Source organism: Ursus americanus, chromosome 23, assembly GCF_024610735.1.
Source record: "Ursus americanus isolate L20-20 chromosome 23, mUrsAme1.1.p, whole genome shotgun sequence".
Taxonomy (NCBI): Eukaryota; Metazoa; Chordata; class Mammalia; order Carnivora; family Ursidae; genus Ursus; species Ursus americanus.
In genome coordinates this window covers 40,233,363-40,437,965 of record NC_142149.1, presented here as the reverse complement: position 1 = coordinate 40,437,965, position 204,603 = coordinate 40,233,363, and the positions used below count along the sequence as shown (strand labels likewise).

The 204,603-nt window shown below is 38.0% G+C and overlaps 1 protein-coding gene and 1 non-coding gene across 2 annotated transcripts; one reads left to right on the top strand and one right to left on the bottom strand.

Annotated features, from left to right (window-relative positions):
* Positions 1 to 8,694: 8,694 nt before the first annotated feature.
* NLK (nemo like kinase) lies at positions 8,695 to 165,732 on the bottom strand. The gene is made up of 11 exons (XM_045773565.2): positions 164,133 to 165,732; positions 76,211 to 76,340; positions 67,752 to 67,807; positions 38,185 to 38,291; positions 36,638 to 36,723; positions 31,905 to 32,114; positions 28,324 to 28,425; positions 21,189 to 21,275; positions 15,158 to 15,356; positions 14,150 to 14,243; positions 8,695 to 12,074 (listed from the first exon to the last, which is right to left on the bottom strand). The coding sequence occupies exons 1-11, from the start codon at positions 164,588 to 164,590 to the stop codon at positions 12,020 to 12,022; spliced, it is 1,584 nt and encodes a 527-aa protein (XP_045629521.1). The 5' UTR covers positions 164,591 to 165,732; the 3' UTR covers positions 8,695 to 12,019.
* On the top strand, positions 77,891 to 77,994 carry LOC123777211 (U6 spliceosomal RNA). Its single transcript, XR_006775604.1, has one exon. It is a non-coding gene; the product is annotated as a U6 spliceosomal RNA (small nuclear RNA).
* Positions 165,733 to 204,603: the final 38,871 nt, after the last annotated feature.

Genomic DNA, 204,603 nt, shown 5'->3' with positions numbered 1-204,603 from the left:
TTCAAGAGGTTATCTCTCAGGATTGATGTATTATTTGACAGCAGTGAGGGCTTTATAAACAAACACTGTTTCATATTGTCCCTTTTACTTAGCAGCCAGGCTTTTTACACAAAGGCCCATTGTACCGCAGTAATGATTATGGTGTAAGAAGTATGTCTTTCTTTTGTGAAGCAGGAGAATGGTGATTGTGAAGGGGGAGGTGGAGAACATCCTGGAGAATGATGGCAGGAACATATTGAAACTGACGCTTTTAAAAACAGATGTGCCTCAGGACGCCTGGGTGGCTCAGTGGGTTAAGCGTCTGCCTGCAGTTCAGGTCATGATCCCAGGGTCCTGGGATCGAGTCCTGCATCAGGGCCCCTGGTCAGTGGGGAGCCTGCTTCTCCCTCTGCCTGCCATTCCCCCTGCTTGTGTTCTCTGACAAATAAATAAAATCTTAAAAAAAAAAAAAAAAAAGCTGTGCCTCTGCACCTCCCAGGGTTTCCAGTTTAGAGATTCCCTGATTTTATCCCCCTCCCAACTAGACGTTATTATTATTGCTCTGTGCGATCTGCATTTGCTTAGTTTTCCCCACATGTTTACCAATTTCTTTCTTCACCATTCTTGGAGATCTGCTTAGTTATTCTTTTTCTTCTTCTTGAAGTACAACCTTTGGTGATCATCTCCTCATAGTAAACTGAATTTGTGTTCTGAAAACTGTTCTGCACGAAATGACAGTTTATAATTTTAGATTAACATTTATTTCTTCTCAAAACTTTGACTATATCATTTTGTTGTCTTCTAGCTTTAGTTGTTGCTGTTGAGAAGTCAAGTTTCCAATGTTATCCCTTTTAGGCAATTTTTCTTTGTCACATTTAAGACCACTTTGTCATCCTGCAGTCCCACCAGAACACGTTATCTATCCTGCTTATGATTTGGGTGCTTCCTAAATCCGATGACTCCCGACTATGACAAAATCAAGAACCTCTTCAGCTATTATTTAGTTTTGCCCCTCTTCTTTGAAACTCCCATTTTATACAGATTTAATCTTTTTCACTCTATCCCCAAGATTCTTTTTTTTTTTTTTAAAGATTTTATTTATTTATTCGACAGAGATAGAGACAGCCAGCGAGAGAGGGAACACAAGCAGGGGGAGTGGGAGAGGGAGAAGCAGGCTCATAGCGGAGGAGCCTGATGTGGGGCTCGATCCCAGAACGCCGGGATCACGCCCTGAGCCGAAGGCAGACGCTTAATGACTGTGCTACCCAGACGTCCCTATCCCCAAGATTCTTAATGTCTTTTATTATTTCCCATGCATATTTGTGTGTTTCTGCTGTACACTAGGTGATGTGTTCTTCGTAATCTTTCACAAGTTTTAGTTCGTTGTCTTCGGCAATGTTCAATTGAACTGTTTAACTTATCCATTCTATTTTTACTTTCAATGACTTTTTTCATTTGTATACATTTATTATTTTTCAAATTTGCCTGGTCATGGTTCAGTGACTTTTATTTTTTGCTTGTTTTTTTTTTTTTTTTCCTTAAGAGAGGGAGAGAGCAAGGAGGGAGAGGGAGGATCTTAAGCAGGCTCCACACCCAGTGCAGAGCCTGATGTGGGGCTCAGTCTCACAACGCAGAGATCATGATCTGAGCCGAGATCAAAAGTCGGATGCTTAACTGACTGTGCCCCTGCTTTTTCTTTTTTAAGTACAACATTATATCGTCATTTCTCTAAATATTTTAAAGCATAATCATTTTGTATTCTGCATCCAGTGCTTCCGGTATCTTTAGTACTTAGTTTTTAATGGTATCTCATGTACAGCAGCTTACTTCCTTGTTTTGTTACTTGGGGTTGTGAGCTCAAATTTGGGTGGGTTTTATCTACTGGAATCCTTTTGAGACTTCAGCTGAGGATGCATCCCCAAAAGAGCACTTATGCTTGCTTTTGCCAGGCACCCGAGGGCACTATTAACTGAGAGCCACTTTAATATTCTGATTTGTGTTTCCGAGGCTTCCACGGTAGCATAAATCTGAATTCTAAATGATGTGTATTTGTAAACCTGTGGTTTAGTATTCTTGTGGAAGACTACTTTCCCACCAAGAACTAAGAACACACACATTTCCTTGTGGCAGGTGGGACTTTGTTTTCTTCCTTTCACTGAAGGAATAGCTCTGAATATTTCAGCTATATGTGGGAACCTAAATTTGAATTCCATGTCTTGCTCAAGGTTATATCTCCTGTCTCCCATGTAGTCTTACTAGCCAAGATTCTAATGTGTTTCTTTGAGTCTGTTTCTTCCTCTGAAAGATGGGGCTAATAATAGTACCACATTATTGGGTTGTTGTACGATTAATATTTGTACAGTACTTAGAGCAGGGCCTGGCATATTATAATCAGTTGATAAATATTAGCTTTAGTGTTAGCTGCTCTATGTTTCACCAGTTGGCAAATGGTCTTAGGGAAGCAGTGGTTCCAGTGCTCTTTGGTTTTGGTCCTTAACAATTTCCCTCTTTCTGTAAGCTTGGCTACTTATTGTTATATTTCATTAAGAATTCCTAAGTGTTTAATAGTTTGTTTTTTAGAATATCAAATCATCTGTATTGCTGGAAATAAAAATAGTTCTGCTGCACGTAAAAAGACATGAACACAACTGGTTGCAAAACTCAGCTTCACCTGATTCTTGATAGTTAGCTGAGAACATGCATATTAAAGATGTGGTCACTCAGGGCGCCTGGGTGGCTCAGTTCCTGGGTGTCTGCCTTCGGCTCAGGCCATGATCTCAGGGTCCTGGAATTGAGTCCCGCATCAGGCTCCCTGCTTGTGTTCCCTGGCTGTCTCTCTCTCTCTGTCAAATAAATAGATAAAATCTTAAAAAAAAATGTGGTCACTCTATTGGCCTTTATTTGCCATATGCATGGTGATATATGTGAAGAGACATTTTTAAGGCCGTTGTTGGTAAAATAGCCGAAGAACTCTTGAACGATAGGAGCTTTGGCCAACACAGTGGAATGAAAAAAGGTACAGAAATGAGTAGATAGGGCCACAGCTGAACTTGTCAAGTGAGAGTTTACACAACTAAATGGCTCTTGATTTTTCTCAGTGTGTTTAGTGAGCTAGGAAATAGTTTAAAAAAAAATGTGACTTGAATACTTGTCTTTTAAGAAAATCTATAATAAAATAAGAAGTGATTTAAAGAATATGTACGACTACATATATGAGCAATGGCTTACCTGGGGGAAAACTGGGTTAGTTGGTTCTACCCTGAATTACTTGTCCTCATGGAGAACAATGTCATGACAAAGGATAAAAACATGGATAAGGTGTAATTAATTCAAGTTATTCATTGTTTACCGTCATCATAAAAAAGCGGCTCAAATTAAAAGCATCAGCTCTGTGTGTGTTCCTGTGGAACGATCTCCACATATATCACATGAAGAAGGCAAGATGCAAGACAGTGCCAATGATGCTATCATTCCTATAAAAATACAGAAGCTTGATTATGCAGGGTATCACTGGAATGATCCACAGGAACTGGAAACAGTGGTTTGACTTGAGGGAGAATGATTCCCTTTCCACTGTCCTTTTGTAGGTTGCACCATGTGAATGTAATACTAACACACTCACACTCACACACACACACACCCAATACTGTTTTAAAAAGACAATATTATCTGTACAAGATTCTTCTTCTCCCTTGAGAAGCATTCTCAAGACTCGAAAGCAGTTGTTCATTCTTAAAAACCATGATGTGGTTGCTGCAATTAAGAACTGGATGAAGATAAGTTGGCTGTGAGGAGGATGAGCTCTGAAGACCAGTGTTATCATCAAAATAAAAGTTAAAATAAACCCATCTTTCTTTTGAGATCTTAGATGAGTATTTCCCAGACACAGGAGGAAACTGACCACTGGATCGCAGACTTCTGAAGTCGGCTACCTAACACAGATGCTGACCTCTTAGCAAGAAGGTCTACTTGTTGAAAGTTCTACCAACAGCCATTTACCACTTCTTTCCAAGATTTTGGACATTGTTCATTTACTGATAAGGTCACTTAAAAATGTAGGGAAAACAATTATACACCAACAAATTGGACAACCTAAAAAAAAAAAAAAAGGATAAATTCCTAGGGACGGCTGGGCGGCTTGGTTAAGCATCTGCCTTCAGCTCAGGTCATGATCCCAGGATCCTGGGATTGAGCCCCGCACTGGGCTCCCTACTTAGTGGGGAGCCTTCTTCTCCCTCTGCTTGCCACTCCCCCTGCTTGACTCTCACTCTCTCTGACAAATAAATAAAATCTTAAAAAAAAATTCCTAGAGGGTTGCTGCAGGGGAGGGAGGTGGAGGGATGGTGTAACTGGGTGATGGACATTAAGGAGGGCATGTGATGTAATGAGCACTTGGTATTATGTAGGACTGATGAATCACAGACCTCTACCTCTGAAACCAATACTACATTATATGTTGATTTAAGAAAGTCCTAGAAGCATACAATCTGCCAAGATTGTATCATGAACAAATAGAAAACGTGAATAGATGGATTAGTAGTAAGGAGGATGGAGCAGTAATGAAAAATTTCCCAACAAACAAAAGTCCAGGACCAGGCAGCTTCACTGCAGAATTCTGTCACACACTCAAAGATTTAATACTGATCTTTCTCAAACTCTTCGAAAAAACTGAAGAGGAGGGAAAGCTTCTAAACACATTTTACAAGGCCAGCATTACTCTTATACCAAAACCAGACAAGGACACCACAAAAAAAGAAAATGATCAACATCCTTGATGAACATATATGCAAAAATCCTCAACAAAACATTAGGAATCCAAGTCCAAAAATACATTAAAAGGATCATACAGCATGATCAGGTGGGATGCAAGGATGGTTCAACACCTGCGAATCAATCAATGTGATACCCCACATTAACAAAAGAAAAATCATATGATCTCAAGAGATGCAGAAAAAGCATAGGACAAAATTCAACATCCATTTATAATAAAAACTCTCAATAAAGTGGGTATAAAGGGAATGTACCTCATAAGAAAGTGTCATATATGAGAATCCTATAGCTAACATCATACTCAGTGGTAAAAACTGAAACCTTTCCCTCTATGATCAGAAATAAGACAAGGATGCCACTTTTATTCAACATAGTATTGGAAGTCCTAGCCATGACAATTAGGTAAGAAAGAGAAATAAAGGTATCCAAATTGGAAAGGAAAAAGTAAAACTGCCATTATCTACAGATGACATGAATACACACACACACAGCTCCCTGAAGAATCTACCAAAAATACAATTAGAATAACTGAATTATTTAGTTGTAGGATACAAAATCAATATACAGATAGCTGTGGCAATTTTTTAAAAAAAGATTTTGTTAATTTGACAGAGAGAGAGAGAGGAGAGAGAGCACAAGCAGGGGGAGTGGGAGAGGGAGAAGCAGGCTCCCCACTGAATAGGGAGCCTGATACGGGGCTCGATTCCAGGACCCTGGGATCATGACCTGACCTGAAGGCAGATGCTTAACTGACTGAGCCACCCAGGCACCCCTATCTGTGGCATTTTTATATACCAATAACAAGACGTCAGAAAGAGAAATTAAAAAAACAATACCAGCCACCTGGCTGGCTTATTTGGTAAAGCATGTGACTCTTGATCTTGGGGTTGTAAGTTTGAGCTATGCACTAGGTGTAGAGATTACTTAAAAAAATAAAAACTAAAAAAAAAAAAAAAAGAATGACAATACCATCTACAATTGTGTCAACAAGAATAAATTACCTAGGAAGAAATTAAACCAAGGAAGTGAAAGACTTGCATAATGAAAACTACAAGATGCTGATGAAAGAAACTGAAGAGAATACAAACAGATGGAAAGATATTCTGTGTTCGTGGACTGGAAGAATTAATTTTGTTAAAATGTCCATATTACCCAAAGCAATCTACAGATTCAATGCAATACCTATGAAACCAATGGCCTACCTCACAGAACTAAAATAATTCTAAAATGTGTATGGAACCACAAACAGCCAAGGCAATCTTGGGAAAGAACAATAAAGTTGGAGGTATCGGGGCTCCTGACTTAAAACTATACTACAAAGCTACAGGAATCAAAACAGTATGGTATTGGTACAGAAACAGATACAGAGATCAATGGAACATAATCGAGAGCCCAGAAATAAACCCACACATACATGGACAATGAATCTATGATAAAGGAGCTAAGACTGTACAATGTTCAATAAATGGTGCTGGGAAAACTGGACTGTCTTACACCGCACACAAAAATTAACTCAAAATGGATTAAAGACTTGAATGTAAGACCTGAAACCATAAAATTCTGAGAAGAAAACACAGGTGGTAAACTCCTTGACATCGGTTTCAGCAGATTCTTTGTCGATCAGACACCAAAGGCAAGGGAAACTAAAGCAAAAACAAACTAAAAAGCTTCTGCACAGCAACAGAAACCATCACCAAAACAAAAAGGCAACCTACTGAACAGAAGGTATTTACAAACCAGTTATGTGATAAGGGGTTAACAGCTGAAATATACAAGGAACTCCTATAACTCAACAGAAAAACAAACAACACAATTTAAAAATTGGCAGAGGATCTGAATAAACATTTCTCCAAAGAACACAAACAGGTGGTCAACAGGCACATGAAAAGATGTTCAACATCACTAATTATTTAGGGAAATGCAAATCAAAACCACAGTGAGGTATCACCTCGCATCTATTAGAATGGCTATTATATGAAAAAACAAACCAACAGAAATAAGTGTTGGAATGGATGTGGAGAAAAGGAAACCCTTGCACATTCCTGGTGGGATTGTAAATTGGTGCAACTACTATTGAAAACACTGTGGAGGGTCCTCATAAAATTAAGAACTACCACGTGACCCAGCTATTCCACTTCTGGGTATTTATCTGACAAATATGAAAACACTAATTTGAAAAGATATATGCCCTCCTATGTTCATTGCAGCATTTTTTAAATAGCCAAGGTACAGAAAGAACCTAAGCGTCTGTTGATAGATGGATAAAGATGATGTGGTATATTTGCATGACGGAATACTACTCAGCCATAAAAAAGAATGGACTCTTGCAATTTGTGACACGGATGGACCTTGAATATATCACGTTAAGCAAAATGAGTCAGATGGACAAATGCCATATAATTTCACTCATGTGGAGTCTAACGAAAAACAAAACAAAACAAAAACTCATAGGTACAGAGAACAGACTATGTTCTGTTCTGATTAGAGAAGGAGGTTGGGGGTGGGTGAAACGGGTGACGCGGGGCAACTGGATGGTGCTGGACGGTAACTTCACTTTTGCTGGTGACCACTTTGTAGTGTGTACAGATGCTGAATTATAGAGCTGTACACCTGACATGTATGTAAAAAAAGTGTAGGAAAAATGTCACCACTTACAGGTTTGAGTCTCAAAATATTTTAATTTTGAGAGAGGAGAAACTGGATGTTAAGTTCAGTAAGTAGTAGCAGTCTCTTCAATTCAGCCCTGATTTCCAAAACGGAAAACAAGATTCAATAGCATCTAACTCATCAATGGGGAAAGTTTTATTTTTCTTTTATGGCACGTAACTTAGAACATTAAGATAAAAGAATATTAAAGAATGGAATGCAAAATGTGCACGAATTCTGGAGTGAAGATGGGAGTGAGGAAGACTCTGATTTGTGGCTTAAGTAACGGGGTAGACGGTGAAGCCCCGGCCCAGGATTGAGGGGAAGGGAGCAGATGGAACACTGTAACCTGAGCCATTCTCTTCCACCTCTCCTGCCAAAAAAGGGGAAACTTGGCGCCATGGTGCCAAGAGTACCACCCTGGTACAAGTCCTAACCTAATGTGAAGAGAGGGCGCTGTAGCCAGGGCCACCTCTCAGCTGTCCCTCTCACCCCCAAACATACAATTCCTTTCTCTTCCACAATTCCTCATGATATGCTAAGGATGACCCTAGTCTAGGAAGGGGGGTGGGGGGGGAGAACCAGTAAGGAAAAGTGAGAAGGATTTAATAATAAAGTTGTGTGGCAAACATTATTTTCAGTTGTTGACATGTCTGAGATGCCTATAAGATAACAAAGTGGAGATTTCCAATAGGCACCTAGCAGAAAAATCTGGGTATATAGGTAAGAGATTTGGGTTCATTCTCTTATGCTCACTGAGGGCAGATGAGGTCACAAGGTGAGAGCAGCAAACAGTGGATGGCAATCTTAGCTGTACATTGGAATCAACTTAAAAAACAAAAAAATGACAACACAAAACTGATGCCTGACCTGTCTCCAGACAGATTCTGATTTACCTGGTCTGAGGGGCAGTCTAGGCACTGGAATTTCTGACAGTTCTCCAGGTGACTCTACCAAGAAGCCAAGTCAAGAACCTGTGGCTTTAGAGCATGAAGAGAAGCCAGGATTCAGGATCGATCCCTAGCCCAGGGGACACAACATTGTGAGGAGTAAGCAGAGGAAGGACCTGTAAGGAGACTGTGGCCCCCAGGAAGGGAGAAAAACAGCGGTGTTACGGAAGCCAAGGAAAGACCATTTAAGGAAGGAGAGGAGACTCAAAGTGCTCATTACTACCCATGCTGTTCAGACTTTCCTTAGGGCATAGTAGGAAACAGCTCCCCCAGTGGCCTTTGTTTTAAAATTCATGCAAATATCGTATTCTGTTCTTTAGTATATTTTTATTTTAATGTAAGAGTAGTATTTTGTTTTATTTTTTTTTTTAAAGATTTTATTTATTTATTCGACAGAGAGAGAGACAGCCAGCGAGAGAGGGAACACAAGCAGGGGGAGTGGGAGAGGAAGAAGCAGGCTCCCAGCGGAGGAGCCTGATGTGGGGCTCGATCCCAGAACGCCGGGATCACGCCCTGAGCCGAAGGCAGATGCTTAACCACTGTGCCACCCAGGCGCCCCAAGAGTAGTACTTTAAATGATATACCATAGAAGAAAAACAAAACAAAAATTCCAAACCTTATGAACTATTACAAGAAATTACCTCCACCTTCTGGGTTCTTAAAACTAAACTGCAAACAAATTGCAGCTGATTAGAGCCCTAACTTATCTGTCCATACTGATTCCACTGGCTGTAGAAGTTCCATATTTTTGCAATTATCAACAATTTTAAATTAAAAAAAAAAAGGCACACATCCCTTGGTTAGTTGAGCAGATTCCAGTGGGAATAGGTCAATATATTTTCTCTAATATTTATCGGTGAAGAATTTGTTTCAAACTGTTATATGTGCAATTCACAATGTTCTCTTGTAAGTGACGAAAATTAGTTTTCTTATTCAAGCACTATTGATATTAACAGGTGTCCTGATAAGTAATTCTTGCACTCAGTAGGTATTCAAAAGTTTATTGGATGAACAAACTATTATGTGTATGTGTATTAATTTATATGAGTTATAACAGTCAATTCTCTCCATGTCAGGAAAAAAAACCCATTCATTTTGCTAAATTAAGGAAAGATAGGGGGAAATATATGCCACCTACAAACTCAAGAGTCATGTTGCCTTATCCGCCACAGGGAAGGTATTCTGAAGTTAGGCAGTCTGGTGTCAGGTCGTAATTATAGCACCACCCAGCTGGGATTTCTCCCCCGTCCCCCACCCCTCGCCTTTTAAAAAAGATTTCATTTATTTATTTGACAGAGAGGACAAAAGAGCACAAGCAGGGGGAGCAGCAGAGATAGAAGGAGAAGCAGGCTCCCTACTGAGCAGGGAGCCCAATGAAATGCGGAACTTGATCCCAGGACCCTGGAATCATGACCTGAGCTGAAGGCAGAAGCTCAACTGACTGAGCCACCCAGGCGCCCCACTGGGACTTCTTCCTTTGCTGGAATTACCTTTGGGCTGCCAGGGGCAGGAGGCAGAAAAGAAGAGAAGGGTGAAGTCAAGTCCTCAGCAGTCTGCTTCATCCAGTTTATTTATTTAATGTTTTGGATTCCAGCGTATTGAAATTTAATCCTACATGAAAATAGGATTCTTTGTTCAAAAAAAAAGAAAAAAAAAGCTTGAAAACCACTGGATTAGACTCTGAGGTCTGGAAAGACTTTCAAATTATATATATTTGACTCACAATATCTTTAATATGATTAAACTAAGTTTGAGATATATTTTCGGCAATGTAAAGTTTCTGGGAAGAATTTTAGAACTAATTTCCTCAAATGTCAAAATAAAAATATAAGTAGGAAATGTCTTAAAACTGCAAAATCAGGAATAAAAGCTGTACTGAAGAGAAAACAAAGGAAAAGAATTGAAAGAAAACAGATGACACATCTTTTTCAAATGTCACATTTAATGTTTTCACCACTGTACTTCAAATCTACATTGTACAAAGTGACCAGTAAGTGTGCCACGGTAATTGACCAACCTCTGAGATTGTACCTTTCACACCAGTGTCTTCTTGGGCTCTTTTGATACTAAACACGTTTCTCATTCAAGTGAATTGAAATGCTTCAGTTGGGTTGATTCTCAGGAGCCTCATAAAAAAAAAACAAAGATATTGCACCATCTTTGTTTAGTAATTCAATGTTTGTTTCTTTCACAGCAAATAATTACTTCATTGAAGTTAAAACTTCCAAACATAACTTATTAATAGTCTTCAAATTCAGCTCAGATCACTCAAGATGAAAATACTCTGCTAAATACAGATAACTTACAATAACTTTAACAGTTAATTGTCCATAACACACACCAAGGTTTTTTCCTAGACCAATTTTAAGACGATCCATTAGTATTCCTTGTACAGGTGAAAAACGATCTTCAATTTTCTTGTCTTTTTATTTTTAATATAAAAGTTGGAAGGGACATTCAAGTTTCAAGTCTCCACATTGAACTTAAAAAAAAAAAATAGTCATCATCAGCATGTGGAGGTAAACAAGCCAAGTTGTATAACTCCAGGAGGTAGAGGCCTTCAATTTGTATTCATATATACATATGCACAGAAGAATTCAGTGTTCCAACAGAAAAAAGAATTTGTCAAAAAGTAATAAGTTATTTACTACTGTGACATTTCAAGACTCCCACAGCTTTGCCTAAGGACACAAACACATTTGACATAATTCCCTATGTGCCTTTTTTTGTGGCTTTAAAATTTTTAAAAATTTGTTTTTGTCTTTATTTATTTTTTTTTTTTACTGTCCAGTGCAGGAAAAGTCTCACAAAATTTCACAGACCTAAAATGTGCAAGCTAGTTCTCTCTCTATACAGCAATGTTGGGATTCTTTTGAAATTAGCCCAGAAATGAATTATTTACACACATGAAAGATGCATGCTTGGGGGGTTCTTTTATGTAAGAAAGAGCAGAAAAACTTCTAATAAAAATAGATTAAATATATATATATATATTTATACTGGGTAAGGAAAACAGAAGTTTAGTCTCTCCTAGTCACAAACTCATTCTCTCTACCCACAACATTGGATTTTAGACAGCACACATCACCGTCACGGCTCTAATGAGAAGCTAATTATAGGGCTTGATCATTAGGTGGCATGCCCCACCCCCCAACCCCCCAGGTGCAGCCACGATCAGCTCATGTGGCTCCATGATTGGTCGCAGGCAAGGTTTCTAGATTCTTTCGTTTTAGAAAACCCCAAATTTTCAGGAATGGCTCAAATATCAAAATGTACGACTGTCCTTTGTGTGTGTGTGTGTGTGTGTGTGTGTGTGTGTGAACAATCTCACTTCATTTTAAAAAAAGAAAAACAAAACAAAAACACAAAACCCCAAAATCCCAAATTTGGTTCAATTCTCTTTTGTTCTGAGGTGAGCCATAACAGCTGCACTAAATTCATAAAACATGTGCAACTCTGGGTAAAATATTTTTCTTCTAAAAGCACAACCACTTTACAAGATTAAAAGTCTAGTAACATTTCTAAATATTATTCATATCATACAAGTAGTGGTTGTTAATTTAAAACTTCATTAGTAAAATTACAGTACAAGCATGATTAACCTCCAGAATTGCAAATCCCAGACTCCAGTGGAAAGCTACATTACATCTTCAGTAGTACATTATCTTCCACCGTCACTCCCACACCAGAGGAGATGGGGGCATCTCAGACGGCTGGGCAACAGTGGAACTGGAAAAAAATGGAGACATGTGAAACCAGCTGTGACACCACAAAGGGCAAGAGGGTGAGTCAATGCTGAGTGTTTTCCTCTCTTCCTTTAAGAAAATGATAAAGTCCATTTTTGGATTTTTATTTGGTTAACTTCTCTAAAGATGCATTTGTTTCAAATTGTTCATTCGAGAATCTGTATCTATAAGTGAGGCAACAGCGATGGGCTGGAAGGTGACAAGTCATTTACTTGCTGTGGGACGCCGAGCAAATCCCCTCGTCTTTCCTCGTTTGGAAAGGGATGATGCCTGCCATCCACCTCATAGGACGTTGTGATGAATGCACAAGATAATGTACGTAAAGTGCCTTCCACAGTGCCTACTTGGTCATATAAAGTAAGTGGTAGGTATTATAAATAATATTGCTTATAATCAACCAGGAAAATAACCTTAAGGGATGCAGAATTATCCATTTAAAAGTAGCCTCTCAAAATACAGCGACTTTAAGTGGGAACCTATGTGAATGAGCCTTATAAGCACTTTTATCAAATATGAGTTCAGTAGTAATGGATAATCGTTTAGCATTTGTTATCCACAGATCAGTTTCCTCAGTTATTTCACGTATCTGTCTAATTTTGCTAACTAGATTATAAACTTGAGGGTGTGTGTGTAACCACTTTGCTCCCTGGGGCCTGGGATAATGAATAACTTGCACCTGAAAGGTATTAAAACACGATTGAGTGGGTCACTGACTCTTAGGGGAAAATAAGAAAGTAATTTTAAACCACAGAAAAGTAAAAATGCAACCTAATTCCTTCTTTCCACAGAAAACACATGGAAGAAATAAAAATCACCCTGATTTAAAAAATTCTAAACAAAAATTCTTGGCTTTGATTTAATAAATTCAATCAACTTCAACACCATGTCACGGCCAATTAAAAGGCAAGCAAGGAGAAGAGGGAAAAGGGAGAGGCAGAAAGGCAGGTAGGAAAGAAAGGAGAAAGAGTGTGGCCTCTCAGATCTAAACCCAGCCTTCTCTGTCCTGCTTTGTAATACTGGAGCCAGACCCTTCTCGCAGTCATCCTTTGCCACCAGGTTGTGCTGGTAGGACACTGCAAGGGCATGGCATCAGGAAGCAGCTTCCCTTCCTTGTGCTGGTGTGGTTTTTTTGATATGGAAGGCCCTGTTTTGTTCTACCCAAACTTTCTGGCAAGTTTCTCTGCAACCCAGCAGGCCTCTCTGATGGATCAGTTCTGCCCACACCTTTTGCAAAGCCTTCAACACCCTTAAGCTGAGTGTGTTCTTGTGGCAGTCATAGCCTCTACAAAGAGGTCCAAATTTTATTAGCCTTGGGTGGAGGGGCCGCCTCCAAATTCTTAATTTCTTCCTTGTTCACTCTTCCTTAGTCTAGAGAGAGTACCTGCTTTCTGCATTTGCTACTTTGGGGCCCTCCAGAATCCTCTTATGCACCTTCCAGAAGTTAACCATCTTTTCGTAGTTAATGCTTCTCACTATTAAATTTTCCCTGCTCACATTACTAGGTGTGGTTTCTTTCTCCTGGCTGGAGCTTAAATGATGCCAAGGATTAGGGAAAAAGACACTGAGAAGGAAAGGACAGAGAGAGACAAAGACAGTAAGGCTTGTCGGGTTCCAAAGCAGCTATGAAGCTCTTGAAGCAAAACTCCAGATAGGAACACACCAGCACTCTACCTATAAAATCATCTTGCTTGCAGTTATTATTCAGGTGCTGGGGGTGGTAGTGGGAACCAAGATAACCATGTCTAACTCAAGGGCAGTGGCCGCCACGCTGCTGCTGCGGGAGGACCCTATGCATGTGCGGGATCAGGCAGTACAGCGGTCATCTGAGAACGAAACTGCCAAAGCACCACCCCCAAATCAACCACCATGAAGTGGCGTCAGCATAAAAACGAATGCTTACATTTTTAATTTGCTTTTGACTAAGCCAAAACTTGTAAAAGTAACCTCCTTTTTATCTATATTACCTAATCTAAATAAAAACAGAAATATGCTGAATAACCAAATCACAACGGCATCCTTTCAACAACAAGGAAGTAAGAATTACATACATATAGTTACCTAATAAAGCTCTTAAAAGCAGCAGACTGCGGGTTGATGCAGAGAGGCACTCTGTTTCCTTTCTGCTGTTCCAAAATGAACTGGTGAATAATTTCTGTGGAGAAAACAAACATACACTCCATGCCAATCTGCAGGCCTGGGAGCAGTGGATTCTCAGCTCACCGGCCAGCAACTGAACAGCATTTCCTACTGGTTTAGTTAGATCAAGCACACAGATCATGTATCAGGCGGGATCCAGCGGAACTTTCCTGAAACCAAAGTGACAGTGGCTGCTCAACACAGGCAACCTCCCCATCCCCCTGACCAAGTGGCGTTATATGGGTTCGAAACTCCATCCGTGGGAGGAGTAAAATGGTCTATAAATTTGAGAGTGATTCCATAGAGTTGGCATTATGAGTGAATCTTCTATGTTGCTGGTAATTATCGCTCTTTTGAAAATCACTTAAAAAAACCCTGCAGTTGTTGCTTGGGTACATAGTTTTAGGCTGTTTACCTCGGGCACTACGCTCTTCTAAAATGTCCTAGAATGTCTAAAATCACTCAGAATTTTGGATGTCATTAACCTCCATCCCCACCCCAATAGGAGATCGTGTCAGGGAATTTTATGACTAGACGATCAGAAATTCCCCTCTCTTGTGATCATTCAAGGAATGATTCCCTCAGTGGGTGTTTCTCCTTTCTAAAATTTGCATGTGATATAAAAAAATCAATACGTTTCATTCAATGAAGTCACAGTGAGTGAATACTTATTACCTACTTTGAGTCACACTCACTAAATAAGTCAGCTTGAAAAGCTCTGCCTGACCTTCCCCTGGATGCAATAGTAGATCAGTGTTTTTATAACACACATAGCTTTCTTGGCGTATATGCCCTGGACAAAGAGCTATACACAAGGTTGTAAAATAAACATATGGAGGAACTCTGGTCACCATCCAGACTCAGCTTTTCACAGTCACATAATGGAAAATGTTATTATTCATCCGGCCGAGGACCAAAAAAGGTACTCACCTTTAACCTGTCGAACAGAACTGAGGTTCTTCTCAAAAGTGTCATCAAATTTGGGATTGGTGATGGGCTCAAAGTCACTGGTATAAACTCTTCCAGTAGAGGTGGAAAAGCAACATTTACACATACACGTGTGATATCGTAGTCGCCCTTCATCTAGGTAGGGGTGGGCTAAGGCATCCTTAGCGGATATTCTTTTGGACTGAAATCAAATTTAGAGACCAGCACATCAACACTACAGATAAACATGACTGTCTACACAGGATCTTTCATTAAGACACAGTAACTGCTTTCACAGCTTATCCTTAGTTTATAGTATATCTTGCATAAAGAGGGGATGTCTGAATGTAGAGGCAGGTGAGGCAGCAGCAGAGGGAGTATATAACATAGGACAACCAACCACCAGACACCACCAGAAAGCTCTTAAAAGTGACTCTGCTAAGATCCCGAAGAGCTCCTACCTTGAAATAGATACATGCATGGTCAAAAAATGGCAAATACCATGACATTTAAGTATGCAATGCTTTGGAGGGGATAAGTTTACATTTTAAGTAACAGTTATATTTTCTAAATATGTTTCAGCATTTGGTAGAGATGTGATCACAGTGGCAATTTTACAAAGTTGCTTGAAACTTTTATTCTCTTAGAATGCCAACTGAACTCAGGGCAAAAGCCTATGGGGAACTGCTGGGGTTAGGCAGCAGACAAGGTCTGAATGCCATGTTCTGACAGCCAGCACCGTCTGAATATCAGTGGCCTGTGGTTTTCTGGCACTTCAGAGCAGAATACTAAATGTAGTAGTTTCAGGTTTACATAAATCATAAACTCATTTCTCCATTAAAAAAACTCTGCTCCTCTTTTTAGCTTAGTGGACGTGTAAGTATATTTTAAAGTATTGAAGGATGGACTCAGTACAGAGAACAAAAATGGACACTCTGCCCTGCTTCCGGTATAATCAAGCACTTCACACAACACAATTAAAAACAAAGAAAACCATGTGGTACTCAAACCAAAAATAACTGGATCACCCTGACTGGTTCTAGTCCCCCAAATAACAAAATGTTAAATATTCCCCATAAACCTGGTTTCCCTAAAAATGCTTTTATCTCGAATTCTTTGCTATGCTGATGTTAAAAGGTATGTCATGACTTTTCAGGATATGATAATCACAAAAGAAAGCTGCTGTTTATCCACATGAACAGACGGATGTAAACTTGACAACCTTGGTTTTGTTTCTCTCACTACCTGTCATATGGTGCATCTGGTGATCCAACCTTCTGAAGCCTGACTCGCTGGTGCTCTTAGCAAGTAAGCTGCTGCTTTTTTCTCTAAATGGGTCCAGCTATTCCTGGAGGTTCCACTGGGATAAAGGTCTATTGTCAGAACCAAAGGAAACAAGCTGGCTGACAGTACATTTTGCCTGGGACCAGGCCCCTTGGAGTCCTCAGTGCCTCTGGCCAGTCTCACGTGAGGGACTGAGCTCCTTGGCTTTTGGATACTACAGCTGGTTCTTGGATAAGTTCATTTCTGTTTCTGACTGAGCGTGGCCAATCATGAACACGCTGGTGGCAGCAGTGTTTGAATCTGGGTCAGTTTATCACCTGACCATTAAGTCATTTCTGTCAGGTGGCAGATGTCAGAAACTGGGTCCCTCTCAGCTGCCAGTAGCAGCTGGAATCTGGTTTTCTTGCTGGGTTTTTTTGTCTGTGGATTCTGATATTTCCTAAAATTTCAGAATGCAGGGTTGAAAAGATTTTGGTGTTATCCCAACTACTGATAGCATGCTCTGTGTTTGTACGTTCTGTGTGCATCAACACGGGGTCCTCTAAAGTGTCTTACCCAAGAGAAGCCTTTGAACAAAAGGTAAATCAAATCCTTAGCATACAATCAATGATCAACTTTCATTTTTCTAAACAAATTAATGTCTCTTTAGAACTTGTGAAACAAGGCTAAAGAAAGGAGACTGTCATTTTGTAAAGGGTATGAATACTGAAAAGAAAAACTGCCTTACTAAATTGAGAAAGAGATCACAAAATTACTCAGATTTTCAATAATGTTCTTTAGAAGGACTTAGCGGTGATTAATTATGTCCTATATATATATATTTTTAAGATTCATTTATTTGTCAGAGAGAGCACGCACGCATAGGCGCATGTAAGTTGGGGGAGGGGGAGAGAGAGAGGGAGAAGAACACTCCCTGCTTGAGCAGGGAGCCCAACTCGGGGCTCGATCCCAGGACACTGAGATCATGACCTGAGCTGAAACCAAGAGTCAGATACTCAACTGACTGAGCCATCCAGGCGCCCCATGTCATGTATATTCTTAATTACATATTGTACATACCTTGTTTAACTAATCAATATTTATAATAGATGTCAACACTTGTTTCTACCCTAGATTTTGTTGCTTTATCAGAGTTGGCTCTTTTAGTTTTGAAGAGTTGATAAAGCCTTCCATTTTACAAATAAAAACTATTTCTAAGCAAACACATTGATGTACTTTGTATACTTCTGAGGGGAATTAATATATCATGTTATGAGATCTCTTAAAAAGCGAATGGGGCAAACTCCTATTCCAACTGGCTTTTAGAACGACTATCAACACATTAAAGACATATACAAAGAAATGAAAAGATTTTTAAAACATTATTCTGCCTTATGTATTAAATATGTTGGCTATTTAGAAATTTTTTCTTGCTAAAGCTGTAACTCATAGGGGCGCCTGGGTGGCTCAGTCGGTTAAGCGTCTGACTTTTGATTTTGGCTCAGGTCATGATCTCGGGGTCCTAGGATCGAGCCCTGTGTTAGGCTCTGTGCTCAGTGTGGAGTTTGCTTGTTCTTTTTCTTCTGCTCCTCCCCCCGCTCTCTTTCTGTCTCTGTCTCTCTCAAATAAATAAAAAAATAAAATCTTAAAAAAAATAAAGTTGTAATTCAAAGATTAAATAAAGCTTTAACTGTGAATTAAAATAATACTCTTGGTTAGTAGGTTACAGAGTAAAAAGCAAAATATTTCTCTTAAAGTTTTAATATCTGGTATATAATTGTATAAGATAAAGAGGTCATGTGATATTACTAGGCAAGGTGACTCTGGACAAATCTAGGCTGAGTTAATAGTTATAAAAATATAAAAATATCTCTGTTTTCTTTCTGATTTTACTGCCATGTACAAATGATGCCACCACAATATTCTATAAGTTTTGAGTTTGTTTTCTCACAAAAAGCCTAATCATTTTGAATTTAATTTTTTTCTACTGATTTTGCTGGTCAAATAAACTAATATCCCTTTGTGTGAGATTACAGAATTGCAAAATTACGTGTTCAACTACAGTAGATGAATGATAATAGGTAATGTGTTTCCAAAAAGAAATTAGTTTTTAGAATGCTACAATTCATAAGGACTTAATTTATCAACTTAAATTTTAATCTGATTCTTAGTTAACATGAAGACCTTGGTAATAATTAAATTGAGTTAATGAACAGTTTTTGGATACCTGGACAACATAATTTTAATATATGAAGGCTCTTCATTAATACATTATAGAGGAGCCATCAATAAACAGTTAAAAAAGATGTGCAAATATCTTTGGGTTAAAGTAATATGTATTTTGTCAAGAGTATAAAGGAATATGTGATGATAGGAAGATGTGTATGCAAGATAATAGATATATGTTTGGTAAGAGAAAAAAAGTGAATAATTTTGTCTAACTTCCTAATAATTTTTGTTGTGCTTTAAAAATATTGCTTGTAACTATTTATTGCATCTAGAAAAATTAAAGTCTCTGGAGGTTTAATGTCTTCACTATTTGAGTTAATAGTTAATTATGTCTTTATAAACGGATTATTTATTACATCTCATCCTTTCCAATACTATTGATATCATTATACTAAAAGAACCAGAGCCCTTCTACTAGAGGCTAAGGAATTAAATTTTCCATGAGAAACATCGGAAGAACCTCAGTAAAGGACTGTTACACCAGGTACTCCTGACTACTGAATTCAGGATATAAACTTATGGGTATAGCTGATGTTACCACCACAGACAGCCATCAGCTAGACTAAACCAAGTAACTGAGTCAGGATTTCCAGGAATGTGTCAGTCCAGGAGCAGACACGTGGCAGTAGACCGCTTAACCCAAGCTCAATAAAGTAATTAAATAATTATCTCAGACTAACTGGGCTAAATAAACTGATTTAATTATGGTTAATGTTCTATTTTTAATGGATATTTTTTAAAAACCTCATTTCTTTCTTCTTAACGTATCGCTAGCCCTCAATTTAACAGGTTAAAATCAGAATGCAACACTCTTTAAAAATGGTATCTATTTCTAACTGAACCCTCAGAACTGGAAAGAAAAGAATCCTTAGTATCAGTCACAAACTAATAAAGCATCAGGCCAATTTAAAAATTATTCTGTAAATAAATAACAGTATATATCAGTTGACCTTGTTCTATAAGACAATGATAAAAAAGGGTAAATATTACATGGGGTGCCTTAATGGAATTCTATTTTTTAAATGACCATGTAGTTATTTGCATAGGTCCAATAAGAATCTATCCTTTTTTTTTTTAAACCAGATAAATCTTACCTCCTTCTTATAGATAAATCTAATGTATAACTATGAGCACACCGAAAGTTTCATTTTAATTAGGTGTGACAACCCCATTCTTAAGGAAAAAGGACATTTCATGTGTAGGAGTGATGTCTAAAAGGCTTCCCAGGAAAACATGCTTGGTATCCACTCTATGGCTTAGGAAATTACAGCCTTAGAGTTGTAAAGATTATGAACTTCTGGCAGGTCAGGATCATTAATGATCATGGGATCTCAGAGAAACAGGACATCATACAGCTCTAAGTATTGCAAGTAAAAGTTGGTACAGGTGAACCACATAGTTCGTGGTTCCTAATCTTAACAGAATAAAGAGAGTAACATATTTCTGACACATAAAAGTAAAATTTAACCTCAGGGCCTTTATAATATCCTCTAGAGGCAGACAGAAATGACCTCTGAAGCCTGAAGTTCATGTGGTTCTAGTTTTCTTGACCACAAAAGATATATAAAAAATACATAAGAGGTCTTTATGTAAAGTCTTTACGTAAGACTTTACGTAAAAACATCTCCTGTTGTATACATAGTTTAGCTATGTAAATAAACTTGCCAAATAAAACAAAAAAATCAAACTAATGACACTAAATCACTAGCTCATTGAGCAACTTATGTGGTTGAAACTGTCCTTAATGGTAGGAGCTTGACCACAAGAAGGGGGTGTGGAAACAAGAAGCACCCCTCTGTTTTGCTTCCTATATCATGAGGCACCTCACATGCTGAAGTAAACAAATGGAAACCAAAAAATAAACAAACACCAAATGAACAAAAAATTCACTCTGTCCCCTGAGATGTAGCTGTTTTCTCATTATGAACATACCAATGTAAACTTCAAAAATGGTACCTTTCTGGCTTCTCCCCCTTTAAATACCTGTTGTGTTTTGTACTTGAGGACTTCCTTGTACTCTTGGCAAGTAAGATGTTTTTTTCTAAATGTTTTCATTTTTGAGTCTTCTTTGGCAATAGTTACCAGCACAGAGATGAATAATAAATACTCTTTGGATGAATAGATAAATGAAGACCTGAACTTTGTCCCAGAAGAGTGGAGTCTAGAATGGCATTTGATAAAGCTACCATCTCAATCACCAAACAAGTAAACAGTTCTTTATGCAATATAACAGGTGGATTTTTTCCAAGAATGTTAAAATTCTTTTCTCCTGATTTACCTTGGTGTCAAACTTTTTTTTTCAAATCGTGAGATAAATAAGGATGGTACAGTTCCCTATCTCTCTTCGCCTAGATGTTTATGTGTTAATGATCAAACTTCTGTGCAATGAGTGAGCATGATGACACCCATGAAACTGGGGAATGAAGTTTATCTTTGAAAAAGTCACTCTTTACATTGCTCATCTGTTTAAAGCCAGGATGTTCTTCTTAGAACACATGTATTTTTAATTCATTAAAACAATATAAAAATAAACACTACTTACTGGATCAAAGACCAACATCCTGCAAAGGAGATGAACAGCTTCATGTGTAGCCTGGCTAGACAGGGTATAAAGTACAGGAAGAGATGGCTGTAAAAAATAAAGAATTAAAATATGTGAGTCTCTGTGTACTTAGATATGGAATACAGCCAATTTATTACAAGTATCCAGCTCAAAAGATGTGTGCACATATGTCTAACCTCAAAGCGAATGGGTATTCCCCTCATTAACCAATCTTCAGAAGCAGCAACTGGCACTGACTTCCAGTAGAATGTTTTATATTGCAGGATTACCTAGTGTAGGTTAGCTCACAAAGGAGCCTACAACAAATGAAAGGATTACTGTCAATATGGTGCTCCTGTTAGCCTTATGCCGTAAATGCTCAGGCAAGAAGGGAAGACCAAACATGCCTAGAAGTGGGAGGCAAAATATTTAAAACCATAGGCACACGCAAAATCAAGCATGGAAACTGTGCAAACGAAGCATATGAACTCTGTCTTACATGTCTGCCTACTTCCAAGAAAGCCACATAGTAAAACCCAATAAGAATAGCAGCAAGGTGTCTCAGAATCATCAGGAGAAAATTATTCACTTCACAAAGTTTTCTGCAGGATGAAGGACTAACAGAGATAAGATGAGATGAGGGCTCTAATTCACTAACTGATTAGATCAATCAACATGTAGGAATCCCAGTATCCTTAAGCACAGAAGGAGGTGGTTGGACTAAATTATCTTTGAAGTTCACTTTAGCTCTAAAATTGTATGAAACCCAATAGGATTATCACAGATAAAAAGCATTATGTGCACAGAACTCATTTATAATTGGCACTCAAATATTTGTTTGCAGATAGAGAAGTATTTCTTGTTAAAAATATGTAAGTCTATGGTAGCCCTGAAATTATCTGTATTAGTCAAGATAAGGAGCAGCATGTGGAGAGTGTGGAGAAGAGGTTTTAATTTATAACTTAATTTACATATTTTCCCTAAGAATTTCTTTACTGTGTAAAATGAAGTAGTTTGATATTTTTGAAAGATTCCGATTCCTGGTTTGACTGCAAATAGCTGGTCTTTTTCAATGGCTTATGCAGGTTGGCAGCCAAATTCCAGGCAATTCTTACTGACCAAAATATCTCACCATAAGCAATTCTTTCCTTTCCACTTTTTTTTTTTTAAGATTTTATTTATTTATTTGACAGAGAGACAGCCAGTGAGAGAGGGAACACAGCAGGGGGAATGGGAGAGGAAGAAGCAGGCTCCCAGCGGAGGAGCCTGATGTGGGACTCGATCCCGGAACGCCGGGATCACGCCCTGAGCGGAAGGCAGACGCTTAACCGCTGTGCCACCCAGGCGCCCCAACAAGTACCTACTTTAAAAGATACTTGGGCCATGGCAGCTAAGATTGCATTCATCTAACGCTTTGAGTTGTAGAAAAGAAACAATAAATAAAAAATACCGAACAGTGTTTTTGTCTGCCCAGCATTCCTTGACCTTTGGGGAACCACTCCCTCCTTCACTCATAAAGCAAGTGGCTGAGCTTGATTTCCATGTCTCAACTCCAAGGATGGGCACCTGACCCAGGCCTGGCCAATCGAACAAAATATTCCCCTGAACACCACCTTGACTGGCTCTGGGAAAGACATGTTCTAAAACAGGGGACAGCCAATGGACTGGCTAATCCAACACGTACCGCCCCCCCCAACCCTCTTCTCCTTTACCTACCTTTACTATAGAAGATAGAAAACATTTTTTTTAGCTTGTCTAACATCTGGGAGGTTACATATTACACAGTTCTAGACAATGAGATATAAGCAGAAATTTGCTAGGCAGCCTTCTGGCAAAATATCCTTTCCTGATAAAAGGGACAGATACGACTAGTGCTCCCTCTTTCCTCCATTTTCTTGCTTTGAATGTGGATATGATTTCAAGCTACAGCCATTTCGTAGCCAGGAAGAGATAAGCAAGAGGATATGAAGTCAATATCCTAGAGATGGCAGAGCAGAAAGAAAGGAAAAAACTAGGTCCTTCATGATGTAATTAAGCTGCTATACCAGCTCCAGGCTGCTTACCCCTGGACTTCTTGATATGAGAAAAAAATGAACCCCTATTTCTTGAAACCACTGTAAGCAAGATTTTCTATTACTCATAACCAAACATAACCATAACTGAATCAGAGACCTTCCAAATATTTTCTTCTAGATCTATTTGGGAAAGCTCTTTCCTGAAGGACTGATATGCTTGTGGAATGTAGGCCTGGACCGCTGGTTCCATTTTTACAAACACACAGGTGAAAAGAAAGCCTGTCTGAAAATGAAGCCAACACACAGGAAGGCAAAACAGAATAGTCAGATTCCTGGCTCAGAACATTACGTGACTACTTGAATCCAGCAAGGCCTGAGACAGTTGTAGCCCAACAACTTCATATAAAAAGTTCGATGAGGGGCGCCTGGGTGGCTCAGTCGTTGGGCGTCTGCCTTGGGCTCAGGGCGTGATCCCGGCGTTATGGGATCGAGCCCCACATCAGGCTCCTCCGCTGGGAGCCTGCTTCTTCCTCTCCCACTCCCCCTGCCTGTGTTCCCTCTCTCGCTGGCTGTCTCTGTCAAATAAATAAATAAAATCTTAAAAAAAAAAAAAAAAATCGATGAGCCAGTAAGTTCCCTTTTTCGCTTAAGCCAGTTTTAATTGAGTTTCACTGAAGAGTCCTGATTGATACACTATCATGGGAGTATGTATATTAATCAATCACACAAGAAAATTAATTTGAGACAGTAATCTGTGACTCTAAGAAAATAGCCAATTAGATTCTCCTTTTGTTTATGTATGGTTATATTTTTTAAGAAGTCCCAACAAACGATAGTACGTATTTGTTTGTACAAATATATAAATAAATGCATACAAAAACATGTCGGGAAGATATTCTCAAATTAATCCAGAGGTGACTGGGAGAGGGTGCGGGGTAGCTAGGGATGAATAACTGTAAAATTTTTATTTTTCATGTATTCACATATTACTTGCATATGTACAAATGAAATTAATAAAAAAATCTGCTGTGAAGGTGTATGGTCAGGCAGCGTATACTGGCTAAGAATGTAAGTTTTAGAAGTAGAGAAACCTACTTTGAGATCTGGCTTATGACCTCAAGCTTATTATTTGACCTCTGTAATCCTTCATCTCCTGTGTGTAAAAAGGAACAAATGGTACATTATGGTGCTGTGAGGATTTAATGAACTAATGTATAAGAAGTGGTTGGGACAGTGACTAGTATATAGCAAACTTCTGATTATTGTTAAAAATGATTATTATACTAAAGAATGGTTATTTCCATCTAACTGAGTAGCTACTTAAGTGGCAACTACTTGAAAAAAGCTTAGTTTTTCTTTTTATAGTCTAAACTCAAAAACTTGTATTGAAATTTGAGAAGTATTCCTCATGAGTTTAAATATGGTTCATCTAACTCTATATCAAGTAATTTATTTATTTTTTAAGATTTTATTTATTTATTTGACAGAGAAACAGTGAGAGAGGGAACACACGCAGGGGGAGTGGGAGAGGGAGAAGCGGGCTTCCTGCTGAGCAGGGAGCCTGATGTGGGGCTCGATCCCAGGATCCTGGGATCATGACCTGAGCTGAAGGGAGCCCCCCAGGTGCCCCTGTATCAAGTAATTTAGAATAAGTACAGTAAGGTATAGCTTACCCTGTGAAGACCTCCAATAGCCTAAGTAGCTTCACTGAGAATTCTGAGTCCTTTCTAAAAGTTAGAGGCTTTTTCTGTGTGCATGCATTTTTATCTCGTGTAATTAGTAATGTGTAAATACAACTCATTCTGCCTTGTTCATATACTTCTCTATAAATTTATAGGTTTTTGTAAAGAACTTTTATCATGGTAAGCATAAAAAGGACTGAACCTTATCTAATGCCTTTTCTGCATCAATTGAGATAATCATGATTTTTCTCACTTAACATGTCAAAATATATTAATAGATTTTCTGTAGGTGAACCATCTTTGCATCCCTGGGACAAACTCTACTTGATCATAATGTTATATGTATAAAAAAGTCATCACCAGCTATAGCTACCATTTTATGGTGGTAACTTTAATTGGTAATATTTATTAATATTTATTAAATGTTTAGAATGCCAGATACTGTTCTATGCTTTCCTTGCATGTACTATCTCTTTATCATCATAACAATTTAATGAGGTAGGAACCATTTTTATTCCCATTTTATAGAGGAATGAACTGAGGCACAAAGAGGTTAAGTAATTTACCTAAGATCACAAAGCGAGTTGCCAGCTGAGGAAAGATTCACATTCAGTCTGTCTGAAAACTGTAGCATACAACTCCTGGGACACCGTCAGCATGTTGTGCACTGTGGTAAGCCTGAGACTGCCACCACAGCCTGCACTCTTCAACACTACAGACCAAAGAAATATAAACAGAGCATATATCTGGGGTGGGGCGCTGAGCTAAGAACTATGCCCTTTGCAGAATAGTCATGATGTACAGAACTACACAAGCTATAGTGTATATACTGGTTTTAGGACCAAATTAATCTTTTAAAGTTAAAAAAACATACCCAAGTGGCTACATACAATACACCCTGTACGGGTATGTATGTGTCTTCTGATCTCAGCTCTAAATAGGTATAACATGAATGGAGATACCTTCAAGCAGCTGCTAACAGTGCAACAAGAGGCATAAAGGATATGCATCATGGGGTAAGGGAAGGAGTAGAGAGTGGGAAGGGGAAAAGTAGAATCCGACTGATGGTTCAAATAAAGAGCTTCAATGGTCTGCTAACTTCTCTTAAGAGCAGCAGTGATATAAAGATCAACTAGCAAATGTAGACGAAAACCTGAATTTCCATACTGGGGGAAGAAAACTGGAACTAAGTAATATGCTAAGTTCATTTATATTCAATTACATATGGTAGGCATAACTTGCTTTATACCAATCTACTTGGGTTACTGTTCAAAGACCATGAACACCTGACTCAGGAGACCATTTCTAACTGGTTAAAGCATCTAGAGATAAGACTTTAAAGTTCTGGGGCACCTAGGTGGCTCAGCTGGTTAAGTGTCTGCCTTCGGCTCAGGTCACAATCCTGGGACTGAGCCCCTGGATCGAGATCCTGGCTCTCTGCTCAGTCTGCTTCTCCCTCTCCCTCTGCCCTTCCTCTCTGCTTGTGCTCTCTCTCTCTCTCTCTCTCAAATTAATAAATAAAATCTTAAGTAAGACTTTAAAGTTTTGTGCAAAGTGTATCTAGTCTTTGAGGGAAAATGGTCACCTAATTTGTTTCCACCCCACCAGCCTTCTCTTCAAAACCAAAATATTCCAATGGCAAGACTAGCCAGGGCTACCACTTACTTTTACTGTGGTACTCTCTTAAGACCATCACTAAACTTAATGATAAACAAAATAAATTCTAAGAGGCATTACTGTTAAGACGCCGACTCATGTAAAAATGTATAGGAAAAAATTCTGCTTAACATCTTAACCTATTTAACTAGTTAAATAAACATAGGACTTTAAATTTTCCTTTCTTCCCTCCTTTGTTTTAGACAATAATATGATACTTAACTATTTTTTATTTAATTGAAAGTTCTAGGTTTTTACAGCTAACAGATTTTTTTAAATTTCTAGTAAGAAAAGGACTCACTTGCCAGGAATGCTCAAAGGAGAGCATAGTCACATTTTTGAGCTGTTCTGGAAGGCAGGCCGGAAACTCCTTAGGAAGCCTTGCTCTCTCAGCTGCAGTTCAGCAGCTTTGACACAAAGGATTAATTAGCGGGCAACCATTAGCAATAGTTAAAATTCCTCTACAGATGGAAGGGTGGCACTAGGGTATGTGATCTCAATCACATTTCATTACTGGCTACCTTTAGCCAGGGAAGATTTACTGACCTAAGGTCAGTAAAAGAGAAAAATTATTTTGCTAGTTCCAAGGACACATTTACTATGAAGTATTGATAAATTACTTTAATATTGCTGATAATGGCCAATAAATAGAACATAATAGATCTTTTGAGTTCCTTCCATTAATACAGAACCTTCCTCTAGGTTAAGACTTACTGTATGCTCTTCTAAGAGAGTTAGGGCTCAAATTATTTCATAGTTTATAAACTAAATGCAACAGAAAGATACAACCGGCAGGGGGTTATTTAAAATACCAGTGTCTACATCTCTATTTTTCTAGTTCAGGCTGGTTTTAGAAGAGAACACATTTTACCCATTGCCTCTTATGCCTGTGAAAATGGGAGCTCTGGAGTCACACTAGCATTACAGAGAGAAACTGCATGGGCAAGGCAAAAGGCCTTGCCTAAACGTCTGGCTGGTAATTTGAGAGGAGTATCTAACTCGGTCTGTCATTTGATCAATCAGATGTAACGATCAATCAGATCATCTAAATGCTTAATTTAAAAGAAACCAAGGCAGAGCCCATGAAAATTAGTTGCCGAGTCTTCCTGTTCAAGCCTTCTTTCTGTTTCAGTTTGTTGTTCCTAGAAAAACTATTTCCCTTGCTCATTCTTCACATCAGCAAGCTGTTCTGTCCAAAGCAGATTAGGAAAAGTGCTCCTAAAAAATGCTGCTAAACCAACACGTGGAGAGAAGAGCCATCTTCTTGTCTTTCTAGCAGTGACTTGTCTGGTTATAAGCAATACTGATCAGTGCAAATCTGGCAATCTCTCTTCATACTTCTTTTCTACAAGCATTCAAACCTGATCTGTGTGAGTGGTAAGACAGCAACAGAAACAGCCTCATATTCCTGGTGGGAATAAGAGAAACCAGGTATTTTGGCTCAGTATTTAGAAAAGACCTCTTGATATACATGGCACTGAAGTGAAAGCTCCACCCCAGTAACTTCTCCCAGACCCATCAAAGACCAGGAGACAAAAAGCCAGGAGTCATTTCTTAGCAACAGTGCTATAGAAGTATTTATTTTCTCCCACAGCATTGGGAATGATGATATTTTATTTGGTTTGACAAATATTTAACATTTTCTTATTTATGACTGTGACAATAAAAACTAAATAAAACCTGCAAGTCACGTTTTTGTTTAAAAAGTCCCAAGTCATTATTCTGTTGGAAGAGAAGTCCTGTCCAGGTGGTTACCAACTCAGGCCCCACCCCCTCATTTACCTGTTTATGAGGGCCCCTGAGTATGTGCGCCTTAGCGCCTTCACAAGCCGTCCTCATTGCTTCCAGCGATGGTGTGCCCAAAAGATCCGTGATCAAATCCAGCTGCAAGGAAACATGAAATACAGACAGATAGTAAGAGCTCATGGAGACAACTTTCCATTACTCTTAAATTACTGCCCTTAGAGAGGAGGACCAAATGTGGGGGGAAAAGCAAGCCCTTAAGGTAAGTTCCAGATTAACTGATAGGAGCCTCACTTTCACTTTCTGGACTACTAAAAACCCAGAAAAATGTTTTTATTAGGAACCCATATGATAGGAGTAAAATACGTTTTGGCAAGCAGGGCATTCTAAGGCTAGAGTAACTTAGGAGTCTACATGTACCTGCCCTGGGTCTTGATAAGACAGTATCTATGATCCTTGCAGAGGTGAACTGCTCTTTGGCTCGCGGCTAATGACTCTTCAAACAGTTAATGAATGGATTTTGATGCTTCAAATGGATTCAGGCTCATCTAGGAGCTAATCCATACATCAGGCAGCTGTGACTCGGTAAATATTCAGAACATTCACATCTGAAATGAAAGCTAAGCTATTGATGTTTGGGCCTGTACACATCATTTACATTCTAGTTATGCTAGAAATCTCTTACACTGGCAGAAAACGGTAGCTCTTAGAAAACTATGACACTGCATAAGACCACATGTAGTCAGCTGAGCACGACAGAAAATGGTCTTCTCACAAGTCTTGATAGGTAGGAACCCAACTTCACAATTTTCTCTAGTGCGAAAACTGTTATAACTTCATAACCTAATTAGCAATAACATCTCATTCAGATTCCTCCAGGTTGGAAAATTCTTACCTACAGAATACTTCTTTTCCTCGTACTGGGACTGCCAGATATAAAGCACTATTTTCTGCACTTATCAAAACTATGAAGTTTAGGGTGCCTGGTTGGCTCAGTCAGCTAAGTGTCTGCCCTTGGCTCAGGTCATGATCCCAGGGTCCTGGGATCGAGTCCCACATCGGGCTCCCTGCTCAGCGGGGAACTGCTTCTCCCTCTCTCCTTGCTCCTCCTCCCTGCTCATACTCTCTCCGTCAAATAAACAAAAAAAAATCTTAAAAACAACAACAACAACAACTATCAAGTTTAGATAAGAATCACTGCCCTCCAGAATAACGGAGATGATCAAGCAGCTTGTATTCCATAGAGGATCTCTATACAAAGCTTTTTGGGAAAAGTGTGTTGGTGATACTTTTGGACCTCTAACAACTACTGTAAAGGCAGAAGAAAACTACTGGCTCATGAAAACCAATGGAAACATTCAGAAAGTTGTCTAAAATGGGTAAGATCCATGGGTGAGAAACATTTTTATGAAGTCTGCTAGGGTTTTTATTTCTCAAAGATACAGAGAAAATGCTACAGAAAATAGCTACTTCCATTTAGAAGTTAGACTCTTTTCCCATTTTAGATCTTGAGTTCTCATCCTAAAATACACTGATGATAGATAGATGCAAGTTCTCTGTCAGTGGCTACGTCAGACTGGCAAACTCAAGACCTATGCATTTCTCTAGAAAATAAGGTGTCTGAATCCTACCTATGACGGCTGCTTCACATACACCCTCCCCACCCCCACACACGTTCTTTTCAGCAGCAATCCAAGATCCTTGTTCAATATACAGGATTTGAACCCCCCCCTTTTTTAAAGATTTATTTGTTCGAGAGAGAGAAAGAGAGAGAGCATGCATGCACGCGCGCACACACACACAGGGTGGGAGGGGCAGAGGGAGAAGGAGAATCTTAAGCAGACTCCCTGCTGACTGTGTGAAGACCGATGTGGGGCTGATCCCACAACCTGGAGATCATAACCTGAGCCGAAACCAAGTAGGATGGTCAACCGACTGAGCCACCCAGGTGTCCCAAACAACCCCTTAACTTTTATTTAAGCTTTTCTGTATGGCAGTTTCTTATGTCCAGACATGATGGGTCTTACAGGTAGGTCCATTAAAATCTACTTTCTAAAGAAACTGAATAACAAAGTGGGTACTGTCAATAGTACCCAACATTAAAATTATGTATGATAATTTTTTATCATGAGCATCAATTTTTAAGATGTAAACTTGATAAAAATAGACTTTGAAAGTATAGCAGATAAATAATTTCAAATGCTGATCATAGCACAGTTTCCGATGTATCAGTTAATTCTTTGTAGAAGAGTATAAAAGAAATTATTCCATTTTGGATCAAGCGCATGAATTATTTACAAAGATACACAGTAGTCAGACTGATCTTTGAAAATGTGATCAATCAAATCTTAACACCCCCTTGCTCAGAACCTTCATCTAGCTTTCCATTACACTTTGGACAGAATAAAATCCAAAGTCCTTACCCAGTCACCATAGTCAGTCTCTCTCCCTCTCTCTCTGTGTGACCTTGTCTCCTACGATCTCCCCCTTCATCATGCCATCCCTCCAACAGGCCACACTTGCTCCTGCCTCAGAGGCTTAATTATGTTGGTTGTCCTTTTCCTGGAACACACCCAGCATCTTGCTCCCTCATTTCACTTGAGTCACTCCTTGAATGTCATCCTCTCAGAGAATCCTTTAGCATTGCTCTGCTCTATCATCATTCCCTATCCCTAAACCTGGTTCAATTTTTCTTCACAGAATTTATCATAACTTAGCTTTATATTTATTTGTGTACTTATTTATTTTCTGTCTCATGTGAAAGTTGCACAAAGACAGGAACTAATTGTGTTATTTACCACTGTATCCCTAGCATCCCGGCATATCACTACTATCACGGTAGCTAACATTTGCTGAGCGCTGACTATGTGCCAGGTCTCATTTTCAGCTTTATTACTTCTTTAATCTGCACAACAATCCTCAGAATAGTTTAATTTGCTAGTAAGTGGCAGAGCTAGGATTTGAACCCACCAATTTGATTCTGCAGGCTGAGAACATCATTGTAACATTATTCTCATGCAAACACTATTGTTAAGATTTATGGATAAAAAAATACTTAGGAATTATCCCAAGAAAATATGTAGGGTAATGAATTAGCTCTTAGGGCAGATAAAGTATCACAAATGGTCTCCTAAAGCTACATTTTAATAAGCCTCTAATGTTCTCTGCCATATTTAAATATGTTAGCCCAAAAATAAAGGTTAGAAATGTTCTTAAATGTTCAGATTTAAGGAAATCAACACTCCAAATTTATATTCTAAGCACAAAGTGTAAGTACATTAAGTCATCAAATACATTTTCGAGTCTGACCCATTCAGTCAGAAAGAACAGAGGCCTCTAACAACGGAAGATTACACCTGTGCAAATTGTTACAGCAGAGGCTGCTGCAACGCACCAGTGCAGGTAATAAAGTCAACACTCCCTCGAAATAGGTTCGTAAGTTACAAAATGCATCTCTCTGTAATCTTCAACTTCCTAACTTCCTGAATTTTAAGTGAACCTCAATTTGCTAAAAGCAATTTAGACAGTACAATGAATAAGCCCAAGATGTGTGCGAGATGGTTTTTCCTTTACATCTGTAATAGAATTGAAAGCTACTAAAGCCTAAAGTACAATCATACCTGCTGAATGGGACTTTGTGCCTGAAACAGTATTCTTCGTCCTAGTAGTTCTGCAAAGATACATCCGACAGACCAGATGTCAATAGCATTGCTGTAATGACGACTGCCCATCAGGATTTCCGGAGCCCGATAATACTGAGTAACAACTTCCTGAGTCATATGACGGGATTCATCTAATTCCTCCACTCTGGCCAATCCAAAATCACAAATCTAAATAGAAAAGATTTATCAAAATATTGTTAAAGAGACAAATATATTTACAAATGGTAAAGTAAAACAAAATAAGCAAAAATTCAAAACCTTGATAAATCTCTGAACTTTGGAAAAGTTTTCAATGATACAGGTACGGTATATTTGTGTCAATACAGAATTTGATCTTATTTGCATAAGAGGGAAAAAGAAGTCTCAAACTTCCTTATTTCTATAAAAAATGATGTGTCTTAAAAATATTCTTCTCGGGCGCCTGGGTGGCTCAGTTGGTTAAGCGACTGCCTTCGGCTCAGGTCATGATCCTGGGGTTCTGGATCAAGTCCCGCATCCAGCTCCCTGCTCTGCAGGGAGCCGGCTTCTCCTCTCCCTCTGCCTGCCACTCCCCCTGCTTGTGCTCTCTCTCTGTCAAATAAATAAATAAGATCTTAAAAAAATATCTTTTTCTCACTCATCTTTTCAACTGATAATTAAAACCAAAAAGACAGCTCAATGTGTATTTCCAGCTTTAAATGTAGAAACCAAACCATGTATTTTCAAGGCTTATCGAGGAATTATAGGAAAAAAAAGGGGGCCTATCTTGAAGACCTCCTGAGCTATGTTTACTGTCTTTATGGAACATACACAGAAAAATTTCTTTACATCTATAGGTTTCAAACTGAGCCCTAAACTTCCCATGTACCTATTTAAATAGTATTTAAAATACCATTCACACTCAGATATGTACGTCAAAATGTAGCACACTGTAGGATACCAGTGCTATTACTTTCACTCATTTCTTCATGCTGTAAATATTTAACTGAATGCCTCTTATGGTTTGGACAGTATGCTAGAACCCGGTAACACAATAGTAAATGAGAAAGACTGGTCAATTTGTATGCAGACCTAGGAATAAATCTTTTCTTTTTATTTCTGTTTAACTGAAAAGTATGCTGAGGTTGCAAGGTGAGCTGTTAGTAGACAGCAGCAGTGCTACCACCAGCAACTTCTGCTTATTTTCAGGAATTTCTCATATTAAGAAAATAAGATTTTCTTAATACTGGGCCACCAAAACAAAAAGTGGGAGCACTGAGGTTAAGATAAGAGAATAACAGCCTTCCAAGCTCCAGCATTCTCACTGATTAACTTCATGAGGCAATATTATAAATGATGAACTAACACTTTTCTAACTTTTTCTAAGTTGAGGTCGCAGCATAAGATTTTATTTTAAAAAAGGGTCTGGCAGCTTAAAAAAATGTTTGAAAAACATACGAAAAAGGAAAAAAAAAAAAAACCACCACCAAAAAACCCTACAAATTGCTTATCAAATTCTCCCAGAGGCTAGTGTTCAAATAACACATAAAATTTTAAAACTCTCTTCCTTGGCCATGATGTTTTAGGATACCTTTTAAAACAAAACCAGACCAAAGAACTTAAATCCATTTTCCTATATCTTTCTCGTATTTATAGTAAAAAAAAAAACAACGAAAAACTAACCACCCACCTGACAGAAAATGTTTTCTGTTATAAAGCAAGTCCTTTGTTAAAAACATCAGTCTGTCTGGAGTCATTTTTGGCAATTTATCTGAAGACAAGCTAAACCTGAAGTAAGAAGCTTACACGATCAGATAACCAGAAAGATAATGAGATTTCCAACAAAATTATCCATTTTGTGCTTAATAGGAAACAAAGTATATTCAGAATATGAAAGGATATTAATTTAAGAGAAATGTTTTATCATAATCATTTTTGATGAATTTGTACATTTGAGAAGAGAGAATTAGTGCCCGTAGCTTGGCTCTCCATTCTGGGTCTTAAAAGTAGGCTGCTATGGGGCGCCTGGGTGGCACAGCGGTTAAGCGTCTGCCTTCGGCTCAGGGCGTGATCCCGGCGTTATGGGATCGAGCCCCACATCAGGCTCCTCCGCTATGAGACTGCTTCTTCCTCTCCCACTCCCCCTACTTGTGTTCCCTCTCTCGCTGGCTGTCTCTATCTCTGCCGAATAAATAAATAAAATCTTTAAAAAAAAATAAAAAAAAAATAAAGTAGGCTGCTAAGACAAGTCAAAGGAGTGGGGCACAATTTCAATTTATCCTGATCTTTGTTTTTTTTTTTTTTTAATATTTATTTATTTATTTATGTGACAGAGAGACAGCCAGCGAGAGAGGGAACACAGCAGGGGAGTGGGAGAGGAAGAAGCAGGCTCCCAGCAGAGGAGCCTGATGTGGGGCTTGATCCCGGAACGCCGGGATCACGCCCTGAGCCGAAGACAGAGGCTTAACGACTACGCTACCCAGGTGCCCCTATTCTGATCTTTGTATTGTTTATTCATAAATGACATTTTCCTCTAGTTACTCGTTCAAGTAGCTAGAAGTTATAATACCATAACAGATGATTTGAAAAATGGACTTCAGGCTGGTAATGGCACCAAGCATGACAGGTTCTAAACAAAATGCCTTGTGAAGTTCTCCAACCAGAAATCAAAATAAGAAGAAACTGGCTTAAACTGTCATAAAACTGATTTGGCTGAACAGAACATAGAATTCCTAAGGTTTTAATTAAAAAAAATTAAAATTAGGGTTATGGGGATAGGTTGCAGCTCTCTTTAAAAAGTGGAAAGGTAGCAGGGAAATGAACTCAATAACCTATAGAAGGAATATTTACTTTCGTGGACACTGAGAACAATTAATTTCTCTGTGGAAAGAGACTGAACTACAACACTAGTTGTTTTCAGGAAAATATGAAAGACAGTTTTTTTTTTTTTTTAAGATTTTATTTATTTGAGAGAAAGAGAGAGAGAGACGGTGACAGAGAGCATGAGTGGGGGCGGGGGAGAGGGAGAAGCAGACTCCCCGCTGAGCAGGGAGCCCGATACTGGGCTGGACCCCAGGACCCTGAGATCAGGACCTGAGCTAAGGGCAGACGCTTAACCAACTGAGCCACCCAAGTGCCTCTGAAAGACAGTTAAAAAAAAAAAAATCTTTCTAGAGTTAAATCAGGAACAGTTCTTCAAGGCTATAATGGAGATTTTTTTTCACAGTATAACATACCAGCTTTTAAAGAAAATTGGCACAGAGTTTAAAGAAAGCATTTAAAATACAAAATGATATTCATTTATATACTTGCTTTTAATATTTAGTTTAACTGCCATCAAGCTAAGTAACAGTGACAGCCTGAAAACTTAAAGCAGGCAACATCTAAAAACCAGTTTTCTTGGGGTGCCTGGGTGGCACAGTTGGTTAAGCACCTGACTCTTGGTTTCAGTTTAGGTCGTGATCTCAGGGTCCTGAGATCAAGCCCTGCATTGTGCTCTGTGCTCAGCATGGAGTCCGCCTGGAACTCTCTCTCCCTTTCCCTCTGCCCCTCCCCACTGTGCGCTCTCTTTCTCCCAAATAAATAAATCCTTATTTACTTAAACTTAAATATATATAAACTTTATTTATTAGAACAAAAACCAAACAAAAAACCAGTTTTCTTTTTCAAATTTATCAGTTGGAATGTTAAGAATATTTACTGCAGACTGAAGCAGCATGTAATACTGTAGCCACTCATAAAATAAACAGAATTTAAATTTGCTCACGCAGAGATTACACAGCTGTAGGAAGGCCCTTATCTCTAATTTCTATGATGGGGAAAATATGGTGGGCCTCTCTCTAGGAGTTCCACTAATACATCTCTGTTAGAGGCAGGGAAATGCACACATGTGGATTTTGCGAACAAGAAACAACGGGGGTGGGGTGGAGATACTGGGGGAAAGTAAAATTAAAATTGATGGCTTGAGATTTTGGGGCTACTAACTATAATTAAATCCTGTAATCAATTCCTCTTCAGAGGGAGCAGCAGGATTGGCTACTATATATTGTCAAATACATTTGACCCTTTTCTGGCTTAGTATTTTTACCTTTTTTTTTTTTGACTGAAGATTTTATTATTTCTTTGAAAGCGAGAGAGAGTGCAAACAGGGTGAGGGGCAGAGGGAGAAGCAGACTCTCTGCTGAGCAGGGAGCCTGACATGGGGCTCGATCCCAGGACTCCCGGATCACGACCTGAGCTGTAAGGCAGGTGCTTAACCAACTGAGCTACCCAAGGGCCCCTAGTATTTTCAAGTGTTTCCACTAACCTACTTTGCTACCTCAGTCACACAAGGCACAGAAATGTTAGCTGTGCAAAAACACAGTCTTAAAAGCCACACTACATTCTCATATAAATAACTTACTAGTCTTGAAATATTCCTTTTGATGTATACGTCCTTTAGCAATGGAACAATCTAAAAAGAAATCACCTTCTCTATCTTCTTTCCGGTCACATTGTAATTCCAATTTCAGTGTTTCCAAAACATATGCAAACTATCATGAAGAAACCATGAGTCAAGACGACAAATCAGTTACTATGGCCATGACTAGTGATATTGCTAGAGAAAACTCGGTTCTTTAATTTTTGGTAAAGTGATGAAAATAAAGTTAACTCTTTCACAAAAACATACTGTTCTTAAACCTGCCTTGGCATTCTAAATTTTTCTCAGATATTTAAAGAAACTGAAAAGCTACCTTTAGAACACAGTTGCTGTTCACAAGGAGATTCCCTGGCTTAATGTCTCGATGTAAAATGCCAGCTGAATGGAGATATTTCAAACCTGAAATAACAAACGGATTTAATTGCAGATATTTAATTCTTTTCACTTCACCAATGATTTGGGGAAAACCACAGTAACAGAGAATACAGGATTTAAGGTTGTTCTCCAAATAATGGCCTAATAAACATTATTAAAAGCTTTGACTTAGTCCTACCTCAAAAAACTGTACTTTTGTAAACTAAAGTATCATCAATGGTTTGCACAATTTACAGATAATGCCTATGATTCAAAAGATGAGTTAGGTTTAAATATAGATCAGCTTTTCAGGTGCTGGAATTAAAGCTGACCATACCAATATCCTTGAATTGCTCCTACGTGTGGGTGGCTAAGAGCTCGGCTATTCGTACTCTCAACCTGTGATTCTGAGCCTGCTCCGGCAAATCCGAATTACCCACCAGGGAGCCCTTCCCAGGGCAGATTTTCACTGATAAGACAAAATTCAGGTTTGTCAGTAGTTATTCCCTACCACTGAGATTCAAGAGGGGTAGTTAATTACTTTAAAATATTTTTGATATCTTAAAAGACTGAGTTTTAGCACTGTTAGAAAAAGGTCACAGCTTCAAGGCTGAGTCTTTCGAATAAAACACAGCAAATCATTAATTTTTTTACAAGTGTAAAAAAAAGATCCAATATCCAACATCTTCATTCTGTTCCCTGCTACAGAGTATCAACAAATCTATGGAAGGTGAACATCCTAGTTTTAATACTTTGTGTGTGTTTTCATTCTGTTGTCAGATGCTTTTTAATCTCTACAAAGAATACCTGAAACTATGAATCCTGGTGTGGGAGCAGAGGGAGAAGAGTATTTTACTAGGTAAGAAAGCTGTTTCAGCTTTAAACAATTCTCCATTTGTAACAGCAAAATTCCAGAGGACACACCTGATGGCCAGAAGCCCCAGCAATGTCAGCTCAAACTTCCTCTCTATCAAGTCGGTGCTCTTTAATGAGCGGGTCTGGAGAATTATTTAGCTGGCTGTTTCTCAGCCTCCTGGATGCTTTGGCTTTAAGGGTCATTTTGTTTTTCTAGAGTTGGGACTCAGGTATACCAGCCAACACTTTGAACACACTTGAAGAATAAATGTCATCCATAGGGAACACAATTACTTTTCAATTGAGTCACCTGATGCCAGGCACATAGTCCTACTAAAGACTGTTTAGAGGAAATTGTGACAGACCACAAGGTTCCACAAACCATCCTGCTTATTTACCTCCCTAACCTACTTAACTGAGTAATGAATTAGGGCTTTCTCTTCCATCAATGAAAATAAGAACCATTTGACGACCCTTAAAAGCCTCTTATTTAACATCAGTGTAGAGATTATTAAATATAATAATTGGTCAAAAGAAAAAAGTCTTTAGGGAAGAAAAAAGCCTTGGAAGGTCAGATTAAAGTTCAAATGAAAAGCAAAACATTTCACTTATACAGTGACACTACCTTTTTCTTCACAAAGAAAAGCTTACCTCGCAAAATCTGATAAAGAAAAACTTTGACATGATCTGAGCTGAGTGGTTGAGGAGAGACGATAATTTTATGTAGGTCACTCTGCATCAATTCTGTGACAACGTATCTTGAGGTTTTAAGTTAAGGAGAATTCCGAGAATTCAGCCCCCAATCCCCTCAAAGCAGGCACTAGGTCTAAAGAATAACTTCCATTCCTAAAGCCGGAAAAAGCTTAGGGAAAGAAAGCTTCTAGACAGCATGACAGAGGTAAAAATTCCAGACCTCACAAGATTAAAAAATTGCCAAAATTAAAGAATTTACCATTTAGAAGTTAGCAGAAATAAACTAAGTCTCTATAATTAGCATTATAAAAGAAAAATAAGATGAACATTTTTGAATTAAGTTTTTAATTCCAATGTAGTTAACATACAGTGTTCTATTAGTTTCAGGTGTTCAATATAGTGATTCAACAGTTCCATACAGTACTCAGTGCTCATCATGATAAATGCTCTCTTAATCACCTTCCCCTATTTCACCCGTCCCCAAGCACTTTCTCTCTGGTAACTGTTTTCTATAGTTAAGAGTCTGTTTTTTTCCCTTTGTTCATTTGTATTCTTAAATTCCACGTATGAGTGAAATCATATGGTATTTGTCTTTCTCCAACGGACTTATTTTGCTTAGCATTATACCCTCTAGATCTACCCATGGTTGTTGCAAATGGCAAGATTTCATTCCTTTTTATATTCCACTGTGTATCTATGTAATACATATTCTTTATCCATTCATCTATCGATGGCCACTTGGGCTGCTTCCATAATTTGGCAATTGTAAATAATGCTTCAATAAACATAGGGGTGCATATATCCCTTTGAATTAGTGTTTTTGTATTTTGGGGGTAAATACCCAGTAGTGAGATTACTGGATCCTAAGGCAGTTTTATTATTTTTTTTTGAGTAAACTCCATACTATTTTCCACAGTGGCTACACCGGTCTGCATTCCCACCAACAGTGCACCAGGGTTCCTTTCTCTCCACATTCATGCCAACACCTGTTGTTTCTTGTGTTGTTGATTTTAGCCATTCTGATAGGTGTGAGGTGACATCTCATTGTAGTTTTGATTTGCATTTCCCTGATGACAAGATATGTTGAGAATCTTTTCATGTGTCTGTTGAACATCTGTACATCTTTGGAGAAATGTCTGTTTACATCTTCTGACCATTTATATAGTTATATATATAACTATATATATAAAAATATATATACGTGTGTGTATATATAATATTATATATATATATATGATATTAACCCTTTATGGGATATGTCATTGGCAAATATCTTCTCAAAAAGGATAAACATTTTATTTTTTTAATTTAAGATTTTTTAAAAAAGATTTTATTTATTTGACAGACAGAGAGGTAGTGAGAGAGGCAATACAAGCAGGGGGAGTGGGAGAGGGAGAAGCAGGCTTCCTGCCGACACGGGCTCGATCCCAGGACCCTGGGATCATGACCTGAGCGGAAGGCTTAATGACTGAGCCACCCAGGCGCCCCTATTTAATATAAGATTTTATTTATTTATTTGAGAGAGCACGAGCAAGAGAGCACAAGCAAGGAGCAGCAGAGGGAGAGGGAGAAGCAGGCTCCCAGCTGAGCAGGGAGCCCAATGCGGGGCTCCATCCCAGGACCCTGAGATCACGACCTGAACTGAATGCAGATGCTTAACCGACTGCACCCCCAGGTGCCCAAGAATAAACATGTTAAATGACAGCCAGGCCAGGAAGAATGTGAAGACCAAATAGTCTCAGGATCTATTCAGACATGTTACTGGAGCCTCCTTTGAATCCAAACGAGAGAGGGTTGGGGGTCTCACCCTAGGCCACCACGGCACCAATGGAAAGGATGACAACCTACTCATCAGCTGTGGCATAAGTTACTTTACGAAGAATAGTACTCCTAGAAATGTGTAAAATGATTAGTTCAAATCCAATTCTATCTACAATCTTAATTCTTTAATTAAACTTTTTTTTTTAAACATTTATGGCTCCTTTAAGTTTTAAGCCTCCTGTGCTTTGTACTTTTATACCCTCAGGGTTTTGTTCAAACAACACGTGGCAGATGATCAATGTAGATGTGGAATTCAGAACTCTTGTGAAGGTAACTCTTTTGCTATATCTAAAATAGGGCAAATTCATGACTTACCCTGTGCACAGTTAAGGACTCAGTTCAAGTTTGGGTGAATTTTATGATTTAAATTTAACCTCCCTTAAGAAAAGGGGAGAATACCCTTCACTTCAGGAGATTCCTACCAGGTTTCAAATTCTTTTGACACCTTGTGAAAGTCAGTTTCATGTTCTGAGTTAAAACACTACAGCTTCCCTAGCCCCGAACAACTGAAAGCCGGGAAAGGCAAAACAACGACAACAAAGCAGAGCTGTTGCTGGGCTGCAGAGTTATTCTGCTTTCTTACTTAGTTCTTCAGATCCTAACTTTCTTCTTTCAGAGCGATCTTACGGAATCTTTTGAACGGACAACCCACCTGACAGCCTGTAAAACACCTCTAGTATCAGTGTTGTCCCAGGGCTAGTTCTAGAACACAGACCATCTCAAGGGGCAGCTGTAGTCTTAGGGTGCTTAGCATGAACTATAAATGAACTAAGACGGTCCCAGGACTTCTGTTTTAGCATTTACATGCTCGCTGTAGGGGTAAATGCTAGGCATATAAAAATAAAGATGAGGAGGAGTCTGCTTTCAAAACTTAAATTTTTAAGAAGTGCTGTTAGGCTTTGGATTTTACTTTTATGAGCTTTAAAGACTCTTGTAGTAAGTGGTCATTATCTGGGGAGAATGATTTAAAAACCCTTCTAATTTAACATTTTAGCAAAACCAAGTAGAAACAACTTGAGAGTAGGGAGGAGAATTAGTAACTGGTAACACCTGACACACAGTCAAAAGGTCCTCCTTGCGACATTTTCTTCAAATGGCTTCTAGAACACCCAATTAATGGCTTTTCTTTTCTCTCACTGGTTGTTCCTTCTCAATCCTCCTTTGTTGTTTCCCTTCTCCAACCACTTAATGTTGAAATGCCCCAGGATTTGGTCCTCTTACCTTTTCACACTCAACTTTCTTGGGTAATTGGATCCAATCCCTAGACTTGAAACAACACACATGCAGATGACTCCCAACTTTATATCTCTAGTTAATCTAGTTTCCTTAAGTCCAGCCTTGTTTATCAAACTGTCTACTCATCATCTCCTCTGGATGTCTAATTGACATCTCAAACTGTCCAAAACTGTCCAAATGTGTATTCTCCATCCCCCCCCCCCAATCACTTATTCTAGTTGTAGGCTTTGTTATAGCAAACCTATTTTTCCAGCAAGCTGCTCACACCACAAGCCACAAACCTTGGGGTCATCCTAGATTTCTCTTTTTCTCTCTTACTCTACCTCCAATCCATCAGAGAATCCTGTTGGTTCTTTCAAAGAGTCTTTCAAAATTTAGCCACAGAATTAGACTACTTCTTATCATGTCTACTGTTACCTCCCTTGGTCCAAGACCTTTAGATTTCTTTCTTTTATTTCTATTTTGTCTATATATTGACAGTTACTTACTATATAGAAACTGCAATTTTTAATGTCTTTATAGTCTTAGGTTACTTTTATTTTAGGTTTTATTAATCAGATTTTTTCCAAAGAATTACATTCTACCCCATAATGAAGGTTAGTGAGGAAATGAGATTTCACAAGTAGAATATCCTAAGGAGAGTTTTCGGTGACGTATTAGAATCATTCTATCAAACAATACATATCTGTTAAATTATGATATTATTACCAGGGTTAGATTTAGATTTTTTTCTTAATAGCTTAAAATTTTTTCTTACAAAAGTTGTTTAAACACATAGAAAACTTGAAAGAATTAAACAGTGAGCGCCCATTTATATACACCCACCCCCTAGATTCTGCACTTAACATTTTGCTGTATTTGCTTTTATATATTTACCCATGGCTCTTCCCATTCATCAATTAATTTTATTTTTTGGGCTGCATTTCACAGGACATTTTTTTTGAATGAAAGCCAGATTATGTCACTCCTCTGCAAGTTTCCCCATTTCATTTAGAGGCAAAGACAAAGTTCTTAAAATGTCCTTAACATGACCATAAATGATCTGTCCTCCTTACTCCTCTGACCTTCTCTCCCACCATTTTTGCTATTCTCTAAACATGCTAGACACACTCTGACCTTAGGCCTTTGCTCTAGCTGCTCCCTCTACCTGGAATGGGCTTCCCCAGACACCATGGCTAACTCTTTCACCTCCTTCATGTTTTTGTTCAAATCATATCTTTTGAATGAGGCCTACCTTGACCATTCTAATACTGCATCTTGCATGCCTTATACAATAGCTACCCACTTGCCCAGCTCTACTTTTTCTTTTTTCCTTTAGTACATATCCTACATAATTTACTTATTATGTTTATTGTTTATTTGTCTCCCCAACCCTGCCCCATGAGAGCAAGGGTTTTGTCTGTTTTGTTGACAAGTCTATCCCAAATTCTCAGAAACAAATGCCCACGTACCGTTAAGTCTCCTATAAACATCTGTTGGGTGAATGAACTATATATATATATATATATATTGAATACCCACTAGGTATACCAGCACTCTACTAAGTATTTTAAATATATCATCTCATCTAATTTTCATGGCAATCTTATAAGGGAGGTGGTGGTATTCCCAATTATAGATGAGGAAATTGGGCTAACAGAAGGCAAGTAACCTGTCTAAAGTTACACAGTAGTAAAATTGACTTCCTTTCTTTTTTTGAGTTATACTTTTAAAAATTGTAATAAAATATACTAAATGTTCACTGTGTTTCTTATAGAAGACTTTCAGCTAATCAATGCAGAAGCAATGCTACGTGAGTAAAAAAAATTGCCATTTTTCAACCTCTATGATATCATGGATGCAGGCACCAATTACTAATGGCTGCTAAAACCATTTGAAAGGGATGAGACTGATCAGTGTCACCTAAATCCACCACTCAGCCCTGCAACACTTAATGTGTGATAAGATATTATGTCTCTGTGAGATCCACACCACTGCCCAAAAAGTATTCATGTCTTTCAAAAAAAATCAATATAGGGGTGTCTGGGTCGCTCAGTTGGTTAAGGTGTCTGACTCTTGATTTCAGCTTGGGTCATGATCTCAGGGTTGTGAGATCGAGTCCCATGTTGAGCCCTGTGCTGGGCTCTGCGCTGGGCGTGGAACCTGCTTAAGACTCTCTCTCCCTCTGCCCCCTGCAGCCTCTTTCAAAAAAAAAAAAAATTAACCTTAATATAATCAATCCTCTCCTCAAACTCCAATTACCAGTTTACTAGAAATATGGGGAATAAAAGAACAAGAGACACCATGAAGAAGCAATCAGCTAAACATACAATGTGGATCATTCTTCAGGAAAAATTCTCCAACAAATAAATTACAAAAAAAGGGGGGTGCGTATGTGAGGGGTAAGGAAGGTAGGAATGTTTGGGATAAGAGAGTCTCAAGAAGTGCAATAGCCAAATGCAATATATGGACTTTGTTTAGAACCTGATTTAAACAAACCTGATTAAAAAAGAGATCTTTAAGGAAATCAGGGAATAGTAAAAAATTAGCTAATTTTATTAGGTGTGATAATGACATAATGGTTAGGTTTTTAAAGTCCTTAACAGTTAGAAAAGAAGGCATACTTAAGTATTTATAGGTAAAATAATTTGATGTTTGGGGTCTACTTTAAAATAACTCCAGCCTTCCTTTTCCAGCCCTCAATAAAAAGGGAGAGTGGAAATGAGATTGGCAAAATGATGAATAATTGTTGAATCTGGGTATTGAGTAAATGATAGTCATTACACTACTGTTTCTACTTTTCTGTATTTTTGAAAATTTCCAAAAAAGTTTTTAAAAAAACTTCCACTGTAGAAAACTAGGAAAATACAAAAAATTCAAGGAATAGAAAAACTACCCAGAATCCTACCACTCTGAATGAACCTATAACATCTTTGTGAAAATGTTGTACATGCATATATATATATGTGTGTGTGTGTGTATTTGAAATTGGGATTGTAACATATACATGGTGTTGCTGCCTGTTTTCTTAACTTAATAAAATATAAGCATTTTCTCCTGTTATTAAATATTCTAATAAAGCAGAATTTTTATGACCATTTAGTGTTCTAATGTACAAATAGAATTCATTTAACCAATCCATCATTGTTGAAAATCCAAGTTATTTCTATTTTTTTAATGTAAATAAACCTGAGATAAACATCATGTATCTCTATATACCCATATCTTTATGTGAATCTGATTACTTCCTAATACATTCCTTTAAGAGGAATTATGGTGTCAAAGTAGAACATATCACATATTCTTTTTTTTTTTTTTCATTTAAAATAATTTGTTAACACTTTCCATGGTATATAGTTATTTAATATAATTTTAAGTGCTTGAAGAGTATTCCATTTTACGGACTATGTCATAACTTAAGCAACCCTATCACTGGATATTTAGGTTATTACTGTGTGACTGTAATGTAGCTCTGTGGGATGGCTTAGAGCTTTATAGTTTTGTTTCATGAAGGATCCTCAATTATGTACAGATCCTTTCTCTTGGGTTAATCCACTTCTCTGGAGAAAAGTCTTCCAAACTTCTGTCTTAAAAGGCACGGGCGAGGCTGCCAGGGTGCTGTATGAGTGGGGAAGGGGCCAAAGACACCATAGCTCAGCTCATGCTGGCTCCAGGGAATAAAGCTTTAGTCTTCTGCGGGATAGAAAAAGAAGATCTGAATCTTACTATTTCCCTCATGTATATACTTAAAAAAATTTTCCCCACTAGGAAATCTAATCATAGAGACAGGAATAAACTTCTACTTGTACTATTAAGCCTTAATCAGAAGTCCCAATATTCTTGAGTTGGTTCCAAAACCTCAAGGGACCAAAAACAGAAACATTATACATAAACAACAGCAACAACAACAGAAAAACGTTACAACTGCCATCACTGTATTAAGTGTTGTTAACTTGAGATTTTACTCAGGAAAAAAAAATTCCTAAATACAGTATGACACGCTTATCTGTATGGGATGTCAGTCATGTCTGCTGTGTCTGATAACTTTTTGTTCCTGCAAGGATTGAAAAGTTCTTGCATGGAAGTGAAGAGCAGGTTATATTCTATTCTGCCTTTCGTATCTACAAAACGGGCAGCCAAGTTGTGATGCCAGAATCTTTACTGTTAGTAGTGACAGTTGGTATGCATGCAAGTAGCAGAGAGAAAACATCTTAATTTTCAAGTTATCGGGTTGAATTCATATTGCTGGCACTTGAAAAATCTTGCTTTGACTTATAAAAGGAATAAACGACACAGAAGCCAAAAACAGAGAAAAGTATGAAATAATGTCATATGCTTTCTTCTAACAGAGACTACATTTTCAAAGAAAGGGGAAAAGGAAAACATCGTCCGGCTGGAATGGGTAAGGTTCTATAACCAGATATTTTATAAATAATTATTCATTTCAGAAAAAGATTCTTACATTTAATTTAGCATTACAAAACACATACTTCCAGATAAGGGTGTTGTTCACCCTAAATCTAATGGATTTGAACTGACATTACTAATGAACAAAAATAATAATCTCATATGGTTCAACCCTAACACAGGAGAAAAGTATATCAGGTATCAAAATAAAAAGGCATTGAAAAGGAATATAAAGCATGATTTCAAATGGTAAAGTCAATTCTTCTCCACTAAGACCACATACACATGTGTGTAATTTCTCATAAAATATAAACCATTGGTTATTCTCCCTGCTAAACATGAATGACTAGATTACCATGTCGCTGTCCTCAGGATCTGTGAACGTGAAAAACCTTTTATTCAATTGCCTGTTATAATACTTAAGAAAGAAGAGTGCTACTTTCATACCTCTGCTTAAGATGATGATAAGCTGACTTAGAATGATACAGAGCACTGAGTGATGTAGAGAATTGCTGAATCTCTACATTGTACATCTGAAACTAATATAGCACGGTATGTTACCTACATTGGAATTAAAATAAAAAACTTATTAAAAATGAAAAAAAATTGAATGGGGGTAGGTTGATAAACTCTTAAATTAACCAGAAAGTCTAGGGCAAAACCACACAGAGCCCCTGTCCACCTTTACCATTTTGTTTATTACCTCTGTGCATAAGGGGTTCCTCTCCTCTAAAATATTTTATTATTTATTATTATTATTTTTTAAAAGATTTTATTTGTCAGAGAGAGAGACAGAGAGAGGGAGAGCACGAGCAGGGGGAGGGGCAAAGGGAGAAGCAGGCTCCACACTGAGCAACGAGCCCGATGTGGGACTTGATCTCAGGACCCTGGGATCATGACCTGAGCCGAAGGCAGATGCTTAGTCGACAGAGCCACCCAGGCGTCTCACCTCTAAAATATTTTAAACTCAAAAGACTGAAAGATTTTAAATGTGTTATTTTTATAAAGTGATTAAAACGGCGACTCTGCAGAGAATAAGTTTTATCAGGTTTTAGTTTAGCAAAGTAAATTCTTCAGGGGAAATACATTTTTCACTCCGCAAATAAAGGAGTTTTTTTTTTCACAGAAAACAAGCCAACAAACAGGCCAACCTTTAAAAACTTGATTTCTCTGTACAATTCCTGAATTTGAAGATTTAACAATATAGCCTCAGAAATTTAGAAGCAACACACACCACTTTATGATAAGGTTTCTGCTTTGCTCCGGCAGAAATCCTCTGAAGTCTCAATCCCCAGCATAATGTCTCCCAGATGTCTCAACTAGTTGCCATGCCAACTAAAGCAGCTTAAATTAAATGAGGGCCCGAAAAAGCACCTGCATCACTCCAGGTCTGTTGCGCATTAAATAAAGCTCTCTTGACAGGGACTCAGAGGTGCCATTAACTTGAACAGCAGCTATCTGATTATTGTTTCTGAGTAATTTAATGAGGGTCTCTGAACAAGAGGGAGAACAGGGTATGCTTTCCCTTTCTAGGTCCTTCTAAATGGGACAGCCTCTCCAACAGCTGGTGTACCCACTGGGTCAATGACTTTGCTATGGCCGTTTAAGTTACCTTTGGGTAAAGAGAAAATATAGGATTAAAGTTAGGGTTTTCAGGACAGTATTAACAGATTAACCATTTCCCCCTATTAAAACTTGTCATTAAAAATATGATCATAAAAAACACTGCACGGTATGCCAACCTCAGAGCGATCTGAACAGCTCTGTTATAAAATAAATTGCTGCTGATTGCAGCAATTAGTTAAGTAGCTCCACGAAATATGGATTTCCAAATGTACTGATTTGCTTCAGAAAAACGAATGATGCAAATTAACAATTATAAATTCGGTGGGGGGGCACCTCTGATGCCTCAAGTGCCCAAGACAAACAACAGTGTTTCTGCGTTGTTTTAAAGACTTTTGTTGCTGATCTTGTTTATTGTTGCTAATGTTGACATTTTAGAAACTTACTATTATTATTATTATTTTTAAGGATTCTATTTATTTATTTATTTGACAGAGAGAGAGAAAGAGCACAGCAGGGGAAGCAGCAGGCAGAGGGAGAGGGAAAAGCAGGTTCCCAGGCCGAGCAGGGAGCCAGATGCGGGACTCAATCCCAGGACCCTGGGATCATGACCTGAGCTGAAGGCAGACGCTTAACCAACTGAGCCACCCAGGCGCCCCTAGAAACTTATTTTTAATGGGGTAGAAAACAGTCCTTTTGCTGCTTTCTCAAATATTATTAGTCACTGGGGGATATCACTTAATAGAAACAAACTAAGGCCAGGGAGGTTATGTGATTTACCCCAGGTCACAGTCCCAGCCTGAAAAAAGCTAGAACTACCTTTGATTTCCCAATTTCTGGTCCACTCTCTACCCCCACCAACCTGTTTCCCATAGGAGCCTGCCTACTACTATTCCCATTTCTTACCCAAATATCATCGTAGTATGCAGATTATTTTGAAATAAAGAAAAGCTGAATTACTTTTTTTAAAAGATTTTATTTTTAAGTAATCTCTACACCCAACATGGAGCTTGAATGTACAACCCTGAGATCAAGAGTTGCATTCTCTGCTGACTGAGTCAGCCATGTGCCCCCAAATTACTTTTAATTATGTGCTATGAGGAGAAGAAAAGGAGAAAGGAACCTAACTTTTTGTTGAAGCTTCTATGTGCCATTTTATGTCACCTCATTTAATTCTAATAATACCTAATTTGAAACTATCCCTATTTAAGAGATGAGCACACCGAGGCTGGGAGAGCTTAAGCTCTTGACACAGAGCTTGGATTCAAACCTAGGTTGTAATGATTCTGCAGTCTGACCTTTTCCATGAAATTTTCCTTTACTTTGTTTACTATTAAGAGAGAAAATGAAATTCATGAGAATGCCATTACTTGCATTGTTGCACAACCAGTTTTCAAACAAAAATCAGAAATTCAATACTACAATACATGATGCATCTTTTAGAATCCCTCCCTTGCCACGTGTTTTCAAATGCGAAGTCGCTCCCTATTCAACAAATATTCTGAATAGGAGCATGTGCCAGACACTGTTCTAGGCACTGAAAATGCAATGGTGTCCAAGAATGTCACTACCTTTGCTGACTTTATAGTCTAACAAGGGAGATGGACAAGAAACAAGCAATTGCAATAGATACACTCATAGATCACAAAAATATCATGGCTGTTAATCTCATAAAGCCCCTTAGGCACTGCTTTGCAGTTGAATATGCCAGACTTGCCATCACGTAGCCAAAAGAAATAAGAGAAACAAAGTAGCCCAACCAAGAGATATTCTTCTAAAGAGATAAATCTCTAAATTATTAAGACTGCTAAATTCTAATAACTACAGAGACTTAGACCTTTAAAGATGTAAGAAAACCAGGGTGTCTGGCTGGCTCAGTCAGTAGAGCATGTGGCTCTTGATCTTGGGGCTGTAAGTTCGAGCCCCACACTGGATGTAGAGATTGCTTAAAAATAAAACCTTAAAAAAAAAAAAGTGAGAAAACCATCAAGATTTCTTCAGCTCCTACTGGATTTCTAAATTAGATGCACATTCTAATTGGCAATTTACCTCTATCTGTAAAAACACTTCCATACATTTGGTTTCCTTAAAATGGTTCACCTAAAAAAATTTTTTTAAACACATGAGAAATAATAAAAATAAAAGCAATTAACACTTTACGGAGTTCTTACTATGCACCAGGCACATTCTAAGCCCTTTGGATTATCTCAAAGAATTCTCACAACACAAGTCACAGGCTATTATAAAGAACTAATTGTTCTCTTTTTGAGTTTGTCTTTCCTTTTGGAAGGAACTGAATCCGAAGATGTCTGAAGTAATTGCCCAAATCCACACAAGTACTCTCTTATTCATTTCTTCTAGCACCCGAATTAGTCTTAGTTTTGTGACTAGTAGGCCATAGCCTCGAATAAGAAATAACCCCACAATTTGCTGAGGGATTATCTGTTTGCTGAAAAGTGTTTCTGAGCCTATTATATGCCATTTTTAACATAGGTCCTCTCGTTTAATCCTCATAACAACCTGGGACTACTCCCATGTAACAGACCTAGACTGGGGGTGAGGAATGTCAGGCTCACAGGTTAAATAATGATATTTCTTCTGCCAACAACAGAAAAATAAGACAAAAGTTAAAAAATTAGAGATGAGTTTTTCTACCTCACATTCTTTGCCTCTTTTTCTACATCCTGAGTATTCCACTTCAAATCCTACTCCTTTTCCCTTTCTTTAGTCAAATTATAAAGCTAAAATTGATATTAAACAAACATTTCCTCATACCTATGAATCATATATGCTTACTTGAAATACCTTCTTGAATAGCTTCATGTTCCCTATTTTCTTTAAATAGATGAGAACTTAAAAAATTAGCAAATGTGTGTATATATTAGCCTATTATTCATAAATATATGAATATAAAAATAATAGGGACTCCCAGCTAACATATTGTGTGTGGTGGGGCAGAGGGTTGGGCTAGCAGCCCTTGACAAAAAAATGGGAAGAAAAAAAAAGGTCTTCACTAGAGATTGGTGGAAATACAGGACAGGCCTTTGGTGGGATGTCTAAATTGAGAATATAAGTTTGGGAATCATGAGCTATGGTAAGAAATAATCCATACTTTCTACTAAATGAAGTCTGCCGTAGACAGATTTTTTATTGTTTTGCTTTTAGTCGCAATCTTCCTTGTCTTTGCACAAAGCTTTTCCTTTTTTATTAAAAATATCTTTTTCATCTTTCCCTTTTTCATTAAAAAACCTGAATATTGAAATTATGGAAGCATATCACCATTAGTGAGTTATAAATTTGACCTTAACATCATGACATTCTTTAGAATAATGCACATCAGTGTCATTAGCAGAATTTTTAGTGCACAGTGCCCAAATATCGTATGCAGGATGCCCTGCTAGACTTCCACAAAAGTTGCTGAGGACGAAAATGTGTTCATGAAGGACAGAGACTGAAGCGAGAAAAAAGCAAAAATAAGGAATTGACTAAGGAACAAAGAAATGAGGTGGGGATTTATTAGCGATACCAGAAAGGCAGAGAAAAGAGAAGTATTTAAGATTAAAACTGGTTTTGCACAATTCTCTTTGATGCAAAAATGATTATGAACAAGAAGACTAGGAAACTCTCTAGAGCCTGGCAGCCCACCATACCCTCAATGGTAAGCCTTCCCTGACCCCTTGCTTCAATGAAAACAAATCTGTACTATGATCAATATTTGCTTAACTCACCTCTACCATGCTGCATCTATTTTAGGAAGTAACGTAAGAACGCATGATAATCAGCCTCATGCCAGAAAACCTGACTACTCTGTCAAAGGTAATTCTGCAGAAAAAGCTACACAATCCCCACAGAAACAAATGCTGACACCAGATTCTGACCTTCAATTATGAGTGAGATGAGTGACTCCTTTTCTGTTTTTAGGAAGTCATGATTATTCAAAGCCGTCTCAGCGGCTGCAGGGCTGGTGCCAGCAGCAGCTTTGTGTAGCCACCAGCATTAGCATCCATAAATACTGACTGGGCACCAAGTGGGTGTAGAGAGCATGCTAACTCAACGACAAAACAGGGAGAAAAGACAGATGAAGGCAAGGCAACATTCAAGAGGTTAGAAAAGACCGAGACTGATATGTAAAAATCAAGCAGAGAAAACAAGGAAGCAAAAAGATTTTATATCATACTATACGCGGCCACAGAAGCTTGACTAGAGAAGAAAAATACTTACTGGGAAAAAAAAGTGCTGATATTTGCGGAGACTTTTCTATAGATTAAGCATCCAGCTGTCAATCTATTTAGCCTCATGTACTGCTAATTACTCTAAGAAATAAGTACGCTACTGGTTTGGTTATACAAACAAGTCAAGAGGTTTAGAGAGGTAAAGGAACCAACCAAAGGTCCTAGCTAGTACGCAGCAGAGTGTATACGAGATCCTGGCCTTTGTTCTTCACTTGTGCTCTGTCTTTCAAAAGATAGAGTAAACTTCGGGGAAAATGGCAAAGGAAATAATTCCACTTCAGAAGAGAAGACCAAGAAGCTGGTTTTAAATATGAGGAGTTAAATGAATTTAGGCAGTGGGAGGCAGTGTGGTGTAGGCTTTGGAATGAAAGGCCGGGTTAAAATCCCAACTGCTACTTACTAGCTTGATTACATTGGGCAAGTTAAATAAGTTCTCTGAGTTTGTTTCTGCATTTATAAAATAGGCACAATGATATCTACCACACAGGGTTATTGCCAGGGTTAGATGTCGTGTGTGAATCACATATAAATGCCTGGCACATAGGGAACAAGGATTACTTGGTGGCCACTATCATCACCATTGTGATGGGAGGAAGGAAGGGTACTGAATTTATTAAATATCAATAAGCCAGGCACTGTGCCAAATGTACTACATACACTAATTCACCTATTCCTTGCAACGTCCTTCAAAGAAAAATGTCTTCATTTATCACAGAGAAAACTGAGGCTCAAGGAAGAGTAACAAGTAACTTTTTGAAGGTCAAAAAGCTAATGGGAGGACGGGAAATAAGGATATGAACTCAGCAATGCCCAGTATCAAAGTCTATACCTTTGCCAAAATGTATAACCGTGTTCTTATTTTTCCCAACATTTCCCCCTCCCTGAAGAAAAAGCCAAAAGAATGCAAGTACAAAAAAAAAAAAACACAAAATAAGCAACCAGTTTAAAAAGATCCTTTAAGTTACTGATCATAAAAGAAAGATTAAGGCAACCTCTAAAGGCTATCATTGCTAAAGAAGAAAATTTTATTCACTTATTAAATGGGGTCTTGTGGGTTTTTCTGGCACCAAACAGTTTTTGAGAGAGACCTAGGGTTGGTTCTGGACAGATTGGAAACTCAAGGGAGCAATTATTAAAGTGCTAATCTCTGTGGGACTTTTGAGAACCCCCACACAGGGACCCTGGTTCTGGTAAAGGGCTTCTAGTAACCTAATGGGTTTCCCTGTCTTGAGCTCAGGGTGGTAGGAATTAGTAACTGATTCGTATTCCACATATCCAAAACAATGAAAACAAACACATGCAAAACAAAATGGCTCAGCTCAGGCATAACATACTGCCTTTGGAAAAAAGCCACTTCAACCTAATCTGATTTTCTACCATCTGGTTCTCCTGCCACCTTTAAGTGACTTATCAGTAAGAGGAAAAGACTATCAATTAAACATATAATTATTAAACCCACTGCCAGCTGCACAAATCGGTGCTCTTACTATTTAATAATGACGTTCATATAGTATATGCAGAGAGCAAACTGATATACTAAGTAGTACATAAATAAATTGTGTCTAGCTAACATACAGATTTGTGCTAGTGTGCTCTGAGAAGTTCCCTGAAATACTGCTCTCAAATAAATTGAGTTGGTAGCAGGAGACTCAGCTGGTCTATGAAGTGGCTAAAAGCCCCACTGCTTCCCCACATCCTCCAATTAAGGCAGGTTTGATATATTTAGTGGCTTCTGAAACCTCTGGGTCTCCATGTAACACACGCCTCCTACTATCTACCAACCTTAAAAAATAGAAATTAAGTCAGAACAGTGGGATACACAAAAAAGATCAAATAAATGGTCCTATGAGTCTTCCTAAATTTTCACACCTGAATTGAATATGGCAAGAGGCTAATAATCAGAAGGTTAACCAGAAGGTTAAGTAGTTCAGGAGAATGATAATGGGTTATGAGGCTTTTCAACAGCTCAAATTAGGTGTGGCTTTGTTGTTATCCAATAATAGTTGGGAGGCCTGACAGCATTTCATTTCCACAGCTGGGAAGTTTTAGAGGCATATTTATTTTTTAATGGAGAGGTGAAAAGACTAGATTCAAGCTTTCCTTTATTATTATTTTTTTTTTTGCTTCACCTGGAACACAGGTGTTTCAAAGAGCTGGTGTGAATACGTTGCTCTATCAATAGCGATTCTCTTCAAAGCGGAGGGAAAAAAAAATTACAACTGTCAGTTGGAACTTTAAACAGTTCTTTAAAACCACCTTAGGATTTGCGAATACACTAAAGCCTGGGTAATCCGTATGCAGGAAGGAAGGGACACTACTAGGAGATGTAACCATGGGGCATACGAAAGGGAATGGTTCTTGGGACAGTGGGCTGAAGGAGGAAATTATGTCCTATCTTTCTATTTGATAGGAAAGGTTTGGGACAGTTACTGGAGAAGGCACCAAGAAACACATTAATGTGGATTCAGTCTGGATGGAAGTCTTGGAGGTGCCAGTGAGTTGTACGTGGAATACATTTTTTTTTTAAAGATTTTATTTATTTATTCGACAGAGATAGAGACAGCCAGCAAGAGAGGGAACACAAGCAGGGGGAGTGGGAGAGGAAGAAGCAGGCTCACAGCAGAAGAGCCTGACATGGGGCTCGATCCCATAACGCCGGGATCACGCCCTGAGCCGAAGGCAGACGCTTAACCGCTGTGCCACCCAGGCGCCCCTGGAATACATTTTTCTGGGAAGAGGAGACCAGGTAAGTAAACATGAGGTACTGAGATTAACAATCCACTCCTCATTAACAGTTCACAGCTTATTTAAAAAATAAAAATTCTTTCTAAAAACAGGCTATGTTTGTTAATGATAGGCCATTATGAACATCCATTTGTTTGTGACAAATACTTGCTGATGCCGTCTGTTGGTAGTTGGTAGTCGCCTTGACATTTTGTTTGCATCAGAAAATTCATAGGAATTCCTAATGTCTTTCAGCTTCACTAAGTTCTATCTCCTCTATAAGGCCTACCCCTACTACTTTTATAGCACTTATTAAGTGCCAGACACTGTTCTAACTCAGTCTGTCAATCTATACCAATTTAATCCTCCAAATAACTTCAAGAGGTAGGTGCCATTATTATTCTCATTTCATTAACCAGGAAATTGAGGCACAGAGAGGTTACAGGTAGTAAGAGCACAGAGTCCCACGGGTAGTAAGAAGCAAAGCTGGAATTCAAATCTAGGTAGTCTGGCTCCAGACTCCATGCTCTTTGCCACTACAACAGATTTTCTATTACGTCAAGCTAGAAGAATGCTGACTAGGTAGGCCCTGAACTAATCATAAGGATTTTGAAATAAACAGAGGATGAGGACCCCTGCTCCTATTTCACGATGAGATAGTAAGTCATTAAACTCAAGACTGCTACTGTCGGGCAGCAGAACTAAGGGATGATGAGTATGTCAGGCAGAAGGATGGAGAAGGGGACTGGTTTTAGAGTGCTCTAATATCAAGAATATCAATTTAGGCTCTAGTATCCAGTATTGAGGGAGCCATCAAAGCTTTGTAGGGGGAAGAAATGGAGAACTCACTAGTGAGTTTCCAAATATATCAAGAATATGGGGTGAAGGTCAATATTCCACATTCCCATATTCAGACCTGCCAAACAGTCTCTGACTTAGATCATTCCCACCTCTCAGACAAAAGAGAAAGAATAAAACCGATTCATTACACAGCTTTTACTATCAATACATACTGGGGGAATTTATAAGCTTAGGAATAAATGTTTACTAATGATAAGGTGTTGTGCAAATATGTCATAAAAAAGCACTGCTAAACGAACACTTTAATAATAGAGAGCTAATCATCCTGGACAGCTCAAATTGCATATAAATGTGAAAATCTGTGATATGGTCTTATGTAAAAGACTAACTATCAGGTTCAAAAACTCTCACCTTCAACTACAGTGGCCTGACCTGCCTGCTCAAGCGAGATGAAGTCTGAGAAAACATTTAATGTTTTATGTGCAATGAGCAACTGATTTTGTATGAAAAATTGTTAATGACATGTTAAAAGCTCTCAGCAAAATAAGGGTATCTAACTGGTTTAGCTAGACTGGAAGAAGAAAATGGAGAATTTGTTGTATCAAATTATTTCCTACAGAATGAATATGAACAGAGAGCTTTGAAAACACAATTTTAATCCCTAAACAGTCTTTACTGACTTCAGATAATGAAAATTGGATCATTCTTTCTTCCATTGCATATTGGACAAAAACCAACACTAAGCCAGACCAAAATGAAATCTTGCAGTATTAAATATTTATCAAGTAGGTGTCATATTGGTCAAAGGTTCTACAATCCGCACCCCCCCCGCCCTTTTTTAAGAGTCTTCATCTTTGTGTGATACATGTTGGAACAAATATGAGTCAGGTGATTTTTTTCAAAAGGACATACTGAATTTGTGGTTTAATAAATTTTAATATGCAGATTGTCATGTCTGGTTCCTCCGGCCATGAATTCTTTTATGAAGAGTCCAAGAATGACAGTGAAAACATGCTTAAACCCACATTAAGCATTAATCCTGAAATCTTGCCATTCCTATTTGAAAGAAGAAAATCTCACAACCATAAATATGTGAGACTTTTAATAGACTCACATTCCCCCCCCCCCAAAATCAGGTCTATAGAGGAGGGAAATTTCAACCTACATCTCAGATATGTAACTGCCTCTGAAATAAAAATGAGGGCATTAAATAGCATGGATAATGAAAATCTGGTTTATGGATATTCTTGATTTCAAACAATGCTTTTCATGTGGAAGAAAAACAGCAATGCATCACAGAGAGAATTGCTTTCTCTTGTAACAAATGGCCAGCCCTAAATCTCATCATCTTCTTTGCAACAAAAAGCATGGGCGCCTTTGCAACCAGAAAAAAAAAATCAGTGTGTGCTTCAATTAGAATCACTGACCTTTTCTGAAGCATGCCTGTGCTTCTCTATAGAAATCAATGGAATAAAAGGTCACGTTGTTAAAATGTTTGAATACAACAATCTCTTTCCCAGGCAATGGCAAATTCTTTTTATTTTTAAGGTAATTAATCTGTTGTATATAGAATGTCAAAAATTTAAAAATTAAAACTACCTTTAATTTGCAATTTAAAAATAATTTAAAAAAATCAATTCTATCACCAGAAAAAAAGGGAAAATCACTGGAAAGATATGTACTACATACTTCATTCTACATGAATGTAGAATGACTTTCTGTTAGTCCAGAAAGTTCTGTTGGCTGAGTCCTTGTCACTAAGGCTATAAACACCATGCAATAAAACAGAAAGAACATCCTAGAGAAAAAGAGGTTACTTCAAACCTCAGCTCTCTTTCCACCTCAGCTCTCTTCTTTCCAAAGTGTCCAGAAGGCAAAGGCAAGTTCTGTGTGTGTCAAATGGAGATGGTAGAGCTTGGTGATTACTAATTTCCCACCATCATAACCCTCCAAAGCAAATGCACATACACAAAAAAAGAGAAACTAAGAGCCAAGAAACAGACGCCAAAAGAAATGATTGGAATAGTCACTATTTTTTCTGAATATTAAAAAAGATACTTGAAAGAAGAGCCTTCACCTAGATTAGAAACGTTTTACTTCTCCAGTTTTTTTAATTCATGAAGAGAAAGGGCAAATTCTTCAATAACCTCTTAATCCATTCAGAGGATAAATGCATGTATCAGTCATATAAAATGCTTCTTACTGCCATTACAACAAATCTTAATACTTTCTCTAAGGACAATGAGCCTTCAAATTAGACCCACCAATCTTTCTTAACGGGTCTAAAAAACTTACTTCTGTGTCCAGACAATCTGGTTTCACATATCCTTCTGCCCAACAGAATCTGATAGCAATTTACTCCAGTCTGATCTATATTGTAAAGCTGCAAGAATGATGTCATTAAAACCCCGAGAGCAGATTGCTATCAGTGGTATAAACAACCGCAAACAGTATTCTGAAGGGAAGACAAGCCTCTCAGTATGACAAGCTACGGATGCCCCCTTACCTACACAGTGACACCCATCACCAGTGAAATTCATTTTTGGTTAAGGATTTTATTCATTTTTGGTTAAGGATTTTAAAAGACAAAGTTATTAAAAGGAACCAGTTATGAAGGAGCATTGAGGATTCAAAATATACAGAGAACAAAAATCTATAAGAATCAAGGAGAGGTATATCAGAGAAGTCTGAGTACTTTTTACGGCAGTAAGAAGAGATGAAATAAAATAGTGGTCCATTTAAACGGGTCTGTCTCTGTCGAGATAGAAGGTTTGCTATATGTCAATTATATCTTTAAAAAGATGTAAGAAAGAGATATAAGATCTGCCTTTTTCATTTGTTCAGAGTGCCCACTTTCTAACATTTATGTAATAAATGATCTAATATACTCTTAGATGTGCCACCTATTAGCACGGTTCCACATCACTTAATTAGCATAGCTGTGCAGAAAGTTACATGGACCCACGAACACGAAATCAGATACTGCCTAAAACTTTGTGGGAAAATGAAAATACAACTGGAAATACTGAAAATATAATTTATCCTAATAGATCACTGATCTTGTATGGCTTCTGCAAGGAAGCACTGGAGAAAATGTTTTATTCTATGAAAACTTTAAGTACTAGATAAGTCTTCCAAACTCTTTTTTGAGAAGGAGAGAAGGGCAGAGCAGTTTTTTCTGCTTAAGAAAATTTGGTTACTATCTCTACTGTTAAACTGATTACTCTAGTATTATAATTATTTGAAAATCATCCATCATCCCCAATTGAACCATGAACCCCTTAAGGATAACAACGATGGCCATTATACTTCATACTACCTGCTAGTACCTCTGTCCTGAGGGTAAAGTTCTAAAGTTAGGCATAAAATGAACACTGAGTATCACAAAAAGTCATCTGGGAAGATACCATGTTGGAGACAAATACGTCAAATTCGCGTTAAATTCAACAGCACTGTGTTCTCTGGCATTGAAGCAGAGTGCCGTTTTCTTTGACTGATCCCCATAGGAAACAGCTGGCTCTTGTGAAGGCGTTATACTATATAAAACTACCTCTCTCAACAGCATCATACTCAGTTTGGTGAAATTCTCTCGCTAGGGAAGCCTATGAGAGCTGAAATTACCTAAGGGAATAGCACATTCTTGATTCCTAGCTCACGCTCACTCTGGAAAATCAGCTAAATGAATAGAATTGGACATAAAGCAATTATCTCTTTTAATCATGTTTAAAAAAGTCAAAGAACGAGTGAAGCAGAGATTCTGGGTGATTAGCTCAAGGCTCCAAGTCAAAGACACACACAGCCTTAAACTTCTGATACTTCATTTTAAATCTTTCCCACTGTTGTGTCAGAATGAAAATAAAGTTGGAACTTTTGGAACTTCTTGCCTAAAACAGAATATATTCTAACTTTCTTAAAGCTTAAACAGCAGATGAATTACATCTTCAAGCTTTTAAAGATAGGTAGATCAATTACAGTTAATTTGGTCATCAAGAGGCATTTATGATGCATACACGAAGAGCATCGACAGGATTCTGAGGAGCAGTCTCCATGTAAAGAGCTAACGAGTGGAGGCGGAGTAAGCTGCTTCCATCTCCCCTCCTTTTTTCCAGGCTATGGTTGGTCCCACTGCTAATGCTCAAAGACCTCTCCTTTAAAGAAAAAAAAAAAAGAAAGAAAGAAAGAAAGAAAAACAACACACACACACAGCAGAAACTAATTCCATAGTCTCTTACGCTTGTCTTTTCTAGCAGCCTTTACAACAATCCAGATCTTAGCTAGACGACACAAACAGCTGGTTCTACTTTTGCTATTTGAAGTCCCTTAGGTGTTCACTGGTAACTTCAACATTTATGCTGATAATTATTCTGGCGGCTTTAGCCTTGTGGATCCCACCCCTGATGGCACATACAGATCACTGGGGAGAACTTTTCAAAAAGACTTATTGATACCTAGGACCAAACTCAAACCAATGAAATCAGAATGTAGGGTTTGAGCATCTGTATTTCTTTAAAAAGCTCCTTAGGTGATTTTAATGTGCAACCAGGGTACAGACTCTCTATCCCTCAATTTCTCAGCTGTCTGAACTCTAAGGACTTTTGTTATTATTCTACGTGATCTGCCTTAAACCATGGCTCTACTTTCTATCTCGAAATGACGTGTTCTAACTACAAATTCCTTTCTTTGAACACAATCTCTGTACTCTAACCACGACTACTACTCCTGCTAAACTTGCTGCTTGCTATCACCCCAACATTTATCTTTGGATCTTGCCTCTCCTTTCTCAGAGTACACCAAGTCCTCTTCTGATGTTAACTGCTTCTCTATCAATGTGGTCAGCCATTCTGTGATGGTCTAGGGAGCCCCCTCCCCAATTTTTTCATTTCCTTGTCCTGCCTCTGTGAATACCCAGCCAGCCATCAACATCAAAGCCCAGGCTGTTGAGTACATGGCTAAAGAGGTCCCAATCAATTGCCACGAATCCTTCTGCTCAACTTTCTTGGTCTGCAAAACAGTAGCTGCCTCTAAGCCCTAACAGCTGGGTCTTTTTAAGGGCTTTTCTTTTTTTAATTGTGGTAAAATATACATAATGTGGTGTCCCTCTCCATCAGATGCGGGCCCCCAAATGTGGGACAATGATCGGTTGGAAGCCGGTGGCGCGGGCAATGAAAAGATTCACCCAAGGCACAACAAGGGAGATAGACGTTTATTGAATACACTGCAAGGTAGTGGCAGGGCAGGACAGCAAACAAGAGACTGTCTGCAAAGAGGCAGTGAGTGGGGGCTCTATTTAAAGTGGGAAGGTGAGGAGGTATGGGGACGCATGGAATTTTCCCTTTTTTGGTAATTGTGCCTGGTTGTAAGTAGCCCACTGGTCAGTTAGGGCCAGTGGATATTTTGAGGTGGGTTGCCTGATGGGCCTGTCTGTATTCAGCCAGGTGGTCGCTGTGGGCCCTTTGACCTTGATCAAATTTCCATTGCTCAAGCCTGTTGTTTAAAAGTGGCCTCTACACATAACATAGAATTTACCATTTTAACCATTTTTACATGTACGTTTAGTGGCATTATGTACATTCACAATGTGCAACTATCACCACTAATTCTAGAACTTTCTCATCAGCCCAAACAGAAACTCTTTGTTAAGTTTATAAAGGACACTTCTGATTCTGTCATTCCTCATCACAAAAATCTTTCATTGTGCCTTCACATGCCTACTGAATAAAGATGAATTTTCTTAGTTTAACATTCAAGGCCGTCCATGATTTGCCCCAAGTAGCTGAATTTCTCATTATCCATGCATGCTGAACTCTAGCCAACTGGATGATCTGCCATTCCCTAAAAGATGCTCCTGATACTTGGTCTCTCCATCTGGAATATCCATCCTCTTCAAGGCTACCTGTCCAAATCCTCCTCATCTTTCAACACTCAGATGAAATGTCATTTTCTTCACCAAGTCTTACTGTTTTTTTTCTGCCTGAAGCAATCTCTCCTTCTTTTAAAGTTCCACACCACCTGCCCACATTCTTTTGGCACTTCCTACCATACATATATGACGGTTACTTCTTTACATCTTATCTCACTCCACAGACTATTTTTTTTTTTTTTTAATTTTTAAAGAAAAGCACGAAGAGGCAGCAGGGAGTTAAGAGCACTCCTGGCCCACTGGACCAGTCAACATGGGTTCAAATCCCAGCTCTGTCATTTCCAAATGAACTTGGATGAGTTATTTACCTCTCTGAGATAATAGTTTTTTCATCTGTAGAATGGAGATAAGAGGTATTCAGAACAGTGCCTGGTACATTAAACGGAAAAAAACAAAAAACAAATGAATAATTTGTTTTTGTACCTTCCACAGAGATTAGTATAATGTTATGTACAAAGTAGTGCTAAATGTTTGGCTGAATGAATAAATAAGGCAGACTAGATACTGACTAAGTGGCAATTAAAGTCAGGAATTCAGCTTGATTGTTCTGCTAACTTTTCCATTGTCTTGCCTTTCTCTCTGTTTCTGCCTTAGGCTTCAGGGGTAAGGAGCCAGAATTGGTAGACAGTGGGTAAGCAATAGTTTTTGTTTTTGTTTCAAATCATCAAATGCTTTTCAAGTAATCCAGCTTGGACACTAAAATGGGAATGAGTGAAAATTAGACCCCAATGCTTTCACAATATGCTGATTCTTTTATATTGCTATGATTCCCAACCTGTAATTATTATTTATAGGACTGTATCTCCCACTAGATTACAAACCTGGAGGGCAGAGACTATCTTATACATTCATTTAGCAAACATTTACGTAGCACCTACTATATGTTAGCCACTGTTCTAAGAGCTGGGAATACAACAGTGAGCAAAAGAAAAAGAATTTCCTGATCTAGGCACATAGTTGACGCTTATGTTTACAGAATAAATGAAGAGGAAATTCTAACAATAAGGGAATCTTCAAAGCTCCTAGGATGTAGATTTATGGTCCTTGCTGGCACTGTCTGATAGAGAGTAAGAGTGCACTTACATATGTATATGCATATTTCATTTTGTTTGTTCTTAGCAATTCACGGACTCCTAAGATTCCCTGAGGGTTATAGAGCTCTTTCTTTCTCCCTTTCTTTCTTTCTTTCTTTCTTTCTTTCTTTCTTTCTTTCTTTCTTTCTTTCTTTTTTGTAAGATTTCATTTATTCATTTGTTGGGAGGCGGGGGAGGGAGAGGGAGGGAGAGGGAGAGAGAGAGGGAGGGAGAGGGAGAGAGAGAGAGAGAGAGAGGCAGGCAGAGGGAGAAGCAGGCTCCCCACTGAGTGGAACTCGATCCCAGAACCCTGGGATCATGACTCGAGCTAAAGGCAGATGTTTAACTGACTGAGCCACACAGGCATCCATACAGAGCTGTTTCAGAGCACCAAGGAATCACGTATTGTGTATTCTTTAAATTACAAAATGTTGCTATAAAATATACTATACAAATACTATCTGAGGAGCCCAAAACTACATTACTGCTCACCGAGGACTCTAACTGGTCAAAATGGGGATGGAAGTTCCCTTGCTGCCTTTATGACAAGAGATTCCCGTTTAAACAATGCCTGCACAAGCCAAACCTATCATCCAAATAGGGACACTTCTAAAAGTAAAAGTAGGAACGTATTAATAATTATACAGGACATTACGTAAAATCCAGGAGTCCTGACAAACCGGGACACACAGTCATCCATTAGACTTCTCACTTCCACTGGTTTTAGGCTGTAATTGCTTCTAGTACAGAAAATCCGTACTACCCACATTCTTCTCCATAAAACACTAAGATCATGTTTCATTATGTTTCAAATTAAAAGTAAACTTTTCCTAAGGCAGGCCAAATTTTTATTTTCAATCCAGCAGGCATCCAGTACTTTCTGGGAAAAGGCATGTTTATGTACAGAATTCAGAATCCTGACTAAAGCATGATAAATAATGATTTTCAATCAAATAATTACAACTGGTTTCTTTAGGGTTAAATCTCAGTAGGCTCAAAGTAACTACGTGCCAAAGTATTTTCATATAGTTTTTCAAGCAGAAACTCAAAGTGCAAAATGAATAATGTAATCCTTTAACAGCTAAAAGTTCAGTTAAAAAATAATTTTTCTTAATTTATTAAGGAATATATTTTCCAGGTTGATACATTAGATTTTAAAAATATGAAAAGAGAAAAGCTACAAGATACAGAGAACAGGGTAGAATTTATTGCTCCTTTCATACTGGACTCCTACTAAATCTGTTGCACCCTGTAGGTAGATTTGTAAACAGGTATAATCTAGATATTGTCTTTTTAAAAGTTGCTTAAGGAGCTATCTAAAGATTCACGGTCTTTGAAAACTCAAGCCACCGATGGTGGGCACCGATGCAATCATTTTATCTCAGGGAAAAATGTATGATTAACTCCACGATACTATATGCTTATACTCTTATTGTACATCTGATTACATCAAAACGTTCATAGACCTCAGATTTTCTAAAATGATATTAACTATTAAATCAGTGTAAAGGGATCTTAAAATGTTTCTGTACTAACAGTTACATATGCAATATAACAGCACAATTTTTCAATCTTAGAAAAAAGTGCAATGATGTGGTACTGTATGTATAATGGAAGGTTACTTAAGATTCTTTCTTTCCTTTAACTAATTAAATAATATGATAAATATATATTTTTGACTCTGTGAACTGATTCCTTTATCAACTAACTAAATATTAGAACATCCATTAGATCCAATAGCAACATGCTTAGAACTTACCTAAAATGACAGAGCCTCAAACAGACCTCAAAAGTTTCTTCAAAGCACAATTCCATGATCATACATTTAAAACTCAAAATATTATCCATTCTAAAATCTGCAAAGACACAACAATCCTCCAATTTAAAAAAAAAAAAAAAGCCACTGTCTAAAACCATGTGTAACATGTATGCCATGTTTTTGAGATACTACAGAGGGAGCTGCTGACGCAGATGAATAATACATTAAATTGAAATCAAGTACTAACTTGAAATATTATTAATCTTTAATATTTTTGTGTTTTGGTAGTAAGTTTTCTTATTTTATAGCAGGAAATGGAAATTTTTTTTTGCTTTGGCTACAACAGATTTATTTGTATTAAAAAGTACAGGACACAGAAAACTTCCTATTTAGGATATTAAAAGAATCACCAAAGGCAGAGCTTATGTGTAACTAAGGCATTTCTTATTTTTCCATTTAATAGCTGTCCTAAAACACAAATTTCTAGTATCCTGTTCTCCAAGCTAAATCATGACTTCCTACAAAAAGTCTTTATAGTCCTGGGGCAGCCACAGGAACAATTTCTTTTTATGTTTGAAGGATTCAGTGTTTTCCGAATAGCACCACTAGTGGAAAACACCTTTTTACTGTGCATGATTCTATATATAGTTAAAAATTATACAAGAGAAAACAAGAATAATTGAGGTTTAGGTTTGAAAGACTCTTCTGTAGCAAACTAATTACAACAGGTGTCAATTTTTTAACCCGAAGGTAAAAAACTTAAATAAAAAAGGAAAGGATTTAAGTAAATGGTGTACCAGATGGTTCCATAAATATTTTATGGCAAAGACTTTTAATTAAACATTCATGATCAGTTTTGGGGAGAGGAATTTCACAGAAACGTTATGCTAACTAATGAAATGGGCTGAAATCAGCCACCACAGGTACTATACTATCTATGCCACTCACGGTTTTAAACCATAACTATACTAACTTTCCCTCTGCTCTGCAAGTATTTGAAATAATAATCAATCAAGGCTCTCCCAGATTCCAGTTCTAGTCACTAACAATAAGTGATCGAGAAGTCCTAGCTTATAGAAGCACACAAAGTTTTTAAAGGGATGACAAACCCAAGTATACAAAATTAATGCCTGATATAAACAATTCATGCTTGAACTATAAGACAGAAAATATTATAAATTAGCTAAGTATTCAGTGAAGAGAATCTAAATATATCTTGCAGTTATTAAATATACCCATATTCACCAATTAATTATCTTATTTGAAAACATTCTTTCCTCACAGATGGCCTAGGTGCAATAAAGGGTTAACTCAGGAGCTCTAGGCTACCCAAACCCTACACATTCCAAAAGTCTTTAGGACTGGCTCAGGATCAACGCCTGGGAAATAACCTTTGAACCCTTGCAATGTCCTGCCTCAGGAGACAGTCTTAGTATACCTGGGTCTTTGGTCACATCCGACAGTTTATGCTAACAGTATGATTTATGGGGACACCTGTTTTTGTTTGCCCGGGGCCTTGGGCCAGCTGTATTAGTTTAACCCCTGGGTGGGAAAAGAGGAGAGCTGGAAACTGAGTACCTAAGGTCAGCCCTGTGGGTGCTCTATGCTTACCTGACTGACCTCCAATAAAAACCCTGGACACTAGGGCTCAAGTGAGCCTCCCTGGTTGACAACATTCATCTGTGTTGTCATACATTGTTGCTGGGAAAATTAAGCAAGATCTGTGCAATTCTATGGGAGGCCAAGTGGAACTTTGTACCAGGTTTCTCCTGGACTCTGCCTTATGCACCGTTTTTCTTTGCTGATTCAATCTGTATCATTTTGCTGTAATAAACTGTAGCCATGGTAGAACACCTTTCCTGGATCCTGTGAGTTCTTTCAGCAAATCATGGAACCTGAGGGTAATCTTGGGAACCCCTGGCACAACCTATAATAAAATAAAATTCTTATTTAATAAAGACTTCTTCTAATTTCAAGGTTTGTTGTCAGCAACGTCATTTCCAAACAGGTAGAAATAGCATTACACATTCATAGGAATGCCTTCTAATATGTAGGTTTGTTTCCAGTCAACTAAAAGGATAAAGGTGACTCCTGGCCAGGTGTAGGAAGTTACTTCTGATGAATGATACAAGTATGTCCCCACTCCCACGACTTCCCTTCTTCAGTGAGAACCTGGGTAATTTTCAGGAAGTCTGTGAAATGGAATCATCAATGCTTTCTCCTCGGTTGTTACTTTTGATCTATAGTTGAGGAGAAAAGAACTTTCTCGGGGCGCCTGGGTGGCACAGCGGTTAAGCGTCTGCCTTCGGCTCAGGGCGTGATCCCGGCGATCTGGGATCGAGCCCCACATCAGGCTCTTCTGCTATGAGCCTGCTTCTTCCTCTCCCACTCCCCCTGCTTGCGTTCCCTCTCTCGCTGGCTGTCTCTATCTCTGTCGAATAAATAAAGTCTTTAAAAAAAAAAAAAAAAAAGAAAAGAACTTTCTCAATTTTTCTATCCTTAGGGTAATTCTGTGCTTTTTAAAAAAGCATATGTCAAGAACCATCTGACCAGGCCCAAGATCACAGGTAACAAAGACTCTCTTGCCAGCCAGAAGCTGGTCAAGACCCAGTCCTTTCTCTGGAAAGGGCAAGGTTGGAGCACCCCAAGTCCACTGAGTTAAGCCTTTATTAGTTCCATAAAAGATTCGTGGGTTAAAATATCACTGAGGATTACAGCATTCAAGAGCTTTAGGTTTATCAGATCACAACATCCCAGCAGTGTTGATCAGTGACAATTCTATCACCTTATAACGTTTCCCAATTCCCCAGTCAGCTTAGCCATTCTCCTTCTCTCAGGGAAGCTCTTAATTGTTCCCAGTTACTAAAGAAATTATCAAAGATAATTGTCTAGTATAGAATTACCTACCACCTGTGTAAGAATGAGATTTTTATCTCACTGCTAAGTCTGAAAAACTATCTTGCTTTCATATTGGTTTCCATTCCAAGTCATAGGCCTAGTGTTAATAAAAAGCCTAGAGTGAATAAACTATACTGTCACGAGCTCATGAATTCAATGATTTAGGACTCCTTATCTTAAAGTTTTACCCCGTTAAATGCAGAATGGTCAATGGTGATGCTTTGCCTAGGGCTAACCTATGTCCCAATTTTTTTACTTTCATGCACAGTTCCAGGAGCTAATACTAGGCATTATTTTACAGTTTATTATTATCCATGATACCTAACACACTATTTTTACATATTAACAGTAGTAATATAATGTTAAAGCTTCTATCCTGAGAGAATCATGTAGGAGTTGAAATAAAGACCACAGAGTCAGGCCGTCTGGAAATGAACCTCAGTCTCAATACTTACTAGCTCTGTGATCTTGGTCAAGTTTTTATTATCTTTTGTGCCTCAATTTACTCTTCTGTAAAATGGGAACAATCAATCACACTATATTTCCCAGATGGTTGTTATAGGGATTAAATAAACTCATGTGTAAATAACTTAGAACTGTGCCTGACATCTGATAAAAACTTATGTAAGTAATGACTATTACCAGCACAATCCCCATCACCATTATTCCAAAGAACTTGGGATTTGACTTACATTATCTCTTTAATTTTCACCTTACCCCAAGTGGTAGAAAAAAGGGGCAGTAGTAGCCTCTTAACTGAGAGGCAGTTGTTGTATAGCAACAAGAGTACCTTCTTAAGTTCCATACAACATAGCTGCCTCACTGGTTTCATCTGCAAAATGGGGATGGTAATAACCTATCTCATAAGGCTGTGTGGAGATTAAGTAAAATATGTGCTCCAAAGTCCTGTTTTATGGTATCATAATTCAGGACATATTGATAATATTGCTCTCGGTCAGATACTCGGGATTTCAAAATTACCTGGTTCCAGGTACTCAATCACCTCTGCAAGGATGAGATTTTATACACCTTAAAGCATGAACCCCAAAGGTGCTAGAAGAATAAATTAATAAAATATTGTCCCCTTCTTTCACATTCCCTGGTTAGGATACATTTCTTCAAAATAGTCAATGTGTGGAGGTTGGAGTATGTCAAGGGCAGAGAGTACCTGAGAAAAGGAAAAAAAAAAAAGTCAAATTTAGAGAACTTAAAAAGGAAGCAAAATATGACATAAATGCAAGTAAATACTATTAACGCTTTAATGACTTAAGGCTTAGTTATTACAATTGCTCACTGAGATTAACTAAATTTATCAGTCAAGAAACAGTCCTAAACAGTAAGATGGGTTTGTAAAATTACTATGTAAAGACAATCCTATCCAAACTAAAATGAGAGGGGCAACTGGGTTCTACTACATGCTACCAGACAGCTGCATGCAAAGTGTGTTGAAACACCCTATTTTTAAATCAGTGTTGCTCTAAGAGCATGAGGAGACACACCTACCATTCATTCCTCTAGTCCTGTTTAAAAAGTGTTTACCAACTACATTCTACCTGGCAGGCACTGTGGTAGGCTCTCTAGTTATACTGATAAAAAAAAGTGGTACCATCCTGCTCTCATGACTAGTAGAGAGGAAGGCATTAAACAAACAAGCAGTTACACACCTATATAATTATGACGTATATTATTTGAAGGGAAAAAGTCAAGAGGAATGGGGACAAAAAGTTTCCCTGAAGTAACACTAAGAGTTGAAGGCTGAATAGGGTTGGTCAGGCAATGAGTAGATACTGTAAAGGCACTGAAGCAAGAAGGAACCAGGCAAATTCTAGAAACAGAAATGCCAGTGCTTATGGAACATAGAGGGTGGGAGGAAAACAGACTGGGATAAAATAGAAGAGGAAGGCAGGGGATATATCACATAAAATCTCTTTAAATTTTGTTAAGCATTTTGGATTTTATTCCAAGTACAAAAAAAGAAGTCACCAGGGTGGAAAGAAGACTTTAAGGCATCTGAAATTCAAGTCCTTTATAAAAGTAGCATACTAACAAAGTCACTTCTGCCTTTGAAACATAACAAATAGGCCTACTTCCCCTACCAGCTGTCCAGCTATTCTTTTAAGTCCCATCTATGATATCACACTCAAGAATCTGAACCTATCTAACTAATGAGAAATCTGAGGGTCAAAGAATATGAAAGAAGTTATTTAACAGGAAATAAACTGTGTGGTACAAGTTCAAATTTTCGATCTTTAGCTAAGTTTATTTAAGAAAAAAAATTTTTTATTATGGAAAATTTCAAACATACAAAAATGGATAGAAGAGTATCAAGAATGCTCATGTAATTAATACCCAGTCTTAGTAATCTACTATGGCCACTCTTATTGCATCTATACGTATCCCCACTCTCCGTATATAATTCTGAAGCAAATACCAGACTTATTTCAGCCATACATTAGTAAGTATCGCTAAAAGATGAAAACTTTTATCTATCTATCTATCTATCTATCTATCTATCTATCTATCTATCTATTTATTAATTATGTGGGGCTTGAACTCACAACCCTGAGATCAAGAGTCGGACACTTGACCCACTGAGCCACCCAGGCTCCCCAAAGAGAAAAACTTTTGAAAAAATATAATAACTAAGTCTAAAAATTTTATGTTTTTTAATATCATCAAATATCCAGTTCTGAAACTTCCAATTTTCTTTTCTTTTTTAAAGTTTTTTAGTCTAAATCAGGACCTAAATAAGATTTACATATTATGGTTGATTTGTATTTTAAGTTTTGACCTACAGATTTCTCCTCTTTTTCTTTTCCCCTTGCAATTTACAGGTGGAAGAACCTTTGCTCACTTTTTTTCAGCCAAACATCTGTCACTTCAAAATTCTAAATTAAACTAAAACCTCCTGTAATGAAAAAGTCTTTACTCACTTTAAAATCAGTTACACATAAAAGTTTGAAAACAGTTTAGAGATGCTTTATAAAGAACCTAGATCTTTCCTTTCTGAATTAAAATGTTTATACTTAGAATCTTGGTATAAAGGAAAGATAACAGATTTTTTAGTTTCTTAAAAAAATATTTTTTATCATATAAAAGATAAATTATTTCATTTCTATAAATTATTTCATTTCTATAAATTTAAAAACCTATAATTAGCTAGTGTCACAAATTCACGCAAATTCATTTCTCATTATGCGATAGAACAATTTTTAACATGAATATTTGATGTTTGAGGAAGACAGAAATTAGTGTTTTACTTGACATCTTTCGGACTCTCCACTCTGTATCTGAACAACATACATCCTGTCTTGGGGGAAACCAGAATGCAATGAGTGACAGCGTCCATTAGACAAAGCTATTGTACACTTCAAATCTATCTGCTATAATTAGAGGTTATCTAGAGAAAGTGACAACCATACATTTTAAACCTTGATGGAGAAGAATGAGGCTTTCTTATTCCAGATTTGATGAGGCTTTTTGTAGAAAAGCCATATAAAACAGGGTCAGACGTTTGCACTAAAGCATTTAGCTGTGATTGTTAGCTTCAAAGGTATAATATTTTAAACTTTGCTTGGAATTTTTTAAATGCCTGTTGTTTTATATTACCGTTATTTTATCTCAAAATGTTTATCGGAGGACGGCATTCCACAGTGTTTCCAGGAGGGCAAAAACAGTGCTTAGATCAGTAGAAATGATCCAGGAATCTCAGAAATGATGTAAATAAGTAAGAAGGAATAGTACCAGTTTCAAACTCCAGACTTCATGCCCGACTCCCATTTTAAATAGCCTGAGTCCCTCTATAACCCCATTATTTGTGGGAATAGAGTGTGTGAGATTAGCCTTATGATGGACTCTTGTAAAGACTTTGACTTGTAAGGAGTCAAAGTATCCCAAAATACCACCAACTCTTCAAGGGATCTCAAATACAGAAAAAGCAAGCAGACTTGTCTAATTTAAAAAAATGAACTAAAATACTTCTGGTAAACAATGGTCATTACCAAACAATGTCTCAGCACATTTCTCAAATCTTTTAAGAACTGGACAAAAGACCATTATGGTGGCTGTTCCTTAGAATTTTAACCTCTGTGATGTTAAGATTCACTATAAATTGGTTACACGATGCAAAACTGGCTTCTTTTTCTCAGCCCTTTACCAATAAAACAACTGTTGTAAATAATCTTAATCCTAAACATAAAAACTAGAAATTTAACTGTTCATAAAATCCAATTAAATCCCATGTTTAGCAAAGGAGCTACCCCTTCCCCAATCTTACTCCCCAACTGATTTTAAGTTCTTAAAGGTAGACTGTATAATTACTATTGTTTTTAATAGAGTTGTAAAATAAAGCATGCCAAGTGTATAATTTGATTAATTTTTACACAAAGTATATAACATGATGAATTTTTACTCCATGGTTAACATCTAGATCAAGAAGTTAAGCATTTCAACACCCTAGAAGGTCCCCTTGTCCCTTTCTGGTCAAAACCCATCCCCGCTCAGAGGTCACCACTATTCTCATTTTGCCCGTCCTTGAACTTTACACAAACTGAATCATAAAGAATGAAGTCTTTTGTGTATGACTTTTTTCCTTTACTGTTATGCCTAAGAGATTCATCCCTGTTGATGTGTGGATCAGTGGTTCGTCCTTTTTATTGGTGTGTAGTATACCACTATGTGAATGTACTGCTGGCAGACATCTGGGTTGTTTCCAATTTCTTGGAATTACGAATAAAGCAGCCATGAACACTCTTGTACGTGTCTTTTGGTGGATATGTGATTTGTCTTGAGTATACCAAGGAGTATAACTGCTGGATCACTGGGTAGGTATGTATTTAGCTTTAGCAGAAACTGCCAGTTTTCCTAAGTGGTTTTACAAAATTACACTCTCATCAGCAATGTTAAGAACTTTAGTTGATTTGCATTCTCGTCAACAGTAGGTATTGTCAGTCTTTTTGATTTTAGCCATTCTGGTGGGTATATCATTATCTCATTATGCTTTTAATTTACCTTTCTCTGATGACTAATGACTTTGAGCACTTTGTCATATGTTATTAGCAATTTGGTTATCCTCTTTTGTCAAATTCCTAAGTCTTTTACTCGTGGGGAAAAGTTCTTGATTTATAGAAGCTCTTTATAAGATATATGATGTTTAGATACAGAATTTACAGTTTGAAAAATGTCAAGTAAAATATTTACTTCTAATGGTCTTCCTCAAATGCTAAATATTTATAATTGTCTATCACATAATATTTAAAATTGTCTATCACATAATATATTCTGGAAACAAGTTTTTTGTTGAATATATGTCTGAGGCCTGTCCTTTCATTCTCTTAACTTTTGATGAGCATTAATTCTTGAGGTTAATACTGTCCAGTTTAGCAATTTTTTTTTTTTTTTTAATGGTTAATGCTTGGAGCGTCAGGGTGGCTCAGTCAGTTAAACTTGATTTTGGCTCAGGTCATGATCTCAGGGTTGTGAGATCAAGCCCTGTGTCAGCCTTCATGCTGAGTGTGGAGCCTGCTTAAGATTCCCCCTCTCTCTGGCTGTGCTCCCCCCTCAAAAAACAAATAAATAAAATGGTTAATGCTTTACTTGTCTCATTAAGAAATCTTCACTTATCTCAAAGTCATGAAGATATTTTCCTATGTCTTATTACAGAAGCTTTATTATTTTACCTTTCACATTTAAGTCTACAATCTATTTTGAATTAATTTATGTATCTGTTGTGAAATAGACTTTGTTCAACTTCTTCAAGACTGTCTTGAGTATTTTCAGTCTTTTCCATCTCCATAAACTTTAGAGTATTTGTCAATTTCCTCACACACATATATACAAAACCCTGCTGGGTTTTTGATTGGGATTACATTGAATATAGAGCTCAACTTGGACAGAACATGCATACTAACCAAACTGAGTTTTCCAATTCATGAACACAAGAATGTGTTATTTTAAATACATCAAGAATCTGCCCAGTACCACAAATGTTAGGCACAGAGCAAACAAAACCAAATCCACTGAAAAGTAAGGCAGTCTACAGCATCCTTTGCCTGTTCACACTCCTTAGCAGCAGAAACATTAGCATTAATAATGTCTGCAGCTAAACAGCATGTCTGCATTCAGAGAAGCATCCTATTGGTCCCACATTGGTATGATTCTTCATCCTACTTATGAACCCCACGCCCCGAGTTAGGCCAGACTACACAAAGGAAAATGAATCATTCTTCTTTGCCTCTCCTTCCTCCTCTTTGTCTTCTCTATCCCTCTAGAGTATTCCAGAAGTATTCCAGAATTAAAATATGGGGAAAAAGTAACTCCGAGAGAGAGAGAGAGAGAGAGAGAGAGAGAGAGATCACTGAGGTTATCATGCCATACTTGGAGATTTCTTTTTTCTGTCACTTTCACTTACTTACTCATTCTTCAAATAGACTGACTGCCTACTGCATACTTAATGCTATTGCCTAAGGACAAGAAAAAGCCCCAAATTTGTATCACAGGGGATCCTTGCAGTAATCAGTGGACCCTTAAGGGGGCTCCGAATGGGCTTTAGAGGACCTGTGAAAGCCTAACATGACATAAATATTGTGTGTATGTGCATTTTTCCAAGAGAGGATTCATAGCTTTTATCAGATTCTCAAAGGAGCACAAAACTGGAAAAAAAAAAAAAAAAACCCAAAACTCAATCATGCCTTCTCCATGCTGATAATATGGCAATCGTGTATGCATAAACGCATGCACAAGTGCACAGGTGGGTAAAGTACAGAATATTTTTACCAAGTTTTATAATAGCTCAGATTCTGACTAGACTCTAGTGATAAGCCTGGTCAACAACAACTTTCAGAAAGTTAAACTCATTACTGTTTCCCTAAGTTATGACATCAAGGTGAATCTATCCTTAAGAAAAAAAAGTGTGTGTGTATATCTCAATCAGTCAGATCAGCTAAAATCAATGAATTTGATAGTGACCTTTTTTTTTTTTCAAAGTAAACTCTATGCCCAACGTGGGGCTTGAACTCACAACCCTGAGATCAAGAGTCGCATGCTCTACTGACTGAACCAGCCAGATGCCCCTGATACAGTGACTTTGAAGGTTCTGTTCAAAAGAAAATCCAAAGTCTTCCAGCTACACCCTGACACATTAAAAGCCATGCAAATTAAAATCTAACCTTCCTACAGTGGCCAGGGTAATCTTTCTAAATGCCATTTTCATTATGACATTCTTTTCTTCTTCTTTCAATCAAATCTTAATTTCAAAAGGCTCATCTTAAGGTTTACCTCCTCCATGTTTGAAGCATCTGAGCTTCTAAGTCCACAACAATTTCTCTTTTCCTTAATATTATGGTACTTGTGTGGCAGCATTCACCTGAGCTTTAAAAATTACAAATCCCTGGGCCTCAACCCCAGAGATCCCAATTTAGTGGGTGTGGGATGAGAACCATGAATCTGCCTTTTTAAGGATCACCTTGGTGATTATAATATACTTCTAGGTTTGGTTGTCCAGCATTTTCCATGCACAAAACACAGACTGTCTTGCATTAATACTTAACCATGCAGGCAGTCCTCCCAGAGCACTGTAATCATAGTACTCATCACATTACTAAGCCCCTTAAGGGTAGAAAGCCCTAGAAGCTAACATAGTTTAGGAATATAGGATGGGCAGAATAAATGTTTATTGAATTAATGAACACGGGCTCTGAAGCAAGACAGACTCCAATCTTGTGCCACCCTGACCTTGGGCAAGTTACTTAACTCTAAGCTTTGATTTCCTCCTCTGCAAAGTAAGGATAACAAACCCTATCTGACAAGATTTTTAAGGATTAAATGAATTAATGTATGGAAAGCCTCTAGTGTACATCCTGACACATAGTAATAATTGTTAAATACCTGATCCCTCAAAAAAGGACATTATAAACCTTTTTTGTATCCTCCACATGACCTAGCACTGTCTCTATACAGGACATAACAGACATTGGTTGCCTTAACTACATTAAATACCAGATGCTTCTTAGACTGGCATTCCACACATACCACATATGTGGCACTGAGACGCTTTTGGAGATCTCAGAGCATAGCATAAATTCATGATATATAAAATAGTGGTGCCATACCATCTTCATCTCTAACCATCTGTCTCACTTTTGAATATTCCCACAAAAGTCACAAGCACTCACTTATGACAGAGCTCAGGAGCTCCAATTGGTTGCTATGTTTTGATAGGTATTTTTTAGAATTTCATTTATTTCTTTTCTTACACTACTCACTGACACCAACTTTGTCACTTAATTAGTTACCCTATAGGAATGAGTCACGAGCAAAGATACCAATACATATAGATAGTAGCCTATTACACTATCCTTCCTTTATAAAAGAAGCCAAGATAGGTCTGAATATAATAAACCACTGAAATCCGTAGTAAGCAAATTTCTAATGTCTCCTTCAAAAATTTTTTTCACCATGGATACCTTTACTTGAGTCTCTAACAGTGTAAATAAGGTTTGTCCTCTTTGATGTTGGGATGGTACTCACATTCAAGAAATAAATAACTAAGCAAGCACTAGACATCTTTCTAAATCACTTACAAAATTTGAGGGACCAGTCATAGAATAGCAACTTGAGTGGTATTTGCAGTCACTGAAACAAACGCATTTTTAGGCAGTTCCAATTGACTGAAAGATAACAATAACTTTTTTAAAAAAGTTTAAGGAAAATGGATGTCAAGAGGGGTAATCTATAAAATGAAATATGCCAAAGCAAGGAATTTCAAATAAACATATCTATTTGATATTCCTAGTTTTACCAAACACCTCAAACTTCTACAAATTTCTCTCTTAAAGTGAGACCTACACTTTGGCCAAAGTTCTAAAAGTTCCTGTGCAAACAAGCAGTCAGACTCAGAAGGAATTATTATATTTCTGATAAAGTTTTTATTTTAGCAATTAAAATAACATAGGTTGAGTACGAAATGCAGAATGTGAGGCAGTTTTTCTTTTCACATGAAATCGGTAACTCAAGAGACCAATGCTAACATCCCCAGGTAAATTTTACATGTATCAAACGTTTACTTCAGGATCGAGGAGAAGCTATTTCTCAAACCACAATGATTTTATTCACCCAAGAGTCTTGACATCTCTAAACACAGCCATGCTAACCTATGCTACTTAAACAGCTATACTGGTTTTTAAGAGTAGAAACTGTTCCCCTACATCTTTACATTAATCTCTGATTTAAAATATTAAAGGTTAAGAATAAAGCATTTAAAATCAGGGACCAATTATTTCCACTTAAATCACTCACACTACATATTACACTCTTTTTATATTAAATATTAGTATTGTTCCTCAGCTAACTATTAACAATTTGCTTTACATCAATTAATATTTATCTGTTGAACAATACATCTTAGAATTCACTTAAACTCATTGCTCATTGTTCACAAAAATGGTCTAATTTGTCTCAGGTTCTCAAACTTCTTAATAACTTGCACATTCCCTTTTTAACTCTCTTTTGCTCTCTACTAACACAATGAAGCGTGCGTAGGAAATAGTCTATCCCAAACACCAATTTCACTTACATTATCATGTTTAAAAAAACACAACATCTTCAATTCCCGGAAGACCCTTTTGCAAGAGACCAGATTCTGGAAGACGTTGGGCATCTTTTTGAGTGCTACTCTCTTTCCATCTCTTGGATCTGTTACTGACCTAAAGAAGCAATATATGGGGGAGAAGGGGAAAAAAAGAGAGAGAGAGAGAGAGAAATCAATTCCAAACCTTGTTCTTCAATGTTTCAGAGCATGACCATCATCTTTATCTTAAACTACTCAATCCACTTAATGTTTAAGGTATCAGTGAGAAAGAAGATTTAAAACAAGTACACACTTAAAATCAAAGAGAATGTTTAGCTCATCCAACTTAACTGCCATGCTTTTTAAAAAAAATCCTTCTCTAAATTTCTATAAACACTTTCTCTGAGAGGTCACTTAGCAATACATCTCAGGTAGGAGGGCTATTAGCAGTAAAGCCATTTTAAAGATGAGGGTGGAGTACAGATTAATACACTGAAGTCAAATTAGTTGTATGCTTCATTTCCAGGACCAAATTCAAGATGGAAGAGATGTTCATTCAGATGTCATTACGTGTAGTTCAACACAGAGAACACAATGTAATTATTTTGGCTTCTTAAATAAATGAACATCCTTTAGTAATATGGATCTCAATCCCACCAGTAGCTGAACAGTGTCCCCTCCTCAGAAGTCTGAGTGCCAGCTTAGGGCCATAGCTCCTAGATTATGAAGACCTCTTCCCTTTTGCTTCTTGGTGTGGTAGCTGTGCCTCCTGTAGTTTTTCTTTAATAGCTCAGTGTCCCCCCTTTTTTATCTTTTAGTCTTCCAACATCTGTATAACCAATTCCTTGTATTACGTTTCCCTATGTTTGACATACTAGTATGGTTTCCATTTTTCTGACTGGACCCAAACGATACATATTAAATCAAACAGTTAAAGGAACTGAAGCAATAAATTTGTTAAATAAAGCCAACTGACCATTTCGCAAGTAATTTTCCGTGAATTATCTTAAAGCTTTTTTTCCTTCCACCCATCACATATGATGGTTGTTGTCCTTGTAGAATGTATTTCTGTCAAACTTATTTTGCTGATTCCTGCCTATCATTCCTGGCTACCATTATCTTTCAGCTCCAGTTTCAGTCATCCACTGCTTTGGCTATCCCTCCCAGATTTGTGTCATTTAAAAGTGTGTTCCATAGGTCACCAATGGCGTTACCCAAGTTATTAAAATTTAGAACAGGACAGAATAGATCTCTGCAACGGATACAACACTAGAAAACATTTATGAGCCTGGCATCCCATTATTATTGAAATAATTACTTACTTAACTATAATCACTCAGTTTATTTCTTCATCTTGTCCACAAGAAATCACTCATCAAATTGCCTTCCTGAAAACAAAGCATTCCTGTTACCTACCAACCTGTCTAAAAACTATATGAAACTTCTTTATGAATACCATGACTTCTTTATAAATTCATCTTAGTGATCACTACTTCTTCTCTTAAGTGCTTATGAAACTCTTAAATGGTGCATTCTATTTAAATAGTATGAGGACTCTATTCTTCCATTGACTGAAAATTTGATAAAACAATTAAGAATTATAATTTTTAGGTTTTCAATAGCTTGAACTGTAATTCAACTAAGAGACCTAACATTCGCAATTATTGCTTAAAAAACACCTACCCAGTGCTCGCTTCAGCAGCATACACACTAAAACTGGAACATAACAGAGATTAGCATGGCCCCTGTGCAAGGATGACACGCAAATTCGTGAAGTGTCCCATATTAAAAACAAACAAACAAAAAAAACCCCAAACCCAAACCAAATCTACAACACTGCCTAAAAATCCACATAAACATAAAATAGAGAGGAAACTAGATAGAGTATTATATTCAGATTGTTAAAAATATTTTTTTTCTGTTTAGTACACTACTTCTATAACTAGACTAGGAGACAAAAATGTCAATGAAATAGCAAGGAAGGAAAATTTTGGACCACACATTGTGTTTAGCTGTCACTGTGTCTTGAGACTTCCTTAATGTAGAATAGTAACTTAGCATTCCTCTGTCTTTATGACACTGCCATTTTTGAAGAGTACAGGCCACTTATTTGTAGACTGATCCTCAGTTTGGGTTCATGTGGTATTTTCTCACGATTAGACTCAGGCTGGGCATTTTTAACAGGAATAACTCAGGAGTGATGTCTTCTCAGTGAACATATTAGGAGGCACATGATGTCAATTTTCCCCATTTCTGGTGATTAACTTTCATCATTTGGATGACGTGTCTGTCAGGTTGCCACATTGCAAAATTACTATTTTTTTTTCCCGTTGGTAATTGTGTAACTGTCCTATTCCTCATCAGACTTCGACCCATGACCTTTAGCATCCACTGATTTTTTTTTTTTTAAAGATTTTATTTATTTATTCGACAGAGATAGAGACAGCCAGCGAGAGAGGGAACAGAAGCAGGGGGAGTGGGAGAGGAAGAAGCAGGCTCATAGCAGAAGAGCCTGATGTGGGGCTCGATCCCAGATCGCCGGGATCATGCCCTGAGCCGAAGGCAGATGCTTAACCGCTGTGCCACCCAGGCGCCCCTCCACTGATGATTTTTGACTGAGTCAACTATTACTATGATGGCTGCCAAATGGTAGCTTAGTAATTTTAACGTCTCCAAATAGCTAGTCAGCACAATAAATATTCGTTTTAAAAAAAATGAGTAAATTGATTTAACACAAGGCCCTTTCCTGGGCCGCATACAGCAATACTTCTTCCCAGCTTCTGACTTCTTATTGGTCTTGACTCTACTGTGGTGAGGAGAGCTGCTAAGCCCCGTCCTGGCCCAAGGTTAGTACTGTGCCTTGCAATGTTTTAAGGTAAAATTCACGAAGCAGTATTTTATTTTATTATTCATGCAAAAGCCAGTCATGCCTGAGGCTGGTAACAATATAACTCTAATGAATGTGAAGGGCTGTGCAGTAATTTCACGCCATGTTGAGTTTGTTCTCTCTTAACTTGAGGTAGCAGATGCTTTAGTTCAGCTCAAACAGTACCACAGAACACAGATAAGTGTGGAAGCCTGTTACACAGGAATTCTTTTATTTACTTTGTTACTGAAAGGCTTGCCATGCTTAGTTCCTCGGCGGCTGCAATACCCTGGTTATTCCAACTGTACTTGTTAATGAAGCTCCAGCTGTAGAAATAATGAACAACATTTAGGGCAACTTGCCTCATTTTAGAAAAAAAAAAAAGGAGCCATCCCTTGATCTACAATCCACTTACTGGTCAGCTACTTTCTCTACTAAATGCTGGAAGCCCTACATAAAACAGTGCATCTGTCATTTCACCTCATTATTTTCCTGGGCAATCAAGTTACACTAAAACAGATATTTACTTCTTAAGTTTTAAATCAATGTTCGACTCTGTAAACAGTATATTAAAAATACAGTTTTGGGGCTCCTGGGTGGCACAGCGGTTAAGCGTCTGCCTACGGCTCAGGGCGTGATCCCGGCGTTATGGGATCGAGCCGCACATCAGGCTCCTCCGCTAGGATAAATAAATAAAATCTTAAAAAAAAAATACAGCTTTAAGGGTTGTGAAGAAAGAATCCTTTCTTACATCTGCCAGGCGTACAATAATTTTTCTCTACATTGAGAGTACCAGTTCAACTGTTTTTTAAACAGCCAGAAGAATCCACGAGCCATTCTTCAGAGAAATATAGCCAGCCAAAAGAGTACGAAACCAAAATAGGAAGCTTTTTAGATCTGGTGTGGTTGTTTTGTTGCAGAGCTTTCTTAATCCCAGGAAACTCTGACCACTGCCACAAATCTGCTTAAATTACGGACAAGTAGAAGGGCTGGAATGAAACAAGAGTGAAGCTTACTGGGGATACATTCCCAGGCACTAGAACCTAATATTACAACAGCTTTAAATTAGTATAACTACTAAGCAAGAATCTCCCAAGAAATTATATGCTCCACATTCATTTTATGTGAACAATCTTTTCCCCATATGGGTTAGCAGTTTTAAAGTCCATGTTTCCAATACAGGTTTTTAACTATTCAAAACAAATAAATAATTTATAATGAGAATATTTCACTCGGATTGAGAAAATCAGGTTCTTCTAATTCTATTCACATAAACTTGTAATCAGCTATCTTCTATTTTTTGCTATACACACTACAATTACTATGTCAACTGTACCAATACAGTACGTATCTCAGTAACAGAACCTCCTAACTAGACTCTAAATATTTAGATTATTGCCTTCGCATTCATTTTGAAATTCATTTCCTTAAAAGTTATTTTTACTTGTATTTAGATTAAGTCAGCTTGAGAAAACAATCACAAACTATGAGGTACAATTTCTGACAACAAATAAATCTAAAAAAAACGTATCTCACTTGTACCTTAGTCCCTGTTATATGTTCAAGGACACTATAGGTTAAGGAATAAGGAATTTATTTTTACATCTTTTTGTTCTTTTTTTTTTTTAAGACTTTATTTATTTATTTGACACAGAGAGACAGCGAGAGAGGGAACACAAGCAAGAGGAGTCTGAGAGGGAGAAGGAGGAGGCTCCCTGCCAAGCAGGGAGCCTGATGTGGGGCTCGATCCCAGGACCCTGGGATCATAACCTGAGCCGAAGGCAGACGCTTAACGGCTGAGCCACCCAGACACACCCTCTTTTTGGTCTTTCTAACTAAAATTGTAACAGCCTAAAGTTTGTGTACTTTGACATAATTTATAGAGTTGCACACTGTTCAGAGGAATAAACTTTCTAAGGCTTCCCTGCCTCCACCCATGGACACATGAAAAAAAGATTCTCATAGTTAGGTAATTTGTTCCATCAGTTGGGATTTTCTGATGTTTGGTTTTTCTTTTATGTTTATCCAAATTTGGTATTTGCTGAGTCAGCTCTAGATATAAGAAAAAGACCCTTTTCCCTTTTTCAAGATACTTCTACTAAACTGATCCTCAAATTTGTTAATCTGATATTACAAGGAAAAAAGACCTTATATAACAGCTAAACCAAAGCAGTGAAATGGTTCTTTCTCATATCCTCCAATTCCACTATTGATCAGAAGAAGCAAAACATCTACATTTACTTGAAAGAGTTAAATATAAACTTAAACATCCTCTAACTCTGTGTTTAAACAAGTATAAATAGCAATGATCCCGGCAGGTGAGACATCACTGGGCCACTCTGATCTGTAGTGAGATCCCCAGGGGTGCTGATAAGGGAGGAGAAACAAGACACAGGCAAATCATCCAAAATCAGGCTGTCATATTTATTTTCAAATACTTGTTACCAATGAATAAGAGCTAACTTTTAAGACCCCAATTCCCCACCAATTATCATTGGTTAAGATGAAATATAGGTGCAAAATCCTTTTATACTAATTATTGTTGACCCAAGAACAATTTTTGTTCTTTAGACCATGAATTAATAATTAGTTTCATCCTTGCTGCAGATGCTGAGAAAGACACAGAGACTGTTACTCCTCAGTCACTGTCAAATATCTTTGTGAGGAGTATGACTTGCCTGCAGGGAAGCTGCCACACTGTCTTTTCAATAGGGATTTTCTCAGGTTGGAGGGTGAACATGACACAGCCTAGCCTGCCAACTCTAGGAAGTTTTCATGGCCCACTAGCCACAGTCCTCTCCTAGAAACAGATCCATGAATACTGTATGGGAAGGAGAACCACCTTCAATGAAAGACAGGTTTCTGTACAAAGATACAAAGGAAAAAATTCACAACTGCACCTTCTTACATTTTAACAATTTATGGTAAAAAGACGTTATAAAGGATAACCAAAACAAAAACTATGTCACCAAAAATGTGCTTGCTTTTAATCCCACTGATGACTTCCTGAAAGACATGTGTTCAGTAATAGAAATACTGAGAAATATAAAGATTTTTTTTTTAAAAATTAAAGAATGGCAATTTTTGTTGCATGTTAGGTTTATAAGTACAGAAGGCACCAAATGAAAGAATGGCTTTGTTTACACAGGTTTATAACAGCATGGTTTTGACGATGTTGAAAAATTGTAATGAATTAAGAAATGCAAAATTCACATATTGGAAAAAATTTGTGTTTAAATGCTTATTATTTAATATTTTAGTGGCTAAGCTAATATTTTAAGAATTACTTAACATAAAATTTAAGTCCTAATATGCTGTTAGCTAAAAGCAAACCGAACATACCAAACACATACCAGCAAAATGTAGTTTTTGAAATAAAAAGGAAAATCTGAATATGGCTTGGAATTATGGTTATAAATCAAATGTCCACATTTCCTAGGAATGTATACTTAAGTATATATAGGTGAAATGACATGAGATTTAAGATTTGCCTTAAATACTTCATCAAGAAGGACTGTTGAAACAAACGAAGCAAATGTTGATAATTATTGAATATGGTGATTGGTATAATGAGGTCAAACTATTCAAAAATAAAGAAAACATATGTTTGAAAAATTTCAAAATAAAAACATTGAAATGAAAAAAATTAAAGATACTATTTATAATATAAAAAAATCTGGTATCTGGGATTAAAGCTAACAATAGCTTTGAAACACTTCTACATAAAAAGACTAAAAGACATTATCGAAAGAAATTAAAGACATAAATAAATGGAGAGACATACCATATTCATGGACTAGAAAACTCAATATTATATAAATTTCAATTCTCCCCAAACTGATTTATAGATTCAGTGAAATTCCAACCAAAACCCCAACAGGTTTTCTTTGTGTGGAACTACAAAATCAGTTCTAAAGTCTTTATGGAAATGCAAATATGCTGTGGACTGCTAAAACACTCTTGAAGGAGGAAAAATTGCTCTACCACATATGAAAACTTAACATAAAGCTACAATAGTTTAGATAACATAATTTTGGAACAAGACCAAAGAAATAGAAATATGACCCCAAAACAGATTCTCACATATACAGATACTTGGCTTGTCATAAAGGTGTCTTTGTAGATAGAAAGGCTGTGCCATAAGCTACTGTCTCTCAGCCTCAAACCCATCCGTCTAAACGCAACTCTATAATATCAGGGCTATGACTCTGCAAACCACATTTTGGTTTTGCCAAACAGCTCCATGTTAGGTTCTGCCAATGGGGGGGGGGGGGTTAGAGTAGACTACAAGGCTGGAGGAGGAAAGGGGGACTTGCCCCTTCCTGTGGGCTTCCTGCCTGTCTCTTGTTTCTGTGTCACCCTAGCAACACTTCTCCACTCCCAGCATTGGCGATGCCTTCCTGTAACTGTAGCTGAGTCCAGTTTATAGTTTTCCCATTTGCAGAACCAGCCTCATTGCATCCTCCACCCTAGATACCAGCACTAGTGAGCTTGTATCCTCTCCTTAGATATCTGAATTTCTCCTGCATGGGGTTCTAAGTCTTAATAATTCCAACGTCTTCCATGATATTCCTCTAGCCATAGCTAGAGGTAGCTATTACTTCTATGATGCCTTCCATGATGCCTTAGTTCTCTTCTTGTCTTTTTAATTATCTACAACTTTAAACTTTACAAACAACTTTACAGCTAATTAGCACCCCCCCCCCCAACTTTAAAAGCTCTGTTTCAATAACTGGTATGGTTTCTTTCTCCTCACTGGACCTTGGCAGATAAAACATTCTTTTCAATTCACGGTACAGAACAACTAGATATCCATATGGAAAAACAGAATGAATCTTCACCCCTACTTCACTCCCTACACAAATTCCAGGAGGATTGTAGATATAAATGTGAAAACCAAAATTGTACAGCTCTTAGAAGATAACATGTAGTAGAATATCTTCAAGATACTGGGGCAGGGAAAGATTTCTTCAACAGGACACAAAAAGCACAAAACATAATGCAAAAGAAAAATTCATATATTTGACTACTTTAAAATCAAGAACTTCTTTTCATTATCTGTACATTGTTAAGAATAAAAATGCAAGTCATGCAGAAGACATTTGTACCACACATATAAGGAATAAAGTGCCTATCCAGATACACGCAGAATTCATACATATCAATTTTTAAAAAGGGCTAGAATAGGCATTTTACAAAAAAGGATAATCCAAACAGCCAATAAACATATGAAAAGGACCTTAAACTTATTAGTCATTTGGGAAATGAAAAATTAAAACCATAATGAGAAAGTACTATACAACCACCAGAACGGCTAATAATAAAAGGTGGACAATACCAAATTTTTAGTGAAGATGTGGTACAATGGCAATTCTTATAGATTGCTAGTAGCGATGTAAACTGGTACAATCGCTATGGAAAAAGACTGGCTTTACATACTAAAATGAAGATACAAATACAACGTGACCCAGCAATTTGACTTGAAGGTGTATACCCCAAAGGAATGTGCACACCTATCACTAAATATATGAGTGTGTTCACGGTAGTATTTTTAGTACCCTTAACACTAGAAACAATCCAAATATCCATGAACAGAACTGATTAGCAAATTGTTGCCTATTCATATAATGGAAAAATGATTAAAATGAACTACTGCTATGTGCAACAACATAGATGAATCTCATACACCTGATTTTGAGCAAAAGAAACCAGTCACAAATAATGTAAGATTTCATTTCCATAATATTAAAAATATAAGAAAAGCTGAATATTTAGGAATGTATACTCAGGAGATAGAAACTATTCAGAAAGGAAGTAGTTACCATAAAATCAGGATAGTGGTTATCTTGGGGAGGCGATAATGAAGGGGGAGACTAGAAGGGACTTCTGTGTACCAGTGATGTCTTATTTCTTGTATGAATGGTGGCTATAGAGGTGTATATTTTATTTTGTGTACATTTCTGTGTTTCTATTATTATAGAACTAAAAAGGTAAAGACAAATTTCTCAGTTAAAATTTTCAGCATAAAAAGGCACTTCAGGTTGAAATTTGTATGATGAGTAATTTTTAAAGAGGGCAATTCTTTTTATTATTTTTTGTAAAAATACCCTTCTATAGAGGCGCCTGGGTGGCTCAGTCGTTAGGCGTCTGCCTTTGGCTAGGGTCATGATCCCAGGGTCCTGGGATCGAGCCCTGCATCGGGCTCCTTGCTCAGCAGGAAGTCCGCTTCTCCCTCTCCCACTCCCCCTCTGCTCGTGTTCCCTCTCTCGCTGTCTCACTCTCTGTCAAATAAATAAATTAAATTAAAAAAAAATACACATCTATAGCAGCCCAATGAATTCTGTCATACATTTCCTTGTGCCACTGATTTATTTTGTAGCAAGGAGTATACATGTTTCTTATGTTTTGGTAGAATTCCAAAGGAATTTGCTTACTTAAAAAAATAAACATTTTCTTCATCATTACACAAGAATATGCTATTAAGAAACATTCCACAGGAGAGTGCTGTCAGCAGAATTATAGCAGAACTACAGTCCCACCCCCAATCTAATCACAATCTCCTAACTTCTTCCATTGTAAAGCAAACTGCTGAAGCAGCTACAATATATAGATGTGCTTCAGGTTTTTAATTAGTTAGCCTTTTAAAAATAACCAAAACCAAAAATACTACAAATACAAAGCAGGAGGCAGGACTTCCAGCTGTGGCAAACTGAAGAGGTCAGCAAATCCTTTCCCGTCAAAACAACTATAAAACTGGACAAAAATGTCAAAAGCAACCATCTCAGGACTCCAGAAAACAACCAAAGTCAAACAACAAATTCAAAAGTGTTTATTTATGAAAAGTTATGGAACTGTGGCTAAGAATAATGAAAGTCAGTGGTGTTATTGCTTGGCTGCTCCTTACCCCCACCCAAGCACAGTCCATGCAGTAGCTGGCCATGAAAACCAGCAACTTCACTGCCTGAGGTTGCTGATGTGATCTGAAGTGGAGGATGAAAACCCTACACTCAGTAGCACTGACCATAAAAGCATTAAACTCAACTGGAGAAGAAAAGAGAAAGCTCTACAAGTCTGAGGTTGCTATCCCAGTTGGGACACAAATCCGGAAATTTAACAAGGAGATTTCTGGAAATGAGAGCCACAGTGGGCTTGGTAAACTCTCCCCCCATTCCTGGCTAACTGGAGGCTGCTTATGTACTCAGCTCTGCACATACCCATGTCTGACTGAGAGGCTTCCCACATGGGAAGGGAAGAACTGAGAGGCTCAGCAGAAAATCAAAGCTGGGGCATAGTTGAAAACTAGATGAGCTCCCTAACATAATCACAAAGGATAGAAGCCTTACTGGCTCAAGATGTTTGAGCACAACCTTTAACCGATCACTAGCTGACCACTAAGCTCCACAGACACAAAGGGTACACCAAGAAGACCAGCCTAAAAATTAAAATAATGATTTTTTAAAAACCTGAGCAGATATGAGTGGATGTACCCTAAAGGGGAAAAAGACTGTGCACACTAAGTCCAGTCAAATTCCTTAAATATAAGCAAATATACACAATAACAGCAGTATGTCAACAATGACAACCCTCAGGTGGGAGGGAGGCTGGGGAGGAATCAAATCCAGAGTTATTACAATATATTATTAAATATGTCCAGTTTTTAACAAAAAAAATTACAAGATATGTAAACAAACAGTAAAATGTGACTCAGACTCAGGGGAAGAACAGCTTCTTCTGAGTAAGCCCAGATGTTGTATCCAGTAACACTTCAAAAGCAGCTATTATAAATATGATCAAAGAATTAAAGGAAATCATGTTTAAAGAATTTTTAAAAATGGTGACAATGGGGGCGCCTGGGTGGCACAGCGGTTAAGCGTCTGCCTTCAGCTCAGGGCGTGATCCCGGCGTTCTGGGATCGAGCCCCACATCAGGCTCCTCTGCTATGAGCCTGCTTCTTCCTCTCCCACTCCCCCTGCTTGTGTTCCCTCTCTCGCTGGCTGTCTCTATCTCTGTCGAATAAATAAATAAAATCTTTAAAAAAAAATGGTGACAATGACAACAAATAGGATATCACAATATAGAAACAAACTAAAAAAAAAATCAAATTCTAGAGTTGAAAAGTACAGTATTAGAAATGAAAAATTCAGTAGACTGGCCCTACAGTGGATCTGAAATAGCATAAGAATCAGTAAACTTAAAAGATCGATCAAAAGAAATTATACAATCTCAAGAACAAAGAGGAAAGTCTGAAGAAAAATGAACAGAGCTTCAGAAACCTATGCAATAACATGGAGTGTACCAATATACATCTAATGGGAGTACCAGAAGAAAAGGTGAGAGAAAGGGGAAGAAAAAAAATATTTGAAGAAATAATGGTTTAAAATTTCCCAAATCTGATGAAAATGTACAGATCCCAAAAGCTCAAAAATCCTGTAGAGGATAAACACAAGAGTTCTGCACCTAGAGATGTCAGAGTCAAAGATAATATCAAGTGAAAGAAACTCTTGAAAACAATGAGGAAAAACAATACAATGGCTGACTGAGTTTCCATCAGATGCAATGGAAGTCCAAAAGCAGTGGAATGCCATATTTGCAGTGGTGGTGATGCACAGGCAAAAATTCTATATCCAACAAAAAAAGACCCTATCCTTCAAAAAATAAAGGCAAAATGAAAACATTCCAAAATAAGTAATGGCGGACAGAATTTGTTGTCAGCAGATTTGCCTTACAGGGAATAACTCCAGATGGTAACTCAAATCCACAAGAAGAAATGAAAAACTAGAAATGGCAAATAGGCGGGTAAATAGAGGAATACATGTTTTTATTATATTTTTTATTTTAATTCCAATATAGTTAACATACAGTGTTGTATTAGTTTCAGGTATACAATACAGTGATTCAAAAATTCTATACATTATTCAGTGCTCAGTATAATAAGAGTATTCTTTAATCCCCATGACCTACTTCACCCACCTCCCCTCTGGTAACTATCAGTTTGTTCTCTATAGTCAAGAGTCTGCTTCTTGGTTTATTTCTCTCCCCCCACCCCCAGCCCCTTGGCTTGTTTGTTTGGTTTCTTAAATTCTACATATGAGTGAAATCATATGGTATTTGTCTTTCTCCAACTGACTTATTTCACTTAGCATGATACTCCCTAGATCTACCCATGTTGTTGCAAATGGCAAAATTTAATTCTTTTTTATGGCTGAAAAATATTACTATATTATATATACATTTACATATATGGGATATTATTTCAGCCATAAAAAAGAATTTGTCATAAAAAAATATACACATTACACTTTCTTTATCCATTCATCTATTAATGGACACTTGGGCTGCTTTCATAATTTGGCTATTGTAAATAACACTGCAATAAACATACGGGTGCATATATCCCTTTGAATTAGTGCTTTTACATTTTTTTTGGGTAAATACTCAGCAGTGTAATTACTAGATCATAGGGTAGCTCCAGTTTTAACTTTTTGAAGAACCTCCATACTGTTTTCCACAGTGGCTGCACCACTTTGCACTCCCACCACAGTGCAAGAGGGTTCCTTTTTCTCCACATCCTCATCAACACATATTTATTGTGCTTTTGATTTTTGCCATTCTGACAGATGTGAGCAGATAACTCATTGTAGTTTTGATTTGTATTTCCCTGATGATGGGTGATGTTGAGCGTCTTTTCATGTGTCTGCTGGCCATCTGTATGTCTTTATTTTTTTAAAAAATTTTTTTAATGTTTTTTTTATTATATTATGTTAGTCACCATACAGTACATCCCTGGTTTTTGATGTAAAGTTTGATGATTCATTAGTTGCGTATAACACCCAGTGCACCATGCATTACGTGCCCTCCTTACTACCCATCACCAGCCTATCCCATTCCCCCACCCCCTCCCCTCTGAAGCCCTCAGTTTGTTTCTCAGAGTCCATAGTCTCTCATGCTTCATTCCCCCTTCTGATTAACCCCCCTTTATCCCTTTCTTCATTTTATTTATCCATCTGAGAGAGAGAGACAGAGCAAGTGCCTGAGCAGGGAACAGCAGACGGGGAGGGAGAGGGACAAGGGAGAGGGACTCCACACAGAGCACTGAGCCCAATCTCAGGCTCGATCCCAGGACCCTGGGATCATGACCTGAGCTGAAACCAAGAGTAAGATATTTAACTGACGAAGGCACCCAGGCACCTCATCTGTATGTCTTCTTTGGAGAAATGTCTGTTTATGTCTTCCGCTCATTTTTAATTGGATTATTTGTTTTTTGAATGTTGAATTGTGTAAGTTCTTTATATATTTTGGATACTAACCCTTTACCAGTATGTCATTTGCAAATATCTTCTCCCATTCAGTAGGTTGTCTTTTAGTTCTGTTGATTATTTCCTTTGCTGTGCAGAAGCTTTTTATTTTGATATAGTCCCAACAGTTTGTTTATATTTGCTTTTGTTTCCCTTGCCTCGGGAGACATATTTAGAAAAAAGTTGATACATCCAATGTCAGAGAAATTACTGTCTGTACTCTCTTCCAGGATTTTTATAGTTTCAAGTATCATATTTAGGTCCTTAATCCACTTTGAATTTATCTTTGTGTACGGTATAGGCCAGTGGTCCAGTTCTCCCAACACCATTTGTTTGAAAGGCTATCTTTTTCTCATTGCATACTTTTTCCTCCTTAGTCAAAGATTAATTGACCATATAAATATGGGTTTATTTTTGGGCTTTCTATTCTATTCCACTGATCCATGCGTCTACTTTTGTGCCAGTACCATACCGTTTTGATTACTACAGCGTTGTAGTATAACTTGAAATCTGGAATTGTGATTCCTCCAGATTTTTCTTTTTCAAGATTGTTTTGGCTATTTGGGGTTTTCTGTGGTTCCATACAAATGTTAGGATTGTCTGTTGTAGTTCTGTGAAAAATGTTGTTGGTATTTTGATAGGGATTACATCAAATCTGTAGATTGCTCTAGGTAGTATGGACATTTTGGCAATATTTGTTCTTCCAATTATGAGTATGGAATATCCTTCTACTTGTTTGTGTTGTCTTCAATATCTTTCATCAGTGTTTTATAGCTTTCAGAGTACACGTCTTTCACCTCCTTGGTTAAGTTTATTCCAAGGTATTATCTTTAGTAAAATTATAAATGGGATTGCTTTCTTAATTTCTATTGTTTTGTTATTAGTGTATAAAAAATGTCGTGGATTTCTGTAAAATGATTTTGTATCCTGCAACCGTACTGTATTCGTCAGTTCTAGTAGTTTTTTGGGGTCTAGTAGGGTCTTTAGGGTTTTCTATAAAGTATCATGTTGTCTGCAAACAGTGTAAGTTTTACTTCTTCCTCATCAATTTGGATGCCTTTTATTCCTTCCTCTTGTCTGACTGCTGTGGCTAGGACCTCCAGTACTACGTTAAATAATAGTGGTGAGAGTGGACAGCCCCATCTTGTTCCTGACCTCAGAGGAAATGGATCTTATCATGATGTTGGTGTGGGTTTTTTATATACAGCTTTTATTTTGTTGAGGTATGTTCCCTCTAATCTTACTTTGTTGAGGGTTTTTTTTTTTTTTAAATCATGAATGGTTATTGTACTTTTGTCAAATGTTTTTTCTCCATCTATTAAAATAGGATCACATGGTTTTTATTGATGTGATGTGTCACATTGATTGCAAATATTGAACGACCCTTGAATCCCAGGAATAAATCACATTTGATTGTGGTGAATGTTTTTTTCCACTTATTGGATTTAGTTTGCCAATATTTTAAAGAGTTTTGCCTCTATGTTCATCAGAGATATTGGCCTATAGTACTTTTTTTTTTGGTAATATCTTCATCTGGTTTTGGTATCAGGGTAATGTTGGCTTCATAGAATGAATTAGGAGTTTTCCTTCCTCTTAGATTTTTCGGAAAAGTTTAAGAAGAATAGGTATTAAGTCCTCTTTACACGTTTGGTAGAATTCACCTATGAAGCTGTGTGGCCCTGGACTTCAGTTTGCTGAGTTTTTTGCTTAATGGTTCAATTTCATTGCTGGTAATCAGTCTGTTCAAATTTTCTATTTCTTTCTAATTCAGTTTCAGGAGATTATATGTTTCTAGGAATTTACCCATTTCTTCTAGGTTGTCCAGTTCGTTGGCATGTAATTTTACATAATAGTCTCTTACAATCTTTTGTATTTCTGTGGTGTCAGCTGTTATTTTTCTTGTTTCATTTCTGATTTTTTTTTAGTCCCCCCCAACCTTTGGATGAGTCTGGCTAAAGGTTTATTGATTTTGTTGATCATTTCAAAAAACCAGCTCCTGGTTTCATTGATCTATTCCACTGGTTTTTTTTTTGTTTGTTTGTTTGTTTCTATTTTGCTTATTTCTGCTCTAATCTTTATTATTTCCTTCCTTCTACTGGTTTTAGGTTTTGCCCATTTTTCTTTTTCTAGTTCCCTTAGATTAAGATTAGGTTGTTTATTTGGGATTTTTCTTGCTTCTTGAGGAGTAGGCCTGTATTTCTATAAACTTTCCTCTTAGAACAGCTTTGGCTGTATCCCAAGGATTTTTGGACTATTTTGTTTTCATTTTCATTTATCTCCACGTATTTTTTTTTATTTTTTTTAAAGATTTTATTTATTTATTTGACAGAGGTAGAGACAGCCAGCGAGAAAGGGAACACAGGCAGGGGGAGTGGGAGAGGAAGAAGCAGGCTCACAGCGGAGGAGCCTGATGTGGGGCTCGATCCCACAACGCCGGGATCACGCCCTGAGCCGAAGGCAGACGCTTTAAGACTGCGCCACCCAGGCGCCCCTCCATGTATTTTTTTATTTTGTCTTTGATTTCTTGGTTGACCCACTCATTGTTTAGTAGCATGTTATTAACTTTTGTGTATTTCCAGGTTTTTCCATGTATTTTCCTGCTTTCCCATTTTTTTTTCTTGTGGTTGATTTCTAGTTTCATAGTGTGGTTAGAAAAGATGCATGGTATGACTTCAGTCCTTTTGAATTTGTTGAAACTTATTTTGTGGCTTCATATATGATCTATTTCAGAGAATGTTCTATGTTTGCTTGAAAAGAATGTGTATTCTGCTGTCTTAGGATGAATATGCTGAATATATGTTAGATCCATCTGGTCCAATGTGTCGTACAGAGCCACTGTCTCCTTGCTGATTTTCTGCTTGGATGATCTATCCATTGATGTAAATGGGTGTTAAAGTCCCCTACTACTATTGGATTACTTCAGTTATTTCTTGTTTGTTATTAATTGCTTTATGTATCTGGGTGCTCCCATGTTAGGTGCATAAATACTTATAGTTATTAGATATTCTTGTTGAATTGTACCATTTATGGTTACATAATGTCCTTCTTTGTCCCTTGTTACAGCCTCTGGTTTAAAGTCTATTTTGGGGGTGCCTGGGTGGCTCAGTTGGCTAAGCATCTGCCTTCGGCTCAGGTCATGACCCCCGGTTCCTGGGATCGAGCCCTTATTGGGCTCCCTGCTCCATGGGGAGCCTGCTTCTCTCTTCTCCCGGCTCCTACTCTCAAATAAATAAATAAATAAATAAAATCTTTAAAGTCTATTTTGTCTGGGGCACCTGCGTGGCTAGCATCTGCTTTCAGCTCTAGTCAGGATCCCAGGGTCTTTGGATCGAGCCCCACATCAGGCTCCCTGCTTCTCCCTCTCCCTCTGCCTGTCGCTCCCCCTGCTCGTGCTCTCTGTCAAATGAATAAATAAAATCTTAAAAAAAAAAGTCTATTTTGTCTGATATAAGTATTGCTACTCTGGCTTTCTTTTCACTTCTATTTGCACGATAAATGACTCTCTATTCCTTTACTTCCAGTCTGCATGTCTCTTTAGGTCTGAAACAAGTCTCTTGTAGGGTTTAAGAACATATTGTTGGGTATAACATATATATATTATATATATTTATAAGTATTTTAATATATTACATTTTATAAATGTATGTATATATTAAATGTCATGTAATATATATAACAATAATAATATAAGGGGGAGGGAAATTGAGCTATATTAGAGTAAAATGACTGAATTTTATGAAAATTTAGTATTAATCCTAAATAGACTGTTCAAAAGTTAAGATGCATACTACAATCCTTAGAACAATCAAGGAGAAAATAACTAAAAACTAAAAGAGGGATTAAAAAAATAAAGAGATGAATTAAAATGGTTAACTAAAAAAGTTTAACATAAAAGATGAAATATAATTTTGAAATACAAACAAAAGAAATAAAGAATGTAGAAACAAAAGAAATGTAAGAACATACAGAAAGCAAATAGCAAAATGGCAAATGTAAATTTGATTATATCAATAACTACACTAAATGTGAATGGACTAAACATTTCAATTGAAAGGCAGAGATTGTCTGACTTAATTTTTAAAAAGCAAGATTCAACTACATGCTATCTACAAAAGACATACTTTATATTAAAAAACAGATATAGGTTAGAAGATAAAGAATAGAAAAGATATGCCATACAAATGGTGGCAGTAAGAGAATTGGAGAAGGTATATTAATATAAAGGCAGGAAAGATTTTAAGATAAGAAATATTACTGTAGACAATAAGGGACATTTCATAATGGTAAAAGAGTCAATATATCAGAAGATACAATTATCAACGTATACATACTTAAAAATAGAGCCTCAAAATTCACAAAGCAAAACTTGACAGAAAAGAAACAGACAATTCAACAATTATATTTGGAGGCTTTAATACTCTACTCTCAAACCTAGAACAACTATACACAAATTAAGCAAGGATAGAAAGGATTTAAATAACATCAACTAATTTGACCTGAGTGACATTTATAGAACACTGTACCTAATGAGAATAGAGTACATATTTTGCTCCAAGCATACCTAGAAACTTCTCTAGAAAAGTCCAAATGTTAGGTCATAAAACAAGTCTCAATAAACAGAAAGAACTGAAGTAAGTCAAAGTATGTTTTGTTAGCCCACAACAGAATTACAAATAATAGAAATAAAATTTGGAAATCCTCAAATATTAGAGGACATTAAACAAAACATTTCTAAATAATTCCATGGGTCAAAATAGAAATCACAAGGGATATTAGAAAATATTTCAAACTGAAAGAGAATTAAAAACACATTACATAAAAACTTATTGGATGCAGTGCTTAGAGGGAAAAAATATACCTTTGAACAGCTACATAGAAAATGAAGGACTCCAGACAGTAATACATAAGCTTCTACATAAAGAATACTAGAAAAAGAGCAAATGAAACCCAAAGCAAGCAAAAGGGAGCAATAAAATCAGAATGGAAACAACATTTTGTCATCAAATCAAGAAAATCAATGAAATAAAAAGATGGTTCTTTGAAAAGATAAAAAAATGGATAAACCTTTAGCAAAACTGATCAAGAACAAAGACACAAACTGACAAAATCAGGAATATAAAAGGGGACACCATTATTGAGCCTACACAAATTAAAAGGATCATAAGGGAATGTGAAAAACAACTTTGTGCTAACAAATCAGGAAACTTATGTGAAACAGAAAAAGTCTGAGAGAGATATAAATTACTGAAAAAAAACCTCAAGAAGAATAGAAAATCAGAATAAACCTAGAACAACAAGTCAACCTTGAATCAGCAATTGGATATATTCTCTCAATGAATACCCCAGGTCCAGATGGCATCATTAATCAGTTATATCAAACATTTAAAGAACAGTACCAGTGTTTCACAAATTCTTCCAGAAACTGAAAAGAGACAACTGCCCAACTCATTCTGCAGCCAAAGTCAGACAATGACATTACAAGAGACGAAAATTACAATTCAATATCCTTCATGAATACCGATGGAAAATCCATAAACAAATGAGCAGGAAATCAAATCCAACAACATAAAATCAAACCCATGATAAAAACATTCAACAAACTAGAAATAGAAGGGAACTTCTGCAAGAAGCATCTATGAAAGCATCTATAAAAGAGCATCTATGAAAAACATAGAGCTAATAAAGATCTTATTTCACAATAAAAGATTGACTACTTCCCCCTAAGATCAGAAACAAGGTAAAAATGTCTACTCTGGCCATGCCTATTAAAATTTCACTAGAGGTCTTGTCAGTGGAAAAAATGCCAAAAAAGAGAAAAAAAGTAGACACCTAATCTGAAGAGGGAAAAATAAACTGGTTTTACCTGTAGATAACATGATCCTCTATCTAGAAAATCCTAATGAACACACAACCACACTACTGGAACTAATAAACAGGTTTATCAGGATTGCAGGATATAAGATTATTACATAAAAACTCACTGTTTTTCTATATACCAGTAATGAACAATCTGAGGATGTAATTAAGAATTCACAACAGAATCAAACAGAATAGAATACAGAGAGACTAAATTTAATGGCAGTGTAAGATGTAAACACTGCAAACTGCAAAATAATGCTGAGATAAATTAGCGATGATTTAAATATATCAAACATTTTATAGTCATGAATTGGAAAAGTCAATGTTAAGATGGCAATTTTCCCCACAGTGACCTAGAGATCCAACGCAGTCTCAGTTAAAACTGAGATCCTCATATATCACTGATGGGAATGTAAAATGGAATAGCCAGTTTGGAAAACCGTCTGGCTGTTTCTTAAAAAGTTAAAATAAATGTACCATATGACCAGGCAACTCCATTCTTATGTATTTACACAAGGGAAATGAAAACATTTGTTCACGGGGTGCCTGGGTGGCTCAGTTGGTTAAGTGTCTGCCTTTGGCTCAGGTCATGATCCCAGGGTCCTGGGATCGAGCCCTATGTCAGGCTTCCTGCTCAATAGGGAGCCAGATTCTCCCTCTCCCAACTCCTCCTGCTTGTGCTCTCTCTCTCTTGCAAATAGATAAAATCTTAAAAAAAAAAAAAAGGCAAAAAGAAAAAGAAGACATTTGTTCACACAAAGACTTAAATGTCAATATTCATAGCAGTATTATAGCCAAAAACTGGGGTCAAATCCACCAACCAGTGAATGGATAAACAAACCGTGGTCCACCTATACAACAGAATAAAAAACAAACTATCACTTACTAACACATGGACAAACTTCAAAAACATTATGCTAAGGGAAAGATGCCAGACACAAAAGACCACATAGTACATGATACCATTTATAAAAAATTTTTGGAAAAGACAAATTTATACAGAGATAGAAAACGTTTCAGTGGCTGTTTTAAGTTTTGGAATGGAATGGGGGATTGACTGTCAAGTGTTAAATCTCTCATGGGGGTGATGAAATGTCCTGAAATTGGGGTGTGGTGATAAATGCATGACAGTGAAAATTACTAAAAATCACTTAATTACATATAGTATTCCCCTTTATCCACAGTTTCACTCACCTGTGGTCAACTGCTATCTGGAAGCAGATGACCCTCCTTCTGACACAATGTCAAAAAGTCATTACAGTAGCCTAATGCTATGTCACAATGCCTATGCCATTCACCTCACCTCCCCTCACCATTTTGTCATCATCATCATTTTATCACCATTATAGGATGAATATAGTACAATATTTTGAGAGAAAGGGAGAGGCCACATTCATTTAAGTTTTATTACAGTATATTATTGTAATTGTTCCATTATTATTATTATTATTATTGTTAATCTCGCTATAGCTAATTTATAAATTAAATCCTATCACTTGAAACTAGTATTACACTGCATATTAACTGAAATTTAAATAAAAACTTAAAAAAAAAAAGCTAAAAAAAAGTTAAAAATAAACCTTATCATAAGTATGTATGTATAGGGAAAAACATAATATAAGGTTTTGGGGGCGCCTGGGTGGCTCAGTCGGTTGGGCAGCTGACTCTTGATTTCCGCTCAGGTCATGATCTTGGGGTCCTGGGATAGAGGCCCCTGTTGGGCTCTGTGCTCAGCAGGGAGTCTGCTTGAGGAGTCTCTCTTCCTCTCCCTCTGCCCCTCCCCAGGCACATTTGCTCTCTCGCTACAACAAATAAATCTTTAAATATATAAATGTTTATATTAATATATAAATAAATCTTTATATATTTTATTTATAAATATTTATAAATATTTATAAATATATATTATCTTTAATATATATTTATATATATCTATGTCTATTACAGTCTAGTTAATCTATATATAATAAAATATATATATAACAGATATATATAAAATAAATATATTTGTAAATATATATTATACTTTTATATATAAATAATGTGTGTATGTATGTATATATGTGTGTATATATATAAACATATATGTATATGTGTGTGTGAATATATATATATATATATATATATATATATATATATATATGAAAATAAAAGATTTGGTACAACTTGAAATTGCAGTTTCAGCCATCTACTAGGATCCTGGAACATACTATACCCCCTGTGGATAACGGGAATATTATCTTCATAATGGGTGAATTTTATGGTATGTAAATTATGCCTCCCGAGGCTGTTAAAACAAAAACAAATTGTCACCTCAGAGTATAAACAGTTTATAATATTCTAGGCCCTATTCTGATTTTATTTGTATAGTTTCTTCCCTTGATATTTACAGTTTTTCCATTTATATACATACATCACATATTAATCACTTATTCAAAGAAATACAGAAAAATGTTATTTTTTTCTCTTTTTTAATATCAGTGTTTGGTTAAACTCTAATTCATTTGGAAATTCCTATAATGTATACAATGAAGTACTGGTTTATAACAATATAAACCATGAGTCAATTTTTGGAATTGCTACTTTGTTCTATGGTTTGCTTATTTTTCAACCAATGTCTTCCAACCTTTTCATATACACTTTATTGCCATTTTATCAAATTCTTTAAAGCAGCTACCATCAAATTTAGCATATCATAACCAACTGGTGGGCTTCCAGAAAAAGAAATACAAAAACCAAAGCAACTCTATTTCATTAAACTCATGGCAGGGCCTAAAAATTTGTATTTTAAAGAGCTCCCAGCTGACTCTGACTTTTAACAAGATTCAAGACCTATTGCTTTAAACAGTGCATTTATAACTTTAATGTACATAAGAATCATCTGGAATTCTTAAAAATCTTAAAATGTAGATTGATTCACTATGCCTGGGGTGGGGAATTGAGATTCTGCATTTATTGCAAGCTCCCAGGTGATGCTAGTGGCAAGCCTTTAAGATATGTCGATATCTTACTTGGTTAAATATTAAATACACTAATATAGTAAACATGGGACTTTAATATATTTAGCCTTCCCTTTAGCTAGGGTACAACCCCCATTTATTCAAACTTCTTTTCTGCTTGGCATTAAAGCTTTATTTTTTCAAATACACATAACATTAAGCTAAAGTATTTAATGTGTACCACTGTAAAAGAGTGTACATTTATTGTTTTATAATCTATTGTTAAAATACACACTTTGAATTTAAAATTTGCAACTTTCCTAGATTCAGTTGTTATGCCATTGAATTCTTGAGATTTTCTAGGTATATAACTATCATTTACATTGTTATAACTTAATTTCTTTCTTGCATATATCTATACCTTGTTTTGTTTTACCTTTATACGCTGGCTGACAGTAACAGACATTTTGGATAGATAACAGACATTCAATAACAGACATAACAGATAACATTTTGGTTAATGTTGACTTTTAGTTACAAATATACAGGAAAACCTTTTTATATAGGGAAAATCTATTTCCTTTATACTTTTCAGAGTTGTCAGAAATAGTGTTGATTTTTATAAAATATTTTTAGAATATTTAAAAATATTGTGCGGACATCATGATTTTCACTAATTTTCTTTTTAAATTTACCAGATTATAAATCCTTGGGAGCAAGGACTGAAACTTCCCAGTGCCTAGAATAATACTTTCTCTATCCTAGGTTTAACAATTTAATCCTTGTTGGTTTAATTGATTTTACTGTTCTTCCTAATAATGAAATGGATTATGTTAATAGTTTTCCTTCCACATAAGCAATCTTAAATTTCTATACTAAATCTCGCTTGGTCGTGGTGAATATTTTTTTTTAAATCTTGAACATCTTTTAATATGCATTCTATTTCATTACTTTATTTAGAATTTTTTCATCTGTGTTCATCAACAAGATTGGCTTTCATTTTCATGTTCCAGTCATATCAGGTACCATATCTATCTGCCTCACAAAATAGAACAGTATCCTTTGGTATTTAGCAGCTATTTATATGATACAGTTATTATCTGCTGAAAAATATTCACAGTGATTCCAGCAAATTTTCTTGTGTTTCCTACTGCAACTGACTTATTCAAAATATCTAGTGTACTGTTCTAAATTTTTATTGTCTAGTATTTAAGTTTTTACAAAAAATTAACCATTTCAAAAGTTCTCATCTTGGAGGGGGGTGGTTAGAGGAATGGGGTAACTGGCTGATGGACACTGGGGAGGGTATGTGTTGTAATGAGCACTGGGTATTATATAAGACTAATGAATCACAGACCTCACCCCTGAAACAAAACATTATATATGTTTTAAAAAGTTCTCATCTTAATTTTGTCTACGTTATTACTGTTTTCTTAGATCTTTTTGAGGTTAACTAGTCCATCATATATATTTTTTCTCATTGAAAGAGGCATGTAGAGTTGAAAAGAACTCTTAAATTTAGCTTTGCCAGCCTTAAGAGTTGAATAATTGGTGATGTTTTTTTTAAATGTCTTTCAAGTAGTGTAGCTTTTTGTAGTATATATTTCCCTTTTTCATCTATTTGAAAATATGCTATGTTTTGCTACTCGTTTGTAATCTTATTGCACCATAATCTAAGGATGCTGTATGTAAAATTTATGCTGACAGTATTTATGAAGAAATGGTGTGTATTCAAATTTAAATAAAGCATATATGCCTACTATTTCCATTTCATTCTTTAAAAAATTTATTAGAGAGCAATTAATTTCTGGTTCATTTGAATTGAAATTCTGATAGTGAGATATTGTCACCTACTCAAGTGTTCTTGGTATATAGCTCTTGTATGTATTAGGTTTTGTTTCCCATGTTTCCCTGTTACGTAATCTGGAACGCATCTGCTGGCATGTAAGCAGCAGTGTGTAAGACATCTTCCAATTTTACAAATGAAATTTTGGGATACTTTATATATTTTCATTATATATGAACTGGAAATTATTTTACAGTGATAAGGTACAGGAAAACAGTATTTTGTCCATATAAATAAAGCATGCTATTTTAGTTGAGGCTAATTTCTGAATATGCCAAAACATTCTAAAAAGTAAAAAAACTAAGAAGTTAATCTTATTTGAGGTATGTTTTCAATAAAATAGGTACAGTGAGGTGCACAAATCATTATTCTATGTAGTTCATGCTAGGTTCTTCAACCACAATATGAAGACTTTTGATGTAGGATAAATTCTGGAAAACATATTTGGAAAAGATGCAATGGCAAATGTTGTAATTTATTCTAGCTCTGATTTTTAATTATTATAAAAAGAACAATAAAGGAAATGAAGTAAATCACCCACTACAGGAACATCAAACATTACAAACAATAAACTTTCATATGTTGGTGTTCTAACACAGGGCTCTACACAACCTTGGCTCTGTGCATTGAAGCCTGCTGGCATGATGCAGGGAGCAAAATAGCTCTAAATGAGCAAAGTGATCATAATTAGCTAACAATGTCTACCTCAGACCCACCTGGGGAAGTAGGGGGGGGGCTTAAATATTGCTAGTAAGAGAAAACAACGGCTTTCCTCTATGGTCCATCTATGGGTAAATTACCAGATCTTTTTCATGCCTCACTTAAGGGATAAGGGGAGGATTTGGCTGCTCAAACACCTGGCAGGAATGTATCTGATGACTGAGATCTCACTTTTTCTCAAATCCATTTTTCATCAGCAAATGACACCTGCAACCTTTTGAAGGATAATCCATATTTTCTCCCACTTGAAAAGACAGCTAGCTGGTGGGAAGATGAAAACACCATCCCAGGTTTGGATCTGAAGCAAACCAGCCTTTGGATCAAATACACATTTAAGAATTTTATATTACCAGTTTAAAATATATTTATAGGTTAATATAATATAGAGTTTATATAATTGCAAACTACAAAATCTCAGGTAAGGAAGGATGCATTTGCTTCAGCTACAGCTCATTAGCCATGTTAGAGAAGCCACCTGTTATACTACAGCTAGAATTTCAGGTGTATATTACATGGTAGGGAGGATAAATCCTCCTTTGGGATATGAATTTGAAAGGCTGCATTGGGTGAAAAGAGGTGCTTGTTTCCTTTCCCTTCAGCTAAGACAGAAAACCTTGAACCAAGGTGAAGATTCAAAGTTAGCAACCAGAGACAATCATGCAAAATGTGGCTGAATACAGAAAATGGTCTGCTGCCTGGCATTCTCCTGAGGAGAGGAACACCTAATAAAACCACCAGAAAAATGCAAGGCTATTAAATCAAGCAGAACTAAAGTGGGATTCAATGGTGCAATAGTTTCAGTAGTGGGAGTTCAGAGAAGGTGACCACAAGAAAACCATTAAATGGATTTAGAACTAGGACAGTATCAGATTGTTCTCAGCTTTTCTTTTGCCACTTAAATCCAAAATACCATCCCAGGTTAGAAGAGAGGCTTTTCTGAACCTACAGGTACAGGATTCCATGTAAAAGGATTTCAAGACTATTACTACAACCTCCTACCAAATAAATGCAAATTATTTCCACATGGATCCTGACTCTCTCCTCCAAAGCCTTGCTCTGCTTGTTGTTAGTTTCACTTCACTTCAGGAAAGATGAAACTAACCATCAAAGTCATGAAGGATGAGAAATGTCAAGTTTGTTTGCCAAAAAAGTCTATCTGAAAACTATCACTTACAGCATCTAATAAAGGTAACTAAAACCTAGCCCCTGTCTTCCATTGATTGGAAAAGTTCACTATGGTAAAGTAAAAATGATTGTTTATATATAGTCATTTGTTATCAGGTCACACAAATTCCCAGGAGAAACAAACCAGAAAAGTAAGAAGCTGCCATGGTCTGAGAAAGAGGCTAGAAAAGCAGCTTTACATACTTTTATTCCAAGACCCTAATTCAAAATCCCTGTCTGTTCTTGGAGAATATAGTAGTTTTGGTGAACAATGTAATGAAGTGAACACCAGACAAGAAACATATTTATCACCAGACAGGGTCAACAGGGAATCTCAAGTTGAAAAAGGAATTCTGAAGTGTTCCACTAATTTAAATAGCAACTACAACCTAAAGAGAGAAATAGGATGGGAATATACAATATGATAAACATAAGAATCAAAAAACTAGCAGGTAAAGTGGTCAGAAAATTCTTCTAAGAGCTTATCAATCTTAAAATTATTTCCCTTGGAACTGTAACCTACAAACCCGCTAAGTTTAAGAATATATTCGTTTTTTGCCTGTTTTCAAAACTTTCGGTTTTTCTTTTTTTTTTTAAAAAGATTTTATTTATTTATTTGACAGAGAAAGAGACAGCCAGCAAGAGAGGGAACACAAGCAGGGGGAGTGGGAGAGGAAGAAGCACGCTCCCAGTGGAAGAGCCTGACGTGGGGCTCAATCCCAGAACTCCGGGATCACGCCCTGAGCCAAAGGCAGACGCTTAATGACTGAGCCACCCGGGCGCCCCAAAACTTTTGGTTTCAAAAGTTTATCACTGACAGATTAATTTGCTACCACTGTGTGAAACAGATAAAATTTAAAATCTAAGCATATTTCCAAATCACTTATTATCTCAACTGTAAATACACATTAAAAATTCCCTTAATTAAATCTTTAGGACTTTAAATATACAGTGGCTATCTGAAGCAGCTCTTGTTGAACTATTTGGGTGGAGGGGCAGAGGGAGAGAGAGAGGGATTTTTTTTAAGATTTTATTTATTTATTTGAGATAGAGAGAGTGCATGCACGTGAACCTGGGCAGGGGTGGGCAGAGGGAGCAGGAGAAGCAGGCTCTGCACTGAGCAGGGAGCCTGACTCAGGACTCAATCCCAGGACCCTCAGATCATGACCTGAGCAGAAGGCAGCTGCTTAACCAACTAAGCCACCCAGGCTCCCCGAGAGGGAATCTTAAGCACCGAGCCCAATGCTGGGCACAGTCTCACAACCCTAAGATCATGACCTGAGCAGACATCAAGAGTCAGATGCTTAACTGAGCCACCCATGTCATTTTTAATATATGGCTGAATACACACAACTTTCAAAAAAAATTTTTTAACATCAGTAAAGTTCTATACTTCAGAAAAAGGGGTAAAGCATAATCTTAGAAAGTTGAGTGCCCAAAGATTTCAACTCACACTTAAAGGCATGTGATGCATAATCTCAAAGGTGGCTGGTTTATTAAACCTTCTTTCCTTCGAGAGAGCTACCTACAGAACTCATCCTTGTCGTTCTTCTCACACATTTTTTAAAAAAGATTTTATTTATTTATTTGACAGAGAGAGATACAGCCAGAGAGAGAGAATACAAGCAGGGGGAGTGGGAGAGGAAGAAGCAGGCTTCCAGCAGAGGAGCCTGACACGGGGCTCGATCCCATAATGCTGGGATCACACCCTGAGCCGAAGGCAGACGCTTAACAACTGAGCCACCCAGGCGCCCCTTCTCACACATTTTTAACACTATATATAAAGTTGCAAGAAACAAGAGTAGGAATCACATATTACGAAATAAAATTTCCTCCACTTCATCATTGCTTAGGATGGCATGGCAACTTCTAAGCTTCCTGATGCTGGACCAGAAGCCAAAAGTGCTATTTCCTTTCCAAATGGCAATTCTTAAACATATAGCTTAAAAGTCCTCTAAAGAGTTAGTATAGCACACGAAGGTAGAATAAATTTATATCACATTAGAAATATTCTACTTTGCTTTGCAAAGACAGCCTTTTTCAATGTCAAAATCATACTAAAAATGAAAAAAATAGTAATATGAAAAGAGATCCTCAACGATCCAAAATATACAGGACGAATCTGATAAGGGATGAAGGACAGATAGGTAATAGATGAATATAGATATATAAAAATGTCACATTTTACTGAAAAATACAAATTGAAAGAGAATTAACCACATTCCTGAAAGAGAAGTGGGTGACTGACTTTATAGCCTAGCCACCATTTACGTTGAGGAAGGAAGCTTTCAGGTGATTCCAACCTTCAGCCTAAGAGCTGTCAGGGCTGACACCAAATGAAGCAGCAACTAACTATCCCCACTGAGTCCTTATCAGACTGCAGATTCACAAAGCATGTTGTTTTTAGCCCTAAATTCTCAAGTGGCATTACACAGCCATAATTAAGTGGGAAAATATTATTAGCATGTAAATTACTGATTCATCTGTAAATTTAACAAAATTACAATTAACACTAACAAAATTTTTGAGAAAATCTGATAAAATGACTCTGTGGGGCGCATACGCCATAAATGAGGAGATGTTTTAGAAACTATAATGTTGTAAAATTTTGATATTTTGTGAGAAGTTGTACATTACTAATTGTAGGTGAGCTGTGAAAAGATAAGGATGTATACTGCTATCCCTGGTGCAACTACTAAAAACATAATGCAAATAAGTATGGCCAAAAAGGCAAGAGGAAAATTGAAACAGAATTCTAAAAATATAGTTCAAATGATCCCAAAGTGAGGGGGCAGGCAAAAAGGAGCATAAAAACAAAAAAACAAGAGATGATAGAAAACAAATAATAAAATGCAAACCCAAACCTTACCATAGCACTAATTATGTTCAACATTAATGAACTAATAAAAATCCAATTACAAGGCAGACCACCAAAATGGATAATTAAACAATACCCAACTATATGCTGTCTATAAGAGACACAGTTTAACCATCAAGACAGTTGTGATTTTAACCTCTTTTATTAATTAGCAGAAGAGCTAGACAAAACATCAAATAAGACATATCTGGGGATGCCTGGGTGGCTCAGTTGGTTGAGCATCTGACTCTTTGTTTCAACTCAGGTCATGATGTCAGGGTTGTGAGATCCAGCCCCACACCAGGCTTCGAGCTCAGTGCAGAGAGTGCTTGAGATTCTCTCTCCCTCCCCCTTTGCCCCTCCACTCGCTCGCCCTCATTCAAGCACATGTACACGCACACTCTCTCTCTCTCCCCAGTTAAAAAAAAAAGATGTATCTGGCCTTTCCTTAATTGGTATTTATAGAACATCACACCTAACAACAGCAGAATAGATATTCTTTTCAATAGCACAGGCTATGTTTACCAGGACAGACCATATTCTGAGCTGTAAAATAAATCTCAATAAATTCAAAAAGAGGGACACCTGGGGGCCTCAGTTGGTTAAGCGTCTGCCTTCGGCTCAGGTCATGATCCCAGGGTCCTGGGATCGAATGCTGCATTGGGCTCCTTGCTCAGCAGGGAGCCTGCTGCATGTGTGCATGTGTGCTCTCTCCCTCTCTCTGACAAATCAATCAATAAATAAAACTTATTAGATTAGAATCATATAAAAAATATTCTTTGGCCACAATGGAATTAAATTAGAAATCTGTAACACTAAGATCAAGAGAAAAACACAACCATTCGGAAATTAATATACTTCAAAATGATCAATGAGTCAAAGAAGAAATCACAAGAGAAATTTGAAAATATTCTGAAGAATAATGAAAATACCACGGAGCAAAACTTGGTAGGTAATTAAAAGAGAATTTATAGGTAAATTAGTAGCTTTGAATTACTGTATTAGAAAAAGAGATCCAGGGGCGCCTGGGTGGCACAGTGGTTAAGCGTCTGCCTTTGGCTCAGGGCGTGATCCCGGCGTTATGGGATCGAACCCCACATCAGGCTCTTCCGCTATGAGCCTGCTTCTTCCTCTCCCACTCCCCCTGCTTGTGTTCCCTCTCTCGCTGGCTGTCTCTATCTCTGTCAAATAAATAAATAAAACCTTAAAAAAAAAAAAAAAAAAAAAGAGATCCAAACTCAATAACCTGAATTTTCACCTTAAGAATTTAGCAAAGGAGGGACACCTGGGTGGCTCAGTCAGTTAAGCATCTGACTTGTGATTCTGGCTCAGGTCATGATCTCATGGGTAGTGAAATCAAGTCCCATGGTGGGCTCCTTGCTCAGCGAGAAGACTGCTTGAGATTCTCTCCCCCTGCCCCTCCCCCAACTCATGTGTGTGCACACACATACACTCTCTCTCTAAAATAAATAAATAAATAAATATTTTTAAAAAGCTAGAAAAAGAATAGCAAATGAAATCTAAAATAAACAGAAAGGAAAGAACTGAGAGCAAAAATTAATTAAAGAACAAAAGGTGGTTCTTTAAAAAGACTGATAAAATTACTAGTCCTCTAGGAAACTGATCAAGGGAGAAAAAAACAAAGAGTAAAAGAGGCCACAATTTGTCAGTATCAAGAATGAATAAGGGCATATCACTACAGATCCTGTAGCCATTAAAAGTGTAAGGGAGGGACACCTGGGTGGCTCGGTCAGTTAAGTGTCTGCCTTCAGCTCAGGTCATGATCTCAGGGTCCTGGGATCAAGTCCCACATAGGGCTCCTTCCTCATCAGCGGTGAGCTCACTTCTCCCTCTGCCTGCCGTTCCCCTGGCTTGACCTCTCTCTCACTGACAAATAAATAAATAAAATCTTAAAAAAAAAAAAGTGTAAGGGAATATTATAAAAAACTTTTATGCTTATAAATTTAGCAACCTAGATGAAATGATCAAATTCCTTGAAAGACAGAAATGACCAAAAGTGACCCAAAAAGAAAGAGATAACCCAAACAACCCTATATCAATTAAAGAAATTGCATTCATTATTTAAAAACTTCCCTTAAGGAAAACTGAAGACACAGAGGGCTTCCCTGGTATATTCTATCAAATATTTAAGAAAATAACAAAATCAATTCTATAAACTCTTTCAGAAAATAAAGAAGGGAACAATACTTAATTCGTTTTATAAGGTCAGTATTGCCCTATTATCAAAGCAGACATAGACATCATAAGAAAAGAGAATTATAGACCAATGTCCCTTAAGAGCATAACCTAAATTGCAAAAATCCTTAATAAAATGTGAGCAATTTGAATCCAATGGTATATACAGAGGAAAATTCATCACAGTCAAGTGGGGCTTACCCTGGGAATGCAAGGTTGGTTTAACTTCTGAAAAATCAATGCAATTTACCATACTGGAATAAAAGAGAAAATGAACACGATCACTTGAATAAATGCAGAAAAAGCATTTGACAAAATTCAATACTCCTTTCATGATTAAAGGCAGATAACTTCCTCAACCAAATGAAAACTGAAAGCTAAAATCATACTCAATGATGAAAGTCTCTATGTTTTCTAAGATCAGGAAGAACAAGACAAGGATGTCTAGTCTCACCACTTCTATTTAACAGTATTATTGGAGTACCTAGCTAACACAATAAGGGGAAAAATAAATAAAAGGCATATGGGTGAAAATTTAAGAAAAACTGTCCTCATTGACAGATGACATGATCACGCATGTAGCAAGCTCTAAGGAACCGTCAACAAAACTACTAGAATTAATAAACTAATGTAGCAAAGTTCTAGGATATAAGGTTAATATACAAAATTCAACTGTATCTCTATATACTAGCCATAAACAATTAGAAGATAAAAATTTTAAAAACCCAATTTACAATAAACTGGAATGAAAAAATAATACACAAGAATAAATTTAATGAAAGATGTGCAAGATCTATACACTCAGAACTATAAAACATTGCGAAGAGAAATTAGAGACAACCTAAATAAAGAGAAATGCCATGTCCATGGTTTCATGTTCATTGGCTTCAAAGACTTAATACTGTTCAAATAGCAAGCCTTCCAAAATTTATATTTAGAGGGCACCTAAATGGCTCAGTTGGTTAAGCAATTGAATCTTGGTTTTGGCTCAGGTCATGACCTCAGGGTCCTGAGATCTGGCCCTGTGTCAGGCTCCACACTCAGTGTGGAGTCTGCTTGTCCCTCTCCCACTGCTCCTTCCCCCACTTGTGTACTCTCTTTCTGTCATAAATAAAAAAAAATAAATAAAAAACAAATCTTTAAAAAACATTTATCTTTAGAATCAGTGCAATTCCAACCAAATAACTGATTTTAAAATTCATATGGAAAGACAGAAGATCTAGAATATGCAAAACAGTTTTGAAGAACAAAGTTGAATGACTTATACTACCTGATTTCAGGACTTACTACAAAGTTACAGAAATCAAGATGGTGTGGTATTGGCATAATGATAGACAGAGAGACATAAAACAAGAGAGTTGAGTCCAAAAATAGACCCAAACTTACATGTCAACTGATTTTGAACAAAGGGGCCAAAGTAATAGAAAGTTTTTTCAACCAGTGGCGTTGGAACAATGAGATAACCACATGGAGAACAACAAACCATGATGCATATTCACACTATAGACAATTAATTCAAAGTTGATCACAGACCTAAATATAACAGCTAAACTATTAGTTTCCAGGAAAGAAAAATAGAATTTTTTTTGTGATTTTGGGTTAGACAAAGATTTCTTAGGATACAAAGAAGCACAAGCTATAAAAGAAAAAAAAGAAGATGAAATGGACTCCATCAAGATTAAAAACTTTTGCTCTTCCAAAGAAACTGAAAAGGCAAGCCACCAAATGGGAGAAAATATTTTTTAAGACAACAAAAGACTTGTATCCAGAATTTCTATCTCTCCTTCAACTGAATAGTAAGAAGACTAATAATCCAATTAAAGATAGGCAAAAGATATGCACACTTTATTTATTTATTTTTAAGATTTTACTTATTTATTTGACAGAGAGGAGACAGCCAGCGAGAGAGGGAACACAAGCAGGGGGAGTGGTAGAGGAAGCAGGCTTCCCAGTGGAGCAGAGAGCCTGATGCGGGGCTCGATCCCAGGACTCTGGGATCATGCCCTGAGCGAAGGCAGACGCTTAACGACTGAGCCACCCAGGCGCCCCAGATATGCACACTTTAAAAAAGAAGATAAGCCAATGGAGAATAAGCCCATGAAAAGATATTCAAAGAAATGCAAATTAAAACCACAGTGACATTCCACTACACACCCACTAGAATGGCTAACATTTAAAAAGAGTGACATTTTTGGCCCTAATCACACTATATTGTAATTATGAGTATTTCTCTATTTGGATAAAATGTAAGCTCTAGAGGGAAAAAAAAATACTGACAATCAGTGGTAGTGAGGATGTGGAGCAACGTGAACTCTCATATATTGCTGGTGGGAATGTAAAGTGTACAAACACTTTGGAAAACAGTATGGCAATATCTTATAAACTTAAGTATATAATTCACATGTGACCCAGCAATTCCACTTCTAGGTGTTTATCCAAAAGCAATGAAAAAATATATATCCATGTAAAGACTTGTACACAGAAGTTCACAGCAGCATGATTCATATAATAGCTAAAACTGTGCAATCCAAAGGCCCATCAAGTTGAATACACTTTAGTACATCCATATTATAGAACACAACACAATATTACAAACAAATGAAATAATACTAAACAAAACAATGTGGATGAATCTCAAAACATTATGCTAAAAGAAGCCAAACAACAAAAGACCATGTACTATATGATCCCATTTGTTTGAAACTCTAGAAAAGACAAAACTACAGTGACAGAAAGCAGATCAACGATTGCCTGGGGTTACAGATGGCGGCTGACTATAAAGGCATGGGAAGAAACTTCTTAGCGTTAGAGACCCATTCTATGTCTTGACTCTAGTGGTGGCTGTACAATTGTATATAATTACCAAAATTCATCAAACTGTGTAATTAAAATGAATAAATCTTACTGTATGTAAATATAACTTTATTTTTTAAAGATTTTACCCATTTATTTGAGACAGCACGAGTAAAGGAGAGGGGCAGAGCAGAAGCAGACTCCCCACTAAGCAGGGAGCCCAATGTGGGTCTCAATCCCAAGACCCTGAGATCATGACCTGAGCAGAAGGCAGATGCTTACCAACTGTACCAGCCAGGCACCCCAATATACTTTAATTAAAAACAACAACAACAACAAAGGCAATGGTGTTCTACTTCACCAATAAAAGGAACAACATTAACACTGAAACCATGTGCTATATTGTTTTTTTTCTCCATAGACTTAGCAAAAATTACACTACCGATAAAAGGTGCTAATTAGTACATTTCTATAGAGCAATCTGGCATTGTATACGTAAACTCTTGAAAGATGAGTCAACTTTTTGACCCAGCAATTATTTTCCCTACAGAAATAATCAGACTAAGTAAGACTACATACAAAAATGGTATTGGAAAGCCTTTCATAATGGTGAAAAGTAATTAGGAAAAAAGCCCTATATGTCTAACAATAGGTGATTGGTTAAATAATGAAATGTCCATCCAATTAAAACGATGTGAACAATATACATGTGTCTTTTTAAAATTTTTTAATTTAAATTCAATTTAGTTAACATATAGTGTATTATTAGTTTCAGGGGTAGAATTTAGTGATTCATTAGTTGCAAACGTGTCCTTACTGATGTATGAAGATGTACTCAATGTTAGTATTTTTCCCCTTTAATGCATTCCTTTTTTTTTTTTTTAAGGATTTTATTTATTTATTTGACAGAGACAGAGAGAGAGAGAGTGAGTGAGCAGGGGCAGCAGCAGGTAGAGGGAGAGGGAGGAGCAGGTTCTCTGCTGAGCAAGGAGCCTGATGCAGGGCGCTATGAGATCATGACCTGAGCTAAAGGCAGATGCTTAACTGACTGAGCCACCCAGGCGTCCCCCCTTCAATGCATTCTATGCTGGTACCTTTCACTTGTACGAGTTATGATACAAACAACAACTAATAACTACAGTTAGATTTCTACCATTAGAAGAAAAAGAATCACTCCTGTCCTGTTTTATACCACTTTGGCATAAGAGGTTATATTTTCTGTTTAATTCTTATGATGACTAATAAAAAAATAACCTTTAGACTCAGTATTACCACAAAATACTCAGTATTATCACAAAAGATCTGACATGAGCAACCACTTCATTTCAAAAGAGCTCTGACCCACATATTTAATTAGTTATTTTAATAATTTACTGACAGTCTGCTCTGTGATAAAGGAGTAACAGAAGGTTCTAGTATATACTTTCTAGGTATTATTTGGGCCCCAGTTCCTTATCTATAGAAGGAAAATGGCTGGGTGTGGGATTAGGTCATTTCTAGCTCTAAGGAAGAGTAATCTACAAAAATCTGTCAACGCTTTCAAAAATTACAGAACTGGCAAATGCAAAGTGCCAAGAAATAAACCTTTGTCAACGAGTCCGGTATACCTTATAAATATTCACTTTTAAAAAAAGGACTAGGATCCTTATTAAATCCTGATGAATTCAAACCTAGGGAACATTCACTATAACATAAAATGGAAATTCAGTCTGTCAAGGAGACTAACAAAGGCAGGAATCACAACTGAAAAGTGATATATCCTCAATGGTTTCCTAGTTGCTAAAATTTAAAGTCAACTATCTTACTTGAAGATAGTGAAAATATATGAGCATCTGTCATTATAACCACATCAGCACCAGGTAAAAGGATGTCTAGTAGTCCCACAACTACAGGTAATTTCAAACAGGAAAGAATACTACTAGTTATTCAAGACTAATAATTCATCGTGCTTACTTTAAAATAATAATGTTTCCCAATCCAACTAGGTTCATATATTCAAATCAAGTAAGGATAATTCATTTATAAAAATGAAATACAACTTGCTTCTCCACCTAACAAACAGTACCAAGTCTAACAAATTTACCCTACAATTAAGTATATCTGAATTCAGAGAGTAAATAACCTATGTAAAATGCTTGTAAACTTGACTATAAAGAAAGAAGATCTGAGTTTTGTTTAATGCCAAATCAAAGAAAACAAGTTAAATATAGGGGCACCTGGGTGGCTCAGTTGGTTAACTGTCTGCCTTCGGCTCAGGGCATGATCTCAGGGTCCTGAGATCAAGCCCCGAGTTGGGATCCCTGCTCAGTGGGGAGTCTGCTTCTCCCTCAGACTCTGTCCCCTACTCAGGCTCTTTCTCTCTCAAATAAATAAATAAAATCTTAAAAAAAAAAAAGTTAAATACATACATACACGAAATGTAACTCATTTATTAAATCTTCTTAGGAGAATAGCCAATTTTTCATAATCAAGTATTTTGGTATCCGAACTTTCTTTTGTGCAGTTGTTTTCAGAAGTTACACAATGAAAATAACTTGTAGTATGGTCCTTGTACCTTGGTGCCTCGTTTTTAAGTTATATTATAACCCAAACCAAACTGAAATACAAGCAATTGGCCAAACAAAATTGCATGAGATGGGAAAATAAACTACCATCAAGTCTGGTGGAGATGGTGGTGATGAGATGTGGTGCTGCAACATACAAGACACAGCCAGACCAAACAAAGCATGAAACAAGGGAAAGGCTCCATCCTACTGCTGTTTAGACTCCCAGTGTCTCACTTATGTATTCTACAAGGCAACTGCTGGGAGAAGAATGCATCTCTTATTTCTAGCAGAAAAGGAAATGATTCTTTACCTGCCAATAGTAAGAGATTTCTTAAACAGTTTCCCTGACCTGTTTCCCTCAGTGATTTATAAAAGTACATTTTTATTAGGGTCTCATTTCTTTACTGACAAAAATGAAAATGTTTCAATATTCTCCTTCCTTTTCTCTCTGCTGTTTGGAAATAGAAGTAGGAATGGGGAACTAGAGAAGTGTCTTCAAGATCTACATAGGCTTTTTACTAATTTATATCAATAGTCAATTGAAAGTTTCTCTTTTGAAGCCCAGGTGTCAGGATTCCAATATTAAAGTTCACATGACCAGTCCAAATGCAATGATTGACAGACATTTTCTCCTCTTTCAATACTCCTTTGATTATATCTCCTTCGGTCTGGAGATCTAAGGCTATATTGTAGAAGGATTTAAAATACCTAAGAACATTACATTTTCAAAAACTCAAGTCTATACCAACTGAGTCACAATAGTAACAGTTCTGCAAAGTTTTGGTCAGCCTGCATTTTCAAGGTTAATTATGCAGATTACACTAAAAGTAAACTATGTTGTACTTTTTTCTGATGTGTAATATTATACACAGTAGAATCAAGGACTTATGCATTCTGTCATCTTCTTCAAAAACTAACTGCTATTTTTAGTGAGTCAGTATAAGTCCAGAATGCTGTTTAAACTAGATTCTTCTGTAATCAGTTAAATAGCTATCATTCTTTTCCAGCTTTTTCAAAAGAAGTATATTCTTGACCTATAAAAGAATGTTAGTGCTGACAATGTCTTGAATATCACTATTTAATAAGTAAGGCATTACTATAAATGTGCAATTATTCTTCATTCATGAGAGAGACTTGGATGGAGAAACAAATTGGAAATTTTGGAAAAGTTACATTCTCCATTCTGGTTTTCTGATTTTATTTTATTTTATTTTTTAAAGATTTTATTTATTTATTTGACAGAGACAGCCAGCGAGAGAGGGAGCACAAGCAGGGGGAGTGGGAGAGGAAGAAGCAGGCTCCCAACAGAGGAGCCTGATGTGGGGCTCGATCCCAGAACCCTGGGATCACGCCCTGAGCCGAAGGCAGACACTTAACAACTGCACCACCCAGGCGCCCCCCGGTTTTCTGATTTTAAGACAAGAGCAACAGTTAGAACACACAACCAAGAAAAAAGGACAGGAACATACTTGGGGGGAAAGATGACTTTTCTATTTTAGAAAAATCCTAGGATATGCCATCTAGCTACACTACTGATGTAATTGTTGAATGTAACTTCAAGGACTGATACAATGGGGAGAGTGCCTAATGAAAGAATCACTTCAACTATATTTATCTTGATCATAGAAAATTTGGAATCACATGATACTTTACATCCTGATCAAGAAAATGAATTTTAGGGGTGCCTGGGTGGCTCAATCGGTTAAGCCTCCAACTCTTGGTTTCGGCTCAGGTCATGATCTCAGGGTCAGGCTCTGCGCTCAGCAGGTAGTCTACTTCTCCGCCTCTCGCCCCTTCTCCTTCTGCCCCTCCTCCCTCAAATAAATAAATAAATCTTTAAAAAAGGTGAATTTTACTGCCACTTTGCTTTACAATAAAGCCTCTGAAGATGAAAGTACACAGTTACACTACAATCCTTAGCAGTAGGATTCCGATTCTAGAAGTGACACTTGGATAGAGAGATGGATCTTTTCCAAAGAACTCTTAATTTCTTCCACAACTGTGTGAGTTATAGCCTGGGGGGAAAAAGTAAAATAATTCTATCACATGTAGAAGCTACTAATGTGACTTAGGAATGGCAGCAAACTCTTCCCTATTGTCCAGGCCACTGTCCAAGTTGACAACCCTCCCAGTTTGATGGGGGGTACTGCACTGCCTAGGGGAAAGAGGGAGATCAAACAGGAGGAATAGGAAAGGTAGGCAGCAACAGTGGTGTTAACAGTGTGGTGTTAGCATTTAATCCCACTATACAACACACAGTCTTTTCTCCCTCGAAGACAATCTTTTCCTAGCAGATGTAGCAACAGTTTCCACCTGAGATGGCTAATGGTTATGTATGCCTTCCCAAAGTTCTTTCTCATCTTATTCTGATAAACAGATTCATCCTCTACCATCCCAAAAGACTTCTTTGGAAATTTTAAAATTGAAGGTGGGAAAGATCTCCTTTCCTCTTTGGTTAAAAAGCTAGAAGACTGGGATGCCTGCGTGGCTCAGTCGGTTAAACCTCTGACTCTTGGTTTCGATGATCTCAGGGTTGTGAGATTGAGCCCCACGCCTGGCTTTGCACTGAGTGTGGAACCTGCTTAAGATTCTCTCTCTTGCTCTCTGCCCCACCCAGTTCCTGCACACTTGCTCTCACTCTCTCTCTAAAAAAAAACAAGAAGAGCTGTAAGAATGTGGATTGAGCCTGCCTTGGCTAGTGGAAAAAATAATTCAAGAAAATAAACACAATTTTCAGAGAAAGAGAAAGGAGACAAAAGAATACGAGATAATATTCAAGTCTTACATTTCACATATACATAAGGCTGGTTCTACTTTTATCTTGAAGTCCAGTTATGTGAGCCAACAACTCTTTTTTGCTAGTTTGAGTTCAACTTTTATAATACAAGAGACCCAGCTCATACACCAACCTTTACTAGATGCTCATTTTCATCTGTGTAAAAATATTACCTTTTGTATCTCCCTCCCTTCCCATATCATAAACATTATAATTTGCTCCTCAAGGTGCCTGGGTGGCTCAGATGGCTGAGCGTCTGCCTTTGGCCCAGGTCATGATCCCAGGGTGCTGGGATCGAGCCCTGCATCAGTCTCCCTGCTCAGCAGGGGAATCTGCTTCTCCCTCTCCCTCTGCCCCAATTGTGTGCTCTCCCTCTTGCTCGCTCTTTCTCTCAAATAAATAAATTGGAAAAAAGTCCTTAATTTGCTCCTCCAGCACACCCCTAAGAGATGGCACTGTTTGAAATAATCCTTTTCAGGGGCACCTGGGTGGCTCAATAGGTTAACTGGCTGCCTTCGGCTCAGGTCATGATCCCAGGGTCCTGGGATCGAGTCCAACACTGGACTCCCTGCTCAGCAGGGAGCCTGCTTCTCCCTCTCCCTCTGCTGCTCCTTCTGCTTCTGCTCTCTTGCTCATGACTCTCTCTCTCTAATAAATAAAATCTTTAAAAAATAAAATAAAATGATCCTTTTCCGACATTTAATCTTTTATCACTGACCTTACATTATATGCTACCATGGACACAAATCAGCTCCTTTATCAAGAACTCCCCTCACCTCTCCCAAAACTACTTCCCTTCCCTGGTATGCAAGCCTTGAACTTGGTCAGCAAAGGACAAGTGGTCATAGCCAGGTTAATAATGCACTATTTAGAAATATATCCATGATAGTCATTTCAAAGGTGCAAAAAAGTAATGCAGGCTTATTGAAATGTGTTCCTGCTTTTAAGGTTCTTAGGACAGAAACAATCTAACATCAGCTTTCAAGCTACTTGGATTTGAAACTACTTCTGGTTTTGTTTTGGTGGTGGTTTTGCCCAGAAATCTGAAGGAAGAATCTAACCATTCCCCATATAGCAAATCCTAAGGAAGCTGTGAAAAATTATATAGCCTTTTCAGAGACTTTAATTTCACCACACATAAACAAAAATACATCATTTTGCTTGTTCAGAAGTTATTAAGTATCATCTGATGAGAATATAACTGCTACTGCCAAAACTTGCAAATCTATCATATTCTAGTAAAAGATTACAGCTCCTTTCTGCTACCCTGGTTACTGAGCAATAGCCGTTTTTTGCAATCTTTCTTGTCATTCTCTTTTTAGAGATGTGGGGCTGAAATTCTAATGTGTTCTAATGCAGACCATATCCTGACTTAGGCAGTCTAACAGCTGAATAAAGCCTGACACAATGTTCATCAATTATTAACACTAGCAGGAACCATTAAAGAGTCTAGTACATCAATAAATTAGCTGAACAAATGAAATAAATGAATAGTCAGAGCCTTTGATGTGCAGTTTTCACGGGGATGATTGTTACCTTCATTTTTCAAAAAGGAAAACTGATATACAGAGAACTTAACAAATTTGCCTTGGGTCACAGAGAATAAATGGCAGAACTGGGACTGGATTAAAGTCTGCTGGACTCTATAGTATGTGTTCTTTTTTCTATACCAGGCTGCTCTCTCTGAACTCCGAAGTTCTATGAAGCAGCAATTACAAAGCTGTCCCTTTATACCTTCTAAGGACCCCTTTGACCACAATTACATTTCACAGAATTCTCCTTTTTATTATAAATCGCTCCTTTTGGCATGCCTATGGAGTAAGTTAAGGGGAATATGCAGTGAGGACATGGAGGGAGAGTTAATGGGGACCGCCCACAAAAGTTCTACTTTTAGAAATGCTATTCTATTATATATAGATCAGCCTACTTTAGGAGTGCTCAATTCTGGTTTCATTAAGTATGTATGTATTTCAGAGCCAGAACTATATTTAAGAAACCCATTGTATATTTTTCCAGCATCTGGTCACAAGAATATTTCAAAGAAACCAAAGTCCTTTGTTTCATTAATATAAGTCCCTTCCTCCCCCAACTCCCTTCCCAGCCAGTTATTATTCATTAGTTGGAAGAGAGCATTTCTCAGAAATCTGGTTAAGGAAAACTTTAAAAATACAACAAAAATTACAAATATAACATAAACCATTTAGTTTCTGAGCTGTTTCTATGCAAGGATAGGACAGTCTGTTTCCTTCCACCTTTATCTCCATGCCACTTGTTACACAGTAGGTGCTTGCTGAAAGGGAGGGCTTTACTAATGTAAACCTGATTAGAAAACAAGTTTTACAAACGACTGTTCACTGAGCTCTAAGATGGAGTAATCTTTTTTTTTTTTTTTTTTAAAGATTTTATTTAATTACTTGACAGAGATAGAGACAGCCAGCGAGAGAGGGAACACAAGCAGGGGGAGTGGGAGAGGAAGAAGCAGGCTCCCAGCAGAGGAGCCTGATGTGGGGCTCGATCCCACAACGCCGGGATCACGCCCTGAGCCGAAGGCAGACGCTCAACCGCTGTGCCACCCAGGCGCCCCTGGAGTAATCTTAATAAAGGTAAGAAAAATCCTAAAATAATGTTCCAAAAATATTTATGTAGTTAATGGGAACAAAAAATCCCTTGCAAACTATGGCTTCCTCCAAAAAGAATAAGTATCACACAAATGGAAGAATTAGCACATACTGATAAAATGGAGTGATAAAAAATGTTCTAGATCTGTTATTTGTTGTAAAGAAACATGTATATCCAGAAGTTTTCTGAAACTGCTAACATGTTAAATGTTGCATCTCCACGATATGAAGTCTTTTTTGAAGACAAAAATGCTGACAAGCCTACCCATTCTCTTACCCACTATTCTCCTCCCTTTTTTTGTGTGTGTGTGTTTTCCCAAGCTATGAGCAATACAGCAATCTTAATGTATCAAGACCAGAAGCATGACACCACAGAGAAGTTGGTCCTGACAGAGAGACATTTTACTTTTGAAATGAGAAGAAAAAGCTGCTGTGCAGGTGCTACATGTCACCAATCCAAAGGGGTTTTGCTCTTTGGCAGCACATTTAAGAAAATCTTGTATATTGTTAGTTACAATGATTTCTAGGTCTTTCTTGTGCAACAAGGAGTGCCTACCTGCCAACATTTCAAAAAATGATAAAATGACATCCAGGACATAGAAGACAGGCTAGTTGTCAAAAGAGAAAAGAAATCCGATGCCAGCGTGACAAAGGCTTTTTATTTTGGAAGATATATAACAACATTACTGAAAATGAAGCTGAGAAGGGGACATTACCCAATATGAACTGTTTTACTTGGGTTAAATGCCATAAAACTTGCAATGTGTCTTCTGGGATATCTCAAAGTAAAATCAACAAGGGTTTCCTACAGGAAAAGGAATGGTCTCACAGAACGAATAGTCTCATTTTACAGAGTACTATATTTTGGTCTACTTTTTAAAAGTGACCATTAAAAAACAGGTCTTACATCTATGGGAGTAACTTATTTAGCAGATTACTGAACTGTAACTAACCATGTGGACAAGATTTATGTGGGACCAGTTATTATATATTTAATAAAATGAAGCCATAGAAGCTATAAGAACTATACAGACCTTTGTTCAAACCAGTGAGAATATATTTCAGACACATATGTAAACACAGAAATTAGACACTGATGTACTCATTGCCCAGATAAAACGTTTGCCATTTTTGCTGCAGAGACCTTCTGTTAAGACATTAAATGGTATTGACACACAGAAGATTGCCTGTCCCTTAATCCTTACCTCCCCAGAGTTAACCATTATCTTGACTCTAGTGTTTGATACATAAGACTATATCCATAAAAACATATATAATTACTGTTTTAAAAATTTACATAAAATGAATCACACTGGCCTAAACTTTTACTAACTTGCTTTTCTCCGCAGTTGACTTGTTTTTAAAATTTATCCGTGTTGACCCATCTAGATCTCGTGCACTCGTTTTATGTGTAGCATAATATTCCACAATATGAAAAACCAATAAACCCAAAGATCCAAGAAATTCACTGAACCCCAAGCAGAAGAAACATGAAGACAAGTATACCAAGACACATCATAATCAAAATGCTTAAAATAGGATGGGAGGTGGGAAAATTGAATGAAGGTGGTAAAAAAAGTACAAACTTTCAGTTTTAAATAAGTACTGGGGATGCACAATATTATGACTATAGTTAACATCACTGCATGGTATATAATGGCATATTAGAATTTAAGATTAAAGACATAAACAGAGGAGCAAAGGTAAGGATTATAGCATATTTCTCACTGAAAACAATGCAATCTAGAAGACAATAGAGTAACATCTTTATAAGTATTTAAATGAAAAAAACTGTCACCCTAGAATCCCATATCCAATAAAAATAATTTTCAAAACTGAACATGAAATAGGCTTTTTCAGATATGCAAAAACTGAAAGTATTCATCACCAGCAGACTGGTACTGTAAGTGGTAAAGAAGTCCATAAGCAGGAGGACAGTGATACCAGATAAAAACTTGGATCTACACAAAGGAATGAAGAGCACAGCACAGTAACGCCGGTAAAGACTTTTTATTACTTAAATCTCCTTGAAAGATAATCAGCTATTTAAAGCAAAATAACAATGTAGTGTGGGATTTAAAACATATATAAAACAACAAGATTAGAAGGGGAGAAATGGAAGTAGACTATGTGAGGTTCTTACGCTACCCATAAAGTAGTTGAACCTCAACGGAAGGCACACACTGTGGTAAGTTAAAGATGTATACTATAAACTCGAAAGCAACTTCTGAAATAACAAAGCATAGATTTACAGCTCAAAGACAACAAAAAGATAAAACGGAGTAATAAAAAATGCTCATAATCCATGTAAAAAAGTTGACACACTGTAAGTCATCAAAATTAAGAACTTCTCTTCAAAAGACACTGTTAAGAGAATAAACACCTCTTAAAACTACAGTAAGATACCACCACATACCTATTAAAATATCTAAAATTTAAAAGACCGACCCTACTAACGATCAGCAAGAATGTAGAGGAACTAGAACTCATACAGTGTTGGAAGTGTAAAATGGTAAAAACATTTTGGAAAACAGTTTAACTTAAAAAGTTATACATACACTTACCATATTACCCAGCTACTCACTCCTAGGTGAAAGGAAAACATACATCCATACAAAGAGTTAGACATGGATGTTCATAGCAGCTTTACCTCTTAACAGCCCCCGAACAGAAATAACCCAAAACTATGGTAAATCCCTACCCTATGGTAGGCTACTACCAAGCAATAAAAACGAATTAATTATTGATTTGTACAACAACATGGATGTATCTCAAAATAAATATGCCAAGTGAAATAAGTGAGATGAAAGGAGTACATCCTATATGATTCCATTTACATTAAATTCTAGAAAATACAAACCACTCTACAGTGACCAAAAGCCTAGAGATGGTGGGAGAGGTAATGAGCCACAGAAGGAAAAGATTACTAAGAGACAAATCTTTCTGTGGTGATGAGTATGTTCAGAATCTTGACTGGGGTAATAGTTTCATGAAAGTATACATATATCAATCTTATCATATTGTACAATTTAAATATGTGCAGTTCGCTGTATATCAATTATACTTTAATAAAGCTGTTCAGACCTGTCAGAATGGCTAGAATAAAAAAGACAAGAAATAACAAGTATTGGCAAGCAAGTGGAGAAAAACGAAACCTTGGGCACTATTGGTGGGAATGTAAATTGGTGCAGCCACTATGGAGTGGAAAACAGTACGGAGATTCCTAAAAAAATGAAAAATAGAAATACCATATGATCCAGTAATTTCACTACCAGGTTTCCACCCAAAGAAAACGAAAACACTAACCTGAAAAGATAAGTGCACCCTTATGTTTATTATAGCATTATTTACAAGAGCCAAGGTATGGAAGCAACCCAAGTGTCCGTCAATAGATGAATGGATAAAGATGTGGCATATATACACGATGGAATATTAGTCAGCCATGAGAGAGAGAAAGAGCAAGAGCAAGAGCAAGAGCAAGAGCAAGAGAGAGTGTGCTTACCATTTGCAACAACACGGATGGACCTAGAGGGTACTATGCTAAATGAAATAAGTCAGAGAAAGACAAATACCACATGTGGAATTATATGTAGAATCTTAAAAACAAAACAAATGAATAAACAAACAAACAAAGAGCAGAAACAGACCCATAAAAATGAGAACAAATTGATGGTTGCCAGAGGGGAGAAGGGTGGAGGTTTGGGCAAAATGGGTGAAGGGGAGTAGCTTCCAGTTATGGAATGAAGAAGTCACAGGAATAAAAAGTACAGCACAGGGAATATAGTCAATGGTATTGTAATAGCGGACTGTAAGGTGACAGATGGTAGCTATCCTTGTGTTAAGCATAGCATAATGTACAGAGTTATCAAATTATTATGCCATATACCTGAAACTAATATAACTATGTGATAACTATACTTCAATTAAAAAAAAAAAGCTGTTTAAGTAATCTTAATCTGTTTTCTAAAAGGGTACAAACTTTCTGTTGTAAGATGAATAATTCTGAGGATGAAATGTATGATGGTGTAATGTATAATGGTGACTACAGTTGATAATAATGTATTGTATAACTGAAATTTGCTGAGAGAACTTACGTGTTTTTACCCAAAAAGGGGAAAAAAAGGTGTATGAGGTGATGGATGTGTTAATTAACTCAATTGTGGGAATCCTTTCACAATGTGTACATAAATCAAATCATCACACTGTACATTTTAAATATTTTACAATTTTGTCAATTATATCTCAATAAAGCTGAAAAGAGGGGCGCCTGGGTGGCACAGCGGTTAAGCGTCTGCCTTCGGCTCAGGGCGTGATCCCGGCGTTATGGGATCGAGCCCCACATCAGGCTCCTCTGCTGGGAGCCTGCTTCTTCCTCTCCCACTCCCCCTGCTTGTGTTCCCTCTCTCGCTGGCTGTCTCTCTCTGTCAAATAAAAAAAAAAAAAAAAAAAAAAAGCTGAAAAGAAAAACCTTCACCTGTTTTCATTAATCACATTGTCGGCGTTAGTATGCTGAATTCTGTGTATGTACGTGGAATGAAATAAATGTGTATTTCTGTGATGTTTTACTTCTGTCATTTCTGCTGTCACTGAAAACAGGATTCTCAATGTGAGAAAGGAGATACGAGTCTAAAATCAGAGGTTCAGTAATTTCAATTTGAAATATCAGTATGAACTCCTGATATCATTTTATTTTAAAAAGATCTGTCCATTGAAAGAATGAGCCTTAGATATTATGACCTCTGGAGAAATGTACAGGATAAGTATGGAACATTTTGTCATTTCTAGATTACTAGGTTTATGCTGAAAGGACTCAGTGCCAAGATAGTACAATTTGTACATCAGTAAAGACAATAACTGCGATGAAATGAAGATATCAAATATTTTTAAATTTATAAATTAATAATATTAATTGGTCACTACTGGAGGATGCTAGTAAGCCAATTCATCATTTTTAAAACAGACGAAGGGAACGAATCATGCATTTACCCTTCCTTTCCTATACAAACTGTATCAATCAACAAAGAGAAAACAAAGTTTCACTTTATCGAAGTAGTTCAGCTAATAAATGAACAGGGAATAATAGAATATCACCATTTTGCAAACCTTAGCAAATCAATGGATGTAGCATGAATCATCAATATCTACTAATACCACAAAGACGAGACAATCCAATATTATGCACCTCTTCGTTAACTATACACCACTACCCACTGAAGCAGTCATGCCCATCTCTGACAAAAAGAAAAAAGAAACAAACATGAATGGGATCAAGCCTCTAGATCCAACTAGTAATGAACAGAAGACAAAATAGAACAGAATAGCATGCTAAACCACACAGACACAACTAGCAAATCTCAGTAAACTCTAAGACAAAGCCACCTAGATTCCTTAAAATTAAATTCTAAGGGGAAAAAAGGGAGAACGAACGAGAAGGAACCACTCCCTTGATGTGGGCATTCTCGGGGCACTCTACCCTTTCCTCCTTGGTGACCTCAGCCACTGTATCAAGCTACAAACCTCATGACTGATGACTAAATCTCTCCAACTGACGCCACAGGGGTGATATGTCTATAGGCCAGCCCCATCACAGGTTATAGATTCACAGTACTAAAAGGCATCTTAGAGATCATCCAGTCTAACCATCTACCTAATATATTCATCTAATGCAAATGAGGTCATTTTCTTCTTCAAAAACTCTGAATAAACAAAACAAAACTGAATAAAATACAAATGTCTTATCCTAACACTCAAAACCCAATCCCTGTTTCTAGTTTTGCCTCTCTTCTATACTACACGTATTCTTTGCCGCTGCCAAACTAGGCAATAGCTTTCTCAAGTCTACATGCCCTTGCCTGATTTGTTTCCCTGCCATAGCCCCAACTACTACTTCTATTAGCTGAAATATTCCCATAAATGGGACCATGAATGGTTTTCTTTCCTGATTTACATTCCTATATATAACAATAATGGTAAATGATTAGCATTTCTGTGGTATCTTTGACACTGAAGATACAGTATAAAACACCGCTTGTTAATACTTAGGTAGCTCTAACTCATCTCTGACCCATATTTCCCAAACTATCTCTCTTTGGTACATATAGGTAGCCTACACAAAGTTTAAAAAATCAACCTAGATAATTTTTGAAGTTATAAACTCTAGGCATGCTAGAAATGAGACAGTAACTTTCACATACATAAATGTAAGATTAGCTTTTCTGTCTCTGTGAAAACTCACTTACTTTGCCTAAGAGCAAAAGACTCACCCATAATCCTTCTAAGTATTTTGCTTGCAGTTATACTCAATATTGACTTAACTCCCATTTTTAAATGAGATGAAAGTGTACCTAGGGTCTTTCGAACATCATCAGAGTCACACTTTATATTGGAATTCCATTCTACAGTTAAGGCAAAAAACTTAGGTTCTTTAGCTTACACGAATTCAATTACGCATGGCTGGTAAAAAGTAACAAAACAACAGTGTAAACTTGTATTTTTATACATCGTTGGTGAATGTAAATCAGAACAATCTTAGGCAAAGACTCCTGGCGGCCATCCAATACCATGTTCTCCTTTATCCTAAGAAACAGAACTGCACCTTTTTTCAAGGGAGCAAGGCATTCAGCTAAAAGTCTCTTCTGCAGCCAGTGTGGCCAGGTGATCCAGTTTTGTCCAATGAAATATAGATGGAATTATCGTGTGATTTGCAGGAAGGATCCTTAAAAGGAAACTAGTAACATGCTTTTCTTTGCCTCTAAGAGAGGTGACTGGGTGACTGGGGAGACAGATGAAAGAAAACTGTGTAAACTTCTATATATTTTGAGTGTTGAGACATATAAATGTCTTACTTACTTTTTTTTTTTTAAGATTTTATTTATTTGAGAGACAGAGAGAGAGAAAGAGAGAGAGCTCGTGCACGAGCAGAGGGGAGGGACAGAGGGAGAGGGAGAAGCAGGCTTCCCACTGAGCAGGGCCCTGTGATCATGACCCAAGCCAAAGGCAGATGCTCAACCGACTTGGCCACCCAGGCGCCCCTTACTTATTCTTTTAAAAAACCACATATTAAGTTTAAAAAGACTATAGTAACTTTTAAAAACTATTACAGGTTTGTGAAGAAAAATGGCAATTTCAGTATTTTCAGAGTATCAGAAGAGATACTTGCTATGGATGCCAAGTAGACTAGCTCAATAAACCAATTAATATATCCATTCTACAAGAAAGCAGTAATTTTCTAAGGCAACACAACATTCAAGTACTCTGAATTTTATGTGCTTTAAAAACATATTCTAAATGAGTATATGAGTCCCAAACATGATAAAAAATAAACTTTAGCTATTTTTCCAGAATAAACCTAACAAATGGAAATATATATTTCCCTGTATCTTGTTTAAGTTTAAATCCATCTATCTACCTACCTACGAAAGATGCTGTCAAAGATGGCTTTTTGGGGGGGAAGAGGAAAGTATCACAAACTTCCTTTTTGCAAGTTGAAGTCAACTTATTTACTGCATGAATATCAGAAAATTCACTAACAGAATAGTGTCAATGGAAAGAAAAAGCATAAAACAAATATGATTCTTCTCAATCAAATAAATTAAAAATGTTGAGCAGTTGAAATAAAACAACTTTCCCAGCGACACTTTTTCTGATTAATCATATATTGAACTTTTTTTTTTAAAGGATTTTATTTTTAAGTAAACTCTACACCCAATGTGGGGTTCGAACTTAGAACCCTGAGATCAAGAGTTACATGTTCCACCAACTGAGCCAGCCAGGCACCCCATATACTGAACTTTAATGCACTGAAATTTGATTTATCTAGCATGCACAACACTGCAAAAAAAAAAAAAAATTACAAAGCGCAATGACACAGATCTTTTAGTCCTATTGACAAGTCACAGCCCAGACAATTCAGAAGCCTAGAAGACTTTAAACTCTATCACTGCCCCTTTTTGGGACAGACAGTTAGGTGGCTGGGTTCTATCTATTACTAGCTCTATCACTCAGCAGCTTTCAGACACTGGGTTAGACATTTAACAAAACAATATTTTCTAATTCAAGCATCCTTATACACTAGTGAGGGCATGCTGCAATATTTACTGATACCTATCATTTGTTAAACTTTTTAAAATATGGTGTATCTCATTCAATCATTATGATACCATGTAAGGTAGGTTCTTTTACCTTTATTTTATAGAAGAGAAAACAATACTCTGAGGTATTAGAAGGTGCTCATAGTCACACAATGACTAAATGCAGAACTTAGATACAGACCAGGTTGCTGCCTGTGTCCAGGGCTAAACCCCACTACATGTAACCCTAATGGGCCTCAGTCTTCTCAAATACTGGCTTAATGGATCTTCTACGCTGTCCTAACCTACTGTGTCATAACACAGTTCATTTCTTCCACATTGTTTTGTGCTAGGCATTGTGCAATAAGCTATCAATTGAGGGAAAAATCTGGGGACCACTCAACATATCTTAAACCTCTTCTCTGCTGCTACTTCTCTATATTCTCTTTGTATCTGTGTATTACTTAAAGGTCACATAAAGAATTTTCATGGTAATGTGAGAAGCCTCACCTCTAAAAGAAAGATATCATAATATCTATTAAATGACCAGTAGGAGTTAAAGCAATTATTGTGCTCATGACTTGTATTCAAACTCCAAATATATGAAAATCCATGTCACACAAAGCAATATTTAATTGTTACAAAACCATCAAAAAAGGAACCTTCAAACAATAACAATACATTCAAGTTTCTGATAGAGCTTTTAAAAAATTGATGTCTCTTCTTCCAGAGATTAGGATTTAGCAGGTTTGGGCTGGGAAGTGGACATCGGAAGTGGACATCTGGGGGCGCCTGGGTGGCTCAGTTGTTAAGCATCTGCCTTCGGCTCAGGTCATGATCCCAGTGCTCTGGGACTGAGTTCCGCATCGGGCTCCCTGCTCAGCAGGAAGCCTGCTTCTCCCTCTCCCACTCCCCTGCTTGTGTTCCCTCTCTCGCTGCCTCTGTCAAATAAATAAATAAATAAATAAATAAAATCTTAAAAAAAAAAAAAAGTGGACATCTGGTACATATCCCTGGTTAACATTCACTACAAAGGCTTAGACTCTGTTTCAAATTTATGTAATAATCTAGAACCGCAACCTTTTCCTTTCTGAATGTGATATAAAGTTAACTTCCTATTAATATCATAAAAATCATATTATTTTCTACTCCAAAAAAATATTTGCTTAAAGTAATTAAAATCTTCAAACACAAATTCACTTTTAGGGGTGTTATCCAAAGAAGGATGGTATGTTAATTTATTAATTCAATGAATATTTATAAATCACCTATAAGGTGCTGTTAGGCACGATCAACATACACAAAGGGAACAGACACACCCATTCTGACATCAAGAACTTTTCAATCTAGTAATTAAACAAATAAAATTCGATTCTAGAACTCAAGCCTCTTCATTGGTGCAAATAATTCTGGAAACTGATGAAGACTTAACACAATTTTCTGCCTATCAAATAGCTCAAGGGATGGTACAGAAATAACAGCGGGGAAAGGTAGATGTAATACACAACATAAAGATGTTCTTTTCCTCTGCTTATTTCTAAACTATGTGTCTATTATTTCAAATCGTCCTTTGCACACAGTTTTTATGATAACCAAAATACTTTTTAGGAAGAGCTACAAAAGGAACTTTGGCATTAAACTATGCAGTATAATCCATTCTAATGGTTAAAACTTCCCCTATAAATGACTGCTTAGGTGTAACTTTTAGGATAAATGAGAAAATTCTAAGATGTGCACTTGCATATGTTATGTTACTTAGTCATTACAAACATGCTATTTCCTCAATGTTTACATTTTAAAGCTTTTACAGCCAAAAGCACTCTGCTCAATTCGACAATTGACACGCTTTAGTCAAGATAAATAAACCCTTTTGGACCATCAACTTTAGAGGTCAACATTAAATTCTGTTCTTCAATTTCATCTCACAATCCAAACTGATCCTGCAATAAGAAGAGCTATAGGAAACAGGATTGTGCTTCCCTTTTAACCCCTCTTCCCTTTTTCCCAGACTCCTATTCACAAGGACAGGGAGGCACCCTGGTTTCAGACAAAAGGAACTGATAAAAGTTAGACAGATGACTATATTAACCAAAACTCATAACTAGGTATCTGGGACTTGTAAAGAGGCATTTTGTCAGAATATATTCTTATAATTCAGGTATCTCAAATGCATTTTATATGCTATGCGAGCACTCTTTTCCTTTTTAATAGCCAATAATGCTTCTAAAATACAGGATTACACAGAAAACTATTTTCATTGGCTGAGCCTGTCAGAAAGAGCCAGTACTAACGTATTACAGATACATTTCTGTTTTTTTTTTTAAAGATTTTATTTATTTATTCGAGAGAGATAGAGACAGCCAGCGAGAGAGGGAACACAAGCAGGGGGAGTGGGAGAGGAAGAAGCAGGCTCATAGTGGAAGAGCCTGATGTGGGGCTCGATCCCATAACGCCGGGATCACGCCCTGAGCCGAAGGCAGACGCTTAACCGCTGTGCCACCCAGGCGCCCCTACAGATACATTTCTATATAAAGAGTTACTTAGAAAAAAAAAAAGCATGAATTTGGGGGCAGAGGGAAACTTTCCCTTGTGTAGTTGACAAGTTTTCAGTGATGTGGTAGAGGGAGGGATGGGGGGTAGTAATCAAAGCATTCCTAACACATGCTCCTGAAGCGTGAATTTGCTCAAATGCAAACCTGATAACAGATTAACTTTCATATTAACATAAAACCCCATACCTTTGCTCCCCCAGTATATACATCATTGGTCTATGTGAAGGGTTAAAGCTCAAAGTAAGCTTTATTCAATCTTGCCCCACAATGGAAGCGACTTTCCTTCCAGTCCTTTGTGGTTTGTATTTGAATGTTTGGTGTTCTGTGTTCAACAAATTTTCAGAATATTTGACAAGAATATATACTAGGCTAATCTGCCAACCAAGTCCATGATACTACAAACTAATTAAAGAACTAAAGTGCCTGCAGATGCTACACTTGATACTGGTCCCACTCTGCTTCTCACTAAGGCTCTCCACTTCATTAGTAGCTTGAACATACCCTGCATTTGTAAGTGTGCTATGTTCCAATGATAACCATAGTTTTCCCTAGCCAGGCTCAATGACAAATTTACACTTAGATGATTACCTCTTTTAGACTGTCATCATCCTAGCCTTGGGTGTGGAGGGGATCACTTCCAGAATCTGATGAAAGTTAATGAATTTTCTTAAAAAGTCACACACACACACACACACACACACACACACACACACACGGTATTCATACAATATCAGGGATTCATGGATCTTCTGAAGCTGCTGAGCTGCAGGTCATAGTATAATTTGTAATATTGGGAAAACTGGATACCCACGTGCAAAAGAATGAAGTTGGACCCTTACTTATACCATCTATGAAAATTAACTCAAAATGTATTAGAAACCTAAATGTAAGTAAGACCTGGAACTATGAAACTCCTACAAGAAAACGCAGGGGAAAAGCTTCATGATACTGAATTTGGCAATGATTTCTCAGATGACACCAAAAGCACAGGTGATAAAAGTAAAAAGGGACAAACAGAACAATATCAAACTTGAAACTGCACAGCAAAGGAAACAATCAGTAGAGTGAAAAGTCAACCTACAGAATGGGGAGAATATCTGCAAACCATTTATCTGGAAGAGATTAATATCACAAATATTTTTTTAAATTCCTATAACTCAACAACAAAAAAATAGCTTGATTAAAAAATGGGCAAAGGACTTGAACAGACATTTCTCCAAAGAAGATACACAAATGGACAAGCATATGAAAAGATGCTCAATCAATGCCACTCATCATTCAGGAAATGCAGATCAAAACCACAATGAGATATTACCTTAGACCAATAGGATGACTACTATAAAAAAAAAAACCCCAACAACAATAAAACAAGTACTGGTGAGGATGTGGAGAAACTGGAACCCTTGTGCATTATTGTTGGGAATGTAAAATGATGCAGCTGCTATGCAAAACAGTATGGATACCTTGGGTGCTTGAGTGGCTCAGTCGGTTAAGCATCTGCCTTCGGCCCAGGTCATGATCCCAGGGTCCTGGGATCACGTTCTGCGTCAGACTCTCTGCTCAGGGATGAGTCTGCTTCTCCTTCTCCCTCTGCCCCTCCCCCTTGCTCGTACTCTCTCTCTCTCTCTCTCAAATAAATAAATAAAAACAAAAACAAAACAGTATGGCGGTACCTCAATTCTAAAAATAGAATTACCATATGATCCAACATGTACACTGCTTGGTGTACATCCAAAAGAACTGAAAACAGGATCTCGAAGAGCTATTTGCACATCCATGTTCATTGAAGCATTATTCACAAAAACCAAGAGGTGGAAGCATCCAGCCATCAAAAGAATAGCTAAAAGAAAATATGTATACATATTTTATATGTGTGTGTGTGTGTGTGTGTGTGTGTGTGTTAAAAAGTCTTTAAAAAGAAGGAGATCCTGTCATATGCCACTACATGAATGAACCTTGAGGGCATTATGCTAAGGGAAACAAGCCAGTCCACAAAAACAAATACTGTATAATTCCACTTACACAAGCTACCTAAAGTAGTCAAACTCATAGAAACACAGTAGAAAATGGATACTAGGGTTGGGAGGGTGGGGGATGGGAAGCTGTTGTTCAGTGGATACAGAGTTTCAGTTTTGCAAGACAAAAAGTTCTAGAGATCTGTGAAAACAACAATGTTCATATAGTTAACACTATTGTACTGTACACTTAAAAATGGCTAAAAGGGTAAATTTTATGTCATGTTTTTTATAATTAAACAACAAAAAACAAAAAATAAAAAGGAAAGAATCCATTATAGTACAATAAATCTAAGAAGAAAGGCTGAGGTTGGTTTTTAGGGGTCCTTTAATGGGATGCTAGGGCTATGGATGAACTTTATTAACAAATTGAGGAAATGGGGTAGAAAGGGTACTATACCAAATATTCTATGACTACTCTGAATCTGGCCCTGTACTAGGCACATTACATGCACCATCTCATGTAATCTTCCACTAAGCCTGCAAATGAGGACAAAATAAAATGGAAAGTGGGTGCAACTGGCTATAAGGAGACCAACTATGAGAACACTGCAGTAATACTGGAGTAAAGAAATAAGAGCAGTGATAAAATTTACTAGCACCACAACTGAAATGACACCCCAAAAAGTCTTCAACAATTTCCTGGACCAGGTTTAATTTTGCGAGCAAGAGGAAGATTTTGTGGGTTTTTTATTTGTTCTACAGAATTTCTTTTTTTAACAAACAGTAACATGATCGTAAAATCCAATAGTCACACTCCTTGGCATTTACCCAAATAAGCTGAAAACTTACGACCACACAAAAACCTGCACGTGAATGTTTACAAAAACTTTATGCATAATTACCCAAACTTGGAAGCAATCAGTATGTCCTTCAACAAGTGAACAGATAAACTGTGCTAAGTCCCTACAAAGGAATATTACCCGGCACTAAAAAGAAATGAGCTATCAAGCAGCAAAAAGACAAGGAGGAACCTTAAATGCATATTACTAAGTGAAAAAAGCCAATATGAAAAGGCTGAATATTACATGAGTCCAACTATATGACATTTGGGAAAAGGCAAAACTATGGAGACAGTAAAAAGATGAGTGACTGTCAGTTTGGGGAGAAGGAGGGATAAAGATTTGGGGGACACTGAAACTATTCTGTATGATACCTGAAGATTGGACATGTCATTAGACATTTGCCAAAATCCACAGAATACACAACACAAAGAATGAACTTAAAGTAAACTGTGGACTTTGGATGATGATAACGTGCCAATGTTGGTTCATCAATTGTTACACATGTTCCACAATGGTACGAGATACTGACGGTCAGCAGACTGAAGGGGAAGGTGAGAGAGATACCTGGGAACTCTGTACTTTCAACTTAATTTTGCTGTGATTCTAAAACTGCTCTAAAAAATAAAGTCCGTTAATTTTTTAAAAATAACATGATATATTTTATAATATAATCAAAGAAGGTTTTACAGACATTTTTATTTCAGTGCTTGGAAAAAGGTATATTATTTCAGGAATCTTCTAATAAATAAATTTTAATTTTCTTCTTTTAGACAGGCAATGATCTAAACTCCCATTCAGCTACCTTTACCAAAAATAAGCACACATACACCTTTTAGGAGAAAAAAAAATAATGTACAGAAGCAGACTGAAGCAGTACTCTCATAATTTAAGCTGACTGAACAGAGGCATTAATAAGCTTCATTCAAAGCCATTTTATTTGCTTATTCTTTTCAGTGTTTAAGTAACAACATACACTTTAAGGTAGAATGAACACCTTGTAAGAATTCTATTCCACAATCTAAACTATAAAATGCTTGAGAAAGACTGGAATTTTCTGTGAATTTGTATTTGTTAAAAAGAATTAATCTTCTTTCAAAGCTTACAGGAAAGAGACTATGATAGTAATGTAAGGTTAATGTTATAAAACATGAATATCCAGAATTCATTTATCATCTCCAGTACGAATGAGTAACACATCACTGACAAGAAGCAGCTTAAGTTTCCAAACATTTTCTTATTAATTCCCTCCATATTAATGCAAGGTTTAATATAATAGTATTCTCTGCATCAAACTGATCAAGATGCCTGATTTTAATCTCTAGATTAATGTTTTAGATTAATTTACAGTGCCAGATGCCTAATAGGCTTAGAAATAGTTATAATTTCAGTATTCCAAGACAGTTCTCCAGAGTGACTTTTATCCCCAAGGGCTGGAAAACGGGAGAAGAAAAGGAAAGGAGGTTGATATCTAGTAAAAGAAAGAGAAGTGCACAGCAAGAAAAAGATAAGAACAGGAGAAGGGAGGAAAGGGGACATAGGTACTAACAATAGAAAGCACCAAGAAAAGCAAACATTAAAAAAAAAAAAAAGAGTTGGCACGACACCAAGTATTAGATTAGTATAATTTTATGTATATCTTTGACTGTAATTTACAGTCTTTCATGCTACACTGTTACTTCAGAGGCAGAAGACATAGGGAGAAAGAGGAAAATATGCCAATGGTGAGAGGAGTCCAATTTCCACTTTGGACTCAATTTGGTTAAAGAGAGGACCAATGTTTGAATAAAACGCAGACACCAATGATAGCTAACCCTGTCCATCCCCATCTCTTTCCTTCCACTGTTTTATAAACTACAGGTTCTCTGTATTTTATTCACATAATTAATTCAACTTAAAACACATACCCATAGATGTACAGAAATAAGGGTACTTTTCTACCTTTTCCATTCTCAGGCAAAATGCCAGGAGAAAAGCACCTTTCCTGTTAGAAAAGAATGTAACTCTCTCACACTTATTTCAGCTAATCAATAGTAACTAACTCTAAAAGCCATTCAAATGTTTAATTATCATTATCATTTCTTTAAAAATCCAGTCTCTAACTTAGAAATAACTTGAAAAAGTTCACAATCCTTTTTAGCCCCCAAACACTAGAAGAACAATCACAAATGATTCAGCAAAACAAAATTCTCCTTTCCCCAAAACAACTCACTTCACTTAATACATGTATGAGGAAAGGAAAACAAAAATGGACTTTTTGCTTTACCTGCTTCAATTTGCTGTTTTCACTACATGGAAAAAAGATTTTAAAAGATGGATTTTATTGTTGGTGTTTTTAGCCTTTATTTATATCCTACGCATTCCAAAACAACTGAGAGGTAGCTAAGAAAGAAACATACAGTATAGGATTAAAAAAAAAAAAGAGGAATTAAGTCTGGCAAGGGGAAAAAATGGGTAGAAAAGTTCTGAAGTGAGGGTGAAGAGGGCTGAAGGTGGTCTGTATGCAAAACGTAAGTTATTCTACATTCCTTAACCACGAAGGCTGCACAGTTGGCTATGAGGTTTATAGCAGCCAAAACAAAAGAGGAAAACTTAAGAATCGTTTTTGAGTTATTTTCACTCAAATGCCCAATTCTGTCAAACAAGACGAGTAAGTTCATGGGCTCAACAGTTAATGTCAAAATTCCATAGAGATTCAATAATAAAATACAGAGATGAACTTGAGGCACAAATTGTGCAAAGATGTTATCTAAGCAATGCCAATAAGAAGTTACAAGTTTTTCTTGCCTAATAAAGAATAATTAGGTACTGCAGGGAAACAGCCCCTCAACTAACAAGGATGGGGAAAGGTCACTTTCATTTCTGTCTAGTGACTACTTATATGTGATTCAGAATTTCTGGCAGTTGCAAATGCAGCCTGTTTAGTGGTGGACATTTTACAAAAGTAGTTGCTCATTTCACATAAACCACCTTAGACAGAGATTTCTACTGAAATAACACCAAGAGTCAGCTGTCTGAATCAGTTCAATGCTGAGAATCTGTTTCTGAATGTTTAAAAAAACCTGCTTTGTCTGCCAGATCATATAATGCAAACAGGTTAATACCGCCAATATTCCTCCTTATGAGCAATGTAAAGTTATACCCTATTTCATTAACTGTAAGATGCCACTAATGGTAAATGTGCCATTGTTTTATGTACCACCAAAAAGAAAAAGAAACATGCTGTTTATTAATCTATGGGTTATGACTGACGGTAAGAAACATCTTGATTGTGGAGATGTTAAAACAAAAAGTGGGTATCAGAAAAACATTTACATGTGAAACACATTTCTCTGAGCAACATGAGCCAGCTTGCTGTCCATCCCCCAAACTCTGGTACTGGCACCTCCTTCTGCCTTCTCTTACCTGTGCCTCCTCTACTGTTAAGTCATCTCAACTTCCATTCCAGTTGGTCTTCTCCCCTACCTGTCTCTGTTCTCTCCTCTGTGTTCTTCCCATCTCTTTTTCATACTACCATTTAATTCTTTTCCTCATCTATATATCTTCAAATATGCAAAAGAATGCTAAACAGAAGGGATACGTTTATAAAATCAGTTTCTCCAATGGACACCCACTTGTTTTTCTTATCACAGGACAAGTATATAATAGCCACAAAATGACCATGTAACTTTCTACAGAAAAAGAGAATTAAATTCACGCAACAGAAAGCAACACCATACATGCCCACCTCCCACCTCTCAAAGTAATCAAGGTCATGTAGAAAACTTACCTTTTTTTTTTTTTTCATTTTTAAAAAATAGTGCCCCGGGATGCCTGGGTGGGTCAGTCGGTTAAGTGTCTGCCTTCCATTCAGGTCATGATCCCAGGGTCCTGGGATTGAGCCCCGTATAGGGCTCCTTGCTCAGCAGGGAGCCTGCTTCTCGCTCTCTCGGCCCTCCTCTCTGTTCATTCTCTCTTGCTCTCTCTCAAATAAATAAAATCTAAAAACAAAACAAACTCTCCCTCCTTCTCCCCCTGCCCCTCCCCACCTCGTGCGCGTGGATGTGCATGCAAGGGCTCACACACTCACTCTCTCTCTCTCTAATAAATAAAAAGAAATCTTTAAAAAGAGAGAGAGAGAGAAGAAAATGCTACCCTGAGCCCTACCATGGAGACAGAATGGATTAACACCTGTCTAATGCCAAGACTCCCCAAAAAGCTGCATCCTCAGAGGGTAAAATAGAAACAAACAAACAAACAAAAACCCCAAAAAACCCTCATTCTGTAGAGGGAGATAATGGGAATAGGGTTTTTACTGGCTTTGTTTCATGGTAGAACAGTTAAACAGAAACACATCTTCACTGAGAATTCTTAACCACAAGTCTGCACCCCTGTGGTGCTACAATTCAAACTAGTTGTGTGGCCTAAAAAACTAAGGTCAAAAATTTACTTAAAAGTAGGTGATTCCTCTAGACACTCAAATTATTTCTGAAAAAAGATCTGATTCTTAGCCTTAAAAAAATTACAAAAAAGTTCCAAAGGCTATAAACTCACAATTTTAAAAATCACAAAAGCATCTATGAATTTGAGCCAATGAATAGCAAACTATAGAATTAGACCAACAAAGACTGCAGATAATAGAATGATCAGATACATAATGTGAAATAAGTATTTTTAATATGAAGAAATAAGGAAAAAAAGTATGATATAGGAATAGGAGACTATTAAAATTGACCAGATTTGGGGGCACCTGGCTGGTTCAGTTGGTAGAGCATGCAACTCTTGATCTTGGGGTTGTGAGTTCAAGCCCCACGTTGGGCATTGAACTTACTTTTAAAAAACTGACCAGAGGCACCTGGCTGGCTCAGTCGGTATAGAATGCGACTCTTGATCTTGGGGTTATAAGTTTGAGTCCCATGTTGGGTATAGAGATTATTTAAAAATAAAATCTTAAAAAAAAAATGACCAGATCTGAAAACAGACAATATTATTGCCTATGGACTTCAAATATGCACTTTAAAATTTCTACGACAGGGGTGCCTGCGTGGCTCAGTCAGTTAAGCATCTGCCTTCGGCTCAGGTCAGGATCTCAGGGTCCTGGGATCGCCCTGTGTATTGGGCTCCCTGCTCAGCAGAGAGTCTGCCACTCCCTCTGCCTCCCCCCTCCCCCCACTGGTGCTCTCTCACTTGCTCTCTCCCAAATAAATAAAATCTTTAAAAAAAATAAAGAAAATTCCTACGACAACTGAAAAAAACAGAAATAAGAGATGAAACTTATTAGAGAAAGGGGGTATGAAATCTCAAGCCATTCAAAAGCAAGTAAAGAGAAGAAATACAAAAATAAGACAAGCAAGATATATGGAAAATATAAGATGGTAGAAATAAATTTAAAAAGATCAGTACTCATGCTCAATGTAAATGGATAAATGCTTCACTTAAAAAAGATTGTCTAGATTAAAAAATTTAAATATATGTTGCTTACCAGAGACATATAAAATACAAGGACACAGAAATGTTGAAAGTAAAACAATAATAAAAAAGAACTTAAAAGACATACCAAAACACTGAACAAAGAAAACAGGTAACCATTCCCAATTAGGGTACAGAAATTTACAAGATACTCCTTCCTAACAAAGGAAAAAGCAGTATCATAGTTTCCTGGTTGGTTGTATACATGAAAGTTAAGAATTCAAAGAAATGTAAATAAACTAAATTCCAGAAAGGGAGAAGCCCTTGCTAAGACAGAAAACATCCAAAGCCCCTTTCATCCTGAGACACAGTGAGAGAAGCAAACTGACCACTAAGGCTAAGGAGAAAACGAACTTTTTAGCAAACTTTTATTTGCTGAAATTGGACTGGTTCAACTGACTAGAAACTTGAGATCTGCAGACCCAACATCTGCACCTTTTCTGCCAATTTTTCCCCATAAGGCCTTCAGTAGGATAGAGCAATAGTACTAGTGAAAGAGATCCCCTTCAAGTGGTGTGGTACCTTAACTGAATATAAGGTTGTGGACAGGGCAAGAGGGCCTACAACTAGTCAATAAGATTAAACAGTGAAACTTAAAATAAAAATACCATTTCTAAAAGCATTGGAAAATATTGAACACTTAGGAGCAAATTTAATAAAATGTGCACAAGACGTCTATAATGAAAACTCCAAAACACTGCTAAGAGAAATTAAAGACAAAGTGGAGACATACCATATTCATGGATTAGAAGCCTCAATTTTGTTAAGATGTCAGTTACCCTCTGTTTGATCTATATATTTAACATCATCCTAATCAAAACCCCAACAGATTTTTAAACAGTAATTGACGAGTAATTGACGAGTTAATTCTATAATGATATGGAAATACAAAGGTTCTAGAATAGCTAAATAATCCTGAATGAGACCATGAAGGTTGGAGGACTTTCACTATCTGACTTCGAGAAGGGCTTTAAAGAAGTGGTTCTCAACTGAGGGTGATTCTGTCCCCTAGGGAATATCTAGCATTGTCTGGAGACATTTTTGGTTGTCAGAACTAGAGAGGGATGCCACCAGCACCAAGCGGGCAAAGGCCAGGGATGCTGCTAAACATCATATAATACATAAAAGAACCTTCACAACAACATGACAAATACATGTCAATAGTGCTGAGGTTGAGAAATCCTGCTCTAAAGCTACAATGATCGAGACAGTATGGCATTAACATAAGAATAGACAAAAAGACCAACGAAACAGAATAAAAGTACAGACTAGCTTATATTTACACAATCAAGTGATTTTCCATTGCAGAACAAGGCAATTCAATAAGAAAAGGAGTCTTTTCAACAAAAAGTACTGTTAAGACCAGGTTATCAGTACTAAAAAACAAATAACAAAAAACCTTCAAACTTTTGTTATTCTATACACAAAAATAAATTTGAGATGGAACATAAAAACTGAAAGTATATAATTTCTGGGGGAAAAAAAAGCAAAGGTGAATACTTTCATAACTTTGAAGTCAGGCTAGCAACAGGGATGAATTATAAAAACATGCAGAATGAAAGAAGACTGGCACAAAAGAGAAATACAATATAATTCCATATATATAAAATCTAAAAACAAGTAAAATTAATCATAGATGATAGCAACAAAAAAAGTTGTTGACTAGGGCAGGAGGAGAGTACATGATAGTGAACTTCCTGGGGTACTGAAATGATCTGTATCTTCACTGGGGTGATGCTTGCTTCTTGTCAAAACTCAAACTATATACGTAAGTATATTCTGTTGCATGTAAATTACAATTACAGTAAAAATTAATTAAAAATAAAGAAAAAGGGACGTCTGGGTGGCTCAATCAGTTAGGCATCTGCCTTCAGCTCAGGTCATGATTACCCAGGGTCCTGGGATTGAGTCCCTCATTGGGCTCCTTGCTCAGCAGGAAGCCTGCTTCTTTCTCTGCCTGCTGCTCCCCCTGCTTGTGCTCTCTCTCTGATAAATAAATACGAATCTTTAAAAAAACAAAAGAAAGAAAAAGTGATAGCTGCATTATTAAAAGAAAAACTTTGTGGGAAAGGAATTTTTAAAGATAACAGTGAATACAGGCTCAACAGAAGGATATAAATCTAAACTCGTACATAATAAAAGTTTCAAAACATACAAAAGCAAAGTGAGAGATCGAAAAGGAGAAATAATAAAATTCACCAGAGTAAGATTTAACAATATATTTATCAGTACTTATCAACTGCAAGATTATGCATATAAAAATGTTTAATTACATAAATATTTAATTATATAAAGCATATAACATTTAAACACAATTAGCAAACTTTATCTAGTGAACATACACAAAACATTACACTAAATAACTGCAGAATAAAGATATTTCGAACACAAAGAATTTTTATAAAAGTGATCACATACTAAGTCATAGGTAAATCTCAACAAATTCAAAAAAAATGGTATAATGCAGACATATTCAAATCATAACAAAATAATGTTATAAGGTAGTAAACTAAAAATAAGTATCAATTTTTAAAATGAAAAACACACTTCTAAATAATCTATTGCTTAAAGAACAAATGAGATATATACAAATAGAGCTAGTTGATTTTTGAAAAAGATACAAAATCAAATCAATGGAAAAAGGATAGGATCTGCTTTTCAACAAATGGTGTTAGAAAAACTAGATATCCATACGTTAAAAAAAAGAAGCTCGGCCTAAACATTACAACTTATACAAAAATTAACTCAAGCATGGATTGTAGATCTCAACATAAACCATAAAACTATACAACTTTTAGAAGAAAACACAGGAGAAATCCTTACGACCTGTCAGGCAAAGAGTTTGTAAATAGGACACCAAAAGCAGGATCCATTAAAAGAAAAAAACTGATCAACTCTACTTCACCAAAATTAAAATGTTTGTGTTAGGAAAGACACTGTTGAGAGAGTATTTTTAAAAAAGAACTACAGAATGAGAGAAAAATATTTGCAAATCACACACCTAAAAGAGGACATATATCCAGAATATATAAAGACTGCTCAAAACCCAGTATTAAGAAAACAAACAACCCAATTTAAACATGTGCAAAGACCCGAATGGGTACTTTACAAAAAGAATAAAGAGATGGCAAACAAGATAGATACTCAAAATATCATCAGCCATTAGGAAAATAAATCATAGGGCTGAAATGTGCTCACTGGATTTGGTACCTACCTGCTAGTTTGTCAGAGCAGTTTGAGCTGTACAGTATGTGCAAGAAAGGAACATACAGCAGATCGGGAGAAAATGAGAAGTGGAGACAATAATTGAAAACTAATCTTTCAAGGAGCGTGGCTATGAAGGGAAAGAGAGAAGTTAGGTTGGTGATCTAAAGGTTGGTAAAGACTGAATTTAGGGGTGAGCCTTGAACAAGTTTCTAGGTATAGGTAAAGGTACTATATAGATATAGGTACTACAGAGAGGCAGAGGTTGAAAACCTAAGATAATAAAAGGGAAAAAGGCCCTGGAAAAACATGGGAGAGAATAGGATCTAGAGACAATTTGAAAAGTGGAGGAAAGCTGAATAACGCTGACATGCATATTTGTCTGTGGGTGGAACAGGAAGTTATCCAGTTCCTGCTCCTTTAGCTTTATTTTCTCTGTGAAATAGAGGATGAAGTCATCTGTGGAAAGTGAGGAAGAGGTGGAGTAGGAACTTGAGGAGAGTGACAGAGGTTTGAAATAGCTGTTGTGGGCAGTGGAGAAAAGAGCTGTCTTGAGATGAGTTTAAGACTTGCTAAAGAACACTCAAACTTCAGCAAAGGTTATCAACCTTGAACTATGTCAAGCTGCCACCAAGTTTCTAAACGTCTAGGGATGAGCCTCAAGCAAGGAAGGAGAAAGGTACTTTCACCACTGCCAGCTGTTATAAAGTTTGTGGTCCACACTAGGAGTAGCACTGACCTAGACTACTATGGTTGCCTTCTCCTCACTTCTAGACCTGTTCCTACTGCAAACCGTCCCCCCTCAGTACTGCCTGGTACTGCCTGAGCACATTATAAAAATAAATCTGATCACTTAATCCTCTGTTTAACTTATCCAAAAGCTTTCTATATTCAGATAAAATCTGAAAACATTAAAATAGCAAACAAGGTCTTTCTTAAGCTCATCTCTTAGCAATCACTCTCAACCATCCCAGCTCATCTTTAATTTTAGTCATAATGAAGTAATTCCAGGTCCCCAACGTACCATGGTCTCACATGTCCCCATTACCCTGTACATGAAATTCCCTCTGTTGGTCATCCCTTGACCTTTGCCATCAAAATTGAAGTCCCCTAATTTGGCCTACTACAAAAAAATACACTGCACTACAGGGACTACCGTTCACAATATAATGCTCTAAGAAGTGTCCCCTCGGAATTGTACAAACTGAGGGCCTGGATATCCCACCTATGCCTTCCCCTGTGCTCACCTGTATGCGTATCTTAACTGAAATTTGTTTACAAAGATTCAAGTACAAGTTTCTTCAAGGTAGGGGTTTTGTCAGAGCAGCTTTCTGGGCCTCACCAATTAGACTAGGTACCATAATCACTCTATTTTCCTCCATAAAAAAAGATGATAAGTGTTAAGAGATAACCATAAAAACAGCTAATATTTATTGTTTACTATGGGTAAGCACTATATTAAGAATTTTACATATATTATCTCATTTAATTCTCAAAAGAACCCGAGATAAGTGCCATTATAATCCCTATTTTATAGAAGATGGAACTGAGACACAAAGAGCTAAAGCAACTTGCCTAAAGTCACATGGCCAATAAGTAGCAGAATGTGAATGTGAGTAAATTATCTCAGGAGATTTTTAAATGTCTGCCTTCCCTACTTAACATCATATAAATTTTGTTCCCTGTACACCCTCAGTGCTCAAAGTCTAGTACACAGGTCTTCAATAAATGTTTGCTAATTTAAAGATAACTCTAAATTCAGACCTTCACGTTTAACCCTCCTAAATTTCCACTTGTCAATTTCTGCCTCTCATTTTTAGAGTGCTCTCCCTGAATACTTGTCATCTACTATGTTAGCTGTCTTTCCTAGCTCCTGTTGATTGGGAAATTTGATAAGCCTTCTATGTTATTGTCCAAGTTAGCAATAAAAATGTTAGTCTTATATTTGGGTTCAGAAAATTTTACTTTTGACATTTAAAAAATTATTTTTGATATCTTAAATCTGTACATTCACACAACTACTTAACTGAAATCACAGCTATTTAAAAGGTTAAAGAATAGACCTATTACTTTGGTAGGGTTTTCCATAAAACATGATTTTGCCTTAACTTTTCTCAAGGCTTGCATTTTCTCAACAGGTAAATAATCACTCCTTTCTCATTTCATTCAGTTTTTAATTATTTATTAGTCTCCAAATGCACCTCTCAGGGTTTCTCATTATATCATGATTCCTTTCAGTGAACCCCCTATTTGTCATAAAAGCTCCAGAAGAAAGAGTGGGGAATAAGAAGTTCCATATTACTAATTGAACTTTTATGAGAGTGAAGGGATAAATCTTCCACAAGTTGACTCTACAAACATCTTTGGAGAAAGGAATTAGGAACTTTATATAGACAAATACAGACAAAACATAAAAGGACTTTCATACTGTAAAATTATCTCCCCTTTCAGAAGAGCATTTTAGCAAATACTTTTCAAAAGAACAAAGTTTAATAAGAAAGATACAATAAAATGATTTGTTTTTACAACCCAAACCCTGAGAAATTAAATAAGAAAATGAGTAGACTGAGGAAAAAATGGTATACATACAAAAATCATCTTCAATTTTTTTTTTTCTTTTGGAGGCTATATAGCAAGCTTTATAACTGAAGTATGCTATCTTCAGACACTACTATTACTCAGCCACGATGTTTATTTGGGGGTAAATTATTCCAGTTGGGTTACCCAACTGAGAACATAACAAATAAAAAAAGATAAGGGGTGACTTGGTTATTGTCTTAATGATAAAAGAGTTGTCAATCTGTCATAATTAAATAATTTTGGCTGAAAGTATTTATTCCATAGTTTACTGTGTGAATTATACCACACATGGCTTTAGTGTTAAACTTTTCATCATTATCCAAAGACACCACAGTAAATTTTAGTAAATTTAAGAATGCTTACCTAAAACATTGTACAAGTCCAGGCTTTAAGTATTTTTGATCCATAAGCAAGGATTTTTTTTTTAATCCAGAAATTCACTTTGAGAATCCTCATTCACCCTCATTTTTTAAGTGTTATAGAAAGCTTAATAATGGTATTAACATGCAGTGAAAGAGAACTAAATGAAAGAAAATGGGCATAGAGTTAGCATTAGATACAGAACTCTTTTGAGCAGAAAGTCAAAAGGACAATAACACTCAGAATTAAAGTCACTAAATGAGGACTACAGAGTCACCACTACAGGGATCCTAAGAAAAAAATGTCAAAACCTGTCCTGTCTATAATTGTTTTCTCTCTCTCTGGAGTTTCAATACCTATTCTAATTTATGCAGTTTCAACAGGCATCACCTTTCAAATCATGCCCACTAAGTTACATGACATTATTTTCTAAAAAATTAACTTTATAATAATCTGAGAAATCCAGTATATCCCCCTGTACAGTAAAACTGAAAGAAGGAGTCACCAATTACTGGAGCATCATTTGACTATATTAGATGGAATGATCTTTGTGTCTCTTCTACCTCTACAACCACAAAATAAAACTTTTATGGAAATAAACCACTTCCCAGTTCTGAGGAAGAATGGACCTCATTAGACATGAAGTATAGAGACCCCACAAACCATGTGGCAACTTATATTACTCTCAAATTCAAATTAGGAACTCAAGTGATACTGAAATACAACACAAATTAGTTGCTGCTACTTTTATCACTAGTACTGTTGAATCATAACTAAGGCAACAGAAAAATCATCTCTGGGATCATGCAAAGTCATTCTTTTTAAATGACTTTTTTTCAATTTTCTTCTAACAGTAAGATTATGAACTCCTTTCACAAATACCTCATGGAATTACAGAATGGTAAAACATTGAAACTGGAAAAACTAGTACTTCAGCCTTTAACTCTCAATAACTTGAATCACTGGGGAAGTCTGTAAAACTAACTGTTCCTCCCACCATCTCTTATAAACCGTGTTCCCACAGCATTCTGCAAAGAATCAAGTTATCTGAGGATGCAGCTGTTAAGTAATAGCAGCTGCCCGGTACTGAAATTCAGGGGTTATCCCTAAAACCAAATTCCCCAAAACTCAGATTCAAAAAACAACAGAATCATTAGTTTAAGTAAAAAACCCAACTAAGTTTATTTTAATGAAAAGAATGATTTTTATTTGCTAAGGCTAACAAGGTGGTAAGACTTATGCAAATATCTTTGAAGATATCATGTACACCATAAAAAGTTAGCTACAGAGAAATTTAAAGAACCATTTTTGTATTAACCTAGTTTAGCACTTCCTCTGCTTTCAGGAGCTTGATTAAATAGGACAACCATGATCTAAAGTATACAGATTCTGTATAAACCCTGATTCATCTATTCCCTCAAAGATTCACTAAACTGTTGATGAAGAAAAAACAAACTCATCTCAACTCTTTATCATGTTCATTAATTGGAAAAAAACCCCAAAGTTTAAAGTTACTGCATTCTGTATTTATACTTTTCTCTAAGGAGTTTCAAGCACTCTAGAATCTGTTTACCATTTGCATAAAGCCCCCAAATAAGCAAAACTAAACAATATATTGTGTAGTGAATTTTGGGGGGTGGTGACAGAACTGTTTTAGAACTAGTAATGGTGATAGTTACATAACTGTATAAATTTACTAAAACTCAATAAACTATATACTTTAAATGGGATAATTTTATAGCATGCATATTTTACCTCAATAAAACTCTTTAAAAATAAAGTATCAAGATAATGAGAAGACAAGCCACGGACAAGAAAAAAATATTTGCAAAAGACATCAAATAAAGGATTGTTACCTAAAATCTACAAAGAACTCTTAAAACTCAAAAATATGAAAACAAAAACACCCAATTAAAAAATGGGCCAATGACCTTAACAGACACCTCACCAAAGAAGATACACAGAGAGCAAATAAGCACATGAAAAGATGCTCCCCATCTATGTCATCAGGTAAATGCAAATAGAAGATACCACTACACACTGCTTAGAATGGCCAAGTCCAGAACACCAACAACATCAACTCCTGACAAGGACATGGAGCAACAGGAACTCTCATTCATTGCTGGTGAGAATGTATTCAAAATAGTCCAGCCACTTTGGAAAGCAGATTGGCAATTTCTTACCAAACTTAACATACTCTTACCATACAATCTATCAATCATGCTCCTTGGTACTTACTAAAAGGAGCTGAAAACTTATGCCTACACAAAAACCTGCACATAAATGTTTATAGCAGTTTTAACCATAACTGCCAAAACTTGGAAGCAGCCAAGACACCCTTCAGTAGGTGAAGAGATAAACTGTGGTACAACCAGACAATGGAATATTTTTCAGTGCTAAAAAGAAATGAGCTATAAAGCCATGAATACACCTGAAGGAAATTTAAATGCATATTACTAAATAAAAGAAGCCAATATGAAAAAGCTACACACACTTTGATTCCAACTATATGACATGAAAAGGGAAAATTATGGAGGCAGTAAAAAGATGAGTGGTTGCCAGGGGTTAGGGGATGGGAATAAATGAACAAGTAGAGCACAGAGGATTTTTAGGCAGCAAAATTATTCTGTAGGATACAATGTCATTATACATTTGTTAAAACCCATAGAATGCAGAATACCAACAGTAAACCCTAAGGGAAACTATGCACTTTGGGTGACAATGATGTGTCAGTGTAGGTTCATTGATTATAATAAATGTTATCACTCTGGTTCAGGATGTTCATAGTGAGGGAGACTGCATATACCCAGGATCAGTGGGTTTATGGGAACTCTCTGTACTTTCTACACAATTTTGCTGTGAACCTAAAACTGCTCTAAAAAATGAGGTCTATTTAAAATAAAAACAAAAATAAGATAATAAAACAAGCTCAATCAGGGTGCAGGGCAAGATCAAAATACAAAAATCAACTATACACACAAGCAATGAGCAATCCAAAAACAAAATTAAGAAAACAATTCCAATTACAGTATTGTTAAAAACAATAAAATATGCGGGAATAAATTTGACAAGATGTGTAAAACATACTCTGAAAACTACAAAACTGTTGAAAGAAACTGAAGATCTAAATAAATGGGAAAACATTCCATGTTCATGGATTGGAAGACTTAATACTGTTAAGATCACAATACTCCTTAAATTGATTTGCAGATTCAATGCAACTTCCTATCAAAATTCCATCTGACTTTTTTCTTTCTTCTTCTTTTTTTTTTTTTTTTAAGAAACCGATAAGCTAATCCTAAAATTCATATGAAAATTCAAGGGACCCAGAATAACCAAAACAATCTTAAAAAAGAACAAAGTTGGAAGACTCACATTTCCCTATTTCACTACTACAATGTTATAGTAATCAACAGTGCGATACTGGCATAAGGAGAAATTTATAAATCAATGGAATAAAACTGAAAATCCAGAAATAAACTCTTACATTTATGGCCAAATGATTTTCAACATGGGTACCAAGGCCATTCCAGCAAATCCAAATAATCTTTCCAACAACTAGCGATGGGACAACTGGATATCCACAGGCAAAAGAATGAAGTTGTACCCATACCTCACATTATACAAAAAATTAACTCAAAAGGGATCACAGACCTAAATATAAGAGCTAAAACTATAAAACTCTTAGAAGAAAATATAGGTGTAAATCTTAATGATCCTAGATTAGGTAAAACCTTCTCAGATATGACACAAGGGCAAGCAACAGAAAATAGATAAATTGGACTTCATCAAAATTAAAAATTCTTATGCTAGAAAGGACACCAATGACCAAGAAAGTGAAAAGACAAACCACAGAATGGGAGAACATATTTGCAAATCATATATCTGATATGTATCTAGAATAATAAAGAACTTAATAACTCAACAACAAAAAGACAACCCAATTTAAAAATGGTCGAAGGACTTGAATGGATATTTCTCCAAAGACAACATACAATTAGCCAACAAGCACAAGAAAAGATGTTCACCATCATATTAATGGGAAATACAAATCAAAACCACAATGAGACCACTTCACACTAAGATGCCTATAAACAAGAAGACAGATAGTAAGTGTTGACAGGGATGTGGAGAAATTGGAACCCTCTTACATTTTTGGTGGGAATGTAAAATGGTTCAGCCACTGTGGAACATAGTTTAGTGATTACTCAAAAAGTTAAACATAGTTACCAGATGCTAGATGACCCAACAATCCCACTCCCAGGTATATACCCCCTAGAGAAATGAAAACATGTGGTCACAAGTAGTATTATTCAAAATTGCCAAAAAGTGGAAACAATCCTAATATCCAACTGGATAAACAAAATGTGGTATAACCATACAATGGAATATTATTCAGGCATAAAAAGGGATTAACTTTGAAAACATTATGCTAAGTAAAAGAAATCAGTCACAAAGACCACACATATTGAATGATTCTATTCATACAAAATGTCCAAAACAGACAAATCTACAGAAACAGAAACATTAATGGTTGCCAGGGGCATGGGGAATAGAGAGTGATTTGCTAATGGGTATGTTTCTTTTGGTGGTGATGAAAATGTCCTAAAAAGAAAATCTACTCTGTGAATATACTAAAAACCACTAAACCGTGCACTTCAAATGGGTGAACTATATGATATGTGATTTATATCATCAAGAAAGCCAATTTTTTTTAAGATTTTATTTATTTATTTGACAGAGATAGAGACAGCCAGCGAGAGAAGGAACACAAACAGGGAGAGTGGGAGAGGAAGAAGCAGGCTCATAGCAGAAGAGCCTGATGTGGGGCTCGATCCCATAACGCCGGGATCACACCCTGAGCCGAAGTCAGACGCTTAACCGCTGTGCCACCCAGGCGCCCCAAGAAAGCCAATTTTTTTAAAGCGGGTAATAAAAAACAAAAATTCAGGAGAGTAGTTTCTTCTTGGCAGGGCAGGTAAGCCAGAGAGATGGAATGGGGAGGTGTTTAAGGGCAGCCTCACAGTGTTGGTTTTATGTTTTATTTCTTAGGCTGGGTTGTGGATACTCTATTATTCTTTTCTTTTTTTTTTTTAAGATTATTTATTTATTGATTTGAGAGAGAGACACAAAGATAGCAAGAGAAAGTGCAAGGAAGATGAGTGAGTATGAGCGGGGAATAGAGGGAGAAGCAGGCTTTCTGCTGAGCAGGGAGCCTGATGTGGGGCTCGATCCCAGGATCCTGGGATCACGACCTGAGTCTAAGGCAGACACTTAACCAACTGAGCCACCCAGGCACCCCTGGATACTTTATTATTCTTAATAAATCTTTTACGTATTTCTTAATTAGCTCTGATGCCTTAGGCAAGTCACTTAGACCTCTCTGAGCTGTAGCTTCCTCCTCTAAAAAGAGTGACACTATCATGTACCTCCTTAGGGTTATTTTTATAGTAAAGAAACTCTTAGTGTTTTTTAAAGTGGAAGTTACTATAAACTACAAAGTGAAAATTTGCTATACTCTCACCTCACTAAAATAACTGTTATTGGTAGATATCCTTCCAGACTTTCCTGGAACATATGAGTAATTTTTTTTTTAAGGGGACAATCTTTGACACTGATTTTCACTTAATAAATTGTGAGTATCTTTCAGTGATAACCACTCCACTATTCACAGACATTTAGGTTGCTTTCCTTGTACATATGTCTTTGCATCTATAAGCTCAATGACATCTCCAGTCAAAGGGCGTGTACGTTCAATTTTGAGAAACTGCTCTTCCAGAAAGTTTCTACCCATCTACGCTAATATCAAAAGTTTCAGAGTGTCTGTTTCACTACATCTGTAACAACTGAAGGAATTATCACCTTTTTTAAAATGTCAATCTAGCCGGGCACCTGGGTGGCTCAGTTGGTTAAGCCTCTGACTTTAGCTCAGGGCATGATCTTGGGGTCCTGGGATAGAGCCCCGCTTCAGGCTCAGCAGGGAGTCTGCTTGTCCCTCTCCTTTTGCCCTCCCCCCACTCATGCTCGCTTGCGCTGTCTCTCAAATAAATAAAATCTTTTTTAAAAAGTCAATTTAGCAGGTTAAAAGTGATATCCTATTTCTGCATTTCTTTGTGAATGAAAGAATCTTTTTAAAATGTTTTTAAACAAATTTTATTTCTTCTACAAACAGCCCATTCTCTAGCTTTTGCCCATTTTTAGTTAGGTTAATCACACTTACTTCTTACTGATTTTAAGAGCTAAGTATTCAAAATATTAACTTCTGTCTTTCATATATGTTGCCAATATTTCCCCCCAGCTTATTGTGTCTTTTTCTTTTAGGCTTTTTTATAGTGTATTTTACCAAATAACACCTCTTAAATATCTACACAAACAAATCTGATTTTTTTTCTTGCTTTGAAGGTAATAAGTCTTTCCTGTAAGATGATAAAAATAGTTATCCATATTTTCTTATTTTTGGCTTTCTTTTTTTACATTTAAATCTTAAAGCCACTTAGGACTTTTTGTACATGATAAATATGAATCCAAGTTCATCTCTCCCCAACACTAGCTAAACCTCCCAACAAAGATTTAATAAACCAGGGGTGTGTTAGAGCTGGTTCATACTGGCTCCTGAGAGATTACTACATTTTCCGGTATTTTGCAAGCTGACTGTGAAACATAGGCATTATTAAAAATTAAATTATATAAACTTACAGTGAAATAAATCATAACTAAAACAAAGGTAATAAATACTCAGAAATCATTTCCTAATTTTTAAAATATGATTTATGTTATTAAGGTTAACATCTACTTTACCTGTAGGGTAAAAATACTTTATAATGGTGTACTACTATGTTTCTTTTTCCAGTTCAAGCCTTTGGTGACTTCACATTGGTAGCTTGAAATTGACCACTACAAGAGTACTTAAACCACAGGAACTTGGCAGGCCCTACAAACCAGAGCTATTTTATTTTTCAGAGACCCTGTGAAACATATACCAGCACACCACTGAAATAAGCCATTCTTTCTCACTAATTTTAAAGAGGATGGCTAGCATATACTAATCTGTCATTTATTCACAAGTTTATAGAACAGAATATGGAGCTTAGAATTGGATTTGTTTTTTTTTTTTTTCTGTGCTAGCATCAGGGATGGTTTTGGTATGTTTTGATGTAGGAGATCAGACTTTAGACATAGTTTCCATTTTTCTAACATGAGATCACAGTTTTGCATTGAGAATGTATTTTTCCTAAACAATTCAGCAGCATTCTTAACTTAAAAGTAGATTATAGAGGGGCACCTGGGTGGCTCAGTTGCTTAAACGTCCGATTCTTGATTTTGGCTCAGGTCAGCTCACAATCGTGAGATTGAGCCCCATATTGGGCTTTCACGCTGGATGTGGAGCCTGCTTAAGATTCTCTCTCTCGGGGCGCCTGGGTGGCTCGGTCGTTAGGCGTCTGCCTTTGGCTCAGGGCGTGATCCCGGTGTTCTGGGATTGAGTCCCGCATCAGGCTCCTCTGCTGGGAGCCTGCTTCTTCCTCTCCCACTCCCCTTGCTTGTTCCCTCTCTCACTGGCTGTCTCTCTCTCCGTCAAATAAATAAATAAAATCTTTAAAAAAAAAAAAAAGATTCTCTCTCTCTCCCTCTCTCTCTGTACCCCCCCCCAAAAAAGCAAAAAAAAAAGTAGATTATAGAAAGCAGTAGCAAAACAAGGACTATTTGGGGGGATAGTTGGTTACTGAGCTTATAAGTTTTAGATTAGGGCACTTACTCTTAAAAAAAAAAAAAAATCCAAACCTCAAAAAACAAAATCACTATCATGGGGCAGTCTGAATACCACTCTCTAAGTGTTCCCTCATAAAAATTCCTGCAGTGCATGAGGAAGTAGGGATCTACATAATGGCAAGGGCCAGTGAAAGTCCTCTTCTTTGACAGTCACCATCATATCAAATTTAGCATTAGCAACTTCCAATGTAACAACAAATAAGTATCGACCAAGGACCACATTTGGCTCTGGAGATACAAATGAGACATGGCCCCAGCCTTCAAAAATCTCATTATTTTCAGTGTATCAGTGGGTAGAGAATGTGTCATAAGTGGTTACAAGCATTTGCTTTTATTTGCATTGAGAGGGAAAGAAGGACAAAAACTGATTTTGATTTGTTGAAGAAACAAGCACCTACTTCAAAAGGAAAAAAATCAAGGTATAAAAACTAGTTATTTAAAGTTTGTCCACCTACAGAGATAAGCTGATACATGCTGATAACTAGATCTTCACCATCTACACCAGTTAAACATCACAGGGTCCCAATTTTAATGTCTTTACTGCTTAGGTACTTTAAGAAGTCAACAATCTATTTGGAGATATTGACATCAACTGTATCAAGCAAACCAGTATCTGCTGCCTATATATTTCCTTACCTGTCACAAGCCATTTAAATTTGAACTCCAGCTACCTCATTCTAGGTGTTTCTGTTATGAAATTATGTAATGTGATAGCTGGGCAGACTCAATAAAACAACGCTTTTTGCACATAAACCAAAAGACTTCACTTTTAAAGACTTGTCAGTTGGTTTCCAGTAAGCATAATATCTCATATTGTAGCCTAGGGAGCAAACACAACAACTGCCCTTTTCATAGACACAGTTGTGCCTTGATATACACAGAGCAATGATTTCAACAACTTCCAATCACTAACTAATATTTTAGACTTTAAAATCTATTTCTTACGGATTTGTGCTATATATAGAAATAATCATTACCCTTTGGGAAACAATGGCTCATTTACTGAAAATGAGTTTAACAAAGGAATTATTTGGTACTGAAAAATGCAGAGCAGTGAATTGGGTGACACAAATCACAGCATCATCAGCTCACGTGACTAACAGGGTAATTAAAAAAAAAAAGAATTACAGTAACTTAAAATTTAGCTTCAACAATGTAATATCCTCAATCACGTCCTCTGTCACAAAATTGCGAAACCAGAAATTAGGTTATTTTGAAAATGCCCCTTTACTCCCAACCTGAGATGAATACCACAAAAAAGAAAAAAACTTTGCAGAATGGAATATTTCTATTCTGCCTGAAGCCTGGTTTTGACTGGTATATGTTTCAGTTACACATTTGATTCACACTGAATTTTCTTTTAAGTATTAGGAGAATAAATAGCATTCCAAAAGTCACAAGCTTGAAAACTTCCAGTTCCTTCTCTAGTTGGAGAACTTACAAAACTTACTACATGGAATAACAAGTTGATGCAGTGACCATAACCCAATCTCAGCAAATTCTGTAGAAATAGCCTCCAATTAGATAAAGCAAAAGTCACAAAATGTTAATCTAGAAGAATGGTTTATGGGTTTATCACTGTTCATTTCTTTCATATTTTCTGAGGTTTAAAATTTTTCAAAAAATAAATGAGGGGGGGCACGATATTCTCAAAGCAGATACACAACACAATTACATACAATGTGAAAAGATCGAGTTGTTTTCCACCAAAAGCCTTGTGGCTCATGACATTAAACTTTTACCAGAAACCTTAGAGTCACTGGCACACAAAAAGCAACCAATGGAGTAAATATTCTTTTTTTTTTTTCCAGATGCACTGTTCCTGGTTTCATTTAGAGTTTTTGTTTTTTATTTGTTTTGCTTTTGTAAGAACACTTCCTCCAGTTTCAATGGGCATTAAGTTGAACAGGTATTACTAGTAAAGCAGCAAAAGAGCAAAGGTTTTGGCTAAGCCTCTAACCAGCTGTGTGACCTTGAACAAATCTCTTAGCTTCCCTGGGTCTCAATTTTCCCATTTAGAAAATGAGGCAGTTACACTAGATGCATTCTAAAGTATCTTCCAACTCTCTAATTCCTTTCAAGATAGAGCTGTAGGCTTGTGAGAATGAAAAAATTAGCCCTCCAAAAAAAAAAAAAGCTAAAATCTTTGTAATGTAGTGAAACAAACAGGATACAAAAATGTAAATAAATACCCAATGCAATCATGATCCCAACTCATTACAAACACACACACATTCCAGATGCAAAATTGGGGGGGGGGGGAAACCATCAAATGCTATCAGCGGCTATCTCTGAGTTGTAGTTTACAACTTTTCTATATTTTTTAGGTTTCCTACAATAAACATATTACTTTGATAATGAGGTGGGAGAAGGGAGTTAAAGCGAAAGGAAAAACACTCCTTTTAAGTGCTAAAGAGAATTTTACATTTGGAAGGCATTCTACAATTTGAATGACTTTTCAAATACCACTAGATCTAACTGGTAAAAAAATCTCTGCAATAATCACATACCTATCAACAGTCAGACAAAAGCTGTTGGGTTATTTACCCTAAATTAGTAAACTTTAAGGAGGTACTGTATTTTTCACTCAAACTGGTAATAATGAGAGTCAACACATACCCAGGGCCAGGCACAGTTCTATGACTTTACATATATATTGATTCATTTAATCCATACAATAACGCCTTTGAAATAGATATACTATTACTATCCCCATTTTATACGCTACAACCATGAGGCACACAGAGGTTAAACAATTAGCCCACAACTAGCAAGCGGGCAGAGTCAAGATTTAAATCCAGTCTATAATCATAGTACTGGCTCTTAACTACTAATCCATACAGTCCCTTTGTACTTAAATTTTGTCCTTCTCCAGTCATTCTTTAACTGCTTTTGTTCTCAAAGTTCTTCTGAACTACTTTCCTTTAAACTGAAAAGAAATAATATGTAAGTGCTGGGATAAAAAGACAGGCCAAACTTTTAATTTGCTAGCTTAAAATTATAATTCATTTCAAAATCATTACTTCAGAACTATAAGGAGTATAATTTAATCTCCATACATATCGCTAGGTAAATAATACTGTAACATCTGAGGAATTAAACAGCATTAATTGCTAAGATTAATAATGGAATTTATTCGGAAATATTGTTGGAAATATTGTTGTAATACAAGGAAGGCACTTTGACGTTCTTTGTCCTCATGAATCTTCTGGGAAAAGAGCCCCTTAAACTAACTGTTGTACCTTTCTAAAATGCCTAACATATTGAAATGATATTTTAAAGTGTATTGTAATTAATCATTTTGATTTTTAAAAGGATACACATAATGTTTGTTTTGAACACTGGCTTTAAGACCCACCCAGTTAACTTCATAATAACCCCAATTCCTGCAACATACAGAACCTGGGAAAAGGAAAACAGAGAAAGCCAACCAATTAAACATGGTTGAAGTTCTCACCTAATTCTCTCAGGCAATTCAAACACAAACCAAGTATACATGTGTCCCTTTTTCTGCACAGTACCTACATTACTTGCCAATTTTTTTGGCTTCTGGATTACTTCGAATAAAGCTCAAATTTCCCCACATCTGTATTACCAAATGTTAGCCATGTCAAGGTAAATACAGAAATCAGTAGTTTCCTATTTTTAAAAACTGAAATGAGAGAGAAGTAGAGAAGAAAGGGGGAAAAAAGAACTTTTGCACCAGGCTGCCTGTTAACTTAGATGTGCAATGAGATAATCACCCGATAATTGCACCCTTTGGGTACTTCTGTACTGGTAAGATAATAAAGTGAAACAAAGTCACCTGGTTTATTTCAATTTACTTACACAATTTGCAAATCTGCAGCTCTCTGCCATGGTACATTAAGAAAATTAGCATGTAAGAAAAATCACCTGCTTATGTAAATCGGAGGATGGTTTTTATCCATGCAGACAGAAAAAAAATAGCTGCAATCTGGGTCAAACGACTAATTTTATCTATTTGTTCAAATGTCTCTCTTCACCTTTTCTCTGTAGCTCAGAGCAAGAATTTTAGGTCAGGGAATGGATAAACAAAAAGTTTCTGTGTTGTCTACTCCCCTTTAAGGAGTTTGCTGCCTGACAATACTGAGCCCTACGCTACTGAAATTGAAAACAAGACTGAGAACTTTATCTAGATAACAAAACCACAACACTGAGAGAGGAAAGAAATCAATGGAAGATATCTGATCTAACTGGGAAGGAAAGCAAACATGGCAAGGATCAGGTACCAATTTTACCTTCTGGTACCTTAGGCAAACAGGGCTTCAGAAAAGAAAAGGAAAGAAACTCCAAATAATTCAGGGCAGACAGGATGACTTCTCTACAGAGAACATTATTCCACTTTGTTCTATAAATGCTCCCTATCAAGATCTTCTTGAGTCTGATATAAGTTAGATGAATGTGTTCTTGGTAATTAATGATTGCCTTCCCAGCATCTGTTGCTGGAATTCACCCCTCCCACTTAAAACTGACTCCATCTCCAGGTCCAGGGTGGACCTGATTGCTCCAAAAGTAATTCTATCTCTACTGACACCATTGGCTCAGAAATCAGTATACAACCCAATAAAGGCCAAAGAGACTCTGGTACTGTGCTAGACAATAAGGTAGTCAGTACACTCTGTATGAAAAAAAAAAGAATGTAAAATATCTAATTAATAATTTTTATAGTAATAACATGCTGAAATGACAATATTTTGGCTGTCTGGAGTTAAAAATACATTACTAAAACTAATTTCACCTGTTTCTTTTCACATCTTTTAATGTGGCCACTAGAAAATTTAAAATCACGTATATGGCTTGCATTATGTATCTCCTGGACAATGCTGCTGGTTTGCTGAGGGCTTCTGTGAAAATGCTCCCTTCCTATTGTCAAAGAGCTTTAGGAAGTCACACTCCCGCTCTATCTCTGGGCATTGTATGCCTTAAATGGCTACAGCCTTAAAGCTGTGACAGCTCATTTTGTGGGAGGTCAATCTGCAAACTAGTAAATTCCCTACCCAAATTCAGAATTTAAAAGAGATTCCTAAAAAAGAGAGAGATTCCCAAAAACAAAATATTGTAAATCACAACTTGGTAATGTAAGCACTGGCCCCCAAATCATCTTACCTAATTACCCAGACACACACACAAAAAGATAAAATATTTAATACTAAGCTTTATTTAAAATTTTAAAAATCACTCCAAATATTTAGGAAAGCAAGAAAATAAATATAAAAAGCTAAAAGGCATAGTATTACCAGAAAAACAGTATCACATTTACATTTAAGAAGGAACTGATTGCCCATTTGCAAACAGGCAGGCTATTCATAACTAAATATGTATAATCCTTACCAACAAGTCAATATAGAAGAAAATAAATGTCTTGGACAAACTGCACATTTAAAATCTGATCCCAAATTTGAAAACTCTATGAAAGTCACCACATTGGAAAAGGGTTACATTTATCTCATTCTTCCTTTAAACAATTTTAGAAGCTATTCAACATCTGTAGTCCTGAAGAAAGGTGTCGTATGGTCACTAACAGACTTGACTTGCCCACAAATAAAGCTACAATGCTTTATAAATATTAATGCAATTTTATAATAGAAACTTAGGAAACACAGGATTTTATAAATGAAGAAACCAAGACCCAGAAAACTTAAATAACTTTATCAAGGTCATAGGGTTGTTGGGAGCAAGGCAGGACCAGAAACTTGTCTCCTAACAAGTTTAGTTGAGTACTCTATTACCCTGTCATTAAAAAATTTCTTCCCAAGGAAATGGCACCCTGAACATGATAAACACTAAGTTCATTGGTTCATTAAACTAGAAATACAAACTTGGGATTTGAGAGAATTTTATTAATAAAACAGTACTGCTAATACTTAAGACATTCTTTAGAATCAAATACGTATACACACACATACGCATTTATATATCAGAGGAAAAAAAATCACACACACAATCGTTCTTTCAAATGCCATCAATGATCTACCTGCTAAATTCAATGGCCTTTTCTCCCCCTCATTTTTTTTTGACTTTTTTTATCAGCACCACAGATCACTCTCATCTTCCTAACAATCTTCTGCCATGCATATGTTGTCAATCACTATGAACACATTTTCCTATCTGACCGCCCTCTAATAATTTCCACCTACAACTGAGAACATTTCCTAAGGCTCAGACCTCAGCTACCTCCACTCTTCTATTAACATGTCTAAATATATACATACATATCTCTGAACAGTCACGCTCTTAAAAACTTTAAAGATTGCCATTCCCAGTGTTTCAACTTTTTTCATTATCACCCCCTCCAAGGAGCCTTTTTAGACATTTTCTCCCCAAACTCCCCATGAAATTTTAATACCACAGATATGCTATATATTTATATATGTATATATGTGCTTTATTCATAAAAAGTGTTAGACTGCCCCTCTCCCAGTACCAGTGGTCTCTTCAGCAGAACACTCCAACTTCAGGGTCCAGCTTTTGTTTGTGCCTCCACCGTATCACCTCCCACCCTCTCCACTGCACTTTAATTTCAGTAACTCCGGCCCTACAGTCTCCTGCATAGGAATCCATCCATCTTCCGCATTAGCTCTCGTTCTTAAAACTCAGTTGAGGTTTTACCTCTTCTAGAAAGCATTCAAATCTTCCACAGAAATCCCTCCTCTATGTTCCCATAATATCCAGGGAATATCTCTATTGAATCATACCACTAGTATATATCGACTACTATTGCATTGATGGCAATGAATTATAATTATCCATTTACAAGTCTCTTTCCTCGACTAGATCATAATCTTCTTTAAATCCCTCTCATCCAGCACAGGGCCCAGGAAATAGTCAATAACCAATAAATAAGTATTGTAAGAACAAGTGAAAATACAAACTTAAGTGGTTTTTTTTTAAGATTTTATTTATTTATTTGACAGAGAGAGAGCACAAGCAGTGGAAGCGGCAGGCAGAGGGAGAGGGAGAAGCAGATGTGGGCTAGAACCTAGGACCCTGGGATCATGACCTGAGCCAAAGGCAGACACTTAACCAACTGAGCCACCCAGGCACCCCTATCCTTATGTTTTTATTTCAAATTGAGTTTCAACTCCCCATCAAGACTTCCTAAAAGCAGGGATGTATTATTTTGCACACTGTTTACTTAACGATAAGCTCCTTTAGGGCAATATCATGACTTAAACATCTCTCTATGCCAGTACAAGCATAGAACAGACAACAGCAGAAGCTTGACAAAAGTTTGTAAAATCATTTGTAGAACTAAATATCCTCATTAGTGCCTACAGTAGTGCTGGGCCGTAGCAGGCTGACAATAAAAATACACTGACTTGTGAGTTCCAACAACGTCAAAACCTTCTGTCTGATAGTAGATATGATTCAATTAGCCAAACTAATTCAAAACACAGATTCATATGAAGCTAGGTGTAGGTAAAGACTGCCAATCATAATCAATGACAGACATCACTGTACACACTCCCTCTACTCACACCATTGTAATTAACTGTTAAAGTGCAACTCAATAGTTTCCTTAGTTTCCTTTTCATAATGTCAGAGTGCTAGAATTTTTTCTAATGTCTCTTGGCTAGGTACCTTAGAACTACGAACTAAGTCTTTGATGACTTGTCACATGCTTATTGACAGTATTACAACTGTTGCCTCAGGCACTCTCTGTTACCCCCAAGCAACAACTGGATCAAACTGACAAGCTGTATTAGTTAGGAAATCATTGCTGATCTGCATTAGATGACCCAATCAACAAATAATTCACTGGAGTATTATGAATGCAGAGGGAATCATAAACAAAACCCAAATAGAACTTTATAATGAAAGAGCTTCTACCCAATGACTTCTTTCCGTTTGGTTGGATGACAAATGAAAAAGTTTCTTTGGCCTTGACAATTTCCATCAAAGAAATCAGATTAGCATAAAAAAGAAACATACATTACATAAACAGTTGATTCTTGAACTGCTAGGACACCAGCAAATCTAATAAAAATCACCAAGAATAGTCACTCAATTCTACAATACAGAAGTCAGTGAGAACTCTAATACACCAAGTTGTAAAGATAATAAAATATTCCAATACTCTATTAGAGATGACCTTTTATATCATGGAACAACATTTTTATAATTGCTCATGCTTTGAGGGTAAAGCCCCAGAAACCCCAGAACTTAGATTCAAACATATATTCAGTTAATACACTTTGCAAATATTCTTCTTCTAGCAAGCATTTGAAAGGTAACTTTATCTGCCCCCATCTTTTTTTCAGGACATGCACCGATGGTAGTAAGTGATGGCTAAAAAAGTTGAATGTAGGGGCGCCTGAGTGGCTCAGTAGGTAAAGCACCTGCCTTCGGCCCAGATGATGATCCCAGGGTTCTGGAATCGAGCCCCATGTTCGGGCTCCCTGCTCAATGGGAAGCCTGCTTCTCCTTCTCCCTCTGCAGCTCCCCCTGCTTGTGCTCTCTCGCTCCCTCTCTCTCTCATTCTCTCTCTCTAAATAAATAAATAAAATCCTAAAAACAAAAAGTTGCATGTAGTTTTGAGGGATATTGTTGTTTTAGCTTGTTTGAAAAGGCAATTCTTTCTGAAATGTTTTTTCTTAATAAAAAGTATTTATCTTCTTTCTTTCTAAGCTAATAATCAATAATATAACATAAAATTTCTGCCCAAGAATAAAACGAGCTTCCTTTATTGTTTTGTGACTAAAACAAATTCTTTTGTTGTATTGTGACTTTGTTTTATTTTTGGTGTTTGAATATAATTTGGAAAAATCTTGTCAGGAGCCTAAGTACAAAATGACTTCCAATGTTAAAGGCTATACAGTTTGTTATCACCAAGAGAAACCAATTCAATATCATTAGATTGTGTTAGTTTTATTCTCTCTCTTTGACTTCTCTACTTTGTGACCATGAACCTGCAGTTTCTAAAAGTAAGTTCGTTTGTAGTTAAAATTAACAATATAGATTTTCACATTTCTAGTTTCACACGGATGCTTTGTTATGTCTAGAAGAGCAACCGTTTCCTTTTTATGGTGCAGGCTCTGCTTCTTCAAAGCTCTTTTCACAAAGCAGAGCTCCCCCCCCCCCAAGAATCCAGCTGTGGCAGTTAATCCTGGCTGATAGAGAAACTTCTCAATACTACAAATTCTTAACCTGTAAAACACAGTTAACAGAATACACTTCAGTATACTACTCTTTCTGATACAACTAGAGTTAGTTTGATGAGTTTTCCCCAAGTATATTCCAAAAGCATTCCCCATTTTTCCAAATTAAAGTTGACTATTTGGGGAGTAAAAGGACCAAGGAAAACATCAGAAAAAAAATGATGCCTCTATTTTTTAAAGGTGAGTAAGCTAGATGGTATCTGCCATGCATAAGGATTTACACTGAATAATTTTTCATTAAATCACACATATTTCCCCCACCTCACCGGGATCTTCTTTAGCAATTCACTCTTTCATCCAAACACAAGTAAAATGAGTTTCCACTAAAGCTGAACTTTGACAATAAGAATGCCTTCATTCGTTACATTCTGAGAAGAAAAAATTAATTTCCTTCCCACTACGTAAATCCATAATACTTTGTAAAACAGCGCAGATGAACTGACTAGAACACCTGCCAAGTCCATACAAACATGTATTTTACAAATTTAAATGTGTTTGTTTTTAATTGTTAATTAATAGCAGATATACAGCATGTAGAACAACTAAGGGGGCACTTCACGGTATCTGAAGCCATGCCTCCAAAAACAGTCTGCATTGCTGCTGATTTCACCTGATAAATCTGGCCATTATGTGAAGCCACTTCTGCATACGTTAACACAACAGGTTTTTTTCTACCAACAATAACTACAATAAAAGCAGCTAACATTTATTGAATGCTTACTGTATGCTATACAATGTAATCACTGGTTTTCAAGGATTACTTCATTTAATCTTCATACCAATTCTAGGAGAGGTGCTATTATTATCCTCATTTTATAATGAGGAATAGAGAGGTTAAACAATTTATTAAGATGACAGTAAGTATAACTAAGTATCACTACAGTGATGCTTAGGTTTTGAAAGACTGACACAAAAGTAACCCGGCTAAAGGTATTGGAATAATAAAATTCAAAGTTCTCCAACTTTACTTGGAGTACAAAGAGAACAGACCAAATGAATCCCAGGATCTTTGATCTTTCAATTAATCAGATAAATTAAAAACCAAAACACTAATATTCTAAGTAGAAGCTTTTCTCAGACTCATTATCAAGGTGGCACACAATGATTAATCCAATCAATATTTCAGGTTGTCAATGTCAAAACTGCCTGAGTTTAGCAGTCCTCAAACCTCTCTTACATGGTCAACTTCCTCCAACTCTCAAAAATACGCACTTCATGAGTCCCTGAAGCCTTATGCTGTAATACTCTTTGTTCCAAGGTTGTCACATTTTTAAGCACTGCATACTCACTTTTCTCTGGCAAATGTGAACTATGGACAAATAGATATTTATACTGTCCTCACCAAATGACTGAGGTTTCTGTTTGTGGGTTGTTTTGTGTTTTGGTTTTTATGAAAACGTTCATGTGGGCATTTGAAGACTTGACATTCAATAAAGAAAGGTCAAATTATATATGATGCTTTGATAACCCATGAACAATATTCTATCATTGGAATGAATGTATCTCAGGCTACCCCATGATCATATTACCAGGTAAACTGGAACCCTTACTTTGAGATAAAACACAGCAGACAGTTGTTAATGAAACCTTAATTGAACTGTCAAAGCACCATCTTTACCAGCAAGCTAATAGGTAATTCACTACTTTTACATAACTGTCCAATACTGTAAGTTATTCCACTAGTTAAATTCAGGAGAGAGATAAATCAAGGCTGGTCGACTAAATTGTTCAGTGATAAATCTGACTGGTGAAATGCTATACCACTTCTACAAATATCTTTCTGTGTCTACACAAAGGAAAAACAGCATCTCTCAAAATTACGTGCAATGTTTTCAGTCATCAGTAATTTTGCATGCATGTCCAGAAGACACGAGAGCAAATACAGTTTCCTTTTGTGTAGTATGCCAAAAGAAAAATACTTCCAAGATGCATTAAATAAATATAAGAATCTGAATGAAGCTTATGATGCTCAAGTAGTCATATGGTGTTTTAATTGAATGATGTATCACTGGGAAAATATTTTTATGTTCCGTTATAATCATTTTTGAAAATAGTTTCAGGTTCATTAGGTATTCCCTAAATTAAAAAGAAAAATTCTGGTTCAGCTAGTTAATATGTAAAAAACCTCACTAATATCTTTAGCTTGGGTTTCAGAATACTAGTGCAATTCACTCTGGTTTGGTGTTCAAATCCTTAGTTTCAAAAATTTTACTCAGGTCATATAGCAGTTAAATTCCAAATATAATAAGCAATTTAGACGGCAAGTCATCAATATGTAAATATAAAAATAGAAAAGCATTTGCATACTAAAACACACACCTGGAACTCTTCCTTTTTTTCATACTGAATTGTACTTCACCTGTAACAACTGATTAAAAACACTCAATGCAGCTAACCGGAAAAACTTGGTTAAAGAAGAAGAAGAAAGAACAACCTGACCAGGAGATCAAGCAATCAAACAGCAAAGATTCCACAGCACTGTGCTAAGTGCAAGGGAGGAAAAAAATGTAGTCTGGTATATACAGTCCATACCCTCAAGGGGCTTACAAATGTAATGAGACAAGGCAAACACAAAACAACTGGCGTCCAATAGAAGATGGTGTACAGAAGGAGGTACACTTCAAGTACAAGGAATGAACTCTGCCGGTGATGGAAGGGGTCAATCAATGAAAGAATCTAGAATGGATTCAAATCAAAACCATTTGGTTTTTCATATGTAAGTAATTCAGAATAGCCAGTACCAGAATGTTTGCTGTGGGAGATGTTTCAGCATTCCAGTTCCTCACCTTCCTCCCCTTAAAAAGAATCTTTTCCTTTAGCACAGGCTTCAAGTGAAAACTTCTACAAGTCATATCATCATTCGAGAGAAATGTAGAACAGTTTTAGAATATAGTCAAGAATGCTGCAATCCACTTCCCCTTCGGTAGCTCTAGTTCTTAGTGTTGTATGTAAAGCACTAAAATGAAAGAGCATCCAGGTCTAAGAAAATCCAAACAAATTCTCAACTGGTAGATGACAAAATTTAAAGCAAGGCACAACCTTTTTCCTGTCCACATTCCCCAGGCCCCACAGCTTTGAAATCCTCAAGGGTTAGGCAAGGAATGGAAGTTCACAGTGCATCCCCGGGGATAGGATATGGGAGAGACGAAGGCAGAAACAGGTCCCTGAGCAGAGCGACTGAAGAGGCACCATTACCGGCTACACTCTTTCCCACCAGGAATCCCATACACCTTGGAGGGAGCACTGCAGCAGCAACCTCCTGGGACAGCTAGCTGGGAAAACACTAGACCCGACTAGTTTAAAAAAAAAACAAAAAAACCCCAGATCACTTTGTAGTCTAGATTATAAAATCTGAACTATAAAGATGGCCAGATGTAACGCAAACATGACACTTGTATCAATTACAGCCTGAAAAACAATGACAAAAGGAGACATTTACCAGGCTGCTTCCAAAGAGTTCATTTTCCTGTGGTGATGGGGGCTTTTCTAGACATTAACAAGAATCTATTTTTGAATGCACTGAAAACATCAATTCATTTGTCCACACCAAATTACTTAACCCTTGAGAAAAAAATTCAGTTCTAGTTTTGATAGCAACAGGACCTACAATGATAAATTCATTTTATTATAAACTACTAATCTTACTAAGAAGGGCAAATAGACAAAATGTGGCATTTAAGAAGGGCTTAGACTTTTAAAAATACCCTAGCACTAGCAAAAGTGGAACAGTTTCATATGTTTAAAAAAGTATACTACTACAGCAACCAACCAAGGGATAACAGCAACTTAAGAGGCACTAAATGACACTAAATGACACTAAAACATTACACCGAATGTGGGCCACGGCATAGCTAACAGTCTACTGACCTCATTTGTGGTACTCATGTGTGATGCTATATTTAATGCATTCTTATCAAAAAGCTAAAGCTACATACTTCCCAACTGTAGCTTTATGGTTTAAAATAAACCACTCAAGCAACGACTAAACTGGTTCAAGTATGAACCCTATCTTCCTTCTGGGGATCAAGATCACAAATTAAGGAATGAAAAGGCAAAAAGGAGGGCAAAGTAGTTACGCACAGTATGACAAGACTATTCTAAGGAATCAAGTTTGGGCCATTTGTGACATCTGCGGCAACTGGGCAACTGATTCAAACTCAAGCAAACCTAAGACATGACCAAGGTCTGTAGGAATACACATATCATACATCCACCTAATGATCCTACATTCAGTGGCTTGCTCAGGCTCCAAACCAAAAGTTTGGGAGGCAGCAAACACGTGTGTGACTCCTCAGAGGGTGTTCTGCCATCATTTGCCAGGACTCGAAAGCATAAACCCGGGCAGCCAACAGCACACTGGGCCTCTGGGTGAGGGTGGCTTCCTCCAGTTGAGCTGCTCCACTTTGGTCAACATGGAGAAAAGCATGACAGATGACTGGACCAATCACGACCGTGAGAAGAAACCACGAGAAGTTGTGTCCTTCTTTAGATACTCACCAGACAACACCAAAGGCTCCATATCCAATAGGTCTATCCGGCTCAATATCCAGCTGCTGTTGTGGATGATGCGAGTGTTGATGGTGGTGCGCCTTAACTGTAGCAGCTGCGGCAGCCTGTACCTGAGCTGGGGCTGCTGCAGCTGGTCCAGGAGCCTGACCCGGTGCGGGTGATGGGAAATATGGCTGTTGTTGCCCAGGGTTTAACATGGCTGCAGCTGCGGCCGCTGCTGCGGCTGCCGCAGCTGCCGAAGAGGTATGCTGCTGTACAGGGTGTACAGCGGCAGCCGACCCCGGATGAAGATGGTGCTGAGGGTGGTGGTGGTGGTGAAGGTGAGGAGGAGGGAGGTGTGGAAGGTGGTGGTGATGGTGGTGGTGGTGACCTGCTGCTGCTGCAGATGTACCGCCATTGTAAGCCGCCATCATTTTTGCGTTGGCTCTTGCGCCACAAAGAGACATTCAAAAAAATGCCCTTTGCTTGGAAAGCAAACTGGGTCAAGCTGTCATTTGGCCATTTAAAAATGAAGAAAAACCACTCACTCCACCTCAAAAAACATGGAGCGTAATTGGCTTTATGTCTTCATCAGTCAATCCAAACAAGTTAGAGGATCTTGGTGTTTAGTTTTGGGGTGAGCGTGTGTGGAAGGGTGTGGATTGCCAAAAAAAAGAAAAGGAGAAAGAAAAAGAAAAGGAAAAGGAAAAAGGGACCCCTTCCCCCCAGGTTTCCTGCCACAAGTGGGTACTAAAACTCCATCCTTAATTGGGGGGAGGTTCCAACTTTGAATGTGGGAATAAAGGCCAAACCTCCCGACCCCCTGAACTCCACACACGAAAAGGATCAGGTAACACGCCACCCTTGGAATCTTGTAAGAGGGTTGACTCATCTACCCCTTCCATTCCCACATCCTTTTCTAAACACCTACCACCTCCTCAAAAATACAATTAAAAAAAATTCCAACCACCCCAAATTCAAAAGATGGGGGGAAATTTTCGGGGAAACCAGCTTTCCCCCCCTCGAACTCTCAGGCCTTCCTACATCTCCCCCTACTCCTAGTCAGGTTGACCTGATTGGAGGGGGTACTAAACTTTCCAGAACAGGAAAGAGCCAGGGAAGGAGGCAGGAGGGATAGAGAGTGAGCAGAGGAGGCGACAGGGCAGGACGGAGAGGAGAAAGAGAACCGGGGCAAAGTGAAGGTAAGGAGGTGCAGGGAGGAATGAAAGAGAGGTGGGCAGCACTCGGACGCCCAGACAGAGGGAACCGCCCCGGGATGAGGTTAGGGTCCCGGGGCCAAAGAATAGGAGCCCCGGGAGGCGGGCGGGGTGCAGTCGGAAGCGGGCTGACTCCTGCCCCCGCCGCCGGCTGCTTCTGCTGAGGAGGGTTGGGGGGGAGAGCGGGTGGGTCCCCCCGCGCGACGGCCCCCGCAGGGCTCAAGGCTGCTCCGTCTCCCCCCCTCCCCCCCACCCGGCTTCCCGTCCCCGCGGCCGCTTTCTCCTCAGTCGCTGCCGGCCGCTTTCTCCTCAGCCGCCGCCTCCTCAGCCGCCGGTGCCGCCGCGGCCGGACTCACCTCCCCTAGCAAAGCCGGATAGAGCGGAGCCAGCGGCGGACACGCGCAACCAGCCACCGAGGCCCCGCCCCCGCCTCACACTGACCGGCTGCCCTAGCCAATCCACGCCCACCTGTCTGCGTCTGCCTCCAATCCTGGGCCCGTAGCTTCAGACAGGCGCACTGTTCGGCCAGTGGCAACAAGGTGTGGGTCTCCTGGGGAAATCCCGCCCCCGATCCGGGATGGGCAGATAGAGAGACCAATCAAAAGGCAGAGTTTGGTCTGACCGACAAGACTAAAAGCGAATTAAAACCCAAAGATCTCCGTGACATTTTCTTTCGCCTCTCTCCTCTTTTCTTTTTCTTCTTTTATTTTTTTGGCAGGAGCAGGAAGCTGCGTGCTAATCCCGCCCGCAAAAGCTGGAAGAGAGGGTGGAATAAAAGAACCAATCATGAGCCGGGGACCAAGAACAGAGCAACCAATCCTTGGCTTGAAGACGAAGTGGGATGGGACTGGGGCCAGATAGACACTTGATTTGACAAATGGAAAAAAAGATTGATCTCGGTCCCACCCTTCAGGTCTCCTATAGGTCAGGATTGTGGAGAATTCGCTGTCGTATCAACGACGACCTCTTCGGGGGCGGGGCCAAGTGAAAGGGGTGTGGTCTAAGGAGAGGTGGGCGGGACTGAGACTAAGAAGGCGGAGTCCCAATCGTAGCTGGTCCATTGATAGGAGCCATGTCCTATCCCTTCTTAAGTCGTCAAGTGTGAAGAAGAAATAGGGGGAGCAAAAAAGGGATATCGAACTTCAGAAACTCAAGGTCCAAGGTTACAAAACAAGACAGTCACAGAAGAAACTCAGTAGACTGATAGTTCGTAGCCTATGGCGGGTCCTCCATGGCGAATCCTGATCTTGGTAAAAAGAGGTGATGTCTCCAGCATTCACCACTCCACTCTCAATGGATAATAAGGCTATCGATACAAACTGAAGCGACAAAAGTAATAAACTTAACTACAAAGATCGTAATTTTCTCTTGTATTTTCTAAGTTTTCGTCATTGAAATCTTACTAAAATAACATCTTTCACTATCACGTAACCTCACTTACTTGAATTTGCTTTTAAAATATGAAATAATAAGCTCACAGAACCTTATCCTTGCGAAAACTGCACTCAGAACTCTGGAGATCATCTTTGATTTCTCTTTGCATGTCCACTCCTTCCCTTCTAATCAAATATCAAGTCTTAACCACTTCTAAACACCCCCCCTTCCTCCCCAGTTACCACAATATTACCCTAATTTATGTCACTACCATCTTTAACGCATCTCCCTGTCTGCAGGCTAGCACGCCTCTATTCCATCCTCCATTGAGAGTATAGCAATCTTTTAAAAACACAAGTCTGACCCTGCTTCCACCTTTGGAAAAAGTCAATAATAGCTCCACTTGATCTGGTTCTCATCTTGCTCAACGACCTTATCTATCACCTCCATCCTCTATACTTCAGACATTCTGTACTTTCAGTTCCACAAATGGTTTGTGGCTTCCAAGCCTCCATGCATATCTTTGGCCCCAAACACTCCCCACCCACCTCCCACTCCTCTAATTTATCCTTCACATGAATTTCACTTTTCACATAAATTTTACCTTTATTTTTCCGGAAAATTTTTCCTGACTCCGTTGTAGAGGGTGTATCTCTGTTATGTATCTCCATTGCACTGCCTCCCTCATAGCACTGAAAACTCTATATTTTAATTGTTTACTGAGTTTGACCAGGACCGAAAGCTTGTCTGTCCCACTCTATGCTGTATGCCCAGTTCCTGGAGCAGTGTCTAAAAGGTGGAGACACTTAATAAGGAGTTGCATGAGTTATTGAGTGCAGGAGTGGTGGATACCAATCCAAGCTCTGCCATTTATTAGCCCTGGGACTTAGGCAATTTAACTAACCTTCCTCAGTCTCAGTTGCCTCAACTGAAAATGAAGATAAACTGTGCCTCATCAAGTCGAGTTGAAGATTAAATGAGGTCATGTATTTAAAAGTTCTTGGCAAGACGTAAAAGTTCAAAAGATATTAATTTTCTTTCCCTATCCCCATCCTCACATAATATTTAGGATGCCTTTCCAATTTCCCAATGTATATCAGTCTCCTCCAAAGTGTAGTTTCCTAGAAGTCTCTTAGAAATGCAAAGTCTCAGGTTCTACCCCAGATCTAATGAATCAGAATCTCACAGGCAAGAAGCTGTTTCATAAGCCCTCCAGGTGATTCTTACACGCCTGTTTGAGAAGCATTGGCCTAGAAGAAAAAGGCCGAGTGTTAAACTTTGCTTACTTTTCAGCACCTAGAAAGTATTCAATACATGTGAAATAAAGAAATACATCCAATCCACCAGAAAATGATTGCATGTTAGGAACTATTTATTCCTGCCACAAACATTTTCTGATCGCCAGATATACCTAGGCATGATGCTGAGGCCAACAATGGGAGAGGGACAATACATGACCTAACGAAGTCTCTGCCATATAGGAGCTCTAAGTCTGGTGCAGGAGTTCCCAAAATGGTGTGTGCACACCCCGGGTGGTACACAAAGTGAGCCATTAGGCACCAGGAGGAAATTAGTACAACTTCTTATTTCACCTTTTTAAGAAGATTTTTATTTATTTGTTTGAAAGAGAGAGAGAGAACGTGCACACGTGCCTGCTTGAGGGGAAGGGCAGAGAGGGAGAGAATCTGAAGCAAACTTCGATGAGCTCAGTGCCCTACTCAGGGCTTAGCTCGTAACTGGAGATCACGACCTGAGCCAAAACCAAGAGCCCCTATTTCATCTTTTAAAATGTCTATTTTGTCAGTGTTTTATAACATACATAGTATACAGAATAGTGTAATGTATATAACTTATAAATAAATACAAATATATAAATTGGGGATTAAGGCTCAAAAAATTTTATCAAAAATATTGAGAAATCTGGGGCACCCAGGTGGCTCAGTCAGTTAGAGGTCGAACTGTTGATTTCAGCTCAGGTCATGATCTCAGAGTTGTGAGATCAAAGCCCTGTGTCCAACTCCACGCTCAGCACAGAGTCTGCTTAGGACTCTTTCTCCCGCTCCCTCTGCCCACCCCCCCAGCTCATACCCTCTCCCTCTCTCTAAAATAAAGAAATAAATCTTAAAAAAAAAATGGAGAAATCACTGGCTTGTAACCATTTAATGTTCATGGTTTAGATCAGCTCTCTGATAGAAATATGAGGGCGCATATGAAATTTTAAATCGTCTAGTAGTCACATTAAAAAGTTAAAAGAAATAAGGAGGATTATTTTTAATATATTTTACTTAACCCAATATATCCAGAATATTTTCATGTTAAGCATGTAATCAATGTAAAAAAAGATGTATATATATATATGTATATATATATATATGTGTATATATATATATGTATATATATATGTATATATATATGTATATATATGTATATATATATATGTATAAATATTCTGATACTAAGTCTTTGAAATCTGGTGTATATTTTGCATTTGCAGCACATCTCAATTGAATTAAAAATTCCATTTCCTCAGTCACACTAGTCACATTTCAAGTGCTCAGTGGCCTCACGTGGCTCGTGGCTACCATATTAGACAGCACGGACCTAGATCATGGGTTTGACTCCCTGCTCTGTCCCTTACTTGTGTGATCTTGGGCCAATTCCTTAACCTATCTTAGTCTGAATTTCCTTTTTCATAAACTAGAGAAGATCCTTGACTTCTCCAGTTGTGATGATTCAAATTGACAACCATGGAAAGCACATAGCCTGGGGCCTGCCTAGCTCCTCATCAGTGATATTGAGATGGGTGGTTATTATTAGTATTACGATCCAAGGCAAAGTGTCCTAAGTGTCAGATGAGAAATACATTTTGGGCACTGCTCGGTTCATGTCCCCAGCATTCCATCCACGTGGGTCTGGCCTGACAGACACCCAATTCCCCTTAAACACATCCCCAGACAGTACAATATCCGGCCCTTTCCATTCTGTTCCATTTTCAGGAGCTGAGCATGAGGAACGAGAAGTCGGAAGTGAGTCAGCAGGATAGCACTTAGAGCCTAAAAAAGCAAGCAGGACATCAGAATGCATAAGCAGGAATAGAATGTGCAGGAAGTGGGAGGTGATCTTCCCTTTCTTCCAAGAACTGGCTCCCCCCATGAGTTGTCTGTGGAGACTTTGTAGAACTTGCGCCAGGCCGAGAGGTGGGGGGTGATGTGAAAGGACTACAATGGGAGCAACTCACATTCAGCAGAGCTGGGGGCTCAACATGTGTTATCTCATGTGATAAATCGTCATTAAATTCTATTTTGCAAATGAAGAAATAGAGTCAGGAAGCCAAAGTAACTTACCTGAACCTCAGAACGCAGGGTAGTGTCCAGCTCCCTGGGGCATATAGTCTTCCCACTGCCCCACACAGATGGAAGGAACGGCCAAGGAAGTGATGCTATGATGCATGGGGAAGAATAGGCAGAAATGCTTCCGTTTAGGCATCTGGTAGCCAAAGGCCTCCATCACTGAGTCCATGATACCTTTTCAACAATTATTATCCAAACCCCCAGGGGCAGAAGGTAGGGTCACCTCTGGCCATCCAGCACACGCACCCTTCTGAGTGGTGCTTTCTCCATGCTCTGACTCCTTCCCACACACCTGGAATATCATTCTACTTCTTCTACCCAAGTTCTACTCACTTTTCAAGGCTCTGCCCCTGGAACCTCAGACCTTTCTTGAAGCCTTTCTCTTACGTTAGGCCCTCTGCATGTCTCCCTTCCCTGAAGAACTTAGACATGCAATGTCTGCAACATTTATTTGAAACATGAGATGCTGTGAAAAACTTTTCAGCTCTGTGACTTCAGGCACCTAACACTTCTGAGCTTCAGTTTCTTCATCTGCGAAATGGGGTAGTAGTACTAATACCTACTTTGAAGTATAAAGTAATAACTATTTTGAAGGGATATAGAGGGGATTAAATACCCTCATGTGTTCGTATACAAAATACCTAGCACAGTATCTGACACGGAGTAGCCACTCAATACAGGTAGCTTCCTTCCCACCTCTATGTATTGTTGACCGATCAATTTTTTTCTTGGTGTCTCCATTTCAAGTGCTCTTCAGTTTGGGGAGGTGGGGTTGGGAGATGGGATGTGCTACTTGAATCTTAATAAATTGTAAATTGCTTCTCCCGTTTCCCCCTCATCTATTTCCGTGTGGCCCTTTATCAGCCTTGTGACAGGGCATAAAGCTGTCAGTGCCAAAGTAAAGCCAGAGGTTTGATAAAAGAGAGTGTGAGCAAGGCTGTGAACCTTTGTGCATTTGGTGATACTGTGGGATAAAGACCATGTTCACAATCAACGACAGGGAGGCATAGCCAGGGAAGCCAGACAGGACAGCGGAAGACTCAGTCTGCGGCACAGTACGGTGTCAGTAGTCAATAGCAACTAAGAATGAGATGGAGCATGGTAACAAGCTGGGGACTGGGGAACGCCAGCCAAATTCAAGTTCATGTGTTGTCCAGGCCGTCCTCTGAAGGCCTGGGACTTCCTTCCCTGCAGCTAGGCCTCTATTCAACTCAACAACACAACTTAAGCTCCACAAGAGTTCCCTTTGCACATATCTGAGGACTTCGGCTTCATCTTACCCCTCTCTTGTCTTTCAGCCCCTGGCTGGGATATTTGTCCCATCTCCAAACCCCAGAACCAAAGCTTAGCCCTGACCCACACATCCTTGGTCAGGAGAGCCGAGCAATGTCCAACGCTTTCCCCCTTCCCAAATGAGTAAGTAATGAATATTTTATCTTAAAATTGGTTTTTATTTTTTATTTTTTTTATTTTTATTTTTTTAAGATTTTATTCATTTATTCGACAGAGATAGAGACAGCCAGCGAGAGAGGGAACACAAGCAGGGGGAGTGGGAGAGGAAGAAGTAGGCTCACAGCAGAGGAGCCTGATGTGGGGCTCGATCCCACAACGCCGGGATCACGCCCTGAGCCGAAGGCAAACACTCAACCGCTGTGGCACCCAGGCGCCCCTAAAATTGGTTTTTAAATAAAGTTTTAAAATATATAATAAAATTGTTATGTTTAACATTTGCATGACTTTGACTTCTTAAGTCAACATGAAAAAGCACAACTCATATGCATTGGACATACGATAAAACAAGGCACGTTTCATAATGTCATACCGGAAATGTACTGTGGATCCCTTTTCAGCTTGGACTCCAAATATAATAACATACTTTTTTACTAAAAGGCAATAATAAGCCTCGCACCAAACTTCCAACTATACACCCTGAACACATCAAATTACAGAGCTCAGCCTCCAGAACAGATTAAAGGCTGCCCTCTCTGGAAGTCCCCAGGTTAGAAAGAGGGCTGAGCCTTAAGTAGCCATTCCTAGAGTTAGCAAGTGAAACCAAGTTCCCTAAGACTACACTGAGCACGGTGTAGGCAAAGACCAAGACTGCTTCCCAAACCCTGCTGCACATTGGGACCACCTGGGGATCTTTAAAAACTACTGATGCCTGACTTCAGTGATGTGCTGGTAAATGTTTAACAATTGGCTCTAGAAAGAAAGAAAGAAAGAAAGAAAGAAAGAAAGAAAGAAAGAAAGAAAGAAAGAAAGAAAGAAAGAAAGAAGAGAGAGAGAGAGAGAGAGAGAGAGAGAGAGAGAGAGAGAGAGAGAGAGAGAAAGAAAGAAAGAAAGAAAGAAAGAAAGAAAGAAAGAGAGAAAAGAAAGAAAGAAAGGAAGGAAGGAAGGAAGGAAGGAAGGAAGGAAGGAAGGAAGAAAGAAAGAAAAAAAAAAAAGAAAGAAAGAAATCCTGATCTGTAGCCCATTTCCGTGGTGTGAACACTTTCACCACAGTTGATTTTAAGCTCCCAGTATGACTTCACTGAAGGAGGAGATGGGCAGAGATATACACAATAGGGTCTTCTGAGGCAGGTAGCAGCTGAACACTTCCTGGCACCCACCTCATTTAATTGGTATAGGGTGTGATCTGGGCATCAGGATTTTTTTTTTTTTAAATCCCATTCAAAAAATTTTTTGGTTACAACTTTTCTAGCAGATACATCTTTATTTCCCCAATTTCTTTTCTTTTTTAAAAAAATTATTTTAATTCAATTAATTAACATATAATATATTATTGGTTTCAGAGGTATGGGACTGTGATTCATCAGTCTTATATTATACCCAGTGCTCATTACATCAGGATTTTTAAATTTTCCCAGTAGATTCTAATGTGCAGCAAAACTTGGGATTTCTGGGCTAAGGGGCTCATAATGAAGGGCCAGAAGCAAGAAACAGGCTACTTGATTGCCTTTCAGTAACAAATACAACCGGCATCTAGATTGTAAGGCTTGCCTCCTCAAGTGAGTATATTTTCTTCCACTAGGCAAGCCTCCATGGGAAACTAGATCATCCTAGGAAGGTCGCTTGTGGGCCTGGTCTCAGAGCATGGGGTGGCTGGGAGTATGGGCACGGAGGGGAGGCTGGTAAGAGAGCAGAAGAGCCAGGGTCATTGTACCAACGTGGTGGCCCTAGAAACACGGATAAATTCCTGCTCCAGGATACCCCTCCAGAAATGTCATGACCCTTCTGTTAAAACCATCTTTATTCTGGGGCGCCTGGGTGGCTCAGTTAAGCGTCTGTCTTCAGCTCAGGGCCTGATCCCGGAGTCCTGGGATCGAGCCCCACATCAGGCTCCTCCACTGGGGGCCTGCTTCTCCCTCTCCCACTCGCCCTGCCTGTGTTCCCTCTTCCTGGCTGTCTCTCTTTCTCTGTCAAATAAATAAATAAAATATTAAAAAGAAAACAACAGCACATCTTTATTCTGACCAGGTGGCAAGCACTTGATTTGTTTAATTCTTTTTTTTTTTTAAAGATTTTATTTATTCATTTAAGACACAGAGACAGAGAGAGTATGGGCTGTGGGGAGAGGCAGAGGGAGAGGGAGAGGGAGAAGCAGACTCCCCACTGAGCCGGGAGCCCGACCTGGGGCTTGATCCCAGGACCGGGAGATCACGACCTGAGCCAAAGGCAGACGCTTAACCATCTGAGCCATGCGGGTGCCCCAATTTGCTTAATTCTTTTTTTTTTTTTTTGAAAGATTTTATTTATTTATTTGACAGAGAGACAGCCAGCGAGAGAGGGAACACAGCAGGGGAGTGGGAGAGGAAGAAGCAGGCTCCCCGCGAGCAGGCTCCCCCTCTAGCAGGCTCCCAGCGGAGGAGCCTGATACGGGACTCGATCCCAGAACGCCGGGATCACTCCCTGAGCCGAAGGCAGACGCTTAACGACTGCACTACCCAGGCGCCCCCCAATTTGCTTAATTCTTAATTGTTATGCCTTCATCTGTGCTGATTGAACCCTAGTCATTTTGGTTGAAGTGTACCTAAATCTCCATGTTTTCTTCCTATACATGCCTGGCTGGGCCCCACCTCTGGGTTCCTGCAATCCCTTCTGCTTATTTCTGTCATGGTACTCATCACACAGCATTACAGATGTTTACCTGTCGGAAGCTCTGGGAGCTCCCTAAGGGCGGACACTGTGTTCTTATTTTTCTCCATTTCCCCGGTTCCCGGTATTGGTTCTTCAGCTGAAGTAAACTGAACTCATCCATTAGGTTATAAAGTATGTTAAACTTGTACAAAACACAAATAATTCACAAATACATTTTTGTTTTAAAAATTTCGAAGTTTGCTATTTAAGTGAAAATATCCCTCGGCTCTCTCATCCAGTTCTACTCTCCTCGAAGGTAATCACTATTATCAGTTAAATGTACATCCAGACTAGACTGTTTTATGTGTATTCTCACACACACTTTTAGGACTATATGGGGGGGTTTGGTATGTTTTAAAATACATGTGATTATACCGCACTTATAGTTTTTATAACATGCATTTTTCACTTGACAGTATGTTTTTGGTGATCTTTCCATAATAATCTGTGAATTGATTTTTGTTCTTTCGAAATGCTGAATTTCTGGGGCGTCTGGGTGGTGCAGCTGGTTAAGCGATGGACTCTTGGTTTCTGCTCAGGTCCAGATCTCAGGGTGGTGAGATCGAGCCCCACGTCACGCTCTCCCTCTCCCTCTCACTCTGCCCCTCCCACTCATGCTCACTCTTATGCTCTCTCTCTCAAATAAATAAATAAATCTTAAAAAACAAGACAACCCCCCCCCAAAACCCAAAATGCTGAATTCGAAAGGAGATCCTGAGACAAGAATTCAAGTGCAAGTACTTCAAGTGGGAAGTGATTCCAGAAAATACCAATAGGGAAATGGGGAAGTGAGACAAGGAAGAGAAAGGAAGCCAGTAAAGGGTGTTTCATTAAGCAAATCATCACTGTAGGTAACCAGAGTTCAAGTGCACTGGGGGACTCCAGGAGCTAATATATAACATGAATGTATAATCCCTCTATCTAAAGAGAGCTGAAGTATTTATCCATTATTTCCCCGTCTACCGTTGGTCGAGGGCTGTTTCAGAGAAGCTTTAACTCCCTAGTACTTATGGCTTGCCATGTACCTGGGCAGAGAGAGCTCTGGTGGCCAGAGAAAGTCCTTAGTCAGTATATGCAGGAGTTAGCAGTTGGAAGTCTGCCAGCATACAAAGATATGGCAAGTCCCAGGTTATGTGTGTAGAATGCTGACACGGTCTGCCTTACTTTATTAAATAATTTCCCATTTAAGTTGCTTACATTTTTTAGCTTTTACAAACAAGGCATCAACAAATACGCAATTGGTACTTCACTGAGTCCACAGATCAATCTGAGAAGACTTGACATCTTAACAACATTGAGCCTTCCAATTTATAAATACAGTATATTTCTCCATTTATTTAGGTTTTCTTTGATTTCCCTGAGCAATATTTTATAGTTTTCAATGTAGAGGTCTTGAACATATTATCTCAAATTTATCCAGAAGTATTTCAAGATTTTTAATGTTATTGTAAATGGTATTGGTTTTTACATTTCATTTTCCACTGCTTCATTACTGGTGTATAGAAATACAATAGATTTTTAAATTTTTAATTTTTAAAAGATTTTATTTATTTATTTGAGAGAGAGACAGAGATAGCACAAGCAGGGGGAGGGGCAAAAGAAGAGTAGAGGGACAAGCAGACTCCCCGTTGAGCAAGGAGCCCAATGCAGGGCTTGATCTCAAGACCCTGAGATCATGACCCGAGCTGAGGTCACACGCTTAACTGACTGAGCCACCCAGGCGCCCCTGCAATGGAATTTTTTTTATAGTGACACTGTATTCTGTGGCCTTGCTAAATTCATTTATTAGTTCTAGTAGCTTTTTCCCTAGATTTTGAGGATTCTCTAATCTTATTACTCTATAAATAAAACGTTTTTTAAAAAGATTTTATTTATTTATTTGACAGAGGGACAGCCAGCGAGAGAGGGAACACAAGCAGGGGGAGTGGGAGAGGAAGAAGCAGGCTTCCAGCAGACGAGCCTGATGTGGGGCTCGATCCCATAACGCCAGGATCATGCCCTGAGCCGAAGGCAGACGCTTAACGACTGAGCCACCCAGGCGCCCCTACAAATAAAAAGTTTTATCTCTTGTTTTCCAATATTTAAGCCTTTTACTTCTTTTTCTTGCCTTATTGCACTGGTTAGGACCTCCAATGAACTGTTGAATAAAAATGATGAGAGTAAACTTCTTTGCTTTGTTCCCAATCTTAGGAAATAGTGTTCTACCATTCAGTCTTTCAGCATTAAGTATTGTGTTATTGGTTGGTTTTTCATAGATAATTTTTGCCAAGTTTGAGACATTATCCTCTAGTTTTAACCTGCAAGTATTTTAAGTTCCAAGTATTTGTGTTTACATTTTACTATGCTAAAAGGTATTGGGACTCTAGGTCTAGGTTCTGTTTTCTTTAGCATCATGATAGAGAAAGTATAGTTTTGGAGTTTACAGCTATGTGACCTTTTTCAAGTTCTCTATCTTCCACCTCAATTTCCTCACTTATTAAATAAGGATATCTAAGTAGATTTTCAAGTTTATCGTGTATGTATCGGACACATACTAGACACTCAAAAAAACATTATTACCCTCCTTCCATCCCTTGCTTTCTATTTATAATATGCTTTTGACTTTATAATGACAGTTATAATGTCTGCCCAAATCTCACAATAGGTTTTTTATTTTTTTTTTAAATAGGTACTGGCCATATAGGAAGGTCAAGATCTCATCAGTGGATGACAACTCCGTGGGTCACAGTAACATGTGGCATCCAGTCAGGCACTTCCCTCTGCTGACTGCAGATTCCATAGTTATTCCCAGACTAAGACTTCCTGGGATTAACATGTTATCCCAACCAGTACAAAAACAAATGCACTGTTCCAAACGATACCTAATTATATCACGTTCAATGCTTTTAATAGTATATCCAGAAAGAATGATTCATAAGTCTTGGCTCCAGTTCAGATGTACAGAGAAACTTTATTGTTAGTTCACACACACATCTTCTTAGGCCTGGAGTTCTCCAGTTCTGAACACAGCAGGAGTTAAGGATACTAGGACAAAAAGTGTAAAAATGATGTTATAACTCCCAGAGCTGTGATTCCAAATGCCAGCCCCAGAGCAAGAGCCTGATGGAGTGTCTCACACAGACCTCTGTAGAACAAGAAATATAAGGATGATTTGTGAGTTTTTCACGAAATGAAATGTATTGTCCCTTATTCTGCAATTTTATATCTCCTATCTTTTTGGTGTGAAAATGTCCCTATATTGTTATTTTATGATGATGGTTATTCATTATCATTATTTGGTAAAATAAGTTAGCAAGATTATCTTAATCTACCACATACTACCAATAAAAGAAAATGTTACCAATCTGAGAATTAGAGAATATATAACCTCAGTATGCTTAGATTTGTGCTATGATAATAGACTGTCTATTGTCATTATTACTTGGGACAACTATCGACCTGCTTAGAGACATTTCAGAATTCTAGCCTCCATCCTCCAACTAGAGGGTGTCAGCCCCAGTGACAGAAGTGCAAGGGACTGGATCCAGAGGGCCTGGGATGTTCTAGTGGATTGAGGTCAACTTCACCTGACCTGAAAAAAAGTATTAATTGTCAATATTGTGGCTCTAAACAGAGGGATATATAGGACAAGTTGAAACAAATATAAAAATGGATAAACAGCAAGAGAAAGGACCCGTATCCACATGTTGACTATTGGGAGGGACCCAGGATTTGTGGGAAGCCTGATGGAGGGCATTAGAGACTGAATCATGAGTGAGAAGAAGCTCAGCCAACTTGGCTGAGGCTTAACCTTATAAGCCTCCGTTTCCATAGCTGCTAAGTGGAAATGATCACCCTGCCTTGTCTCTCTGGAGTGTTTGCCTGTGGATTGAATGATAATGGATGGGAGAGTGCTTTGCAAACTACAGCGTCCCAGACAAATTTAAGAAATGACTCCCTTTTACTTTGTTGACAATTGAGAAGGCAATATTTCTAGACACATGATATAGCTCCAGGCGATCTCTTTACTGAGAAGAGATGATGGAAATGTACATGGCCTGTAGGCTAAATACTGTCAGAACACGTTATCACCAAATAAATCTGGATAATCGTATTTTTAATGCCATGTTCCCAAACCTAGTAACTAGGCAGAAAGGCTCAGCTCTGGCCAGATGTTGGATGCAAAGTGGGGTCTGAGGTTCACAAAAGGACAGCCAGGGTCTGAGTCAGCTGCTCATACCTCCATATTCTGGGCAAACTTCTCAGATCATATTTGGACTGCAAGGATATGTCGGGGTAAATTCAGAAGGTTCACCTGAAGATCCATCCTAGCATGAGCAGATTTTTCAACCAGCAAATTATTTTAATTGCCCTGAAGTCCATACTGTTAGAATACATTCAGATCATAGTCCGTTCTTTAATAATAACGATTACTTATTCAGGCTACCTATGCAGGAGAACTATTTTAAGTGTTTTAATGTATTACTTTACTTAATCCTCCTGACAGCCCTATGAGGATGGTGCTACCATTATCTCCATTTTTAAGACAAAGAAACTCAAACACAGAGAACTAAGTATCTTACCCAAAGTCATCATATGTGCCAGAGACTGGATTTGAACAAGGCAGTCTCACCCAGTGTAGGTTACTACACTGCTCCTCTATTTTAATTAAACACATGCTTTATTCCAGGTACTGGACCAGTAAGTTACAGGGATTAATAAAATCATATATATATGCCCTCAAAAAATTCCCTATCTAGGGGAGTCTGGGTGGTGCAGTCGTTTGAGTGGTCAACTCTTGGTTTTGGCTCAGGTTGTGATTCCAGGGTCATGAGATTGAGCCCCCTGTAGGCTCTATGCTCAGTGCAGAGTCTGCTTAAGACTCTCTCTCCCTCTCCCTCTGCCCCTCCTACCCCTTAAATAAATAAATAAATAAATAAATAAATAAATCTTTCAAAAAAATTCTCTATCTAGTGGGGAAGAGGTAGGCACAGATAATTGTAATACAATGTAGTAAGTACCACAATAGACATGCTTATCCCCCTTGTCCTGATTTATTTTCCTCTAAAGCATCCTTTATTGTCATTGAACAAACTACATATTTACTTGTTTATTTATTATCTGTCTCCCTCTACCAAAACTATAAACTCCATGAAGGCAGGGTTTTTGTTTTGTTCACTGCTATATCCCAATTTCTAGAAGAATGCCTGATAAGTAAATATATTTAGAAGCTGCCTTCAAGGCACAGGAGTGGAAATTAAATAAAAATGAACAGAGATGTCACAAAATATCACATAATTCTTCCTCAGTGATCTGAATTGACAAGATCTTGGTAGAACGGAACGTGTTGAAAAGCTTCAGGGAGAAGAAAGGACATCAGCCAGAACTTAGGCAGTGAAGTTGCCCTTTAAATATCCCAGAGTTATTTTATGTGTATGTACATGTGCATTCCAGTCCATCACCGCCCCCCTACATTCCTTATCCCCTCCAGCCATGTTGAGCTGGTTGTCCTTTTCCACAAACGGACATACCTTCACTCATTCTGTTCCCCTTCACTAGAGGGCCCTCCCCTGGCGCCCCCTCCCCACCCTCACTTTCTCTCTGCTTTACCATCACAGTTTAATCCTTCAAAAGTCCTATCAGTTGTTGCTTCTTCATTAAGATGACATGCTTCTGTGCTCCCATAGCACTCTCTAAAGCCATTCAGTACCCAGAATCATAGGTGTGCTTGTCTCTGACCCTCCACTGAAGGCTCCTTGAGAGCTGAGTCTATGTCTTATTCAGCCTGTATTTCTAAAACCAAACACGGTGCCTAGCATGAGAATAACACTCATGAAATGTTTTTGAATAGTTAAAGGAAAATCAATTTCTCTCTCTCTCTCTCCACACACACACACACACACGCACACACACTCATTGCAGGGACTCTGCTCTAGTTCCAGAACTCCTTTCACTAAGTTTATGAAAGTGCTCCACATGGAAATTGTTCAATAAATTTTGAATAAAAATGAACATAAAATTATGGAGAATGATACCATGTGAGTACTTGTACTACTTGTATTTGCCAAACATGTTACAAACCTATACAAGGCTACAAAGTAAAGTAGTGTGCTAATTGTGCAAGAATAAACAGGCAAATCAAGGAAACAGAATAGAAAGCCCCTAACAAATCAAAGTATGTATAAGTACTATTTAGTGAAGGTGGCATTTTCTGATCAATTAGGAAATGGTGGATCATTCAGAAGATGCTGGGACAGATTAAAAATGTGGGGTGAAGCAATTGCACTACTAGGTATTTACCCCAAAGATACAGATGTGGTGAAAAGAAGGTGCACATACACCCCAATGTTCATAGCAGCATTGTCTACAATAGCCAAATTGTGGGAGGAACCGAGATGACCTTCAACAGATGAACAGATAAAGAAGATGTGGTCCATATACACAATGGAATATTACTCAGCCATCAGAAAGGATGAATACCCACTATTTGCATCGACATGGATGAAACTGAAGGGGATTATGCTAAGTCAAATAAGTCAAGCAGAGAAAGACAATTATCATATGGTTTCTCTTACATGTGGAACATAAGGAATAGCATGGAGGACATTAGGAGAAGGAAGGGAAAAATGAAGGGGGGGAAAAGAGAGGGGGAGATAAACCATGAGAGACTATGGACTCCAGGAAACAAACTGAGGGTTTCAGAGGAAACGAGGGTTGGGGGATGGGTTAGCCCAGTGATGAGTATTAATGAGGGCACGTATTGCATGGAGCCCTGGGTGTTATAGGCAAACAATGAATCATGGAACGCTACATCAAAAACTAATGATGTACTGTATGGTGACTAACATAACATAATAAAAAAAATAGAAGTGGGGGAATTGGGTAGTGAGGAAGGTTATAGCACATCTATTCAATGGAACTTTATGTAGTCATTAAAATTCTTTTTTTAATATAAAAAATGTGGGGTGAAAAAAAGTTAAATCCCTATATCATACCATTTACTGAAATAAATAAAGATGAATTCAGTAACTCATATTATTGTTTACTATATATCAGACCTGATACCAAGCATGTCACAAGCCTTTATTAATTTGAGCATCATGACAATTCTATGAGGATGATATTATTCTTTTATTTCTGTTTTCAGATGAGTAAACTGAGGCTCAAAGAGTTTAAGTTGACCAAGTTCTTATAGTTTAGAGGGCACTGGTATTCAGACCCAGGCCCAGCTAATGCTACAACTCTTACTCTTAACCACTACATTACAGTACCTCTCACTGAAGACATGAAACAGATCAATTGCCTCTAAAAGAAAATGTTCAGGTGTCATATCTCATTAGCCTCCTCTAGTCTGTGACAGTTTCTAAGACGTTTCTTGTTCTTGAGGACCTTGGATGTTTTGAGGGTTACTGGTAAGTTATTTTGTGGAATGTCCTTCAGTTTGTGTTTGTCTGGTATTTTTCTCAGTGTTAAACTGGGGCTATGGGGTTTGGGTAGGAAAAACATACCATTGAGGTAAAGTGCCATTCTCATCATATCATATCAAGGGCACATCACTGTTGATATTGACCAGTCACCTGGTTGAGGTAGTGATTGCCAGATTTCCCCATTGTAAAGTTACCCCCTGCACCCTCCTTCCATACCAGACTCTTTGAGAGTAAGTCACCAAGCATAGCCCAAATTCAGGGTGTCCTTTTGACACAGCTTCTTGCCTTCCTTAGCAAGGCCCTTCACCTCAGAACAGCACCCACTTTGGGACCTCTACTTTAGGACAGGTCACTGTGGGTTGGCTCTTGGAATTTTTTAGAAGGGGGCTATTTAGAAGACTTTACAAATCATACTCTGTTGTACAGGTCCTTGTGTGAACCCCTGAGATTAATAGTGGGACAGAGAGGCTACCAATGGGCAGCTTTCCAGGGCTTGCTGATGCCGCATTCCCATTTTAGTTCCAACTCTCCCCAGCTAAGCCCATATCCTCTGTCTTGTGTTTCACTCTCACCAATATGTGTATGGTAGAGCTCAGTACATTTTACTGCCTGGTGGATTTTTTAACTTGTAGGTACTTATTTACCCAACTGCATGATCCTCCAAGGCTTTATTTATGCTGGCACAAGTCAGCACCCTTTTTTTAAAAAATGATGTTGAGATATATTCACTTAAATAAATTAATGTACCCATCTCAGCGGTTCCCTTTGGCTATATGCACAAGTTTACATTCCAAAGCATGTGACCCTAGCACTGAAAAAACAATGCTTCAGGCCTTATGATGTTACATTTGGTTGTGAGCATTAAATGAGGTGATGTACAGCCTTTTATCCAGTACCAGGTACATAGTTTGCACTCAATAAATATTAGCTATTGTTATTGAGAAGTACTAGGTCTTTCTTTTTATTATCTTTCTTGGTATTTGTTAAGTTATGCAATAGGCTGACATTTCTCCAAAGAAGACATATGAGTGGCCAGCAAGCACATGAGAAGATGCTCAACAGGGGCCCCTGGGTGGCTCAGTCGTTAAGCGTCTGCCTTTGGCTCAGGGCGTGATCCCGGCATTCTGGGATCGAGCCCCACATCAGGCTCCTCTTCTGGGAGCCTGCTTCTTCCTCTCCCACTCCCCCCGCTTGTGTTCCCTCTCTCGCTGGCTGTCTCTCTCTCTCTGTCAAGTAAATAAATAAAATCTTAAAAAAAAAAAAAAAAGAAGATGTTCAACAGCATCAGTCACCAGGGAAATGCAAATCAAAACCACAATAGGTACCATTTCATACCTGCTAGGGTGGCTAGAATAAAAAAGCTGATAATAAGTGTTATAAGGATGTAGAGAAATTGGAACCCTCTTACACTGCTGATGGAAATGTAAAATGGTTCAACCACTGTTGCAAGCAGTTTGGTAGTTCCTCAAAAGTTAAACGTAGAATTATTTGGCCCAGAAATTCCACTCCTAGGTATATACACAAACAAATTGAAAACTTGTACTCAAATAAATACACATACATAAATGTACATAAGGGTATATTCACGGTAGCCAAAAGGTGGAAACAACCCACATGTCCATCAGTGAGCGAGTAGATAAACAAATTGTGGCTCATATGTGTAATGTAATATTATTCAGCCTTAAAAATGAATGAAGTACTGATATATGCTATAATGTGAATAAACCTTGAAAACATTTTGCCAAATGAAAGAAGCCAGACATTGAGATCATATATTGCACAATTTCACTTATTTGTGTATTTATTTTAAGTAGGCTGCATGCCCAATGTGGGGCTTGAACTCATAACCCTAAGATCAAGCATGGCGTCCTGTACCGACTGAACCAATTGGGTGCCCCGCTTGATTTCATTTATATAAAATATTCAGAATAGGTAAAACACAGAAACTGAATGAAGATTGTGGTTGCCAGGGGCGGAGGGAAGGGAGAATAGGGAACAGCTGCTTAATGGGTACGGGGTTTCCTTTTGGGGTGATAAAAATGTTTTGGAAGATAGAAGTGGTGGCTGCACAACATTATGAATGTACTACATGACACTCAGTTGTTCACTTTAAAATAGTTCATTTTGTGTTATGCGAGTTGCACTTTTTTTTAAAGAGAATATTCCTTTTAAAAAGGAAATCATATTGTGCCACCTTTAGTTGTTTTAAATTAGGTTGAAGACACAGTTTGAGCCATGTCAGGCAGGACCTTAGGATCAAGCTTCATGGGATGCCAAATCACAATCCACCAAAAGCCATTTACCACGAAAGACCACTGTCTCAGGGACCAGAAATATAGACCAGCACTTTCTCTCCCTATAAGAGAGGAGGTCAGAATGTTGCTTGAAGGCACAAGGAATTTGCACCAGGGGTAATAGATTGATGGATGCCTACTGATACCAGCCTTGGGTGGCCTGATCTATTCTTTTCATGGCAGAGGTGGTTTTGCCAATGGTCCATGATGCTCCAAGTCTGATTGTTGAGACTCCCTTGGAGATGGGCACTACCAACCCCTTGCTTCAGCAACTTTCTTTTGTCTATGTTCTCTTGACTGCCCAACTTTCTCTTACCTCTGCACTACTCACCTGTTCACTTTGACACATTCTTTAGTCTTGTTAATATCTTTAGTTATGCAAAGGAGTCACCGCTGTCTCTTTCAGATGATTATTCATATGTCTAATCCCATCCATTATCTAACTTAGGGTCCAAGATGTATGTGTGTGTGTGTGTGTGTGTGTGTGCGCGCGCGCGTGTGCACGTGTTAATGGGTACCTCATTTATAGACTCTGTATAGCCACAATACTGTCAAAGTAACCCAAGTGGCTGGGTAATTCTCAGTTTAATGGTTTTCAATTAAGTCTAGAAGTGAGGATACTGTGGAAAGGGAAGTGAATCAAATCACTTAGGGAGATTTTCTGAACTTTACATGATTGACATTCTACCTATTGACAACTCTGGTAGACCAGAGGGTTGGGGTGGATTGAGAGGACAAGAATGAGTATTTTGGATAACCTCCAGAGGTGATTCTGAAAAGTCTCTTTCTTTCTTCCCCATGTTTGTGAGAACTCTCATATATTTCAGGGGAGCCACTGATTGTGGCTGGGAACTTGAGACACACAGACCCTTTTATCAAAGGAACTACACCTTTAAGCTGTGATTCCAGAGCCCAGCTGCTTTTGAAGAGACAGGAAGATCCCACAAAACTTCCTTGGATACTTCTCCATCAGCCAGGTCTTTGCCACTATTTTTGTTTCAGAACCACCCACCTAGTTGAGGCTTTCTTTCTCAGGAAAAGCATTTATCCACCAGAGTTCTCACCCACCAGAGAGTGGGAAAGAAGAGGACTGGTGGAAGTGGGAGTTGCAAGGCTAGAGGAATATTTTTCCTCTGATGACTGATTCCCCACCACCACCACTACTTCTTTGTGACAGAAAAGATTGACTAAAGGATTTTAGAAAGTGAAGGAAAATGAATGAATTCACAGTCATTTTGCGATGGTAGAAGGTAAAGAAGCAAGTTAAGTATTCTTTACAAATGGTCAAATACCCCAACTCACTTGGCATTTGGGTTGGCAAGATAAGCAGAGTGTAATGCCAGCTTCAAATTATTCCAGTTCCAGGGGTGGTGTTTGTCAGTGGAGGTGATTCTTTTCCATGGGAGATTTGGAGTATGTGCAAGAGGAAAAGGAACCAGTATACCTGCTGGAATTCTAACAGCTTTGAGCTGGCCGTTTGATTTTTTGGGTCTGGAGAACAGTAAGATATGAGTGGTTTTTAACAGTGGGATTTTAAGTCTATCAGCATGTCAGTAAGATGCTTTAGCACAATCTACCAGAGCATGTTTGGTGATAATAAGAAGTGACTCCGTCCCAGCCCTTCTCCCTCAATTTCTCTCCTTAAAACCAAAGGCCACACTAAAAGCTTCATCCTGACAGGTGGCCAAATCAACACGGCAGTGACTAAGTGCTTTAGAATTGCAGCTTCCAAAATGGAATTGATTCCTTTGGCAGACATGGCCATGCGTGGCAGGCTGCTCTCAAGCTAACCAAAAATCAAAAAGTGGTTGTCTTCTGCTGAGTTTGGTTTGTAAATTGGCCAGATGTGGACTACAGAAATCTTTTGTTTGTGCACATGATATTTTTAAATTTTAATTTGAACCAACATTTAGAAATCCCTATTTCTGGCCTTTTTTTTAAAAAAATCAGAACCTCTGGTAATACTGAGTTTGCATTTTTGTATAGCAAGGGTTGACTGGTACTCAGAAGCAACATCTCCCTTTAGACTGTTCACCTTAGTCCCCACTACTCACATAGCACATAGATGTGTTAATATACCTATTTGAATTCAGACCTCCTTCGTGTGCAGGCAGCAGCCAATGTGTCCCAGAACACTAAAAAATGGAAAGAGGAAGCATCAGTCCCCTATGTAGAAAAGCCTAAAGAGAACCTTCAAGTGTAATCCCCCCCAAGTTGTAATGGGGCAAACACATGGGAAATTCCCCAGAGATTAATTAGAAATCCTTCTGGAAGACATACCAGATGGTGAAGAATGCAGTGGCTGCTCTGTAATAGTGCAGAAGAGGTTAACATTAATCCCCAAGGAAACGGTTATCTTTTCCTTCCAATAAGTTCATTTCTAGGCTCATTGGATATGCAGTAGCTCTCAAATGGAGCATGTTGGGGTTAAGAACATGTCCCTGGTTTTGATACATTGCCTTATGATTGAGAACCACTGTCTTAACCAGTCTTTAATACTGCGTGATCATTTCCATGGGAATTGTAGCTCTTTGTAGTGCCTTGTCTCTGAGTCTCCTAAATAGTGTTTTAAAACTAAAGGCAGAAGGGGAAAGCCTGAGGCTTTAAAGGTTGCCAAGAGACGTGGTTCCTGAATCTGTCTGTGCATCACAATCCCCTAGAAATTTTTAAAAACTCAGATTCCTGGGCTCTATTCCACACCTACTGAATTAGAATCTTCAGAAATGGGGTCTATGTATTTGGCTTCCTAACATGCCCAAGAAGTGATTCTGATACAGCCATCCTAGCACCAGCTTGTGCTTCTAAGATAAACTTTTGAAAGGCACTGGCTCACAGATGTGAAAGATGCCCCTGAACCTCCCACATTCATCCTGGAACCATCAGCTCTGTGCCCCACACTCAGCCCCTATTATGCTAACAGATCCTTTTGCCTTATTGGAGTCTCTGAAGCCACAGGTAGGTAGTATAGTCTGGTGTTAAGACTGAACTGTTTGAATCTTGCCTTTGCCATTTGCAAACAGTGTGGTCTTGAGTAAGTTATGAGCCATCCTCAAGCCTTAAGTTCCACCCACATCTGTGAGATGGGGATACTACCACTTACCTCCAAGAGTTGCTCTATGGACTTGTTGAGATAACATGCATAAAGCATCTGACTGAGACTTGGGTCCAGTAAATGCTGGCTCACCTTCCAGAAGGGACCATCTGAGTACTCTTAGGAAGTCTTTATCAGGCTTCTTCCTCCGGGCACCCTAATACCAGAGTGCTGATATCAGCCCAGGACTCAGGTGAAGAGATGAAAGACTTCACCTTAAGGAGGCCTGAAGACAACATGCAGCATTTAACATTTTAGCTTTATATGTCAACATTGAGGTATCTACTCACTTTGTTAATGTATGTATCATTCAGTTTAGTTCCCTTAAACAAAACAAAACTATTCCCTATGGCAACAGTTACTATTTTTTTCCTTCCGTAATCCATGCTTGTCTCTGGGGGAGAAGAGAGAAAAGAATTATTTAAACTGTATACTCTCATTGTAAGTCTAGAATACCAAGTCCCCCCAGATGTGCCCTTAATCCCTTGATAATTTGTGAAAAGCTAAGGCAACTATACAAGTATTTTCTTAAAACATGAAAAACAAAGCCACAGAAAATGCAACCCTAAAAGACATTAATTTCAAGCCAGTAGGGGCTCATTAAAAAACTTTAAAAAGTTATACTGTTTTCAAAACATAAGCTTTATGTCAGAATCAGCTTCAATAGATAACTATGCAACATTTCCTGAACAGCTGGACAGTGGTACGGATTTAGAAAGTTTATCTATCTGATCATTTTTTAAAAAGTTTTTTTATTTATTTGACAGAGAGAGACAGCGAGAGAGAGAACACAAGGAGGGGAAGCGGGAGAGGGAGAAGCAGGCTCCCTGCTGAGCAGGGAGCTCCACATGGGGCTCAATCCCAGGGCCCTGGGATTACGACCCGAGCCGAAGGCAGGTGCTTAATGACCGAGCCACCCAGGTGCCGCTATCTGATCATCTTTTAAAAGATGTTGTTTAATCTGGTTTGTTTGGGACCAGGTACTTTCTGGTATTACTAAATGCCAAACCTATGGACTCTAACTTGAGTGCAAGTTAGAGTCTGAGTGCAAGCTGTGTCAAGAGGGCAAGAAGACAGGGAAATCCTGATCAGAACCATGGGCAGAGGCCAGGTTCCGGAATTAGAGTAAGGAAATCCTGGGGAAGGAGCTGTCCACGCCTTTAGTGCTGATACCCCCAGCAGGGAACCCACTGTGAAGCTATAGGCAGAAGCAGTGTATGGGACAATCTTGCAGTCCTAGGAGAGCCTTACTTAGTGAATTTATACACCCCAGATAGGGGTGGGGGTATTTCTAGATCAGGATGGAATGCAACTGGATCAGGTAAGGCTATCGAAGCCTGATGCCTTTGCTCTGCCCAAATGTAGAAATTGACCCACAAATAACCACAAAGGGCTTGGGGGTTATCACATCCCAAGAATCTCACAAAGGGGAAGGTATTTGTTGAGCACCTAATTGCCTCTGGTAGGTTCTTTACTTCCAATCACTCATTTTACCTTTAAGACACAATTATCATTACTCTCATTTTCAACTGGGGAAACCAGACTAAGAAAGGTTAAGTAAATTTACTCAGTGTCACACAACTAATAAGTGGTGTGTCCCCCTCCTTGAAATACAGCCTCCGCATATGAAATTTGTCTCACTTCCAAGCTTGTATCCTTTTCCAGCTGACATTTACCTAGGGCTGACGTCAAGACCTAAGTGGAACCATGCCTATTACATGGAAAGGAGGGTGGCCCTGAGAAATCAAACTCAGGAGGCAGGTATTGAGGCCAGAATCTGAAGGCAGCATGTTAACTCCATTGCCTCTTTTCCTTCTGATAGAGACATTTGGTGAAAATAATGCTCATCTTCTTCCTCAACTAGAAACCCATCACTTGTAGTTACTAACGAGATGTTTATCAGTAAGAACAACTCTGCCAATAAATGGAGGTGATCTCAATTCTGATATCCTTCCCTGCATAGAGAGCACTGGGGCATTTAATATGTCCGAAATGAACTAACTCCTCACCTCACTCTACTTTTCCTCAACTTTTCGGTCTCAGCTGTTTCACTGAACCAAGCTGCAAATCTGAGATCCGTATATACGCCTTCTTCACACTTGTTCTCCTAACCTTACCAAAATCTACTGGTGGGCATTACTCCATATATCTTTGCAATTCTTCCATTTCTCTCATTTCTACTGCCAGTGCCCTGGTTCAGGTCGTTATCATCTCCTGCCTAGACTATTGTGGGAACTTCTGAACTGGTTTCCTTGCCTCCAATTTTGTCCCCCACTAATCCCTCAAAATGATAAAAAATGCAAAGCTGACTATGTTATTCCCCTACATTTAGTGTAGCGAGCATAGTGTTTAAGAGTAAAAGCTCTGGAGCCAGACTGCTGGGGCTCTGCCATTTACTATGTGTCCCTGCACAAGTTACTTAACTTTCCCATACTTTAGTTCTGTCTCTGTAAAATGGGAATGATAATAATGGCCCTTACTTCAAAAAGTTGTTATTGGGGGTTTAATAAACAGTACCAGTCATTGCCTTATTTCTCTAGTCTCCTTTATAGCAAAACTCCTCAAAAGAAGTGTCTATACCCACAGCCTCCAATTTCTTTCTTTCCTTTAGATTTCTATTTTTTACAAACATTTTTTGTACAAAATTTCAAACATACACAGAAAAGAAAATGGTTTAATATATTCCCATGTGTTCGTCACCCAATTTTCAATAATTATTAATTTATGGTAAGTGTTGTTTTATCTCCCACCCCTTCTCGTAGATTACTTTGCAGCAAATCCTAGACATATAATTTCATCTGTAGATATTTCATTGTGTACCTCTAAAAGATAGAAACTCTTTACCAAAAACCCAATACTATATCACATCCAAAAAAATAACAGCAATTACTTAATATAATCAAATATCCAACCCCTATTCATATGTTCAATTATTTGAAATGTCAAGATTTTTTCTCCCAGTTTGTTTGAGTTAAGATCTAAATAAGGGTCATTCACTGTAATTTGTTGATTTACCCTCAAATCTCTCTTAATGTATAAGTTTCTCCCTCCATCTCTTTTTTTTTCGTTTTTGAAATGTTTTTGTTAAAGAAACTAGCCATTTTTCCTGTAGAGTTTTCCATAGACTGGATTTTCCTGATTGCTTTCCTGTGGTGTTGCTAAATGGGTTCCTCTCTTCCTATGGTTTTTGTAAATTGATAGTTAGATCTAGAGGCTTAATCACATTCAGGTTCCTTTTTATTCAGCAGTAAATGTCTTTTTATAATGCCAATGGTGAGCATTGTTAAGATCCATTTATTCATCAGAGTCTGCAAAATAATGATAGTCTATTATTCTGTCCTTATTTGTTAGCTGAATACTTCTATAAGAAGAAACTTCTTCTCATCAACTATTTGGTCATCCTGTGGAAAAGGAAGATAAATATTTGATTTCCCCCTTTTTTAAAACTAATTTTCAGGGGCGCCTGGGTGGCTCAGTCGTTAAGCGTCTGCCTTCGGCTCAGGGCGTGATCCCGGCGTTCCGGGATCGGGCCCCACATCAGGCTTCTCCCCTAGGAGCCTGCTTCTTCCTCTCCCACTCCCCCTGCTTGTGTTCCCTCTCTCGCTGGCTGTCTCTCTCTGTCTAATAAATAAATAAATAAATAAATAAATAAATAAATAAATCTTAAAAAAAATAAAACTAATTTTCAAAATAATGAGTTGGTCCACTCCCATTTCCTTCTAAACCTACTCTAATAAGGATTTCACACCCCCCTATACACACCTTTGAATCTACTGTTGTTGAGGTCACCAGTGAACTCTATGTTGATAAATTCAAAGGTTATTTCTCATTCCTCATAATGATCCATCAGCAGTATTTAACATTGAGGATGCCATCATTTCTCATGCCCTTCAGTGCTATCCCTCTGGCCCAAGACACCATCATCTCTAGCCTGGATTATTGCAATAATCTCTGGTTCAAGCTGTCTACCTAGTTCTCATCATCCACTTTCACTTGCATTGCAACCACTCAATATTTGAGACTCAAGTCAATTTGGTCGTCTCTTCTTCGCATAGAAGCCACAGCGATCCTTTTAGAATACATTAGATCATATCACTTCTCTCTTTAAAACCCTCCAAAAGTTCTCATCATACTCGAAGTCAAAGCCAACTCCTTACAATGGTCTATAAGGACCTGCGTGGTCTGCACTCCTTACTTCTTCTCTGATCTCATCTCCTACTAGCTTCCCCTCACTTGCCCAGTTCTAACCACACTGGCTTCCTTGAATAAGCCAAGAATGCTCATGCTTTAAGCCCTTTGTATTTGCTGTTTTGTTGGCTTACAAGTCTTCTTCTTACACTCTTACCTCACTCTTACTTCCTTCAAATTTTTGCTCAAAAGGTACCTTCTTAATGAGCCTGTGCCTGACTTCCCTTTAAAAAACTGCACTTTTCCTAGCACGATTATGCCCTCTTCCTACATCGCTTTCCTCCATTTTACTTATCCCCACCTATGTGCCTCATTTATTTTGTTGGCTTGCTGCCCCCACTTGAATGTAAGCTGGCAGATGGTGGGATTGTTATCTGTTTGCTTCATTCAACTGTTTTCCTACACTCAAGAACAGAACCTCACACATGGCAGCACTCCAGGAACAGCTTCCTGGGTACACAACTGTAGCACTTGCACAGGTTTCACTCTCAGAATGGGGACCCCCATTTTTGTAGGTTAATGTTCTGTGGTCACCATCTTGAAATTCGTAATAATTTTATCTTTGAATCTGTGTTTAAAAGAGAAGTATGATGGAACAGTGGAGCACACCCCGGGGTTTGGAGCCTCAGTTCACATGTGATCCTGCCCCTATTGCTCCCCACCTCTTTGGGATGGGTTCTTGCCTACCTGCTTCTCTGCCCTTACCCTGCAACCACTCCCACTCTAGGTCCTAGAGGAGACTTCAGTATGGGCACAGGGAAGATCAGAGTCAGGCATATGCATGTCCATGGTCCAAGCAGCAGGGCAGGGCACTGGGCACCTGTGATGTTTTCTACTTGCCCTGCCAGTATCTCTGTTCTCCAGGAATGCAGCATTAAATGGCAAATAAAAAAGTACTGCGACTAGAGGAGAGAGAGACAGCAGAAGAAAGTAAAAAGTTTTTTCTTGCTTTTGAACAAGGTCTTCCACAATTTCACACTGTACTGAGCCTCACACATCATGTAGCCAGCCCCGTAGTGCTCAATAAATATTTGTGGAGTGAATGAATGAATAATATATGTAAAGCTCTTAGAAGTATCTGGCATGTGGGTAAGCATTCAATAGAAGTTAGCTATTATCAGCTATTGCCTTATTAATGGCCACTTCTCGCTTTGAGTTTAACACTCACATTACATCCAACCTTAGTTTTCTCCCCACTTCTTGAGTTTCTGGCATGTGTGCTTTGTTGTTGCCTTTCTACTGGGAAGTTGGGAATTTTCTTCTCTTTTCCTCTCTCCCGCTTTCATTTACATGGCTACCACTCAACTGAATTTTCCCTTCCTCTAGGAAATCTTCTCTGCTCCTCCTGGGTCAGATTCTCACCTCTGTGTTCCCTTGATACTTTCCATTTTCTTTCCCTATCATGCTTAGTCTTTCCAAGGTGGGTCTATGTCTGAACTCCATCCAAAGGCCCAAGACTTCATTGGTTTGGAATGTGGTTGTGCCGCTAATGGGGTTAAGTATCTATTCTGCCAGGACTCAGCCACCTCCCCGACCCTCTGCCCCCTGAGTTAAGTCATTTCTCTTCCTCTGTTACATGCCTTATCTAGAATCAGGTTGATTGCTCTGCCTTAGTCCCCAGGGTCTCAGGAGGACAGGAACTTCCTTGAACCACAGACTGCATTGGGATCTTGACACTCATCTTGGTTGCAAAAATGGACATTTCTTCTGGAACCATGATGCAGGTCTGCTTAATATTGAATTTTGTTGCATTTAGCCTGTGCGTTTTATTTTTCGTGTGTGTTTTTTAACATCTCGGAGCCTTAGCATCTTCATCTGTGAAATGTGGATAAGAGTGTCTGTCTGGCAGGGTTGTTGATAAGTTAAAATAAAGAATGCCAGCCCATAATAAGAGCTTGGAAAATGTCTGCTACCCCTTCTTGCCAGGTGTATCATTAGCTACTGGTATGGACTATTCCCACTGGCAAGGGCATTTTGGTTTCCATGCTACCGTAAAGACTTTTAAGCCACCCTAGCTCCAGCCTGTACGTCATGCTGGTCTTACTTCAGTGTTAGTGACTATCTCCCCAGTAGGTCCTCCTGGCCTCAGAGAAGAAAAAAAAAATCATTGTTTTGGTTCAAGTGTGATAAACAGTGATTGACAGGCCTGAAAAAGAAGCTGTTGAATAACAAGAAAAAAACCTCTAATTATTCCCCTTAACCTGTCTGTTATCCCGTCTGTTCAATTCATTCTTTGACAACTGCCTCACCCCCCACCCTGCTTTAACTGTTTGTTTAGGAATAAATCATTTTGAAGAAACGTGTTTTCAAATAAATTTGTTAAAGCTAAAATGTTGACATTTGGGAAACTCTCTATATTCTGAATCTGAGCTCCCCTGCCCTCCACTGAAAGACTGGGAATCACCCTTGCTGGGAAACCATTGGTGATGGCAACTAACAGGGGCGCCCAGGTCCCAAAGCGGGAGACCAACTTCTGGTCTTGGATCCTTTACAATTAGCTGAGTGGCCCTTGGGCAATCCCTTACCCTCTTGAGATACAGCTTCTTCATCTACAAGATGGGTACACCCCACATACCTCTTGGAATAATGGATGTAAAAGCACTTTTTAGAAAAGATTTTATTTATTTATTTGAGAGAGAGAGAGAGAGAGAGAATGTACACAAGCAGGGGGAGCAGGGGGAGAGGGAGAAGGAGAAGCAGGCTCCCTACAGAGCAAGGAGCCCCAGGTGGGGCTTGATCCCAGGACACTGAGATCATGAGCTGAGCTAAGCAGACGCTTAACTGACTGAACCACCCAGGCACCCCGGATGTAAAAGCACTTTGAAAGTGCAAAGAATTATTATTATTATTACACTGGCCTGAAAGTACTGACTAATTCCATGAAAGAAAAAGAACAACTGACTCTGGGCTGGGTGCCCCAGTTCCTGGGCTCTTGGAACTCAGTCTCTGACCTTTGCATCTCAGCCAGGGTCCTCTGCACAAGTCCTCACATCTCTGTAGTGAAGATAGCCAGTAAGGCCTTCAGGGACTCTCCTGGGCCTGGAGCTGGGGCTGGGGCTGGGGCAAGATGGTGGTGGAGGAAAAGAGGAAGAGGAAGGCTTTTAGAAACAGAAAGAAGGTGGGGGAACTTGGGATTTTACCATGGGAATTCAGAACCATAGGTTTTGTGGTCCTTATGGTTATTATTATCCTGACCCCAACACTTGCTCATCCTCCCCACTATTGCCGGGCCTACCAGTTACCCTGACAGTCATTGTCAGTAACCTGGGCATGGCTGAATTCATGGAGTGGCTTCTCTTGGTAGTGAATCTATTGTGGTCTGCCTGAAGTCCTGGTGGGTGATGCTAAGGGGAGGAGCCTGAACCAGGAGTGGGAGTCCCTGCCCAATCATAGAGTCCACTGTTTGGAACCAGGCTATTGAATCTTTAAGGATGAATAAGCCTTTTCCAGGAGGACTCAGAAGTGAGGATAGGGTACTGCAGACCAAGGAAGCAGAAGGAACAAAGGCATAAAGGTGTGAAAGAGCATCCAGGAGGTGTCAGTTCTGTGGCCTACCAGGAACACAGGGTGTCTGTGGGAGGGTCATGGGAGGTGAAACACAAGAAGCAGATCATGGAGGGCCCTAGGGCTGTGCTAAGGAGATGTGACCTAATCCTGTAGGTGACAATGGAGGGGCAAGGATGACTGTTAAGGAAGGAAATGACATGGTTGGATTTGTGGGTCTGGCAGCGATGAGAAGAAAAATCAAAGGGGGCAAGTCCTCCTAAGTTCATCAGTTTTTTGTCTACTCACAGGCATAGCCTCATGGGTTCCGGATGTAGGTAAGCCTGGGATTGCCTGTGGTCACCTGGAAGCCCAACTGTAGCAGCGAGGAATAAGGTCAATATAGACAGGGAAGCAGAGCTGAGAGATTGACAAAGAGCAAGTGACAAAGTCCCTCAGAAACATCATTTGAGCCCCTGAATCCAGATATGCCTGAAGCTATCTCTAACCCCACTCCATCCTACCCCATCCTTCTGAGTTATATGAGCCAATAAATCTCCTTCTTGGATTAAGCTATTTTGAGTTGGGTTTCTCTTCAAGCTATTGCAACTTTCAGTGCCTCAGTTTCCTCCTCTGTAAAATGGAGGTAATATTACCTATGTCATAGGACTCTAGTAAGAATTAAAGGAGATTTTTTGATACAGATAGATATAGATACAGATATGTACACACAATGTGTAGTACTGTGTCTGGCACATAGAAAGCACTCAATAAATGTTAGTTATTATTATAATAATTATTATCATCATCATTATCATTATCATTAAACTCCTGGGCTTAAGTCCAAAACCATCAATCTGAGCCTACACACCCTGTTGCTAGTAGAGGGACAGCTGTACTTTCCATCAGCTTATTCTCCAAATGCTCAGGATTTGGCAGTTGCTGGTAAAGCATTTTAATGTGGCTCAGTGTTTTCATTTCTGTCATTTTGTTGTACCTGCCCCCTGAGGTGGCTGAAGCAGAGAAATCCCAGAGAAGAAATAAATAAAACAAGAAGCCGTGGTAAAGCCCCTTCGTTATTCTTCTAAGTTCAAGCTGTTTTTTAGGTATCTTTTGGTAAGCAAGAGAAGACTTGGAACCTAGTGGATCAAAGCATAGGTTGTGGCCCCTGGAGGTGACAGATTATGTGGGGCTGGGGCCAGCACATGACAGGGACAATATGGGGAGGCTTGGCAGACAGCAATCAGGGCAACAATGCATTCTGGAAACAATAGTTTTCAAATTCATATAACAGCATGAAGATCACCCATCAATTAGAGCCATAGATATTCAGAAGCCAGCTTAGAAAACTAAAGATTATTTTTAACTACACATACCAGACAGCCGGGCTGTCTCCTCTGGCAGCTCTGTCAATCTCAGCACATTTGAATTAGAGTCATGGAAGGTGACAGCAGGGGAAATGGTGGACCAGGACAGCGTTCCTCCTGGGAGTGCAACAATCGAAGAAAAACCTTTAGGCTGGGCAGACCCACCCACGAACCACACCAACACGGCAGATAAGAAGCCCCTTTCTGGAAAAAAATTTAAAAGCCCCTTTCTGTTATCAGTGTTTTTCCAGGCCTTGAACCTGTTCCTGTTCTTGATTAATGAAAGAATCTTTTAAGTTCCTGATCCTTTGGTTGAGTCTCTTGCTTTCTGCCCTGCTCCTGTTTTTGTTGTTTGTTTGTTTGTTTGTTTGTTGCAATTTAAAGATGAAATGCAGCATCTCTACTTTGACCGTTAGTGGTCTCAAGGCTGGTCCTGCATCTCCAGTTAGTCTGCCTTGGATAACACCCTACCTGGCTGGAACTTCATCATGTACAGGTATTTCCTGACCCTCTTCCCACCTTCCTACCAAGGGGATACTGGATAGCTTTTCTATTCTTCCTCCTTCTTCCCCAGAATTTCTGATTCAGTAGGGCTGGGGTGAAGACATAGCATCTAAGTTTTCACAAATATCTTAGGTGATCTGGTGTAGGTAGTCTATGGATCATGCATTCAGACACACTGCTTCACAGCTTCCGTGAACCTTCTGTTCCTTATCTCCAATATTTGTATAAGGAATATTTTCTCTTTAGACAAGGACTTTTAGGTCATACAAAGGAAGTAATTCAGCTTGCAGAGATTTGGGGAATTTATTAACTCCATGAAGCCAAGAGGCCACAGAAGAATAAGTGATATGACATCTCAAGTTCATCGACGAAGAGACTTTACAAAGATTCCATAGATAAGATTTTGCCACAATCTTTTCCACTTCTTCCCTCTTCAGTCTCCTGTGTCCGGTACAAACCCCAATCCCACAGTGAAGAGTAAGAGAAAAAAATCCGATGGTTTCCTTTCTGGCTCTTGTGTTCTTTCAGGTTCCTCATAATGGATAGCATCACTAACCTTGCCTTCAATTCCAGAGGTTTTTGCCACTCTAAATACTATCACTATGCTTAAAAGACCCTCAAGTTACCTATATGCTATACGTCAGATAGGACAGCTTGGATTCTAGCATGGCCACAATACACTCAAGATGAAGGAAGGTTACATTGTAGTAGATTTGGTATGGAACAAAAAAGATAAGAAAGTCACCATGTAAACAAGAGGTAATTCAAGGCCATTTCATCTTGAAGGTGAGATCCTTGCTTTAGACACAGAAGGAAGGGAGAATGGTAGTATTCTGCCTGTTAGCATGCTTTAGTCCATCTCTGTTTGATGTTCAGACCTTTATGTCATTACAATTCTGTAGCATTAGGTCTCTGTGACTTATAATACTCGACTATCATGTTTGATTCTCACAACATTTGACATAGTGTAATTAATTAATCAATTTGCAAATATTCATTAAGCTATGACTGTGTGCCAAGTACTCTGCTAAGTCTTTGATATGTACAAAAGCGATTACATCAGACAAGATCCTTGTCCCCCTGGAGCCTACAGTCTAGGGGCTCATTTCTCACAGGAAAATCAAAGATAAGGGAAGATTAGTGACCTGACCAGAGTTGCAAAACAAGTAGTGGCAAAGTCACAACTGGAAGCCAAGACCCCCATTCTTTTTTCTCTCTTTTTCTGGGTTACTTTCTTAGTTACTGAGATCATGGTTTCTTATCTTGATATCTTGAGATGCAAGTACAGAGACAAGGGCTTTTTGAATGGCTTCTCCTGCAATAGAGTTATGAGATCCTGACCCCTGGCCCCGTTCAACCCTCACTCCTCTGAATTAGAGTCACTGGTGCTTTCTATGTGAAGTTCGAATTCCTCCAAACTTTTTTTTTTTAAAGATTTTATTTATTTATTTGACAGAGACAGAGACAGCCAGTGAGAGAGGGAACACAAGCAGGGGGAGTGGGAGAGGAAGAAGCAGGCTCATAGCAGAGGAGCCTGATGTGGGGCTCGATCCCAGAACGCCGGGATCACGCCCTGAGCCGAAGGCAGACGCTTAACCGCTGTGCCACCCAGGCGCCCCTGAATTCCTCCAAACTTTTAAGCCTATCATTCAGGTCATGCATTTTCCTCCATCTGCAGTCTCAGCCCATTGGCCAATGGGGTCTGGAATTAGTCTTACTTCTGAAGACCCAGATATGACATACTTGGAACCTTAGATTCCTGAATTCTCAGCAAAATGAGCTTCCCATTGCCTTCCCTTCCTTTTTCTTTCTTTTCTATCCTTCCACCCTCAACCCTGCCATGCTGGTACTATTTGGATGACTGGGCTTCTGCCTGGGGGACCTGCAGAGGGCTGTAGTTCTCTGTGGGAGTTCAAGCACTGCCCTAATTTCAGCTTATTTGGTTGGGGTCTTAACACCCTACTTCATTCTTGGAAGTTCTTTTTCCAGGATGGGGAGAAAGGATACTAAGTCCTTCTGACCTGACTTGTGTGGTAAAAAGACAAATTATCTGAAGCCAGGAAGCCTGATTTCACTTGGATTCCTTCTGCTGCAACCTAATCTACAGAATGGGAAGCCTTGGTGCCTGTGCTAGCTAAACCACAGGTGAGCGTGGACTGCTCATTTTGCATCCCGCCATGTGGTTATGCCAGGGCGCATTCAGGGATTCAGCTTCCCCGCGTGGTCCCTGCCTTTTCACACTTCGGCCTGCTCCTCACCAGACATGTGGCTTGTAGTCCCAGCTCACTGTATGGCTGAGCCTGCCTGAATGAGATCCAAGATGGATTTTCCCTGACCCATTCATCCTCTTTTGCCTTGTGATCAAGTGCGTATGTGTCCTCTGAGGGAGAAGAATGAAACCATCTAGCTTATACTATGATCACTCCTAGAGCCACATTGCCCTTGTTACAATGGTCATTTCCAGCTGAGTCACTCCAAGCTGATGTGTGCACAACAGCAGAAATATTTGTAGGAGTTAAACCACCCAATGTAGATAAAACTCTTTGCATGGTGTCTGAGATACAGAGAACGATCAATTAGCAATTTGTTTAGTGTTGACCCTGGGATCTCAAGTGGAACTAAGCTTGTGGGAGTACAGTTCAGGAGCCTGGAAGAGAAGTTAGCCTGACAACATCTGGCTAGGAATGGAGTGAAGGAGCAAGGGATTCCAATGGATAATCTTCTCTTCCATATTCAGTTTATTACTATGCTTAAAACTTCTGTGGGACTTCCTGCAAGTCTAAGCACTCACTTATCTAGTTCCCACAAATGTGTCCCCTCTAGCTTTCACAGGCAGGTTCAGAAGATCCCTAAAATGAAACATATCTTCCTTTTGCCTGAAGTATCTTCCATCTGTCCCAAATTGTAGGAGTCATAGTCACTGTAAAGTGAGAGTCAGCAGAAACAAAAATAAGGGGTGTGCATGGACCAGCATAGTAAAGAGAACAAGATTCTGGAGTCAGATGGTTTTGTTTTTAAATCATTTTTAAATGCCCTTTACTAGCTATGTGATCTTCAGCAAGTTACTTCACCTCTCAAAGCCTCAGTTTCTGCATCTTTCAAGTTTGAGATGCTTGACCCAGTATCTAGAAGGCACTAAACATTGACAGGTGTCAACTATTATACTATCCTGTTGGTAGGGGACTCCAAAAGTCAAGCCGAATCCCTGAATGCACCCTGGGATAACCACATGGCTGGATGCAAAAAGCTATTGTCTAGAGAAGGAAATAAACTTCAGGAAGAGAGGAACAAAGTTAGTGTGTATGTTTTGTGGGGGACGGGGGGCTGATAGTGGTAAAGAATTAGTTCCACTAATGCTGTCTAGTACACCTCTAAGATGGCCCCCAGTGATACCCATCTCCTGGTATCCATACTTTTGTGTAATCCCCTCCCCTTGAGACTAGTGACATACTTCTAGCAAATAAAATTCAGCAGCAGTGATGGAGCACTTTGAGATTAGGTTATAAAAAGACTGTGGCTTGCACCTTAGATGGACCTTCTCCTGCTCTCTCTCTTAGCTTACTTGTGTTGGAGGATGCAAGCTGCCATGTGTAAATAGTCTTAGGGAGAGGTCCATGTAGCATGGCAAGGAATTAACATCCTCAGTCCAACAAGCATGTGAGTGAGCTTGGAATTGAATCCTTTGGTTCCAGTTGAGCCTTCAGATGAGGCCACACCCCTGGCCAACAGCTTGGGAGTAAGTAACCTCATGAGAGAACTTGAACCAGAGGCACCCAGCTAAGAGACATGCAGATTCCTAGCCAATGGGGACTGTGAGATAACAAATGTTTTAAACTGCTAAACTTTGGGGATAATCTGTTATAAAGATAGATAATATAGCATCTTTGCCACCTGGGCTTTTAATAGAGTTCTCTTCTGCCTTGAGGCTTCTCCAAGGATCCACTCAGCCTGGTGATAATTAGAACTGGGAGACTGGAGTGTGTTGAGGGCACCAGAGTTGCAAGAGAGTGCCTGGAGCAGCAGGAAGTAATTTCATTGTGATCTCATCCCTCAAAGATTGGCTGTGGAGGAGCCCAGAGGCTGGAGAATAAAGCCTCTCTGTGGTACAAGTCCAGCTGGGCTGGGCAAGGCCTTAGGGCCAAGCCTGGGCTGCAAGTTTTAAAGACTGTGGAGTTCCCCTTGGCAAGGTTGGGGCTCCCAGCAGGTCACAAGGGACAGGATCAAAAATGAGAGGGATTTTAGGCCGCACTACAGAGATTGGAAGCACTGCCATTAGCGTTCAAAGGACCAGGCTCTGCTACTTACTAGCTGTGTGACCTTGAACAAGTTATTTAACCACTCTGAACTAAATATTTAAAATAGAGATTATAATGGTATCCACTTTGAAGTTTTATTTTGAAGATTAAATGGGATAATGTAGGTAAACTTTGAGCAGAATGCACATGAATAGTTGATATTGCTATCATTCCCGGAAGGAGACCAAACTGGAGGTCCTGTCTCAAGCACTTATGCTGGGGTCTAGGCAAGTGGTAGGGACCAGCAGGGTCTTCCAAAGCAGGGTTGTGGAGGGCGATTTGATAAGCTACTCCCTGAAAAACAAAGGCATGAATAAAAGGTCACTGGAGATACCAAGAGACCACCTCAAAAGGGAATTGAGACTTAAAGATAATTCATATGAAAAAGTCCTGTGGTCTATTGAACATGGGATAAGTTTCCAGGTATAGCTCAACCCTCACATGACCTAAGAAGCTCATATAGACAGCTTATTCTAGGAAATCAATGAGCAAAAATAGGCAAAGGTTTTCATCTAGAAGTCATGACTCATGGTTCTCCAGAGAATTCATGCAGGAACAAAACCCGGGAGAGTGAAATCACACCTCATTGATGTCAGCAATTTTACACGGAGAAAAAAGTATCAGTCTAATGAGCTGGAAAACCAGATAATATTAGAAGAGATGTGGCATTTCAGAAAGGATGCTAAAGTATTTGTAGAAAAGATGGCAGAAACTCCACAATAATAAAGGATAGACATGATGGATCATGCTTGGGTGTAAAGATTTAAAAGGATGAGTAAACTGAGTAATAAGAACATATAGGACCACTCCCCAAAGTGCACAAGGGTTATGTTTGTGAGTCTGCTACATTTTGAAAATTAGACAAGTGTTGAAGTTGCATATGTGAATTTAATGTCATTCTGAAGACTAAATATTGTATGCAAGGCCCTACAGAGTGCTGGGCATAACAATGTCCATATATGATCAGGCCCTAAAGTGTTTGAAGCATTAGTAGGTAGGAGCAGCAAAAGTGCTCATTTGCAAGTTACAAATCATCATTTTCCGTATCTGGATTTAGAGACCTTAATTCAACTTTGGGGAAGATTGCTTTTTAAGAAAAATCTCAGGGGGCGCCTGGGTGGCACAGAGGTTAAGCTTTTCCCTTGGCTCAGGGCGTGATCCCGGCGTTATGGGATTGAGCCCCACATCAGGCTCCTCCGCTATGAGCCTGCTTCTTCCTCTCCCACTCCCCCTGCTTGTGTTCCCTCTCTCGCTGGCTGTCTCTATCCTGTCGAATAAATAAATAAAATCTTAAAAAAAAAAAGAGAGAAAAATCTCAGAATAGCCCTTTAATTATGTAAAACACTGTACTTACTCATTGTTCTTGAAGGAAATAGTGACATCGTTGTTAAACCAATGGTAGATATTGATAAGTGAATTACAACCCTATAAAGCTACCATTTATTGAACACTTACGATGAGATCATAAGGACCACTTGGGAAGCTCATTAAACATACAGATTCTGAGCCGCTCTCTGGAAATCCAATTCAGTAGGCCTGGGGAAAAGCCCTGAACTAATCGGCAGGCTAAGCATTCCTCAAATGATGCTGTGGCTTCCGGCCACAACCCCAATCCTGAAGACCCTGGATTGCAGACAAAACAGCTCGCTCAAGGTCACGCAGCTAGCAAGTGGTGGAGCTGGGGGCAGAACCCAAGTCTGTCTGATTCTTGCTCTACTTTAGCATGAAAACCCCTGCACCGTGGGGGAACGTGGTGCCCTCCTGGATTGAAAAAGCATGGAGCTTCTAGAAAGACCAAGCCTCCAGACCACCCGGGGTAGGCCACAGGCATCTGTGTTAGGAAGACTGGGGCTAAGGTGTTCCAGTCTGTGAGTACCTAGGCCCAGGCCTGGCCTGAGGAAGACAAGCCACCCATGCCACTGTCTTCCTCATCCCACTGCAGGCTCCAGAACCTTCTGATTGACCTGATTACTACTACAAAGAAGCTGCCATCCCAGACCAGCCAGAGGACTTCACATTCCCCAGCTCCCCTTCTCCTTCTACCAAGAAAGGAGAGCATGCAAAGTGTTGGATGACTTGGTTTCAGTTCTGTCTCCAGCCAGTGACTTGCTACAGTCTCAGTTACTTATTTTGGCCTCGACTTCCTTCTCTTTCCCTATGCGTGGAGCAGAGATGCCCCTCGAACAAACATGACTTAAACTTTTTGACATGTGTTTTATTTCCACGTTCCCAGAACCTCGTGTGGTGCCTGGAGTGCAGGGTCGGCATCCAGCGAAGGTTTGCTGACTGCGTGAAGGAATGAATCAGTGACCATCCAGGTTGTGGGGGAGACTCATAGGCACCTGCAGCTCTGCCCCCCGAGGCATCCCCCTTTCTGGTCTTAAAAAAGTCCCTTACTCTGTACCTGATGTCATTAGCCAGGACAACGGAGGTAACTTTGGCACAGATGTCTTCTGCGTAAGGAAAGCCCATTGTGTGAAAACTTACAGTTATGGGAATAATAAATTATGGTGATGGTGGTTCTTTTAAACAGACATCTGTGAGGAAAGATAAGCAAGATCTCACCATAAAGGCCTTACAATTGTGGGTAGAGCCTGGGAAAGGCTGTTAAGAATACAAACAATGAATGGCTATCACAAAAGACAGAAAGTTGTTTCTTGTGGTCACGATTATGCTTTAAAAACCCCCACCTAACATTTGGTGTGTCTTCCTTTGCATGTCTCTTTCTTGTAGAGATTGTAATGCATATATGTTTTGAATCTTGTTTTTTAAAATTCTGTATAACATAAACATTTCCCTATGTTGTTACAAACTCTTTGTAAATATCAGGCTTAGTGGTTGAATAATACTCCATTTTATGGATGTGCCATATTTATTTAACCTTTCCCCTCTTGTTTATCATTTAACTTCCAATTTCTTCCCTATGATAGGTAAGTAATTCTGCAAAGAAGATCTTTGTGCATTAAACCTGTTTCATATTTAGGATTCTTTCCCATAGATGGGTGATCAAGGGTCAAAGGCTTGATCTCCGAGAAGGATATTTCTTGAGATTCTTGAAAATATGTCATTGCTAATTTGGGGGATTCTCTCATTTTTCTTGAGAACCCAGGCTCTGGATTCAGACACACTGTACGCAAACCCTTGCTCAGGCACTTACCTGTATGACCTTGGGCACCTTGGCCGAGCTTTCCCATAAGTCTGAGTTTCTTAGGTATAAATTAGGGGTGATTGAATCCTCCACATGGGGCTGTTGTGAAGACAGAATCAATATACGCACAGCTCAGTGCTTGGCCAAGAGTGTGCTCCATAAATATTAGCTGCAATTAATTCGTCTAGCTGATTATCAACAAGGATGGACCTTTTGACTTCTGTTTGTCGTCTGTTTATATTTGCGCATGTGCATGCTTATGTGCGTATAAATTAAGATATATTATTTTAAAGCCCAAAAAACTAAACCATAAAGGACTTGAAAAGAGCATATTTCTCAGGCAACCCACTGCACAGACGGCTCTTTCTTGGGGCTCATGTCGCCCAGAGAAAAGGAGCCACTACTGCCCTATATTTTCTACACGGCCTCCTCCTTTTTTGCTAGTTTTATGGTCTATCATTTCCTGTCATTTTTCTCTTTAAGTGATTCCTTTAAGACTAACTCCATTCCTAAGTATGATGTTTATTAGCTCGCAGGATCCTGCGGGAACATACCGCCAACTGTGTAACAAATGCAGATGAAAGACTGGATTTGATTTCCAGGAATCTGTGGTACCACCGACCCCT

Bases quoted from the DNA above. Each gene is read 5' to 3' on its own strand.
- NLK (XM_045773565.2), bottom strand. From the start codon at position 164,590: ATGTCTCTTTGTGGCGCAAGAGCCAACGCAAAAATGATGGCGGCTTAC. The intron at 15,357-21,188 runs GTAAGTAGTGTT...ATTTGATTTCAG, and splicing joins GGATGTTGGTCTTTGATCCA to TCCAAAAGAATATCCGCTAA. The intron at 12,075-14,149 runs GTAACTATATGT...ATTTTTTTCCAG, and splicing joins GCTTTTAAGAGCTTTATTAG to TTCCACTGTTGCCCAGCCGT.